Source organism: Bos taurus, chromosome 15 (assembly GCF_002263795.3).
Source record: "Bos taurus isolate L1 Dominette 01449 registration number 42190680 breed Hereford chromosome 15, ARS-UCD2.0, whole genome shotgun sequence".
In the NCBI taxonomy this organism is placed as follows: domain Eukaryota; kingdom Metazoa; phylum Chordata; class Mammalia; order Artiodactyla; family Bovidae; genus Bos; species Bos taurus.
The window spans coordinates 36,640,481-36,928,838 of record NC_037342.1 but is presented as its reverse complement, the minus strand read 5'-3'; the positions used below and the strand labels follow the sequence as shown (position 1 = coordinate 36,928,838).

General features: G+C 42.5%; 1 non-coding gene across 1 annotated transcript; it reads left to right on the top strand.

Annotated features, from left to right (window-relative positions):
- Positions 1–10,324: 10,324 nt before the first annotated feature.
- On the top strand, positions 10,325–10,396 carry TRNAW-CCA (transfer RNA tryptophan (anticodon CCA)). Its single transcript has one exon. It is a non-coding gene; the product is annotated as a tRNA-Trp (tRNA).
- Positions 10,397–288,358: the final 277,962 nt, after the last annotated feature.

The window sequence follows — 288,358 nt, the reverse complement described above, 5'->3', positions numbered from 1 at the left end:
ACTACCTAAGTTAATTAGCATTGCCTCCTGTGGACTTTCTGTGAAAATGGTTTTAATTTAGGGGGCTTAAGCCTGAGTAGAATTCTCCATCATCAACCAAAGTTCTGAAACCAAGCTGATACAAATTCTTCTCTTGGACTAGCTCTCTGAGGCCCAGGCCCACATCATATACATTGTGCCTGACTCTTAAACTTAGAAAAAATTCTTTTTCTTTCACTGTTTTAGTGAATATTTTCTACTGGTAGCTCTCATTATTACAACTACATATTTTATAGTCCAGTTACAGTTAATTTCTCATTTTAAGTAAGACATAAAAACCTTACTAAGAAAAAATTCTAAAAAAAAACCCAAAACAAAAACAACCATCCTTTGAGAGGCATAAGCCTTGCAGTTTGGAAAGTGGAGGTCTGGTGATTCAGTCATCTTCCATTAATTAGCACTCCTCATGCTACAGCATAATAACCCACCTACCTCCTGACCACATCTTGGGATGACTCTCTTGTTTAATATTAGATCTCTAATGTCTGCATGCACCACCCCGCCCCATACACACACAGGTAAACACAAATAAAGATCTGAACAGATAAATACAACTGTAAAACAGTGAAAAAAATGAGATTTTAAAAATTAGAGATGTGATATTCATTCCCTTCCCTTCCCTGCATGATCTAAATATACTTCTCCACCCTTATCAACATTATGCTTGGCTATGCTACTTGCTTTCCAATAGGATGTTAGTGGATATGACATGAGTAAAGGCATGAGATACTTTGTACATCTGCCATTGCCATGAAAAGAACCTGCCCCAGTTAGCCCACTGATCCAAGAAGAATGAGAATCATATGGAGCAGAACTGAACCCAAGCTATCATTTAAAGCCAAACCCAGTATAAGTCAGCTAAAATTCAATCCACTTGATATATAAATGACTGCATTTTAAGCCACTGCATTTTGGGGTGGTTTGTTATACAACTTTATTGTGACTATAGTGAAATAAGACAAGATGATAAAGATTTCCTGAAGTAAACCCAAAATTCAAGGGTAAAACATTGACAGATTTGATCATGTGTATTCTTAAAGCTGTGTAGGGATTTCTAAGAAAACAATACCATATATAATCTTACAAAATTAATCTGAGGCAGTAATGAAAAGATTTTCTTTTTCAAAAAGCAGGGGTTAGGTAGAAGACTGTACAAAGGACAGTGGGTGTAAAATTCATGGGTGATGATGATCTTCATCCTTACCATTTATGGAACCTTATACAGCTGATAAGAAAGAATGAAAGCAATCATTTGTGAACTAATATAAGGGTGTTCATGATTAATAAAAATCTCAGAACACATGATAAGTTAGATGATATCTTGGGAGGGGGTTTAGGAGGCCCACTACACTTGTTTTTAGGGATTAAAATGGGAGAGGGAAAGTGCAGATGGGGACTTCTACTTTGACTGTCTGTATCCTTGACCCTTTTCCATGACCATGTGTTAGGTGTGCATTTGGCCTCAGATACCCTTTGCCCATTTGCTCAATATTATAATAGCACCATTATCATATGGTGGTCCAGCCAGATGTGTGAGACCTCCACCAGTGACAGGAAGCCTACAACCCTTTAACATTGCCCTTTGGGTTAAATGCAGTTTTTAGAATCTTCTGCCAAGTATCTCAGTATATTTAGATAAAGTCAGCTGTCCTTTCTCCCAAGTTCACTTTAACTTTCCTCATAGTCACTACATCTAATTTGTCCTTTATTTACCGCATCATGAATTTAGTTCATAGTAGGTGAACTGGACATGGAACAACAGACTGGTTCCAGATAGGAAAAGGAGTACATCAAGGCTGTATATGGTCACCCTGCTTATTTAACTTATATGCAGAGTACATCATGAGAAACACTGGGCTGGAAGAAGCACAAGCTGGAATCAAGATTGCCGGGAGAAATATCAATAACCTCAGATATGCAGATGACACCACCCTTATGGCAGAAAGTGAAGAAGAACTAAAAAGCCTCTTGATGAAAGTGAAAGAGGAGAGTGAAAAAGTTGGCTTAAAGCTCAACATTCAGAAAACTAATATCATGGCATCTGGTCCCATCACTTCATGGGAAATAGATGGGGAAACAGTGGAAACAGTGTCAGACTTTATTTTGGGGGGCTTAAAAATCACTGCAGATGGTGATTGCAGCCATGAAATTGAAAGATGCTTACTCCTTGGAAGAAAAGTTATGACCAACCTAGATAATATATTAAAAAGCAGAGATGTTACTTTGTCAATAAAGGTCAGTCTAGTGAAGGCTATGGTTTTTCCAGTGATCATGTATGGATGTAAGAGTTGGACTGTGAAAAAAGCTGAGCGCCGAAGAATTGATGCTTTTGAACTGTGGTGCTGGAGAAGACTCTTGAGAGTCCCTTGGACTGCAGGGAGATCCAACCAGTCCATTCTGGGGGAGATCAGTCCTGGGTGTACATTGGAAGGACTGATGCTGAAGCTGAAACTCCAATACTTTGGCCACCTCATGCAAAGAGCTGACTCATTAGAAAAGACTGATGCTGGGAGGGATTGGAGGCAGGAGGAGAAGGGGACAACAGAGGATAAGATGGCTAGATGGCATCACCCACTCAATGGACATGAGTTTGCGTAAACTCTAGGGGTTGGTGATGGACAGGGAGGCCTAGCGTACTGCGATTCATGGGGTCGCAAAGATTCGGACACGACTGAGTAACTGAACTGAACTGAGGTGAATATATACAGAAATATGCCTTGGAATATACAGAAATGAAAGTGAAATTTTACCCTCCAATTTTGGACACCCAGAGCTGCAAGAGAGATCCCAGATCATCCTGGGATGATCTCAACACACCTCACACCTCACACCCCTCAACCACCAACACATTCTTTACGGAAAGAAAAATGGAGTTGTAGAGCATCTTTGAGAGGTCCCAGAGCTGGGAGGTCAGAGCAAGCATTCCGAAGTAGTGAGCCAGCTCAGTCTTCTGTTTTTTCTTGTAGCATCTCACCCTACATCCAGTTCTAAAGAATGGTTGGTTCCTGGGGCTGAGAAGACAGCAAAGCAGCAGGATACGGTGGCAAGAGCATGAGCTTTGGGATCAGATACACGTGGGTTCAAAATCCAGTTCTGGAATTTGTATGAACTCCACCGTTCATGCCTTGGGCATGTTACTTAACATCTCTGATTCTCTGTGCCCTCACTTATAAAATGAGGTGGTAATAGCTACCAAACAGAGTTATTGTGAGAGAAAAATGAGAAAAGGTTTAGAAAGCACTCAGCGCAGTGCCTGGCAGAGAGTAGGAGCTAATTAAATGTGAAATCTATTCCCTTCTCCGTGGAATACCTCGGGAGCCGAAACACTCCTTTATGCATCAAGGAATTAACACCACTGTTATGAGATTAATTCACAGCAATGCACATGAAAACAGTGATTCAGATCATGGCAAAAAACTATAATTAAAGTATCTGGTATTGTTTGATTATAGGGTTGGCTTCACTCACTTTAGCACTTTGTGGGCAGAGAGCAGGCAGCCTGGGAGAGGAACAGCTTGGTTTGGGGGAGGTTCCTGACCACTTCCCAGAGCCCTGCTGGGTGGTGATGACTCCCTTAGTTTTGTTTTGCACTGAACTTTATAGGGTAGGGAGCGGGAACCTCACACTTACTGAACATCTACTATGTGCCAGGCCCTTTGAATATTCATTCTCACTCTATTCTCCCCCACATCCCAAAATGTCGATAATAATTTTATTTGATAACCGAGAATGCTGAGGCTCACAGGTAAAATCATTAAGTTGCTCATTCTGAGTAAAAGATGGAGCTAGGGCTTAGTTCAAGTCTGTGGACTCAAAAGACATATTCAATTCACCACCCTACCTGCCTCCTAATTTAGGCACCAAATTTATGCCAAGTAAATAACAGGCACCTTTTAAAATACTTTAAGTATTATAGCCAAGACTACTAGTTAACTAACTCCTTTCTCCCCTTCTTCACTAACAAATTTCATCTTTATTCTGAGTCGCAATATGCCCAACTGTAGATCATTTCTGAGTTTCCTTTGCAGCTAAGGGGGCCCCAAAGAGCTAAAAATCGCAACTCCTACCAGAAAATATCCTAAACAAATCCTGACCCATGTGAGAAACATGACGTCGTGTTTTCCATCCCCTCCTCTTCTCTTCTGCTTCCTGTCTGGAACGTGAACGAAGAGTCAGTGCCTGGCAGCCCTTTTGAACCATAAGGTTCATGAAGTGTTCCTGAGAATGAAAGACAGCGCTAAAAAGTGGAGTGGAAAAGTCCAGGAAGAAGATCCCTGATGACAATGTAGCTCCTGGGCCAATATGATATTGTTGATTTTAAAGTTTCTTTTAAAGGAGAGAGAAATAAGCCTCTACTAATTTAAGTCATGTCTATTGTTTTATTGATACTGAACATAATCCTAACTGATATACTTATAGCATTTTATTTAATCCTCCAGCAGTTCTACAAGGTAGGTATATTTTGCTGTAGTTGTTCCCAGGTTTTTAGGGTGAGATAACTGAAACACAGTTAGGTGAAGCCCTAGATCACTGAGCTAGTAAGGAACAGAGTAGATGTGAAACCTAGCCAACATCTCCAATGCTCATACTCTTAATAATCATATTAGACTGCCGAGCTGGACTAGACATCAAAGACTATTTTTCCAAGCTGAAGAACTTTCATGTCTCAGTGGAATTTTCCTTCAGAATCAAACTTTATTTCTGATGGCTTGAGCCCTATTTGCATCTGGCATGAGGTTAGTTTTTCACTTTGTAAGAAATAACATTCTAATGGGTTTTTAAGGGCCCAGAAGACTTGTTAGCCATTCCCTGGCTGCTGCAGGACAAACTCATTAAAAACATCTGAACAAAACCAACAGAACTTGAAGGGCAACAAGAAAATGAGGAAGACACTCTGTGTTAGGAGTTAGAAAATCTATACAGTAAATCACAAACGTCAAAGGACCCAGTCACCCAACTGGAGCTGGGACTCTGCATTCAGAACACTTAACTTGTTTATATCTCCAGATCTCATGGCTTTGGAATGAGAATCACAATCACATATTCATTACGAGAATTTCTTCCAATGAAACAATTTGGGATATCCCTGGAGTTTTCTCTTAACAAGATTTAACCTTTGTGGGAAGAGTTTGCTAAGCAAACGAAGCAAATAAAATTGGAGGTGACATGTTTATGGAGCTAAAGAGAACAAATTATTTCGTGGCACTGGGAAAGTACCCAATTACAGTAAAATATGTTTTCTCCAGAATTCTGTTGATTGGGACTTGCTATTAATTGGCATCTGTAAAATGGGGATAATCACACGGATGTTTCAGGCTGGTGGTAAGAAATACGTGAACTACACCATACAGAGGTGACCTAGCACAGTAACGACCACTGAGTATGCTTTTATTCTTTTATGGGGCTCTGGGACCTAGAGCTGGGGATCATGTTTGCTCTCCCAGGCTTTGGAAAAATACAGTGATGATTTTAAAAATGAGAAGAGAAAAGCAGCAAATCCTCAGTTGTTTTTACTTAACAGTCCAGGCATAGAGCAGAAAGCCTTGGTCCTAGTAGCTGCAAAAATTTTGCGGGCTTTCTGGCTACCTGGTTTTTGGAAACCCGGTTGAGCAACTTAGCCCCTGAACCATATCAGGAGGTAGCACAGCATGTGGTGGTCACTGGCTTTTAATCCTTACTCTTCACCTGCTTGGCCAAATTAGTTATATGTTTGCAAAATGGATCTAGTAGTAATACTCATAGATAACTGCAGTAAGGGTTCAAGCAAATAATTCATGTAAGGGATTAGAAGAAAACCTAGCACATAATTAAGGGTCAGTAATTCTTGATCAATGTTAGTGGTTAGAATTATTAGTGCATGGTCTAGCGTGGTTTTCTTCCTCCCCTTCCTTTCATGAGAGCCCCCATCATGGTGGCTCCCACTCCTGTGTGGTGGTAGCAAAGCAGGCTTCACAAGAAAGCCATGAGACTTGCATAGAAATAGACCCTAAAGAAGGTGATGACAAAAGGTCTACAGGTTTCTCTTGAAAGATCTGAGCTTAAAATTTGGAGACAGGCCAACATGGGTTTAAAATCTGGGTTTCTTGATGACTGACTGGCTCTGTGACCATGAACAAGATCTCAGGCCCCAATGTGTGTGTGTGTGTGTGTGTGTGTGTGTGTGTGTGTGTATGCATGCCTGTGAAAGTTAGTGAATTAAAGGGTAAAAGTGCAAGTAAAAAAACTCTTCCTCTTGTGATCTTTAAACTTTGTAACTGGTGATTTGTCTACTTCCAAGGCTGCTCTGAACTGTTGGACAGGTTGAAAAGTGAAAGTCACTCAGTTGTGTCTGACTCTTTGCAACCCCATGGACTATACAGTCCATGGATTTCTCTAGGCCAGAATACTGGAGTGGGTAGCTGTTTCCTTATTTAGGGGATATCTCCAACCCAGGGATCAAACCCAGGGCTCCTGCATTGCAGGTGGATTCTTTACCAGCTGAGCCACCAAATAAGTGCAAGAATCCTGGAGTGGGTAGTCTATGCCTTCTCCAGTGGATCTTCCCAACACAGGAATCAAACCAGGGTCTCCTGCATTGCAGGTGGATTCTTTACCAGCTGAGCTACTAGGGAAGCCAGGTCCATGAAATTTTATTTGGGGGAAATAGTATAATAAGTCACCCCAAACCTTAGTGACCTTAAACAACAACCATCTGCTTAACTAATGACTGAAGATTGCCAATTTGGCCTGGGCTCAGCTGGGCAGTTCTTCTGCTAGCTGCAAATGCTTCACTTCCACACCTGCAGTCAACTGCAAGTCAGCTAGGTGACTTTGCTTCTGGGAGTTAGCTGGCTGTTGGTTGCTGTGATGAAGGCAATGAGCTACATGGCTCTCATTACCCATCAGGCTAGCCCAGATTTGATTACATGGTGGCAGTCATGGAGTTACAAAAGAAGCAAGAGAGGGTGAGTCTCAATATATAAGTAATTTTCATGTCTCTACTTTGTGTCATAATGGCAAAAGTGAAATCACGTGGCCAAACTCAGAGTAAGTATATGGGAAACCTTTCAAGGGTATAGATTCAGGGTGGTTTGAGCATTACTGAACAGGAGAACATTACTGAACAATCTACCACAAGTGTGGTAGAACCAGTTACAGGAGAAGGTCTGAAATAGGCCTTGAAAAGATATGGCCAAAGTGACTTCCCTCTTAATGAACTCCAGAGAGAAATTCAACCCACAGGTCTGAACAAACAGTTTGAATAATAAAATTCTTCTCTTCCCAACCAATTGGAAAGTTGAATCTTGCATATAGATTTTCTTAATCTGTGAAGATATCACTGCAGATGACTGCAGTGACTGCAGCCATGGAATTAAAAGATGCTTGCTCCTTAGAAGAAAAGCTATGACAAACCTAGACATCATATTAAAAAGCAAAGACATTACTTTACAGACAAAGGTCCATATGGTCAAGGCTATGGTTTTTTCAGTAGTCATATATGGATGTGAGAGTTGTACCATGAAGAGAGCTGAGTGCCAAAGAATTGATGCTTTTGAACTGTGGTTTTGGAGAAGACTCTTGAGAGACCCTTGGAGTGCAAGGAGATCCAACCAGTCAATAGTAAAGGAAGTCAGTCCTGAATATTCATTAGAAGGACTGATGCTGAAGCTGAAGCTCCTATACTTTGGCCACCTGATGTAAAGAACTGACTCATTGGAAAAGACCCTGATGCTGGGAAGGAGTGAAGGCAGGAGGAGAAGGGGATGACAGAGGATGAGATGGTTGGAAGGCATCACTGACTTGATGGACATGAGTTTAAGCAGGCTCCAGGAGTTGGTGATGGACAGGGAAGCCTGGCATGCTGCAGTCTATGGGGTTGCAAAGAGTCGGACCTGATTGAACTGAACTGAATTTGTGAAGTAGGACCCCAGAATATGAAGTTTATAAATCTCTTTAAACTCTGGCATTGTGTGAATCTATGCTTCGCCATTCCACTTAGGGAAAAGTTGAAACCCAGCCCAGGATAGCTCTGTTTTCTCTTCCAGCAAGGTAGACAGGAAATTTCAGCCTGATGCAAAAAGCAACTGGTCAACCATGATTGTATGATTATGGATTAAACTAAGGGGTAGTGAATTCTCCATTATTAGAGGTGATCAAACAGACTGGACAGCCATTTTTTTTCAAAAATGATGTGAAGCTGTGGTTCTAATTGTGTATTGTGGGACATCAGAATTGTCTTATTCCTCCTAAGGATTCTGATGCCTGCCCCAGAGACAGGACACACAGAAAAATGGAATTAGTCCTCATAGTAAAAAAAAAAAAATTAGATTTATTCAACAAAACAATAAATGAGCACATACTATAAGCAAGTTAAAGTACTTTTACATCCTATACTTATTTTTACTCTTTTATTGCCAGTAACTACAAAGGGAAGAACAAAAACTCAGAGACATAAAAACTTTTACTTAAAGTCATCCCCAACCTGTAAGTATCTCGGACAATATTCTTGGTGACTTGCTTTCTTTCTTTCCTTCCACCTTTGATTTATTTTTTCACTCCATCACTCTTTTGATGCTCCTTCTAGGTGAAATTTCTGTTGAGTGTTGAGAAGAATATGCATGTATGCTCAGTCACTCAGTCATGTCTGACTGTTTGCAACACCACGGACTTTAGCCCATCAGTTTCTTCTGTCCATGGGATTTTCCAGGCAAGAATACTGGAGTGGGTTGCCATTTGCTTCTCCAGGCGATTTTCCTGACCCAGGGATCAAACCTGCATCTCCTGCGGCTTCTGCATAGGCAGGCAGACTTTTTTTTCTTTTTTTTTTGTTTTTTACCACTGAGCCACCTAGGAAGCTGTTGAGAAGAATAAGCACTCATTATTCTCTGAACACATATGCATCTCGAGTTTCACACCTTAAGATTTTAGTGAGAATGAAAGTAGATAATATATGTAACGCTTGAGCTGTAGCTGGTACCTAGAAATCACTCCACGAAGGCTGGCTAATATTATTTTGGGACAAAAGACAGGGAGCTTTTGAAAACTGAGCCTGAGCTCAGAGAATCTGAGATGCCCGATCAGAAAAAAAAAAAAAAAATGCAGGAAAGGTTAGAGGCAGTGACTAGAGCACTGGATCCTTGAATTCTATGGTGGTTGTAGGAACCTTGCAGAGAGTGGAGGGCATCTTGAGCAGAGGACACCTTAGGAGGAAATGATGGAGGAAGAGTACAGCCTGGTGTATACCCCTCATCCCCGCACCCCTATGCCCAGGCTCACCTCTTCCCACCACTTAAGCCATGACTGAGAAGTGCCTTGAACTTCTTTGGAGGCACTGAACAATTCTGAAGCTTGCCAAGAGAGTGCACCACTGAGACCACAGTGGAGACCTCTGCTCCCTTGAGATGGTGCCCAGGGTAAGCTTGAGATGAAGGAATTAATCCTCTCCCCCAGCCCTGTGTTCCCACAGCCCCTCCAGATGGCCTTCTTGGGCAAGACATAAGGCAACCCCACACAGGCTGTCTCTCACAGCATCTGGTACCCAGAAAACACTCAAGTAACTCTTGCTCTGGCAAACTCTGCTCTGGGCGTGTGGGTCACACACAGCATCCTGCCACCTTCTCCTTCGCTCTGTGGATAAAACAGCTAATCAGGTCTAGTTCTAAAGCATGTCAGACTCCAGCCACCCCATGGCAGGGGGATGTATCAGGCTCTTTTCATAGTCTCTTGGAATCTTCCCACTCCCCTCAACCTTGTCCTGGATGCAAATCCTCATGGAAAGATGTACTGTCTGGGTGAGGGTGAGGGGTTGAAGGAAGGACAGAATTTCCTTTAAAAGAAGATCCTTTTCTGCAATTATTTGAAAGTAAAATGCTGATAAGGCAATTCCTAACAATGCTGGAGAAAGATGAGAGGGAGCGGAATGAAAAGCATAAGGGAAGCATCACATGGGTTGAAAACAGAGTCAGGTAGAGCCGGGGGTCTACCTTTTCATGCACTTGCACTCTGCAAAATCTACAGCCCTGGCCAAGCTGCCTCTGGTTCACTAGCACCTCCTGCTATTGAAGGCTGGTGCTTCCAGCTCAGACCCACCGACGCAGGCCCTGGTCTGTAGACGAGCATCCTGCAGAGGCTGCCTTATCTCCAAAGCGCTCTGCCACCTTGGAGGCACGGCTGTGCAGAAGCAACCTTCAAGGGCCCCAGATAAAAGTATTGGCACAAAGGAGGAAAACACCAGCATTCAGGATCTGACTTGTGCTTTCCAGTGTGCTAAGGGCTTTTGGTACAGAATTCCATTTAAATGTTTGCTTCCCTGGTGGCTCAGAGGTTAAAGCGTCTGCCTCCAGTGCAGAAGACCCAGGTTCGATCCCTGGGTTGGGAACATCCCCTGGAGAAGGAAACGGTAACCCACTCCAGTGTTCTTGCCTGGAGAATCCCATGGATGGAGAAACCTGGTAGGCTACAGTCCATGGGGTCGCAAAGAGTCGGATACGACTGAGTGACTTCACTTTCACTTTCCATTTATATACAGAGGCAGAAAAAGATAGCTCCATGCCATCTTTGGGGGAAGCTTAATGTCTTAGTTCACAAATAATATGTGTCTGTTCTCTCTGCATGGCACTTTCAGCCTTGAATGCCCTTCTCCAGAATCTTCACGTTTGTAAATCCCATCTGTCCTTACAGACCCCACTCAAACCCCACCATCTCCACGAGGCCTTCCTGATCCCGCCTCTGCCATCACCACCTTGTCAGACGTCATTTCATCCCACACTTACTCACGCTGTGCCATAGTTTCCTCATCTGTAAAATGGATATTATTATGTATTATTATGTAGTATCCACTCTGTAAGGTTACTGTGGAAATTTGTAAGAACGTTTAGAATGAAGCTTAGGATATAGGCAAAGCTCAATGTGGAGAAGGCAATGGCACCCCACTCCAGGACTCTTGCCTGGAAAATCCCATGGATGGAGGAGCCTGGTAGGCTGCAGTCCATGGGGTCGCAAAGAGTCGGACACGACTGAGCAACTTCACTTTCACTTTTCACTTTCATGCATTGGTGAAGGAAATAGCAACCCACTCCAGTGTTCTTGCCTGGAGAATCCCAGGGACGGGGGAGCCTGGTGGGTTGCCGTCTGTGGATGGGGTCGCACAGAGTCGGACACGACTGAAGTGACTTAGCAGTAGCAGCAGCAAAGCTCAATAATCATAATATTTACTGTTGTTATCAATGGATTTGACTGCTCTCCTTTGGTATCCTATGAGATTTTGGAGGCAGGGCAGAGAGGTCTCATTCATCTCTGAACCCTAGAGGTTAGTAGACAGCCTTGATACCCAACTGATACTCAGGCTCAGAAGAGTTTTTGTGGATGAGTGAGTGCAGGGGTGGCGGGGGCCAAGGACAAGGGCGATCCTTGAGCCAATAAACAGACTGCTCCTTACCCCTCCATCTGCCTGGCCATCTCCTGGGGCCACCTAATACTATGCTGTTATTGTTCAAAACTGGCCAAACTGTCCTGGTGCTGGCTGCCAGCATCCTAGTCCTCAAACAGCCGCCAGAGAGGTGTGGCCACTGCTGTGTGGGTTGACAGCATCATGGAAACCGCCTTGGGGGTTCTGCTCCTCAGGGGCTGGTACAGATGGAACCTGTGCTCCTGGCTAAGGTAGGGCTTGGCGCTTCTGCAATTGCAGTCCTGCCTGGGGCCCCCATTAGAGCAATGAGCATGACACATTTGACTTCTTACCTTGTCTCTCCTGCTTCTCAGCATGGACGTTTCCTCGTGGATGTCAGACTTTGAATTTCTTATCATGTTGTTTATATCTAATAAGTGACTCGCCCTGTTTTTTTAAAAGTCAGCTTTTAAAAATACTGTGTTTGAACATCTGTCAAGGGCTGGGGATTAGCTGAATAGGCACTGGATGCCAGGATATTATATTCTCTCTTATCCTTTATACTGTAATTATCTTGATCCTCAAACAACTCAGCACCAGTTACAACCACTTTCGCAGACTTGTTGTTGCTGCAAATTCAAAAAATTATTTTATTTGAATCTAAATTAAACTGATATGTAACAAGGTTTTTTTTTTCATGCTAAGTCTCAAAAAACAGTATCTGCAGATGATTAAAAAACAGTAAAACATGGACAATTTCAAAGTTTATTTCAAGAATAAACTCATGAAAATTCATCTAATTATGCAGCAGTGTACCAAAAATAATCTTTTCCAAGCCTAAATTTGTTTAACAAAACACACAGTCAGCTAAGCCAAATGAAAGCAAACGTGTGTTTATGCCACAGTCACCCCCTCCCCCTGGTGCTCAAGTGGGCACGAGGGCTTGGCAGGGTTCAGAAGCCTGTTAGAGGTGTTCATGTGCTGAGCTGGGCTTGTCATTGTCTCCAGTGAGGGGCACTTGGCATCCAGTGGTCACAGAGATGCAGCCTGTTGTGAGTGGTTTCTGTTACGGGCCATGTGCAAAGCTGGGGTGTGGGAACTTAAAGGATTTACTCTTAGGAACTTGAGGGGAGCAGGGGATGCTACCTAAACATCATGCACTCGAATGCATGCACACTCAGGCCGTGTCTGCCCCTCTTCACATTAACAGCATTGCTGTTGTTGTTCAGTCATTATGTCACGTCTGATTCTTTGCGATCCCATGGACTGAGGCACGCCAGGCTTTCTGGCCCTTCAGCTACCGAGTATTGAGCTCTTGCGCTGGATCAGATATTTCTTCAAGGATCTTACATATGTTTTATCAACTGATCCAAGGAATGGAACTGGGAGCTGGTTGTAGATACAGACACTGAGGAACAAAGGTAAATCATCTTCCTAAGATCACACAAGTTTCACTATTTGGCTGAACTGAGATGGGATCTGTCTGCCTTCTAGAGCCATGTTCTTATCTGTTATATCATACCATGTCAGTTCAGCCCTGGGTCAGCCTCTTTGGGGAATCCATGGGAATCCCGGTTCTCCCAACTCAGACAAGTTCTTCATTACTCTCAGCATCTCAATATACTCACAAAACTTAGGGCATAGTAAAAATTCAAAAAGTCATAAAATATTATTATCCCATTAGACATACACCCACAGAGGCCTGTTTTATTCATAATTATATCCTTTGTCTCTCCCATAATAGTAACTCTTCCAGTGTTTGGCATATAATGTTCATTAAGGTGTGAGAAATGAAAGAATAAAAGTTGTATCCTTCCTATATGTTGTCTGCAGTCTATTTGGGAAGCAAAAACTAGCCAGTATGAGCAAAGGCGAGAACAAAATGCCACTGAATATATCAGTAAGGGGATGTCGATGACCTGCCAGGTGACTCATCGATAGTGTCACTTTGAAATCATACCTCGCTGAGTATTAGATGTTGGGTTCTGGACCCTGTGCCCCAATTTCTAGCTGTGTGGTGACAGTGAAAGTCGTGTCTGACTCTTTGCGACCCCATGGACTATACAGTCCATGGAATTCTCCAAGCCAGAATACTGGAGTGGGTAGGCTTTCCCTTCCTTCTCCAGGGGATCTTCCCAACCCAAGGATTGAACCCAGGTCTCCTGCATTACAGGCAGATTCTTTACCAGCTGAGCCACAAGGGGAACCCAAGAATACTGGAGGGGGGGGGTAGTCTATCCCTTCTCTAGGGGATCTTCCCAGCCCAGGAATCAAACCAGGGTATCCTGCATTTCGGGCGGATTCTTTACCAACTGAGCTATCAGGGAAGCCCAAGCTGTGTGGTACAAGCAAGGTTTTGAGCTTCTGAGCTTCTGCTGTCAGAGAGTGATCTTCACTCTCTTACTCTGCTTTTCTCCTTATACGGTTATAAAGATCCCCTCAAATACAGAAAGCATTGTGATATACTGTATGAAATGCCACAACCTCCATCATCTTTTGACAATAAGAATGGGGAAATGAGGCTGAACCTGCTGGAGGAAACGGCTCGAAGTTAAAACCATGAAAGGCTACATTTTGCTGTAAATTAGAATGGATCCCAGGATGAGAACTAAAATCAAGGGTCTCTATCAGGTTCAGATCCTGTTTTGAGACGCTTGTAGCATTCCGGGGTTCTTACTCACTCTATCTCTTGCCACCCAGTGGCAATATTAGGCACTCACCAAATATTTTAAAAATTTAGCTCATTTGTCTTAATTGAAACATATAAATTGGATCTAATGGAACGGAATGGATTTGAAACCTAATAAAACCCACCTCCCCCCAACCCAAATAAAATAGAATCACCAAATCAGCTATCTTCACAGTTTCCACGGGCTGTCCCACCACTGTGCCTTTTCTCTAACTGAAGCAGAGGACAGGAGGAAGGAGCCTAGCTGCTGGAAACGTGCTTGAACACCCAGGAGGAAGGGACCTGGGACTTGCAGGGAAACAGGAAGATCCCACATCCCTCACATTACTTGAAACATTCATTCCAAAATTGGCTTTTAATAATCAGGGGTCTTTTATCTCAGCATTCATGTATTAATTCATCAAATACTTTTAATCCTGCTGAGTGTCTGGCATTGTGGTAGTCCCTGGGTCACTAGGCTTTTTAAAAATTTCTGTTACCTTGCACAAGTCTCTTACATTTTCTGATCCTCAGTTTATTTCTCTGTAAAATCGGAATCATTTTCTATGCCTTCCAGAGTTGGTAGGAGGATTGAATGAGGTTAAAATGCTTAGCACCCTACCTGACATACAGTGACCATTGAAAAAGAAATAGTAGTTAAAGAATTAAAGATAAAAAAGAAAGATCTCTGGATCTAATAGTTGGATAAGTCATAGGACAAACTAATTATAGTTGGAAGTTGAAAGCAATGCATGCATGTTGCAAAACACAGACCTGATCGAGGTACGTACTTTACTGCTCAAAAACTTTCCCCTGCCCACTCTTCCACTCCCATTGAGCCCAGTCTCCTGGGGCCCTGGTTGCTCTCCAGACCCACCTCTCACAGCCCTGAACCTTGTTCCCATTATGTGCCCTCCTCTTCTGCCTCACATGAATGTGATTGGTTAGTTTCTAAAGAGACTGTATTCTTTCAGGGCTTCCTGCTACTTGGAAAAGCCCCAGTAATGTGGCAAGACCTAGCTAATGTCAGTCCCTCTGCAAGACCTTGTCCTCCTGTCCTGGCTGAAGTTTGTTCCCTCTTCTCTTCCCTACAGAACTTGGACAGACAGTTGATGTGAAATTCATTTTGTGGCCAGCTTTCCAGTAGACTATGAGCTCCTCAAGGTAAGAGTATCCTTCTCTGATCCTTGTGTCTGCAGGGTCTAGACCAATGCTGGACATAGTGGCCTTTGGTGATGAACAGGATTGAGGCGTTAAGCAGACAGGCAGGACGAAAACAAGAGATTCCGGACAGCAGTTCCCAAAGGTGGGGTTGAGCCCAGGGATTGGCCATTAAGACTCATCTGGAGAAATTCTGAAACAAAACAAAATCCACACACATTTCCACCCTTCTGAGATTCTGATCATAGGTGGGGCCCAGGAAAAGATGGATTTATCTTGAAGCTACTGAAGCCTAAACTTTGGGATCTTTACCTTCTAGGCACAGTCCCTTCCAGGGTCCTGAGAAGAGCTCCAGCAATTTCTTATTATTCATTTTATATTTTTAAAAGAGTATCCTCTACATGGAATGACCTCAAGCCCCACAAAACCTGGACCAGCCTCTGGCCCCAAGATCCGGAGTTTTAATAAGCTGGTCAGGTGATTCCCATATGCCAAGAGGATCAGGGATCACTTGTTACTCAAAGTGCAATTCACAGACCAGAATTATTAGCATCATGGATGAGCATGTTCAAAATGCAAGGTCTCAGCCCTCCTGTCAGACCCACTGGATCTGAGTCTCTATTTTCACTGGAACTGTGGGCTGACTCACATGAAAAATATCACATTCAAAATAAAGTTTGTGAAGTGCTGTGTTAGTAGTTTCTCTGAGTGAAAAATTATTTTCAGCTGTGAGATCAAGGAGGCCTTCCTGGAGGAGATGATCTCTGAATGAGGCCCTAATGTAGAGGCAGTGTTTAGGTGTAAGGAAGTGTATTCTTCCAGAGGGAGCAACATTAGGAGATTCATGGACATGGGAAGGATGAGGACATGCACAACTAGTCCAGGACTTTTTAGCTGGAATTAGACAAGAACAATTGTAGTTAAGCTGTCTGGAGTGGGAATAAGGGAGGCAGGCAGGCCATGGAGGCACACATGTGTTGGGTTGATGGGAGGCCTTTGTATTTTGGTGCAAAGATATGAGAGAGCAAGCTGCAAAACCAAAATTTCCCTTGGGAGAGGGAAGAGGGCACTGATATTCATTCATGCTCAGGTGTAGATAATTCATGTCCAAGCCTTTCCTGAAAGAAGTAAAAGAAGGGCTAGGAAGACAGGAGAAAGGGCTGAGAGACAATTCTGGGAGGCACACATATTTTTTCCTACCCTGGAGAGCTGGTGAAAGTCTCAGTACTGTTTCCACGTTGGGAACTCCATGAATATTGGCTGATTGTGGTTTAAAGCGGGGCAAAAGCTGGTGTGGTCTAGTGATGAACTCCTCATCACTCCCCACTCCCTTCAGGCTCCATCCTTGCAGCTTCCTCTATGTCACTCATATGTGTGTGTGTGTGTGTGTGTGTGTGTGTGTGTGTGTTAGTCACTCAGTCTCAGTCATGCCTTGCAGACTCTTTGTAATTCTATGGACTGTAGCTGCCAGACTCCTCTGTCCATGGAGTTCTCCAGGCGAGAATACTGGAGTGGGTTGCCATTTCCTTCTCCAGGGGATCTTCTTGACCCGGGATTGAACCTGGGTCTCCCGCCTTGTGTGCAGAGGCTTTACCCTCTGAGCCACCAGGGAAGCCCATATTAAAGGGGATAATATGGTAAAATACCAGGAACATATTAGGATCTGAAAAAATGCATGTAATCTTTTGAACTTGGAGTCAGAGCTCATGGTCCACTCATTTTTCTACTGTGAACCTGGTTCAAGTTCTAACACAGAGTAGGTTTTCAATGAATTCTCAGTGGAAAAAAAGGTCACAATACCAGCTAATGGGAAACTCATTATCACTTGGCCTTAAGGGTTCTGTCAAGGGTTGTGATACCATACACACTTTAACTACGTACCCCAATAGCAATTTAATGAGCCCTTACTCTGTCAATCACTGTGCTAAGCATTTTACATTTGTTATTTCATCAAATAACATCTGACTCCATTATGCAGATGAGAAAGGGAGACCTAGAGATGCTGAGCATCTTGTTCAAAGTCCCATTGTAATTAAGAGGCAGAGCTAGAGATAGAACAACTGAGCACAATTCTGAGATCAAAGCACCTCTCAACTGTGAAATTTCTGATGGGTGTCATAGGCGGAACAGGTTCCACCAGGAAATGTTTGGCTTCTCCCCACCCCAACCTCACCTTATGCAAATGTAAGGAGAGTCAATATCACCCTACTACTGATGGGACTGTAGGCTCACAGAGTTAGAGACAGAAAAGATTAGGTAATGAAGTGTTGATGAAGTTCAGTTCTGCAGTCTTATAGATGCTGTCATGCAGGCCCAGAGAGGTTTCTTGACTTACTCAAGGTAATAGAGCATAAGAGTGAAAGGCTCCATGTAAGGTTTCTTGGTTCTTATGATACGGTTCTTACATTAAGACAAAAACAAACATTAAAAAAAAACAAGTTGTCTTCTATTACTCTACCTTCACTTTTTCAAAACCTTCTCCCTGTACCAACGTTCTCCTTCTCTCTCTTTTTAAAATTCATTATTTATTGGCTCAGCCAATATTTATTGAGGCATATAGTGAAGTAAGTTAGATTCAGAGAAGAGAGGAATTTAGGGATAAATAAAAGTTGGGGAGCAAGAAAGAAAAAAGAAAAAGAAAGGAACATTAAAAAAAAAGAATAGCAAAAGTAGAAAGAAAGCAAGAGGGGAGAGGAAAGGGACAGAGAGGAAGGAAATAAAGAGAAAGCGTTAATTGAGTACACCTTCTAAGCATGTTACATGTGTTTATTTAAACTAAACAGAAACCGTATGAGGGGTCACTTTCATTATCCCCATTTTACAACTGAGGCACTTTGTGGCACAGAGACCTTAAGTAAATTGCTCAAAGACAGATAGCTTGAAGGTGGCAAGGCCAACATATAAACCAAGCAGGTCTGGCTCCAGAGACCTTGCTGGGGCCTACGAAGTATTTTTGTTGACATGTCCTCCAATTGCCCTGATGGCCACTGGAAGGGAAGTAGAGGCCAAAAGTAGGCACGACAGTGTTCCTGAGAGTCATATCATCTTTCTCCAGAGTTATTTTCTGGAAAAAATCCTCGGATGGTTTGTCATGAACCATCAGCCCCAGGGCATGAAGAGAGGCCTGCAACGCTCATGGGTCAGTGGACAGAGCAGCTGGAACAGGGAAAGGTTATGTGACTCAGAGCCAGGAGAGCAGGGACTTAGCTGAGTGCCTGCCACTCTCTAGCTGTGACATATGGCGAGTCAATTCACCTCTTCAGCTACATGGTTCCCCTTCTGGAGGATGGGAATAATAGTCAGGTCTACTTAGGTAGTTTATAAAATCAAAAGGCAAAACCCAAAACAAGTCAAACATAGCCATCAACCTTCCTCTGCTTATTTTGTGTAGATGTCTGTTTAAAATGAAAGAAATTGTGTGGGAGGCTGGTTGTTAAGAAGAGGATGACAGAGAACATCCAAAGAGGAAGAAAGGCTTAGGAGATGAGCTCTCAGTGGATAACACTAAGGGAATGGAATGTTTGGGAAGAACTGGAAAGGGCCCAGGTGATATTTAATTGTCTCTGGAATAAACAAATGGTTATAGTCATTCATTCATTCAATAAATATTTATTAAATGTATCCCATGTGCCAGTCCCAGCGCTAGACACTGGGGTACAGTGGTTTAAAGAATGAATATCATCCTGATTTTCATAGAGCTTGCTGTCTGCAGAGTCAGACACTGAACAAATACACACAGAATTTAAACACATTATTGTAAATGGTGACATGTGCTATGAGGCAAAGGAAAAGAAGAATTCTCTGTAAGAGAGAAAAACAGCACTGGGCTGGTGGGGACACACTAGAGGACAAGATAACCTACCTTCTCCGCTTTCCCTCACCACACTGCCCCCACCACCCTGCCTCCCACCACCCACCAATCACTATGCAAAAGATCACAGGCCTCTTCTCCCTACAGGTTTGTATTATCTTGGCTCAGTGAGTATCTTAGTCTATTCAGACTGCTTTAACAAAATGCCATAAATTGAGGTGGCTTATAAACAATGAATATTTAGTTCTCACATTTCTGGAGGGTAGGAAGTCCAAGAGCCTAGTGTTGGCAGATTCAGGAGTCAACTCCTTATTGATGGTTGTCTTCTCACTGTAACCTCCCATGGGGAAGGTGTGAGGGAGCTTTCTCAGGCCTCTTTTATAAGGGCACTAATCCCATTCCTGAGGCTCTGTCCTCATGACCTCAGCTCCCAAAGGTCCCACCTCTTAATACCATCCCTTTGTGGGTTAGGATTTCAACATGTGAATTTGGGGGACACAGACATTCAGACCATAGCAATGATTTCAACATGTGAATTTGGGGGACACACACATTTAGATCATAGCAATGATTTCAACATGTGAATTTGGGGACACACACATTTAGACCCAAGCAATGAGCAGCCTTTTGAATGCCAACAAAAATATGTGCACATGTCCCCAGGTGGCAGGCTGCTTTCATCAGCAGCCTTCTTTGATGGGCCTCCTGCATATCATTATCATTCCTACTTCTACAGATTAAAAAAAAAAATCGCAAAAGTACAATGACTTGTCTAAGAAGACACAGCCAGTAAGACCACACTCGAGGTGAGGAAGCGTGTTCTAAGGGAGGGTGACTTGAGAGATCCTGACGGTATGGAGAAGGCAGAGGGCAGGCTTGATTCAGAATCGGTCAGACTTCCAGGACAGGTGAAATTCTAGCCCCTTGGAAGCTAGAAACAGGGACAACAACCAGTCTCTGGAAGACCTTCGACTGCTTCAGCTGAGTGACCAGAAACAGCCCTTCAAACCCAGAGGCAGGATTTTTCAGATCTTTAAACGGAGCTGTGGTCAGATGTTAAGGGAGTGGCTTTTCCTAGTATTCCTGTTTTTTTGCGGGGGAGTGGGGCTCAGTCACCCCCATAACAGTGCAAGCCAGAGAACCAGGGCTTCAGGTGGCCTGGCTAAGTTACTCCCACACAACTGCGAAACGACTTTCAAACAAAAAGAGCAGAGCGTAAAGGGAGGCTCCAGGCAGAGGGACCTGAGCGCTGATCCTGTGCCAGCCCCAGTCCTGAGCCGGCCTGGGGGTCAGCCCCTCCCCAGGGCGGCGTCAAAATCCTGCGGCGCCCGGCCCTGCAGTTCCCAGATGCGGACAGTAGGTGGCAGTGGGTCGTGAGAAATCTCGGTCCTCTCCGGGCCGGGGCTCTGGAGACCCAGCCGGGAGAAAAACGTGGCTGGGCTTCGGCCGCGCGGGCTAGAAACGCCCCCGGGGTGGGGCGAGCGGGCAGTCCCGGGACCCGCGCGGCTTCAGCCTCGGCCGAGGTCAGGGAGGACCTGGGAGGCAGCGCCTGGAGCCGGACATGGCGGGCTCCCTGGGGCTCACGGTGCCCGTGCGACTGTGCTCTCACAGGGGGCCCTTGGGGACCCTGCACCCTGGTGAAGGCCCTGCCCATTGCCTCCCCAGCCAGAATGTGTGCCCGGCGTGGGAATTTATTTCCTCCGCAATAACTTTTTTTTTTTTTTCAACTGAAGAAACTGCTGTTCAGAGAGGTTAAGGGATTGCTGTAGCCACAGAGGCGGCGTGGGCTGTGAGGATTAAAACCCAGTCCCGTCTGATGAGTCGGTGCTTTCTTCTACTGTACCAATACCCCGTACAGGTTCCCCTTGCCAGAACGCCTGGGTATAACGCAGGGTGGTCTCTGGTCGCGTTTAAAGCCCATGGCTCAGCCGCAGTGTGGCCCAGGCCGGTTCTGACTCCACTCTGAGGTAGTGCCCAGCGAGGGGAGTAGCTGCGGTGGCCTCTGGGTGGCCTTCGCAGTGCCCCAATTCGCTCCCCGTCCCCTAACTGCACGCCCGCCCCCTGTCGGGTATCCGCCCCGCCAGCTCCCGAGCGAGGACCCTGACAGAGCTGGCCCCTCCTCTGTCCGCCTCCTCTAATAAGTAATCCTGGGTCTCAGCCCCTCTCACAACCTCTGACATTTTGAAGCACTTTTGCTCTTGAGAATTCGTTAGATCTTTACAACCACCCGGCGAGGCTGGCGGAGCAGGGCTGTTTATATTTACAAAAGAGAAAACAGAGGCTTCGGAGAAGGGATTTGCCAGCCTGTGCCTGGCTGAGCGGGTCTCGAACCCCCAGGTCTTCCCAGCGGCCTCCCTGGACCAGGTGGGAGCAGGGGTGCTGGTGAGAGAGTTCTCCAGGAGGCGAGGCCGCTCCCGCCTGTTCTTCCTCTGCCGACGGTGGGCGGGCGGGGAGCAGCGGACAAATTAATTCACGCTATCTTTACATTATGTATAATGCCGCATGATTTTATTTTGCTTCATTCCCGAAATCTTTTACAGTAATTAGTATCCGAGTAAAATATAAAAATTAATGCAATATAACACTTTAATGGTAATAATACACCATCCTGTCTAATTAATAAAATCTGTTGTTTCCAAGCACGATTATTTATTTGACAAATTGATAGCACACATCCTGTTCATACCCTCTTTCCCGGCTCCCATCCTTTCAGTTTATTGAATAAAATTGTAGCAGGAAAATAAACAGATTGTCCTCTGACCTGACAAGCAAGTGAGAAATAAACCCCTCACTCATACATCTCTAATTGTTCTCAACAATATTCTCTAACACATGTCCAAGTTGGTTAGAAATGAATCTCAATTTCTCCTTCTGGTTTTTTTTTCCCCTAATAATTGTATTTCATTATAGGGAAAAGAGATCTACCTCCCCCCTCTTCTTTGAGTAGTGTTTGTATTGGGCCAGTTGGGGAAATGAATTTTGTCACTGCGTTCAGAGATTCTGACGGCTCCCTGACAGAGCGATTGCTCCGGGCTCTGCGGAGAGAGGAGGTCTGGGCTGCTCTGAGCTGCTGCGGAGGAACGCTGAGCCCACCTCGCAGGCAGCAAGAGAGGATCAGAAAGCAAGCAAGCAGAGTGGGAGTTTCCTGGTGGTCTGCTGGTTAGCATTCCGGGTTTTCACTGCCATGGTCTGGGTTCAATCCCTGGCCGGGGAACTGAGATCCCACAAGCAGAGTGGTTGGGCAAAAAAAAAAGAGTGAGAAAGAAAAAAAAAAAGGAATAGGGAGTACGCTGAGAGGATTGTCAAGAGGAGTTGGGAAAACAAAGCCATGAGAAGGGTTTGGGCAGTATACTCAGGCCTGGCAATATTTGCGTGTAGGGGCTGAAAAACAACGTCCTGTGTTACTGTGTATGTGAAACTTGGGATGAAACACTGATCTAATTACAAACCCCAACGTGTATTATTTTATGTAGCACAGGGACATTTTATATGCTGTGAAAGTATGAAAGCATTTTAAGCTATAAATAGGGATGCCAAAGCAGAGATAGAGACACACAGACAGATGGAGAGAAAGACACAGAGAAAGAGCAAGACAGAGAAAGAAAAAAAAAAAGAGGCAGACTCACCATCTGAGGGTTATTTTGCAGCGTTTTTCTCTGAAAGAAACGTTGTGATGTGATCTGTGTTTGGGGGAGAGCTATGTTGTACCCAGCTTTCAAGCTACATTTGCTGTAATAAAAAAGGAAAAATCTCCAAGTGTGCAAAGGGAAAGAAAGTCACCCTCTCATGGAAGCTGGCCTTAGTACACAGGCAGAAATGTACATACCTGAACACACACATACATGTGTGCATGTGGGCTCTCTCTCTCTCACACACACACGCACACACACACTGCAGACACAGTGACATAGGACAAAGGCACACGCACCCTGCTGAGCCCAGGCCACTGCACTAATGCACTCTCGCTCCATGGCTAAGATTTTCTAGGCCCCCCTGCCCACCTCTGAAGTCTCAATGTGTTAGTCGCTCAGTTATATCCAACTCTTTGTGACCCTATGGACTATAGCTTGCCAAGCTCCTTTGTCCATGGCATTCTCCAGGCAAGAATACTGAAGTAGGTTGCCATTACCTTCTCCAGGAAATTTTCCCTACCCAGGGATCAAACCTGGGTTTCCTTCATTGCAGGCAGATTCTTTTACTGTCTGAGCTACCAGGGAAGTCCCTGAAAAGATCTTAATACTCTGGTTTTATTAAACCCTCTCCTACCTTTTCTTCTTGATCTACTCGCCACCCCCACCATTGTCAGCTAATGCATTATCTTATAATAATTTTTAAAAGAATTTAAATAAGATTTGCTTGAGAGCATTTCCTTTTATCTCTGGAAACCCATAGATGGTTACTTCAAGCTTTTTGCCAACACCCAGGTATACAGAGGGTGATTGATAAGTGCAGACTGAGTACTTTACCTTGTATAAAGTGCTTCCCTATGAATCGTTTCAGGGAAGGGATTACTACACCTATTTTACAGATAAGGAAATAGGTAGCCTCTTTCCAGGAGGAAACAGTTGGAGTATTTATTGAACATTAATTACTGAACACTTGTCATGAGTCAGATACTACCTACATAATTTATAGGCATTATTTCTTTTAATCCTCACAATAACTCCATTGTTCAGTTTTTTACTCCCAATATGATAGATAAGGAGACTGGTATTTAGAAGGTCTGTGTAATTTGTCCCAAATTATACAGTTAATATATGACAGGACTTGGGTGTGAACCCTCCCCTGTCTGGAAAATCCAGACAGGGGAGGGTTCCTGAAAGCCATGTTCTAGTTCCATCTCTGATAGTTACCGAAGGAAAATGATCTGAGCAAGTAACATTGCTGGGAAAGACTGAAGTCAGGAAGAGAAGGGGATGACAGAGGACAAGATGGTTGGATGGCATCACTGACTCAATGGACATGAGTTTGAGCCAGCTCGGGGAGATGGTGAAGGACAGGGAAGCCTGGGGTGCTGCAGTCCATGGGGTCACAAAGAGTTGGACAGAACTGAGCAACTGAACAACAACAAAGTCTCCTCAACTAGAAAATGATTAAAATTCTCATCTCGTGGAATTGACATGAAGGTTAAAGGGGACTAGGGATGTAGATATAGATATATAGGTATAGATATATGTCTCTCTCTCTCTCTCTCTCTCTCTCTCTATATATATATATATATATATATATATATGTATAATGCACAGCAGAGAGGCAGGCATGTGTCAAGAGTTAAAGTTCATTTTCCCCTTCAATTCTCCTTTTGTCCTATGTCAGCCACTCTTCCAGAAACTGCCTGAAAGATAACTCAGTTGGCTGGAGCTGAACCTAGTAGCAATTCCAGGTTGCAGGCCTTGGGTTTACCATTTGAAAAATAAGGAAAGACTGGACAGCTTTTTGTGAAGACAAAATAACTTAAAGCAGGAGAGGTGAGCACAGTGCCAGGTACACATGCACCTGTGCTAAGTCACTTCAGTCATGTCTGACTCTTTGCAACCCTGTGGACTGTAGCCCGCCAGGCTCCTCTGTCCATGGGATTCTCCAGGCATGAATACTGGAGTGGGTTGCCCTGCTGTCCTCCATAGGATTTCCCTGGCCCAGGACTGAACCCTGTCTTTATGTCTCCTGCGATGGTAGGTGAGTTCTTTACCACTAGTGCCGCCTGCAAAGCCCTCTTTGGTACACTGCTGCTGCTACTGCTGCTGCTAAGTCGCTTCAGTCGTGTCCGACTCTATGCGACCCCATAGACGGCAGCCCACAAGGCTCCCCTGTCCCTGGGATTCTCCAGGCAAGAACACTGGAGTGGGTTGCCATTTCCGTCTCCAATGCATGAAAGTGAGAAGGGAAAGTGAAGTCGCTCAGTCTTGTCTGACTCTTAGCGACCCCATGGACTGCAGCCCACCAGGCTCCTCTGTCCATGGGATTTTCCAGGCAAGAGTACTGGAGTGGGGTGCCATTGCCTTCTCCGTTGGTATACAGTTGGTGCTAAATAAATATTTGTAAAAGGGAAGGAAGGAGGAAGGAGAGGACCAGGGAAGTGGTGCCCAGGTGCTTGGAAAGGCCCTGTGCCCCACATCTCTCGGGGCCACAGGCCCAGTCCTGCCTTGGCTCCACCCAGCATTGGGCAGAAATGTTCTAGGGGATGGTGAGTGTCCTGCAGACCTGCTCAGTGCCATCGATCAATATGCTTTATGATGGATCTAATTAAGCTCTCTAACGAGGGATCACAAGATGACAATTTATCCCAGAGCCATCACTCATTAAAATGCTATTTCAGGAGATGACATCGTTCCAGCCTTAATTGGCAGAGTTTGCGTGACTGGAATCCCTTGGGAGCAGAGATGCCCTTTGTCATTTTCTCATCACCTCCGGGGTAAGGAAGTCGAAGGGGCCCTGAGAGGCACAGGAGTTTGTCAGGTGTTGTAACAGCTCAGGCCCCACCTCCCTTGCTCTGGTCGGCTCCTAACAGCAGGTGATGAATCTCGGAGGGAAATGGCCTGGGGCCCTGCAGAGGCCCACATTCAGCGTCAGAAGCTCCTTCAGTATCTAGTCATGTAGGCTGAGGAAGTGACGGCTCCTGTTGAAGCCTCAGTTTCCCCATCTGTGAAGAAGCCATAGTGATACCTTCCCCCGACCCTCCACCTCACAGAGTTGTTTGCAGAATTAAAGGAAATCCTGGAGTGCTTTACAGAGTAGTGGAAAGAATGCGAACTTGGAAGTGAAAGCCTCTAGTTCAACACTTTGTTCTATGGCTCACTAGCTGTGTGACTCTGGACAAGTTACCTAGTATCTCTGAAACCTGTTTTGTTTTCTCATGCATAATGAATCAATAACAGTGGCTACTTCAACAGATTGGCAGGAAGATTGTAAGGGTTTTATATTTAGCCTGGTTTCTGGGGATACTGGGGACACAGAGCTGAAAAGTTGTGACAGTTTCCCGAGGGATCCTGTCACACCTTAGTATCTGCAGAATAATATCTACACTAAGGACAAGTTACAAACCCAAAGACGACCTGATTAAACTATGCTGGCTATATTCTAGAAGATATAAGAGAGTGGTGGCATTTTAGCTAGACCTGGAAATAGAAGAGCTTTTTCAATTGAAGAACAGAGGAAAGGGCATCCCACGAAGTTGGGTGGAGGGCATTCAGCTGGAGACAGTTGCAGAGAGGAGGGTTTTGCGAGTGAATTAAGGAATGACATAGTAAGTGAGAGAAAGAAGGCTAGATGGCCAAGAAGAGGGAAGGTTTTTAAGGTCCTTGAATGCTATGGATAGGCATTTGGACTTCAATATGAAGGTTGCTGAAACCTTGCAAAGGATGAGTTTAATCAAATCTTGTGAGAGAGCTTGGACCTCAGAGGAAGAAGGCAGATTCCGGTGCTTCTACCAACGAAGGTGCCTCGGAACCTGCAGAGTGAATCTCATGTGTTTATCGTGACCTGAAAGACCAGAGCCCCAGGTATAACGTGCCATAGCCTTCTGGGGACCATACCAGGAAACCGAAATGACAATGGCACCTTGCATTTGGGACTGCTTTTCTCCCAGAGCAGAAGACCAGGAGAAGGAAACTAGAAGGAAACCAAATTAGTTGAGCTGCTAGTGTGCACCAGGGATGTGGCTTTTAACTCTAATAAGACTCTCAATTATGTGTGATTGTCCCCACTTACCAACTCAAGTCTCAGAAAAAGTCAGTGGCTTTCCTGAGGTGAACAGCTAATAAGAGCAGAACCAGGGTTTGATCCATGGTCAGCTGGTTCCAAAGCAGTGCTCCTGCCACTTCTACCACATTCTCTCTCATCAAGTGTTTTCACAGCCCAGACCTCTGGTTTGGGCAATTTATCTCCATTTTTTCAGAGGAAGACACTGAGACACAGAGAACTCTCCCAGAAGCCTTCTGCCCATGGACACCTTACATCAGATTGCTTTCTGAGAGAAAAGAGATGGAATTCTGCTCTGACAGCACTGATACTGAGCAACGTGTTTTCCTGGAACTCTGGGACAGAACGGATGGCCTGATTTCAATCTGCCTTTCCAGAAGCCATTTGCCTTGGCTTATTCCTGACTCCAAGGGCAGATGTGACCATTCTTGGCTCTTTGACTTTTGAGGGGGTAGAGATATGGAGTGGTGCCACTTTGCTATTACATACTAAAGTCATTCCCTTAACAACAAAAAAAGTTGGGGAGAGGACTCACAGTTTCCAATTCAAGTGCTTTCCAAAAAAATAAAATATGGGAAAAATATAGTTTAAAATATCTGAAGAATGCACCCCTAAATGTGAAATTGTTCTGAAATAGGTATTTGTAATAGGACTCAAAGTGCTCATGACAGCTACTACTTACACTGTTTAAAAAGTTGCAATTAGTACCAAAAGGCTTGGATGAAGAAAACATCATATCACAGGCGTATTTATAAAACAACTTCCATCAGCCAAAGGAAAAATGGACAGAACTCTATTACAAGCTTTTTATATTTGAAGAGCAATTTCTAATAATATATCTAGAAGCCATTTCTGAAATTGACTTAGTGTGCATGATCTGGGATTAATGTTTTCTGCAAAATCACATGCTCGTTTGAACGTAAACATTTTGCACTTCCGTTCCACCTCCTGGTTCAGAAGAATGCACCTCCAATGTGTAAAATGATCTATCAAAATTAATTGTGAATGCCCTAATCCAATCAAGTCCACCTCATTAGGCAAACATTTAAATTATTAAGTTAAATAGTGGGATATTTCAATATAATCTTGTTATGCTATTTTTATGGCAGTACAAATGCTGTCTACAGATGGGCTCGGCTTCCCAGCATTGCCACTATTGTTGGTAGCACTTACCACTTCCATCACCAGATTTCACACCTGTGTGACATTGGTCCCGTCGCTGACACTCACTTTCTCACTCCCGCATAATTACTGATGGAACACCTACTATGTGCTAAAACTTCAAAGCTAGAGAAGAACTTCAGGATTGTCTCGTCACCTGTTTTTGCAGATATAGGAACTGAGATTCTGAGAGGCTGGATAATTTTTCATGAATCAGTGCGTGGCAAAGCTGCATAGAAAATCCTGGCTTCCTGACTCTGCATTTATCCCTCTGCTCTCTTTTTTCAGTCTCCTGAATTGGCTTCCCTGTCCATCTTCCACTCTACTTTAATTCAAATAGAAATATAGAAATAAAATAGATCCGGTCCATGCTGAACATGTTTCAAATAATTCGTAGTTTGCAAAATGACTCTTTCATCCCCCCAATACTATACAAGATGTATTCCCAACCTGGTTGTTCTTCTCAGAGCTTTAAATAGCTTGTCCTTTCCAAATTCCTCCAGCCAGCAAACAGCTATTCATCATTCGATATTTCCTTGAAGGCCAGCCCAACGGAGACATGTTTGGAAGAAATAAGAGCTGGATGTCTCAAATTCCAGCCCCTAAATTAGTCTCTGGGTATGTGTATGTTGTAGGGAGGAAGAACAAAGAGGAAACAAACAGGAACTAAAGCAGGCCTGAGGTGGAGGCAACTCTAGGGGCCAGATGCCCATACTGGGATTCAGAAAATACACAGTCCTGTCCTTACCAGAGCCCCTCTCCCCTTCCCCTTAAGGGAGCATGTCAGGGCTCCCTGGGGATTCAGATTTCACCCCAATTATGAAGGCAGAGCTAAGGGACCTCTAGATCCTCGCCACTCTTTGCCAGTAAGTGAAATGAAGACTTTCCCTGTGTGCCCTTCTCAGTGTCTGGCTCACAGGTGGACACAATTCTCTTTTCCTCACCCTTGGGGCATGACTGAGACAAGACGTTCATGTCTACCAAAGCCATTCCCAAGGGGAGCTAAGAACAGAGAGGATCATGAATCCGGATAATCCACCCTGCAGAGTTTAGCTGGTTCTCTGAACAAGGCCCCACGGCTGCATTATGACTTTCATGAGTCCTGATAGGCACTTTCGCCTCCATGGGGAAAGTCCTCCATAAAGCAGTAAAATTTTTAAAAACTTAAAATTATATTTTATGACTACATTAATATAAAGAGGAATATATTAATATTGTTAAATAAAACATTTTTCAACCTAAAGCTTTTTTTTTCTGATTTTAGAAGAAAATATTTTTGTGAGTCCTTTCCTAATGGGCCCTGGGCTCTGATCCTACTGTAGTCAATGGACAAATTGGCATTGCCAGGCCCAAGGGCATGAGGCCCAAGGAGCAGAGGGCCTCCCACTCTGCTTCCATTTGGTGGATGAACATCAACCCCAACCCTGGAGATATTGCACTTCTTTGGATGTGAGCAAGAGAGAAGAGCTTTATCTTCAGCACTCTTATTTCCCATTTCCTGTTTAGGCAAAAACTGAAAATTATTGGTGTAGGAAGATGCCACCCTTTTTGATATCAATCAAATTCAGGTTCTCTAAGATTATCATTGAAGGGTGATGATCTTTGTTGCTTGTCTTCTCCGTCTGATTCCTTCTGCCACCATCACACCAGTACTATGTACAGACACATTCTTCACATACTAAAATCAGCTCTTGCAGGGTTAGAATTGTCAAAAAGACCTTTCCAGGGCAAGTAAACATAGAGAATACTGTGAATTCATGATACAAAAGGGCCCATAAGAACAGAGATGTTTGTAGCTATGACTCAAAAGAGGGACCTAGATAGCCTTTGTTTAAAGGGCCATAGAAATTGGAAACTCGCATATTACTGTGGGAGTATAGGTTGGTACAACCACTTTGCAGAAACATTGGCAGTATCTGTCGAAGTTGTCACATGACCCAACTTCTCTACTCCTAAGTACTCCATTGAACCATATGAAATTGCCAACATCTAGATGTTTTTGATCTACAGAAATAGCAAGTTGATTTGATTCAACCTAACATATATCCATCAGAGAAGGAAATAGCAACCCACTCTAGTACTCTTGCCTGGAAAATCCCATGGACGGAGGAGCCTTATAGGCTACAGTCCATAGGGTCGAGAAGAGTCAGGCACAACTGAGCGACTTCACTTTCACTTTTCACTTCCATGCATTGGAGAAGGAAATGGCAACCCACTCCAGTGTTCTTGCCTGGAGAATCCCAGGGATGGGAGAGCCTGGTGGGCTGCCGTCTATGGGGTCATGCAGAGTCGGATACGACTGAAGCAACTTAGCAGCAGCAGCAGCAACATATATCCAAAAGACACGTGTACATACGTGCATTAAAAGTCAAAGGTAAGACTGATCAAGCAGGACTATTCATAGTAAGCAAGTACTGGACACTGAAAAACCTCTCAACCAGAGCATGGATAAATAAATAATGGTTTTTCTAGAACAGTGCATACAGTGAGGATAAATAGATCACAACTATGTACAACAAATTGGAGAGCTCTCACAAGCACAATGCTGATTGAAAGAAGCCAAACACAAAAGGGCATATGTTGTATGATTCCCTTTACATAAAATTCAAGTGAAAACACTGCTAATCTCTGTTGTTAAAAGTCAGAAAGGTGTTTTGTAGAGAAAGAGGACTAGGTGTTGACCTAAAAGGCACTTGACGGAGGCTTTCATGATCTGAGGACCAGTTTCATGGGCGTGTGTACTCTACATGAGTTGCACATTTCTCTATATGTACATTTCCCTTTCTTAAACAGTTTAGCTAAAAAAAAAAAAGTAGGCTGCAGAAGGACTTGGGCAGCTGTTGGGGCAGAGACAACACCAGCTGGCTCCAGGGGCTCCTGCGCCCTGCCCTCCGGTTCTTGTTTGTGCCTTAGCAGATTTTTTGACCATTACCTAATACAGGCTCTGTGCCAACTGCTTCACAGGCTTTATCTCAGTTAATCCCCAACTTAACATGATGGTGAATCCTATTATTTTTATTTTGAAAAAAAATTTATTGACATACAGTTGATTTGTAATATTATATTAAATTCAGGTGTACAGCAAAGAGTCAGCTATATGTGTATATATTTTTTCAGACTCTTTTCCATTATAGGTTATTATAGATATTGAATATAGTTCCCTGTGCTATATAGTAAATCCATGTTGTTTATTTCATATACAGTAGTTTATATCTGTTAATCTAATATTCCTAATTTATCCCTACCTCCCTCCCTACCCACACTATGTTTTTTAGTCTGTTTTTATTTTATAAATACATTGATTTGCATTAATTGTTAGATTCCACATATAACCGACATCATATAATATTTGTCTTTCTCTGTTTGACCTACTTCATTCAGTATGATAACCTCTAGGTCCAGCCATATTGCTGTAAATGGCAATGAAGTGAAGTGAAAGTTACTCAGTCATGTCTGACTTTTTGCGACCCCATGGACTGTAGTCCATGGAATTCTCCAGGCCAGAATACTGGAGTGCATAGCCTTTCCCTTCTCCAGGGGATCTTCCCAACCCAGGGATCAAAGCTAGGTCTCCTGCATTGCAGGAGGATTCTTTACCAGATGAGCCACCAGGGAGGCCCATAAATGGCAATAGCCCGGTACTCTTGCCTGGAGAATCCCACGGACGGAGGGCCTGGTGGGCTGCAGTCCACGGGGTCACTAAGAGTCGGGCATGACTGAGCGACTTCACTCTCACTTTTCACTTTCCTGCATTGGAGAAGGAAATGGCAACCCACTCCAGTGTTCTTGCCTGGAGAATCCCAGGGACAGAGGAGCCTAGTGGGCTGCCATCTATGGGGTCGAGCAGAGTCGGACACGACTGAAGCGACTTAGCAGCAGCAGCAGAATCCTATTTTATGACTGAGTAATATTTCATTGTATATGTATACCACATCTTTATCCATTCATCTGTTGAGGAGACTTAGGTTGCTTCTTCGCCTTGGTTATTATATGTGTGTGTGTGTGTGTGTGTATAGTATACGTATATACTGGAGTGCATATTTTTTGAATTAAAAATTTTTGTTTTTTCAGATATATGCTCAGTAGTGGGATTGCTGGATCATATGGTAGCTCTATTTTTAGTTTTTTAAGGAATCTTCAAATCATTTTCCATAGTGGCTGCACCAGGTTGCATTTGAGGTGGGTCCTGTTCTTATCCCTATCTGACGGGGAAAATGATTTTGGGAGAACCTAAACAACTCACCTAAATGCACACAACTTTAAGTGAGTGAACAGAAACCAGTACCTAGTGCTAGGACTGTGTTCCTCCCAAGCCCTCACTTGATGTCCACACTCCAGAATCAAAGTAATCAAGATCACCCCAGACAACTGAACATTGCAGCTCCCTTTGGTTTAGGTCCAGATTCTGCCTCCCTGGACCTTTTCTCTCTGTTCCCTGTTTTTGTCCTGACCAGCATCATGACTACCCACAAACCTGTAAGATCCCTCAGAAGGGGCCAGGGCCATGCAGTTGGGGAGGTCACTTACCTGGTATAGCAGAGATGTGGTTTCCCCATGGCTGCCTGTTAGGCCAGGCCCAGCCAGCCCCTAGGGCCACAAAAACCCTGAGGTTTATGCCACGGACATACCAGCTCCACCTTCTTGTGCTAATGTTCTACTTCGGCTTCAGTTGTGAGTGTACCTTTAAATGTATCTGTGTTGGTTTATGTGAAAATATAATGTATGGAAAATTATGTAGCTGTGGGCCACAGCAAAGGCAAACTCAGCTTCTGCCTTCGCTGACCACAAACTCTACCTCGCCCGGCCCCAGGTCCTCCCACAGCACTGTTCCTGTTCCCTGTGAGTGTGGGAAGGAGTGCAAGAAGAAGGGCAGGAAAGAGCACTTCCTGAGTGGACCGTGAATCCATTTACGAACTCTCTTCCTTTAATACATGCAACACCCCTGAGAATTGGGTATCATTACCCTCATATACTGCTGAGGAGTCTCAGGGAGGTTCACTGTGAGGGCTGTATCCCTGGCATGGGATGGTGTGGCAGGTAGAACAAACGGATGATCATTCAGGGCAGCCAGAACCCATCCTCTCTCATGGTCCATATTCAACATTCCCAGAGTCCTTGCACTGGGTGTGGACACAGAGAGATCGCTGTCTGCTCTTGGTGACATTAGCAAAGCAGATGCTAGAGGCAAATGGGGGGAGCCAGGACCTCCCATGAGGGGTAATGAAAGTGAGATATTAGCAGGTAGGAGTTCTGGTTCCAGCTTGGCCACTCACTCCATGTGGCCTTGGAAAAATGACTTCCCCTCCTGGCCTAGACTTTCCCATCTGGGCAATGAAGGAATGGGATGTGTTGATGTCCGCTGACTTTCCCAGTTCTAGTCCTCTGGCATCCTTGAGGAGGTGCTCTTGAACCTAAATCCTGAGATAGTAGTACCACCAGCGAAGTATTCTAACTTTCCCCCAGAATGGGAAAAGCAGGAAGGAACTTGCCTCCTTGGTCTCTGGGTCTCTGGGGGCCTGAGTAACAGAGACAATCACAGCCCTGATCTAGTAGGGATGGGAGTCATGCAGGTCCATGGGGCAGCTGCAGGCTCTGTAGGTTAAAGCCCACAAAAGGCATGGGGTACTAGGTAGTCAGAGGAAGGATCAAGAAGCTGGGTCCTGAAAGGGAAATTAAAACAGCACCAGAATCATGCCCATTTGCTGCTGCTTCCTACTTTATGTACACAACTCCTGGACCCCATGCACCCCAGCTTATAACTCAGAGGTTCTGACTCTGGAATTCATGCCCTTTGATGCTATTTGCAAAATGATGCTTGTAAATACATTATGAGCATGTTTCTGAGTTATGAGACAAGAAGCTTTCATTAGATCCTGAAAGAGCTTAGACACACCCCACTGCCCCCCCACCCCGCCACACACAGTTAAGAACTTCTCTTCCAGTTCAAACATATCTCTTCTTCACTCCCCCCACCTCTTCCCCTTATACATGCTCTCATCACGGGTGTCCTGGACTATCGCAATCACCTTCTATCGGGTCTCTGCCTCCAGCCTCCTCTTTTTCCAATTCTGTTTCCACAGAACCTGCAGTTCCCTCCCCTTCCTCAAATTCAGCTTTATCAGCCCTGCTTGACTTTGCATTGTCTGTAAAGTTCAGAGTGTTTAGCTCAGCCCACAAGGTTCTTCAGAATGTGAGCCCTGATTTCTTCTCCAGCCTCACTCCTGATTATCCCCCTCCTGGTGCCCACTTAGCTGTAGTCACGTCCTGTGATACTCAGCTCTACAGCTTGCATATTCTATTCTCTCTGGTGAAATTCCCTGCCCCCTTAATTTGTTGAACTCTTAAGATGTAAATACCTTGAGAAAAGGCTTAGTCTGTTTCACTCATTGCACTATTCCAACACACAGCGAGTGTCTGGCACAGGCAACATTTAGTAAATATTTGCTGTGAACAAATAATTGACTGAATGAATCCTTCATCATCTAGATCAAGAGTTCCCACCTCTTGAAGTTTCCTCTGCCCTCATGGTGGTGGTGGTTATTCTGTTGAATTCATACCTCACTGTACTGCAACTCTTTTTGCATTATATGTGACATTATTAGGTGACAGTTTATTTGTCATTGTTATATGTCACTGGACTGTAGACTCTAACTTCACAGACCCAGCTTGATTATTTTTTATATCTGCAGTACCCAGACCAGGGCTTGGCACCTACCAGTTGCTCTACAACAAATGTCTCTTAAGTGGTTGGGAAAATGCATGAATGCCCACTCAAACTCAAACGCAAACCAATATTTGCCCATCAAAATCCTATTCATTCATTGAGGTCTGTCTCAAATACTGCTTCCTTCCTGTTTGCGTTCTTTCCCTTGGCCCCTATTTAATATGATTTCCAGCCTCTCTAAGTTTCCCTGGTGTTTTGTCTAACTCTCTCTCGTGGACTAATTTCATCCTCCCTACCGCTAGGAACTTATCACGAAGCTCTCCTTTACTAATCTGCACACTCCTTGAACCCTGGATATGTATTTGTCATGTTCTGTATCCACCCACACCCTTGCCTGCTAACCCAGTCCTAGCACAATTCTCAGTGCTATGATATATTACATACATAGATTTGTTGTTAAACTGAATTGTATTTTCCCACTTTTTGGTTGGATCTATAATTTCTTCTTCTTGGACATGTGATAGTTTCTACTTTTTACAAAACCTTGCTCTACAAAGAAGAAAGAGAAAGACTTGCTGGCCACTGTGGAAGCTTCAGGGGAGCATTCAGCTCTTTGCATCCTTCCAATACACACACCTCCAACCAAAATTGCTCAGAGGAGGGCCAGCCAAACCCCCCAGGAAAACTGACACAGCCAGGCATTCACACTTCAGGAAAAATAAAAATGCAGAACAGGGGAAAAAAATCATTATGGGCTGGAGCCATCACACAGTGAGAAGCACTAATTATTCTGTGTAGCCTGAGTTTTTCTTAGTAGGCAAACTCTTTTGAATATTAACAAATATTTATTTAGGAATTAATAATTGACATCTATTAAAGCATAATTTATGGAGAGTGAATTCCTCTTGGTTTGGGTTTCTACTACTGGGTTACATCTGGCTCTTCCAGGAGTGACTCTTTTCTTTTGTTAGAAGCAAGATGCAGGGGGAGAGCCTGAGCTGGGAACAGGCATGTACTTCCGTGGCCGCACAGAACAAAGTGCAGTAGGAGGGCGCTGGGTGGGGGCACAGCACTGACACTGCAGTCCTGTCTATGTGGTCTTGGGAGAGTCCCCACCCTCTAGAGCCTCCCCACCCTCCAGCGCCTCCCTTCCAAGGCTAAGAAACAGTCATCTTTATGCCTACCTTGATTTAGTGGGACATGCTTGGTTGCAAGTAAAGGAAATTATATTGGGTTGGCCTGAGCAATGAAAGGGAATTCGGTTAAGCAACTGGATCGTCTCCTGAGGCCCTGCCCAGGGATATGGCTGGGCCTCCGGAGCCCCTGGGACCCAGGGCTGGTAAGCTCTCAGCTCACTCTCTGGCTCTCACCTCTTCTCTTCTCCATGCACCTGCTGTTCGCATCTCTTCTTTGGACTCCGTGACAAAAGCTGCATCCCTGCAGCCCCTGAGCTTGCCTGACACAGGTGATGTCATAGCAGACAATATGAATATCCCATTTCGTCCCCATTTCTTCTTGATGTGAGTAGTACTGGCTGCTTAGTGGAGAGAATCCTGTCACACAACCAACCATGGACAAGGGCACAGGGTCGTGTGTACTAAACCGCCTTCCAGGTACCACTATTCATTCATTCATTCAGACACCATTGAGTGAGACCCCACTGTGTGCCAGGCACTTTCTGGGTGCTGAGCTGTGAATGAGATAGAGGGGTATGTGGATCAGAGAGGTCACTCTTGTCCCTGAGAGCAGGTTCTTCCAAGAGAAGCAGCATTGGCAGAGAATCAACAGGAAACCTTACTCTGAAAGGCTGTGTGAAAAGCACAATGAAAACTCTAAGCTTTTATAACATTTTAAGAGATTATTATATTAGTCATTTGGGGGGAAACTAATAAGGAGTTGGAAAAAGTGGAAATGGAAAAAGGGAGAGAGAAAGCAAGAGAAAAAGAAAGCAATGGAAACAACAGGGAGGTCAAGTTTGGACCAATATAAGAATTATTTTTACAATCGGAGGCTTTGAAAATTAAAATGAACAGTGGTGAGCTCTCCATCACTCGAAAGTATTCAAGCCCAAACTAGATGACCTCTAGTCAGGGCTGATTTAAAGATCATTCATAAACCAGGCAAAACATGGATCAAGTGACTGAAAGGTGCTATCCCATTTCTCAGTTTTGGAAACTGATTTGCATAGTCAAATTCAAGATCTTAGGAGATGTCACACCTCTGGCCTCCAAGGAGAGAGGCTACTTATCACCTTCCCTGCCTCCCAAGACAAGAGCTTACACCTCATTTTAATGTTAAATAAAAACAGCATTTCATCTCCTCTGGAATGCAAAACTGTGAATTTGAGTGAAATATGCAGTTTTCATTATGTTAAAAGATCTACTCATTACAATCAGGATAAGAGGATGTGAATAAGACAAATTGATCACCACTTTAAATGTATTAATCAGCTTGCAACTCTTGTCACCAGTCAAAACAGAACAGCCAGACATTTATTCTGTCTCAGTTGTGTTTTAGAGCCCATCCCAGGGGGTCGCAGGATCAGTGAGCCTCCCTATGCCTTTTATAGGCAAGCAGTCTCAACACGTTGCAAAAGTTCTTGCATGCCTACAATTACATAGGTTTACTCATTCTGTGAATGTTTACTGAGCACATACTATGAGCTAGGCATTGTGTAAGGCTTTGGAGATGTAATCGTAAGTCAAAACTGGTCCTTGCCCTCTACATTCTCCTGGTTTAGTTAGGAGTCAGATGTGCAAGCAAGCAAGCACAATAGTGTGCTTAGGTTCTCAGTTGTATCCAACTGTTTGCAACCCTGTGGACCATAGCCCACCAGGCATCTCTGTCCATGGGATTTTCAGGCGAGGATACTGGAGTGAGTTGCCATTTCTTCCTACAGGGTCTCTTCCCAACCCAGGGATCAACCCAGGGATCGAAGCCATTTCTCCTGTGTCTCCAGCATTGCAGGTGGATTCTTTACCACTGAGCTACCAGGGAAGCCCATTGGAGTTACAATGAAGAGACTCAAATACTAAGTTCAGGAAGGACATGTCTTCTTCTAGTCTGGTAGGGGAAACTTGGGCTGTTGTCTTTGTGGCTGAATACCACAGGCAGCCCAAAGGAAAGCCACGAACCTGGTGTCAATCCCTCCTGCTGCTGCTGCTAAGTCACTTCAGTCATGTCCGACTCTGTGTGACCCCATAGACAGCAGCCCACCAGGCTCCGCCACCCCTGGGATTCTCCAGGCAAGAACACTGTAGTGGGTTGCCATTTCCTTCTCCAATGCATGAAAGTGAAAAGTGAAAGTGAAGTCGCTCAGTCGTGTCCAACTCTTAGTGACCCCATGGACTGCAGCCCACCAGGCTCCTCTGTCCATGGGATTTTCCAGACAAGAGTACTGGAGTGGGGTTGCCATTGCCTTCTCCGCAATCCCTCCTAGGCAGTGCCTTAATTCCCTCTATGTCCCTGACATAACAGCCCTTGAGCTCTGTGGGCTAAGAGACAGGTTGGGCCAGAATCTAGGATCATCAGGCACAGAGAGGGGGATTGGTAGAAGGATTTATTCAAACAATAGGAAGAAGGCCACTCTCCCAGGAAGTGAGATTCTGGGGGAAGATTGGACTGCAAAGAAGTCCAGCATGTGGGCTGGATTAAGGACTAGCAGCATTCCTAGCCCTGAAACAGTCTCCCTTCTCAGAGAACACAATGTCAATTCAAGGATTTGGGTGTAAGGGGGCTTCTCAGATGGTGCTAGTAGTAAAGAACCCACCTGCCAGTGGAGAAGATGCAAGAGACCTCATTGTGATCTCTGGGTTGGGAAGATCTCCTGGAAGAGAGCATGGCAACCCACTCCAGTATTCTTGCCTGGAGATTCCCATGGACAGAGGAGCCTGATGGGCTATAGTCCCTAGGGTCACAAAATCAGACATGACTGAAGTGACTTAGCACACACACAGCACGAACCCTGAGCAGAGCCACTCACCAAGCCTGGAGCAGGAGGTGGCAGCATGGCTAGAGTCAGAGCATCCCAAAAACTAGGCTCCTTGTTCGATACCAGCACATTCAATGTCCCTGGCCTGAGAACAGTGTGGGAAGGCTGAGCTGAAATGCATGGGTAACTAACCCTACCCTGGGGATAGTAAGAGCTTCAGGAACATAAAACCTGACTTCTGACCATCATCCCTTCCTCCTTCGAGTCAAGGCCAATGTTCAGAAGAGTGTCTAAAGCATGAGAAGCCCGGTATCTATCTACATGAATTGAAACACTTCGGATTGGGGCTGGGGACTTAGGTATCAGTGGGAAAGTGGGGAAGGGGGATGGAACCCAGAAAAGAGGAGGATCCCAGGAGATTTCTTTAGCTGCCTTTGTGCCTCATGGAAAATGTAGAGGAACTACTTGAGGCCAGGAAAAGCCAGGTATCTTCTGGCAGGATCCCTTTTACTCTAAGCAATCCATGAGGCCAAACAATCAATCCACTGAGTTGAATTTACAAGTTACTGATTTTTTCTTAACTTCAATTATCTGCTGTTGACGATTCCATTATGAGGAGGGAGAGAGGTGTAAACTCAATCTAGAGGCTTCTGGATTAGGGCATTTATCTGGTTTTACGAGGCTGTGAGAGACCATAATGCATGTTTTATGAGCCCATTCTCATTTTTAATCTGCTTTGATAAGATCACTATGCTAGAAGGATACAGAAACTTATGAGCAGGCCCATCTCAAGACAATGATACTGGCTTGGAAAGGTTTTGCTCCTGAAGGTAGGGCCCATAAGGAATTCCCTGCATGTTGACTCTTAGGATCTTGCTCAGTTAGGGTGATCTTATCTCATCCTCCCAGACATCCCCTTCATAAAATCCTGGGTGTTAACAATCATGAGAGGGCACAGACCTCAGACTGTGACAGAGTAAATTGCCTTAACTTCTCCTTCAGGACATAGCAGAAGCAGCATTTTCCAATGAGTAGCATATATTGAGAATATAAGAACAATGGAATTCAGGGACATAAGAACTGACAAGGTTCTAGGCACTGACTTCTGATCCTAACTCTTAGAGTCAAAGGTTACTCGAACCCCACCTCCCTCACCCTTGACCATTTCCAATCATCCACCATTTTGGATCTTCCAATCCTGTTCCCTGCTTCAGCTCTCTAATTGGAAAAGAGAGCGAGTATGAGTATTGCCTGAGGCAGGGACATTCCTGGCCTCCTCTGCAGTTAGGTTGGGGTTGCATGCCAGGTCCATAGACTGGGAGTGGAGTCATTTGTGTTGTTTCCAAGTCAAAGCTGTTTCGAGACCATGTGAGTTCTCCACACACTCTTGCCCTTCCGGTGGGTCGGGATATCAGAGATGAGTGGCTGGCATAATTTCTATCCTCGAGTCACTGTTGGAAAAGTGCCTCCGAGAATGCTGCCTAACCCATATGGCACTGGGTTGAGTTCTGTCACTGAGATTTGGGGATTGTTTGTTCTTGCTGTCTGGGTTAGGCTAGCCCAACAAATACACCAAGCACCTCCTATGAACCCAGGATGACACTAGGTTATTTCCTACAAATTATCTGAAAACAATCTCATGAACATCTACGCTGTGAGAGTTTTGGCCAAGTATAGTTTGGGGTGTGATGGGATCTCTATATCCCCCAAGATCCTTTTCCCTGTGTATCTCCAGATCTTATGCCAGAACCCCTGGCTCTAGAGACTCTTGGGTTCTGCTTGTTTTTGAGGATTGTCTTGAGAATCCAGGCTCTTGTCTTGACTACATTTTGCCCTGAACTTGACTGTCCCTGGATGCTGGAAAAGTCTCCATTTTACTGAATTTAGTCTACTAGAAGGTGACTAAAGAGTGTATAATATATTGACTTTTAAATCAGACAAGTCCGGGTTTAGATCTTAGCATTACCACTTCATTCCTATGCACACATTCACAGTATATAAAATGCTGTCAATGCCCCTATGCACATCTCCAGCTTGGACTCTTAGATTAAACTCCAGATCCATGTATCCCACTATCTTCTTGGCATCTTGAACACAACTAGAGCTCTTTAAACCCAGAGCTTCCTTCTAGGCTCCCCCTTCTGGTTAAATGGTGCCTCCATTAGCCCCAGTGCTCAGGGCATCCTTGAATCATTCCTCTCCCTTCTCACTTGTAGTCTCAGTTCAGTCAGTTTAGTTGCTCAGTCATGTCTGACTCTGCGACCCCATGGACTGCAGCATGCCAGGCTTCCCTGTCCATCACCAACTCCCAGAGCTTACTCAAACTCATGTCCATTGAGTCGGTGAGGCCATCCAACCATCTCATCTTCTGTCATCCCCTTACACTTTTAGTATAAATTGTAGTCTAACCATTTACACTTAGAATTGCACTTGTAGTCTAACCATCACCAATTTCTATAGATTCTATTCAAATATCCCTTGAGTTCTTGTGTGCACTTTTACCCCCACTGCTCTGGTCCAAGTTCCTATTCTCTCTCACCTGGAATAGATAAATAGCCTCTTTACTATCTTTCTAATTGCCCCTGCTCTATTTGTTCTCTGCTCAGAAGCAAAGGATCTACTCAGAACGTACTTAAGGCTTTGAACTGCCTTTGTGGAGGCGGAAATCCCAAATTTATGTTCAGCCCTGAGTGATCTGTGTACTCCCTCTGCTGCCCTCATGCCCTCCTCTCTTTCTCTCTGTGCCCACCATGCCAGCCTTCTTTCCACCCCTGATCAGTTTCCCAAATGGGCCCCATCCTGCCTCAACCTAGAGTACCTGCTTGCTCCTGGCCTGACCACCTTCAGTCATTCTTTTAAAACTCAGCTTGTATGTCACTCTCTCAGAGCTGCTTTCCCTAAACTCTCAGTCTAGATTTGGTGCTCCAGTACAACTTCTAATCACTCCTTGTGATTTTCCTTTATTTCAGTTTGTGTGTTTATTTTTAATATAATCTCTTTTACTAGACCATAATCTCCATTGGGAAAAAGATTACCCACAATGTCTGTCACACAGCGTGTGCTCTGTACATATGGATGAAGGACCATTTATCAAGTGGAAAGCAGGTGCTGCTGCTACAGAGGGAGCAGAGGCCCCAGCTTCAGGGTCCCTACTGTAAGAGACACTCTGAGAAATCCATATTTACTTACGTGATATCAAAGTGATATCGGTGTTGATATAAAAATAGATTATTTTGGACATGGGCTTCTTCCCCGGAATCATTCAATAACTAACATTTACACAGTGCTTACTGTATGTCACGTGCTATATATGAATCAACTCCTCATCCTCACCAAGACCCTAAGAGGTAGAATCTGCTTTTGTGTCCAGTTTAAAAATGGGGAATCTGAGACACAGAGGGGTTTAGTGACTCACCCAAGGTCACACAGCTAATAAGCAAAGCCAAGATTCTTGCCTTTCTTTATCCAGAGAGTGATTTTGGCTACTTCATGCTATTCTGGGAAATGTTTCTGGCTGCTCTCTAAAATAGAAAATGACTGACAAATGAATTTTAGGCCCACAACTCAGATTGACACCAAATATAGGGAGATATCATCAGAATTCTGAGATTGTGAGGCACAGCTAGGACACAGCATTCTTGGCTGTGTCAGGAAACTGGGAAGACCTGGGGAGTCTTGGTCTCACTAACTCACTGTGTGACATTAATCAGGCCACTTCATTCTCTGAGGGATTGGATTAGTTAATCTCTGCAGTTTTCCCAAATTTAATACTCTAGAATTGTGTGCTTGTCTAGGGAACACTGTTGAATAAAGTCTGACTCCCTTTCATTCATTCCCAAGAAATTAACCAGAAGCACCTTTTTTTAGCCAATCCTTTAAGTAGGAGCAAGAGTTGACAAATGAATCAAAGAGGGACAGACCAAGGCAGAACTGAAGAAAGAGAGAAGGTGAAACGAGAGGAGGAAAAGAGGGTCTAAAGCTGGGGAAGGGGAACAAGAGGACAGAGTGAAGTTGAAAAGACAGAAAAAGGTGAGCAAGGCTGCCTCCTCCGCTGTGAACTCCCCACAAGAAGGCACACAGGAGTTTGCAAACTGACTCAGTCGCTTCTCTCGGTGTTGACCGCCATCAGAGGCTTTTGACTTGCTCTGAGCCTGGAAAGAGTAATAAAAAAAAAAAAAACACAGATGATTTAAAAGCCACAAACACGCAGCAGAGATTGCAGATACAGAACAATAAATGTCCTGGTCAAATTGCCGATTGGAGTATCTGTATTAGGGCGTGTTTGTAGTCTCCGCGTGTAGAGCGATGGAGAGCCCAGATTGTGGCCGGGGAAGTCACACAACAATGGGGCCTGATGTTTTGTTTCCACTTTTCAAAGGCGCTCCTTTTTTTCCTCCCGGTGATAAGGCCCAGGAAATGGTTAGTGACATGCTCGTGGGAACCTATGGAAAAGAATACACACCGTATCAATGGCGCAGCCGCCGGCCCAGGAGCAGAGCGAGTGGGTGGGGGAGCTGTGGGCTCCCGGCGTGGGCTGTGGCGGTGAGATAGCATTGAGCAGGCCGCCCCGGAGCCGCGCGCCCCCAGTCTGGGGACCGGGCCCCTTTATCCAGCCAGAATGGGTGGAAGGCCAGACAATGTAGCGCTATATTTGGTTTGACAACAAAGGGCCCTAGAAAGATTTGATAGTGCGGGGATGGCCGGGAAGGCGGTGCGAGATGCAGCACAATAAGAGCTTTGCAGAGGTATTTAGCCGGGCCCTTTATGCCAGGAGCATGGCGGGGTTTGGATGTCGGCGTGATGTGTAAATGGCTTTGTCTGGACCAGGGTTCTATTTACCTGAGTGAGGTCCCTGGGCAGGGCTGGTAGGGGTACCAGGCTGCTCCTGGTGTCATCACACTTAGGAAATTCCTGAGGTCACACTCCACGACCTCAGTCCCTGCTTCCCCTGAGCCCAAACTCCAGCAGGCCCACATGGTCAGGGGGAAGTCAGCACAGGAAGGGCCAGAGGCAGACCTCTTGAGGGAGTAGACTGTCAACTGAGACTTCCCAACACCAAGGAGGCAAGGGCAGTTCCCTTCTGGGCCAAGTGTCCCAGAGGGAAGCCCCCAGTGAGGACGGGGAGGGATGAAGGTGTAGCTTGGGAAGGTGGAGCAGAAGGTTTTGAATGGCTTTGTTTACAAAGCCTGGTCTTCCTGGGAGTGCTTGCAGGAGAGAAGGCAACAGGAATAAGAGTCCAGGCCTTGAGTGATAAGGCTGGTGAGAGTCTGGAGAAATACCTCTGGGATGTGTGTGTTGCTGAGGGCGTGGGGGTGGGGTGGGGGTGGGGTGGGGGTGGGTCAAGCGGGACCTCTGCTTCCCTGGCTCCTGGGGGCTTCTGGGAGGAGGGGGCAGAGTGGAGAAAGCAGCCCTAGGAAAGCAGGGCAGTGGGATTGGAGGGTGGGAGGCAGGCTGGCTGGACAAGAGCAATGTTCTGGACCAGGGATGTGGGGATGGGGGCTACATGCTGACATATTTAGGGCTTCTGTCCTGGGGGCAGGGGCATCAGTGGCTATTTCAACCTCCATTCTAGGTGTTTCAGACTCCAAGAAAGGAATGTGGCAAGCAGAAAAGGAATGAAACTAGGGCTGAGACAGGACCAGAGGTGGCTCAGAGCCACTGCTCTGGCAGGGGACCTTAAGGGTCACGGGCCCATCAGACCAAACATGCCCTTGTAGCTAGAGAAGTCTGGAACAATATGGTCTTGTTCCAGACCAGAGGAGATTCTGGTCTGGGAGCGCTTTCTTCCTATTGCCCTCTTTGCGAAGCAGGATTAACTCTGTGGATAGAACCTGGGGCAGGGTACCCCCGCCCCGCCCCAAGCCTACCTAATTTCATTCTGCTCTCTTACCAGGGCCATGAGATTCTTCGGAAATATCTCCCAGTGATTTCCTTCCATTTTGTTCAGTTTTTTGTTTGTTTGTTTGTTTTATCAGTTCCATCCATTTGTCCATACAGTATTTATTTCAGTCCTAGGTGCCAAGTGATATTTAGATACTAGAAATAGAGTACTTGTCCCTCAGTATCCACCCAGCAGGCTCCTCTGTCCATGGGATTCTCCAGGAAAGAATACCAGCCATTCCCTTCACCAGGGGATCTTCCCGACCCAGGGGTAGAATCCCGGTCTCCTGCATTGCAGGCAGATTCTTTACTGTCTGAGCCATCAGAGAGGTCTAGAAATAGAGTACCTGTCCCTCATTATCCGCAGGGCATTGATTCCAGGACCCCTGAGGGTACCAAAATCCACGAATGCTCAAGTCCTCCCACGTATTTTAAATCATCTTTAGGTTAGCTTATAATACCTAATACAATGTAAATGCTTTGTAAATAGTTGTCAATACAATGTTAGATAAATATTTGACTGCCCATGGCAAATTCAAGTTTTACTTTTTGGAACTTTCTGGAACTTTTTTTGAATAGTTTCAATCCATGAGTAGCTGAATTCATGGATGCAGAACCCATGAATGTGAAGCGCCAACTGTATTGAACTCTCTAAGCCTGGCTCCTGAGTCCTCAGACTAGTAAGGAAGACTAGTAATGGTCTAACCACATAATGATCAGGACAAAATCAGAACAACCATTGTTATGGAAGCTCAGAGGAGGGAATAACAATTTCTGTCAAGGAAAGCCCAAGAAGTCTTCATGGGAAACATGATATTATTAAATTATTAAAATAAACGTGATCTAAATATATCTTATGGGCTAAATAGTGCTTCCCCATCAAATTTATATGTTGAAGTTCTAACATTCAGTATTTCAGAATACAACTGGATTTGGAGATAGGTTCTATTTGGAGATAGGTTCTATAAAGAAGTAATTAAATGAGGTTATTAGGATGGGCCTTAATGCAGTATGACCAGTGTTTTTAATTCCTAAGAGGAAATTTGGACAGGGACACATTCAGGGGGAAGATGAGATGAAGACACAGGGAGAAGATGACCATCTACAAACCAAATAAGACCGAGAAGAGATCTTTTCCTCATGGTCCCCAGAAAGAAGCCACCTCGATGACACATCCAGAACTATGAAAAAATACATTTCTGTTGTGCCAGCCCTGCAGTTTGTGGTCCTTTGTTATGGCAGCTCTAGAAAGCAAATACAATTACCACCACAAAGCACTGTGACTTTCTTTAAGGGAAGGAACTTTTCTTGAGTATCTAGCATGGTGCTTGACACACAGTAGGTACTTAGTAACTGCTAACCTGAAAAGAACAGCAGTGCACTGTTACTAACTCCAGCTCTATCAGCCTCAAGTACAACATGCACCTCAGAGAGAGAACAGCCCTGTTCCTAAACAGTGTCCAATTTTCTCGGTTTGCATTATCCATCCACTGTCAGTAAGTCAGTTAGTAATTGATTTAACGTATGAAAAAAAAATTGTTAGTCGCTCACTTGTGTCCAGCTCTTTGCGACCCCATGGATTGTAGCCTGTCAGGCTCCTCTGTCCATGGAATTCTCTAGGCAAGAATACTGGAGTGGGTAGCCATTTCCCTCTCCAGGGGATTCTTCAGACCCAGGGATCAAATCCAGGTCTCCTGCATTGTGGGCAGATTCTTTCCTGTCTGAGCCACTAGGGAAGCCCACTTAACATGTATCGAAAACTAATTACCTGTTAGCTGCTGCATAGTATCATGGGAGGAAAATGAAAAAGTTCGTCAGCTGCTTCCCAAAGCAAGGAATGTTTCTTACCAGAATCACAGCTCTGTCTGCCATGGGGCCCATGCTCCAGGACAAGTTTGGCACACTCTGGGCCGAAGTCCATGGCCCAGCCAGTCCTTAGCACAGGTTCAATGGAGGGCTGAGGTAGCAGGCACAGGTGCCTGAGGGCCCCAGGAAGGAGCCTGGCAGGAGAGAGATTTCAGATGTGGGACTAATTGAATTCTGTGAATTCCTTCTTTCTAATGCCGGAGGGTATTCCTATTCTGTGGTGAACCCAGGGCTGACACGGACGGACCTGTGGATCCCCAGGATACCTTCAGGCGTTTCAGCTTCTAACTGGCAGGCATCCAGCTGCTGGGACAGCTTACTGATAGGAAGGATGTGGAGCAATTGTGGTTGTTAATGAGGAATGGGGAGTCAGCCAAGAAGCAGTGTGGTGGCATCTGCAATAACACTTCCTACAGCTTTGGAGACAAGCACTGAGTCAGATCCACAGACATTCACACACACACACGAGTACACACCAACACATGCTCTCATACAGCCCTGGGAGCTTGCACGTAGGTCAGCGTGTAAATCATGCATGTTGACTTGACACTTGCGCGTGTCACACTGGGCAGGAGTCACACGCACAATATACACGCAGAGCCATGCATGCTCATGGATGGGCTCACACACAAGCACTTGCCTTTCAAAGCATATGTTGACACATTAAAAATTAAGTCCAGCTAATGTCTGGGCCATGAAAGTTACATAAGAGTTACTACAGCATAAGAAATTCATCTCTCATCAGGATATGTATCTTCTTCAATTCTTCAGAAAATCCTCCAGGGACCAAAAGTTAAAACAGGTTTTTCACCATTTGGATTCGAGTTTCTAGGTCTTTGAGAAAACAGTTGGGAATTGTCCTTAATTCCTTGAGATGTGAAGTGCCTACCAACACTGACCATCATTATTTGTGATTTTTAGAAACAGAGACAGTGTGCTGCAAGTGCAAGAGCAGTGAACTAGAAATAAGAAGGTTTCTATTTTAGTCCCAGTTTTGCCTCTCTCTTGCTGGAGTACTGGTCTGGACCCAGGGTGACATGTTCTTCTCAATCTCAGCTCTGATGTCTATGCTGAGCATTCTAAGGTTATGAACAGGCTCAAAAGGGAAGAGTGCCACATTTGGTTAGTAATGTCAGACTTAGGCTCAGAATAAAGATGGTTCTGATCCTTCTATGTCTAGTGGTCTCTAAGTATATAATATGGTTATCATTACTTGGGAACTAGAGGAACAAAGGTCAGTCTATATCAAGTTGCTTCTCCATGGCATTACCAACTCATTGGTCAAGATAGAGACCATGCCTGCACCTCTTTCTTCTCCCCATCCTATCCTTCCAGCTCCTCTTTAGTCTTAGAAATCCTTTGGATTGTTAATAATATTTTTTTGGTTTTGTGACTGACCTGAATGACTTCTGTTGAGACTTTACTACAGTGGCTGAGTTTGTCATCTCTGTATTAAATGGAAACGTACCCCCAAGACTCCTCAAACCCTACGTATGAAGGGCCCATCTTGTGGTTAGCAAGGGAGGGGGAGGGTTGTGTGCTATGTGATTTGCACAACACAGTTCCCACTCCAACTCTGTGAAGCAGTGTTTGTCTCCTGGATCTGACAGCAATTTTGGTCTCTGAACAACATTTGTAGCCTCCAGGCTCTGGTTACGATTCACACTGATGGGAGAATAGGGAGCAGAAAGACTGGGTCCCCTTATAATCCTAACTATAGCCATAGAAAAAGGCAACAACAACAAAAATCCACTTCACACGCCTAGGCCTTGAATTCTACCACTGACATGCCAGCCTTCCCCCACTGTGTCAAATGGAGTCTCAAAAGTAATCAAGATATTCCAATGTGCTAACCACTACACGAGGTGCTGGATACTTTATATCTCTTGTGTCATTTAGTGTAGTCCACCTGCCTATTAGGTAAGTAACACATGCATTTTTCAAGTGAGAAAGCTCTGAAGGGAGGCTGAGTTAGATACATATGAAACAGCGGACCTGAAATCAGCACCCACATTGGCCTGACTCTACCATGATCTACTGCCACCTAGGCGGTATCACTGCAGATTCATGAAGGCTACTCTGGTTCACCGTTCTCTAGTGGATAGCGTGTAGGTATTCTCCACAGTCATTTCCAGCTGGGAGCAAGCCCGGCTAACCAGAATTCTTCCTGGAGCTGTGGACATGACCCTAAACTGAACTACACGGTGGATCACCAACACTGAAAATTACAATAACCAAAATAATAACTCATTAGATGGACTCAATAGCACCCTTATGTCAGTGAACTTTAATGTAGATCAATTAGAATTACCCACTCGGAAAAACAGAATAAAAAAGTATATGAGTAAAAATGAAGAGAGTCTCAGGGATATGAGAGATGATATGAAAACTTTCAACATTTGTGTCATGGGAGAAGAAAGTGGAACATTTTAAATTACTGAAAGAAAGGAACTGTCAACTTATAAATAAAAATATCCTCTAAGAATGAAGGTGGAATAGAGAAATTTGTTGCCAGTAGATTGCCTTAAAAGAATTGATATAGGAAGATTTTTAGATAAAAGGGAAATGATAGTAAAGGGAAACTTGAGCACTCACAAATAAGAAAAAAATGACTGTAGTGGTAAATATCTAGCTAAACATGATAAACTATTATTCTCTTGAATTATTGAAAATATGTAAGATATTTGAAAGTAAAGGTCATAACATTGACTGAATTTTTAATGCATGTAGATATAACACTGAAGACAAATGTGATATAAAGTGGGGAGGATAAGGAACCTATGTGGATATAAGATTTCAACACTCCACTTGATATGTAACACATCAATTTAAGTAGACTGTGAAAAGACAAGTAAGTATGTTTTAATTCCTTAGTAACCAATAAAAATAAATATACAAAAATATAGTTAATAATAGATAAGTTAAACTGAAATATATATTTTTAAAATTTTCAAGCAATCTAAAAGAAGAAAAGGAAAAACAAAGAAAATAAATCATGGATAATAAATAGAAAACAAATAATATGGTAAGCCTAAACCCAAACATACAGAAAATTATATTTAAATGCAAATGATATAAACACACTAATAAAAGTCAGATATTGTCAGAATGAATTTTTATAAAATGACCCACATAAGGTGTCTACAAGGAACTCACTTCATACACACACACACACACACACACATATACATATAGTGAAATAAGAAGGTTAAAAGTAAAAGGATGACAAACTTTATACCATGTAAATATTCATCTAAAGAAAGTTGGAGTATATATAACATTACCAGACAAAATAGATTTCAGAGCAAAGACAACTATAAGAGGTAAGGAAGGATACAACATGATAACAAAAGTATCAGTTCACTAAGAAAATGTAATGATCTTAAATGTGTATGCAATAACCAATAGAGCTTCAAATATATGAAACAAAAATGGACTGAAGTAAAAATATAAACAAATCCACAATTAGAGATTTCAACATACCTCTCTCAATAACTGATAGAACAAAGAAAGAAAATCAACAAGGGTATATAAGAACTGAATAACACCATTGACCTAGTTAATTATCCTGGATAATTAAGCAAAACTTTACAAATTTAAAATCATTGAAATCATACAAAGTGGATTCCCTAACCAAAATGAAATTAAGCTTGGAATCAATAATGTAAAGAAAACAGGAAAGTCTCTAAATACTTGTAAATTAAAGAATATGCTTCTAAATCATCTATAGATCAAAAAGGAAGTCTCAATGAATATAAGAAAATAGTTTGAATTGATTAACAAAAACACAACATATAAAAACTAATAAAATTCAGCTGAAGTATTGCTTAGAGGAATATTTATAGCAGTAGATGCTTAGATGCAAAGAAGAAATACCTTTAGTCAATAATCTATACTTCCATACTAACTTGAAAAAAGAGCAAAATAAACCCAAAGCAAGAAGAGCAAAAATGAAGATAAGCAGAAATCAATAAAGTTGAAGCCAGAAAAAGAATGGAGAATTTCAATGAAACTAAAACGTTCTCCAAAAAGATCAAAAAATTAATACACCTATAGCCATACTGACAATGAAAAGGAATAAAAGACTACAAATCACCAGTATTAGGAATGAAGGAGAGACTATCATGCCAGACTCGACAGACATGAGAAGGTGAATAAGTGTATTCTAAAGACAATGCTATACATATATTGCATATGACAACCTATATGAAATAAAGCAATTCACTGAAAACCATAAATACTCCCAGTGTGTGTTAGTTGCTCAGTCATGTCCAACTCTTTGCAGCCCCATGAACTGTGACCTGCTAGGCTCCTCTGTCCATGAAGTTGCCTCTGTCCAGGCAAGAATACTGGAGTGGGCTGCCATTTCCTTCTCCAAAATTCTCCCAAGATAACATAATATAAGTAGTTCTGTAACTCTTTAAAATCTTTGGAAAAAGAAATCATCAGCCACATATGATTTCACTGGCAAGGCTCACAAATATTTAAATAAAAAATAGCACCAGTTCTACATGTTCTCTTCTAGAAAATAGAAGAGGAGAGAAAAATTTCAATCCATTTTATGAGGTCCACATTACCCTGACACCAAAAAGATAAAAACATCACAAGGAAAAAAACGCAAAACCAATAACTCTCATGAACATATATGCAAAAATCCTAAATATAAAATTAGCAATTGAGTCTAAATGAAATATTAAAAGCATCATCAATATGACTTCTCCTCAGAATATAGCACTTGTTCAATATTCAAAAATCAATCAACATAATACATCTTATTAATATTCTAAAGGATAAAGACCATTTATCCATTAATTTGACAAAATTCAGCATCCAATAATTATTAAAAAAGGAAAGTTCAGCAAACTAGAAATTAGGAGTAGAAGGAAATTCTCCTAACCTGATAAAGGGAATGTACTAGAATCAATCATCATGTTTAATGGGGAAAGATTGAAAGATTTTCCCCTAAGATCCGGAGCAAAAGAAAAGATGTCCATCTTCACTTTCTCTGTCCAACATTGTTTTGGAAGTTTGTTATAGACATATCAAGTTCACTGATTGGAAAACTTGACATAGTGAAAATGTCAATTGTCCCCAAATTGATATATAGATTTTACACAATTTCAAGCAAAATTCCAAAGGGAATTTTTATCAGTACAAACAAGCTAAGTCTAAAATTTATGTGTAAATACAAATGAACTAGAACTGCCAGAATAATTTTGAAAAGAGGAATAAAATTGGACAAATAAATTACCTGTTTTTTTTTTCCAGAAGATTGCCGGGAGAAATATCAATAACCTTAGATATGCAGATGACATCACCCTTATGGCAGAAAGTGAAGAGGAACTAAAAAGCCTCTTGATGAAAGTGAAAGAGGAGAGTGAAAAAGTTGGCTTAAAACTCAGCATTCAGAAAACGAAGATCATGGCATCTGATCCCATCACTTCATGGGAAATAGATGGGGAAACAGTGGAAACAGTGGCTGACTTTATTTTTCTGGGCTCCAAAATCACTGCAGATGGTGACTGCAGCCATGAAATTAAAAGACACTTACTCCTTGGAAGAAAAGTTATGACCAAGCTAGATAGCATATTGAAAAGCAGAGACATTTCTTTGCCAACAAAGGTCCATCTAGTCAAGGCTATGGTTTTTCCAGTGGTCATGTATGGATGTGAGAGTTGGACTGTGAAGAAAGCTGAGTGCCAAAGAATTGATGCTTTTCAACTGTGGTGTTGGAGAAGACTCTTGAGAGTCCCTTGGACTGCAAGGAGATCCAACCAGTCCATTCTGAAGGAGATCAGCCCTGGGATTTCTTTGGAGAGAATGATGCTAAAGCTGACACTCCAGTACTTTGGCCACCTCATGCGTAGAGTTGACTCATTGGAAAAGACTCTGATGCTGGGAGGGATTGGGGGCAGGAGGAGAAGGGGACGACAGAGGATGAGATGGCTGGATGGCATCACTGACTCAATGGATGTGAGTCTGAGTGAACTCCTGGAGTTGGTGATGGACAGGGAGGCCTGGCGTACTGCGATTCATGGGGTCGCAAGGAGTTGGACACGACTGAGCGACTGAACTGAACTGACTGATAAAACTATGGTAATCGAGGCAATAGTAAAGGGAAAGAAATAAACAATTAAATGGAGTAGAGAATCCAGAGATAGACCCACACAAATGTGGCTAATTTATATTTGATAAAATGTAAAAGTTACAATGGAAAAAGATACTATTTTCAATAAATTGTAGCAAATTTTGTTGAAGCAATTTGAAGTCCTCTTACAAAAAGACAAAACAAAACCAGAAAAACAATACATTCAGACCCCACATCTTATATAAAAATCAACTAAAATTGGATCATAGATCTAAAAGTGAAAAATAAAACTGTACAATTTTTGAATAAGATTTAGGAAAAAAAGTCTGTATAATTTTGGTTATGATGATGAACTCTTAGACATGAAACTAAACATTCATTTTGTAAAAGAAACATTCACAAATTAAATTTCATGAAAATTAAAAACTTTTTATCTGTGAAGTGCTTTGAACAAATGAAAAGACAAGCTATAGACTGGGAGAAAATATTGGCAAATCACAGACATAACAAAGGCATTTTATGCAAATTATGTAAGGAATTCCAGAATTCAAGAGAAAAATTTAAAAAAGGGAAAAAAACAAAAAAAGAATTTTAAAATTGGCAAAATATATGTATGGACATTTCACTAAAAAGGATGTATAGAGTGCTAATAACAACATGAAAAGCTATTCAACATCATAACTATTAGGAAAAATGCAAATAGAATCATGATAAGACACCACTGCAAACCTACCTTTCAATAGGTTTGCTTTAAAATAAAAGCTTTCCAATGTCAAGATTTTGTGAGAATTCGGAGCAACTAGTACTGTGAGAATTCAGAACAATTAGAACTGTCATATATTTCAGATGGGAATCCAAAATGTTATAACACTCTGGAAAAGTTTGACAGTTTCTTATAAAGTTAAATATGTGCTTACTTGTTACTCATGAGTCCCATTTCTAGCTATTTACCTTTTATAAGCTTATATTCATACAAAAACCTATATGAACATGTTTTTAGTAGCTCTATAATCACCGAAAAATAAAACCAGTCAAATGTCTTTCAACAGGTAAATGAATAAGCAAACTGTGGTACTTCACTTGGTATTATGAAGAAATGCACTATTGATACATAAAAAACTCAGATAAATCTTAAAAGTTATCAAAGTTATTATGCTGAAGAAAAAGAAGTCAATCTCAGTAGGTTACATACTGTGTGATTTCATTTATATGATAATATCAAAAAGGCAGAAAGTACAGTGATGGAGTACAGATAAGTGGTTGTCAGGAGTTGGCAATGGGAGGAGAGTGACTATAGAAAGGTATAACATGAGGGAATTTTGGGGAGCGATGAAAGTATTTTACATCTTGATTGTGTGGTGCTTATATGGATATTTACATATGTCAAACTCATAAAATTTTATATCAGAAAAAGTCAATTTTACTGTATACTAGTTTTGAAAGAAAAAAAATAAAGCCTATATTAAAAATGAAGAAAGGTGTAAAAATAGTGATCTAAGCATTCTTCTTGAGAATCAAGACAAAGCAGAGAGAATTAAATTCAAGATAAACAGAAGAAAAATAATAAAAATTAGAGAAATTTTGGTTAAATGGAAAATAGAGAAATGGTAGAGAAAATCAACACAATCAAATTGTTTTCCAAAGGACTGATATAATTGATAAACTCTTAAGACCAGTAAGAATGTTACATAAATAAAGGACAACCCCCTACAAGCTATTAACTTCATGAATGAAAGGTAGAGAACACCACAGATCTCAGAGATATTGACGAGATAAGAAAAGTTATAAACAAATTTTTGTCAATAAATTCAACAACTTAAGTAAAATGAACAAATGCCTTGAAAAACTGACTCAAAGAGAAATGGATACAAGAGTAAAAAACAAATCTAAATTGCTCTAAACTTTTTTCATAATCAAAAATCTCACAAGGAAAACTATAAGCCCAGATGACTTTACTGGTGAGTCTTATCAAATATTTAAGGAATTAAAAAAGATGATTTACATAAATTATTTCATAAGAGGAGGCAACTTCTTCATTCTGATAAAGTAAGCTGACATTTTAGTGATGAACTATGCCCACTTCTACCCTAATATTAGGTATCTGTTCTTACGTCTTCAATTCAAATTGTATTGTAAGCCTAGTCAGTGCAACAAGGCAAGAAAATGAAATAAAAAGTATGAAGTTTGGAAAGGAAAAATAAAACTACTTTTTTGCATGTGGAATGATTATATACATAGAAAATACTGTAAAAATCCGCAAACAAAACTACTGAAACTAATTTAGAAACAATATTCAAAATAAAATGTGATAAATTACTGCTATAACCAACACAAACAAATCTCAAAAACATTATATTGTGTAAATGAAGGCCAACATAAAGAATACATATTATATGATTCCATTTACATGAGCTAATGACAAACAAAACTAATCTATATGATAGAAATCAGAGAAGTGGTTAGGACAGGCTTAGAAGGTGAGTGCAGTGAAGGCCTGGATTGCCTGGAAAGGGACATGAGGAATTTATCAATTTTACTTCTATATAAGAGATAAATGATGGAAAATAATTATTTTAAAGCTTACATGAGCATGACAAAACATGAATTTTATAGTAATAAATCCAATAAAAGTCATGCAAGACTTCTATATTGAAAACTACAAAAAATAGCTGAAAAATTAATAAATAAATACAAATGTATATACCATGTTCATGAATTGGAAAATATGATATTATTAAGGTGTTTGTAGTCCTCATATTGATCTTTAGAGTCAATGTAATCCCATTTGAAATCTGAACAGACTTTTTTGAAAAAATGGACAAAAGGATTCTAACATTAATATAAAAATTAAAAGAATTTAGAATAGCAAAAAGAATCTTGAAAAATGAAAAACAAATTTGAAGGACCTGCATTAACTTTTCAACTTACAATAACATTACAGTTGTCAAGACAAGTCAAGTAGTCAAGGCAGTACTATTTTATATATAGTGCTATGTCAATCCCAATCTCCCAATTTATCCTCTCCCTTCCCTCAGCAAACTGATTCAGTTTTCTGTACAGCAGAAACTAACAAAGCATTGTAAATCAACTATAAATTAATAAAAATTAATTTAAAAATGAGAATATGGTTTTGCAAAATAATAATCAAATTTGGAAAACACCAAAGGAATGAAATAAAAAGTCCAGAAGTAGACTCACACTTATATTGTGAATTTATGTTCAACAAAACTACCAAGTACAATTCAATGGGGAAAGGAGCATATATTTTTCTTTGTTTTGTTTACTTGCTTACAAATAGTGCTGGAACAACTAGATATCAATATGGAAATAAATGATCCTCAGTTCTCACCAAAATCCATGTACAAAACCTAATTTGAAATTAATCACTGATCTAAATTTGAGTGAAACAATTAAACTTTAAGAAGAAAAAATAGGAGAAAAACATTCAAAGTCCTAGAGTGAAAAGATACTTCTTAGATAAGATACAAAGCATATGAACTACAGAAGGAAAATATTGATAGTGTGTACTTCATCAATATTTAATGTTTGTTTTTTGAAGGACACCATGAAGAAAATGAAAAGGCAAGCCACAGACTGGGAGAGAGTATTTCTAACACGTATATCAGAAAAAGAACAGGTATCTAGAATGTATAAAAGATGCCTGTAATACAATGAGATAAATAACCCAACAAAATATGACAAAATATTTAAACAAATCTTCACAAAAGATGGCGTGTGGATGGCAAATAAGCATATAAAAAAGATAATCAACAGGTAAAAATGAAGTTAAAATCCATAATGTGATATAAATGCACATTCACATAGAATGAATAAAATTAAAGAGACTGACAATATCAAGCATTCCTGAGTGGGTGGAGCATGTGGAGCTGTCATACTTTGTTGATGGGAGTGTAAAATGGTACCATTTTGGAAAATAGTTTTGAGGTCTCAGAAATAGTTAAACATATCTATCATGTGATCTACCCATTCTACCCCTTGATATTTACCCAAGAAAAATTAAAGAGTTTGTCCACAAAAGACTTTTGTAAGAATATACATATTAGAATTATTCATAAAGCCAAATATTGGAGACAAACTAAATGTTATTCCACTGTTGAAAAAATAGATAGTGTATATTTAAGATGGATAAACACAATATCCAAAATCAAAATGTAATAAACTACTAATACATCCAACATAAATGAATTTCATTAGCATTATGTTCTGTAAAAGAAGACAAATATAAAAGATACATATTGTGTGATTCCATTTATGTGACAGTTAAGAACAAAGAAAACTGGTCTACAGTGATAGAAATCAGAGAAGTGGTTAGGACAGTCTCTTAGGTTTAAGGAAGGCAAGAATTGCCTGGAAAGGGGCATGAGGAAACTTTCTGGGGTGATTTAATATTATATATCTTGCTTTGGACAATACTCAAGCATACACTGTTGTTAAAACTCATCAAATAGAATACTTAAGACTTGTGGGTTTTAAAAATTATTTTATTATTCTCATCGTAATTTTATTCATTTTTTTGGCTGTCCTGCACAGCATGTGGGATCTTCGTTCCACGAGCAAGGATTGAACACTCCCCCTCTGCATTGGAGGCACGGAGTCCCGTTGGTCCCACTGGACCACCACAGAAGTCCCAAAACTTGTGCACTTTATTGCATGTTGTTATACCTAAAGAAAAGCTAAAATACTTTTGAAATTTAAAAATACTGATACAGCATAGATATTGATATATGTGTACTGGGCTTCCCAGGTGGCTCAGTGGTAAAGAATCTGCCTGCCAATGCAGGAAATGCAAGTTTGATTCCTGGGTCAGGAAGATCCCCTGGAGAAGGAAATGGCTACCCACTGCAGTATTCTTGCCTGGGAAATCCCATGGACAGAGGAGCCTGGCAGGCTACAGAACAATGGGACCTCAAAAGAGTTGGACACAACTTAGCAACTAAACAACAACAACAATATATGTACTCTTAGCACACTTTATTTCTAAGTGTGCTTCAAAACTAACGGAAATGAGGGTCAAGTTATTCTTTTCTTTTGCAAGTTCCCTGAATAGTTAAAGCTCATACACTCTGAAAACAGGTGCGATAAGTCTTCACCTAAGCAATACTGCTGTTGGGTAGGGCTGTGTCCTGGCAAACACACCATTTCTGAGCTGGATTAAACAGTCCCTTGCTTGATCTATCAGGTCCAGGCTGCAGAATCAGAAGCACTTGGGGGTGATGGAGCAGGTAGTGTTCTAAAGTAAATAAGCATCCACAAGGATGTTTTTGCCTGATTTGCCTACGCCAACTCATTGGATCAGAATTCTGCTGAATCCTGTTTCTATATTTCCCAGGGTTGTAAGTGAAGTATGGGGGATGAGATTTCCCCCAAACTGAGATTGCTTAGAATAACCCTGACCTGTGTAATTTCAGAACAAAGGCTCTGGGACTAGACCAACCGGGTTTGAATCCTCAATCATTAGCTTTACTTTGAAAAAGTTGTTTGACTTTTCTGGGCTTCATTTTCTACATTGTAATATATTATAAAATTGATCTACTTCATAGATCATAGGTCTGTTAGGAAGGGTAAACGAGATAATGCACATAAAATGCTCAGCACAGTGCCGTGTACAGACAGGGTAAACACTCACCATATGTCACTATTATCACATGAATAAATAGGCTGGATACGGTGGCCTGAAAACACGAAATATTGCTCCCTCTGTCTCCCCTCTCCCCTCTTCCTTCTCTCTCTCTATCCCTCCTTCTTCCTCTGTCTCTCTTCCTCTTGGTCTCTCTGTCTTTGTCTTTCTCTCTCTCCCTCTCCCTGCCTCTATCTCTCTTGGTCTCCTCTGTCTCCCTGTCTCTCTCTCTCCACAGCTCTCTTCAAACCCACAGTTCTCTCCAACTCTCTACTAGTATTTATTCAGGCACAGGGCATTTATGCAGTAGTGCCCTTGACATCACTGCCAGCAGAGGTGAGAAGAAGAAAGCAGTAGTTGGGAAGCGGGAGAAATCAAGCTGTAATGGAGAGCCAAAGACAGCCATGGCCAATCCCACAGGGATCTCGGGAACTAGAACTGGCTTTTCGAATTTGCAGAGCTGGGTTAGGATAGTCAGGTCTTTATGTTTCTGCATCTATCAGCCTTTGGAAGGGGTGAGGTGAGGTGATTTTCCATAACTGAAGCAATCTCTGAAGACTGCCTGCTAATGACTCTCCCAGCAATCAGCGTACCAGGTCCTTCATTGAAGGGATGCCTCAGGCAACTGTCTTGTATTTTGTTCATCCACTGTCTTGACTCTATCTTCAGCAGCTCTCATGGTGGTGGCTATTCTTTCTTCTTCCCCTCTTCCTTCAGTTATCATTTTTGGTATCCAAAATTTTATAAGGGGAGAATTAAAGAGTACAAATCAATCAAGATAAGATCATTTGGTTTTTCAAGCTCATACTAATTAAAATTTCTCCTTAGCCCCTTCCCTGGCCTGATTCTTGGATTGGAGACCTGTAGGCTGAAAGGGGATCTCCAGCCCCTTCTTGCTCCTTGTTTCTTGCTTGAATTCCTTGCCCCATCTCCTCCTCAACAGCCCCTGGTCTTCCAGGTCCTCTCTGCTGGAAAGAATCTTGTGGAACCTGAAGGCAGTATTGCATTTGAGGTAGCTATTTTCAGGAAGGATGTCCCAAAAATGCAGGGCATTTTGGAATGAGCAAAGAGAAGATGCGGGTGGAAAAAAGAATAGCCCAGAGGTTCAGTGGGTCTGTATCTGACTGTAATTCTGCCACACATTTTCACCATATCCTACAACCCCAGGGCTGGATAAAATTGGAGGTCATTTGTCGCTACCCTTCGTTGGACCTAACTCTCACATCTCTCAACAGTGTTAATATGGTGTCAATAAGTGGTTGTCCATGGGTGCAGCCAACTCTGTAATTCATTGGCTTGGTAAGAGCTAAGGCAAGAGTGGAGCTGCTTGTGCACTGGCTGGCACACTTGCTTGCCACACACTGACACACATGCTTTTCTTTCCTGCATGTAAGAGGTTCCTTTTCACATCTCACCAAAGGGAGGTGGACATATACCATCCTCCTCACAGCCACCACCTCTAGCATCACGGTGGAAACTCTCTTCTGGCAACAGACGGGAATCAGAGCACCTCATGGATGGTTCTGAGTCAATAATGACAGTTAACCAAATAAAGACATGATGGATAGCTGCACTTATAGTGCCAGGGACCATGCTAAGCTTTTTATCATGCTATTGACTCTTCACAACAGGGCATAAGAGTTACAAGTATCCTATTTTACAGATTAAAAAACTGAGGCCCAGAGAAAATACTTACAGTTTTACCCTGGTTCATTCTGTTGGTAAATGGGGGAGCCCAGTTTAGAATCCAGGCCATCTGACTCCAGAGCCTGTGTTCTTCACTGAGTCAAAGTGGACTTGTTACCTGAAACTTAATTGCTCTTTTTGGTCCAGACAAACAGCTTATCTTTTACTGTTCATTTCTTAGGCCAAGAAAGAGAAACATAATGGACATTTAGTGCTTCCTATGTGCCAAGTATGAAATATTTCACTTTCAAGCATCTCCATAAGGCCTCCCCCCACCACCCCCACTTTAGTGATGAGCAAACTGAAGTTCAAGAAGTTGAGAAACTTGCATGAAGTTACAGTTTGTTATGGGCAGAGAGAACATTTCAACCTAGGCCTGACCCTGCTACTAAACCTACCATTACTCTAACACATTTTGATGCCAGTTGACTGAAGGGTAATTCGAAACATATGTAGAATCCTTGCCTGCAGCCTGTAAAACTTATTCGTTCTCTCACATTCTTCCCCATTGTCACTAACTCATTGTCACATCTGTAACTTTGCCCACACTAGCCTCCCTCCTCCCCACACATCCTCCCTGTGCCTTTCTGTCCAGTCAATGACCCCATCTATACTGGAACTTCAAGACACCACCTCCTCCAGGAAGCCTCCCTTGATCTCTCTACAGTGGTGACTTCTTCCTTTGAACTCTAAGGTTTCAAAGAGTACCTAATTTTCTTAACTTGTAAAACATTCCTTTTGAATTGCTAACTATCTTTTGTCCTTTTGATTAAAAATTTTTTTAAACGTTTTCTTTTTTTTGCCACACTTGTGGGATCTTAGCTTCCTTTTGATTTTTAAATTTTTAAAACTTTTGCTATCTTTTTGGCCACACTTGTGGGATCTTAGCTCCCAGACTAGGGTCAGGGAACTAAGATCCCACATGCTGCTGGACATCTTAGTCTGTGTACCACAGCTAGAGAGAAGCCTGCATGCTTTAATGAAGATCCTGCCTGCCTCAACTAAGACCCCACACAGTCAACAATAAATAAACATTAAAATATATATATATATAACATCTGGGACCATAACAATGAAAGCACAGAGTCCTAACCACTGGACTGCCAGGGAATTCCCTCCTTTCAAATTTTAAAATGCAATGCCTTATTCCTAAAGGCGTTGAAGTTCCTGAGTGACAGGGATGATGTATGCATTGCACCCCTATGTGCGTGGTGCTTAGTGGCTTGGCATGTCTCCTCCTCTGAGGGGACTTTCCTGATAACCCTATCTAAAAATTTCAGCTCCCATCACACTTTACCCTCTTGTCATGCCTCCTTTTCTCAGCTGGTGTTCTCTAATATAGTTCTTTGTAAACTACTTTATGGTCAGCTTTTCACTAGAATGTAAATTCCATGAGGGCAGTTACTTGGTTCTGTTCACTACTGGATTCAGAGTATCTAAAACTGGTTTACAATAAGTGTTTGAAATTTCCTGAATGGTTGACTCAATGGGTGAGCAAGTGACAGACCCTAGAGTAGCTGTCAGAGGTCAATAGCCACTGCCAATGGGAGTAACCACAGGGAATGATGTTTGTGATGAGTTCATGGAAAGAGGTTCGTCAGAAGCATCAAGACCGGAAACCCAGAAAAGCATATTTACCGGATATTTTTTTCCCCTGTATACCTTTCTTACCCTGCTCTCTACCCTGAGAAATTGAACTTTACAGACCCATTACCTAGATTCCCTGACCCTTTGGCTTCCAACTGAGTTCAGCCAATGGGAGCCTTTATCAGCAGATTGGAAGGTAGAAGTAGAGAGAAGTTGAAGTACTTATTCCCCCAGCTCCTTCCTTCCATGTTTTTCTACTGAAGGTTTCGCCTCCATCAGGAATTCTCTCCTATAGCTATAGCCCTCCCCAGGTCTGCTAACTGCTGTCTCCACTTGCCCCTTACCCAAGAGTAGTAACAGCAATCCAAATTGCTAGCCTCAGGGTGCTTCAGCATCTCTTGTTAGTCGCCTTGACCCTGTCTACTCCTTTGTAAATAGTCCCTTTATTAAATTCTTTCAATCATCCTTCTCAGATAGCTCAGACTCTGTCAGACACAGCTCAAAAAGCCCTTTGACCAGCAGCAAGAATGAGGAAGTCGAGAAGGTAGAATCAGGGAGAAAGGAAATCATGGAAAAGTAGTGTTTCTACTTGGAAATTCATTTGATAAGGGGACAGGCCAGTTTCAGGTGAAGGACTAACCCCTAAGACAACTCCTACAGCAGCAACAGGGTCAAGTCTGGCTCTTAAAGATTTCTTTTACTACCTTTGGATTCTTTCCCCACCTCCTGGAAGTTGGGGAGGCTACACCACCCTTCCAGTGAAAGTAGGGGCAGGATAAGAGGATCAGCCTCGAAAAATATTTCTTATGCTCTGCTTCCTTCCTAGATGTTGAACTCAGCAAAGCCCACCCACACGACTGTTGTACCAGTCTCACAACCTCATGGACCAGCCCTTGTGGTTTTTACTATAATTGCAAGATGCCCTTACCATCAGGAAACTGACAGAAATAAAGGTTTATTACTTATGAGACTTAGAAATTAAGGAGCACACCTGGGGCCACCCAGTGAGGTCATAGGGAGAGGGAGAGAGAGACAATATGCATGTCTGGGGTTCTGCTTTTATTGGGGTTGAGGGTGGGGGCTTATGGTTTCTTGGACTCACTATTTATTGGTGAATTTAAAACATAAGAATGGCAATTTAAAGAATGAGAAGAGAATAAAAAACAAGTGGCCCAAATACTTACTGAAATCAACCAAGATCTCTAAAACAAAAGAGCGTAATTTGGTGGAGGCAGTCTGACCCATTATCTGGTCCTGTGGCTGGCAATGTGTTTATTTGAGATAGCCTTTATCGTGAAATATTTTAACATGCTGGGCCATCTGGTTTATGTAGGTTTCAAACTGTCCTGTGTTGGTAGATTATTCCATATCTCATCAAATTAGTCTTTCATACTGAGAATAGGTCAATTGAGTTAAAATTTGTGTTTCATTTCAGGAGGTACGGACGCAAATGGATTTCCAAATTTAGGCTTCTATGGTGCAAGTATTTGCATCAAATTATTTAATAAAAGGCATTTCTGTGGAAACAACCATGGTAAAAAAATGGTTAATGATTAGAGCAGATTATAATCCCAGTTTCTGAGTTCTGAAATCAGCCAGTCAAGATTTCTAGATGTTGGGTTTGAAGCATCTTCCGATGGAGTGAGGGCAGGCAGTAGCAATCTGATAGACTTTTCTGGTTTGCAGATTGTCTCTGATGATCTTTCTGAGTAGCTCATACACAATAGGTATAAACATTGTCTGTACATGAGCTATTGTGGCGATTTTCTGAAGTTTATCTCAAGACCCAGTTTAGCTTGCATGGCTTCAGGAAAAGGGAAGTTTCAGTTCTCAGTGGTTCCAATTCAAAAGGGTGGGAGTAAGATTGGAAACATTAGTTTGGAGAGTTGTAGCCAAATATCAGAGGAAACAAGAAGAATTCACTATTCAATCTGGTTTACAGGTAGAAAACAAAACCTCAACGACAATTAATAACACTAGAATTTAATACCTACAGGGATGTATTAACAAAATATAATTTTTTTCTCTCTGCATTTCTACCACAGATAATCAAAGTAATTTTTTTTTTTTTTTTTGGTAAAATATGTATAGTCTCACTAAACTTAATTTGGTTACTTACATAAGTGTAGCAAAAATAGTGATTGGCCACATAGACTCTTTTAAGTCTGCTTTGCTAGAGCTTTTCATAAGAAGTTTCAGATTGAATTTGTAAAAGCCTTCAGAGGCTAAGAAGAGAAGCCAAACTAAGGTCTTGACATCAGACAATACCTATAGAATTGGGTAAATTCTTCTCTTCTTAAGGTCTCCAAACTATCCTTAGTCACCTGTGCCTGCCAGGAAGGGACCTCCTGGTAAGGCTTCTGGGAATCCTATAAATACGAGGCTGATTTTTTCAAGGAGCTTTATTGAGCCCATAAAGTCAACCTTAGTTCCATAAAGTGCTCTGGTCATATCTGAGTCTATGCATTTCTCTTTCTCTAGTCAAAGCCTTGGTAATACCACCAATGTTTCAAAATGTTCTCAGTTACAGGCAGAGTAGATTCATTTTGAACTTATGCAAATAACTCTATTGCCACAAAATTAAGAATATTCACTAAGAGATCCCCAATTCTGGAGAGATCAGTAGGGACAAAAAGATAAATGTTTCAATTTTGCTTACAAAGGTATAATTTACCAAATTGTTGTAAGTCATATTTAGCTTAAAAGATATCCTTATATTTGGAAAATAAATGATTAAAGAACCATCAATATTTTAAACAAAAACTTGTAAAAATTATGATCCTCACCAGATCATTCGGTCCTATATAATTAATTCTTGTTAATCTTGATCATCTGTTAGTGGTTTTATGAAGCCATCAGTTTTTATTTATTTGTTTCCCTAGAGTTCTGTACTTTCTTACTCAGTTCAGTAGTATGATCTGGAAGTTACTAAAAACCTGTCTTCTAGAGTACTTGTTAAGTCCTTTCCATGAATCTCACAGGAGATGAAGCACTTTTGCAAAAGGCCCGAATAAAATAATAACTTTAAATGACAAAAGACTTAAAAATGGTCATGACTGAAGATTGGATTATAGCTTATTACAATGCAGTTGACAAGAAAATTTGGTTATTTCTGTGACCTTGAACATATGACAACTAGAATTAGAAGGGATAATATTATAGCAGAACAAATCAAATTTTTAGAAATTTCAAGCAATTTCTAGACCTCTTACACTATAACATATATTCACACAAATATAATGTAGAAGGTTTAGCATCACTTGAAAATGCTTCACATATAATTTAACATATACAATAAGCCTAATTAGTTTAACATCTGCCTTTTTACAAAGTGAAAGTCACTCAGTTGTGCTTGACTCTTTGGAAACCCATGGACTATACAGTTGATGGAATTCTCCAGGCCAGAATACTGGAATGGGTAGCTGTTCCTTTTTCCAAGGGATTTTCCCAACCCAGGGATAGAACCCAGGTCTCCCATATTGCAGGCAGATCCTTAACCAGCTGAGCCACCAGGGAAGCCCAAGAATGCTAGAGTGGGCAGTCTACCCCTTCTTCAGGGGATCTTCCCAATCTAGGAATTGAACTGGGGTCTCCTGCATTGCAGGCAGATTCTTTACCAGCTGAGCTACCAGGGAAGCCCACCTTTTTACAAAGAGAGAGAACAAATCTTTTAAGATGTCCCAGGGGAGAATGGATACATGGATATGTATAGCTGAGTTCCTCTACTGTTCACCTAAAACTATCACAACATTGTTAATTGGCTATCCCCCAATCTAAAATATAAAGTTAAAAAAAAAAAGATGTCCCAGGGGCCCTCTGGATAATTCCAAAGTTAGTTCAAGGCCCAAATTTTTCATTTAGAATTTGATTTTAGGATGTTTGTCAAATATTTCAAAACATCTTAGATACTTCACTAAATAGGATCACAAATAATAAGGAAATAATACTAATTACTAATTTAACCAAAGTGATAATAAAAGATTTTAAAGGCAAATGCAGGAAGTTGCATAGTTCTAAGCAAAGCTTAGCTCTTAATTTTGAAAGACTATCTTTACTTCTGTAATCAAAGACCTGTAGATAAAGGTAATTTGAAGCACAGTAAATTATTTTGGTAAGACACAAAGTCTTTGCTTTCCAGATAGATTACCCAAAAGGAAAAACAAACAAATGAACAAAACTTTCATGGTCACTTATAAACTGCAGACCAATAATCCAAGCCAACTTTGTCCTTTTAAACAAAGAGAAAACCAAATTCCAATTTTGTACCAGTGTACTTTTGATACTAAAATTTGTTCATTCTTTATTCTTAAAAACTTAATTAGATCAATTTCAATCTTAGCCAGCCTGATCACATGTAAAATTCCTTTCCCAAGATTCCTTTCCCACAAGCATTTTATAACATTTTTTACATTCAGATTTTGTTCTGTTTTTCTTCTTTCCCATTATGAAATAACCAGTTGAAGGCAATGGCACCCCACTCCAGTACTCTTGCCTGGAAAATCCCATGGATGGAGGAGACTGGTAGGCTGCAGTCCGTGGGGTCGCTAAGCGTCGGACACGACTGAGGGACTTCACTTTCACTTTTGACTTTCATGCCTTGGAGAAGGAAATGGCAACCCACTCCAGTATTCTTGCCTGGAGAATCCCAGAGATGGGGGAGCCTGGTGGGCTGCCGTCTATGGGGTCACACAGAGTTGGACACAACTGAAGCAACTTAGCAGCAGCAGCAGTAGCAGGACAAAATTAATTCCTTTTAACTAAAATGCATCTTTATACCACACTTCTTACCCCCAAACATATCCTACTTTCCTTGCATACAGAGCTCTTTTCCTCATTTTTATAGTAATTTTAATTACATATGTTAGAATTCATAACCTTAGAAAACTTAATTTCCATTGAAAACTAGGAAGTAAGCAATTGTGTATCATCATTAAAATTGGCAACTTTATGAGTGCATTTTATAATTTCTAGAAACATACACTTCCTCATAATACAATTTTTCATGGTAAAATAGAACATATCTACTAGAAGATCTAAATATCTAGTTTCTCTGTAAGACTTTTAGGGCTTTTTGCATGATTTTGGTAATCCCAATTAAGATGTAGTAGTGCAGCCCCCTAATTAGGAGGAGCTTTCTGTAAAAATAATTCTCTGAACTCAGGGTCAAATGGGGCCTCTTCAGAGTTAGAAATGAAGAGGAGGTCATCTGGGTCACTGTGGTCATGGAAATGATAAACCTGTTGGACCATGTCAATTTCGTGCAGCAGGAGAGAGGCTTCATTTTAATATTTCCCATTCACTGTGAGCCTTAGCAGTGATCATTGTGATGGAAGTGTGCACAGCACCAAGCAATAAATATCCAAGTGAGGAGAGGGAGGTCCCTGGTACAAATATAGCTTTAGTGTTCTTTGCCTTCACCTTTTCCTTTTTTCCCCACCAGGGCTCTCAACAATCCTATTAACATCTCCCTGGGTGGCAGAGATGCCTGGTGAGGCAGGTTTCTTAGTTCTTTCCCATTCAGGGGATAGTTGAGGGACCTCAGGATTTGTGGTATCTAAGAAGAAATGAGCTTACAGCCCAGTTGAATCTTTGAGACATGAATTTTAGGATCTTTAGAAAGACTGGCTAGTTGTACTTTGGTAGCTATGAATAACAATTCAGAGACTATCCCAGACAAACAAATTAAAAGCCTGCAATAGCCACTACTTCACCTCTCTTCTTCCTGCTACATACAATCTTTAAGAAAGGTTTGAATTTCAGTTAAGGTACAGTTTCTGATTCTAGTTGCTATTTCTTGATTTTTTTCGTTACCTTCATCTCGTATATTGTTGCCAGAAAATTTTGGATGATGTCACTATGAGCCATCTTTGTAGGTGGTCATTTTCCTTTTTAGTAAGTAAGTGTTAGTCACTCAGTAGTGCCTGACTCTTTGTGACCCCATGGACTGCAGCCCACCAGGCTCCTCTGTCCATGAGATTTTTCCAGGCAAGGATACTGGAGTGGGTGGCCATTTCCTTCTCCAGGGGATCTTCCCAACCCAGGAATCAAACCCAGGTCTCCTGCACTGCAGGCAGATTCTTTACTGACTGAGCTACAAGGTTATACCAAAAGACCTTTCAAATATCGGGGTTTGTTTCCATTGATGTGATGGACAGAGTTGTCTGGAAAATCTCTGAAGTATAAAATTAAAGTCTTGGCATGTTGATGTGCCATAGTATTGAGCAATGACCAGGAAGCTCCCATGGCATTTTGCATTTATCAAGGAGCTGCTGTACATCCATGGGGTTCTTAGGAGGAGCTGGTATCAGACATTTAGAACTTTTATATCCGTCCATTAATTTTTTGGCAACCTCATGCCAGAGATCGGACTCACAATGTCCTACTGGGTTAAGGGACAAAGAGTGATGGTAGTCAGTGAAGTGGTGATGCAGACTTTAGGGTTCTGTTGTAACTTTCCTCCGGTGGTGTCATTATTTCCAAATGCAGAGTTCTTTCACTCTTCTGGGTTAGGACACATAGTCTGGGCACAATGTGCTGACTCTATGATGCAAGTGGAGGTGTCCTGAGCTCCTCATCTATGGAAATCTCTTCCTCATGCCTGTAGTCCAGAACCTCTCTTTAAGTGGTGACAAAATGGCCTTGCAATCCAGTCTACCCTCCTTAGTTCTCTTCACCTTGAAGCATGAAGGATCCTTTTGCACATTACTGGTCAATTAAGGCCTTTGTAATTAATGGTCTAACCTTCTTACTAGATCCTATGGTCTTGATCATGCTGCTCTGGGGAGATCATTGGATTATTTTGGAAGCCATGACCTTTTAGGTTGGATACCACAAGCAACACACGACACAGGCAATATGCAAAAGCACATAAGCAGCACAACAGACCTCCAGCAAGCAGTGCACCTTCCCCATATAAGAACTGAGTTAGGTGGTTAGTAAGTACTTTTGATGGTTGGATGGCCTCACTGACTCAATGGACATGAGTTTGAACAAGCTCAGGGGGTTGATGATGGACAGGGAAGCCTGGCGTGCTGCAGTCCACAGGGTCGCAAAGAATAGGACATGACTGAGTGATGTGACTGAACTGAACTGAACTGAACTGAAGCAACTTGCAGATAAAGGGCATTAGCCTCAGTTAATTGCAAGAAAAACTTTGCAGTCTTGCTGATTATGCCAATTGTTTTGCCTCAGTTTCAGCCTATCAATAACCAGTGATATGACTGAACCAGGCCTGTGGTTCTTTTTAAAGTTATAAGATGCCCTTTAGCAATAACCATCAAGAAACCTTGAAAAAAGTGTGCAGGGGGTTATTACTTACAAGACCTGGAAATTACACAGCACCCCTGGGGCCACACAGTGAGGTTGCAAGTAGAGAAAGAGCATGCAGGCCTGGGGTTCTGCTTTTATTGGGGTTGAGGGTGGGGTGCTAAAGGTTTCATGGACTCACTCTATACTGGTTAATTTAAAACATAAGAGCAGGAAAGTAAAACACTGGAGGAGGGAAAAACAAGTGACCCAAATGACTAGTCATTGAAATCAACCAAGAGCTCCAGAACAAAGGAGCCTCAGTCCAGGGAGGCATCCTATGTTTAAGTCCTGTGGCTGGCAAGGTGTTTATTTAAGATAGCCATCCTTAAAGTGCATGCCTCTTTGAAGTGGATGTCTCAACAATCAAAGCTTAAGTCAGGCACTTGCATTACAAAAAAGAAAAAAAAAATCACAAAAGCTTCTCTTGTGATTGACATCCAGCACAGGACCAACCTCTCTCTGTTGCCAACCATATTCCCCTTTCTTGTTTTTGACCTTTGACTTTTAGTTTCTTTCTTGGCCTTGATCCTGCCTTTTGGACTTAGTGATTAAACAATTCTCTGATGTGACCTTCAATTCTCTCTAAGGACTTTGGCTCACCCTCACCACTCTATCTCCACTCTAGGATTCATACGAAGGAAACATTGACTTAATGGCTCTGGACCCACTTAATTGGCACCCCAAGATGTGAGTGAGTGAGAGTGTAAGTTTAAGCATGTGCATGCACAGGGCTGAGTGAACATGTTGGGGTTGGGGGAGGGGGTTGTCAGGTTTCCTGAGTCTGAATCTTTACTGTGCTGCACTCAGTCTTGTCCAACTCTTTGCGACCTCATGGACTGTAGCCTTTCAGGCTCCTCTGTCCATGGAATTTCCCAGGCAAGAATACTGGAGTGGGTTGCCATTTCCTCCTCTAGGGGATCTTCCCAACCCAGGGATCAATCCTGCATCTCTGGTGTCTCCTGTATTAGCAGACAGATTCTTTACCACTACGCCACCTGGGAAGCCCTTACTCCCCCCACGTATTAGATGCATGACCCCAAGCAAGTTATATATCCTTTCTATTCCTCAGTCTTCTAATCTACTATCTATAAACCTATAAAGTGACGGTAGGGGGTGAGAATTAAAAACCTTTCAAGGTTGTTGTATGGTTACTAATTTTATTCAGTAAATATTTCTAGTTGTCACCCCAATTCATTACTCATTTTTGGGTCCACACAGTAAATTGCACCTCCTGAACCGTTTGTAAGAGGAAGGGTCATATGGTTAGTTTTGGCCAATAAGTTGTGAACTGAAATGATGAATGTCAATTACTGAAGTGAAATCCTCTGGGATATTCTTGTGCTCTGCCACAAAGGCCATGTTCTAAATATTACCTGCTTGGCTGCTGGGGTCCCAGAGTGAGGGAAACATGGTCAGAGCCCCCACCAACCTGCAGTGGACCTGTAGCAAGAGAGAAAAATAAGCCTTGTCCTTGAAAACCATGAAGATTTAGGGGTCGTTTGTTACCACAGCATAATTCAGTCTACCCTGACTTAAACAGTTGTTTTATGGACTGAGATGATTCATGTAGAATTCTCTCAGGCTAGTGTCCAACACATAGAATACACTCACTAAATATCAGCTATTATTATCACTTGTGCGATGGCGTATATGTGGGTTGTGTGCCTTTCCTTTGTTAAACCAAACAGTTTGAATAACCTTCCATTCTCTGCAGTTGAGGAGGGAGGAGGAGCATGGTGCTCATAAGCTATCAGGATAGTTTCAAGGAAAAGTTTCCTGACAGTGTTCTCCATCCTCAGTGTCACATACAGACTTAGTAAATATGGCCCAGACACGTGAACAGGCGAGTTCTATCATCAACTCAACTTCCCCAATGCAGGCTAACGTGCTAGCACATCGAGACGGCTCCTTTGGCTGTGGATGAGAGACCGAGAGAGGCTGTGTTGGATCATCCTTCTGTAGAGTCTGAATGATGGTTGGTCTTTGGGGACCAGAGAAGACCTCCAATTAATTATTAGTGGAGAAGATGAAATCATAAACAAAATTCCTTGTAATAAATTTTTCAAATGAGAGCCCATGTTTTATTTACAGGACTGGCCCATTTTGGGCTTTAAATCTATGAACAAAAACAAACATGCTTTTTTATCAAACAGAGAATAAAGTACTCAATAGCCTTTCTTTTTCTTCCTGCCAAGAAGGACATGGGCTCTGAGCTACAGAGAGGAAGACAGGCCCAGGCTCTGTCGGGTGGAAGAATTGATGGACTCATTTTGCTTTGCAGAGGAAGATTTAAGCTATAATGATCCTTCCACACTGAGAGGAGGAAAAACAACAACAACAACAACAAAGAAAAGGAGAAAACAAAGGGTCCTGCTGATATTCAGATGTTTTTACTTCTTAATTCAGCATGACACCTGGGTGGAAAATAGAACATATGAAAAGTGTAAAGTTCTATAACTAAAGCAACTACCATCAGGCATATTCTTATAACTAAAAATGAGAAATCTACTTGACCTGAGAATTCTGCAGAAAAAGTACAAGAAGTAGAGGATAGGTTTTGGCTTAATATCTTATTTACCATTTGTCTCCCTTTAACAAAGTTGTTCTGAATCTTGGAGAAGAGGGACCTAATGTAAATTCACACTTGGAGTAGGAAATGGCAACCCATTCCAGTATTCTTGCCTGGAAAATTCCATGGACAGAGAAGCCTGGTGGACTATGGTCCATGAGGTCTCAAAGAGTTGGACATGACTGAGCTACTGAGCATGAGCATGTAAATTCATACCAGTTCTCATTGCCTCAGATCTGGTGGGCTCAGAAATGCTATTGCTGAGATGTCTGTAAATATCTGTTTTCTGACAAATAGTGATGATGAATCAGAGAATTTAGGTCAACTGAAATAGTCGAATGGTCCATTAAAAACTCAGCAAGACACCAGTTTGGAGTGAAACCCTGAGATGTTAGGTTGTTCTTTTCTAGTATGTGGTGTAAGAGTAAACCAAAGAGTGATGTATTTGCACGATGTCCCTGTATCTGTTTCCTGAGGCTGCTGTCACAAATTGCCAAAAACTTGGTGACTTAAAAATAGCAGAATTCATTCTCTCACAACTCTAGAGGCCAGGAGCCTGAATTCAGTATCAACCAGCCAAAATCAAAGTGCTGATAAGGTCACACTCCTTCCAGAGACTCTAGAGCTGAATCTTGCCTCTCCTCGCTTCTGGTGGCTGCCAGCAACCCTTGGCTTGTGGCCACATCTTCCTGTCTCTGCCACCATTCTCTCATTGTCACCTCTTCTGTCTGTATCTCTTTTCCCTCTGCCACTCTCTTATAAGAACAATTATGATTGCACTCAGGGCCCACCCAGAGCATTCAGGGCAATCTCTGTATCTCAAGATCTTTAATTTAATCATATCTGCAAATACACTTTTCCCATAAAAAATAATTAACCTGTGTTGGAAAAACCGGTTTTTCCCTGCATATATTTCTTCCTATGAGGCTTCTTTACTACTCTCACAGAACACTTCTTCACTTCTGGTCACCAAACATGAGGAGGTTTTTCACACCAAATGTGTGGAGAACAAGCAATTCTCTGTGATGCCAGCTGGGTGTCCTATGTTTTCACTCAATTCTGACACTCTCTACCTGGAGATAACATCACATCACACAGGTTAAGGGCTTAGTCCCACAGACCACCCCTGCCACCCCACTCTGCACATACTTCAGATGCCAATCACAAGCCCAGGTTATCATCTGAGCTTCTGATTAACCAGCTATAGATCAGAGGCTCCAATGATCCCCTCTTTGGGTTTGATTAATTTGCTAGAGCAGCTTGCAAAACTCATGGAAATACTTACTTAGGTTTACCAGCTTATTAAGGGTATGATTAAAGGATGGATATGAATAGCCAGGTGAAGAGATACCTAAGGTCTAGGAGGGTCCTGAACATTGGAGCTTCTGTCCCTGTGATTTGGGTGTATAATCTTCCCAGTGTGGATGTGTTCACCAATTTGGGAAGCTCTCTGAACTGCTTACTAGTAAGATTTCATGGAGCTTCCTCGCATAGGTATGAACAATTATTCACTCCATTTCCAGCTCTTCTCCTCTCTGGAGAAAGGGGCTGGGGGCTGAAAAGTCCAAGCTTGTAATCATGACTTGGTCTTTCTGGTGATCAAGCCCCATACACAAGTCTTCCAGGAGCCCACCCAGGTGACTCATAGAGTCACCTCATAAGAAAAAAAGATTCTCTTAATGCTCTTATCACTTAGGAAATTATAAGTGTTTTTAGGAGCCCTGTATCAGAATAGGTTCCAAGATAACTATTAGGACAAGAGATGTTTCTAGTGTTCTTATTACTTAAGAAATCACATGGGTTTTAGAAGCTCTGTGCCAGGAATTGAAAACAGAGACCAATACACACACACACACACACACACACACACACACGTAATTTTTCAAATATTACCTAAGAGGTAACATTTACACTGCCTTGTGATATCTTTTAGGGCCATTACTGAACCTATTATAATCTCCAGTAGCTGTAAAGTAAAAGTATAGGGGCCAAAGGGTAAAAGTAGGATTGGCCCTCCTCTTACTTATCTGCAAAATTTGTGTCTTTTGTCCCTGAGATCTTAGGTTCTGCTGGGCTACAGTTTCAGTTCTCAGGGAAATAACATTACCAGTGGGAAACAAAATAAGTGTTCTGCTAAAGCTGAAGCTTCCCAGGTGGTGCTAGTGGCAAAGAACTTGCCTGTCAATGCAGGAGACATAAGAGATGTTGGTTTGATCCCTGGAGGAGGGCACAGCAATCCACTCTAGTATTTTTGCCTGGAGGATCCCATGGACAGAGGAGTCTGGTGGGCTATAGTCCATGGGGTCACAAAGAGTCGGACATTACTGAAGCAACTTAGCATGCATGCAAAGCTGAAGCATGTGGCTAGAACCCAGAGGATTCACAAGGGTGTCTTTTGTTTCTTCTGCACCAGTGGAAGTGGTGAATGGACAGTGGCAGCATCTAAAGCCTGATAAGAGCAAGGATTCCTCAAGATGAAAGTCTAGATAAGCAAAAGGGACAGAGACCCTGAGCAACTGCGATGCTGACCAAGGGGGAGGGAAATCTAGAGTAAGTCAGAGGAGAGGGCGATGACAAAAATCAATTTTAAAATACAGTGGTGATTGGAGTTTTTTCAACTAAGCCTTCTGAATTAAATGGTTTCAGAATTTTAAGCTAGAAAACACTTTGGAGGCTCAGTTGACATGGAGGTAATGGGAGATGCAAGTTGACTGGAACTTGTGCCAAGGATGGACTCTAACGATGACTTAGGTGCCTTCAGTGGGTTCTGTGGACACCACCTAGATCCCTGCTCCATGACCAAAGCACTTCTTCCCCCAGCAGCTAAAAGGGTCACCTGCTGATGACTTCCACTGAGACCCTTTCTTGGAATTGCCATCTGCTGAAGGGAAGCCTAGTTTATCATTTTTTCTGGGGCAGCACTCATGCAATTACTAGCTGATGTATGAGAGCCAAGGTCAAGGCACCCTTTCTCGATTCAGAACATCTCTGAAGGACCGTCTCAGCTCCAGAGATTGTTCTAAGATCAGCAGAAGCCTTGACTGCAAGTGTATTAGCATTCACCCTCTGCTTCTGCTCAGTTCTGCTTTCCTCACTCCCTCAGTTCTTGTTCTCCAAAATACTTCTCAATAAACTGGTACTTTTCCACCCGAAGTCTAAACCTTGGAATCTCAACCAAAGACAGTCCCTCAAGTCACATCCTCTAAGCCCTCCTCAGCCACATTTTCCGTGGATGCTTCATGCAAAGTCAGACTCACCTCAAATGAGTCAGGTCCCATCTAAACCATGTACTGTACATCTTTTCATTTTTTGATCTGGGGTCCTCACTAGCTCCATGAAAATAAACTGACTTTGACTTCCCTAGTGGCTCAGATGGTAAAGTGTTTGTCTACAATGTGGGAGACCTGGGTTTGATCCCTGGGTTGGGAAGATCCCCTGGAGAAGGAAATGGCAATCCACTCCAGTACTAGTGCCTGGAAAATTCCATGGACAGAGGAGCCTGGTAGGCTACAGTCCATGGGGTCACAAAGAGTTGGACATGACTGAGCGACTTTACTAATGACCTTAAGGAAGAAAATCTCATCAGAGAGAACACAGGAGCTGGGAGATAAATCCCCAGCCTCCTATCCTGCAGATGAGTCATGCTGGGAGGCATTCTGAAGCTTCCAGTGGAATATAGCTCCTAATACCCAAAGAGACAGCTTCAACAATACATCCATTTATTGACTTTTCCTCCCCAATCCCTGCTTGCTGAAACAATCTCCTTACAATTTCTGAAAATAAATCTTTATCTCAGGCTCTGCTTGGGGGAATACCAAATTTATTTCCACTGTCAGCTAGGTGGCTGTTCCCATTTGTAAAATTCCCATACAACTTTATCTTTTCTAAAGCAGGGAAATTTGGGTTGAGGGAATTGTAGATTCTCTTTGATTTGTATATAATAAAGGGGAAAAATACTGTGTATCAAAACCTACTATGTGTTAGGCTATCTACCACAAATATAATAATGTGTAAAGTAGAACATTTTCCCAAAGAAACTTAGTAGTTTAGTAAATGTAGGGTGTGCAGGGTAGGGAGGAGGGTTGAGACACACATCCAAGGGTAAAGTAGGAAGAGACAAAGGAAGCAGTGGCTCCATCTCATTGGGAAAACCAAGAGGAACTTCTTAGAAGAGGTGGCATTTGAGAAGGGCAGATGGGATGAGGTGTCAGGCATACGAATGTAGTCCACTGGAGATAAAGCTGGAGGAGAGGTCTGTGTTGGGGACCCCTGGATGCCAGAAAGGGGAGTCTGGGCATTGTTCTTCTATGACAAGCAGCCTCACACATGTGCTGGCATTGGTACACCATTTAGGACAGTGCCCCATTCCCCATTAAGTGTGCCATTCTTGGCAGTGGGCTCACAAGGCAGATCCCCTCTTTAAGAACTGTCTGGGCAGATGGTTGCAGGACCAGAAGAGAAGAAAAGTCTTGCCCCCAAACCTCTTCTACCCTTCTGATACTAGAGATAAACACAGTCATTCTTTTGACCTAGGATGCTATCCTATGCTCAGTGAACACCATGAGATAATAGCATATTAAATCTTAATGTGAATAACTATAACATCTTTTCTGATATCTAGGTAGGTAAACATATTTTGGCATAAGGACACTGGGTAGGAAACTGGGTTAAAATCAAGAGAATGGGTCCATGCATCAGAGACCATCTCCTACTTTACAGTTTTGTCAAGGATGAATCCTAAAATTAATATGAGAAAAATGTCAATGATTTGTTTAATTGGAACTTTTAAAATATATTAGTTTTCAAATGAAAATAATATATGCTTACTGAAAATTCTAATAATATAGATATATGTAGTTAAGTTGCTTCAGTCATGTCCAACCTTTTGCAACCTCATGGACTGTAGCCCACCAGTCTCCTCTGTCCATGGGATTTCCCAGGCAAGAATATTGCAGTGGGTTGCCATATATAGATATATGGTCAAATGCTAATTACCCTCCTCACCTCATTAACTATCATTAATGATTCAGAAGTTTTCCTTACATATCTTAGAAAGTATTAATGAATTTAAAGATATATTTTCTCATTTGGAATGATAGGCACTGACTTGTCACTTACCAGCTGTGTGATTGATAAGCTGGATAACTTCTCTGAGTCTCAAGTTCTTCATCCGTAATGTGAGGGTAGTTATCTGGGTTACAGTGAAATAAAATATATACGAATATACCTACAGGTGCAGAGTTGGCACTTTCCTATGTTTCCCATAATTTTCAGACTAAACTATGCATGATCTTTGAATACATAGAACAAATGAGCTATTTTGTCACAAATATAAACTTCTCATACCTTGATGGCAGTGTTAGCAGGAGAAAACAGAGTTAGATTTTTTTAGATGTTGGCATACAGACCAACTAGCATATGTAAACCCCTTTTTAACTGAGTTGATACTCAAAGTTATGGAAACTTCAGATTTATTATGTTAGATCATAGTTTCTCAGCCTCAGCATTATTGACATTTTTGGCTTGAGAATTCTTTGTCATGGGTGGCTAATTCTGGCCTCTACTCATTAGATGCCAGTAGCACCCCCTCCTTTTGAGACAACCAGAAATGTCTCTCAGTTCAGTTCAGTTCAGTTGCTCAGTCATGTCCGACTCTTTGTGACCCCATGAACCTCAGCACGCTAGGCCTCCCTGTCCATCACCAACTCCCGGAGTCCACCCAAACCCATGTCCATTGAGTCAGTGATGCCATCCAACCATCTCATTCTCTGTCATCCCCTTCTCCTCCTGCCCTCAATCTTTTCAAACGAGTCAGCTGTTCACATCAGGTGGCCAAAGTATTGGAGTTTCAGCTTCAACATCAGTCCTTCCAATGAACACCCAGGACTGATCTCCTTTAGGACAGACTGGTTGGATCTCCTTGCAGTCCAAGGGACTCTCAAGAGTCTTCTCCAACACCACAGTTCAAAAGCATCAATTCTTCAGTGCTCAGCTTTCTTTATAGTCCAACTCTCACATCCATACGTGACTACTGGAAAAACCATAGCCTTGACTAGATGGACCTTTGTTGACAAAGTAATGTCTCTGATTTTTAATATGCTGTCTAGGTTGGTCATACCTTTCCTTCCAAGGAGTAAGTGTCTTTTAATTTCATGGCTGCAATCACCATCTGCAGTGATTTTGGAGCCCCCAAAAATAAAGTCAGCTACTGTTTCCACTGTTCAGCACTTTCATAGCATCATCTTTTAGGATTTGAAAAAGCTCAACTGGAATTCCATCACCTCCACTAGCTTTGTTCATAGTGATGCTTCTTCAGGCCCACTTGACTTCACATTCCAGGATGCCTGGCTCTAGGTGAGTGATCACACCATCATGGTTGTCTGGGTTGTGGAGATGTTTTCTCTGTGTATTCTTGCCACCTCTTCTTAATATCTTCTGCTTCTGTTAGGTCCACACCATTTCTGTCTTTTATTGAGCCCATCTTTGCATGAAATGTTCCATCTCATTTTGTAGATGAAGAACCTGAGATTCTTAGGGAATTATTAAGCTAAGTTCATACAATTGTCCTCAAAGAGTTGATAGTATAGACATGGGGATAAATACATTTAAAAGAAATGAATAAGTAATACAGCATGACCAGCTAATTATTAAGTGCTGTGAAACCCCGCCCCCCCGCCCCAGGAGAGATTCTGAATGGTGGCAGAGGGAGGAGTTAGGAGGACATAAAGGAGGAATCTGGAAATGTGTCTGTCACACTGTGGCATTTGTGCTGGGCTTCAAGGGACAGGAGGTATATTGGATTGGAGGGATGTGGTAGGGAAAAGACATTCCAAGTAGCACAGGAATAACTGTCTAGTGAGAGAGTGGCGGACATAGTTTGGCACATTCTGGAAGGGTGAGTGGGCAGGCATAGCAAGAGCACTGGATACAATAGGAGAGTTGACTGTAGAGAGAGAGGTGGGAGTCAGATCCTGGGGTGATGATGAGTAATGCCAAGGAGTTTGAATGCTATCCTGGAAGTGATGGGAAATATTTTAAGTTCTGTAGGGATGTGGTGAGATTTACCACCACAAGAGATGGACCCTTCACAGAGAGGAAGTGGAGAGGCAAAGGGAAAGGATAAAAGGAAAAAACATTTACGTGGTCAAATCAGTCAGTCCTCGTGATGATTTGGAGTGTGTTGTAGGGACTGTAACCAAGGGCTTCAAAGGCGACTCTCCAGTTTCCATATCAGAAGGTTGGGTGAATGGATGCTGGCACCCATTGCATTAAGGAAGAGCAGCTTGAGGAAATGTGGCAAAGATGATCATGAATCAGCTGAGCTGAGGAGCCAAAGACTCCAGAGGAGGAGGTCCAAGAGGTTCCTGGCCCTGAAAGATGAGAGAGAGATAGAAAGAGACTGAAGGATCCACTGAGGAGATGTTCACTGCATGTCTACCGTGCGGCAGGCATCTACTCAGAGTCTTGTGAAGGCACAGTGTTGACTGGTAATCCGGAAGGGACTAGCTCAGGGTCCCACTCAAGAAGCATATAGTCTATAAAAGGAGTAGAACAGTAAGTGCCCTGCCACATCGCAGGAGCCAAGACAAGTCCTAGATCAAGGCAGGGGGCATGAAAGTAATGGCCAACTCTACCATGTGGGAAATGATCAAAAAAGGCTATGTATAGAAGGGAGCTTAAATATAAGTCTTTGTATAGGAGGGGTCTTTAGATGTGAGAATAAAAGGTGTTTACAGGCCAACAGTGGAGGAAAGGGCATTTTAGGCAGAGGGGAGAGCAATGACAAGCCCACAAAGATGAACACAAGCCTACATTGTCGTGGCTGGCAGATAGCTGTGGGAGTTCAAGGCATGAGTAGTGAAGAGAGGAGGAGTCATGAGTTATGATTCTGAGGAGGTGAATAGAGGGTAGGTGGTACAGAGCCTAGGATGCCCTCTAAGTGGTTTGGACTACTCCCTGGATAATAGAATCCACCTTAAAGAAATTTAAGCTGAGGAGTGACATGATTGATGCAGAATTTTGACTGTCAGGGAGTGACAGCTTAAATTACAAAAGTAGATACAATCTCAGGGAAATAAAGAAGAAAAAATATTGAAGATTTATTCCAGAGGTAGGCAAAGGACTTCATACACCCTTTCCAAGTTGGCCCTTGTACCAAATTATCAAAAAACTAATTTCTATGGATCATATACTATAGACCAAATGCTCTTCTAGGCATTTGATCACTCACCTAGAGCCAGACATCCTGGAATGTGAAGTCAAGTGAGCCTTAGGAAGCATCACTACAAACAAAGCCAGTGGAGGTGATGGAATTCCAGTTGAGCTATTTCAAATCCTAAAAGATGATGCTGTGAAAGTGCTGCACTCAATATGCCAGCAAATTTGGAAAACTCAGCAGTGGCCACAGGACTGGAAAAGGTCAGTTTTCATTCCAGTCCCAAAGAAAGGCAATGCCAAAGAATGCTCAAACTACTGCACAATTGCACTCATCTCACATGCTAGTAAAGTAATGCTCAAAATTCTCCAAGCCAGGCTTCAGCAATACGTGAACTGTGAACTTCCAGATGTTCAAGCTGGTTTTAGAAAAGGCAGAGGAACCAGAGATCAAATTGCAAACATCTGCTGGATCATCAAAAAAGCAAGAGAGTTCCAGAAAAACATCAATTTCTGCTTTATTGACTATGCCAAAGCCTTTGACTGTGTGGATCACAGTAAACTGTGGAAAATTCTTCAAGAGATGGGAATACCAGACCACCTGACCTGCCTCTTGAGAAACCTGTATGCAGGTCAGGAAGCAACAGTTAGAACTGGACATGGAACAACAGACTGGTTCCAAATACAAAAAGGAGTACGTCAAGGCTGTATATTGTCACCCTGCTTATTTAACTTCTATGCAGAGTACATCATGAGAAGTGCTGGGCTGGAAGAAGCACAAGCTGGAATCAAGATTGCTGGGAGAAATATCAATAACCTCAGATATGCAGATGACACCACCCTTATGGCAGAAAGTGAAGAGGAACTAAAAAGCCTCTTGATGAAAGTGAAAGAGGAGAGTGAAAAAGTTGGCTTAAAGCTCAACATTCAGAAAACGAAGATCATGGCATCTGATCCCATCACTTCATGGGAAAGAGATGGGGAAACAGGAGAAACAGTGTCAGACTTTATTTTGGGGGGCTCTAAAATCACTGCCGACGGTGATTACAGCCATGAAATTCAAAGACGCTTACTCCTTGGAAGGAAAGTTATGACCAACCTAGATAGCATATTGAAAAGCAGAGACATTTCTTTGCCAACAAAGGTCCATCTAGTCAAGGCTATGGTTTTTCTAGTAGTCATGTATGGATGTGAGAGTTGGACTGTGAAGAAAGCTGAGTGCTGAAGAATTGATGCTTTTGAACTGTGGTGTTGGAGAAGACTCTTGAGAGTCCCTTGGACCGCAAGGAGATCCAACCTGTCCATCCTAAAGGAGATCAGTCCTAAGTGTTCATTTGAAGGACTGATGCTGAAGCTGAAACTCCAATACTATGGCTACTTCATGCGAAGAGTTGACTCATTAGAAAAGACCCTGATGCTGGGAGGGATTGGGGGCAGGACGAGAAGGGGATGACAGAGGATGAGATGGCTGGATGGCATCACCTACTCGATGGACATGAGTTTGAGTAAACTCCGGGAGTTGGTGATGGACAGTGAGGCCTGGCGTGCTGCGATTCATGGGATCACAGAGTTGGACTCGACTGAGGGACTGAGGGACTGAAATGAACTGAACTGAACTGAGCTCATTAAATCCTCCTAATTATCCTATCAGTATGATAGGATGCAAGCTGGGAGGGAGCTGGGATTTCAACCCAGGTTATACAATTTTAGGAGTATATGTGTCTTCACCACTGGACCACACAACCTCCTGCAATGATAATAACTAACGTCTATGCAGGCTTGATAGGTGTCTTAGTAAGTGCTTTATTTGCACTATCTAGTTTGGCCCTTACAACAGCTCCATAAGAGATGAGAAAATAAAGCCACAGAGGGCACACCCAAGTTGAAACAATTAATAAGTAGCCACATTTAATCCAAGTTTTCTGATTGGACAGGCTGTGCATGTAATGATTTTTCCCTGCTGACTCTGTAAATGCTCTGTAAATACTGGTTGATTTAAAGAGCAAGGTTTCTAAGAATGGGCTTCTGCATTCCCAAGACACAAGTATCACCAGGCCAAACACTCAGAGGGGACTTTCCAGGGGCTGAGGTACAGGCAGTAGCGTGACTGGCTCCTACTCCACGTGCCTGCTTCTATAGGCTGATCCTTGGAGGGCAGGATGGGCGTCAAAGACTGCTGGGATGAGGTAGGGCAAGCCTCCGCTCCCTTATTGGCCAGCCCCATCAAAGGCGCTTGTGCCAGGCTCTGCTCCACTCCAAGGCTGGGCAGATCAAAGAGCCCTGACAAGTTGGGTTTCTGGGCAGCCCCAGTTCTGATCATCAATTGTCACTTTGGCAGTGACAGCAGAGGGTCTAACATGACAGGACTGCCACAGCCAAGGATCCTGGGGCAGACATCAGAGAGTCAGCTCTAAAGGCCACGAAGCTGCCTGAGGCCCCTTTGGGCATTGACCCCTGGTGGGAAGAGAGGAAAGAACTGGAGAGACCCCTAAGGAAAATGTTTGGAGCAGGATCACTACGGGAAAGCTGCTGCAGGCGAGAAAGCTGCTGCAGGCATTTATATTTCTGCCTTGGAACCATGAGATCTGATTACCTCACGTAGCAGAAGAATTGCTGACGTGCCCACACACGTTCACTCTCATGCATATATTACACACGCACACACACCCCTATAGTATACACACACCCAAGTCACCCCCAAGACATGCAAGCATTATAAACATTCCCCAAGACATGCAGACTTTCATGCGAACTAAAACACACAAAAACATTCATGCACACTTGTTTTTTCATACTCATCATACTTGCCTACACATACAAGCATACATATAAAGATACAAGTACGTAACCACACACATATATGTGCTTACTCATACATGGTAAAGAAACTGCCTGCCAATGCAGGAGATGTAAGAGATGCGAATTCAATCCTTGGGTCGGGCAGACCCCCTGGAGGAGGGCTGGCAACTCACTTCAGTTCTCTTGCCTGGAGAATCACATGGACGGAGGAGCCTGGCAGGCTACTCTCCATAGTGTCGCAAAGAGTTGGACACAACTGAAGCAACTTAGCATGCAGGCACACATACATATGTGGGAAGGCAATCTTTACAATATAATCTGCTGGCTTCTAGAGCCCAAATCTGATATTTTCCTCTCAGAAGGGTGAGAATAATTTTCACAAATATCCTTTAAATACATATATGTATATATTTTCTCTATATATATAGAACATGTTATATATATATATATAGAACATATATATGTGTGTGTATATATATATATATATATATGTTTAATCCATTAATTCAAAGCATGTAGCTATTTTCTAAGGCAAAATTACCATTTCAACTGGTTTAAATTCCTGGCAACTAAATATTCCTCAATGAACAGGATTTTCTACCATGCTAATATTTTTAATATCTCTGAGGAGCATAAAGTCCTTTCCAAGAGCTGACATAAATGCTATTTGCAACAATTTTGAATGTTTCCTCTAGATTTTTCTACAGAGGAGTTGGAGAGTGGCTGGCATCAGGATCTGTAGAAGAGTCTATTAATGTATTTAAAGGATATTTGTGAAAATTATTCTCACCCTTCTGAAAAGAAAATATCAGATTTGGGCTCTAGAAGCCGGCAGATTATATTGTAAAGATTGCCTTCCCACGTACGCATGCATGCCTGCATGCTAAGTCGCTTCAGATTAGAGATACCAAGGGAACATTTCATGCAAAGATGGGCTCGATAAAGGACAGAAATCGTATGGACCTATCAGAAGCAGTAGATATTATGAAGAGGTGGCAGGAATACACAGAAGAACTGTACAAAAAAGATCTTCATGACCAAGATAATCATGATGGTGTGATCACTCACCTAGAGCCAGACATCCTGGAATGTGAAGTCAAGTGGGCCTTAGAAAGCATCACTACGAACAAAGCTAGTGAAGGTGATGGAATTCCAGTTGAGCTATTTCAAATCCTAAAAGATGATGCTGTGAAAGTGCTGCACTCAATATGCCAGCACATTTGGAAAACTCAGCAGTGGCCACAGGACTGGAAAAGGTCAGTTTTCATTCCAGTCCCAAAGAAAGGCAATGCCAAAGAATGCTCAAACTACTGCACAATTGCACTCATCTCACATGCTAGTAAAGTAATGCTCAAAATTCTCCAAGCCAGGCCTCAGCAATACGTGAACTGTGAACTTCCAGATGTTCAAGCTGGTTTTAGAAAAGGCAGAGGAACCAGAGATCAACTTGCCAACATCTGCTGGATCATCAAAAAAGCAAGAGAGTTCCAGAAAAACATCAATTTCTGCTTTATTGACTATGCCAAAGCCTTTGACTGTGTGGATCACAATAAACTGTGGAAAATTCTTCAAGAGATGGGAATACCAGACCACCTGACCTGCCTCTTGAGAAACCTGTATGCAGGTCAGGAAGCAACAGTTAGAACTGGACATGGAACAACAGACTGGTTCCAAATACAAAAAGGAGTACGTCAAGGCTGTATATTATCACTCTGTTTATTTAACTTCTATGCAGAGTACATCATGAGAAGTGCTGGGCTGGAAGAAGCACAAGCTGGAATCAAGATTGCTGGGAGAAATATCAATAACCTCAGATATGCAGATGACACCACCCTTATGGCAGAAAGTGAAGAGGAACTAAAAAGCCTCTTGATGAAAGTGAAAGAGGAGAGTGAAAAAGTTGGCTTAAAGCTCAACATTCAGAAAACGAAGATTATGGCATCTGATCCCATCACTTCATGGGAAAGAGATGGGGAAACAGGAAAAACAGTGTCAGACTTTATTTTTCTGGGCTCCAAAATCACTGCCGACGGTGATTACAGCCATGAAATTCAAAGACGCTTACTCCTTGGAAGGAAAGTTATGACCAACCTAGATAGCATATTGAAAAGCAGAGACATTTCTTTGCCAACAAAGGTCCGTCTAGTCAAGGCTATGGTTTTTCCAGTGGTCATGTATAGATGTGAGAAGAAAGCTGAGCGCCAAAGAATTGATGCTTTTGAACTGTGGTGTTGGAGAAGACTCTTGAGAGTCCCTTGGACTGCAAGGAGATCCAACCAGTCCATTCTGAAAGAGATCAGCCCTGGGATTTCTTTGGAAGGAATGATGCTAAAACTGAAACTCCAGTACTTTGGCCACCTCATGCAAAGAGTTGACTCATTGGAAAAGACTCTGATCCTGGCAGGGATTGGGGGCAGGAGGAGAAGGGGACGACAGAGGATGAGATGGCTGGATGGCATCACTGACTCGATGGATGTGAGTCTGAGTGAACTCTGGGAGTTGGTGATGGACAGGGAGGCCTGGCGTGCTGCGATTAACGGGGTTGCAAAGAGTCGGAAACGACTGAGCGACTGAACTGAACTGAACTGACTGATGACATATATACATGTAATGGCCTAGTAAAGATTTCACAAATGAGTGTAAATAAGCCAGTTTTGGTAACCAAGTGATTTTGGCCCTTCTTCAAACACCTTCTCTTGCATGATCAAAATCACATGACTGAGAAAAATACCATGGGGTCTTTTAAAATCACTCCAGTATGTTCTCTTCTGAGAAGTCGTCTCTGACCTGCCCCCACCAGCCTGGAGTGGGCACCTGTAGCGGACAGTGGTTTGTCACCCAGGTTTCCCTTCAGGGCGGAGGTACGCACTCTACCAGCTGCTGGAAGTATTGGCTGCTCTTGGCTTAGAAATTGTTTGTTCAGCCAGAGGTAGCATTGAACCCCACCTCCCTGGGGACAGCTAGCATCCAATGATGTGGGGTATAAAGGGGCAGCCTCCTTGCCTCAAATGGGAAAGTAATAAAGAGTTCTCCCCATTCCAGAACTTACCATGGGATCAGCTGAGGCCTCTATAGCAACTGCATACAGTGCAAGTCTCCGTCTGTCCATCTTCTTTTACTCCCTCACAGGTATTGTCCCCGAAAACACTCCCCAAAAAGCCTTATGCACCCAAATCTCAGAGACTCAGAATCTGTCTCCCAGAGAACTTGACCAATGACAGCACCTTTCCTTGGTGCCCTCACATCCCCATATAGTTCTCTTTTCTCCTCACAGCCAGTACCCCAAAAAACAGCAAATTTAGTAAAACTATGCCCCAAATCCCATCACCACCTCCATGACTACCAGTCTGGTACAGAGTCACAACTTACCTGTCCTCTGGCTCATTTGAAACTTGGCCAGTCTCCATACTGGTCACCATACTTCTTGTCTTGACCTCTACGGTCTATTCCTCAACCCAATAATAAAGGTAATCCTGTCATAACATGATTAAATCACATCATTTCTTTGCTCAAAACCCTTCAGTGGCTTCCCATCTTACTAAAACAAAATTTAAAGATGAAAATAAAAAGCCCAAAGTCCTTGCCATGCCTGCAGGAACTCCATGCTGGGGCCCTCTGCTCACTCTGTCTTCATGTCTCACCTCCTCCTCCCCTGTCCATTCCTCCCTAGTCCCACCGCCTCTCCTGCTGCTCCTTGAACACATCAAGACTCTTCCTGCCACAGGATCTTTGCCCTTGATGGGCCTCCCTCCAGGACTCCTGGGATTTAGTCCTTCCTTTCATCTGGTTCTTTCACAACTGCAACCTCACTGAGACATCTTCTCTAGTTGTTATTTAAAATGTCATAGTCCCACCCCCGTCACCTTCTGTCCCTTTTCCTCACTGGCATTTCTTTGTAGCACTTACGACCACCTAATATATTATATATACTTATTTACTTCTCAACCTGATAGTATCAGCTTTGACATGCTTGTTGCTCTATCTCCAGTAACAAGTTCTCCATAAATAATTTTTTTTTGAGTAGAGTAGATGGCTTATGATCTTTTGTGCCTCTATCTTCTCTCTTAGAATATAAGAAACTGTGTTCAGATCTGGATCTTGTTTGTTTTGGTACTGGGAGTACCTCACCCAGAGTCTGGCCATACTCTAGGCACATGGTAATATTTGAGGTGAATAAATGAATAAGTAACTGAGACTGATGACATGGCCTCTAGCAAGCAATGTGTTGCCTCTTTAGGCCTCAGTGTTCTTTGATGTAAAATGAAGAGAACACCAACCTCCACCCCCTCACCTAATCAAAAGGTTGTTGTTAAAAGTTAACAATATACTATACCAACTTCAAAGGCACTTCTGAGCAGCTAGGAGTGCCACATCTCTGCTAATACTGGGCAGAACTGAAGATAAATCCGTAAGTCAAACAAGATTTCCAGTTCCCATGAGACCAGGAATTTAGCCTCTCTCCAGACCACCTGAAGCCACAGACATCAAGCCTTTAAGATATTCTCTTTGTAAAACAATGTCTCACTTACTCGCTGCCATTTCATTTGAGATCCCTTCTCTTTAATCAGCCAGCAAATGTTTCCATTATAAAAATAATACACCAATGACAGCAAAGAAAATAGAGAAAAAAGGAGTTGTTATTCAGTTGCTAAGTCATATCCGACTCTTTGAGACTCCATGAACTGCAGCATACCAGGCTTCCCTGTCCTTCACTATCTCCCTGAGTTTGCTCAAGGTCATGTCCATTGAATCAGCCATCCAACCATCTCATCGTTTGTCGCATCCTTCTCCTCTTGCCCTCAATCTTTCCCAGCATCAAGGTCTTTTCCCATAAATCAGCTCTTCAAATCAGAGGGCCAAAGTATTGGAGCTCCAGCATCAGTCCTTCCAATGAATATTCAGGATAGATTTCCTTTAGGATTGACTGATTTGATCTCCTTGCTGTCTCAAGAATCGTCTCCAGCACCAGAGTTCAAAAGCGTCAATTCTTGGGCACTCAGCCTTCTTCATAGTCCAGGTCTCACATCCATACATGACTACTAGAAAAACCATCTTTGACTATATAGACCTTTGTCACCAAAATGATAACTCTGTTTTTTTGTTTGTTTGTTTGTTTTTTAATATGCTGTCTAGCTTTGTTAGTTATCGGAGAAGGCAATGGCACCCTACTCCAGTACTCTTGCCTAGAAAATCCCATGGACAGAGAAGCCTGGTAGGCGGCAGTCCATGGGGTCGCTGAGGGTCAGACACGACTGAGCGACTTCACTTTCACTTTTCACTTTCATGCATTGGAGAAGGAAATGGCAACCCACTCCAGTGTTCTTGCCTGGAGAATCCCAGGGATGGGGGAGCCTGGTGGGCTGCAGTCTATGGGGTCGCACAGAGTCGGACACGACTGAAGTGACTTAGCAGCTTTGTTATAGCTTTTCTTCCAAGGAGCAAGTATCTTTTAATCTTATGGCCATAGTCACCATCTGCAGTGACTTTGGAGCCCAAGAAAATGAAATCTGTCACTGTTTCCACTTTTCCCCCGTCTATTTGCCATGAAGTAATGGGGCCGGATGCCATGATCTTAGTTTCTTGAATATTGAGTTTTAAGCCAGCTTTTTCACTCTCTTCTTTTACCTTCATCAAGAGGCTTTGTAGTTGAAAGAAAAAGTTACCCCCCCCAAAAAAAATATCTAGGACTAAAGAGGGATTCAGAAGCTAGCATCTATTAGTCTATAAGCAAGGAACAGGCATAGAAATGCAGGCTTAGAACAGTCAGTGATCTGAAAGCAAGGGTGGTAGTGGTGATACAAATCACATTTTCTGCAAAGCAGAGCCCTTAACCCTCTGCCACCAGGCCAGTGTTCCGTGTGACATATCGGCTTCTCCCTGAGAAGAGTGCTTTAGGAGGTTCACGTATACATGCACACATTCAACCAACAACACAAAGTCTATAAGCAAGCAACACCCCTGCTCCTGATTTCTACTCAACATTATTACCCCTGGTTAGTGGAATCTGAGGTTAGTTACTAAATCCAACTCTTCTTACGAGTGTTGCGGCCTGGGGGCATCATCAAAGTTGACATGACATTTGTCTGTCAGTGATTTAAGGTAAGCAGGGCCACCAAGGATGTACTGGAATTATCCTGTATCCTAATCCTGCATCCACAGTCTTCCTATGATGTGCCTTGACACTTGCTTCCTTGGCCTCTCTGGCAAGCCCCTCCCACCCTGACACTCTGCCAAGACTGCACTGGGGATCTAGATTCCTCTGAGCAGGGCCAATATTTCTATTACCTCCTACCTCACCCTAGTAACACATCTCATGGGTCAGCAAAACATTTGGATTCTGATTCTTTTTATTTTTTTAATTTTATTTACTTTATTTTTGGCTGTGCTGGGTCTTCATTGCTTTGTGCAGGCTTTCTCAAATTGTGGCAAGTGGGGGCTACTCTGCAATTCTTCATGGTGGCTTGTGAGCTCTGGGGTGTGGGCTCAGTAGTTGTGGCACACGAGCTTATGACTCCTCAGATTATGGAATCTTCCCAGAACAGGAATCCAACTTGTGACCCCTGTATTGGCAGGTGGATTTCTATCCACTGCACCAGGAAAGTCCTGGATTCTGAATCTTAATGCTTTCTCTAATCCATCCCTTCTTTGCTTTCCCCAGTGCCACTGTTATTAATCAGACCCTCAGATACCCTGTATGTATTAACAGAGTAATAATTTGAAATATTAACCTTAGTGTTTTTATTCCCATTATTATTTCTATACACCCCATGATATGTCTTCCATTAAAACTAGAACATAAAGCCTGAGCATCCATTTCCTCAAAGAAAGGTAGTTATAGCGACAATGCAAGGAGATGTAAAGCAAGTTTATTATTGGTTCAACAGCCAAAGTCTTAGCCTCAACAACAGATTAGAAAGAATATTTACTGAAAACATAAAGCTTAATTAAGTTGAGAGAATTGGCAGAGAGTCGGAGAGGAAATTAATAAGGTATATGCCTGTGTGGGTCTCTATGATGGGTCCCTGCATTCTACCTGCCTAGACTGAACCCAGGGTTGGGAAGGGGGTGTGTGATAGCTCTTCCCTTTAGTTCTGGTTTCTGAGAGCAAGGAGACCCTGTGCTCTACTTCCCATTTTCATCCTGGGAAGATGGCAACCTGGAGAGTTGTCCTGTGATCCACCAGGGAATGGGAACAGAAGAGTAGGTGTAACTACTTGGGACATCTAGGATAAGGGCTAACTCAGGCCCATTGAATTTTGCATACACAGTGGTCAGAGAGCCTCCAAAAGAATCATCTGAAGGCCGTGGACCAAATAGACCTTGCTGTCTAGAAGATGCAAAGGCCACACAGTGGCCTGTGTGGATCAACGACTGAGGCCACATAAGAGCCTGAATGTCCCAACTGACACCAGCATCAATAGGTCTGAGCCACAGCCACTGTCCCTGATCCCCATCCAGTCGTCACCCCTTCTTCTGCTTCTATAACCTCCTCCACCCCAACACAGAACTTAGATACAGCCATGGAGAGAAGGAAAAGAGGGAGAAATGCCCAAGCTAAGATTCAGCTTCTGACAAGATTGGACTAGGATTTAAATTTATAGAAAACGACTTCATCTTTGCATGCCTTTGCTTGGGAGATTTCACCAGCTACCTAAAATCACTGCAGTTGTGCCCAGCTGGTCTCTCTACCTCTACTCCTCACCCCTCCAGTCTCTATCAGGACCAGAAGGGCATTTATTTAACATGGATATGACCACACCTCTGCTAGTGACAAGCCAGGTTTTCAAATAAGCAGATCTGGGTTCAAATCCTGGCTTTAGACATCAGCTGTCCTTAGGCAAGTTATTCAACTTTTGTGAGGCTCATTTTCCTCCTTGGTGACATGGAATAATCCCAGGGCCTACCCCATTGGATGCCATTAGGACCCTCTGAGATGATGTAGGTCTTGGCACAGATTAGGCGTTCAGTCTATATTGCCTGGTCCTTAATGTACGATGGTGTCGGTCACTTCCTTGGCTTTTTGCATGTGCTTCTCTGCTACATCTCTAAAGAAAAGCATAACATTCTTCCAGCTATCACTTTATTCCTTGAGACATCAGGGGGCTAGCTGCTTCTGTGGCCCCCAGGATAGGCTTAGGGGCTTCTCAGTGGTGTACCTTCAGCTCCCCAAGCTCAACCTAATTCTAGCATTCAGTGCACATTATCTGGTTACTTGTGAGAGCTCTTCAAAAGTCAAAAGTAATCCTGAATCCCTGCAGTGATAGCCCTGAACCCTCTTAAAACCTTGAGCTCCCATATCCCAGAAAGGACCTAGAAAACTAGAGGAAGCCCTTTTGCAACACAATAGTAGGGAAGTGGTCAGGGGTCAAGTTAAGGAAGTGGTGGGTTTGCAACCTTGCCTATGGCTTTTGTGAGAGTCCTCCATGACCCATGGATCCAGGGCAGCCTTGCACCCCAGCCGGCTGGGATGCAGGGTTTCCAGGTCAACTTTTATCTTCATATATGGTATTTGTCCCTTTGATCCTTGAGCAGATCAAACAAAGCTCACTAATCAATGGCTTCCCTCCTTGCCTTTCAGAGCAGATCATCAAACACAGCCTTCATCTCTCCCTGCTTCCCTCCCACACTTCTTGTTTTCCAGTCAGAGACATTTGCTCTGTAAGACTATTACTTCCTGCTCTCCCCACCCTGCCTCCATCTCACAAGGTCAAAGTGAGCAAGTTAATGGATATCAAAGTTCACTAGGCAATATGGCAATCCAGATGCATATTGGGTTTGTCTAGTCCTAGTCCTTATATGTTGGGAAAGACTATTCCCAGTTTCCTCAGGACTTCCTGAGATGCAGGAATTTCAGTGCTAGAACCAGGAAAATCCCAGGCAAAATTGGATGTGAAAAAAAGCTTTTGCATGTAAGTCACACTCATGAAACAGTATCAGCTTCAGCTTGATAAACTAAGGCTCAGAGAGGAGTCATGGTTAGTCAGAGGGGACAGAATTCTAGTTCGAAATTTAACTCCAGTATCCAAGTGCATTTTAATTGTGGCACATCGAGGCAATCCACAGTGGCACTGAATTATGTCCGTTCATTTGGACAGGCATTTATTAAGAGTGTTTCTGTGCCAGACATCGATTAACTGCCAGGACAGAGATGTGGACAAGATCTGTCTCTGCTTGAGTGGCTCAGAGGCCACAGGGGAAGTGGGCAGGTGAACTATGAAGACAGTTGAGAAGTGCTGGCAACAAGGAAATGCAGGGAGGACCCCAAGGATGGGCTGTGAAGACCACCCCAGGAGATGGTTCAACTGGACCCAAGGCTAAGGGGAAGTGGCAGAGAACGGAAGGAAGAAACTGCGGAACAGGGAACATGAGTGTTCAGAGGAAGGAGGCCTGAGAAGAAGGGCAATTCTGGCACCGTTTGGCATACCCCAGCTTGGAGCAGGGCTGAGATTGAGGGTGGTATTGTCGGGCCTGTGAAAGGCTGGTTAGATATAAGGGGAATTCCATGCAGATTTTAATTCAGGAAACAACCAGATCAGAGATGCACCATCATCTGTATCAAGCACCTCTCACTGTGTGCTGAAATGGCCTCTGTCTTGTCTCTGTCCCCCTCCCCAGGCTTTGAGTTCCTCAAGGACTGAATTTTATCACAGCCCCACTATCGGGCATTCATTTGCTGAATGAACGAATGAACGAACGAACTCTGCTCCCCAGTTGTGCTCTCCTATTTTGGCTTCCTTTTCTTTCCTGTGCTGTTTCTGATTTTAGTTAAGGATTGAATGTGGGCTCTGCACACAGGCCCTGAGGCTGTGAGTCTGTGTGTGTATGTTTTACATCAGCCAAACCAAATAAACAAACACATGGCAGAACCCCAGGCGTGCTGCTCCTACACTTGGCACCGCCAGCTGGCACGTGGCTGCCCCTCCCCAGCCACCCCAGCTCCTCCCTCCAGAGTCAGGATGCCGCCCAGAGGCTTGGCTATGGATTTGGGAAGCCCCCTCCCCTCTCCAGCAGCAGCCGCAGCCACAGCAGCAGCAGCAGCAGCAACAGCAGGAGCAGGACTCCTAGCACACACTGATATGCTTCTTTTACTTGGAGGGAATTTGAAATTACTCTCGTCTTGAAACTCCAGAAAATCAGTTGGCAGCCCCTAAGACAATGAGGACCCACCGACAGGGTGGTGACCCCAGTACCAGGGAGAGGACGGAGATCTGAGCTCCTGTTTCCAACTGAGCTTTTTGGCTCCATTGTACTCATTCCAGCTGGACCAACTGCCAAGCCCCTACTGACTGCCCCCTGTGACCCCAAGACTTTCCTTCTGGGGGGTGGCCCAGCTCTTCAAGAGTCTCAAATCAAATTCAGTGCTCTCAGTACAGTGCTCACCCTCTGAGGTCTTCTTGAATTTCCCCCAAATAAGTAAATGACCGTCCTATTTCCATGCGCCCCAGGTCAGAAACTGGGGGCTAATTCGTGACTCCTTTTTCCTCATGCCACAGTCATAGTCACCAGGCATTGCGTAATTGACCACAGAGTTGCTTCACAAATCCGTCTTCTTTCTACCCACCTAGAATAGTCCTAGTCCCTGTCCTCCTCATCTCTGTTTGGATATGGACAACTACTTCCTACTGGTCTCCTTGCCTCACTCTCCTTTCCGTGATCCCGTCTCCTTTCCAAGAGCTGTATCAAGCTCTCTAAATTACTGACTTGATTCAGTCACTCCTTGGCCAAAAGATAAAAACAAAACCAAAAAATCTTAAATGGTTATTATTACAAAAATTGTATGTCGTTCCTCAATCTCCATTTTTCTCTAGTAATACAACCTCTACTTTTTAGGTGGCTATGCAAATTAAGACTCATTTCCCAACCTCCTTTGCAGCAAAGTATGGTCACATAACTTAGGTCTGACCAATGATATCTAGCTAGAAAAGGAGTGTGCAGTCTTTAGTGGTGGCCTTAAAGGGCAGTAGTGTGCTCTTCATCCTCTTGTCATCCTTTCTGAAGCATGGAATATAGATGTGATGGCTGGAGCTGAAGTAACCATCCTTGGTCTTAAAGTGTCCCTGGCAATGGAAGTCATGCACAGTAAGATAAAAGCATATCGTGAATTACCACACAAACCCTGCCTTTTTCTTCTGAACTTTCAGATGAGAGAGAAATCAACTTCTATCCCAATGAAGTCATTGCTATTTCAGAGTTTTCTGACACTCTAGCTGATCCCAGTTCTAATGAATTATCACCTATAGGGGGCTAATTTGTAACTCCTTTTTCCAGGGGTTCCAGAACACAAATGCCACCAGGAGCCAGGTAGGAAACATAACTCAGTGGTGCTTTCAGGGAACAGGAGACTAGGAATGGATTTGGTTATTCATTCGTTTTTATTTGTGTATTCATTCAGTCATTCAGTTTTTCATCTGACAAGTATTTATAAAGCCCCGTTATATGCTAGACACTCTTAGGCACCAGAAGGCAAAGGCAAATTATATTTGGTCCTTTTTTAGAGGAGACTTGGTCTGGTTGGGGAAGGCATTTTAAACAAACAGAGAAAAGTGTTATGGAGATTGTAATAGCGATGTGCAAATAGCAATAGAAACACAAAAGACATTGAAATCAGTTCTAAATAAAGATCTGAAAATGAAAACTTCAAAGAGAAGTAACTTTTTCCCAAAAGATGAGTGATGAAGGGAATTCTGGATAAATAAAATTTAGGAGGATTCTATTCCCTATTGTCGCAATTCCTTTCCCTTCCAGGGAATTGCAAACATTTTGGTGAGGAGGAGGATTAGGACAGGATAAGGATCTCTAGGACTTGACCTGGTTTGTTCTGCAGCCTTTTTGCTCATTGAGCCCTTTGCTGGATTCGATAATACTGAGGAATCAGTTCCTTCAACAGCACCACACTGTAGAAGACCTGATGTTTAGGGACGCAGACACCGTGTCTAAAGATCTGACACACGGTGGGTGCTTAGTAGATTTGGGTGTAGTAAGAGAAGACTCCCGAGGGTTTTCATCTCTCTGTTACACTCCTGCTCTGATGCCCCAAGTGAAAAGTCCCGAAAGTTTGGGAGGACATCACAAATATGTAGCAATCTAGTATTGAATAGGACTTATTGATCAGATCAGAAACAGGGTGTAAACAACCCATTTGGCACTATCTGTGTAGACCCAGTGTACACAGCCTGCCCGGAGGAGGCTCTTTTTAAAATAATAGTATAAAAGTGAGTTACCTGCATTTTTGTATGAACTTTGAAAGAGAACATCCAGAGCAAGAATTAGAAAAAGCACAAAACACATAGATGTTGATCTCTCACTAATTTTCAGTTTGCACTTACTACTTAATCTTGAGATACATCCCTACTCTAATTTCTCCCTAGTCCAACGGAGTCAGTTGCCAGGAGCTAGACAGGAACCCTGAGTAAATCAAGTAATCTCTGGGGCTCCAGGACTTCCCTAAGGGGCTCAGAGCCCAGTTCCCTGCCCAGTGGGTCCTTTTCAGTCTTCAGAGGATCGGATTCCCATTACAGACTAGGCATGAACCTTCTTCCCCTTTCCAGCTTTTACAATTTCTTGTGCTCAAAGTGGTCCTAAAGATAACCACAGGGAATACATACCTGACATATTTTCCTCTCTGAAGCACTTTCCTCATGTGAAAACTCTCCTCAAAGAATACTTTAAGAGAATAGAAAAGAACAAGGCTGAGCTGCATTCGTCAGCCAATAAGGACCTTGGAAATAACTCCTCCAGCTGCTCATTTCTAAAAGTAGAAAGCTGAGAGCCAGAAAACTGGAGTGGGTTGCCTAAGAACACACAGAACTCTGCAACACAATTCTCCAGCAGTTTGAAGTATGTGTACTTTCCAGCCCTTTTCTCTGCCTACTACACCTTGTAAACACGTTCTGAACAGATGGGAGAGCGATCCACTGCAGTTAACCCCAGACACACACAGAGAACCCAAGGTAAGGGGGCGGCTGGGGACAGAGAGCCCTCTGGGAGCCCTGTTGGTCCAAGCATGTCGGAGACCTGAGTCATTCTGGAAAGCCACGTGGATGGAGGGGCCGGGGTGGGGGGTCAATGAAGCAGCAGGGTGCCCAGGTGATGGCAGCAGGGCTGGCCTTCTCCTCCCTGGTCTGCAAGCTTTGAACCTCTTGGGCCCAGCAGGTGGGCAGCAGGGTTGGGGGCATTAGCATTTGTTTCTCCACTTTGATCTTTTGTCTTTTAAGTGCTGTGGAGGATCTTGTTGCCTGGAGCCTGACTGAGAGGCAGAGCAGGAGAGACTGTGGCTTCCATACTGTGAAAGACTTCTCTTCTCAAAGCCCACTGCCCATCTCACTGCCTCCCACAGGTCATTTCCTTGCCCTTCCTGCCTCTCAGTTTTCCTCATCAACAAAGTAGGAATGTTGGACTCATTGAGTGATTTTCAGACTTCACCTTTTAGCAGCAGAACTTTACCTTTTTCCCCTCAATTTATACCCGAAACCCAACCCTCAAAGCAAAGCACAGCTGTTTCACCTGAAGCTGGAGGTGGGGATCTCTGTCTCTTTGGATAACCTTGAGGCTCCTTGTTGAGGGCAGGTGACCCCCCAGGAACAGCTGGAAGCCACTAGGAGCATATTTAAAAATCTCAGGACTGGATGACATTGAACTCCCCTTCCTGTTCCCATTTATAATTCTAAAGCTAAGCCCTAGGAATTAGGGGGAAGGGAGCCAGGAACTCTAGTCCCAATTATATAAATGAACTGACTGAAAGCCATGAGTGTGCCATGTGATTGGCCCAAGATGTGGAGCAACTCTGCCTCTTTCTGTCAAGTCTTGCCCCCGTTATGCCTCCATGTGGAGATCACGCATACATGTACTCTGGCCAAAGAAAAGAACTAATTTAGAGTTCCCCAAATACAATGCTTTTATCCCTCTGTGCTCCTATAAATGCTCTTCCTTCTACTCCAAATGTAATTCATGCATTCGTCAGACTCTTGAATGGGCCCATGTTTTTAAACTGGGTTCAGTGGCATCTCTTTTCTGAAGAGTGTTCCAAATCTCATGGTCTTTTCTATGTGCACACATAATTTTCTGGAGTTGCTTCTGCTGTAATAACAGTCTTTGGTGATTTAGCCCCTTGACTGTTCCACTAGGGGACCATAAATCTGGTTTATATTTTTGGGACAGTTCCAGGTATCTTGCACATAGTAGATATTCAAATATGTGTAGTGAGAGAATGAACAAAGGAAGGAGGGGCACTGCTGGGATTGGCTGAAGAGCTGGCTCTCTGTCACAGCTTTGCCATCACAACAGTAATGGAGTAATTTTCATCTTCCTCTCTTTAGTTACGGCCTGATATCTTCTTCCATAATATTTCCTAACATTCAGCTTCAAGGAGCAAAGGCAATTTAAATGTAAGACTGTCTTTAGCTTGCTTAATCAACTAGCTTCATCTGCTAAGGACAGATCAATGTGGTCAAAACTCAAAAGCCACAGGGAAAATTTCTCCCAGGAAAGTCATTCAGCACAGGTTGTAAAGGAAGAAAGAAACTTTCATCTGTTGGCCCCCTCGTGTGTATGGATGCTTAATCCTAGTAGGAGGACCAAGTGCTCCACCTTCTTCATCCCTTTAGTCCTGCCTACTACCACACTCCACATCCCTGTCTGCAAGGAAGTTGGGTTTTGGCACTTTGACACATCAAGATATTGCTAACCAGATGATCCTATTTTGGAAGTTTGTTAGCATCCTATAAGCTTCTCTGAAAATTATGAGATAAGGAGGAAAAAAGGATCATTTCCAGTTGCAGCTGTGGGGGTCCAGGGCCTGCAGTGTGATAGAAGTGTCCAGCAGCACCCAAGTGTCCTGAGACAGTGGCCTCAGCAGTGGTGTTCCAAGTCAACCATCTCTGGCAGGGCCTGGGCTGTACCAGCCCTCTCCTGCTTTCCACTGGATAGCTGTCTATCCTCTGCATTCAAAGTAAGAGCTATCTGATAGAGTCAATTTAATCCCTTTGTGTTTATATTAAAAAATAAATAGAATTTGCCAACTTGGACTTAAGGGATAGCAATTCAGAACAGAACTTGCAGACCAGAGCACAGTGATGAAGCCCAGACTCTTCAGAGACAAGATGAGAAAGAAGGAAGAAGGGAGACCAAGGTGGAGGGGGTGATCTGAGGGGCTTCATTCAAAGTGAACTCGACAGAACTCGAAGAAGACCTAAGGAGAACAGTTTAAAAATGGTTGCACCATCCTTTATATTCCCAGTGGCTTAGGTGATGGACTGAGCGCTCACGCCATTCAGACACTGGAGGACAAAGAACTGGCTTTGTGTTTTCCTCAAGTTGCTCTTACAACAGCCCTCAGAGATAAGCTCCCCTAGTCTAGCACTACTCAGAGCACAAGAAGCCTTTTCTCAATGGCCTTTTGCCATCTGGCTGTTTCTTGGAGGCCAGGACCTTGGGCCAGGAGTGAGGAGCAGGTGGAAGCCTGAGGGAGGGGTTATGTTCTAATATTGATAGAGTAGTTACAATTGATATTGAAAGAGTAGTTAAAAGCCTTTCAGGGGTGACAGTGCCTCCGCCACTGAGAAGTCTGCTGAGGGGGACAGGAAGAGGCACCATCTCCAGAAACTTAGTTGAGAGGCTGACTTCTGGAGGAAGGATTTTCCTCAACCCTTTTAGGTTTTATTGGGCGGCTTAAGGATTAAAGTGACAGGAAACAAATTAACAGGAGAAAATTAAACAAAAGTTTAATAACATGCATACATGGAAGAGACCCAGGAGAACTGAGTGATTTGCCAAAATGGCCAAAGGCCTTACTTTAAATACTATCTTCAGGTAAAGCCATTAAGAGGATGTTGGGGGTAGTGGTTTGGGACTCCAAAGGAGAGGAAGGAAATTCACATGGAGGTGGAAAAGCACGTGTTTGGCACATAAACGTTTGCTGAGTCTTGCAGAGACAGGGGGGCACAGGGTGGACGGTGATCTCTAGGACCAGCTGAATGCCCCCACCACACCTAGCCCATAGTTTTTGCAGATATCACTGCTGATAGCCCTTTGCCAGGGGTAGAAAAGTTCCCTCTATTGAAATTCAATTAGGCAGTTAATGAAGGAGATCAGAGTTTTGTGCTGAGTCTTTTGGGCCTGAAATTGTTTTCAGCCGGAAATAATCCATATGCTAAAGATTTTTGGGTGGCAAGTTTTGCTCCCTGACACTGATGAATTTTTAAAGCCCTTTCCATGTGATGACAGGCCAATTCAGATCCTGAAAATGTGTTGAGTTAGTACCAGGTGCCAAGCGGGTGCTATGCTTTGGGGCATCAGCTGTGGACAAGGACAGTCTTGCCCCAAGGGTCTGGAGAGAGATACACTGCCACGTGGAGTTCCTGGGCACTTGTCACTCACTCCTTGCCAGGACATTGGTGGAATGCTGGACCAAAAGCGACCAGGAGGGATTTTCTGGTCCCTTCACTTTTTTATCTTCATCCTCTGTTGTCCATTGACTTGGCCATGTTTTTGTCTCAGAGCTGAAGCTATGTGCAGTGCATTCTTGGTCTCTCATCTGTGATTGCTTGAGCTTACTTTGCTTTCATCATTTTCCTGACTTTATCAGCTGTGCTTACACTGCTCAGTTGTATTTACACTGCTCAAGCCTCTTCCGTCCTTGTTTGCCATGGAAGCAGAATATGAAAATGCAACTCCAAAACAATGGAAACAGACTATTACTCTCTTCCGTAACGCCTTCCATTAATAACTGGCACAAAGGAGGATTCTGTTATATATATAATGTATTAAGATTGTGTCAGGCACATAGGAAGCACTCAATGTATGTTAGCCATTATCATTAGAAACCTATATCTTTCAAGCTGATGTTTATTTGGGAGAAGTCTATTACACTGAAGTCCATCTTGGCTCTCATTATCAAATGGCCCCTTGACCATAGCAGGTGGGGTTTGGGCCACCTGCTTCCTGCTGCTGTTGGTTTCCCTGCTTAGCAGTTTCATTCCCGTCTCCCAGCAGGTTATATCTGCTCTTCACTCATCACCCCACCCTTACCTTGAACTGTCAGTGGGGTCAGAGAAACATGCACTCCCTATTAAATTTTAACCACACATTGAGGACAATATGAGGTCACTTATCTGCTCAACCAATACTGTGAGCCCTTACTCTGTGCTGGGAGCTGTGCTGGGTGCTGAGGCTACAGAGATTAATGAATCATAGCCCCTGCTCATCAGAGACTCTGGTAGGTAAACAAAGTGGAACATGTTAACGACATCCAGGTATGAACAAAGTGTCCCTTTGTGTTATGGCCAGTCTTCCTGGACACGCCTATTCAAATGGAATTATCCCACCTAAAAGACAAGCCAGTAACACCCCCACCACCAGCACCATTTTCTCCAGAATCAAAACAAAATTTCATGGTACTTGGAGTAGGTTAGAGAATTTGTAAGCAACTATTGACTCACTTGCTCCCACTTCCTATGGAAAAGAGATCTTTTTCCTCATTCATGTTAGAGATGGCCATGTGACATGCTTTGGTAGAAGTGACAAGTTTTAAGTTCTGAGCCCAAGATTTGAGGAGTACCCTGTGGTTTTTTTTTTTTTTTTTTTTTTTGCTATTCTGAGAGCTTCTAACCCCCTCCATAAGAAGGACAAAGCCCTGATAGCTGCTACCCTTTGCACTGGGCCCAGAGCGAGGTGTGTGGTGCAGACCTGAATTTACTCCCAAGGCTGAAGCAGAGCCATTGAAATGACCTAAACACGCATATGCAAGAAATTCATATATATATATATATTTACATTATGTGATTCTGTACTTGTTACAGAGCAAAACTGACTAATACTGTGCTCAATATGACTACACTCACGATCTCTTGCCTTCTCACTTTTAACAACTCACCTGTTGTCAAGCCCACTGTGTGAGGTATTCCCTCTGCCTGGACTTGTCTTCTTCACTTGTCATTCAAAGCCTGGATCAAATTTTGACCTTTTAAATGATACCCTTCTTCATCCCCACCCCAAAATAAAAATAAAGATGATGATGATAATAATATCACTAACAATAAACTGCTAATTCATTCAGTATGTATTGATTGGATGCCAGCTCTGAGCAGATCCATGTTCTCCCTGTGTGCCCTGCAAACTCTTTATTCAAATTCATCAGGCCCTCACCACACTGCATTGCAATTCATTGCTTAGGAGGCCCGCTCTCCCACAAACTGTTGCCCTCTTTTAGGGCAGAGGCCCTCTCTTTCGTCTCTATGTCTGGGTGTGAGGATAAGCACAAAATAAATGACAGCTGAATTCAATCTCTTATGAACAGTAGTTGACAGCATGTGTGGCCAGTTCCCTGAATGAGAGAAAGAGGCCAGAGGGACCCACAGCTGGGGCTGATGCAGCTCCCACCTGCAGGCCTGGCCCTGCCTCGGGTCCAAACCAAACCTGACCAGGGCAGGAAGTCCTCAAGCATCTTCAGAATCGAGTCCAGCAGAGCTTAGTGTTGATTCACCCTGTTTATTGGCCTCGTGTATGAGTCATTTCCCCAGCAATGAGTTCGGGATTCCACTATTTTTCCAGGGTCACCAGACCTGGGAGGTGGTCTCTGTTATCCCCAGGCTCCTAGGCTACCTTCCTCACCCTTGCCACCAGCTAAAACACCTCCACAGAAAGCAGGTTCTGAGCCAGGGCTTCTTGCTAGGTGCTGCTATACAGGACTGGCTTGTTTGGTCCTGAGTTCTGGTAGTTCCTCTAGTCACTTGGTCCCAGCTTTGTTTTGGCCAGCCCTTTCTCTTGTTACTTCAGTTCTGTCCCTGGAACCCAGCTAGTCTCTGCAGCCTGCTCCCAGATGGCAGTCACCTCTGACTTGAGAATTTGAGTATAAAATCCCCACTATTATTTGGTGACTGCTGCTGTTTCCGAAAAGGCGATGGCACCCCACTCCAATACTCTTGCCTAGAAAATCCCATGGATGGAGGAGCCTGGTGGGCTGCAGTCCGTGGGGTCGCTAAGGGTCGGACATGACTCAGCGACTTCACTTTCACTTTTCACTTTCATGCATTGGAGAAAGAAATGGCAACCCACTCCAGTGTTCTTGCTTGGAGAAGTCCAGGGACGAGGGGGTGGAGGTGCCTCATGGGCTGCGGTCTCTGGGGTTGCACAGAGTCGGACACGACTGAAGCGACTTAGCAGCAGCAGCAGCAGCTGTTTAGTTGCTAAGTCTTGTCCAACTCTTGGTGATCCTAAGGAAGGAGCCCACAAGACTACTCTGTCCATGGGATTTCTGAGGTAAGAATACTGGAGTCAGTTGCCATTTCCTTCTCCAGGGGATCTTCCTGACCCAGGGATTGCATCCCCCGTATTGGCAGGCAAATTCTTTACCACTAAGCTACCTGGGAAGCTCTTCCATATATACACTTCCATGTAATTTGCCACCCAACACCTAACATGTGGTGATGGAGATCAGAGGAGTTGTTCCCTCTGGGGAGGGGGGTGATAATTACTGGTAGCTACCACTAAACACTCAGATTTTTGAAGACAGAGTTCAGTCCAAAATAGAAATAGGTCCTGTTGTATATATGCCACTGAAAAAACATTGAATGAATAAATGGAAGGATGAATGCTCTGCCTTGGAGCTCACCTTCCAAAGGATAAGAGAACCAGAGTGAACATACTATTTGAGATTTCAGATGGAAACTTCAATTTTGTGTCTCTCTTATTCTCCACTTGTTCTAATCAGCACCTCTTGCTGATTCTAAGAGTTCCCATCTCAACCTAAGCTTCCTCCTCCACACCACCCCCAATGCCCAACCTCCAACTATTCTTCTGCCTCCACTATTTTGTCCAGTCTCTGCTGGCATAAGGCATGTCCCCATCAGTGAGTTCTGGGACCCTGGTCCTTAGGTTCTGCCCTTACTGGCAACCCATTATCAAACACGCCAGCCATTTACACGGTGTCTTTATGGCTCAATTCTGTACCGATGCTCTTCCCCAAACCATGATACTAGGCTGGTTGAGGGGAGGAAAGTACGTGAGGTTTTGATGGAACTCAGCACGTCCCCATTGCTCTCTAATGCCCTGGTAAGCAGCCCTACATCTCTGCTGAATCCTGAGATGAGCCACAGAAAGGGAGAAAACCCAGAAGTCCTATCTATCCCTGTGCTATAGGTCTCTGTCCTCACAAGACCCTGCAGCAAATGACTCTGCTAAGAACCCTCAATACAAGACGCTGGTCCATCAGGAGAAGGTGAGAAGTCTGAGACCATCCCCTGTATCAAGCAAGAGGAAGCTCCTTTTGGAGGGAGTGTAGAATTTTGAACATGGGTCCGGCAAGGTCTTCCAAGAGACACCAAGGGGCAGACAACACAGGGAGCATATCTCCTTTGCTCAACAAACAGCTCTGGCTTTTTCAGCTACACCCAGATCCAGTAAGCTGCTGAGCCTCCCCACCCCCCAGCTCAGGGAACCCCCCAGTCTAGCATGATGCTCTAAAGAAAAAAAAAAGCCATGGAAGACAAGAGGGTAGCCTCTACTGTTCTGAATCACATAGTCTCAGAATCTTGGAACTGAAAGGTCCAGGGCTGCATTGCAATTCAATCAGTCCTCTAAAACATCTCTGATCAAAAGTCATCCTATTTGAGAATACCTCAGGCGACAGAGTCCTCACTACCTCACCAAACCATACACATCTTCTTCGCACATTATATTCTTCTTTAAATGGAACTGAAACCTGCCTCCATGTCAGACTCTAGCATTTCCATCTGAGCTCCCACGATGCCTCAGTTTTGGGAACATTTAATAATCCTCCAGTTTACTATACTCTTCTAAAGTGGTCAGAATTCCATTTCTCTTTAAATGTCCCTCTGGGGCTAAGAAGAGAGTCTGAGAAGATAACTTCTGTGAGTTGGATCACTGAAATACCCTGATGTCTTCAAGGCATTTATTTATAGCCCTTCCCTAAAGAGAAGCATCACTCCAGCCTTAGTTTGCCGGTCTCTCCTACTTCTGGTCAGGGGAGGACATGTGGCAGCTAAGGGCAGCCCCCAACCCCACAGAACCCCTCTTCTCCCCTTTCCCTGGCTCCATGCCTGTGCACACACTTCTCATCCCTAACACCCCTTTGCCACCGGGGCTGCCTTTTTTAACATGCAACTTTCACATAAAATCCTTCAAATGAAAACAGGTACTTTTCATTTTGCTCCCATAAACAGACACTTTCTAAATATTTAGACATCTGTATATAATGCCCTTAAACTGTTTGTTCTGAAGCATAAATAGGTATCTCTGTGTTTGAGTTAGTGTCTGATATGTTTCTCATTTAAGGAGAAAACATAAAAAATAATTGGAATAACTACAGCCAGGAACAATGCTTACACAGCATGTCAGTATCTTTTATTGTGTCTTCAAGTAAAAGCTTCAATTGTGGGAGTCTTTTCTTCCCTGTCAAACAGAAGCACAGCTCTTGCTTTTAACCCTTCACAGGACTTGGCTGTCTCAAGCAAAGGGAACTGGCAAAGGACCCATTATTTAGGGCCTGATTTGCCATCTATTCTTTGGAACAGTACACTGATTCCTCATCCTCAATTTTTCACTGAGGGGAATGAATTCCCATTTTACTCTCAAGGAAGGAATAGTATAAAGCCTTCCCCAACCCCTAACTGCTTCTCAAGGATCAGATGAAATGAGGAAGAAGGACTCCAGCACATAGATCTGCCCTTCTGAATTCTCTTGCTGGAGTCTCCCGAGGGGTCTGTGATGGTCCATCCACCTCCATCAGAACTGCGTGGGGAAGTATAGCTTAGAGTGGGAGGAATTAGGGAGACTTTGTGGTTAGAAGTCTCAGTTATTTTCTCTAATCAACATCACTCTGATTCTGGTTGCTTTCTTAAATGAAAAGAGGTGGAACTAGAACTTTTTTAGATAAATAGGCTGAAATTTCCTGTAATGTCCACCCATTGGCTCTGCAATGGACTGAATCATGAATGAATTGAATAGTGTCCCCCCAAAATTTATATGCTGAAGCCTCAACTTGCAATGTGATGGTATTTAGAGATGGTTTAGATGAGGTCATGGGGTTGGGGACCTTACGATGGAATTAATGCCCTTATGAAAAGAAACACCAGAGAGTTGCTCCTTCCTCATTAGTACAAAGAAGAGCTCATGTGAGCACAAGGCAGGACAGGAAGCCTCAGACTGAAACTTACCTTATGGGCACCTTGATCTTGGATTTCCAAGCCTCCAGAAACTAAATTTCTATTGTTTAAGCCACTCAGTCTATGTATTGTGTTATAAGAACTTAAGAAGATGAAGACAAGCCCAGTTTATTCATTCTTTTATTTATTGAACATCTACTGAAACTCTCGTTGAGTAAGATACTCTGCTGGGTGCTTGAGATTAAAATAAAAATGAGGAAGTTTCCAGTTCTGCAGAGTCAGTTTGGGATAACAGACAAAAAAGCCAGTAATTTAAGCACAAAGTATACTTTAGTGTAAAGACTACCACGATCAAGGCAGTGAGGACCCAGCAGAAGGGTCTGTCCACTTCCAAGGCAAGGCCAGCATCTGAATCCATGGAGATGAGACCAAAGCTTGCAGTCTCATCTCCATAGTGTAGGACCTGATCTCCTCCAGGAAGTGCAGAGCAGGACAGCCATCCCTGCAGAAGCAGTGTGGGTCGGAGTCCTAAACCTGGAGGAGAACCCAGAATCCCATGACAATCCACACATTTGCAGGGTCAAGGAGTGGTGTCTTCCCTCCACTGGGAGAGTGACTGCAGCACAGACAGCAGTGCCCTGTCTCATGCACTCTGTCTCAATGCAGCAGCCAGAGGGATTCTTCTAAACCCTTAGAGCACATCATTCCTCATCACATAGCTTTCCATGAACTCCAGATTGCTCCGAGAACATGCAAAAACCCTCACATGACCAAAGAGGATGCTACAGTCCTGCCCTCATTACTTCTCTGGTTGTCCTCTTGGTCCCCTGGTCATCCACACCTCTCAGCCTGCTGGTCTCCTTACCCAGGCCTGTCCCCACCTTAGGGCCTTGTCACAGGCTGTTCTCTCTGCCTGGGACACTTTTTCTCCAGATATCTTTGTGATGACCCCCTTCCCTCCTTGGCGTCTCTGCTAGAATACCAACTTCTTGATGAGTCCTACCTGACCATGCTTAACTACAGTGCAGTCTCACACCAACTCTAACATCAGAACAGTTATAGTTCTATTTTTGTTTTCTCTTAACAGTTCTTGTTTTCTAAAACAGATTGTTTACCACATCTATTTGTATTTCTTCTCTTTGGCCCCCTGCAACACACATGCATTCATGAATTGTAAGTAACCTAAATTCATAATTTTTAATCTGTTTCAGTCACTGACACATTTCAATTATCCAGAGCTGGGACTGGTAGTGGGTACTTGCAAATGATTGAATTGTGTTCCCCCAAACTCATCTTGAAGCCCTGAGCCCCAGTGAGATGATATGTGGAGAGAAAGCCTTTGAGAGATACTTATGTTTTGATGAGGTTATGATGGTGGGATCCCCCTTACTGTATAGGATTAGCATTCTTATAAGAAAAGACCTGGTCTTATAAGTCCTGAATATTCATCGGAAGGACTGATGCTGAAGCTGATACTCCAATACTTTGACCACCTGATGCAAAGAACTGACTCATTAGAAAAGACCCTGATGTTGGGAAAGATTGAAAACAGGAGGAGAAGGGGATGAAAGAGGATGAGCTGGTTGGATGGCATCACCGACTGGATGGACTTGAGTTTGAATAAGCTCCGGGAGTTGGTGATGGACAGTGAAGCCTGGCGTGCTGCAGTCCATGGGGTTGCAAAGAGTCGGACACGACTGAGTGACTAAACTGCACTGAAGAAAAGACCACAGAGTCCCTCTCTGTCAGTTGCTGTGTGTGTGTGTGTGTGTGTCTGTGCGTGCACACATGCACACCATCTGAGAACACATTAAGAAGGTGGTGGAGAGCCAAAATGAGATTCTCCACCAGGAGCTGAATTGATCTTGAACTTCCCAGCCTCTAGAACTGGGGGAAATAATATTTTGCTTAAGCAGCCTGAGAAGACTAAGATAATACTTAAAAACACACATACAAAAAAACAAAAAAAAACCTTGTCAAATAAAGGAGTAATGCAATCATAGGAACAGCTCAAACCAAATAATGCTCTGATGTGAACCTTTCCTCTTGATTTCTTTTACAGTTTGACCAATAATTCACATAATACACATATAGTTAACTGTCTGACTTGTTTAAGTTCTAGTAAATTCCTCTGTTTGCTTGCTTCTTTAACATATATTATTTCCTTCCTATTGTGGATAAGCCTCCTAATCTGACTTCTAATCTTATTCTGCCTTGACTTCCTTATTATACATTTTTATTGCCTTTGATCAGAGCTTTGACCTATGCTGCTATGCCTTGGGCTTCCCGGGTGGCACTAGTGGTGAAGAATCTGCCTGCCAGTGCAGGAGACTAAGAGACTCACTTTCTACCCCTGGGTGAGGAAGATCCCCCGGAGGAGGAGGGCATGGCGACCCACTCCAGTATTCTTGCTTGAAAATCCCATGGGTAGATGAGCCTGGTGGGACACAATCCATGGGGTTGCAAAGAATCGGATACAATTGAAGTGACTTAGCGCGTGCGCACTCACACACACACACACACACACACACACACACACACACACACTATGCCTTGAAAGGAACAAATCCACCTCCTTGTGGATAAGCAGGATGACAGCTCCTGGATCCAAAATCCGAGGAAGCCCATGTCTCCATCACCCACAGTGGCCTGATGCCTGCATATAACCAACTCCATTAACCCCTTCCAAGGCAGAGGAAAAAAAAAAAAAAAGAAACTCCCATGAAGATACCAGTTTGAGAAATTGAAGGGTTTTATGGGACAAATCCCATACAAACAAAAGAATACTTGCTGTGCAAACCTTTAGTTTTTCTTTTCTGAATTTTGGACTTTTCACATATGCAGTGAGATAAGTATCCTATAGAACTGTTATGATGATTAAATGAGATTGTCTTATGGTGAGGACACAACACAGCATCTGGTTCTTTACGAGGTTAATTGCTCTTAGATATGATTGGAAGGAGCCAAAATGGCACCTGGATGTATCTCTCTCTGTGCGACCCCGTAGACGGCAGCCCACCAGGCTCCTCCATCCCTGGGATTCTCCAGGCAAGAACACTGGAGTGGGTTGCCATTTCCTTCTCCAATGCATGATAGTGAAAAGTGAAAGTGAAGTCACTCAGTCGTGTCTGACTCTTAGTGACCCCATGGACTGCAGCCTACCAGGCTCCTCCACCCATGGAATTTTCCAAGCAAGAGCACTGGAGTGGGGTGCCATTGCCTTTTCCGCTGGATTTATCTAGATGTCATCAACTCAGGATTCTGTCGACCTATATCCTAGCAAGAATCAAGGATTTCATTCTTCTTTAATCAGTATTCTGTGTGGTTCATTTATCTGTACAAAATAAGGGCTGGAGTTTTATTAAGGAGTGCCCTTGGGTTCAACACTTGGGGAAGTGAGGGCAAGAAACTAGCAGGAGAAGTCTAGCTGCAGAGCAGGCCCAGTGGCAGTTTCAGGCCATGCTCCATCTCCACAGACTGGCCCATCAGGGTTGTCCAACATGGGCTGAGACAGCCAGGTCTTTACACTCCTTCACTGATCAATCACTGAATGTGGACTTTGTGGGAAGAGTGTGACCTTGGGCAAGGGGCAGATCCTGAGGGACTGACAGTTGAAGGCCGATCTGCCAAGTGCACCGTTAGTGGCCAAGGCAACAAGCTCTTCGCTGAAGAGGAAGCTGGGAGGCCCATCACAACATGCACACGGTATGTTCTCCAGCCACCTGGCCTTCATCCTCAGTTCCCCATTCAGGGTATCAGTTACCCAAGCATACCTTCCACCCTAGTTGTTGGCCATAGTCCAACAACTTTCAGGTTCTGCCTGACCTTGGGAAATAGGACAGAATCACTGTGTCCCAGCTCCTTGGCTGGCATCATGCTGTGAATGGAATGATCACTTCAGACCTGAATGCCATGACCTGTTGGACTTTGGTTGCTTAGAAAGTACAGCTCTGTCACCTGCTGGAACCTCCTTGTACACTGATTCCAGCTTAATTAAAGCTTAATTTCTATACCCGTGGCTTATACACTGTGTCACCTTTCAGGTCACAAAGCCCTCCATGGCTAAGTCAAATCCCTCTAATCTTATCTCTGCTCAAGGGACTGAATCTGGGTTCATTCCATTCTCAACATAATTAAAAAAAATAATAATGTAAACACGTCTCATCTTTACGATACTTTACAATTTATAAGGTTCTTTACCTCCCATACTCTAGGCTTTCTACAGAGCACCCCAGAGGACAAGCGGCACCCTTGATTCCCTTCTCCAGCTGAAGTTCAGGGTGACATGGTGACTGGCAGTGCACCTCAAGTGGAGTTGGAAGTGAACCCAAGGGCTTTGACTGCCAACTCTCCATGCCCTGCTGACTCCTGCTGCTCAGCTTCACGTCTCCTGTGCCCTCTCTTCTCCTTTTTTCTGTTCATTGCCCTCCCCAATCTCCCTTTCTCCCAGCCTAGCTGCAGGCAGAACCTCTTCTGAAGTAGGACAGATTATTTCTAAACTTTAGCAGAGAGGAGTAGATGGTAAGGATTTCAGTGGTCTTTTGCACTCAATGGAAAAGCCTATAGAGAGCCTTGTTTCCCCCAAAGGAAACACTCCCAGGCTGTAAGACTTCGAACAGGCCAGGAGACCCCCTCCAGTTCCCTCCAGTAGGTGACCAGGCACCATGCGCAGCAGTGCGATGTGACAGCGTGTGGAGGGCTCTCCAGTAAGCCAGACTTGAGTGCAGATTTCATCTCCCTTTGCACTTAGGCTTTGTGACTTCTCTGAACCTTGGTTTCCTCCTCTGTTCAACCTAACTCATAAAGTTTCATATTTATTTAGAAAACAAACGCAAAGTACTGAACTCAGTGCCTTGTTGCAGCATTCACGTGTTCTCAGAAAATGGAAGTTCTCTTTCTTTTTCCTTTAACTCCCCTCCTCCAGCCCTAACTGAGAGAAGCAATGGGAGTGAGTTTGAATGGGAAAGAAGGAAGAGTATTCCAGTAGGGAAGAACAAAGTGAGCTAAGACCATAGGTGGGAAAGAGCTTGATGTCTGCCTGTGAGATGAACAGAGAGGTCAGGGTGGTTGTGTGTCCTGAGCAAGAAGGATGGTGTCCCAAACTAAATGGACCATTAGGTAGTACTAGGCCACATTAACACTTCGCCAGCCAGAATTTGGTTTTTGTTCTGAATACAAGAAGAAGCCACTGGAGAATTAAGAACAGGAAAAATAATGTGATCTGATTTTCACTGTAAGAAGATCACTTGGGCTATTAATGAAAATGTTTATGAATTAAGCTTTCCCTCATATGATATCCCTGGTGGCTCAGATGGTAAAGCGTCTGCCTACAATGCAGGAGACCTGGGTTCAATCCCTGGGTCAGGAAGATTCTCTGGAGAAGGAAATGGCAACCCACTCCAGTACTCTTGCCTGGAAAGTCTCATGGATGGAAGATCCTGGTAAGCTACAGTCCATGGGGTCGCAAAGAGTTGCACACAACTGAGTGACTTCACCTTCATATGATATCAGCTCTTTGAGGGCAAGACATAGAATTTGTATTAGTTAGTTAGTGTTTAGTTTCCTAGACCTGCGGTCATAGTCCATTAGGACTATACTTTAACAAAGTACAATAGATGGAGTGGCTTATAAACAATAGAAATTTATTTCTCACAGTTCTTCTGGAGGCTGGGAAGTCTAATATCAAGGCACCAGCAAAAATTTACTGCCTGGTGAGATCTTGCTTCCTAGTTTATAGATGGCTATTTTCTTTGTGTCATCACACAGTGGAAGGGATGAAGGAACTCTTTGGAGTATCTTTTAAAAGGGCACTAGTCCATTTATGATGGCCCCAAACTCATGACCTAATCACCTCCTAAAGCCCCACCTCCTCATACCATCACATTGGGGATTAGTTGCAACATTTGAATTTTGATGAAATATAAACATTCAGTTTATAGCACTTGCCATAACAAAATACCACAATCTGAGTGGCTTAAGCTAGAGAAATTTATTTTCCCATAATTCTGGAGGCTGGAAGTCCAAGATCAAGGAGTCAGCATGTTTAGTTTCTTCTAAGACTCTCTCCTTGACTTGCCAGTGGTCACCTTCTCACTGTGTCCTCACATAGTCACACATGTGTTTGAGTGTCCATGTGCTAATTTCTTCTTTTTATAAGAACATCAGTCACATTGGATTAGAGCCTACCATAACAACTTCATTTTAACTTAATTGCGTCTTTAAAAGTCTTATCTCCAAATACAATCACATTCTGAGGTTGCTAGAAAGACACAATTCACATTTTGTGTTCAGAGATGGAATCCATTGTACATGACTTTTTTTATGAGGGGAGGAAACATAATTTAGCACATATTAATTAGTTAGTTCAGAGAAGGCAATGGCAAGCCACTCTAGTACTCTTGCCTAGAAAATCCCATGGATGGAGGAGCCTGGTAGGCTTCAGTCCATGGGGTCGCTACAAGTCAGACTCGACTGAGCGACTTCACTTTCACTTTTCACTTTCACACAATGGAGAAGGCAATGGCAACCCACTCCAGTGTTCTTGCCTGGAGAATCCCAGGGACGGCAGAGCCTGGTGGGCTGCCGTCTATGGGGTCGCACAGAGTTAGACACGACTGAAGCGACTTAGTAGCAGCAGCAGTTAGTTAGTTGATCATTCAATCATTTGATAGACTGGATAATAAAGCTAAAATATACTAACTTTGTAATTCCTCTGTACCATACAGTGCAGTGTCAGGATCCCATCAGGAATTCACTATAGGATTGTCGAATGCATTCAGATGTCTGGCATGCTCACGTAGACAAACATGCAAAGGAAGTTCTTATTTTGGTTCATATACTTTGGTGCCATATATATAGTGACTGTGTCATGAGACCAAGGACAGACTTTTATTCACAGGAGTTCAGGCACCTACTAAACTTACTTAATGGGTGATCAGAACTTCTTACCTGATATAGGAGGCCCCTGTATGACATCTCTGAGCCAGATCCTGCTGCTTTTGCCTCAGCAGTACTAGGCACAGAATCCATCACCTCAGCAGGCAGCCCATTCTGTGCAATTCTGTGTATACAAAAAACAGGGACAGCAAGCTCAAGTTTTAGTACTTGAGGTAAAGGATTGGGGTCAGTGGAGTTCTTTATTTCTCTAAATGGAGCAGCCATCACTTATCTCCAGCTAATTCCTTCCTTGTAGGAACATGGGGGCCAGTATTATCAGATTTCCAATTTTTCCAAAGGGCTCAGAAATCTGGATCCTGAAGGGAAATCTCCCAGACTTTAAAATCTAACCAATCTAAAAATGAAACAAACAAAAATAACACAAGGGCAGCAAAGAATGGGCTTCCCTGGTGGCTCAGTGGTAAAGAATCTCCCTGCCCAATGTAGGAGTCGTGAGCTCTATCTCTGAGTCTGGAAGATCTCCTGGAGGAAGAGATGGCAACACATTCCAGTATTCTTGCCTGGGAAATCCCATGGACAGAGGAGCCTGGTGGGCTATAGTCCATGGGATTGCTGTAGAACAAGGGTCAAGTACCACTCAGTGACTAAACAACAGCAACAAAGAATTGTAGCCCAGAATTTGTCATGGGTCACAGTTTGTAGACTTCAGTTCAGGGCTACTGCCAGACCATATGATGGCTCTGTGCAGATTAGAAAAAGCACCTCCCAAAGCAGATGCAACCCACAGAAGCACAGGGTGAGGCCTAGATTTCAATCTTCACCCATCACCTCAACTAGAACCTCTGTGCAGTACACAAACTGCCCAACTACAGGCAATTACATGCCTTCCTTTTGACTGTTATCTGGAATTTAATCACCTTACAGTTCACATCTGTTGATTCTATTTCTTACCAGATGTAAGACCCCAAAGTGCTCTGATTCTCCTTCAGTTCAATTCAGCCCCTCAGTCATGTGTGACACTTTGTGACGCCGTGGACTGCAGCACGCCAGGCTTCCCTGTCCATCACCAACTCCCGGAGCTTACTCAAACTCATGTCCATCAAGTCAGTGATGCCATCCAACCATCTCGTCTTCTGTTGTCCCCTTCTTTTCCTGACTTCAATCTTTCCCAGCATCAGGGTCTTTTCCAATGAGTCAATTCTTCACATCAGGTGACCAATGTATTGGAGTTTCAGCTTCAGTATCAGTCCTTCCAACAAATATTCAGGACTGATTTCCTTTAGGATAGACTGGTTTAATCCTCACAGTCCAGGGGACTCTCAAGAGTCTCCTCCCACACCACAATACAAAAGCATCAGTTCTTTGGCGCTCAGTTTTCTTTATTGTCCAACTCTCACATTAATACATGACTACTGGAAAAACCATAGCTTTGACTAGATGGACCTTTGTTGGCAAAGTAATGTCTGCTTTTTAATATGCTGTCTAGGTTGATCAAGGCTTTTCTTTCAAGGAGCAAGCATCTTTTCTCCTTATTTTTATCTTTTTGTTACCAGTCACACTTCAAATTACTCATTCAATGTTTATCTTTCCAACTAGATTACAAGCTCCAGGAGGTCAGGAGGTGATCTCTTATTGCCCACTCTACCCTCAGTGATATGCACAGAATCTGGCACATAGAAGACACCCAATAAATATTTCTTTATCACAAAGGGAAAAAAAGTAGAACAAATCAGCTTCCTCTTTCAGATTTGAGTGAATCATAGATGTGAAGGCAGTTATTCACATTGAGTGAATCATAGATGTTCTCGCTATGAAATGAATCCAGTTCTTTTACTTAGTCTTCATCGGGACTAGCTTCCAGAACTCTCATTATCTTGGTGAGTTTCCTCAGGACCCAGTTTAGCTCATCAGAAATATTTTGAAACTGTGGTTTCAAAACTTGAGTCTGTGACACTAGTGACCAATGGAATAGAAGCTTAAATTTGCTCTATCAGTCACTTTGCACTGATACTTCATTCAACCCACAAAACAGCCCTCAAGGTAGGAATCACAAAGAGAATTAGGGCTTTTGGAAATTAAATAACTTGTGAACCAAAGTCACATTGTTTGTTAGCAGAGGGACTGGTATTCAAACTTAAGTTGTTCTGACTCCCTGAAGCCGTGCTCTTTCTACCATGCCAGGCTTCTCTGTTCCATTAAATTATATTTAGCCACCAAGTCAGGAACTGTCTTGGGTCCAAATATCTCAAGCATGAATGAGTTGAGAAGTTCCAGGCTTGAAGGGTCAGAAATGGTAGCTGGGTCCATGGAGAGCAATGCAGCAGGCCACTCCATAGAAAACCATGTAGCCTCACAAAGGGAAAGATGTCTTGGGCCAGGACAGCTGAAAGGATGTTTATGGGAAGAAAACCTGGTGGAGATTAAATCCTGTGCGCCCACAACACCCTTGATCCCAGACTGTTGTTTATGGCCAGAGCAGCAGAAAGCCAAACAGAAACTTATTTTTTTCTTTTTTCTGGTAATAGCTTTTGGGATTTGTCTTAGGACAAAGAAAAAGGGTTGCTGACCTGGGCGAACTGTCCCCACCTCCCTCCCTCCATATTTCAAAAAACATAACCCCCGAATCACAAATGAAAACGAGGGCAGATGAAGTCCAAACTTCTCAACTTTTCACTTTCAGCCTAGTTTTCAGCTCTAGGTCTTTGGGAGTTGTCAGTGACTAGATAAAATATTTGAATTTTAGGGTGATCGTTGTCATTCTGTCTCTTTATGAAGGACATTTCAAGACAGCTGGAAGAGAGGAGAGAGGCCAGAATTATTCTTATAGTCCAGTTATCTTTGAACAAGTCTCCAAACCTCAGCTGGAAAAAAATCAAAATAATGTTTGCAGAGCCAGCGAGCATATTTTCTGTCATTTCCAATCTTATTTTTATCTTTAAAAAATTTACAGAGTAGACAAGCACATTAGAAAGAATTGGAGAGAAATTTTGCAGAAGCAAATGAAAAAACAGTCCCATATTCCTTATCCAAATACTCTGCATTTGTGTGCGTTTTCTTCCCATCTTTTTTCTCTCCTTCATGTTACCAGGTTGCAATCATAGTGTTCATGTAACACTTATTTAGATCTACATATTTTTAATTAATATTATACCATAAGCTTAAAAAATTAGTCTCCGTTATCATTGAGAGCTGCATAATGTAGTTTAATTGTTCCATGACTCCAGATTTAAACTGCATTTTTTATTAATGCATTAGATTGCTGTTATTAATATAATATCTTGCTACTAAAATTAATTATTGTTTAAATGTAGTTGTACTTCTCAAAAACCAAAGATATATGATAAAAGAGCCCTTATTTTGTAGGATTATGTAAATTACACAGAATATAGACTAAAGAAGAATGAAATCCCAGATTTTTGGCATTAGCAGGAAATGTCAAAGTCATTTCATTCAAAATTCCAATTGAATTTTGGGCTTCCCTTATAGCTCAGTCGGAGAAGGCAATGGCACCCAACTCCAGTACTCTTGCCTGGAAAATCCCAAGGATGGAGGAGCCTGGTAGGCTGCAGTCCATGGGGTCGCTGGGGGTCACTGAGGGTCGTACACGACTGAGCAACTTGGCTTTCACTTTTCACTTTCATGCATTGGAGAAGGAAATGGCAACCCACTCCAGTGTTCTTGCCTGGAGAATCCCAGGGACGGGGGAGCCTGATGGGCTACCGTCTACGGGGTCACACAGAGTTGGACACGACTGAAGTGACCTAGCATAGCATATAGCTCAGTTGGTAAAGAATCTGCCTGCAATGCAGGAGACCTGGATTTGATTCCTGGGTTGGGAAGATCCCCTGGAGAAGGAAATGGCAGCCCACTCCAGGATTCTTGCCTGGAGAATGCCATAGACAGAGGAGCCTGGCAGGCTACTGTTTATGGGGTCTCAAGAGCCAGACACGACTTAGCGACTAAACCACCACCACCTCTTTTATGTTTATGGTGAACATGTTCAGTCAGAGGGCTTCCCTCATAGCTCAGTTGGTAAAGAATCTGCCTGCAGTGCAGGAGATCCTGGTTTGATCCCTGGGCTGGGAAGATCCCCTGGAGAAGGGAAAGGCTATCCACTCCAGTATTCTGGAGAATTCCATGGACTGTATAGCCCATGGGGTTGCAAAGAGTCGGACACGACTGAGCGACTTTCACTTTCACGTTCATGTTCAGTCATGGGAAGCTCTGTCCTAAGAGAAGCATTCAGTTCTGTCTTGAACAACTCATATCTTTCTATCTATGACTTCCCTAGGGTAACAAGAAAATGTTTCCACCCCTTTCTGTTAGTAATAATCACTCTTCCCCCATCCCAATTAAGGCAGCAGTTTCCAATATCACTTAATCATTCCATAAATATTAATTGAGGGCCTCCTATATGTCAAACCCATTAATAGGCATGGGAGACAGAAGGAGACTAGCACATGCAATGCCTTTTATTCTGGTGACAGATCTGGGAAGGAAAAGACATATAAAATGGGTACCTTACGCAGACTGGAGGCACAGGGAAGGCAACCCAGAGGAAGTACCGCTGAACCTGAGATGAGAAGGCTGTTAGCTAGTCAAGAAGCATGGACATTGTTTTAGGCAGAGGAAAGGATAGGTACAGAAGCCCATGACAGAGACACTAGTCAGAGACGCAGACATCAACCCAGAGATGTGGGCAGCACGGGTCTTGCTCATACTCATTATAATAAAGCTTTTTGTTGATGATTCTCCTGCTAACTAGAGAAGCACACGCTATCCTAGGACTAAGGGACCTCAGAGATGACCTAGATCACTGATTCCCTGATCTTAGCACACAATGTGCCAAGGAGCGTTAGTTCCACTGGGTGATAAAGGCTTGTACTATATCACTCCTATGTTTAAAGATAAGATTCCTATGTTTAAAGATATAAGACTCCTATATTTAAAGATATTCTGGAAACACAAGTTTAAGTAAAGAGAAACTGATGTTTTCACTATAGAGTTTTCTAGAGCCTTTCACAGGCACATTGGTGTTGTCATTCTTTAAGGAGCATCGTTACACGTGGTGTTTTCAAACATATTTTACCATGAAATCATTTTATGTGAAGTACCTAATGGAACTAAGTTTACCTGGAACTTTCTTTGGGAAAATGTATATACAGACCAATCCTGAATTTTTACTCTGTAGGAAAATAAGACCTAGAAAGAAAAAATAACTTTCTTAAGTCACACTAAGAAATAGAACAGTAGCCAACTTCTTCTGATTCTCAGATCATTGTGTGCTCTAATATAACTTAATGTCACTCTAAGCAAATGTCACTCTAAGCTGTTCTTCAGTGTGTACTGGGAACCTGAAACCTATCCATTGCATTGCCCATGTCATATTATGCAGTCTTTACACCTGTCCTGAGAAGTTCTGATTTACCTACAAGGAATCTCATTAGGTATTCCTCCTGGAGTCATTCTTACATCCATCACGGGGGCTTCTTCCTGAGGACTTTCTCATCCCTGATGGTGGTATCTTGGCTCTACATCCTATCAGGTCCTACCCTGATGAATCTTCTGTTCTGATGCCATTGCAAGACAGGTGACAAGGGACCCTGGAGTGAGGAGACTTCTGAGTTAAATGGGACTTCAGCAGTCATCCAGTATAACTTTTCAGCCCATCAAGGTGCACTTATTCTCTGTGCAAACCTTTCCAGAAATGGGGAGCTCTCTACATCAACCCATTCTGAGTCTGGATGGCTTCCAGAAGGAACAATTCCGGAGACCCATTACAGAAGCCTGGTCAGGAACCAAGCACAGACTTCCTGTTCCACCCAGAAGAAGGTGGCTTGTGAGCACGAAAGTGCACCCTCAGACACCATCACCTCCTCCTTCAATTGCCAGACTGCACTGCTGAGGCGAGGACAGAAGCTGACTCTGGGAGCTCTGTGCTGGCAGCCAGCAATCACTATCTTTGACTTGAGTAGCAAAGTGTTTGAAGTTGATTTGTCTCATGAGAAACAGCTATGGATTTGTTTTTGATTGCTGTTAATTCTCTTAATGAGAAAATCTATAAAGAGAACTAGGAGGAAGAGAGATTTTTATTGTCTTTCTTTTATTTTAATGACAACAGAAGATATAATGTATAGGGAATAAGACTTTCTTGTGGGCACTGGGCCTATTCACCACAAAAAGAGGCTGGCTGAGTCCCAGCTCCCCAGGAAGGAACTCGTGAGAAAATGAGGCGGCAGGGGAACAATAAAACTTCTAGGAAATGGCATGTGTCTTCAGAAGGAAAACAGGAGCAGCTGAGGGAGCAGAGAGCTCCTGATGAAATCAAGATTTGTGTGTGGCTTAGGCCTGGGGCCTTGGGACAAGAGAAAGGAGAGGCTTGATGAAAGAATCTTCCCTGAGAAAACACAGGATGGTTATAGACACCATAAATTTGCACTCGGGCCTTATTCTTAACCTAATTATCGCACCTTGAGAGGTGGCAGGATTCCTGGCAAGGGGAGGGCCAAGAGGTGACAGTGAGATGTGTCCATCCATTTGTCTGTCTGTCAGCAGCTGGCATGGCCACATCCGCCCTAGGCCCTGACTTTGTGGACGTAATTATTTGCTTCTCTAGTGCCTGCGGGTTTTCATCTCTCTGGTTGCCCTCAGGTCCCATCCCAGAACAAGGTCGTGACCGTAAGCTTCCAACTTCCAGACCTGGCCTCGCCCTTGCAGGCCTTGTTGCAGGCCCAGTCTAGGAGAATATTTTGAGCCAAGGAAATCAAGCTGTGTGCAAATGGATTCATGAAGTGGTAGGATGTTAGGACTGAAGGGAAACTCTGGGATAATTAACTTGCTCAACCAACAGGTGAGGGAACTGAAGCCCGGCAGGGCAGAGGGAGTACTTTGCTCCAGATCACGTGGTTGGCAAGAGCCAGAGCCAGGTGTTTGGATCCCATGTCAGCTCCTTCTCCTGGACTCACAACAGAATAGGACCAGGTACAACCAAGAGAGCTATGCTGCCTTCTCACCATCCCCGGTCCACACAAACGTGCATGCTGATACACCACCAGCTACAGCCAGTGGGGATCACCCATCCCCGGTCCACACAAACGTGCATGCTGATACACCAGCTACAGCCAGTGGGGAAACGGCGCTCGTCTAGGCTTCAGGTAATCAGACAGCTCCAGGTGGCATCCTCAAATCAGGCAGTTAGTTGCCAACATCACTGTTGGATAGGTTTCTGGGTTCCCAATATGCAATTCGCCTTAGGTATTTCTTTTATTGTGTGACCTTCCAGTCCAGACCTTCAGAAGCTCTCTGCTGTCCAGCATGTTAGGCCCCTGTATCAGTTTACATTCAGTCCAGAAAATTTAATCTCTATGACTGTGTGCGAATAAGAGGATTAATATTGGAATTAGAACTTAAATGTAGGGAGATTTGGGTGGAGGTGATCAAGAAGGATCTACCATCTGGGGATCAGAGAAATATTCACTAGAATGAATCCTGATAAACTGGAGTAGGGATGTTCTCCAACCAATCTGACCATGAAGGGGCTGAGAGGGGTCTGGAAACCTGTAGTGTCTGACTACCACAACTTTCTGAAAAGAATTCATTCCTACCTTCCAAATACCATGCATTTTCTCATTGGCAAATTAACTCAAAACTCTACAGGGAAGGAAATTTGTTCTTAGGATTTGGTGGTGGTGCTACCAATACAACAATAACACAGTCTTAATTCAGCTGCTGCTGCTGCTAAGTCGCTTCAGTCGTGTCCGACTCTGTGCGACCCCATAGACGGCAGCCCACCAGGCTCCCCCGTCCCTGGGATTCTCCAGGCAAGAACACTGGAGTGAGTTGCCATTTCCTTCTCCAATGCATGAAAGTGAAAAGTGAAAGTGAAGTTGCTCAGTCGTGTCTGACCCTCAGCGACCCCATGGACTGCAGCTTTTCAGGCTCCTCCATCCATGGGATTTCCCAGACAAGAGTACTGGAGTGGGGTGCCATTGCCTTCTCCCTTAATTCAGCAGCCTGTTTTTAAAAGGTTTTTACAGCTCATTCTTGCCAGTCTAATACCCTTTCTTAATAGACAGGGACACAGGAGCATGCTGCCCTGTGCCAGTAGTTGTGTGTGTGTAGCTGAGGTTATCACAAGCACCTTCTGTGGTCACCATTGCAGTACTCAGGCCAATAGTCTAAAGTGATCAAATCCTAGTGGAGCAAAAAAGAGATGTGTGTGCTTAGTCACTCAGTTGTGTACAACTCTTTGTGACCCCGTGGACTGTAGCCTGCCAGGCTTCTCTGTCCGTGGGGATTCTCCAGGCTGGGATTCAACCCACGGAGTAGGTTGCCATGCCCTCTTCCTGGGGATCTTCGTAACCCAGGGATAGAACCCAGGTCTCCTGCATTTCAGGCAGATTCTTTACTGTCTGAGCCACCCAGGAGCCAAGTTGAGCCAGTGCTGGAATCTTGGGCTACTGAGTGGGTGGTGAATAGAATAAGTAGAGATAATGTAGAGCCAGAGACCTGAGAGATTTCCTAAGCTGGATTTCAGGTATTTTCAGAGTGTCTTGACATCAGTGGCCCATAAGAATGGCTACTCCTCAGAATCACCTGGGGAGTTTTTACAAAATACCAGCATCCAGGCCCCACGCACATGGTGAGTTTTATAAAATGTAAGAAAATGCTATTGGCTGAGAGGTGGGATGGGGTGAGGTAGGTAGAGGCTAAGTAGGAGGCTTGCAGAATAGTGATGATTGGGATAATTTCAAAGAAGAAGCTAGAAGAAATTGACCAAAGATAAGGTTAAAGATCATGAATTTATAGAGTAACAAAGTTTATGGTCATTCATTTCTTCCCCCAACATTACTCAACTGCACAGGTGTAGAAGTAGAATATGAAAGAGGTCTTGAGTTGAGGTTTCATCAGGGAGATATGGCAGAAAGATTCAAGGACAAAGAAATTGAGGATGTCTGATAAAGTAATTGCAATGATCAACCATGGGGTCCTTGATGGACAGAGAAGTAGGAGAGAGAACAGTAGGAGACAGTCTGTGTAGGGGTGGTAACATGGAGGAGATGAATTTACCGGGAAGGGCTGGCAACTGTGGTCAAGTAAGAAGCAGAAGAGGCACTTTTCTGAGGGAACAGTTCCAGGTGATAAGATGTGGGTCTGAATCATATAGAGGGGATGTGCTGTGTGCTGTCACTTCAGTCATGTCTGACTCTTTGAGACCCCATGGACTCATGGAGCCCACCCAGCTCCTCTGTCCATGGGATTCTTCAAGCAAGATTACTGGAATGAATTGCCATTTCCTCTTCAGGGATCTCCCTGACCCAGGAACTGAACCTATGTCTCTTAGATCTCCTGCATTGGCAGGAGGCTTCTTTACCACTAGTGCCTGGGAAGCCCTTTTACTGTAGAGAGGATAGTAAAATGAATCAAGGAAGCCCAGAGATTATGAAGCAGGTCGTTTGACAAGAGACTTATGTAGGTATTGAAATTACCTGAGGTTGTGGAATGAAAAAAATTGTGATCCAATCTCCAAATCCTCAATAACAGGGGCCTGGAAGTCAGCAAGTGACAACTGTAGTTGGAGAACAAGGGCCTCACACTGACTGCTCTTAGACTGCTTGGTTCAGCCAATAATAACCATCCAACATGTGAACCCATCAAACATGGGTTGCCACTTCCTTCTCCAGGGGATCTTCCTGACCCAGAGATCGAACCTGAGTCTCCTGCTTGGCAGGTGGATTCTTTACCACTGAACCACCTGGAAAACCCCTTAAAGAAGAGGAGCTAAAAATTAAGTTCTCTTCTAAGGGTTACCAGGGGCTTCCCAGGTAATATAGTGGTAAAGAATCCATTGGTTATTGCAGGAGACAAACAGGAAACTCAGGAGACATGGGTTTGATCCCTGGGTCAGGAAGACCCCTTGGAGTAGGATATGGCAAGGGGAGCCTGGTGGGCTCACAAAGAGTCAGGCGCGACTGAACACTCACACATGCAAGGGTTATGAAGGGTCATAAGGAAATTCTGAGGAATGATTGTGGAGATGGTTTCATGAGTGTGTATATGTTGAAAGTTATCCTTGGGTCTTCTAACATGAGAAGTTCGTTTAAGTTCGTTTTAAGCCAATTTTATCCGCTGGGAAAGCGGATAAAAAAATAGTTTGCTTTCTCAATTTACTGAATTCATACAGGTTTCACTGTAACACATGTGGAATTCCTCCCACTCCACCTTCCTTCTGCCCACATTGTCGTCCTGGGGAAACACTTTCGGTAAGTGGGCTCCTGTGATACTTCAATCAAGTCCAAGCAAAAGTGACTATCCAAACTATATTTTTTTATGTAACACCTTCTAAGTATTATTTAATGTATTTCAGAGCAATGTTGATAGATAAAAAAAATTAGATGGTAAAGATCTGGGAAGTCATTTCCCTTCATAAGTCTTCTCATCATAACTTGCACTTTTCTTAATTTAACTTAGTTCTGACTTTAATTCAGAATACCTGAATACACATGTGAACCCACAAAAACAAATCCTTCTAGGCTTTAATTTCTATAAATATTATAGGTCTAACTTTAGCCATGTGGAAACCCAAGAGTCAATAGAATTACAAACCGTTAAGAAGAGCAGAAGAATAAAAATGATTTACTTCCCTTCTTTCTTAATCTTCCAACCAGGGATATGGCATTACTTTCTTAAATGTTATTTCCTCTGCTAGCAGTTTTACAATGCTTCTATTATATCCTCCATTTTTCTCATGAATAATATTTTATCACTCCCTAAGGAACTTTGTTTACATTCTATTATAGAGCGTCTGGAAAGGTTAGAAATCTTTTGAATCCAAATTGCTTAATTGGGGTATCAGAAGAAAGTATCAGAAGTCACTTCCACTGACGCCCAATCTATATTCCAAGATGTGAGTTGTCATGGTATTGGACTAGAGTGTAATTGGGAGGACGTCAGAAAAGCTACTATTTTCTGGTAATCTCATTTATAAAGTTTCTATGAATGTTTCCTCCCTGGGATTGCTTTGTAACTATTTACCCATTACAATTTGCTCCCTTGGAGTCAGTAGAAGCTTCAGTCAATGCAATCTGCTAAGGTTTAGAAAGATAGATCTCTGTCTATCTTCCTTATATCACTCCAGACCCAAAGAAGAAATAATGAAATGGGGGTGGGGAAAGATCATGGTTATAATCTGCCTGCAAGGGACAATGTACATTTTGTGTAGTCACCACTTTCCTGGGTTGGAATTCATAAGCCTTATGTCTGTGATACTTTCTTAGGTATGGTAAGAATGGCTAAAGATTCCTATACTAAAGTTGTGGAATAAAGATACTATGTTGGGTTGCTGCTGCTGCTGCTAAGTCACTTCAGTCGTGTCCAACTCTGTGCAACCCCATAGACGGCAGCCCACCAGGCTCCCCCGTCCCTGGGATTCTCCAGGCAAGAACACTGGAGTGGGTTGCCATTTCCTTCTCCAATGCATAAAAGTGAAAAGTGAAAGGGAAGTCGCTCAGTCATGTCCGACTCTTAGTGACCCCATGGACTGCAGCCTACCAGGCTCCTCCATCCATGGGATTTTCATGTTGGGTTAGATTCCTCCAAAACAGATCTTGTATACTGAGGAGGAACAGGGAGTAAAAAAGAGAACTGAAAAAAGACAATGTCAGTGACCGAGCAGATCGCTGCTGCAGACCTCAAACAGCACAATTCTATCCCCTTTCTTTTGTGACTGTTCATGGGTGGGCTTTGACTTAATTTGGTGCAATATGGAAACCAGATTGCCTGTTAGCTGGGGAAGAGATTTTGTGGACATGGACCAAGAGAGAATTTAGACCCAGGAGCTATTGGTACATATCCCATGACCATGGAGCCAACCTTAAGATGAAACTAACTGTGAAAAGTGGAATAAAGAGATGGAAAGAAATCCGTTCTTGTTGATATCTTTGATCCCCTGCACTAATCCTACTTCAGGACTTTCCCTTTACACAAGCCAAAGTGCCCTCTATTGATGAGGCTGATTTGTATTTATTCTTCTGGCTACTTGCCACCTAAAGAATCTTAACAGATATATTACTAGTGTATGCAAAGTGTTTAGTGTAAGACCTGACATATAGTAAGTGAAACACAAATGACACCTATAGTTACACAGAAGGAAATGATGGAGAGTGAAATTAAATCTTATATTAGTCCTTCAAAATATGTGTTACTTTGGTATACACATAGGAATAAGAAGAGGGCTTCCCAGGGGCTCAATGGTTAAAAAAAAAACAAAAACAAAAAACTCCACCTGCAATGCAGGAGATATGGGTTCAATCCCTGGGTTAGGAAGACCCTCTGAAGAAGGAAATGGCAACCTGCTCCAGTATTTGTGTCTGGGAAATGCCATGGACAGAGGACACTGGTGGCCTACAGCCATGGGGTTGCAGAGTCAGACATGACTTAGTGACTGAGAACACACACAGGAATAAAAAGAGGATATGTGAAGACATGAAGAAGACAGTAGTTGCTCACAATTACTAGCATCTGCTCATCTCAACCAGCCAAGTTTGAGAGAATAAAGAGCTTCAACATACCACTAGTCAATCAGAATGTCCATTGGGCAGAACTGCCCATCATGCCAGCAAGTGTAATTAATGTTGCTACTTAGGCCATAGAATAAGTTCCTGCTCCCCTGATGCCCACTGCAAAGGCTCACCTCATGGGTCTAATTCCCCAGTTACTGCTTAGACTCTAGTTTCCTGCTCAGTCTACAGTTTGAGCTGAAATCCACACATTTGATCTGAATGCTAACAACTAGATCATTCCAGTCCCATGCAACGAGGCTCATCCTTCACATGTAGGCAACTCATTTTTCCAAGGAGCACTCGATGTGGCAGGGTAACTGAGGTTGAGGGCCTGGGTGCCTGCTAAGTTGCTTCAGCTCTTTGTGATCTCATGGATTGTAGCCCTCCAGGCTCCTCTGTCCATGGGATTCTTCAGGCAAGAATACTGGAGTGGGTTGCCAGAGGTTGAGGGAAACCTGTACTACGAACTAGCTCTTCCCCATGGTTGTGGAGTGGTATCAGCTCTGCCTGAGTCCTCATGTTATTCTCAGTTCTCTGAATTGTTGCTTGTTGACAAGCAGTTCAGAAATGAAGTATCATCCCCCATAATTACTGTCCCTGGAACGGCCATCCTGAAGGCCCAAGAATAGAACAATTGGAAGTTAGGGGCACAGCTCACCTGGCCTTCTCCATGAGTTAGAGGTGCTAACCTCCAGAATCATTTCCCAGTCTCCCAGGGCATCCCAACACCCCATCCAGCCTCCAAGGCCAGAGAAAGTCTCTCTCGTCTTTACACCTAATATTTGCTCTATTTCCCACCCCAGGACAGAGTCACAATTAAAATTCTTCCAGTTGTCTCCATTATCTCTAATAGACAATTGGAAAAGCGAAATATTCTCTGATGGTTACATTTCCCCCCATGGTTTAATAGTACAACCTTATACCATGGTTACTTCATTACATAATTATATATAAATGTGCCTTCCTCTCTCTCTGAAAAGAAGGTCTTTGAAAGCAGAAGTCATACTATATCTGATTCAAGCCTATGTGCCTAGCTCCTGATTGTGTATCTGGTATATAATAGAAAGTCAATCAACATCTGTTAAATAGAAACCTAGATAGGTGAATGGAGACATGGATGGATAGATAGGCAGAGAGATAGATGAATGGATGGATGGATGACAGATGGACATTAAATAAATAAATCTAAAACCATCCCAGGAGCCCAAACAATGCCTCTTGATCCAAGTCCTTTGACTTAGAAAAGAGTAAAAAGCATCAAAATTTTCTATTAGACCTTAAAAGACTTTCCTCACAGAAAATCATTTATTAACTGCTCCCTCTAAAACTGTAATGTATAAATTCTAAACTGATTTTATTGATGAGGAAACAAAAGTTCAGAGAAGTTAAATAAGTTGTCTACATTAATCAGCCAGCTAGCGACTGGCCTAAAATCAGGTCCTATGCTCCAGGGTCCAGACTGTTTCCACTACTGAGTTGCCTCTCATAAGAGAGTGGAAAACCTCTCATTTCTTGAAATTACATTAGACTTTTTACAGAAATAAATGTTTAGTGCATAGATTAGGAATCTGATGGCAACATGAAAGACTACAGGGTAAAATGAATATAAAAACAGAGTGAGTTGTGGCAGAAAAAATGCACATTTGTATGTGATTCTACTTTCTTTTCTTTCTTTTTTTTTTTAATAAACCACCAACTTGCAACAATTAGGTTATAATTAGAGGCAGCTTGGAGAAGGATGTTTTGAATTAGCAACCAAATTGTCAGGTTTCTTTGTGGAGCATTTTATTGTTGGGTACAGTTGGAGGGAATCAGTCCCAAGGGAGGCCCATTTGTCATTCACGTAATTCTGCTGAACAGACGACTTACCCACAAAGCATTCTTCTTGCCTTCCTCCTCCCAGCTCTCAGCACTGCAGCCACACCTCCTCAGGCCACCAGGGCTATGCACAGGGCTTCAGAACTGGAAGGGACCTCAGAGAGCAGTGAGCATGTGCCTTGGTTCACATAGGAATCCCTCTTCGGTTCCCTCAACCTGAGGTCACACAGACTCTGCTGATAACCTACCATAATAGGGTGTGTGAGAAGTGATGGAAGTTCAAATCCCAGCTCTTCCCTAGTGCTTCACTTGGTCTGGGACCTCAGACAAGCTCCGTAACTTCTCTGACTCTCAGTTCTCTCACCAAACTTTCAGCAACAAGGTGAGGACTTCATGATTAAAGGCACACAAAATGCCTCACACAGACCCTGGCTTATAGAGGTGCTCAATAAACAGGACTATTCTTGACTGGGGCCTTTAAAATGTTGTTGGAATATTTCCAACAACAAGATGAAAGGTGTTCAGCTGCATTTTCTAGTTCTGGTTTCTCTGACTGTGAAGGGCAAATCTTCCTCATAGTCACCCTTCAGATACTGACAAGCAGCTCTCATTGCCCCTATGTCATCTCTTCTTCCACATTAAACAGCTTTGGACTTTTCAACTTCCTCATGGCATGGTTGGTTATCCCCTCTGTATCCTCATCTCCCTGGTCTACATGTATCCTACTTTGCCAGTGATCCTAGTACATTGTCATAACTCTACTCTGAAGGTCAGCTATAAGGATGATCAAGTTTGTATTTCTCCTCTCTCCATCTTTTCTTCTCCCATCCCAATCACAAACTCTTTGTGCCTTCATGTGCCCCTGACTCACCTCCTCACTGATGGCCCAGCATAAGGAAGGTTGTTTTATTGAACTTGGTCCAGATGCAAGAGAAGATATTGAGAGAAGGGTGGGTTCCTGGATATACCCAGGAGCAACTTCCCCTTGCATCTCATACTACTAACCCTCCCACCCCACTTAACAGATGAGAGTCTGTATCAAACCCATGCTTCCTGATGATGACATTAAGGATAATTTTACTTCTCCAAGGGCTTCTGAGTTCCCAGAACACATGAGAAAGATCTGTGGATTTTTCTACAATGCTTTTGATTCCTCAAAATCATCAGGAATTATTGCCAAAAGGTGCCAGTATTGGGGGCATGAGCTACAGTGGGTCCCTTATGATTCCCATCCCAATTATCGATGCATTAGTAAAAAGTTAAGACAGTGTTCAAAACCATAAATATGGGCCAAAGACTTTAATGTATATCCAAAGTATCTGAATATATAAAGAGATTTGCAATAAACTGAGGGCAGATTTCTAAGATTTCAGCAGCTTGTACACTAATCTCTGATTTATTTATTATTGGAAAATCAAAGATCCCTTATACTTTATGCCAGCATAAAGCTAGAGCTCAAGTCTAAGGGTTCAATATCAGGCCTGAGAAACCCAGGGCTGAGTGATAAGATGCAGCACATTTCCTAGGATCCCCAGCTTGGTTCAAAGCTGAGACATCAAAGGTGAGTAGAGGCAACTGGGATAGAGAAGAGCACTGAGCTGGGTGTACACATGGTTCCTGTTGCCTTCTTTCCTCCTAAAAACAGGTTTAGAAGGCTGGTGTGGGTCTACATTTAAGCACTTACAAGGGAGCAGATTGGAGATTCCAAGACGTAAATGATGTCTCAAAACCTCAGGGACTGAAAATCCAACCTTTCTTTAAAATTAATTGTCAGCAGCAAAAATGCTTACACACTTGGTTCATTTGGAAGGTGAATACTACACTGATTTAAAGACTGACTTTTGCAAGTGGTCTAATAGTACATAATGCACTTTGAGACAGACAACACTGTCCTTTTGTTTTCAGGATGGAAGAAAGAAATGTTTCTGCTCTTTTCTTCCTCTGGGCATAAGCTGAAGCCCAGAGTGATGAGAGAGAAGGTAGACTGACCCATCATATAGAGTAAGTTACTCCAAGGTCATTGAACCCCAAATACCCCCACTTTCTTTGCCAATATATCACATGGGAGTTGCTCTCCTTAAATTCAATTTTTAAAATCTTTTTTCTTCATCTTCATTAAAGTTGAGGCATTATATCATCCTCAGTTCAGTTCAATTCAGTTGCTCAGTCATATCCGACTCTTTGCTACCCCATGAATCACAGCATGCCAGGCCTCCCTGTCCATCACCAACTCCCAGAGTTCACTCAGACTCATGTCCATCGAGTAGGTGATGCCATCCAGCCATCTCATTCTCTGTCGTCCTCTTCTCCTCCTGCCCCCAATCCCTCCCAGCATCCGAGCCTTTTCCACAGACTCAACTCTTCACATGAGGTGGCCAAAGTACTGGAGTTTCAGCTTTAGCATCTTCCTTCCAAAGAACACCCAGGACTGATCTCCTTCAGAATGGACTGGTTGGATCTCCTTGCAGTCCAAGGGATTCTCAAGAGTCTTCTCCAACACCACAGTTCAAAAGCATCAATTCTTTGGCGCTCAGCTTTCTTCACAGTCCAACTCTCACATCCATACATGACTACTAGAAAAACCATAGCCTTGACTAGATGGACCTTTATTGGCAAAGTAATGTCTCTGCTTTTCAATATACTATCTAGGTTGGTCATAACTTTCCTTCCAAGGAGTAAGCGCAAGCTGAAGTATGTCTTATTAAGGAACTAATTTGTTTCAAGCTGTTTTGAGACATTTTATATATGTTCTAACAATCATGCCTTACAAAGTCCATTCCTCTAAGGTGAAACTGACTTCTCCCCTTTATACCAGTGAGAACATGAAGATGCATAAAGTCTCAGAGTGACTTTCCCAAGGTCCCAGGCCTTGGTCACTAAACCATGCATGGTTTCCATTGGACAGTGTCAGTCACTGGTGTCCTCCAAGGACCTGAATCCCAAGGAGAGAGGAGGAAGCTTGGAGTAGAAGAGAGAACTTTAGAGGCATCTGTACTCAACAATTGTGAGGTCTGGGGCAACTCTACTTTACTGTTGTAGAAAATAAGAATGTCATTCCTTACTTTACAGAGTTGCTATGATGATCAAATGGGGTAACATGCAAGAATGTTTCATGCAGGCCTAGTGTATATGGTCAGTGCTCCACATAAGTAAGTGAAATCTGATTGTCTCCAGAAACTAATTTTCACAAGGAAGCAGGGAAGAAGTTACCCAGAAGAGAGACAGGGCACAGTAAATGAGAGGAAGACCCATCGTCCAGCCTGCAGGGCCCTCTGAGGCCAGGTGCCAGGGCTCTGACCTCTGGACAGATCTGGTAGAACTGGGAAAGTGGACCAGAAGCTGCCTTGCCACTTTCTCAGCTTGTACAGACCAAATAACCCACTGTGTGTGATGTCCAAGGAAGAACAAATATAGATGCCCTCATCTTCCCTGAATCATTGATTGTGTTTGTCTTGTGAAAAGTCCTATTACTGTCTTTATGGCAAACTGTAAAAAAGTATTTTTGATCCTCATTTATCCAAGAATAACACAATCCCCCCCCCTAAATAGCTGTTTTATTATGACCGCAATCAAAGCTGAAAACAATTTCGTTTTCCCATTTGAGGTCCTTGGGAACAATTTTAATTTCATAATAAAGTGGAGCAGTCCAGGCTTTGCTTCTTAGAGACAGCAGACCTAGGGGTATGGGTCCAGGAACACAGAAGTCAGAGGTGGGCCTGTGTTGGGGGGCTTTCCCACATATGGTGATCCAGATGGCTTGGAAATCATTTTAGAAACCATCTACAGCACTCTTTCCCAGCAGGCTCTCACTGTATAGGAGGGCAGAGCATGGATTCATATCACATCACAGGGAAAAAAATATCCATGTAGGAGAAATCTAGCACTTCAACCGATCTCAGACCATGGTGGTGGGGATCCAGAGAGAGAAATGAATCTGTGATAGGGGATGGGTCTACCCTGTGCAGTCTGCTTAGCAGCAAGTCTCCACCCAGGACCCCATCCTGGAGGACAGCCTCGCCATCCCTGCTGCCTCAAGTCAAAAGCCTGAGTCTTACTGATATCCATGTCCCCACAGTGGGCTGCCATTTCCTTCTCCAGGGGATTTTCCTGACCCAGGGATAGAAGCTGCATCTCCTGCATTGGCAGGCAGATTCTTCAGTGAACTCTTTACCACTGAGCCACCAGGGAAGACCTCTTTAATGTGTTAAGTCTTCCTCATTTCTCTCTTAGCTTTTTTCCCCAAACTCATCTTTTTCTCTGTAACCGCTTTTGCTCAGACACTGTTGTCTCACTCTCACTGGACAGTTATAGAATCCCCTGATTGGTCTCTCTGCCTCCAACTTGTTTCCACCCATTCCTCCTCCATTTCACCAAGCCTATCTTACACTTTAATAGTGAAAGTCACTCAGTTGTGTCTGACTCTGTGTGACCCCATGGACTGTACAGTCCATGGAATTCTCCAGGCCAGAATACTAGAGCTGGTAGCCTTTCCATTCTCTAGGGGAGCTTCCCAACCCAGGGATCAAACCCAGGTCTCCCATGTTTCAGGCAGATTCTTTACCAGCTGAGCCAAAGGGAAACCCAAGAATACTGGAGTGGGTAGCTTATCCCTTCTGCAGTGGATCTTCCCAATCCAGGAATTGAAACAGGGTCTCCTGCATTGCAGATGTGTTCTTTACCAGCTGAGCTATCAGGGAAACCCTATGTCTTATACTTTAGTCTTCCACTAAAATCCTCTAGGATCTCTCAGTGGCCTTGAGTTAAGTCCCAATTTCTTAGCCTGGTATGTAAGACTAACCATTTTTTGGTCTCTGCTTACCTCTGGTTACTTAGGAAGAATTATCTTTTTGCAAGATTGTTTTATAAAAGTGAATCTAGATTCTTATCTCCATATTTCCTGACTTTTTATGATGAATATTTTTAACACAGAAAAGTTGAAAGAATTACAGAGTGAAACCCATATACTTGCAACTCAGATTCTATAATTAGCATTCTATAATATTTGCTTTATCACATATTTATCCATTCATCCATTCCTCCTTCCATGTATAAATTTAACTTATGTTTGATGCATTTCAAAATAAGTTCTGGACCTCAGTGTTTTTCATCCGTTAACCATCAGCATATATATCATATGACCACTAGATTTGTTTACATCATCCTTTTCCTCCAAAATGACTTCTGAAAGCATAGATATATTAGGACTAACTGATTTACAAAAGGCAAGTTAGGTATAAAAAATAAGAGCAAGTTAAGGAAAGAGAAAAAGTTTATACAGAATCTCTGACTGAAGAAAATTATGTAAATGAATGCAAAAATACCTCTGAGCTTCCTAGAAACCAAAAATCATATTAGGTATATTGCTTTAATCTTCTTGTAGAAGGCCTACTAGGGACACATTTTTCAAGTCTTGAAATCTGTGAATTTGTCAGTCAGGTATGTTGTTAAAGGGCACTTAGAAATGTAGAATACAATGGTTAAGAACTCAGACTCTGAAGCAAGACGACTTGAGTTCAAATTTAGCTGCACCACTTACCATATATGGGAGCTTACACAAAGGCTTTTAACCATTCAGGTTCCCCATCTGCAAAATGAAGATCTCACAGCACCAATTTAATTTTGTTTATTTGGTGACTTTAATCAGATAATGTGCTCAAATCACTTAATATAGTGCTGAGCACATAGTAAGCACTCAATAATTAGAGTTGTTATTTTAGCAATAAAAAGAACTGCTTCAGCAGAAGGTGAGATTATAACATCAAAGCATGGTTTTTATAAAAGCTTTTATATGTCACAGTGATAATATTCAGGAATAATGTTTTCTTTCAATCTAGCTTAGTACAGAGAAAAATCTAGATACTCTTTGAGGAAGACAGAAGATATCATTGGTTGCTTTTACAATAATGGTCCCTGCTTCTTTCTAGAAGAATCTAAATTTTATTCAGCTAACAGACAAAACTCAGAGCAAAATGTTCATCCCCAGAACATGAACCATTCTAATTCTAAGCCAATCATGTTAATTCCATGCCCAGAAGTTAGTGACGGATCTAGAAATAAATAATTAGACTGAAGGAGCAGTGTGCTGGAGTGACTGTGCAGAGAACCATCTTGATAAACAGGGAGGGAAAACTCCAAGGGAAAGGCCTATTCCTCACTTTCTGTGTTATATGGTATATGAGGATTTAACGCATGGTATTATAGTAGCCACTTTGTGACCATGAGGAGAAAGCCAAGGAATTGCTGAGAAGCTGACCCAAAGCCTTGCTGTCCAACTTCTTGGTATGTGAGCTGAATGAATATTTTTAATCCATTTTTAGCTAGTCATTCTGTAGTACTGTTATAAGCATTCTTAGTTAATGATAAAACAAAGAACTAATATTTCCTTTGAGTGCATCCCTGCTGTTTATTGTCTTTATCCAACTGGTTTGACAGTAGCTGAAAGGACTTTAAAATGGGTTATTCTTAATTGTACATAATCACTAAGAGGAGATATCAGCCACGTTTTAAGAACCCCAAGTTTAAGTGAATCATGGCAGTCATTTTCTGCAGCAGCTGCAGAAGCTCTGCTCACTGAGTTCAGCAAATGTTTGGTCAGGTAGACATACCACCATATGGCCCATTACCCAGAAACTTCATTTAGAGAGAGAGTAAGCTTATAACCTACCAAAGGCAGTCCCTGGAAGTATCTGAAATCGAATCTTCAAGAGGCTCTTGCCGTTAGGGATTCTGGCTGTCTGCTAGCACAATGACCAAGCAGCTGTGGCAGATGGATAAATCAATCCCTATGGAGTAGGAAAATGGCTATTTGCCCTATGCTGTGTTTCAACACATTAATTTTTTAAAAAATTTATTGGATACAGTTGATTTACAATGCTGTGTTAGCTTCAGGTATACAGCAAAGTGAATCAGTTATACATGCACATACATTCATTCTTCTTTAGATTCTTGCCCCAGATAGGTCCTTACGGAGTACTGAGAAGAGTGCCCTGTATTACAGTGTGTCCTTACTAGTTCTGTTTTATATATAGTAATGTGTATGTGTCAATCCCAGTTTCCCAACTTATCCCTCCTCTCACCCCACTTCCCCATTTCTGGTAACCAGAAGATTTGTTTTATACATCTGTGACTCTATTTCTGTTTTGTTAATAAGTTCATTTGTACAATTTTTTTAGATTCCACATATAAACAATATCATGATTTTTGTCTTTCTCTGATTTTACTTCATTCAGTACGATAAACTCTAGGTCCATCCATGTTGGTGCAAATGGCATTATCTTGTTCTTCTTTATATATGTATACATATATACAATATCCCATTGAATATATGTGCGACATCTTTATCCATTCCTCTTGTTGATGGATATTGAGGTTAATTCCATGTCCTGGCTATTGTAAACGAGTCTGCAATGAACATCGTGGTGCATGCATCATTTTGAATTATGTTTTTCTCCAGATACATGCCAAGGAGTGGGGTTACTGGGTCATATGACAACTCTATTTTTACTTTTTTGAGGAACACCCATATTGTTCTCCAAAGTAGCTGCACCAATTTACATTCCCACCATCAACAGTGTAGGAGGGTTCCCTTTTCTCCACACCCTCTCCAACACTTATTGTTTGTAGATTTTTTTGGTGATAGCCTTTCTGACTAGTGTGAGGGGATAGCTCATTGTAGTTTTGATTTGTATTTTCCTAATAATTAGTCATTAAAAACATTAATTTATTGAAATCAATGTGTGACATCATAGAAACCAACTGTATATTTGGTTACCATATAGCAGATTTTGGGTAGGAAGAATCAAATTCTATTGTTAAAGTTGGGGTAAATATAAGTATTCATACATGTGACCTGTATTCTGCATTTGGTAACATATCTCCAAAATCATTATGGAAGTAAGGGGGAAATACATGGTTAAAGATAAAAAATACCTGGAAACACGAAACTCTTCATGAATGCTTAATTATGAGGGGTGCCTGTGCAAGGGATGGTATGCACCCCAGCACAGCTGTGATCAGTGTCATCTGCAGAGCATGAGGAGGGGAGACAGGGAAGGGCACTAACTTTAGATGGACATGGTAGAGACTGCCTGTTCTCCACCAAAAACAATTCCTTCTTCCTAGGAACACAGCAAAGGTACTTCCAAGCTGCCCTTGCAGCTGGGCATGACTATGCGACGAAGTTCTAGCCAGTGGGATATGAATGGAAGTCATATGTTTGCTATTTTCAGGCTTGAAACCTCCCACATAGCCTATTCCATACTCTTTCTGTTTCTGTCATTTTGTTATAGACAAGGGCCATACCAAACAAGATAAAAGAGACTCAGTATGAAAGAAGACTGGATCCCTGGGCTGCTGTGTGCAAGAGAGCTGACCCCCACACAACCTGGACACCTACTTGGGATTACCATGTGAGTACAAAATAAGATAACATTGTGTTTAAGCCATTATATGTTGTTTGATTCTATTGTTGTTTGGTTACAGCAGTTTAGCCTGCACTAAGGCATACAAGGGCTTCCCTAAGAGATACCCTGCACTAAGGGTGGCGCAGTGGTAAAGAATCCTCCTGCCAGTTCAGGAAATGCAAAAGACATGGGTTCAATCCCTGGATTGGGATGATCCCCTTGAAGAGGGCATGGCAACCCACTCCAGTATTCTTGCCTAGGAGGTCCCATGGACAGAGGAGCCTGGCAGGCTACGGTCATGGGGCGAAAAAGAATTGGACACAACTGAAGCAACTTAGCATGAATGCATGCAAGGGATGCAATTGTGTATCTATTAAGTACATGAATGTTTTCCCCCTCTGGAGCCCCATATTTACTATAATGTACATACGAATACATATAACAAGCTCAATGGAAGTATATTATTTTAGTCTCTAATAATGTAATTTCCCTTAGAAACTCATCTTTGTTAAATAAATGTGAGTATTTGAAAAGTTTGGTAGGAGTAGAGGTGGCCTCCAGGGGCGTTGGGTTCTACAGCCCCTTCCTGCAAGGCAAGAAGAGGGTCCAGAATGGGAAAGAAGCACACTGAACAGTGGAAGCCAGGTACTGAGTAATGTTATTTTCCCCCTTGGGCTCCATATTATTCACAAAGTTTGCATTGCTCACAGATGCTTTTGCTTGAGTAGTGCATCCTTAAAAATGTTTCTTTCTGGAGGGCATGCATAAAGGAGTTTGGAGTTCTGCTTTCACTTGGGTATGGAGCAAGGGGCAGGCATTTCAGGCTCCCACTTAGAGCTCTTTCAGAAAGATGCACAAGGGGCTTTCAGAGTGCCGGGGAAGAAATGTTTTCCCTGGCAAAGTCAGAGAACGCTTCAAGGAGGAACTGAGTCATCTTGAGAGAGGAGTCGGAACCCGCCAGTCTAGAGAGGGAGCAAGGGCATTCCAAGCAGAGAATAACAAATGGATTTCAGCCTTGTCAGGCCATGGCCTTCACGGATTTACCTGATTACCGGGCCTGAGTGCCTGACCCTGTCGCCTTACCATGGTCAATGCGGCTAGCACCACCCTTATCACAGCAGCATGTCTCTCTGCAGTTACCTAAGGACAGGGACGTACAGCTCCTCAGATAAGGGGCTCGTGTGCATTCCAGCAATCTTGTCAATTATCCCTGGACTGATTTGCATGCCTGCTCCTTCTCAGCATTAACACTGGTTGGCGGAGGGGACGCTTCCTTTTATCGGTGCCTATTGTGCTGTCAGGCTTGGTTTACAACACAATAAGCTTACAGACACTCACAATTAATGAGCTTCTCATGAATGCTCACAAACACATTAAAAATGAGCAGGTAGCAAATTATCTACGGATCCCAATAGTCTGCACCTACATTCATATCCAGTTTTTAGTAGACTGGAATTGACTAAAAGTCCCTGTCATTTGTCAGGTGGTATGTCAGCTTAATGGGCCCAGAGCTCATTTATGGGTTGCCATCTCCCACTAAACTGTCTAAATTGTCTGCCTGAGCTTCCAGAAATACCTGAAGGGGTAGGTCCTGAATATGAGCCTTATCCGAACTTGAAATCTGTGTGGGCCCCCATTCTTAAGGAATCCACTTTGGAATTCTGAGAAAAATCTGCACCCCCCCACTCCACTTTTGTTTTTTTGTTTTTTTTCAAAATGTACATCCAAAAGAAAGATGTAAGTGTAAACAGTATGGGAAGAAGCACTTAAGGATTTGGATTGAGTGCCTTATCTCACTTGCTGTGTAATTTTGAGGATGTTAATGTCTCTGAGCATCAGTTTCTTCATCTGTAAGTGGAGATAATCATAGCACATTTCACACAGAATCAAGTGACAGAAGGAATACAAGGCACACCAAATTTATACAGCACTGTGATGAGTGTTGTGAGTCTGTGTAGGTGCTTGCTAAGTCACTTCAGTATTGTCTGACTCTTTGTGACCTATGGACCATAGTTCACCAAGCTCCTCTGTCCTTGGGATTCTCCAGGCAAGAATACTGGAGTGGATCTCTGTGTCCTCCTCCAGAGGAATCTTCAACCCAGGGATCAAACTTCCATCTCTTATCTCTCCTGCATTGGCAGGCGAGTTCTCTACCACTAGCACCACCTAAGAAGCCCTGTGAGCACTTTACAGTAATTCAATTTCTCCTCATAATAATCTTATGCACTATTTTGTAATCCCATTCTGCAGCTGAGGAAACTGAGGACTTGAGAGATTAAGCAATTTGTTTAAAGTCAAATAGCTCATAAGTGATGGACCTGGGACACAAACAAGGACATCATGATGCCAGAGACCTTTCTCTGTTGAAGGATACTGTGCTGTGCTAGCTGGTCCATTACCTGGAAAGGAATTCGTTATTTCTCTTTGAATGTAGAGAAACTAGAGAGATAAATAAGATATGCACCCAACTTTAAGAAAATACCAGTCTGTCAGGGAGATTTGTCTTGACCAGTCTGTCAAAGCCATTTGAACCTTGGTTAGTGTTATAACTGGGGCAATCACATGTATCAGTTTTGATCGCTGAAAACAAATGACCACAAGCTCAGTGGCCTAAACCAACACTCATTTAATACCTCACAGTGTCCGTGGGTCAGGAGTGCAGGCACAGCTCATCTGAGGCCTCTGCTCAGGATCTCAAAGGCTGCAATCAAGAAGTCAGCAGTTTCCTTTCTGGAGTTTTCTGATTGCAAGCAGAATTCAGTTCCTTGCATCTGGAATATGGAGGCCTTCGACTCCTAGAGGCTGCCCAATGTTCCTGGCCATGGTGCCTGTGGCTTTTTCCATAGGCAGCAGCTCATTCTTCAGGGTCCACAGGAGAATCTCTCTCTTTGGTGTCTTAGATAATCAAGGGATTGGCTATCCTTTCACCATTGCCATATTCTATTGGCCAGAGGCAAGTCACCATGAATGCCTACATGCAAGAGAAAAAGATTAGAGAAAGGCATGACTCAATAGGGGTCACTGGAGGCTGTGTCGGTCACACCACACAATCTATTATTCTATTGGGACATTCTTGAGAGTGAAAATATGCCATTAATAAATACTGGAAGAACAAGCATAAATTGAGACTGTCCCAAGCAAACTGGGACATATAATCATCTAAGCTAGAAACAGCACAAGACACTTAATATTGGGCCAGTGGAGACACAGTATAATTCTGATCTGGTGGATCTGATAGTACTCGTTTGGGCAGGTGATTTTTCAGTCAGGTTGTGAAGGATGGGTTAAATTTCTACAAGCAAAAATGGTATGGGACAGGACAGCATTCCAGGCAGAGGAAGCATTCTGGGTGAAGATGTAGCCCTGAGAAAGAAACAGGCCAGGATCTCAGAATGAGAGATTCCGGGAGGAGCTTGTGAAACGTGTTTCAAAGCCTTTATTCAAAGGAAATAGGCACAGGGGTCTACCCAGTTCAGTGGACTTTAGCTGGGGTTTCTGACTAGATGTGGTGATGGTGGTGGTGGTTTAGTCGCTAAGTCGTGTCCGACTCTTATGTCCCCGTGGACTCTAGCCAGATGGGCTTCTCTGTCCATGGGAATTTCCAGGCAAGAGTACTGGAGTGGGTTGCCATTTCCTTCTCCACTCTGACTAGAGGGCACCTCTCCAATCCTTAATGCATCTTGGATATTTGGAGACTCGCAGTTTAGGGAGACAGGCCCTCAGCTTTCTGCCTCCTGGGGGAACTTCTCTTGTACATACATGCGGCTTACGAGCCCTTTACCTCATCACAGTTTTGGAGAAAATTCTAGAGAAAGGAACAAAAATGGGTCAACTAATTCCATAAGTTTGATCAGTGTTTTATTAGAATTGAGGTTCAGCAGCCAGCTTAGTCCACAGATCAGCTCTGCAGTTGTCTTAATCAGAGCCGTGCTGGGTGCAAGCTCACTGTTGCGTTGCTTCTGCTGGGTCACTTCTGTGGAGCAGTGTGTGCTGGCTCACCTCCCTGCTTCAGGGGAGGTCTTGTTTATTTCCCATCCATCCGTCCCCTTCTGTGACTCAGTGTCTGCCATGAAAGGGGGATTTCCTGACCTCGCACCAATTCATCCCTCACTTAGATAAACAGAAGTGATCCCTGACATGGCCACTTGTAGGTCCTCTGTTGCCACTAACCCACTGGCGAGCACCACATGAGAACCACGTCCAGGGAAGGGCCAGAGACAGTGCCATGGAGGATGAGGTGTGTGGTTCAGACAAAATCTGAGTCAGCCGCTCAGACTCCAGTAGAGAAGCTGGGATGGGGACATTGAGCCCCATCTGTGCCAAGCTGCCATGGCTTTGGCTTCCTGCTCTGGGGTGGCAAACTGGCCATACATTATAACCTCGGAAAGAACGGGGCTGGCTCACGTGGTTGGAGCAAGGAAGGCAGAGGGAATGTGAGACAAGTCCAAAGAGCTGGAACTGGTCTTCTTCTCTACCATAAAGCAAAAGATACACATTTCCTGGGATGCACTTACATACTCAACAGCTGTCCCAGGCACTGGAAGTTCAATGGTGACCAAAATAAAATCCCTGTCCTCATGGATCTTATAGTCTCAGATAGGGGCTGGGCAGAGATAATCTGAAAACAAATAAAGACAAAGTAGAATAAATATTAAAAAGCAGAGACATTACTTTGCCAACAAAGGTCTGTCTAGTCAAAGCTATGGTTTTTCCAGTAGTCATGTATGGATGTGAGAGTTGGACTCTAAAGAAAGCTGAGCACCGAAGAATTGATGCTTTTGCACTGTGGTGTTGGAGAAGACTCTCGAAAGTCCCCTGGACTAAGAGGAGATTAAACCAATCCATCCTAAAGGAAATCAGTCCTGAATAATCATTGGAGGGACTGATGCTGAAGCTGAAACTCCAATACATTGACCACCTCATGTGAAGAATTGACTCATTGGAAAAGATCCTGATGCTGGGAAAGATTGAAGGCAGGAGCAGAAGGGGATGACAGAAGATGAGATGGTTGGATGGCATCACCGACTTGATGGACATGAGTTTGAGCAAGCTCCGGGAGTTGTTGATGGACAGGGAAGCCTGGCATGCTGCAGTCCATGGGGTTGCAAAGAGTCAGACACAGCTGAGCAACTGAACTGAACTGAGAATAAATAAATGGGGGTGGGGTACCTGGTTAAATAGAGGGCAAGGAAGTTTTCTCTAAGAAAGTGACATTTTATCTGAGATGAGTCAAAAATACCAAGAGTGTTGCAGACAGAATGTGTACACATGCCCTACAGTGGGAAAGAGAAATTGAGAGAAAACAAAACTGTGCGGCTGGAGTTAAGGAGTGAACAAGAGCATGAACTGAGTGAATCACAGTTGAAGGCGGGTCACAAAAGTACCTCCCACTCTTGGGCGGATGCTGATAATGGGGGAGGCTATGCATGTGTGAGGGCAGGGGGCACATTACTATATCTCTGCACCTTCCTCTTGATATTGCAGTGAAACTGAAACCACTCTAAAACAAAATGAAGTATTAAAAAAAAAAAAAAAGCTGGGAGGAATCTGGGACTCTTTTTTAAAGATAGTATATTGGATAATTTGGATATAGACTGTACTCCCTAGTGATAACAGTCTGACAGGGAACAGCGTTCTTGGGGGCAGAAAGTCGCAGTTATCACTAGAGTGACTGACAGAGTGGCGAGACAAATACCCTGAGGGTCAGGGGAAATAGCCACAGGATTCTCCTGAAAAGACAAAGAAGTATGATGAGGGTGGTCCCGCTGGTAGAGCAACTTCTACAGGCAACAAATCCCCCCTGGTCTTCAAAGGACAGTGTCTTCAGGGCAAAGGATCCATCCTGCCCCTAGTAAAAAACAGAGCATAGGAAAATACATGTGAAGGGAAGAAGTGGGGACGGAGGAGGTAAAATGGTCCAAGGCTAGGGATGGGGCTTCCAGAAGGTGACACCCACCAGGAGAGGGATTTCTGAGTACCTGGGGTAAGCGGCTTTCTGCACAGAGAGGCCTGGAGAAACACATAGAGAGATGGAAGAAGCTCTTAATTCCATCAAGAGAATGGCTGCATTCAGAGTTCTGGTCCATGAATTGCAGACTTTTTTTTTTTTAACAGAAAGGAACTGTTAGTTTTACCTCTTTCCCAGAAGGCGTTTCCCCATGGAAAAACAAACAGACCAATGGTGTGGCAGACACTTCTGCATGTAAATTCGCTCCAAAGAAAGAGTTAAAGTGCTTTCTAATATAAATTGGTTTTCGGTATTTCAGTGCCAATATAATTAGATTGTAACAAGCAAAGCCCAGTAACATAACACAGCGAAAATTTGAAAATTTGATTCTGTCTGGCAAACAACCAAGTCCCTGCGTGTGCGCAAACCTGACATTAATAAGCTACAAGAGATTACATGATTTAGAAAAGAAGCACTTGGTGTTACCAAATCAAATAATAGATCTCTAGGCTATAATTAGGAGAATTGGGACTCAACAATGAAGTCATAATACTGTAATTTAGCTGTGAGTAACAGAGCCATGGAGGCACATTAGGAGGTGGGTGGTGTCTCCGTGGCGTGCAGCTCCCAGGGGGGTGCCTTCTCCGGCACCCTGCATGCAGACACCTGTTGGCACCATGATGCCACAGGATGGACCCAGGTCTGCCATGGCTGGATGGCAGAGGCTCTGGGGCCCTTGTACTTCAGACGTACAACTTTAAAGATGGAGCTCCCCAGGGACAGCTGAGGAAGGCAGAGAGGCCACCAGAGCAATGCAGGCAAATTGCTGCCCTGCGGTGCTTTCAGGGCTAACAAAGGACACATTAAAAACACAGAAACATAAACAAGGCAAAATAAACACTGTAAAAAATAAAAAGAGAGTGAGAGAAGCCAGCAGCCTCATTCATAGTCCCTGAGCTGCAGGGGATTGTCAGGTTGGGCGAACGCATTTTTCCTCTGAAATAGTTTCTGCAGAGATTGTGCAGAACTTAACCACCTCCTGGCAGAGTAACACAATCCATGCTCTTAGGTCATCAAACCATATAATTTCACGTTGAAAAGAAACCTTAGCAGGGCTTCTTAATCAGGGGTCCCCCAAGGGGTCTGTGGATAGAACTGAATTTCAATGTAATTGGTTTTCTTTGTAATCCTATGAATTTTATTTTCTGCATTTCAAAACATTATTCTGAGAAGGGGGTCTGTAGCAGACGTTGGAAGTGCCCCTCTGCATATCCTCAGACCTTTCTGGATGCTCCAGCTGGCTTCTAATTGCCAGTCTTTGCATCTCTGGGCTTGAGAACTCTCTATCCCACCAACTTAGCAAAACAGCATTGCTTGGTGCCCATGTGGCGTGCAGGCTGCAAGTGCCAGGGAGGTATGCCAGGGGCAGGTATGTAAGTACCCCAGGTCCCTCCCGCTTCGGGTGTGAAAATGCTAAGAAGTGGTTTTGCCCTCCTTGTCCCAGAGAAGCCTGGAGGATTAAGCTCCAGTTGTCCACCTTTGGGCTGCCTTTCCTTTCCCACTTCTCTATGGTTACTTCCTGTACTTACCAAATAAATTACTCTATGATTACTTCCTGTATCTTCCAAACAAATTAATTGCATTCAGGATCTGCTTCTCAAAGAGCACAGACAAAGATAGGGCCAACAGGAAGGTTAACAGACTGCCAAAGGGGTCCAGAAAAAAGATGAAGCCCTGGAAGGTGTGATTCAGATCTTCTTACCCTCAGCACCACTTCATGGATGAGGAGCCTGGAGCACAAAGAGCAAAGTATCTCACCCACAAAAGGGAGTTAGGAAGTAAGACATTCACTTCCTATGGTTACTGTTGTGATCATGATTTCCCACCTTTCACATGTTCAATTTGATTTTTCTCCTTGTTCCTTCCCAAATCCTCTCCAACAGCAGCCATTGGCCTAGGACTGCTTGAAAACAGAGTCCATGGCTGGATGTTCTTTTCCTTTCTTCCTAAATGCAGGCATCTGGCAGGGCCCGGTACCACAAGAACCTGTTCCTGTGCCCAGGTCTGAGCTGAGTTCTGGATGTAGGATGAGCGACAGCAAAGTGTGTCTCTTATCACATTCAACACAAATACTGTTTCCATTCAGTTACCCCTTAAGCCACATGGTAACTTGTGTCTAAGCTCTATCTGAGGTTAGGATTCCACAATGGGATTCAGCACTGGGGTGGCAAATAGTGTTCTTGTTATATATATATATATATATACATATATACACATACATACACACTTATAAAGGACATTGTTTCAATTTTTATTCAAAATGGATTTTAGAAATACTACAATAAAATGATACAAGGATATCAAGTAGAAGGAAAATAGAGGTACAGTTATAGTAGGCTTTATAAGTAGGTCCTGAAAGATGATTCCTTCAACACAGTATCCTCGCCCTGCATGTTTATTCCCCAGCACCTCAACATGATGATAGAAAAGCATAAACCCAACTACATGCTTTCCCTGTTCTAAAACTTTCAATCATCACCATCAGAGAAGACTAAGATTCAGTTTTGTTAAAATAGCATTCATGGCCAGCTCCTGCCCATATATCTTTACTTCCTCCTCTCTCCTTTTCACTCTCCTTCAATCAGACTCTAACAAAATCCTTTGAATACACCATGTCTTCTTACAGTTTTTCTCATGACGCTTCCTCTTTCTGAAGAACCACTTGTATCTATTTCTGTTCTCACCCTTCTAAAGGTTTGGCTGCCCATCCTCTGAGCACATACAGTGATGATGTATCCAAACATCTGATCTCTCCCCATTTCACACTTGTCTCACCTGTTTCATTCTGCTCCAAGCAAATCCACAGTGGATGCTTGCTCCTACTCATGAAGGACTCAGCTCAATTGTCACTTTCTCAGACAAGTCTTCTCTGACCACTTTAAATAATGCTTTTTGCTGTCTCATCTTTAAAATGGAAAAATATTTTGAAAAATATTGGCATGGTCTCCCTTTTTGATTTTATGTCCATAACCTTCTCCTTTATCTGCCTTCTAATGAACATGTGGAGGTGGGATATGAGGGGGTGAATTGCTAGGAGAATTAAGAAAGTTGCAGAAGGGAAAGAAAAAATGAATGAAGGAAGTTGATGTTACCTTTAGAGTTTTGAATTTTGCAAAAAGTCAGGGCTTGCAACTCGGACTTTTCAAGATTGTAGAGAGAGATTTCTAAATCCCTCCTTTTAGCATGTCACATACCAAGTCTGCTTGACTAGATTGTTTTCCTATGTTCCCTACCACCCCCTCATGAGCACTTTTTAACATAACAAAATTTATATTTTCTATGTTATTCCAAGTTTCTATAATTAGCATATATTCATTTCATATTTATAAAAAATAAAGAAGAAAATCATGTCAGATAGCCACAATGATTCTCTAGAGTAGAGAATTTCTGATTGTCTCCTTAGAACTTTCTAATTTTTGTTATTGATGCAAATTTTAAATAAACTTTTTATTTTATAAATTTTGCTCTTATAGAAAAATTGTTAAAATAGTACAGAGAGTTCTTATATACACCACAAGAAGTAGTTGACATCCTACACTTGTATGGTACATTTGCCACAGCTAGTCAACGATGATAGATTATTTAACTAAAGTTCATATTTTACTCCGATGTCCTTCATTCTTACCTATCGTTCTTTCTCTGTTCCAGGATCTCATTCAGGATAGTGAATTACATGTAGTCACCATGTCTTCTTAGGCTCTTCTGACTGTGACATTCTCTCATACTTTGCTTGTTTCTGATGACCTAGACAATTTTGAGGAGTCTGGCTCGGTATTTTGTAGAGTGGGATTCACCAGATGTTTTTTCTCATTATTAGATTATGTTATGTGTTTTACAGAGAAGTACCACAAAGGTAAAATGCCATTTTTATCACATGACATGAAGAACACATGCCATTAACATGATTTAACATTGTTGATATTAACTATGATCACTTGGCTGAAGTAGAAGATCGTCAGGTTTCCTCTAATTACTTTTTTGGTCTTCCTTGGTGGGCCAGTGGTTAAGAATCCACCGGCCAGTGTAGGGGACCCAGGTTCAAACTCTGGTCCGGGAAGATTCCACATGCCTTGGAGCAACTAAGCCTGTGCACCATGACTAAGGAGCCAGCACCCTAGAGCCAGTTAGCTGAGGCCTGCGAGCCTAGACCCTGTGCTCCACAACAAAAGAAGCGACCGCTGTGAGAAGCCTATGCACCACAGCTAGAAAGTAACCCTCGCTGGCCACAGCTGGAGAAAGAAGCACACAGCAACAAAGACCCAGTGCAGGTTAAAAAAAAAAAGTTACTTTTTCTTCTCCCTTTCCAGGCTGTGCTCTTTGGAAGTTACTATGTCACCACCATCCATTTATTTGTTCAATTCCAAATACATGTATAGTGGTATCAGAATTGTTAACAAAAACTAGCAGGGGGAACAATTTTATTGACTAGAATACAGTGCTTACATACAGTTTCACTTGACTTTAGTCTTCCAGAATCCTCTTATTTCCAAAGGTACTTATGCCAGCACCTTTTTACCCCAATGTTTTCCATGAAGTTGTTTCATACATTTGTAAAACAGTCATATTGTTTTGTCACATTTTGCATTCCATCCTGGGATCCCTGATCTCCTAGATTATTTTTAATTTGCATAATTAAGGACTACTCTTTTGCTGTAAAAACTATAAAGGGTCTTTACAAATGTATAGTGTAATGTACTCACCATTACAGCATCACACAGAATAAATTCGCTGCTCTATAGAAACCCCTTGGATATCATCTGTTCAACCCTTCCTGTCTCCCCACCAGGCCTCTGTTGACCACTGATGTTTTCATTGTCTTTATAGTTTTCCTTTTAGAACACCTTGTAATTAGAATAGCACTTTATATGATCCCATTTATCTCCTCTTTTAGCACATCACTTATACTTCTTTAAAAAGTAATTTCCCTGGAGTTTCCAATATACATTTTACCTAGTCTAATTGCACCTTCAAATAACAATATACTGCTTCACAGAGAGAGATACAGAGTATTCCCAATTCCTCCCTTCCTTCCCTTATGCATTATCATTATTCATTTCATTTATTGCTATGCTATAATCACCAAATACATTGTTACTATTATTAAACAGCTATCAATCAAAAGTAAAATAAATGTGAAAAATTTTCATCTACTTTCATTTATTCTTCTACAAGGTCCAAATTCTTACTTATAAAATGTTCCCTCTTCAGCAATACGTGAACTGTGAACTTTCAGATGTTCAAGCTGGTTTTAGAAAAGGCAGAGGAACCAGAGATCAAATTGCAAACTTCCACTGGATCATTGAAAAAGCAAGAGAGTTCCAGAAAAACATCTATTTCTGCTTTATTGACTATGCCAAAGCCTTTGACTATGTGGATCACAATAAACTGTGGAAAATTCTAAAATGGATGGGAATACCAGACCACCTGACCTGCCTCTTGAGAAACCTATATGCAGGTCAGGAAGCAACAGTTAGAACTGGACATGGAACAACAGACTGGTTCCAAATAGAAAAAGGAGTATGTCAAGGAGGTATATTGTCACCCTGCTTATTTAACTTATATGCAGAGTACATCATGAAAAACACTGGGCTGGAAGAAGCACAAGCTGGAATCAAGATTGCCAGGAGAAATATCAATAACCTCAGATATGCAGATGGCACAACCCTTATGGCAGAAAGTGAAGAGGAACTAAAAAGCCTCTTGATGAAAATGAAAGAGGAGAGTGAAAAAGGTTGGCTTAAAGCTCAACATTCAGAAAACGAAGATCATGGCATCTGGTTCCATCACTTCATGGGAAATAGATGGAGAAACAGTGGAAACAGTGTCAGACTTTATTTTTTGGGGCTCCAAAATCACTGAAGATGGTGATTGCAGCCATGAAATTAAAAGACACTTACTCCTTGGAAGGAAAGTTATGACCAACCTAGACAGCATATTCAAAAGCAGAGCCATTACTTTGTCAACAAAGGTCCATCTAGTCAAGGCTATGGTTTTTCCAGTAGTCATGTATGGATGTGAGAGTTGGACTATAAAGAAAGCTGTGTGCAGAAGAATTGATGCTTTTGAACTGTGGTGTTGAAGACTCTTGAGAGTCCCTTGGACTGCAAGGAGATCTAACCAGTCCATCCTAAAGGAGATCAGTCCTGGGTGTTCATTGGAAGGATTGATGTTGAAGCTGAAACTCCAATACTTTGGCCACCTGATGCGAAGAGCTGACTCATTTGAAAAGACCCTGATGTTGGGAAAGATTGAGGGCAGGAGGAGAAGGGGATGACAGAGGATGAGATGGTTGGATGGCATCATTGACTCAATGGACATGGGATTTGGGTGAACTCTGGGACTTGGTAATGGACAGGGAGGCCTGGTGTGCTGTGCTTCATGGGGTCGCAAAGAGTCGGACACGACTGAGCAACTAACTGGCTGACTGCCTTAAAAACTTATTTTAACATTTCTTGTGATGAGATTTGTTGGTAATGAATTCTCTCAGTTTTTGTCTATCAGAAAATGTCCTTGTTTCTGTTTTGCCTTTGAGAGATAGTTTTATTGGATACAGAACTCTAGTTTGGTTTTTTTTTTTTCTTTAAAACTTAAAATATTCTACTCCATTCTCTTCTTACTCCTGTGGTTTCTCATAGAAATTGGCTACAATTCTCATCGTGTTCCTTAATAGGTAATATTCTTCCCACAACCATCTGCGGCTGTGGTTTCTTTATTTTCTCTTACTCTTTTTTTTTTTTTTTTTTTGTAGCTTGAATATGGTATGCCCAGGTATAGACTGTTGGTGTTTATTGACATTCTCTGAGCTTTCTGGATCTGTGGTTCGGTATTTGTCCCAAATCTTGGAACATTCCCAGTCATTATTTCTTCAAATATTTCTTCTGTTCCATTCTCTCTTTCTCCTCCTTCTGGTGTTCCAATAAACATATGGCATACCTCTTGAAATTTCCCAGAAGTTCTTGGTTATCCCACTGTTCTTTTTCTTTTTTCATTCATTTTTCTCTTTGCATTTCACTTTCAGAAGTTTCTGTTGAAGCTCACTGATATTTTTCTTGGCTGTGTCCAGTCTGCTGATAACCTCATCAGGACATTCTTCATTCCTGTTAAAGTCTATTGAATTTCTAGCATTTCCTTTTGATTCTTTTTCAGAATTTCCAGATCCCTATTTATATTACCCATCCTTTCTTTCATGCTGTCTGCTTTTTCCGTTAGACCTTTAACACATTAATCATAATTATTTTAAATGCACTGCCTCTTAACTGTAACATCTGTGTCATATCTAAGTTTGATTCTCATGCTCAGTTTGTCTCTTTGGACCATGCTTTTTCTTGACTTTTATTATGCCCTGTAATATTTGTTGTTGAAAGCCAGACATGTTGTATTGAGTAGTAGGAACTAAAGCAAATAGGCCTTTATTGGGAATTTACGTTAATTTGGCTATGATTTGGCTATGTTTAATGTTTGCTGAAAGTGCTAGAGTGGCTCAGACAGTAAAGAATCTGTCTGCAATGCAGGAAACCTGGGTTTGATCCCTGGGTCGGGAAGATCTCCTAAAGAAGGGAATGGCAACTCACTCCAGTATTCTTGCCTGGAGAATTCAATGGACAGAGGAGCCTAGTAGGCTACAGTCCATGAGATCACAAAGAGTTGGACATGACTGAGCTACTAACACTTTCACTTTCTGTGTCTTTGGCTTTGACTCCTATGTCTTTGGGCTTCCCTAAGTACCCTTCCTTAGAGAGAATCTTGCAGTTCTTCCAACCAAAATTCATCATTATTTTGCTGGAGCCCTGTGGGTGTGGTGTTCAGGTAGATAGGAGGGGAAGCAAGGTGTAATTTTATGATGAAATTTTGGATTCTTTTTAAAGAATTTCTCTCTCTCTTTTTTTCCTGCACAGGTTTTAGTTGCAGCACTCGGGAATCATCATTGCCACATACAGACTCTTGGTTGAGCCATGTAGGATCTAGTTCCCTGACCAGGGATAGAATCTGGGTCCCCTGCATTGGGAGCATTAAGTCTTAACCAGTGGACCACAAGGGCTAGGCTGTCACGTTTAGAGTGCTTTTCAATTGGAATGGCTTTCTGCCCTCTTAGGTAGGACAGGAAAACCAGAGACGGCTGGAGCTGGCCTCTTTCTCCTAGGTGGGATCAAATTCTGGATCCCTCCTGGAAATTGGCGTCTGTTATGGAGAATGCTCTGAATATGCTTCCCAGTGCTTACTGTTCCCCTTTCCCTGTCAGAGCCAACAGCGAATTCTTGGATCTTCACCATGAGAACTTGGTAGGGTTTTTAGAGGAAGAAACCATGAAAATGTGACTCCCCTAAGACTGCATCACTCAAGAATTTTCCACCCTTTTGCTAGCTCATAGTCAGTCTCAAGCAAATCATTATCATTACCATTTTACTATTCCTACAACTCTATGGCTCCAGGGCTCCAGGAGCTTTGGTTTCAGGTAACATATCTCACCTTTATCTCTCTGGCTTCACCAGTCTTTCCAGACCTTGGGGTATTGGTTTACCTTGTTATTTTAGTTCTCTGATGGGCCTAAGAAAAGTCATTGATTATTGGTTTTCTCAGCTTTTCTAGTTGTAAGGATGGAAGTGATGACTTGCAAGCTCTTTACATATCAGAGCAGACACTGGGAGCCCAGTCATGAGACTTTTAAACTTAGAGTACAAGGAAGTTATGACAGAAGAAGGAGAATGCTATTCTCCCTTATCTGAAGGACTTTGAGAGAAAGAATAGAGACAGAAGAAGAGAAAGAGAAGGTCTGATGTCAAGGTTTACATGTGTTCCCTACCCCTTACCTCATCTGAAGGCTGAACCTTAAAGAGAAGTGGCTTAGAAAGACACTAGGGTGAAGGGAGCACGGACAGGAAGTTTTCTGCCCTGCTTCAATCAGAGGACATCTGCTGGCAGCTGTCCCATCCCCTGCCACTCTGACAGTGCAAGGTGCTGGGAGAAAGTGGTGCTAGCTTATAGCTCTGCTAGGTTTCTCTTGGTTTCCACAGAATATTAAAAAAAAAAAAACTCAGAAGTTCCTGAAACTCAAAAGGCAGTCAGTTTGGAAGCCAAAGACCTGCCACTGAGTCCATCATAACAAGGGTAGGGATGACTCCCAGGAGAGGATGCAGAATGGAGGCCAGGGCTGTGGTGTCTCAGCAGAGGCAGAGCCCTAAATGGGTCTTACCAGGATATCTGAGAAGAAGATCAGTTAGCCAGAGAGGGCTAGCAAGTCCAGACTGAGTTGCAAGAGAGAAGCAAAGCTTAGAAAACACTCAGGCACAAATGGGATACATGTTATTGGAGAGAAGAAGACATTGCTTCAAAGACTAGTGAAGCTGGAGGACAGTGAAAGAATGCCTCAAGGATCTAATGAACTCTTCTCTTAGACTAGCACAAGGTTCCAGATAAGATACATTCCTCCTAGTTTTCACTTTGATTTTGCAGTCAAAGGTAGGGCAGCAAAAAATCCTACAGAATTTTCAAGGTTTTGAATTATCAGATATTTTCAGATATTCATAATTTCAGAATTATCAGATCAAAATTATAGATTGGACTAAGAAAGTCAACTATTTTCCATGCTAAACATCAGGAAACACAAGAAAAATGGCAACAGTTTTAGGTAAAATACATTTCTGCCCATTTGAGTAGAGTGGGCAATTTGTGACTCCACCGCATTCTCCATTCAATTACTGTAATGTGTGTTCTTTATAACATTTTTCATTCTCTGAAGGCATCTTATTTATTTGTCTGATTAGTCTGTCTAGCCTAGCAGGAAGAGAACTCAAAAACACTGAAGGGGCTGAATTAATACTTGTCAAATAAATAGTGGTCTTTATCAGGTGAATGGGTGTAAGAGTTTTGAATCTTAAATTATTATATTAACTAATATTTATTAAGTGCTAAGTATCTATTGAATCATTTAAGCACTTGTAACAATACCATGAAGTAAAGCAAAGTGTTAGTCACTCAGTCATGTCCAACTCTTTGCAACCCCATGGACTGTAGCCCGCCAGGCTCCTCTGTCCATGGAATTTTCCAGGCAAGAATACTGGAGTGGGTTGTCATTCCCTTCTTCAGGGGATCTTCCCAACCCAGGGATTGAACCTGGGTCTCCTGCATTGCAGGTGGATTCTTTACCATCTCAGCCCCAGTACTATGAAGTCAGTACAATTATTATCCTTGGTTTCCAAGTGAGGAAATGGAGACACAGAGAAGTCAGGCAATCTGTCCAAGGTCACTGAGTTTAGAACAAACAAGGCAATCTGACTGCACAGCCTGCGTGCCCATCTAGCACACCACACTGCCTCTCAGAGTCTCCTGTGTGGCCTCAGCTCACCGCCTCCTTCCCCTCCTCCTTCGCGCCAGATGAGCCACAGACGGCTAAGTAGGCAGCGAACACTTCTCAAGATGTTTTCATCGATTTTGCCAACACTCAGCTGCTTTATCGGCTCTGATGAAACATTTGTGACAACCACAGCAATTGCAATGATCATTTCCATGCTGAAAACATTTGCCTACAAAGCAGACATTTTCTCTTCAAAGTAAACATTGGTGCCGCTGAGACGCTGCCACCCACACCCATCCATGCTGCTTCCTTAGAATTTTCGAATGCCTCCAAGGCAAATTCCCCACAAGAACCGATGGGATCATACAAGAGGATGTGGAGTTCTCCAGGTGGCCTCACCTGCCACTCCCAGGCCAGTCCTGCGGTGTCTCTCGTCATCCACATCTCTGTCTCCCCTCAACCCAGCACTTAATCCTGTTACTAGTAACAGCAGGCACAAGGGTTAACCCTTCCCTATGATGTGTCTATTTCCTGTCTTGACTCTGCATGATACGGATGATGCTTTATTGATCTTAAGCTCAGCACTTAGTGCCTTTGCTTAATTAATTAGTTAATAGTAAATGGAAGAAGACCTTGAAAGCCCCTGAAGCTGGTCCTTTAATATGTCCAGAGGGAAATAAAACAGAAGGCAATAGAACTAGATGGAAGGAGAGTTTCCCAAAGTGTGTTTCTGTAAGTCCTACCCCAAAGGATATTAATAAGACATTTAGTGTGTGTGTGTTGTGGGGAGTGGGGAAGGCAGCAGGGAGGAGGCTCTCATTGCCAAATAAGATTGATAAATGTGGAGTTAAACTGAATTTAAAGTAAAAGGATTTCTCACCTGCAGGACTTTTCAGAGCCTTTGGTAAGCCAGTGTGCATGGTCAATGTCTAACAAGGCCATGCCAAATGTAGCATTTTGCAAATGCATTTGCCCACAGAGGCATTTCTTTGCCAGATTCTTCAAGGTCCTAGTGGACATAAAACCAACTGAAGAAATGCCATCTGCATAGGCCAGGGGAGAACCTCCACTGTCTAAAAGTGTTTTGCATAGGTGTGAATGGGCAAACCACAGGGAGCCTACCATTGGCACAAATGAAGTCTTCTTGAGAACGGAAAGATTCTCTCTAGGCCCAAATGGCATCTCTGTAGGAACAGCCTCCCAGATACATGGAGAAATGAGCTATAGACAGAATGCATAGGACAGTTATGTGCCAGACATCATGCTGGGTCCTCTCAGAAAGCTAATTTAGCCCCTGAGAACCCTGTGAGGTTGTCATTATCATCCTATTGCACAAAAAAGGAACTCAATGACCACAGAGGCTGGGCAGTGAGCTCAAGCAGGCAATATAAGGATCTTCTGGACACCAATTTAGCCTTCTCTACTTCTCCTCATTGCTCACTTAAAAATTAAAACCCAAAAGGTTGGGCCAAGTTTGGAAACAGTTACCTCTCTTTCGAGGCTTCCCAGGTAGAGCTAGTGGTAAAGAACCCGCCTGTCAACGCAGGAGACATAAGGGACACCGGTTCTATCCCTGGGTTGGGAAAATCCCCTGGAGGAGAGCATGGCAACCCACTCCAGTATTCTTGCCTGGAGAATCCCATGGACAGAGGAACCTGGTGGGCTACAGTCCATGGGGTCGCAAAGAGTCAGACACGACTGAAGCAACTTAGCACACACCCATGCAGCTCTCTTTCAGGAGTCTGGTATCTGCAAGACCCATCCTCTCCTGCAGGACCTGAGCAGAAACCACATTTACTTGGGGCAGCCAGTGGGCAGGACAGGGACCCCCTCCCCAAATCAGACAGAAGCCTCTCCTCACACCTCATCTACACACCAAATCACGAACTTTGCCGGCGCTCTTAAGTGATTGTGACGGCTTCGTTTTCGAAATATCAGTCGGCCTGTTCGAGTAATTTTATACTTAAATTATTTAAATGCAATCTATCCATTGAAGCAATTTCCCCTGCACAGGAGAAGTGTTTTCTTTTTTAGGGAACTGAAGCGTGATAAATAAATGAATAAAGACTTGTAGCAGTGTCTCTCTCTCTCTCTCCTGAAGAAAGCACTCGGCTGCAGGTCTCTTCTGTCAGAAATCTTGGAACTCGTAATATTCCCTGTGGCTCTGCCGCTCAGCATTAAAAATAACCAAAGACTCAAGTCACAGGGCTTTTTTTTTTTCCTAGACACGAAGCACATTTTACGCCACAATGCCCGGGATGACACGGGGACTGCTCAGAGCTTGCTAATATTCTCCGCTGCCTCTCTCCCCAGGCCTGCAAGCAGTTAGAATGGCTTAGTGGTGATCACAAATGCTGTCCCATTTGGCAAGCACTTCTTTAAGGCAGAGCAGATTAAAATTCATGAAAGGAGGCTTGCTTGCATAAATAAATTAAAAGCTGCAAAACTAAAGTTTAAACACCCATACACAACTAGCATTTTGCAAACACCATATGCATCGTGGTTCTCAATTCTGGGCTGTCATGCAAGAAGTCGAGAAAGAGGCCTCATTAGGTTTGAATGCATAAAACTGGAAGCACCTTGATCACCTTTGGCACAAAGGAGCCTCAGCCGCAAAGTGTGAACTAATTGATTTGAACCTTGTCTAAATGCATATGGATTTTAGGAGAGCATGCCAACGTCTGGAGAGTATGTTTAAAAGGAACTGAGAGAGAGAATGAGCACAGGCTTTGAGATCAGACGCTGCCAGATTCAAAACCTCATTCTTGAAATGATTCTGTCGCCTTGCGTAGTTCATGGGAAGTCTTGGATACCCAGTTTTCTCAACTGTAAAACAGATGTAAGAAAATTAACCTCTAACCTTAGTAAATAATATGCTGTGCCTAAAGCAGCTGGCAGAGAGGAGGCACTCATGAGCTGTGAATCCTCCTCTTCCTGCTTTTATCTTACATTTACACAGTGGTAACATTGTGGAAAGGAATGAGTTCTGGGGTTAGAAGCTTTAGATCTGAGCCCCAGCTCTGCCACTCACTGGCTGTGTGACCTCAGAGAACTCATTTCCTCTCTCAGAGCCTCAGTTTCCTCATTTGTAAGGTTAGGCTGGTAACATTACCTCTTCCACTATATGTAACATCTGCAAAGTGTCTGGTCCTTGCAATGCTACATGGTAGGCATGGCCAGCAACTTTATCTCCATTCCCTTCATTAAAAAAAACTGACGCTATCTTGGGGCAGAGTGAGCTTGACGGGACTTATCATATGAGAGGCAGACCCAGAACCAAAGAGCAGGTGAGCCTAACTCCCCTGCCAAGGTATCTGGGGGCCCTCCTCCCACTTCAGTACCTTCTTGTTGCCCCATGGCTGCTCAGGGCCTACTAGGAGAGCACCTGGTCCCAGCTGTAGGCGTTTAGGGGTCTGCCCTGCCCACCCTGATGGAACAAATATGTCGTCATCCCTGTGCTCCAAAGACTTACTGCCAAATTCTGATTATTCAAGGCAATTGGCAACAATGGGTTCAATTTCAGTCCCTCCAAAGTAGCAAAAGTATGCTTCTTGGTATGGTTTTCTGAATTCCCAAGCTGCTAGATTCAGACAGAGAGAAGGCTAGAGCCAGAGTTCCACAATGCTTGCATGTGAGAGCAGTGAGTTCATGGGGTAACTTCCTGAGTCAGCTTGGAATAGATGCCCCTTTGTGAGTTACACTAGTAAAGGGAATCATATCAGGAGCCTGGAAGTATGCATCTGTCATTCTCTAGTTAGAGCTCCCCAGCAAGGTGTTAAACCTCAGGACTCAACACGAACCAGGCCCAGTCCCAGTGGGGGCAGATTCTAAAACACAGATTGTGTCTGCCAGTAGTCTTGGTGGCAAGCAACAGAAATAAAATTTCAGCTTTTATACTCAAATTAGAAGTGTGAAAGTGTAGACTGGTAATCCAAAATCTTCCTGCTACAAAATATCCACTACTACTACTAAGTCGCTTCAGTCGTGTCCGACTCTGTGCGACCCCATAGACGGCAGCCCACCAGGCTCCCCCGTCCCTGGGATTCTCCAGGCAAGAACACTGGAGTGGGTTGCCATTTCCTTCTCCAATGCATGAAAGTGAAAAGTGAAAGTGAAGTTGCTCAGTCGTGTCCGACTCTTAGTGACCCCATGGACTGCAGCCCACCAGGCTCTTCTGTCCATGGGATTTTCCAGGCAAGAGTATTGGAGTGGAGTGCCATTGCCTTCTCCAAAATATCTAGATGTGTTGGAAAGAAATGATAAATACAGTGTATACGAGCTTGTAAGAGTTTGTGAGACTGTAAAAGAAATCCCAAAGGGGATTAAAATGAAGAAAATATACCCTTATAACTGCCTTGGTAAATAGGTAGGCAGATCAAAAGGCGTCTGGGGTGTCAGTCTCCTTGACCTAAAGACCTGGATTTAATGACTACATTGGAACAAAAAGACCAATCTTGGTCCTGGACAATTTGACACTTGAACAAATTTCCTTGCGTAAAGCCAGGATCTTCAAGGTGTTACACCATGAGTAAAAGAAATGACTTGAAAATATACCCAATTTCTGTGTACAAGGTTACTCATCTTTACAGAGCTCTAAGAGAGAAAATAAGATCTTCTTTAAGAACATGTAATCATAAGGATATAACTCACAATTGTATGCATGCTCAGTTGCTCAGTCACTCAGTCCTGACTCTTTGAGACCCCAAGGACTAAAGCTCATTAGACTTCTCTGCTCATGGAATTGTCCAGTTAAGAATATCAAGAATATTGCAGCAGGTTGCCATTTCCTCCTCTAGGAATCTCCCCAACCCAGGGATTGAATCCACATCTCCTTCCTGTATCTCCTACATTGGCAGGCAGATCTTTACTGCTGCACCACCTGGGAAGCTCCATATTTTATTTTTAATAATTTTATTTATTTATGACTGTGCTGGGTCTTCCTTGTCGTGCCAACTTTTCTCTAGTCACACCCAACGAGAGCTACTGTCTGCAGGCTTCTCATTATGGAGGCTTCCCTTGTTGTAGACGACAGGCTCTAAAGCACTCGTGCATCAGTGGCTCCCAGGTTTTAGAGCACAGGCTCAATAGTTGTGGCATAGATTCTTTACCACTGAGCCATCATGGAAGCCCCCTTGCACACGTTAGAGTTCAAATGCTGCTTGTTAATACTGCCCTTCCAACTAAAGACACTAACAAAAAAGTTAGATCACAAAGAAGGGACACTTTGGTGTACCTAGTATTAGAAATAGGACTCAGAAACTTTCTGGAAGATTGGGCCTTCAGTCCAGGTAATTATACAAATAAAACCTCACTAAGGGTGGGTACATAATTCAATATGAAATATCTGGGTATGGAGGAGACTCTCTATTGCTTATCCCAAGAATTTCCATCCTTCCTTCTATCGGGTCGCACAGAGTCAGACACGACTGAAGTGACTTAGCAGTAAGCAGTTGCTTAGATTCCTGGCAACTGGAAATAGCCATATGACTAAATTCTGGTTAACAGCTTATAAGTAAAAGTATTCTATGAGAGCATCCAGTAAATTTCTTCAAAAGACAGCTGCCACGTGCCTGTTGATCCTTCTTTTTACCCACTCTGCTATTTGGGGCATGGCTATGATGGCTATTGCTCCATCCTGGACCGTGAGGATGACTGCAAAATGGCACCATGTGGATTTATATCACACCAGTACTTTTATATGAGAGAGAAAAAATTCTATTGTATGAGTCATTATTTTCCTTATTTGTATTACTCACAGTAAAACCATATCCTAACACAATGAGGGGGAAATCTACCACAAGTCAAGTCAGCAGGTGAAATAAACAACAAGATTGTTCTCAAACAAATTAGATGATATAAGTATTGGAAAGTGATTACAAAATAATTGTCTACCTCATTAGAAGCATAAAAGAAGAAATAGGCTGTAGATAAAAAAGTAAAACATTAAGGAAAACAGACTGATGTTTTAAAGAACCAGTAATAATAGTAGAAATTAAAAACAAAGTCATTGAAACAAACAAAAAATTCCAATGAATGAGCTAAATAACTAAATATGCAGAAAGGAAGAATTAGTGGAACTTGAAGGTATAGCTGAGAAGATAACACAGAATGCAATACAAAGAGAAAAATAAATGGAAAAAACATAAAGGAAAGTTGAAAGATGTAAAGATCAGAATGAAACTGTCCAACACACATCTATTATGAATTCTAAAAGGAGACAATATTGAGGCTAATGGAGAGGTAACACCTGAATAGCTAATGGCTGAGAATATTCTATAATTAATAAAAGGCATAAGGAGCAGATCAGATAGACAGGATAGCTAGATATCCACAGAGATACACTATAATGAACTGTGGAACTCAAAAAATTTTTTCAAAAACAGCAAGCAAAGGGAATAGATTAACTGACAGAATGTTTCTCTATACGACCATGAGAAAACAGAATACAGGAAAATAACATCTTCAAAGTGCCGAGGTAAAACAATTATCAACCTAAAATTCTATGTCCAGCTAAATATCATTTCTCAGTCACAAGACTGAGGACAAAACATCTCTGGATACACTAAAACTAAGAGAGAATTACCACTAAAGACGTGCCAAGTGAGAGAAGTATGCTTGGCACTAAAGCACACGGAGATTACCTTTTTGCTATGCTATTATTTTCTTTACATTCCAGTGACATCAGGCAAGCATGTTAAAAAAAATTAAGGATGATAACTGAAAGACTAAACATAGAATGAAAAATTTCCAAAACAGTAATGGAGGTAGGAGGATTGAAAAAAAAAAAAAGGAAACTGAAAATATTCAAGGAATAAAAGGGAGATCTTGGAAATTAAAAATAAGATAACAGAAATGAAAAACACAACAGAAAATTTTAAAAGATTTCCGAGAAAGCAGAGGAAAAATGAGAGCAAAATATAAAGTAAATTAAAACACAAGTCTAAGAGATCTAATAATAACCAAACAGAATTTCTAGAAAATTTGAGGAAATGAGATGAATGCAGTCCGCAAAAATGTAATTTAGAAGTTTCCCAGGACTAAAGAGTGTGGGTTTCTTGACTAATAGAGTACAACAGAACAATTGATTTAAAAAAAAAAAAAAGAAAAGAAAAAGACCTAAAACAAGGCATATTATTGTGAAATTTCCAAAAATAGGGGCCACAAAAAAAATTTCCCAGCCTTGGGAATCAGAATGACTAACAGGCCAATATCAAACTGGAAGTTGGAAGACAATGAAGCAATGCCTTCAAAATTCCAAGGGAAAATAATTTCTGACCTCAAATTCCATTCCCAGACAAACTATAAACAGATTAAAAAGTTAAATAAAATACAAAGGTAAAATAAAACATTTTTAGACCAGTACACTCTCAAGAAAATTATCTTCCATTCAGATTTCTCAGGAAGCCATTGGAAGATGTATTCCAACAAAATGAGGGAATAATTGAATAAGACAGTGACATGGGATACAGTAAAAGGGAGAGCAGAGTAGGATGGAGGTAAAGGCAGCGCCTAAGATGATAAGAAGGCAAGTCCCAGGAAGATTGCTGTGAATAAGGCAAAGGTGATTGAAGAAGGTCAGGAGGCTCTTGGAAAGAAAATTCTGGAAAACTTGATATAAATGGAATTCTCAAAAGAAGAGTTAAACATTTGGCAAAGAATTTGGAATTTATTTACTGATCTGTACATACAATCCTGAGCAAATGAAAAATATGACAAATATTAGCTCTAGGAATGGAGAAGGCAATGGCGCCCCACTCCAGTACTCCTGCCTGGAAAATCCCATGGACAGAGGAGCCTGGTAGGCTGCAGTCCATGGGGTCGCTGAGGGTCGGACACGTCTGAGCGACTTCACTTTCACTTTTCACTTTCGTGCATTGGAGAAGGAAATGGCAACCCATTCCAGTGTTCTTGCCTGGAGAATCCCAGGGATGGGGGAGCCTGGTGGACTGCCATCTATGGGGTCACACAGAGTTGGACACAACTGAAGTGACTTAGCAGCAGCAGCAGCAGCTCTAGGAAAAACCAAAGGTGAGGGAAAGGAAAAATAGTCAGTTTCCTAAATGAATCACCTGTAAAGACCATTGCATAGAGATAAGAATATAACGCACTGAAAATTTATTTCTCAAAATTATAGTACTACTGTGTTGTAATCAGAAGGATGTGGCTCATGGGAAGAGTGTGAAGTGGGTTGGGGGAGCAAAGATTGCTAAATTCTCCTTTCTGTGGGAAGTGCTTAGATGACGCTCATGCTGAACCCTTAAGAAACAGTGATAGGAATATGTTGCTGAGAAGTATGAGGTAAATGACAAAACTGTCTGCTTTTAGGGTGAAGTGTTTGCCTCTGGGAAGGAGGGGTGACCAAATGGGGAAAGAATGCTTCCTTTGATGTAACTGATATTATAGAGTTGTTGAATTCTCCAAATTTTGTCCATAATTAACTTGATTTAAAAACAAAAGAAAAATTTAATGGGGGAAACTTAGCTCAAATAAAGGCTTGTGATTTGGGTTAGGACTTTACCTAAAGTATTATAATCTTCTGGGGATGAGGTATCCCAAGAAGGTGTGTTAATGCTTTTCCTGCTTCAGTTTAGTTCAGTACTGTCCCTCAGTCGTGCCCAACTCTTTGTGGCCCCATGGACTGCAGCACACCAGGCCTCCCTGTCCATCACCAACTCCTGGAGCTTGCTCAAACTCATGTCCATCAAGTTGGTGATGCCATCCAACCATCTCATCCTCTGTCATCCCCTTCTCCTCCTGCCTTCAGTCTTTCTCAGCATCAGGGTCTTTTCCAATGAGTCACTTCTTTATGTCAGGTGGCCAAAACACTGGAGCTTCAGCTTCAGCATCAGTCCTTCCAGTGAATATTCAGGACTAATATTGAATCATAATATTCAATATTACGATTGACTGGTTTGATCTCCTTGCAGTCCAAGGGACTCTTGAGAGTCTTCTCCAACACCACAGTTCAAAAGCATCAATTCTTCAGCGCTCAGCTTTATTTATGGTCCAACCCTCACATCTATACATGACTACTGGAAAAACCATAGCTTTAACCTAGATGGACCTTTTCCTACTTAAACCAGTTCATTTTAGTAAATATATTTTTAGAGGGGAGAAAAAGGTTGTTTTGCAGGTGAAATGAAACATTACATGGACAAGTTGGTCTTTTGACAGCTTTGGGAAGACAAAGCAGGGGGAGGAACAGGAACCCTTTCACCCTTTCTTCCAGTGGCTGGGAGACCTTGTTGGAGTAACGTGAGAATACGGAGGGCATTTGAGACATGCCTGACAGTGTCAAAACAGCAAGCAGCCTCATCTTCCACGTTATATTCTGAAATAGGAAAGAAAGCAGATGAAATAGCTTTTTCATTATTTTCCACATCCCAAAAGGAAATTCACTTCAATTTTAATAACATCTCTATTTCTTATTTATCATCATACAAACCTTATAAAAATTGCAAACTCCAAATTTGGAGGGATAGGTTGCAAGATGAAAAAGAAAATGTTTCTGTCATCTAGTCTTTTTTTTTATTATTAAACTAAAAATAAACCTATGTTACTTTTGAAGGAGAAAACAGAGGGATAATAGCTAATTCAGTGGATGGCCATGAAGTCTCAGGAACCCGGCTCAGGGCCACAGCCCAAGGTCATGCACAACACAAGTCCTGCTCCATCTTGCCCTGACTTTGCATCTTATACCAGTGACACAGCCACCCTGGACAAGGTCCATCACCGCTCCCGTACAGCCCTGAGTGATGCTGCACTCTTACACCACCAGGCCACGAGAAATGCTTCCTCCTGGGCCCTGTTCCTCATATCGCTAGAAATGATTTGACAGCCAGGTGGTACTTCTACACCTGGGGCACATAACCATTTTACGGTTACAGAGAAAGCTAGGACTCCTAAGTAGAAGAGGGGCTTGATGTCAACAATATAATGCAACGATAGACATACATATGCAATGAAATAAGAGCAATAATGACTATCATAGTCAATAGTTTGAACCCCGATAGATGGTAGTAAGGCATATAGACTCTGTGGTCCGACTAACTGGGTTTGAACCCTAGCCCTTCCTTTCCTTGGCTATTCAGCCAAGTAGATTCCTACCTCAAGACTTTTGGTTCCCTCTTGTCCCTTTCTTTGGGTTTCACTTCTCTCCAGTATGGGGTTCTTCACCTACTGTCTTGGTAAGTCACGCTGTCCAATTTAGCTTCCCTCAAATTCCCAAGACCCCTATCCTGATTAATGTTTCTTCCTAGAACTCATCATCACAGGATAACCTATATAGTTTACCTGTTGATCTTTTTCCCTATTCTTTCCCCCTCCCACTCCACTTGGAGGTAAGCTCCAGGGGAGCAGGAGATTTGTCTGTATAGGTTATCGCTGCATTCCCCAAAAGCCCAGAAGATTCCCCAACACATAGTGGATATTCTATAAATATCTGGTAGCTAAATGAATTGGGTCTGACACCCAAGTTTGTTCTTTGAGCCTTAGCTCATTGACTGTAAAATGAGGTTAATAATAATGGCTAGAGGATAGGATTGTGTGAAAATTAAATAAAATTATTTGTGTGTAGGAGGGTGAGTGTCCCCTTACTCAGCCATCCTGCATCCTTGCTTCCATCTCAAACTCCCACCCCAAATTGAGTCAGTTAAACAGACACCTCTACCACTCTGAGAAAACTGTCTTGGTAGAACCAGAGAAAAAAGACATCACATTCTTCAGTTTTAAGTTCAAAACTCTCAGTCCAGAACTACAACAGAAAATATTTAGGAAAATCTGTGACCAAGTGGAACCAGTTTTTCCTGTCTCACCACCATAAACTCTTCTCCATAAAAGTCTCCACAAAATCTTCCAAGGTGAGGAGGTGGGGGGAGAGAGTGTGACAGGAAGCAATGGCACTCTCAGAAGGTGCTCTTCCATGCTACACCACCCTCCTGCCCCTGAGTAGCAGTTGCAAAAGAGGAAGAGTCATCAGGATACTCAGGCAGAGTCTGTGCGCACTGATAATTCTCCAGCCGCATCAGCATGGCACTGGAAAAGAGCCAAGATTTCATGTACCCCATAGAACTGTGTTAGAATTATGAGAGAAAGATGCCATGCAGGAAATAGCAGAGATCACGCAGCCAGGGACAAGGTGGGACACAGCAGTGCCTACACGCCTGGGGCAAGGATACCAGAGGCCAAAGACTAGGAGATGTATCTTGGCAGCTGCCATCATTGGAAAAAGAATGACTTGCAGCCAGAAGCCTCAGCCTTTCCGCCACCTACATGCATGCCAGGATAATACTCAGCTGCTGCTGCTGCTGCACCAGAATGCAAACACCACACCAAGGGGAAGGCGAGAAAGGGAAACATTCTGAATTTACTGAGCGTAAGCCCAGTGCAACTTAGAAAACACTGAGATGACTGAGCCCCAGCCAGGACTAGAATTGTTTGCCATCATGCACAATGGGAGCTTGAAATAAAGTTTTATAAAAAAATAAGTAATTAATAAAATAATAAAGATTATTTAAAAAATACACATATTTATTTGACTTGCAGAATGTGTAGCCTACGAAAACCACCCCTACTCAAACATGTGGAGGATGTATTAGTGTCTGGCACTCAGTAAGCAATGAAGTAAATGACAGCTGATATTAGCACTGACATGGCCAACTAGACACCAGGCCACTCATTTGACATGCATCACCTCTGACTCCCCCCACAACCTTGCAAGAAATTTTGCAAGAAATCTTGCAAGACAATGAGTTATTATTTGTAAGTCCTATAAGACAGATAATTATTTCTATTTTGTATTTAGTGAAACTTGGAATGATTCAGTGATTTGGCCATTGAATGGCCAATGCTTTAAAGAGTTCAGAGATGGGGTTTGAACCTAAGTTGCCTGTTTCTAGGGACTCAGACATCACACAAGAAGGGTAGTCATGCTCAGTTAGGTAGGTGTTTGCTCTGTTGACAGGCTGGCTGGGGTTTCCCTGAACTGGGGGGCTTCCATCAGTTATGGGATCCCAGGCAGTGAGCAGAAGTCCAAATTCACTTGGTGTCTCTAAGGGCTACCCAGGCAGAGAGGCATGATGTAGAAAGAATTCAGGGGCCTGTGGACATTGAACTGTGACACTAGTCTGTATTCCCTCAAGGGTCTTCCTTTTGTTTTGAATTGTCTATTTATTTATTGATATTCAGCTTTGCTCCCAAAATTTAGAAATAAGCTCTGATGATCTAATTCTTTCACAGTATTAATAAATGAGCTTTTTTTTTTTCTTTTCCCTAGTGGTATATTACAGGATATTAAATATAGTTCCCTGTGCTGTACAACAGTACATTGTTGTTTCTCCATTCTATATATCAGAGAAGGCAATGGCAACCCACTCCAGTGTTCTTGCCTGGAGAATCCCAGGGACGGGGGAGCCTGGTGGGCTGCCATCTGTGGGGTCACAGAGAGTCGGACACGACTGAAGTGACTTAGCAGCAGCAGCAGCTGCTAGTCCCAAGCTCCCAATCCATCCCTCCCCTCCCTCACGTCCTGGCAACCACAAATCTGTTCTCTATGTTTGTGAGTCTGTTTATGTTTCATAGACAGACTCATAGACACAGACACAAACTAAACTTTATGTTAAAAGTTCATCTGTGTCATATTTTAGATTCTACATATAAGTGATATCATATGGTATTTGTCTTTCTGTTTCTGACTTACTTTACTTTGCATGATAACCTCTAGGTCCTTCCATGTAGCTGCAAATGGCATGTTTCATTATATTTTATGGTTGAGTAATGTTCCATTTTATACACACACATACACACACACATATGTATCTCACATCTTCTTTATCCATTCATCTGTTGATGGACACTTACGTTGTTTCCGCGTCTTGACCATTGTAAATAGTGCTGCTGAACATAGGGGTGCATGTATCTTTTCAAATTGTAGTTTTGTCCAGATATATGCCCAGGAGTGGAGTTGTTAGACCATATGGAAACTTTACTTTTAGCTTTTAGAGGAACCTCCATATTGTTCTTCAAAGTGGCTGAGCCAATTTACATTCCCACCAACAGTACAGGAGGATTCTCTTTTCTTCACACCCTCTCCAGCATTTGTTATTTGTAGAGCTTTTAATGACGGCCATTCTGACTGGCTGAGGTGCCATCTCAGGTAGTTTTACTTTGTATTTCTCTAATAATTAACTATGTTGAGCATCTTTTCATGTGTCTATTGGCCGTCTGTATATCTTATTTGGAGAATGTCAGTTTAGGTCTTCCCCTCATTTTATTGGGTTGTTTGGCTTTTTGTTACTAAGTTGTATGAGCTATCTTGGAAATTAAGCCTTTGTTGGCCACGTCATTTGCAAGTATTTTCTCCCAATCCATAGGTTGTCTTTTCATTTTGCTTAAGGTTTCCTTTTATCTGTGAAAGCTTTTAAGTTTGATTAATTCACATTTGTTTGTTTTTGCTTTTATTTCTATTGCCTTGGGAGACTGACCTAAGAAAACATTGGTACAATTTATGATGTAGGAGAACATTTTGTCTATGTTCTCTTCTAGGAGTTTTATGATGTTATGTCCTATATATAAGTCTTTAAGCCATTTTTAATTTATTTTTGTGCGTGGTGTGAGGGTGGTGTTCTAATTTCATTGATTTACATGGAGCTGTCCAACTTTCCCAACCCCATTTGCTGAAGAGACTGACTTTTCCCCATTTTATATTCTTGTCTCCTTTATCAAAGATTAATTGACCATTGATATGTAGGTTTATTTCTGGGCTCTCTATTCTGTTCCACTGATCCATATATCTGTTTTTGTGCCAATTCCACACTGTTTTGATTACTGTAGCTTTGTAGTATTGTCTGAAGTCTAGGAAGATTATACCTCCTGCTTTGTTCTTTTCCCTCAGGATTTCTTTGGCAATTCTGGGTCTTTTATGGTTCCATATAAACTTTAGGATTATTTGTTCTACTTCTGTGAAAAATGTCATGGGTAACTTGATAGGGATCGCATTAAATTTATAGATTGCTTTGGGTAGAATCCTTCCAGTGGTCTTCTAATCTATCAATCAGCCCCAAGATCCTTGATTCAAAAAAGTATGTGTCTTAGTCCTCCCCTGGGAAGCCTAAAAAATGAATAGGAACGCTAGTGGGAAGAAATCTTTTCCGTCTCAGCTGGGGCAGGATCTGGGCAGCACAGACTAAATGCAGCAGCAACGATGGATTGGCCCTGCTTCACGAAAGCAAGACAGGCCCAAACAGGAGCTCAGTATCCAAGACTGCAGAACCCAAATGCCCACCAAGGAGTGCCAGTGAGTCACGTGGGTCTCTGCTGGGGTTATGAGGAAAATGGGTGAAATACAAGTACCGACCCACTGAGCATAGGGAGATGAGGTTTTGGAAAAGTGAATCTGTGGACTGTGGAGGACTTTCTATTTTTCAGAAGGACCAATTAGCAAAGCCACAAAAGCAGTATCAGAGTTAAGGCCAGCTAAACCTGCCTGATAAAATTACACCCCTTCTCTGCCTTTTAAGATCTCAATATCTGTGCATAATGCATGGTAGGATTCTTTGAGTGGAAATTTTTTGGACAGAAGCCCAGGAGGGCAGAAGTGGACCTCTTGGCACCAGGAAACTTCAAGTGATTAAGTGAAAGACTCTGGGCAATGACATGTACTAACCACAGTCAGCAGAAGGAAGGGAGTCTCTGTGTGCAAGACACAGGCTGGAGTGTGTGTGGTTCTAAAAGGGGGAGGGAATGTGTCTGGGAAGGGGATAGCCAAACCTGCTTTAAAGTGCTCCACCTAAAGCCTTATGCCCCACCCTCCCATGGTGGCTTCTGTGAACCATGATGTCTTCATCGTCATAAAAGCTCACCACTCAGATGGAGAAAGAAATTGCCCAAAGTCAAAGCATCAATTAGAACTCAAAGAGCTCTGAGATAATAACTAGCCTTTACTGAGCTCTTACAACATGCCAGGCCCCATTCCAGGTATGATTTGGTTCTTAAGCCATGGAATCCATACAACCACCCTCTGTGGTAAGTACCATTTACTATCCTTATTTTGCAAATATGGAGACCAAAGCACAGATAGACTAACACAGATTACACAGCCTGAAGTCACGCAGCTAGGAAGTGACCACACTGGGATTCGAACCCAAGGAGTCTGGCTCCAGTACTGAGAGCTAAACCATCTCACCACACTATTTCACCTGTTCTTACCTCTATCAGAGTCCTAAACCCAGTGTGCTGCCATTATCTCTTCTGCCCTTGATCATGAGTTCCTTGAAGGCCAACACTATGTCTTAAAAAATATGACTCTAGTAGGTGCTCATCGTTCAACTCATTGTTACTGAGTTGAAAAATGAGTTTAAGCAAACCTTATAAAGGTTATATTACTGCAGAGGAGAAAGGTAACTAGGAAAAAAGAATATTTGTTGAACTCTTGCCATTCAACAGCATCTTGCCAAGAACATTGCATTTATTTTCCCCCTTAATTCCCTAGAATTCTCTGAGAAGTAAATACTCTTATTAGCCTACTTTTGCAGAAGAGAAACTGAGGCAAAGAGCATATAAGTGCCATACACAAGACCCCACAGCTAGGATTCTCATTTAGACATTTGACATTGCCCATGCACTTAAGTGTGTGCATGCTCAGCCATGTCCAGCTCTTTGTGACCCCATGGACTGTAGCCTGTCAGGCGCCGCTGTAAGTGGAATTCTCCAAGCAAGAATACTGTAATGGGTAGCCATTCCCGTCTGCAGGAGATCTTCCTGACTCAGGGACTGAACCTGGGTCTCCTACATTGCAGGTGGATTCTTTACCATCTGAACCACCAGGGAAGCCCCAGTTAATTAATTACTGCACTTAATTATGATCTCATGTACTGCTCTGGACTATAATAGGCCACAGGGGAAGGAGGCAGGACAATGAACAGGCCTCTAAGGAGGAAGGTATGCCTTTCAACCACAGGATCAAGGAAGTCATTTTGGAGGAGGCAGCATGTGGCCCCGATCTGCCTCCGCAGGGCGGGGATTGCATGCAGAGGAAACAGTGTGAGCAAACACACAGGCAGAACACTGCTGCACGTGCGAGAAAAATCAGAGTTCTTTTCACTTGGCTGCAACTCAGAATGAATGAAGAGGAATGCCTGAGGTTCAGTCAGGAAGGAAGACAGGGACGGGAGCCAGATTGCAGAGACTTTTGAATGATAAGCCTGGAGGCTTGGATGGAATTACTAGGCAATAGGGAGCCATTGAATACTTTTGAGCAGGGAGTGATGTATTAGATCTGTGCTTAGGATGACTTAGCAATCAGAAAGAGGATAGCTGAAGGCAGGGAGATGGGGCAAGATAAAGAGCAATTTGGATTACTAAAAAAAAAAAAAAAAAAAAATGGGCTCAGACTCTTAACTAGGTAGGAAGAAAAGAGAATGGAAGTCATCAATGATTTGAAGCCAGGAACTATTACTTAGCTCTGGGTAAATTGTGAGGGCCGTGATAGAAGAAGGAGTCAAGAGAGATGTTAAGGTTTTTCTCCAGACTCACGGATGACAGTTCCCTTAGCAGAAAGCATGTATGTGGGTGTGCAGACCGTGTCATGACTGGTGGGTGAGCGAAACTAATGAGTCGATCCCCTCACACTGAGAGCATCTTCTAAAGGGTCAAATCTAAATTCCAGGCCATCTGCCCCTTCAGCCAGGAGAGATCCAACTGATAAGTCAGGGCTCCACTTCCATGGCTTGGACAAATTCTCTTTGTAGCTTTGATTGATGCAGGGTAATATATATCCAATATCCATGTCAGGCATCAATAGCTCACACACACACGCACACACATATACATACATCCACCACCACTAATGACCAGCAGCTTAATGAAGCCCCCTCTTCTGTGTGAGCATTAGTGAGTTGATCCAGTAATAGAAGACAAGCCATACAAATTGAAAACTAAAAACTTCCAGATTTCATCCTGCTTTTCCTTATGTCACTTATTTTATGCTGCATGAATTGGATATTAGTTTCCCCGTTTCGCTGAAATGTCGGATCACTAGGGTAGCTTGAACAGACTCAATTTCGCTTCGAGTAATAGAGTGAGATTATTCAAAATTATTTCCAGTGGGCTGAGCCTGCCTGTTCCTTCTGTTATGAGAATAGAAGTAAACAACTCGCCACCCTCCTCGCAAGCTGACATCCTTGACACAGCGCCCCTTTGCCTAGCTCCTTAATCGCGAGAGCATTTTGGTTTTAGCCACGCTCAATTAATTCATCCAGAAAAGGGTCCAGTCAGAAAGAGTTGATTTAAAGTGAGATAAACTGGGCATCTGCTTGGAAAACCAGATGATCCCAAATATGTCTTTCATCGTGAGAAAATGAAGAGCTCTCTCCACGTTTAGAGCAGTGACTTCTCAGTAGCATTTTTTTTTCCCCCTTGAGAGTTTAAGCAGAGCAGGGGCAGAAGTGATCCATGGGTGGCCTCTCCTAGATTGTGATGGGGCTGGGTCTCAGGGAGGACGAGACTCCAAACCACCCACCACCCCTGCTTGCCTCTGGGTCTTGCAGGGCCAGGTGAGAAGGGCTGGGAGTCAGAGTAGAGTTTTTAATCCCTAACTAGATACACAGCTGGTCCCTCTCGCCGTTGAACACAAAAGAGCTGAGCTAGCACTTGGGAAAGTGGGATGTCAACATTTTTTGCTCAAATTTGATAAGCAGCAGAAGATTAGCACCTTCCTCAAGTCTCTATTTCGAACAATGTTCCTTTCAAGGCATCCAAATTTGGCAGAAAATCCAGACCCTGCAGACAGCCCTGAAGCTTGTGGGGAGAGGAGGGGGTGGGAGGAATGGAGCAGGGGAGAGAAGATATATGGTGACAAACCCCAAACCCACAGCTTCTAATGGAGCAACATTCGCTTGGGGGATGCAAGAAGCTCTACCACGTGGATTTTCCACCATGGGAGCACTCTTTGGGCTGGTTTCAGGGTGTTCCCAGCTAGGAAAGGAGGCCAGACAGCAGAGCATCTGTCCAGTGGGCAGGCAGACCCAGGCCCCGGTGGCCTCGAGTCACCCCAGGCATCCTGCTTTTCTGTGCCGAAAGCATTACATGGCACAAACGAGCTGGGGAAATCAGGGACCAATCGGAGCATTAAAAACAGGCTTTTCTGGCCTCCCAGGGAAGGCTAGGGTTTCGGCTCTGCTGCCATCTCCTCACATTTTCCACTGATGTCACCCCAGGCAAATAATTGGTGGAGAGGAGGCTTAAAGGGAAAGAGAGGGACTGTGTGAACAGAGCAGTGAGATGGAGAGAAAACAGGGCTGGGACTGGCCCCAGCTGTGACCATGTGGATCTCACCCTCACTTGGGAAGCAGGAGTGTGGGCCAGCCATTTGCTGTGGAATGAAACCTTCCTCTTGTTCCTTGATCAAAAACACCCTAGCGAAGATTGCTTGTCTCAGGAGTGCAGACTTCTTGCCAGTCCTGACCATGGCTCCCACTGTCCCAGTCCCTGCTTCCGCTGGTGCAGCCAGGAAGCAGGAGGCTGCTGATCTCAAAGGGGGTTCTGGCCCTGCCTCTCCTGCCCTGTGCAATCCTGGGATATCCTGGGCCATCTCTGGCTTCAGCTGTAACCAGTGCTTGGCCTTTGACTTTGATTGTGTGATAAGCTGTTTAGGGAACTCCTTCAAATCAACTGAAATTCAAGAAATATTAATTAAAGGTCTTCCTTGTGCAAGGCATTGTGCTAGGTAGCTTCACATTAATCACTGATATATTTATTTTTTTTTAATTATGAGTGGCCCATGTTGTATGATCATTTAGCTAAGCAATAGGGATAAAGCAGTAAGCAAGATAGATGCCTCCCTCTCCTTTCAGAGTTTATGTTCAAGCTCCCCTCTTTGTACCTGACAACACCATGATATAGTATATTAGCTGCATTTTACAAATGAGACAATGGAATCTCAGACAGGTGGAGTGACTTGCCCAAGGACACACAGCATTCCAGAGCAGAGTCCAGAGAAGAAAATTGGTCTTCTGGCTTTAAATCCACATATTTTCCCATTATATCATCCTGAATTCCCTTGCACAGAGTAGCAGGAGATGCTGAAACACTCTCCCCAGCCATCAGGAAGAAAGGAAAGAGAGAGGGAAAAAGAGAGTGAGAGAGAGTGGGAGGGAGGGGAGAAAAGAGAGTCCGTTTCTGCTTTGAAGTTCTCACAACAGAACATTTCTTTAAATGCTATCTCCAGCCATCAGTTTCCGAGAGGCCAAAGCTCTGACCTGCCTAAATTCTATTCCTCTATTCCAAATATTTCTTACACCAAACAGACAAGAAATGCTGAAGGGGCCAACCAAAAAAATAAGGCTCTAATAATAATAATAGGCTTACATTAAACCAAATAAAGTCATTTTGAAATGACTAAAGAGAAATAGCAGAGGAGAAACGCCCCTGGGCACACACTCTGTTTATGCACCGCACATTATACCTTTTCATCACAATTACCTAAAGTGGTACATTTGTACTTCCATAATGTATGGAATTCATTACATAGTTTTGCAATGAAATTATCACACTGTGCCTGGGACATCTGCACCCTGTCATACATCATTCTATTCATTTCTAGTTAATTTAATCCCAATATCTGCCCACATGATAAGACAGATGTTCAGCTACACTGCAGCTTCAATGGTTTTCTGCCTTGAAGAAACTCAAAGCTGTTGAAAGAAATGACATCTTTCAGGCAGAAAGCGTACAGTATTACAAAGTTTGGAGGTTTGGCACTTGACTATTATCAGCTTTATTATTTGTTGGTCTATCATAGTAACCTCTGCCGTGAGGATCAACATGTGAGATGAACAGTCTAATGGGAGCATTTCTACGAGTATTTCTATAGCCACTGAAGATGAAGCCCCATCAAAACTGGGAGGAATATCAGCATCTCACTCAAAAGGAAAATTTAAACATTTCACGCATTGTATTAGTCACATTTTCTGCTTCACAGGGAGAGGGAAGGAGGCCATTATTCTTGAGTCTTTCTCCTTGGCCAGCATCAGTCTGGGTGCTTGGCTCACATGATCTTTTCCACTCTGCGTGGCCACCCTGAGAGGTGACCACTACGGTGATCTCCCCACCAGTATCTGTGACTTTTATGCTTCCATGATTTCTACCACTTCCCTGATAAGTGCCCCACACGAGTAAGTGCATTGACTTTGGAGACAGCTCTCCTGGGGTGTGAATTTTGGTTCTGCCTCTCACTGTCTGGGTAACTTTGAGTTACTCAACCCTCTTGGAGCCTCAATTTCAATATTTGCATAAGTAAATAATAACAATTATTTCATAGTGATATGACAGTTAAATGAGATAAAACAAGTAAAGTATTAAGCTCAGTGTCTTAGCTCAGTAATACTTTTAACAATAAGAGCACCACTTTTCACATAGAAAACATGTCTAGTTCATCTGGTGGTAGCCTCCAAGGATGTAACAAGCATATTATTCCACAATGAATCCTGTTATGTAGAAAACAATTTTTGCCCCTGAAGTCACAAGTTAAAATCATTTTTTAATTTTTTGTGATGGTCAACTATTGTCCTTAATAGATCAACACAAAAATAGAGGTGGATTCTGGAATTCTGGGTGTATTAAAGGGGTTTTATATAAGGGAGTCAAATTAAGTGAAATAAAAACATCTGGAATAGGGACAGAAAAGCATAAACACATCATTTGTACAACCTTTAAGTAGGCTGCCCCCTGAGGACAGGAGGAATCATTGCACTATAGAAAAGAAGCATTGTTTCCAACTTCATTTATTTAAGAAAAATTCAGCGAATAATGAGCCCCAACTAAGTGCCAGAAATTGTTCTGGGTTATTATATGGGACAGGACTGATAAAGATATAGATTCTATAATAATGTGATCATGATTCTAGTTATATAGTGTATACACATTATATATATATATACACACACATGTATATACAAGAACACAAACATATATGTATATTTTATGTGCTATCATTTTAATATAAAGATACATTTTAGCACAAAATCACCAACTAACCCCTAGGTCTAGATGGGCCTCTTCATAGTTTGAGTTTCCAAACTATTTTAGCAGGCTCATTGCTCATCAAGTTGCTGGCATGATGGCTTAGGAGGTATAACCTAGCTCTAAGAGAACCTTGGAAATCCAATCTATTGAGCTTTGTCAGCAGAAAACCTTCAACATCATTTTTCCACCCTCTGGGGAAATACAGTCTAATATAGGCTCTCCATTTTCTGTTTTTACTTCTTTTCTATTCTGGCCTGAACTTTCTTATTAATATCCTCATCCATGTATGGCTCTGCTGCATTGTGTTTTAAACACACCTTCTAAATACACACGTGTATGCAGTGTTTTCCTTAAGTTTCTTCCTTATAACTCGGTCCTAGGCACAGCAAGTAGCTTTTTATTTCATTGAAGGATTGCTTAAACTCTGGTTCTATGTCTGCCACCCTATTCTACCAATGAAATTTACTCCTTCTTGAGGGAGGTAAGATCCCAAATGGTACACTTAGCAGCTGACGTACAGGGGACCTGGAATCAGGGAAAGGACAAGGAAGGCACATACACTATTTCTGTTTTCTCTCATTTAATAAGTTAGAAGGCATGTGCTTCTGGATGGTCAGTAGGAAAAAAAATGAGTGAGCGTCTCAGTGCTTGTCACACTGAGCAATGTCATGGGGGAATGGGATTCACCCTCAGGCACGCTGTCCTGACCACCAAGCCTTCCCAGTCAGCAGCATCAATGAAAGGCCAAGATACAGAATAAAATGACTGGTTCCCTGGCCAGATTCAGGAGTCATATTCCTGAGATGGCTGCCCTACATGGTATAAAATATCAGAGATGAAAGTAGCCTCAGGGATAGATAGTCCAATCCTCTTCTACAGAAGAGAAACATGAGACTGAAAAGTATCTGTTTCCTAATCAAACACCTCTTCTCACTGTGCACATCCTTTTGTGTTTGTGTCCCAAATGCCTAGCCCAGTGGTAGGCCCATAGTGGAAGCTCAGTGACAGTTCAATGAACTGCAGTAAGGCAAGGCCCAGAGAGCTCCAAGGGCTCATCAAATTAATGGCAGAGTCCTCAATGGAACCCAGATACCCTTGCCCAGATGCCCTTATTCCTGGTTCTGGTCACCAGACTTCCCAGAGCCATGAGCCCTGGAGGCCTTGCAGTCAGGAATGACATGCTGGAGGGCCAGACTCATCCCTTCCATCACCCACAATACTCTCCATCATCCCAAGCCCTGCAACATGTGCCTCAACAGGAATCCAAGGTCAAGTCCCTTTGCTCTCCTTGTGTGTTTTTTTATCATCTGTAACTTGAAGCGATTGGGCTACATCACTTGAATATATGTTCCAAGACCATACACTTCTGTTCGCTTCTGAATCCCCAGTACAATTACATAGTACATTCTTCACAAAGATTTATAAATATCAATGAGCAAGTGAATGAGTAACCCAGGCATTCAAGTAGGTTTCAGCTCATGGGCGAACAACTATTAGAATAAATTCCTCGAGTTGTGTTTAAGAAGAATTCTAGGGCAATTCTAGTCTTTCCCAGAAAGACTGTTGTGATTAATTAGTAAGGCCTGGCCTGGGCTCAGGGACACATGGTGTGGCTTCAGTATTTCCTGTCACCAGGCAAGATAATTAAGTGGTGGGAAGGAGAGAGAATAAGGGAAGGGTGCATTGTGGTTTTGCAGAAGGAGACAGAGAATGAAAATAAGAAGCAAATATGGGATGAAGACTAAAAGCCACTGTCTTCCATCTCCAACTGACTCCAATGATGATGCTTTTCGACACCATAAAAGAAGACATTATCCTTGTCTTCTAAGTGACATTTCCCTGCTCACATTTGGCTTTTGCTTGAGGCCTAGCTGAGCACTCCCATCAGCCCTCTGGTATCTCTGATCTCTAAGTGGCAGAATCTGATCTCATGGCAGTGACATTTCCAAATGACGGTATAGCCCTACCTGGTGAAGGGCTCTGATTACGAGGAGATACCTAGCTTAGGATCCAAAATCAACAGATCTGGCTTTAGTGACCAGTTCTGCAAATTACGCCTTGCTTGACATAGGACAAACTATGTGTCTTCTTTGTGTAATATGGAAAAAAATAATACCACTGCACCACAGGCCAGGACAAAATGAAATTATCCCTGTAAAGGGATTAGCACACTTTGTATCTTTGTGTCAGGATATCATGTGCTCCCTAGCTCCCTTCTGTTTCAGGCCAGCCATTTATAAGCAGCACCAATATTGCTCCCAAAGAGCTGCCATTGCTTAAGTGGATGGAAAAAAGAGGCCTCTCCTCTGTGGTTTGCTGCAATAGTAGCTACTTTTCCTAGATCCTGGAAGCCAGCTTAATATTGAGTTCCCTGGCTGGGGGCCTCCAGATAAGCCCTGAGCATATTGAACTCCAGCTGTTGAGCTGAGGAACAGCTGGAAATTACACAATTGACACCTAAATGGAGGCGATGATCCCTGCACAATCACCTCTCGATTACCTGCCCACAACTTGTGCTCAGCTGCGTTGATTTTTCTGTGGTTGTCCAGTCCCATGCTGACTTCCCAAGCTAGCCCAAGCTGAGATGGTGTCTGTACGATGGTGGTCATGGTGGGCGGTGTGTGTGTGTGCGTGTGTGTGTGTGGTGGGGGGGAGGGGGTGGGCAACGCAGTCCTGTGTTCCCAGCTGATTATCATAGCCAATTCATATACAGCCTGGGGAGTGCATATTGATTTCTATCATCTGTGCCTCTGCTTCTTAACATATCCAAAAAAAAAAACACAGAGCATTCCTTCAAATAGTCATACACTGGGCAGAGCAAAACCATTCTTGGCTGTTTTTCCAGCCTTGGGGCCTATAACAGCAATTGTTCCTGAGAGACTCTGTCAGGGAGCAGAATGGTGTGATAGGAAAAGCATAAACTTGTGCTGTGTCAATTCCCAGCTCTGTCATGTCCAGCTGTATGACCTTGGGCAAGTTATTTATTTTCTCTGTTTTACAGAAACCTTGCCCAAGGTCACATTTGGGATTCCTGACTCTAAAACTCTTCAGTCTAGCACTGGGTGATAGTTCCTTTCTCCTTTCTGCACCAGTCTAACCTCTGTTCATACGTGTATCTGTACGTGTAGGCCTGGCTTACATCCCTCCATCCCACCCTGCCACCACTCCCCCCAGTGAACTGGGGATGTCTTTGAGATCCAGATAGAGGTGGAAGACAGTCTCTCTTTTCCTTATCAAAGACAAGGGAAAGAAAATAAGCTTCGATGGCATAACTACTATATGCCAAAGGCCCCAGCTGCTGAGACATCTACCAAGCATCATCCCTGATTTATAGATGAGGTTTCTGAGGATCACAGAGGTAGAATAACTTACTTGCTTTGGTGGCCAGCAGGGATAGAGAAACAGCATCTCAGCTAGATGGCAATATCACAAAACACTGACCTGATGCTCAACCTTTAATTCTGTAGCAGTGACTTGGGAGGAGGCTTGTGAGGATGACTGCAGACCCAAGGTGACTGCAGGAGCAGGACTTCAGTTGGACAGGAAAAGAACAACACGGCAGAAAGCAGAGCAAGTGGGAAGGCTAGCATCTGAGTCCCCACACAGACGTGTCAAGGAGAGGCGGGACAGGGCAGGGGGCTGGGGAGTGAGGACAGCTGGGATGAGGCTGTGAACCTCCCTGGTTAGTTTTCACTCTGATTCAACCTATCTCCTGACTTTTCTGTAGCACCAGAAAGAGCATCCCCATCTTCCACATGCATTCAGAGAATATGTATCAAGTGTGTGCTCTGGGTCAGGCATTGTTTAACCCAGGAGACACAGCAGTAAGCAAGACAGACAAGGTTCCAACCACAGGGGCTCTTGTTCCTGTGAAAGGAGACAGATGATAAATACATGGATTGGTGGTTCTGACCTTGGGTTGGTATTACTGGCCAGGTGGACATCTGATGTCTGCGGGATATAGAGGGGAAGGACAGTGCGGGGATGGTTGGCTATCATAAAGACTCTCCCTCCCCACCTCATCCTCACTCTGGCATTCAGGTTGGGCAAGTGTGCTTTAATGAAAGACTTGTTTCTGCATGGTGAAGATACGCCCTTCTCCAGATGCTAGAAGCACCCTGGTTGAGAGAGAGCACCCTGGTTGGAAACACATAAAGGAAAAGAGGACTCTAAAATAGTGAAAAATACTATATGGGAAAGAAACAGGGTAATGAGATGGAGGGCCCAGTGGGATCTACTCTGCTTTAGATGATACGTAGGTTGATATATAGGGCCATTTCCATGCCCTAATGCCCAGAACCTGTGAATGCAACCTTATTTGGGAAAAGGGTCTTTGCAGATGTACTAAGTTAAGGATCTTGACATGAAAAGATCACCCTGTATGATCCAGGTGAAACTTGAATTCAGTGAAGTGTCTTTATAAGATAATGGCAGAAGGATATTTGAGTCAGCAGAGGAGACACAGACACACAGAGGTGACCATCACGTGAAGATGGACTGGAGTGCTGTGTCCACAAGCCAAGGTGGTCCCAGCTGCCAGAAGTGAGGAGAGAGGCGTGGAACAGATTCCTCCCCCAGCATCTCTGCACAGAGTGTGGCCTCCAGAACTCTGAGAATAAACAAGTGTCAGCCCATGAATCTCAGAGGTCACAGTTATGCTGAGACATGACTTGTAGTTAGGAGCAGCCACACACAGAGACATCAATGCACTCCACAAACTGATGTCTCTAGAAACAAGGAAAGACAAAGTCCTCAGGTCAAAAATCTTCATGCAAGGGGCAGAAGAGAACAGCTTAATTGTGTGGGCCCTGACTTCTGGGCTTTCAGTTCTGGCTCTGCTCAAGAGTAGCTGGGTGACTGAGGGCAAGCTGTGATCTGAGCCTCTTTTCCTCATCTGAAAACAAGCTTAATAATGTGTTCCTCTCGAGTTGAAAGGAATGAGTTAACAATCATTAACTCCGTGCTTGGCACAGAGCGTGAGCTCTCAATAAATGTTAACATAATCACTATTATTAGTATTATTATTTGAATTTGAAGTCACAAATGGCCAGAATTCTCTTTCTTGAACACAAAGACTTAAGTGGGAAGGCGGAAGCTGTTTATAAAACTCAGGAAGAACCACCTTTGGCCAGCTGAGTCTTCAGGGTGGAGCGTTCCCATTTCAAGTCAGCAGCCTTGATGGGGGTGGGAAAGCGGCCCCCAGCTCACAGCTCACAAGAGGATGGGGCCAGATGATGACAGCTTGGCCGGAGCTGCCCATGGCTTGCAGATCCCTGCCTTTCAGAGATCCATGTACATGCCACCCAGCTCCCCCTTTAAAGGCAGAAAGCCGCCTGATAAACAAATGACTGTCAGATCCTCTGATCTTGCACCTGAGGGCCAGAGGGAAGGGAGAGGCCCTCTGCAGCACCTTTTACGGGACCCGAGGAGCTGGCTTGGCAAGCGCAGTCCTGCACCACACCCGTCCTTCTTCAAGCATTTGAGGGCTCCAGGGAAAAAAACCTGGTGCAGATGAAGAGGTGTCAAGAGGAGGGCTGCGGCCCTCTGTGAGTCACTCTCAGAGAGGCCCCACAGTGACTCCCAGCCCTCAATCCGCAAGTCCCTGCACTGTGCCCTTCCACACTCCAACACCAGGCTGGACAAGGTCGAGTTGGGTCTCCATGGGTTCCAGCTCCTATGGATCAGCGGAGAGAGGATGCTAGGCTCAAGCTGAGGAGGGGAGGGCCCTGGGACATGTGGAGGGCTGAGCAAAGGTTGAGGTAGGGACCTGATTCAGAGGCACACTAGTTGTCATGGTGGATGGACTGCATTTCCCATCTGTGCTAGATTCTGGGATAGAAATACAAGTTGAATTAGATACTCCCACCCTCCTGGAGCTGATGGTCCTATAGGGAACCTGAGTCTATCCTAATCATCGCACCAATAAGGGCCCAGTTACAAAGTCAGATCAGCTTGCTCAAGGCCTCTCCAGTTTTCCCAGTGCCCAACCCCCGCCCTGGGCTTCCTATCAGATTCCAGAACCTCCCTCTAGACTCTGCAGTTAGCCCACAAAGTCCAGCCCTGAGCTCCACTGATCTGACACGTGACTCCCTCCACTGCACCTGTCCGTCCTGGGCCCAGAGAGGGGTCTCCCCTCATAAGGTTATCAGGGCTAGGGCCCAGCCCTAGCCTCCAAATTAATCTTTCCCTCCAAGATGTGCAAATTGTTTTCCTCTTTATGAATTTTTCCAAAACAGAAAAGGTAACAATTACTTAAACGAGGAGATTGATTGCTTTTAACCAAAAATTCTCTGCTGATCAAGCACAGATGAGTTGCCAGGTGTAGGCTGAGTGTACCACCAAGACTCACACAAACATTCCACCCTTTTTTCTCTCAGTTATAAGGTTGTCAGGTGCTGGCTCCTGTTCCCCAGAGTGGAGCCAGAAAAGATAACTCGGAGGCTCATTTCTGCTGATGAGGTGAAAAAACAATCCCCAATTCCAGGCTCCCAACAATTCCAAAGTTTCTTTCACTTACGTTAATTTTTCTATTTCTACAGAGCAGGAAGAATCACCATTTTTGAAAAGTGTCTGACCATTTTTACTCTGGACATGGGCAGTCCAACCAAGGAGGTAGGCACGCTTAACGGTGGCTGGCAAGCAAGGGTGAATCCGGTAATTATCATGATTTGAGGAGACAGGATCATTTGGGATTGGCTGCTACCTTTGACAGTGGATGGCATTACCACTGGCCTGAAAGCTAATGTGGATTGAAGATGAAAGTGTCACACACAGTGTTATGAGTAAAAGTGTACCCTTTTCTCGACTGTTTGCCAAGACATCTCTCAATATCTCTTAGGGCTGAGAACTAAGATTAAGCTCTGGATTACAAAGGCCCACTGATGGGCATACCATCCCAGGTATTTTAAATGCCAGACTTGTGTGTATGAATGTGCAGATGGTGTCTTTGAGCATGTGTCTGTGTGTATGTGTGTGGGGGTAAACACAATTAGCATTAGAAATGAGCTTTGTAGACACCCCGCCTCATCTACCTGGCAAAGATTATACAGCCAGTTCCATGCACTCAGACAAACAGATGTAAATAATACACAAAGAGTTCACACCTCGTCAGGGAGACTCAGTAGCTTTACAAATAATGATGGCACACAGCCTAGCAGGTGTGCCATGAATGCGGTCCAAACAGAACAACGCAGGATTCTGGCCGGAGGGAGAAACATTACCTCTGGTTGAATTCATGAGGTCTCAGGGGTTCCACCTGTCCTTGAGGGTTTCCCTGGATAGGTGAGGTACTTTTAGACAGACTTCATGGCATGAACAAAGATATGGAAAGCTAAAGGAAGAGAAAGTTCAGAGAGCAGCGAGCCAACCCATCGTGAAACATGTCACAGGTAACAGGTGCTGTTTGAAAGGCGTGTCCTGGAGACTTCATCCCAAGGCATCCTTTGTATCTTTCAAACTGTCACTTCCCACCTCGTAAACTTTCTTCATCCTCAACTGTAATGACTATAACACCATCTCCACCTGGACTCCATACAGGGGCTTTAACTGCACTGCAAGTGGTCAGGCCAGCCTCTGAGACTGCGTCCCTGAGGCGGAAACAAATCTCTAATTCCCATAAATATTTAAGCCAAAGGGGTATGTCTCCTTGTTTGAAGTATCATAAATAACACACATCTTGGCATTATAAGCCAAAACAGGAAGCAGATATCAGTTGCTGATGTTAAGGTTGATGGTGGTCACATTCTGGACAACAACATAGGGAACATGTGCATCAGAGGAGCGGATGGGCTAGAGACCTTGTCAACCTGAGAAGGGGAAGCCGGCTTCCAAGAGCATAAGTGACTGGCTCAAGGTTATCCAGCTAATGAATGGGGGGACCCACATCTTCTGAGTCCTTTTCACAGCTTTGTGCTGCCTAGATAGTGTTGAACATTTAAACTTAAGAACAATATCCATTTCCATCTGCCTAAGTAGATGACAAATTTCTAAAAATGGCACTACTGGGTGTTAGCATTTATGTTAGAAATCCCAATGTTAAAAATAGTTTTCCAACACGATGGATATTTCCTTCAAAAGTTATGTTCAGATGATTCTATAATTTTAGCAATTAAATGCAATCTCATTATGTGTCCATTGACACTGACTTCCTGGCCATTTGGAGAAGTCTAGTGTAGAAATTAAGGACTCTGGAAACTGATTGCCTGATTTTGATTGACACACCAAGGTGCAGGGCCTTAAGCAGGATTCTTCACTTTTCTATACTTCTGTTTCCTCATCTAGAAAATAGTGATAAAAATAGTACCTATCTTATAAGCTTGTTGCGAGGATAAAAAGAGCTAATACATATTAAATGGTTAGAACAGTGCCTGGCATGTGCTAAAAGTAGAATCAAAGCTTGCTACTATTATCATAAGCAAGAATATTATTTTGCATGGCAGAAGTTCTTAACCTCTATATTAAGGGCTCAGAACTTGATCAGAATCAAGCATGCCACAAATAATCCTTGTCCACACGTTTCTAGTCCTCATGACTAGATCTGGGTAATCCAAACCCCTAAATCAATTAGGGTCCAGGCAAAAAAAAAAAAAAGAGAGATGGCCTACTCAAACAGGTAGCAAAGGAGAGTTTAATGGAGGGGCTATTTGGAGAGGTGCGGGAAGGTCTGAAAAGACAAGTGGAGGGGGAGTGGTCACGGGAGCCAGAGAGGGAGCAAGAACTGTCAGAGGGCCACCTGATAGGAGCTGCAGCCTTCAGAAAGAGAGAGACCCATCCACAGGTCCCTGGCAGAGAAAGAGCCAAGCCTCATGCTCTTTTCTTCTGTTGGTACTTTCGACTGACCAAACCCAACCACGGCAGACAGCAAGAGAGTCTCAGCAAAGCAGGGCAGAGAGTTAGCCTCCTGGGGCACAGAGCTGGATGGAGACTGGTGGAAAGTCTGGAGGAGCAAAGAAGATCCAGCACCAGATCCTTTCTCACTTTGCTATGATGTCCTTCAGAAAATTTACCAATGATAGCAAGACAAACCTAACCATAATTAGGGGGATAAGGGTTGCTCCTTAAGCCTTCTCAGCTGGAATGTGGCTTATGAAAACCTTTTCGATTCAGTATTTTCTATAAAATATTAAATCCTACTAGAGTTTCGTTGCAATTAGACACACACCGGACTGCAAAAGATAAAAGACTTGGCACCTAAATTCTGAGTTAAGTATCAGTTCTACTTCTTATCACCTGAATGACGCTAACAGCTGAATGAACTAGGTGCAATGAGGACAGGTGAAGTAAGAGAGGAGAAACACGTAAACAGCACAAGCAACAGGTTTTGATGGATACGTACAGGTTGGGGGTCTGTATGGAAGAGGAAGGTGGAAGAAGCCAGGAAGATGGCAAAGACATGGATGAGCTAGGGGATCCAGGGGAGAAAATGATGTCTCTTTGCTTACAGGAGCACCTATTATTCCTACTCTTTCTTCAAAGACTTGAGGTCCTTCACGCCCCTGGTTAAATGGCTTCAGGTGGAAATATTCAGGCCAGTGGCCTCTTGGCAGCTGAGGTCTGTACTGGCCCAGGTCCCCAGCACAGAGCTGCCACCTTGAAAACTCAGTAAGTAGTTTGGACTGATTCCCCTATTAACCAGGAATTTGCAATCTCAGGAGAGGGATAATTAGCACAAGTGGTGCAATTTGGCTCATCCTCAACTGAAAGCTATAAGGAGACAATCAACATCAAAAAGCCTCTTGGTCCGGAAGTCTGCAAGGAAGTGACTAAGGATGGAGGGATTTTGATTTTGTGCTTTTAGTTTTCGGCTGAACCAGTTCCTAATTGGAACAATATCATTAACTACACATTTGTCCCCATGTGGTCTCTGAGCCTCTTAATCTGCTGCAGATAAGGATCCCTACCACGGGGTAGTTTATTACCATGTCCTCTGTCTCCTGTTGTAGTTGAAAGCAGTGTGGGATGGTGTGTTTTACTGCTAGGATAGCAAATGCAGCTGGCAAATTTATTGGATTTACCCCTCCCTATCCAAACAGATTGCTTGTCTCTTCCTCCCTCACTGATGGCATTCCCTGCAAAGAACTGCAATAATTAAGACATCTGGTCACCAGTGTCCAAAAAGGAGGGAGATGTGCTTTAATAGCTAACTCCCAGTGGAATAGCTTCCCAAGAATTTGCTTGGGTCAAAGACTTTTCGGACTTTCCTGAAGCAAGTGTTAAACTTCTATAGAGCCTCTGTGGTATATGGAATTGTGGGGACACAATGCTCATTAAAACACAGCCTCTGCCATCTAGTAGCTTAGAATTAAGTCTGGAATATGAGTGCATATACATAACCAGCTGACCAACAATTTGAACAAACTAGAGGATCTAGGCTTCATTCCAACTCCACTGAGCTTAGGATATTCCATGATCATGGAATATCTCTGAGACACGATCTTCCCCTGTAAAAGGGCATCACAGGACTATTGTGAGAATTAAAATAGAGATTTCTTGGGAAAGCATTTTAAAAACAAATGTATCCATTATTACTATCACTTACTGTGGTTTATAAAAGTAAATTGGAAGTAACTTAATTTTCCAGTGATACCAAATGCAAAAGTAACTTTTGGCCTTAACTATTCATTAAAACTGTTTAAGCATCTACAAAGATGTTTAGAATAACCAGAAAATATTCATGTTATGCTGTTATGAAAAATCAGGAATAAAAATTTCAGCATGGATCAATTTCAAGTTTGTAAAACTAATATATAGGGGAAAATGCAAACAGAAACACCAAAATGTTAAATGTTAAAATGACATCTTCCTTGGTAGCAAAAAGATAGCCTAGCATCCAGATCTTGGTTTCCAAATATATTTCCCCACTAGAAGGAATTGGGAAGCCTGAGAAAAATGGCTGGTTTCAGGGTTGAAACTGGGAAAGCATAAGATGTGCTTGGAATTTTGCTTCATCTCAAACAATATGAAGTACTCAAAGAATGATAGGAGAGTTTCAAAAGGACAAAGAACCCATCTTGAAGTGACTCCCACTAGCCAAATCAAGGATAGTTTGAGAATCTGAATAAATGATAGTAACAGATTATTCTTCTGCTTTATTGACTATGCTAAAGCCTTTGTATGAATCACAACAAACTGGAAAAATTCCTAAAGAGATGAGAATACAGACCACCTTCTCTGCCTCCTGAGAACCTATATGTAGGTCAAGAAGCAACAGTTAGAACAGGACATGAAACAACTAACTGGTTCAAAAATGGGAAAGGAGTACAATAAGGCTGTATATTGTCATCCTGCTTATTTAACTTATATGCAGAGTACATCACGAGAAACGCCAGGCTGGATGAATCACAAGCTGGAATCAAGATTGCTGGGAGAAATATCAACAGCCTCAGATACGCAAATGATACCACTCTGATGGCAGAAAGTGAAGAGAGACTAAAGAGCCTCTTGAGAAAAGTGAAAGGGGAGAATGGAAAAGTTGGCTTGAACCTCAACATTCAAAAAATTAAGATCTTGTCATCTGGTCCCATCATTTCATGACAAGTAAAAGGGGGAAAAGAGGAAACAGTGACAGATTTTATCTCCTTGGACTCCAAAAACATTGCAGATGGTAACTGCAGCCACAAAATTAAAAGATGCTTGCTTAGAAGAAAAGTTATCAGAAACCTAGGCAGCATATTAAAAAGCAGAGACATCATTTTGCTGACAAGAGTCCATTTAGTCAAAGCTATGGTTTTTCCAATAGTCATGTACTGATGTGAGAGTTGGTCCATAAAGAAGGCTGAGCACTGAATAATTGATACTTTCAAATTGTGATTCTGGAGAAGACTCTTGAGAGCCCCTTGGATTGCAAGGAGATCAAGCCAGTCAGTCCTAAAGGAAATCAACCCTGAATACTCATTGAAAGGACTGATGCTGAAGCTAAAGCTCCAATACTTTGGCCACTTGATGCAGGGAGCATCAAGGGTCCTTGGAAAAGACCCTGATGACAGGAAAGACTGAAGGCAATAGAAGAAGCAGGCAGCAGAGGGTGAAAATGGTTAGATAACATCACTGACTCAATGGACATGAATTTGAGCAAACTCTGGGAGATAGTGGAGGACAGAGGAGCCTCACGTGCTGCAGTCCATGAGGTTGAGAAGAGTTAGACATGACTTAGCAACTGAACAACAGTAACAGTGGATTATCACCCATGAAATAAAATAAGAATCCATAAATTCATGCTGCTGCTGCTGCTGCTGCTAAGTCGCTTCAGTCATGTCCAACTCAGTGCGACCCCATAGATGGCAGCCCACCAGGCTCCGCCATCCTTGGGATTCTCCAGGCAAGAACACTGGAGTGGGTTGCCATTGCCTTCTCCACTATAAATTCATACTAAAATTAATTAATCTCAGCAGTTTTTAGTTTATACAAATACAGTTTTAAGTTTATAAAAATAATGTATAGGGAAAATATGTTAATAAATTTGATTAAATACAAAAATTGAAAAGAATGGAAAGTTGTTCCTTAGGTAGAATTTCAACAATGAATTTGTTGAAGACGCTTACTCCTTGGAAGGAAAGTTATGACCAACCTAGATAGCATATTCAAAAGCAGAGCCATTACTTTGCCAACAAAAGTCCGTCTAGTCAAGGCTGTGGTTTTCCAGTGGTCATGTATGGATGTGAAATTTGGACTGTGAAGAAAGCTGAGTACCAAAGAATTGATGCTTTTGAACTGTGGTGTTGGAGAAGACTCTTGAGAGTCCCTTGGACTGCAAGGAGATCCAACCAGTCCAATCTAAAGGAGATCAGTCCTGGGTGTTCTTTGGAAGGAAGGACTGATGCTAAAACTGAAACTCCAATACTTTGGCCACCTCATGCAAAGAGTTGACTCACTGAAAAGACTCTGATGCTGGGAGGGATTGGGGACAAGAGGAAAAGGGGACGACAGAAGATGAGATGGCTGGATGGCATCACCGACTCGATGTACATGAGTTTGGGTGAACTCCGGGAGTTGGACAGAGAGGCCTGGCGTGCTGCAGTTCATGGGGTTGCAAAGAGTCGGACATGACTGAGCGACTGAACTGAACTGAACTGAACTGAAATGAAATGAATAAAAAATCATAAAATTAGAAATAACTGTTTGGAAGATGGCGGAGGAGTAGGACGGGGAGAACACTTTCTCCCCCACAAATTCATCAAAAGAGCATTTAAACGTCGAGTAAATTCCACAAAACAACTTCTGAATGCCGGCAGAGGACATCAGGCACCCAGAAAAGCAACCCAACTCTTCGAAAGGAGGTAGGAAAAAATATTAAAAACAAAAAAAAAAGAGACAAAAGAGGGAGGGACGGAGTTCCGTCCCGGGAAGGGAATCTTAAAAAGAGAGAAGTTTCCAAACATCAGGAAACCTTCTCACTGCCGAATCTGTGCCAAGCTTTGGAAGCACAGAGGGCAACATAACAGGGAGAAAAAATAAATAAACAATTTAAAACTCGCAGATTGCGAACCCTACGGTAACTCCCCCAGCAGAGAAGCAGCGCAGACGCCTGCATCCGCCATTAGCAAACCGGGGCTGGGCAGGGAGGCGCGGCGTGGGCTGCATTGCTGAGAGTAAGAATCTGGCCTGAATACCCTGAGCGCTATCTGAGCGAAATAATTTGGGCTAGCAAACCAGACTGTGGGATACCTACCACGCGAAAAGCCAGCCCTAACCTAAGACCGCCAGGCCCGCGCACGGAACAAAGGACTGAACAGAGATAGCCGGCTCCAGACCTTCCCCCTCCGGTGACAGGCAGCCAGAGCCGGAAGGGGGCAATCGCAGCCCCAGAGAGACATTATCTATAAAATTGTAAGCAGGCTTCTTTGCTAACTAAAACTTCTTGGGGGTCTGGACGGTCAACATCTGCCTGAGAAGGTGCGCCGGTTTTACATCCAGATAACCGAGTGGCGGGGAGGCGATAAGTCGCAGCATTGGCGCTCGCCTGGGAAGAGCAAATTGGCGCTCGGACCTGGGAAGAGCACAAAACGCAGGCCCAACTGAGTCTGCGCCTCTGAGGACTACCCGAGTGCCTGAACCTGAGCGGCTTGGACCTGGGAGGTGCATGCAGCCCAGGGCCAGCCTCGGATTGTTCCCGGCGGAACAACCTAGAGTCCGAGCAGTGTGGACAGGGAGGCTACACGCGCCGTGAGCGGGGGCAGACCCAGGGTGGCTGAGGCACTGCGAGCCCACGCCAGTGTTATTTGCTTGCAGCATCCCTCCCTCCCTCCCCACAGCGCGACTGAACAAGTAATCCTAAAAAAAAAAAAAAAAAAAAGTGTCCTCCTCCACCGTGCCCTTTGAGTCAGGGCGGAAACCAGATACTGAAGAGACTAGCAAACAGAAGAAGATATAACAGAGGGAAACGCCTTGGAAGCTACAGGCAATAGATCAAAACCCTGTGGTTACTACGGACTACATAGGAAGGGGCCTATAGATCTTGAGAAATATAAATCTGACCAAGGAACTAGCCAAAATGAACTGAACTCACAACACCCACAAAAAAACCCAAAAAAGTCCTAGATATATTTTTATTATTTTTATGATCATTCTTTCTTTTTTTTTTTTTAATTAAAAAAAATTTTTTTAAGTCCTCTATTGTTCCTTTAATTTTCACTTTTATAACCTATTACTTTGCAAAAAAAAAAAAAGACCCTATTTTTTTCTTCTTCAGCAAACTTCATATATATATATTTTATAATTTTTTGACCTTGTTTTTTTGTTTGTTTGTTTTTGTTTTTTTCTTCTTTTCTTTAACATTGTATTTTTGAAATTCCAAACTCTACTCTAGATTTTTAATTTTTGCTTTCTGGTATTAGTTATCAATTTTGTACCTGTACTTTCTTTATAATTTTCGCGACCTTGTTTGTTTTTGTTTGTTCGTTTTTCTCTCTTTCTTTTCCTTCTTCTTTCTTTAACATCGTATTTTTGAAATTCCAAACTCTATTCTAGATTTTTAATTTTCGCTTTCTGGTATTAGTTATCAATTTTGTACCTGTACTTTCTTTATAATTTTCGCGACCTTGTTTGTTTTTGTTTGTTCGTTCTTTCTCTCTTTCTTTTCCTTCTTCTTTTCTTTAACATTGTATTTTTGAAATTCCAAACTCTACTCTAGATTTTTAATTTTTGCTTTTATGTATTTGTTACCAATTTTGTACCTTTAAGGACCCAATCTTCAGGACCCATTTTTCACTAGGGAGTGAGATTACTGGCTTGACTGCTCTCTCTCCCTTTGGACCCTCCTTTTTCTCCACCAGGTCGCCTGTGTCTCCTCCCTAACCCCTCTCTACTCTACCCAACTCTGTGAATTTCTGTGTGTTCCAGACGGTGGAGAACACTTAGGGAACTGATTACTGGCTGGATCTGTCTCCCTCCTTTTCATTCCCCCCTTTTATCCTTCTGGCCACCTCTGTTACCTTCCTCCTTCTTCTCTTCTCTGTATAACCCCGTGAACAGCTCTGAGTGGTCCAGTTGTGGAGTGCACATAAGGAAGTGACTACTGGCTAGCCCACTCTCTCCACTATTGATTTACCTCATCTCATTTGGGTCACCTCTAACTCCCTCCTCCCTCTTCTCTTCTCCATGTAACCCTGTGAACCTCTCTGAGTGACCCTCACTGTAGAGAAACTTATCATCTTTAATGTAGATGTTTTATCAATGGTGCTGTATAGAAGGAGAAGTTTTGAAACTACTGTAAAAATAAGACCGATAATCGGAAGCAGGAGACTTAAGTCCAAACCCTGACTCCAGGGAACTCCTGACTCCAAGGAACATTCATTGACAGGAGCTCATCAAATGCCTCCATACCGACACTGAAACCAAGCACCACACAAGGGCCAATAAGTTCCAGGGCAAGACATACCAAGCAAATTCTCCAGCAACAAAGGAACACAGCCCTGAGCTTCAAGATACAGGCTGCCCAAAGTCACCCCAAAACTATAGACATCTCATAACTCATTACTGGACATTTCATTGCACTCCAGAGAGAAGAAATACAGCTCCACCCACCAGAACACCGACACAAGCTTCCCTAACCAGGAAACCTTGACAAGCCACCTGTACAAACCCACACACAGTGAGGAAACGCCATAATAAAGAGAACTCCACAAACTGCCAGAATACAGAAAGGACACCCCAAACTCAGCAATTTAAACAAGATGAAGAGACAGAGGAATACTCAGCAGATAAAGGAACAGGATAAATGCCCACCAAACCAAACAAAAGAGGAAGAGATAGGGAATCTACCTGATAAAGAATTCCGAATAATGATAGTGAAATTGATCCAAAATCTTGAAACTAAAATGGAATCACAGATAAATAGCCTGGAGACAAGGATTGAGAAGATGCAAGAAAGGTTTAACAAGGACCTAGAAGAAATAAAAAAGAGTCAATATATAATGAATAATGCAATAAGTGAAATTAAAAACACTCTGGAGGCAACAAATAGTAGAATAACAGAGGCAGAAGACAGGATTAGTGAATTAGAAGATAGAATGGTAGAAATAAATGAATCAGAGAGGATAAAAGAAAAACGAATTAAAAGAAATGAGGACAATCTCAGAGACCTCCAGGACAATATTAAACGCTACAACATTCGAATCATAGGGGTTCCAGAAGAAGAAGACAAAAAGAAAGACCATGAGAAAATACTTGAGGAGATAATAGTGGAAAACTTCCCTAAAATGGGGAAGGAAATAATCACCCAAGTCCAAGAAACCCAGAGAGTACCAAACAGGATAAACCCAAGGAGAAACACCCCAAGACACATATTAATCAAATTAACAAAGATCAAACACAAAGAACAAATATTAAAAGCAGCAAGGGAAAAACAACAAATAACACACAAGGGAATTCCCATAAGGATAACAGCTGATCTTTCAATAGAAACTCTTCAAGCCAGGAGGGAATGGCAAGACATACTTAAAATGATGAAAGAAAATAACCTACAGCCCAGATTACTGTACCCAGCAAGGATCTCATTCAAGTATGAAGGAGAAATCAAAAGCTTTTCAGACAAGCAAAAGCTGAGAGAATTCTGCACCACCAAACCAGCTCTCCAACAAATACTAAAGGATATTCTCTAGACAGGAAACACAAAAACGGTGTATAAACTCGAACCCAAAACAATAAAGTAAATGGCAACGGGAACATACTTATCAGTAATTACCTTAAATGTAAATGGGTTGAATGCCCCAACCAAAAGACAAAGACTGGCTGAATGGATACAAAAACAAGACCCCTACATATGTTGTCTACAAGAGACCCACCTCAAAACAGGGGACACATACAGACTGAAAGTGAAGGGCTGGAAAAAGATTTTCCATGCAAATAGGGACCAAAAGAAAGCAGGAGTAGCAATACTCATATCAGATAAAATAGACTTTAAAACAAAGGCTGTGAAAAGAGACAAAGAAGGTCACTACATAATGATCAAAGGATCAATCCAAGAAGAAGATATAACAATTATAAATATATATGCACCCAACACGGGAGCACCACAGTACGTAAGACAAATGCTAACAAGTATGAAAGGAGAAATTAACAATAACACAATAATAGTGGGAGACTTTAATACCCCACTTACACCTATGGATAGATCAACTAAACAGAAAATTAACAAGGAAACACAAACTTTAAACGATACAATAGACCAGTTAGACCTAATTGATATCTATAGGTCATTTCATCCCAAAACAATGAATTTCACCTTTTTCTCAAGCGCACATGGAACCTTCTCCAGGATAGATCACATCCTGGGCCATAAAGCTAGCCTTGGTAAATTCAAAAAAATAGAAATCATTCCAAGCATTTTTTCTGACCACAATGCAGTAAGATTAGATCTCAATTACAGGAGAAAAACTATTAAAAATTCCAACATATGGAGGCTGAACAACACGCTGCTGAATAACCAACAAATCACAGAAGAAATCAAAAAAGAAATCAAAATTTGCATAGAAACGAATGAAAATGAAAACACAACAACCCAAAACCTGTGGGACACGGTAAAAGCAGTCCTAAGGGGAAAGTTCATAGCAATACAGGCACACCTCAAGAAACAAGAAAAAAGTCAAATAAATAACCTAACTCTACACCTAAAGCAACTAGAAAAGGAAGAAATGAAGAACCCCAGGGTTAGTAGAAGGAAAGAAATCTTAAAAATTAGAGCAGAAATAAATGCAAAAGAAACAAAAGAGACCATAGCAAAAATCAACAAAACCAAAAGCTGGTTCTTTGAAAGGATAAATAAAATTGACAAACCATTAGCCAGACTCATCAAGAAACAAAGGGAGAAAAATCAAATCAACAAAATTAGAAACGAAAATGGAGAGATCACAACAGACAACACAGAAATACAAAGGATCATAAGAGACTACTATCAACAATTATATGCCAATAAAATGGACAACGTGGAAGAAATGGACAAATTCTTAGAAAAGTACAACTTTCCAAAACTGGACCAGGAAGAAATAGAAAATCTTAACAGACCCATCACAAGCATGGAAATTGAAACTGTAATCAAAAATCTTCCAGCAAACAAAAGCCCAGGTCCAGATGGCTTCACAGCTGAATTCTACCAAAAATTTAGAGAAGAGCTAACACCTATCCTGCTCAAACTCTTCCAGAAAATTGCAGAGGAAGGTAAACTTCCAAACTCATTCTATGAGGCCACCATCACCCTAATACCAAAACCTGACAAAGATCCCACAAAAAAAGAAAACTACAGGCCAATATCACTGATGAACATAGATGCAAAAATCCTTAACAAAATTCTAGCAATCAGAATCCAACAACACATTAAAAAGATCATACACCATGATCAAGTGGGCTTTATCCCAGGGATGCAAGGATTCTTCAATATCCGCAAATCAATCAATGTAATACACCACATTAACAAATTGAAAAATAAAAACCATATGATTATCTCAATAGATGCAGAGAAAGCCTTTGACAAAATTCAACATCCATTTATGATAAAAACTCTCCAGAAAGCAGGAATAGAAGGAACATACCTCAACATAATAAAAGCTATATATGACAAACCCACTGCAAACATTATCCTCAATAGTGAAAAATTGAAAGCATTTCCTCTAAAGTCAGGAACAAGACAAGGGTGCCCACTTTCACCATTACTATTCAACATAGTTTTGGAAGTTTTGGCCACAGCAATCAGAGCAGAAAAAGAAATAAAAGGAATCCAAATTGGAAAAGAAGAAGTAAAACTCTCACTATTTGCAGATGACATGATCCTCTACATAGAAAACCCTAAAGAGTCCACCAGAAAATTACTAGAAATAATCAATGACTACAGTAAAGTTGCAGGATATAAAATCAACACACAGAAATCCCTTGCATTCCTATACACTAATAATGAGAAAACAGAAAGAGAAATTAAGGAAACAATTCCATTCACCATTGCAAACGGAAAGAATAAAATACTTAGGAATATATCTACCTAAAGAAACTAAAGACCTATATATAGAAAACTATAAAACACTGGTGAAAGAAATCAAAGAGGACACTAATAGATGGAGAGATATACCATGTTCATGGATTGGAAGAATCAATATAGTGAAAATGAGTATACTACCCAAAGCAATTTATAGATTCAACGCAATCCCTGTCAAGCTACCAACAGTATTCTTCACAGAGCTAGAACAAATAATTTCACAATTTGTATGGAAATACAAAAAACCTCGAATAGCCAAAGCGATCTTGAGAAAGAAGAATGGAACTGGAGGAATCAACCTACCTGACTTCAGGCTCTACTACAAAGCCACAGTTATCAAGACAGTATGGTACTGGCACAAAGACAGAAATATTGATCAATGGAATAAAATAGAAAGCCCAGAGATAAATCCACGCACATATGGACACCTTATCTTCGACAAAGGAGGCAAGAATATACAATGGATTAAAGACAATCTCTTTAACAAGTGGTGCTGGGAAATCTGGTCAACCACTTGTAAAAGAATGAAACTGGACCACTTTCTAACACCATACACAAAAATAAATTCAAAATGGATTAAAGATCTAAACGTAAGACCAGAAACTATAAAACTCCTAGAGGAGAACATAGGCAAAACACTCTCCGACATACATCACAGCAGGATCCTCTATGACCCACCTCCCAGAATATTGGAAATAAAAGCAAAAATAAACAAATGGGACCTAATTAACCTTAAAAGCTTCTGCACATCAAAGGAAACTATTAGCAAGGTGAAAAGACAGCCTTCAGAATGGGAGAAAATAATAGCAAATGAAGCAACCGACAAACAACTAATCTCAAAAATATACAAGCAACTCCTACAGCTCAACTCCAGAAAAATAAACGACCCAATCAAAAAATGGGCCAAAGAACTAAATAGACATTTCTCCAAAAAAGACATACAGATGGCTAACAAACACATGAAAAGATGCTCAACATCACTCATTATCAGAGAAATGCAAATCAAAACCACTATGAGGTACCATTTCACACCAGTCAGAATGGCTGCGATCCAAAAGTCTACAAATAATAAATGCTGGAGAGGGTGTGGAGAAAAGGGAACCCTCTTACACTGTTGGTGGGAATGCAAACTAGTACAGCCACTATGGAGAACAGTGTGGAGATTCCTTAAAAAACTGGAAATAGAACTGCCTTATGATCCAGCAATCCCACTGCTGGGCATACACACTGAGGAAACCAGAAGGGAAAGAGACACGTGTACCCCAATGTTCATCGCAGCACTGTTTATAATAGCCAAGACATGGAAGCAACCTAGATGTCCATCAGCAGATGAATGGATAAGAAAGCTGTGGTACATATACACAATGGAGTATTACTCAGCCATTAAAAAGAATACATTTGAATCAGTTCTAATGAGGTGGATGAAACTGGAGCCTATTATACAGAGTGAAGTAAGCCAGAAGGAAAAACATAAATACAGTATACTAATGCATATATATGGAATTTAGAAAGATGGTAACAATAACCCGGTGTACGAGACAGCAAAAGAGACACTGATGTATAGAACAGGCTTATGGAGTCTGTGGGAGAGGGAGAGGGTGGGAAGATTTGGGAGAATGGCAATGAAACATGTAAAATATCATGTAGGAAACGAGCTGCCAGTCCAGGTTCGATGCATGATGCTGGATGCTTGGGGCTGGTGCACTGGGACGGCCCAGTGGGATGGTATGGGGAGGGAGGAGGGAGGAGGGTTCGGGATGGGGAACACATGTATACCTGTGGCGGATTCATTTTGATATTTGGCAAAACTAATACAATTATGTAAAGTTTAAAAATAAAATAAAATTGGAAGAATTAAAAAAAAAAAAAAAAAGAAATAACTGTTTGTTAACCAAAGTAAAGTTACTCAAGCAAGAGTTATCAATATATGCTAAAACTAACAGAATTTTGATAAGAAACATGGTATCTACTTTGTCTCAAACCATCTGCTCACAAAACATCCGCTAATTTCAAGGCAAAAAAGAGTAATTATATATGACGCATCCTGCAGATACCACCTTAGCCAAGTGACCTAAGTTAACATCCATAAAGTAAAAGTGTCATGTCATGTCATGTCAGACTCTTTGTGACCCCATGGATTGTAGCCCACCAGGCTCCTCTGAACATGTGATTCTCCAGACAAGAATACTGGAATGGGTTGCCATTTCCTTCTCCAGGTGATCTTCCCAACCCAGGCCTTAAACCTGGGTCTCCCACATTGCAGGCAGGCTCTTTACCAAATGAGCCACCAGGAAGACCTTAACATCCATAGTAATGGGACAAATCTACATCCTGTGGCTGATATAATGTAATGATAAGAACACTATATTTTATTTCTCTGATGTTCATGACAAAAATGCATAATTTGAATGTGATTGTGAAAAAAGTCACATCAAATTGAGGAATGGTGTACAAAATTGACTTGTACTCTTCAAGAATGTCAGATTATAAAAGGAGAAAAATAAAGACAGAGGAAGCTAACTGTCGCAGTATGAGACACTAAAGAGGAATGAAAACTAAATACAATGCATGATCATAAATTAGATCTTAGAGCAGATTTTTTTTCTTTTGCCACAAAAGGCATTTCTGAGACAATTGGAGATATTTGATTAAGATTATATATTAGATAGTGGGCTTCCCTAGTGGCTCAGCAATAGAGAATCCACCTGTCAATGCAGAAGATGCTGGTTTGATCCCTGGGTCAAGAAGATCCCCTGGAGAAAGAAAGGCAATCCATTCCAATATTCTTGCCTGGGAAATTCCATGGACAGAGGAGCCTGGAGGGCTGCAATCCACATGGTCACAAAGAGTTAAACATGACTTAGCAATTCAGCATGCATACATGTAATTCTCATATGTGCTATAGTTAATATGTGAGACAGATACATATGTGCAATCATGTATGGGAAATAAGATTTTTATATTATTCCATTAATACTACTCTCATTTTATTTTGTATTCTCTTGTACTGCTATACATTATTGTGCATTAATGCACTGAACTGCAATACATATCCAATGTACTACAGATTATGACTGTTTCCTTCAGAAAAATAGCATCACTTTCTTGAGCTTCTGAACAGTGAAGGTAAGTTATGATTAATAATCAGATAAAAACTGTTTAGTGAAATTCTGAGGATGTAACCCAGAGGCCTGGGACATGATCACTCTGGGCCCCGATACCAGATGTATCAGTCAGCTATGTGACTTCACTAAGCCTACAAATACAAAAATCCTCAAATTTCCAAGATTTCTTACAACAGAAACATAATATCTTATTGAACTTATTCCTTACTCATGTTACCTGTGGACTGTTGATTGGCTACATTCTGCATATGGTCTTCCTATCCTGGAGATCAGACTAGAAAAAGCATTCTCTGTACTGTTATCATGGCAAAGAAAAAAGGTCAAGAGAGCTACTGGAAAAGCACGGTGGTTCTTAAAACTTCTGTTCACTCATGGCACATGACAATTTTGCTCATATTTCATTAATCCGAGAAATTGCATGACCAAGTGGAAAATGGGGCAGAGAACTATACTCATCCCATAGGGAAGCTCTTCAAATCACACCACAAGAGGCAGAGATATATAATCTTCTTGGAAAGGAGGAAGCAAATGTTGGGAACAATGATACAATATTCCATGATAAGTATCTTGATCATAAATATTTGTTCCCTCCCTTCTGCACACAATATATACCATTCCCCAAAAGAGAAGGCCAAAAGTCCAATGGGATATGACAGTAAATGGAAAGTCTCTACATTAAGGTTGTCAAAATGTTGCTTCTCTTGATCCAGAGAGCCATGAACCAAAACCAAATCAAACCAAAAGACAGTTATCTTTTCTTTCTCCAAATTCAACATGCATTAGTAGAACAAGGCCAGAATAACTGTAATGAACTCTCCATTTGTAAAGGAGAAGCCATGGGTGATCACTGGTCCTGGTCCATAGCAATTCTGAAATATAGACGGGCAGATTCTGTTAAACCCATACCCTAGTGTAGGAAATATTCTTTGATTAGATACCAGGTCTGCTCCCTGGGTGCAGCCATTGCTCTCCATGGCTCTTGCCTTCATACTTTGATCATTTCTCCCTTGGCCATTGTCCACTTTGGATATATTTATAGAGAACATTAGGGGATATTCTATCCTTGGGAACTGAATGGCAGAAATTTGGGGGCCTTAAATTTAGTTACGTATTTAACAGTTACAATCTCCTAATTCATGCTAGCGGCTGTTTTGGAAGTAAAAATCTCTCAAACCCTCATTGGCTCGTCACCAACCAACATTATGTGCCAATAGTCACACCCAGAATTCCTTTGAAGACACGCTTCTTGTTCTAGAATTAATTAGAGGTGCTTCAAACTTATCATGCTTTTATGAGAGAGCAAACACTTCCTTTCCTTGAACCATTTTGTCTAATTTAAATTATTTACTCAGGACCACCTTAATTCATTTATAGGTTTTAACAAAGGGTATGGAGGCTGCACCCTTAATTTGGACTTTGCTTGGGGCCATAATATAATTAGCTTTTGTTGTTCAACGTATTTTTCAGTTTAACTTTTATAGCTTGTATATGAGAATCACTTGCATCCTACAATGCCTGAAAGTTCTGAATTCTCTCTTTTCCCTTTTATTCACGCCTGAAAACTGAACAATTACTTCTGAACTCATCTCTTTCTTATAATACCTTGTCACACGCAACCAAGAACAAGCAAGCCCACAGGCCTCATTCTGTTTGCCCAAAGCTTCACCTAGAGCCGCACCTTTGTTAGGTAAATTATCTTCCCAGTCATCTCAGGAAATAGTTTTACCAAAGTGTTTAGCCACTGCCTAACATGAGTCACTTTGTTGTCAGTTTCAATAATAGTTCCCTCCGTGCCCACTGCTTGACTCTGAAGCCAGTGCCACATAATTTGGTTGTTTTTGTTTCATTTTGCTTTGTTATGGTAACACCCCACTTCTGGTACCAATTTCTGTATTAGTCAGCTTGCACTGGGTAAGACCATGGTAACAGCCCAAAATCTCAGTGACTTCCAAAAACAGTGGTTTATTTTTGTTCATGTGTAATGTGAGCCTCATACCCAGTGAGGATTGACTTATATACTTCTGTACTAGAAATGTGAGCTCAAAGGAAAAGCTCCAAAGCTTCAGAGATGGTGTAATAAGAAGTTCTGCAAGAGGGGGGAAACTGTCTCCTCCTGCTGTATTCCTTAATACAGTGAATGACTTCACCATCTATCTGGCTTCCTGAAGCTACAAATAGATAAATGAGTAATCTTCTACTTCTCCCTCTCCTTCACCCGCTGCATCCTCCAAGTATTCATGGCAACAAAAACATTGCCTGACTTATTGTATAGTATCTCTAAATGTTGTTGTTTATGTTAATGTACAAAATTATCTGATTAAAAGAAAATCTAATGTTTATTAAACTCCTACTCTGAAGTAGAGCCTATCACTCCCATAGCTGGTAAGTGATAATGCAAGGAACCAAACCCAGGCCTGTCACACTGAAATGCCTCTGCTCTTATAATTTTCCTCCAACAGTCATTATTTTGGGGCTAACTGGAGGTTCATAAAAACAGGCATAGGCAGAGTCATAGGCAGGCATAGGCATACGCATAGTCATTTGCCATTGTTTTATCTCTGACTGCACATTCAAACATGCTGTCTACAAGAGACAGCATGGCTTACTTATTCATTAAGGCTAAAAGGCAAGACATGTCCAAGGTCACATTTATCCTTATCCAAAGAACTTCAGAGCACCTCTTTTATTTAAGGGAATCTTTTCGTGAAGTATTAGTACCTCCCTCTGAACTCTAGGATTACCTAGGAGGGAGAGCTTTACGTTGCTGCTTTAATTACCTGGCCATTCTTCTCACTAGCTAGGAAATTATGAGAGAAACACAGCACTGAGAGCATTGTATCTAAGCAAATGATTACAAAATCATAGTAACTAGTCTTCAAAGATAGGAAGACCCCCCACCCCCTGCCCCCGCCAGTAATCCCAGTATTCATGACCTGATATAGCCTCCTCCCACATTAGATCTGGCTTGGTCTATAACTTACTTTTATGGGTAGAATGCAGTGTTTTTGCTGTTGCTTGGTCACTCAGTCATGTCTGACTCTTTGCAACCCCATGTACTGTAACCACCAGGTTCCTCTTTCAGTGGGATTCTCTAGGCAAGAATACTGAAGTGGGTAACCATGCCCTCCTCAAGATCTTCCCAACCCAGGGATTGAACTCATGTCTCCTGCACTGGGAGGTGGATTCCTTACCACTGAGCCACCAGGGAGGCCTAGAATTATTACAGTGTGTCAATTCTGAGCATAGGCTTTAAGAATGCCTGACGACTACTGTTGCACTTTTAGGAGCCCTGAGCTGCTATGTAAGAAAGCATGCTACCTGTTGGAAGGTACACTTGCAGAAACCAAATGGAGAGGCCACTTGGAGAAGAGAAGCTCCCAGATTATGTGAAGACAGAAAGAAAGACTCAGCCATCTCAGCATCCCAGCTAAGTTCAGCCTTCTAGTCAACCTTTCCTGATTTCCACAGCCGTGGTGAAAGGTCAGATGAAGAAATGGCTGGGAAGGTGCTGTCTAATCTCTACGTGAGCACACAGGTTTGTGTTATCACACATTCAATCAACCATAAGTATGCACTGAGCATTGAATTCAGCCAGACTATGATGGGTGGCAGAGGGAAGGGGATTTCAAACCTGTCCTGGAGAACCCTCCACTGGAGACAACAAAACAAACCTGTGAGCAAAGAGGACACTGTGTGCTCAGACATTCTTCTCAGCTCTTGTCAGAGCCACAGGGATGGGAGGAAAGCAAAGATGATTGGTGGGTGACAGGGCGGAAGGATATGTGCCGCTGAAGGTCAGAACACATAATGAAGCAGTCACACCACCTCTCCTTGGGGAGGCAGATTAGTCATGGCACATTCTGGGGAAATCAAGTAACTTGTCAGGGCCTCCTCTAGTGAAACTTCATTTTGACACAGGACCTTAGAGGGGAGAAAGAAACGAGATGGAGCCCTGTCCCCAGGGTGCTAGAATTGTGGTTGACCCTTCTCTGGGAAACACAGGGAACTTTTGGAAGCCAGCTGCCCTCTGAATTAGACTGAAGCTCTTGGAAATGCCTTCTAGTCCTTGGAGAGAGATCAAAAATTCCTGGAAAAGAGCCACAACAGGGGCAAGATGAGGGACACACTAACAGGGAGACAGCACCATGGATTCAACATGTGTGGGGCCAGCAACTAAAAAGGAAATAAGCTAAAGTCAAATTCACTCTCAGTTACAGTGGCCACAGCAGCCCTCAGGGGTTAGAGCAGATCCACAAACCATCGGAACCACTAAACTGGGTCCTGGACAGCTGCAAGGGCTGAACCTGGCCTGCATTCTTTGTGATTCCCCACCATCACCACCCCCATGTGATCCTGGCCTATAAAACAGTCCTTCTCTAGACACACAGGATTCTAAGAAAGCAGAGCTTTAAAGTTCTAGCCAAAACCTGGCTGCTCTCTAAGCCTCTCAGCATGTGGTGCTCATGGTTGGACAGACATATCTTAAGACATTCTGGGACCTCAGCAGTGCAGACTGACGGGATATGAAAGAAAAACCCCAATTGCTCCAAGAGGAACATCGGAGGGTACTCAGATTAGTGGGATGAGCCCAGGCTTGACTTAGGCTGGAATTTCTATCAAAGAAAGTGTACTGAGTGGGTCAGTATAACAACAAGAAACCCAGTTGGAATGGATCCATGTATCAGGAATAATAGTAAATCAGCAATGCAGAGAGCACGTGGGGCCATGAAGGACTTCCAGGCCCCCTGACTAATGGGCTAAATGCAAAAAGGCCAATTCTAGGCTCCACTCAATAGAGGGGCTGACCCTACAAATGCTCTGCCAAGTCTTGGTCAGAATTTCACCAGGAGCATGGGCCCGATGGAAAACACCAGTGCCTACAACTTAGGAAGTCAAGGACTGATCATGTCGGTGATGGAGTGCTCTTATTTTCCTCCAGTTTTCTGGAAATTTCCCTATTAGCCCATTCAATCCCTGCATACATATAACCATATCAAAGCTTGGCTCATACCCATGGTGACCAGCTCTCTGTACCTATATATCTCTGTATTTAAATGCACTTTAAATCCACTTCAGTGGCTAATGACCCAACATCTCTCTGCTACCAATGCTTGAATCAAAGACCCTTTCCCAGATTGAAACTTTTCCTTCACCACATTGATTCTCCCCTTTGAGGATCCAAGTCGGTCAGTGAGTCCCTCATTACTCTACCCTAGCAAGTTACACAAAAAGATTTCTTATTCTATTCACTACTTATATACATGCCTACACCTTTTTTCCACCAAGGTAAACTCCATATCCCTCACAGTGATATTTTAACAAAGTGAGGTAGAAGTACAGACTAAACAGACACCAAAGGACTATAAAACTATTTTAGTTGTAAATTTTTTTTTTTCAAACGATATTTCCACAGTGGAATGGCATATGGACTTAATGGATTATGTGCTAAGCTGCTCGAAATGAAGGAAAGGCAAGGGAAGAGGTCTTCCAAGACAAATTCTTAGGCCTTCAAGAGACTCCAGGGCTACCAGAGCAAAGGAGGCGAGCCATTAACCTAGACTAAGTTACTTAATTTACAAAAGGGCACATTGAATCCTCAGAGTGGGAGAATTTTGCCCAGAGTCACAGAATAAATTGGTGTAGAGGCTAAACCAGAAACAATGTCTGCTTGGACTTTATACATGGAGGTTTCTATATGCTCTCTCTCTAAAGTTTGTCCAGGATATCCATGGAATCAGATAATGAAGTTGTTCAAACATATCCATTTGACTTGATCCATCTTATTTCAGCAATATGTAAAATAACAAATGCAATATAATGGCAAATCATATTTTATTAAATTTCACTGGATCCCTATGAGAATCAACGTATTTAATAAATTTTATTGGATCCCCCTGAGAATCTTTTATTTTAGGAAATTAGAAGATGCTCAAGTTGAATAAAAAGAATAAGTTGATTGCATTAGATAAATAATTCAATATGTTTTGAAAAATGCATTTCTCTAGTCATTGAAAGCATCTTTCTATGGAAAACTAAGTTATTAATTTAAATAGGCTTATTAATGTATCTATTTATGATCAATGCAAAAAGCTGGAATCAGCACTCATCTGAAGCACCTGTAGAAAATTTAGCCGAATATAGGATTTGGTAATACTTGCACAGGAGGATGAAGTTAGTCTAGGGACTCAAGTTTTATAACATGCATATGGTGACCATATATTCTAAATGAAAACTCAGGACACATGGTTGACAAGTAAGAATATCCTTAAGGGGACAATGGAATAGATATAGCAACCAGATCCGTTCCAGAGAACCTGGAACATATGGTCCAGAAAGACAGGCTGCAGCAGCAATTTTGTGAGGCTTGTCTCCTTCACGATTAATCTTCTTATTCATGGGTTAGAAATCCAGTGTGTATCCCCAGTATCTGAGTCCTTAACTTTCACTTTGTCCTCCTAAGGCAAACTTTATAAAGAAAAAGGAAAGCCTTTACAAAGTTAAAGTGCTATAGAAGCATGAAAGTCCCTAATTGTGAACAACACTATAAAATATAATTTATGTATCGTTCAATTCAGTTCAGTTCAGTTCAGTCACTCAGTCATGTCCGACTCCTTGCGACCCCATGAATCACAGCACGCCAGGCCTCCCTGTCCGTCATCAACTCCCGGAGTTCACTCAGACTCACGTCCATCGAGTCAGTGATGCCATCCAGCCATCTCATCCTCTGTCCTCCCCTTCTCCTCCTGCCCCCAATCCCTCCCAGCATCAGAGTCTTTTCCAATGAGTCAACTCTTCACATGAGGTGGCCAAAGTACTGGAGTGTCAGCTTTAGCATCATTCCTTCCAAAGAAATCCCAGGGCTGATCTCCTTCAGAATGGACTGATTGGATCTCCTTGCAGTCCAAGGGACTCTCAAGAGTCTTCTCCAACACCACACTTCAAAAGCATCAATTCTTTGGCGCTCAGCCTTCTTTACAGTTCAACTCTTACATCCATACATGACCACTGGAAAAACCATAGCCTTGACTAGATGGACTTTAGTTGGCAAAGTAATGTCTCTGCTTTTGAATATGCTATCTAGGTTGGTCATAACTTTTCTTCCAAGAAGTAAGCGTCTTTCAATTTCATGGCTGCAGTCACCATCTGCAGTGATTTTGGAGCCCCCAAAAATAAAGTCTGACACTGTTTCCACTGTTTCCCCATCTATTTCCCATGAAGTGATGGGACCAGATGCTATGACCTTCATTTTCTGAATGTTGAGCTTTAAGCCAACTTTTTCACTCTCCACTTTCACTTTCATCAAGAGGCTTTTGAGTTCCTCTTCACTTTCTGCCATAAGGGTTGTGCCATCTGCATATCTGAGGTTATTGATATTTCTCCCGGCAATCTTGATTCCAGCCTGTGCTTCTTCCAGCCCAGCGTTTCTCATGATGTACTCTGCATAGAAGTTAAATAAGCAGGAGGACAATATACAGCCTTGACGTACTCCTTTTCCTATTTGGAACCAGTCTGTTGTTCCATGTCCAGTTCTAACTGATCTAGTTGCTTCCTGATCTACATACAAATTTCTCAAGAGGCAGGTCAGGTGGTCTGGTATTCCCATCTCTTTCAGAATTTTCCACAGTTTATTGTGATCCACACAGTCAAAGCCTTTGGCATAGTCAATAAAGCAGAAATAGATGTTTTTCTGGAACTCTCTTGCTTTTTCCATGATCCAGCAGATGTTGGCAATTTGATCTCTGGTTCCTCTGCCTTTTCTAAAACCAGCTTGAACATCTGGAAGTTCACAGTTCACGTATTGCTGAAGCCTGGCTTGGAGAATTTTGAGCATTACTTTACTAGCCTGTGAGATGAGTGCAATTGTGCAGTAGTTTGAGCATTCTTTGGCATTGCCTTTCTTTGGGACTGGAATGAAAACTGACCTTTTCCAGCCCTGTGGCCACTGCTGAGTTTTCCAAATGTGCTGGCATATTGAGTGCAGCACTTTCACAGCATCATCTTTTAGGATTTGAAATAGCTCAACTGGAATTCCATCACCTCCACTGGCTTTGTTTGTAGTGATGCTTTCTAAGGCTCACTTGACTTCACATTCCAGGATGTCTGGCTCTAGGTGAGTGATCACACCATCGTGATTATCTGGGTTGTGAAGATCCAGATTGTTATACCAGGCCAAATATTTGTTTACTCACCAATTCAGTAGATAGTTTATCTGCTCGTTCTGTGTTAGTTTTCTGTTCTGGGCACTGAGAATACAGTGATGAATCAACTCTAACCTTTGCCCTCATGAAACTTATAGTCTAAGAAGCAGTATATTAACACAATAATAATCATGGCATTCTGGAGAAGGGAAGGGCTTCCCATTCCAGTATTCTTGCCTGGAGAATTCCATGGACCGAGGAGCCTGGTGGGCTACAGTCCATGGAGTAGCAAAGAGTCAGACAAGGCTGAGCAACAGACACACACGCACACACACACACACACACACATCATAGTCATAGCAAATAGTCCACTTGCCATCCTTTCAACCAATTTTGTGTGAGGTAGCAGATCATGCATGTCTATTAAAATCAGTCTCAGGTTTATATACATATTGAAAGCTAGCTGTATAAGTTGGAACAAGTCACTCCATTGCTTCAAGCTTCAGTTCCATAATCTATGTAGGGATAATTAATAGCTTCTCTGCATAAGAAAAAAAAGAGTGAATGGGATGTGCATATAAAATTCTTTTGGTGAATTTTCCTACAGTTTTATTCTTTACAGTAAAGGTAAGTGAGTAAAATGCAAAAATAAATTCAGTTTGTTAAGGCATCCAGATAAACGATCTTTGCAGAATAGTTTATGAGCTCCATAGAATACAGATGCTTACACAGTCCTAAGTCCAATTCAATCAGACTCCGAAAGAAGTAACTCAGACAGAATTCTCCTGTCTCCACCACTGTTTGTGTGCATCTGTAGTGTGAATGTGCTCAAAGGTATCTTCCTGAAGTTTGGAAAACCAGGCAATGGGTATGGCCTAGCAGTCATCAGGGTTCCCGCAAAAAGCCAGGTCCTCAGGCAGTAAGCAAGAACTCTTCTGCAGGTGGGAGAAGGCTCCCCTCTTTCTTTAGGGGATATAGATGTGCAGAATGATTGCTGGATGTTTCACCATAGGCGTTAGATGGAGAAATGGCTTTTGTCACAAGGAGGCAGGTCTAGAAGTGGGATGGTGCAGGTCTTTGAGCAAACTTTCATCAGCCAGATACGATCATTTTCCAGTTTATTCTCTGGATGCATTTCCTTTTTCTCATCACCGGTTTTAATAAAACTGTGGAAGTGGCCAAGTCTCTTTATAACTTTTCAGGAGAGTATGAAGGCAGTGTCTAGCAGGATACTTTCAAGCCCTTACTACACACAAACACATTCCAAAATAATTGCTGTACACTTTTCTGAATGCCCGGAATGGAACATTCCCCACATGAGGTCCTGGCAGGTTGGTCCTTAAGCACAGAAATTGCTGTGGTTGGTCTTCAAACAAAAGAGATAAGGTGGAGATCTTGAGAGAACATGATACATCAACATCCCTACATCTCCCTCTTGCTTATGACATCATCAGGTAGCCCAAGACTGTGCCAGTTGCCTAAATTCAGCCAATGGTGATCTTCCTCCCTTTTTCTTGCACACCAATAGTCAAAAGAGTGAGTGTAGCCCTACCTAAACCAGCCTGTGGATAGCAGAGGAACAGGACTTCCTCTGCATGCAACACTCGGTCCTGAAGAAGCCATAACTGAATGATGAAGAAAATGGTAGGGGACCCCAGAGTCAGGAAGCATGTGACTCGGCAAACATCTCTGGGCAGCAGCGTGTCAGCCTGTGGTTCTCAGTTGGCCATGCTCCAGAGGGCCAGACTCCAGACATGTAGGCAGCGCAGACAGAAAAGGAATTCTCTGGAGGCCAGAAAAGCCAACCGGGCACCTGGGAACTTAGCCACCACTGACATGTACAGCATTCTTGCCATAACAACTGGTTAAAGGTAATAAACCCCCTCTTGTTTAAATGGCAAGTGACTAGGACTGTTCATTTTTGCTTTCAACAAAAGTGTAAAAGAAAAGGATTCAAAAGGAAGAAAAATAACCCCGACTTGTTCCCTGAGCAGTGAGGCAAGAATTAGAAGAGACAGCCTATGTTTACACAGAGTCCATCGATAGGTCCCCAAACGGGTCCCCTCACTTTCATTGTCCCTACACATTCCTCCTGTCAAAATTTTTAAGCGGGAGATTTTCTTTAGGGGAACGTAACAAAAATTATGATTGCTAAGTGATCCTGCTGTTAAAATTTATAGACTTGAACTCCATATGTGTACACCTTCAGGGACCATGTACATTTATTCTGACATCACATACACTCAAATGATAGATGTGTCCACTCAGGTGTCACGCCTGTTACTCGCATGATGAGACCTGAGGTACCCACAGGTGGGTGACCAACCACAGGTGGGTGACCAACCACTGATGGGGGAAAGTTTTGCTCCTTCTGGAAAGTTCCTCTTCTCTCACAAAAGTTTTATCATCTTCAGCATTTAACGTTACCATGTCTCACATCATACTAGAACCAGATCCCCGCTGTCTTCATTGACTGCAGCCTCATCTAAAACTCTAAGATCAGTTTAAACTGAATTGAAGTTTTAACTCTCAAGTAGGTTGCTATTTTGCCTGTAGACTTCTGTATTCATCATTGGTGGTTTCCAAGTAACTTTCAGCCATCTTCAGGAATTGTGCGCTCTCTCCTCTCTCTTTCTCTCTTTCTGTCTCTCTCTCTCACACACACACACTCAAATACAAATGCCATTCATGCCACTGATTGGTTGACTGGCATCTTATAATTGTCTTAGAACAGAGGCCTGCATGTCCACCTCAGCTCTCTTCTTGAAGAAATGCCAATCCCTCCTGCCTTTCAGCCTGGGTAAGTCCACCTGCATTATTAACAGTTACCACATCATTTGCCCTGGAAAACTCCATGGACCTTGAACAGATATTCAAAGTGTTTAGGGGGAAAATAAAATACCTTAACAGCATTGCCAAATAACTTGTGGGGAGGGAGCCTCAGAAGTCACCACGGGCCTGACTGGAAGCCTATGAATCTTTGCAAAGTAAAATCCTTTTAGCCCAGGCTCCCTCCAGGCCACAGAAAGTGCCCTTGAGTACATAAAGATGGATGTGAGGCTGCTGTCCACACCTCGGGCTGCAGGAGAACTTGTGCATTTTTTAAAACGATGTTTATCGGGTCTACGTTGTTTTTCCAGCTCAAAACTGAGACATGAAAATGGAATTTTTAGCCAGTAACTCATACATTTAGATTCCTGGTTTTTAGGTTTTGGAAAAAATGCACCTAGTTGTTTTCTTATTACAATACTGCTGGTTTTGTTCACCGGTCCATGTTTTTCTTGGACTGTGGTGGAGTGGAATGTTTTAAATTATGGGCTTTTGCTTTTTACCCTCCGATGTCTACTAAATAAGTCCATCGTCTAATTCTAAAATTGTGAGGCAGCAAACATGCACTTGTAGCCAACAAAGCTACATTTTTATTCCAGAAAGGGTATTTCTGTTCTAAATTTACAGCAAAATAGCTCTGGAGACAAAGGCAGGATTTCGGCCAAACCAGACATGCTTCTTTATAATGGCATGTGGCTCCCAGTGAGTTGCTAAGTAGTCTACCGTACTGAAGTTTTCTCTTCATTATTAAAATCTATCGTAAGCGTTTTGAACCTTCAGTTGTTTAAAAACGAAAAAAAAAAAAAAAAAAAGCTATGTTTCTCTTTTTTTTGTCCATGTTTTGTTTTAGCCATTAGAACAAAGTTCAACAACAACAAAAATAAACCCACGCCTCTGTGAGATGAAGAAATCTGATATTATTTGGAATCAAAGACTAAGTCGTATTCTTAGGCTTTCTGTACCAACAATGTTACCAATCTAAAGCAGTCGTAAATTAAATTTAAGTGAAATGGATTAAATCTCTCTCAGTAGAGCTACTGCAATTTGGCTAGACTCCCTGTCCCTTTCTTTTCTACTATAATCCTTTCAGGCAAGGGGCTGGAGGTGGTTACTACATGACCTTCAATGCCCTTCCCAATCTACGATTTCAGGACTTCTTAATTCTGAAACTACTCTGAATCAGCAAACCTAAACTCTAATTCTCTGCCTACCTGTCTCTCAGACATCATGGCAGGTCATGGGGTGCACTGCCTATGGTGCGCTCCTAGCCAACAGGTCATGATGAAGCAGGGAACCAGGGTGAATGTCACCTCCCCTTCTAAGCAGGCATCCAAATATTGACTGTGATCCTGCCAACTCCTGGGGAAATCAAAGGTATAATGAGAAGCACTTATTAGGACTTCTGACCCCAAATTGCTTATAAGTAAACAGCAGCAATAAAAACAAAGCCATGTCAAGGTTTAAACTCTAGAAAGAACCTTGGTGATCTTTCCCTTCTCCCAATGTCTTTCTTTTTGTTTTTCCTTTAGAGTTTGACTTAGTCAGCTACACTACTGCTTGAAAACTGAATTGGGATGAACATGATTGTCTGGCTGTTTGGATACTGATGATGGTATGACTTGGAGGAGGAAAGTGGTATATAGTGCCCACCATCTCCCAGCACCTGGATTAACTTCAGTTAATCAAAGTTCAGACCCTTGCTTGGCACCCAAGCAGATGGGGCGAGCACATACGTTCCTGTGTCATTAGAATGCCATGTGAAACCAGTTCAACTTACAAGGACTTCTGTCTTCCATCCTTGTTCCAAGTCACATGTTCCCATTTCATATCTACTATTTATAGGTTAGTACTAGAATTTGGGATCCTAATGGAAAGTCCTGTTATTGGGAGAGAAGGGAGAAAAAAACAGTCTCATGTTAACAAAACATATTCTGTAGGAATCTAACTGGCCCACCCCTATATTTTCCTCCAGTCCCTGTCTTTTGCTACTGCTTTATTAAGTTCCTGCTAGTTTTCGGCCTCAGCTGTCATGCAAACATTAGCTCTGGTCTGCATTGTCCAGATCCTTAAGTTGTTCATCAGATGTATCTTCTCCTGCTGCCTCTCCAGCTCCTCCTGAGTGGCCATGCCATTCATCTGCTGTGACTTCAGAATCCACTTTTCCTATGAAGCCATGCTCAGCTCTAGTCAGGGTGGAACACGAGGAGTTCTCAGTCTTTTGATGTTAAGAGAGAATTGCACAATTTTTGCTTAAGCCAGAATGCCATAGGATGCTTAGCTTGGGTGTTATATATTATAAACAAGTTGACAGATGACATTAATCACCCTGTGTGGCTTGAAAGACACAAAATAGCCCTCTCTTCTCTCTTCTCCCCCAATACTGATCATGTCCTAGAGTCTGGAACCCTCAATACTTGTTCTGACCCTGGGTCACCCTGTGGAAGGTCCTTGTGAAAATGATGCAGGTAAGCTTTCTGGAAATGTGCATTAGCTTGAACTTGTTTTACGGAGAATTGTAAAGAATGGAATCTCAGCATTTATAACAGGCTCTCAGAGTTGCTTGCTCTATCTGCTCAAATAACCCTAATCCCCAAGGAAAACTCATCTGCTTTGCATAGTTCTGCTTCTTACAAAATCAGTCCTGGTGTTAACAGTAATCATCTCTAGATGGTAGAGTCATGGCTGATTTTTACATTGTCTTAATACTTGTATTTTTGTATGTTATAAAAATTCTGCAATGAGCAAATATAATTTATTTTAACTTAATTTAAGAAGTAAGCTAAATTGTTTTAAAAGTAGGAAAAAGAAAGTTATTTCCTATATGAGCCAAATTCTGCATCCCTAACATTTTCCCTCAGAGGTTTTGTTCTGACATCTGATCAATGAGCCTAATTCCTCTTCCTGTGACAACCCTTTATATACCTTTAAGTATCAAGTATGTTCTTGATTCTGTTCTTTCTAAATGTAACCATTTGGTCTGCTCCCCATTTCGTATAGTTTCTAATTCCATCTCCAACTGGTCAAATACTGAATTATCTCTAGCCTACCAGCAGTGTTTAATAGTGGTTTAGATCTGAACAAAATACAGCTAGTGTGCTTTTACTCAATGCAGAAATCAGTGCAGTATCACCTCCTTTAATCTGAGCAATCTACTTCTATAAACATAGCCTTTTTAGTTTCAATCGCAACACACTTTTGGTTTCTATTGACTTTTTATTCATCTAAAATGCTTAGGGCATTCCCAACACACACACATGAACCAATTTTTTTTTTTTTAATCTTTAAACCGAACAGTTGATTTTTCAAAGCTAAATGAAAGACACTGCATCCATCTTGTCACACTACCTCTTATACTTTGGGTTCATTATTTTAACCCTTTAATGTTATTCTGATTCCTGGTCCTACTGTGTAAGCCTCAGGGATCATTCTATGCTTTATGGCACCTGTGAATGTAGTGCTCATGAACTATGCACTACGATGGGTGAGGAGACTCACCACTTGGAGGGACTAGCCTGTAAGCCACCAGGTGATTCTGATCATGCTGGATAAAAACACCAAGAGAAGATGCCAATTAGCATATCAAAGTCTCTGTCTTCTCATTTTGTGATTTTTAATTTCTTCTTTTCAGGATTGTTGTGAGTATTAAGTAAGTTTAAGATGCTGCCTCGAAAGACATCTGTCACATACAGGTACACTTTATTATTAGCTTCACTTTCTACATTGGTAGAACTGTATAATAATGTAACCCACACTTGGCTAAAAGTCTTGCAGGAAAGCACCTTTACCCTGCCTGCGGTAGCCCTGCTCAGAGTCTCCCCAAATACTAAGTAACAGGATGCCTTTCAGAGACATACTTGAAACACAACTTTGAACTGTCCTTTACTTTTTCACAATGGCCCTGTGTCAACTGTCATAGTGGTGTGGAGTTTAAAATGTAATTATTTGTAATAATATTGGCATCTTATATTTATGCAGATTTGGGGAGTTCTTATCCTTTTGCATGCATAATCAAGTCTTCTGTTACTCACAGCAACTCAGTCCATTAGGATTCCTAACCAACCATACATTACAGATTAGATACCTGGTAGCTGAAGAGTTCTGAGGACTTGCTCAAAGCCACATAATCAATGACTGAGCTGGCACAAAACCCAGGTCTTGAGATGACTGATTTTGTCCTCTTGCTTTTACTCCACTCAAGTTTATTTTGGTTCTCGGAATGACCAAACATCCCAAGGGTTACCTCTGAGTTCAGTTCAGTTCAGTTCAGTTCATTTGCTCAGTCGTGTCCGACTCTTTGTGACCCCATGAATTGCAGCACGCCAGGCCTCCCTGTCCATCACCAACTCCCGGAGTTCACTCAGACTCATGTCCATCGAGTCAGTGATGCCATCCAGCCATCTCATCCTCTGTCGTCCCCTTCTCCTCCTGCCCCCAACTCCTCCCAGCATCAGAGTCTTTTCCAATGAGTCAACTCTTCACATAAGGTGGCCAAAGTACTGGAGTGTCAGCTTTAGCATCATTCCTTCCAAAGAAATCCCAGGGCTGATCTCCTTCAGAATGGACTGGTTGGATCTCCTTGCAGTCCAAGGGACTCTCAAGAGTCTTCTCCAACATCACAGTTCAAAAGCATCAATTCTTCAGCTCTCAGCCTTCTTCACAGTCCAACCTCTGAGTAGATCCCTATAAAAGGACTTGGTTTAATACAATTGGGACCCATTTCTTTCTGACTTAAATTCATTTATCAGATTAGCCTAAGCAAAAAGCAAAATTCTAAGGACTGATAAGCTTTCATTAGGGGGACAGAAGGAGGGACAACTCAAAGCTACAAGAAGTCAATTTAGACTGAGATATGACAGGAAGAAACCCAGAGAATGAAGTGGGGCAAAGTGCTAATGAAGAAACAAGGAGCACTGTGGACCACCTTTGTTAACATCACACCCGTTTCCCAAAGCCAGTTCTATGTGTAATTTTTAGATCTATGTTCTTCTGCCCTGAATCTTAAATAGGACCTTTCAGCTCTCCAATATTCTCCATGAGCCTTGGCTCACTTCTCCAAGGAACTGTATCACTCACCTGCATGCATTTGCAAAGTTATTGCTCATGGACAGTGCCAAGGAAAATACACCCACAATGTGGTCACCGTCAGGGTCTGGAAGACATGTTTTAACACCATGGTTTTCAAGCTTTTCATTGCCAATGACCACTTTCATGTTTCCCCCCAAGGACCTCAGAAAGTCCTACAATGGCAGCAGCAGACAATCAGAACTTCATGAGATATCCAGGATTACCAGACACAGCCAAAGAAATTCCATTCTAAAGCACAGAAACTTTACATATTTATAGGCTCTTTGACTTTACTGGGGGCAAGTGTGTATTTTCCATTAGCCTTATTTATCTGAATATTTGTATATACTGATGCCCCATTTCTACCCACTAAGTGTCTGAAGTGACTATATAGCAAAAATACAAACACTGAAATAAAAATAAAATGAAATGAAAAAGTTGGGAAATGTGAGTATACATGGAAAATCAGACCAAGAAAAAAAGATTGGAAATATACAACAACTGGAGAAGGAAATGGCACCCCACTTCACTATTCTTGCTGGGAAAATCCCATGGACAGGGCAGCCTGGTGGGCTGCAGTCCATAGATCACAAAGATTTGGACACAACTGAGCACGCACACATGCAATCATTAGGATCAACATGAGCGTCGTGAAAGGGCATCTTATTTCACCAAGACTATCCTGCAACCCAGGGCAAAAATGAAAACAAAGCTAGGTTTTTGGCTTTCACTATTCCAAAAGGAGACTCATGTGGAACTTTTTGCAACACTTAATATAGGCCTAAGACTTTTGCTTTAACCCAATATTTTCAGACCTCAGGGCCTCTACATAATAAAGTCAAAGATTCATTCTTGTCTGGGCACCTGCTCCCCAACCTAACAAGTCCTTAATGAGTCCACTAGTAGTTAAAGCAAAGGAAACAGACCCATGGACCACACAGCTCTCCTGTTTTCTCCCCTGCATTAGAATTTGTAGTGAGGGAGCAGGATACCACCCCTCCCCCACAGCTACAGGCAAATCTTATAAAAAGGGTGTGAAACTTAAGAAATCATTCCATCACTGTGGTGTATATACATAGGGGTTCACATGTGCTAGAAACCGTGCCAGAATATTTACGTCTACAAATAACCAACTTGCCAGAAGTTTAACAAAGCAGCAATAGAATTAATATTCATTCCTGGGCTTTGGGAAAGTGAGAAATTTCAATAAAAAGTGCTGAAGTGAGCTGAAAAATACAGTAAACCAGGGTCAGCAAACGTTTTCTATAAAGTCTTGTAGATAGTAAATATTTTAGGCTTTGCAAACCATATTTTTCCATCACAAATATTAAACTCATTGTGATGCAAAAGCAGACATAGATAATATGCAAATAAGTGGATGTGGCTACATTCCAATAAAATTTTTTATTTACAAAAACAGGTCAAGGGCTGCGTTTGGCCCACAGACCATGGTTGGGGGACCCCTGCTATAAATGGAAGCAGAAATGACGTGCTATACCTTTGAACAATGACCCTAAAAAAACAACTTTACAAGCTGCCATGCATTAAAGACTGTTTGCTGTTTCTTAGACTCTTCGAGTTTCTGGCACATGCAACCAGAGTATGCATCTCTAGTTTTACTTCTTTTCAAGCCTCTTCCAAAGGCACTAGATCTGATGTTTGCTTTGCTGCACATAAATGGAGAATTATAAAACATACATAATTTTGTGAACACACTGATGACGCACTGCCTGACACACAGTAGGTGCTTTATCTATTAATCTCTCACAGATCTTTTCAAAAATGCTGATCCCATTTGGGGGAGGGAGAACATGATTATCTTCATTGGGTTATCAGCCTTGCATGAGATCTTGGGCACGTCACTCAATTTTTTTAATTAAAAACATTCTGTAATACAATACAGTGTTATTAACTATAGTCACCATGTTTAACACTAAATCCCGAAATCTTATGCACCTTATAAATAAAAGTTTGTACCTTTTTAACCAAACTCTATTTCCCGCACTTCAGCCCCCAGCCCCTGAGAACCACTTTTCTATTCTCTGTTTTTGACATTTTTTATTTTGCTTTTGATTTTAGATTTCACACATAAGCGTTACCATGCAGTATCTGTCTTTCACTGTCTGGCTTATTTCACTAAGCATAATGCCCTCAGGTTTCATCCACATTGTCACAAATAGCAGAATTTCCTTCTTTCTCATGACTGACTAGTATCCTACCATATGTATGTACCACATCTTCTTTGTTCATTCATCTGTTGACAGACACTTAGGTTGTTTCCATCTTTGCTATTATGAATAGTGCTGCAACAAACCTGGAGTATAGATATTTCTCTGAGGTCCTGTTCTTACCTCCTTTAGATATATACTCAGAAGAGGAATTGCTGGATCATACGGTAGATCTGTTTTAATTTGGGAGGAAGCCTCCATGTTGTTGTCCATGGCAGCGGCAGCAATTTACATTCCTACCAGCAGTGCACAAAGTTTCCTTTTTCTCTACATCCTCCCCAGCACTTGTTATTCCTTGTCTCTTTAATGATAGCCATTCTAACAGGCTGTGAGATGATATTTTACTGTGGATTTGATTTGCATTTCCCTGATGGTTATGGCAGAAAGTGAAGAGGAACTAAAAAGCCTCTTGATGAAAGTGAAAGAGGAGAGTGAAAAAGTTGGCTTAAAGCTCAACATTCAGAAAATGAAGATCATGGCATCTGGTCCCATCACTTCATGGCAAATAGATGGGGAAACAGTGGAAACAGTGTCAGACTTTATTTTGGGGGCTCCAAAATCACTGCAGATGGTGACTGCAGCCATGAAATTAAAAGACGCGTACTTCTTGGAAGGAAAGTTATGACCAACCTAGATAGCATATTCAAAAGCAGAGACATTACTTTACCAACAAAGGTCCGTCTAGTCAAGGCTATGGTTTTTCCAGTGGTCATGTATGGATGTGAGAGTTGGATGTGAAGAAAGCTGAGCGCCGAAGAATTGATGCTTTTGAACTGTGGTGTTGGAGAAGACTCTTGACAGTCTCTTGGACTGTAAGGAGATCCAACCAGTCCATCCTAAAGGAAATCAGTCCTGGGTGTTCATTGGGAGGACTGATGCTGAAGCTCAAACTCCAATACTTTGGCCACCTGATGCGAAGAGTTGATTGATTGGAAAAGACTCTGATGCTGGGAGGGATTGGGGGCAGGAGGAGAAGGGGACGACAGAGGATAAGATGGCTGGATGGCATCACCGACTCGATGGACATGAGTTTGAGTGAACTCCAGGAGTTGGTGATGGACAGGGAGGCCTGGCGTGCTGCGGTTCATGGGGTCACAAAGAGTCAGACATGACTGAGCAACTGAAATGAACTGATGGCTATGATGTTGAGTATTTTTTCAAGTACATGCCAGCCTATACCTTCTTCAGAAAAATGTGTATTCAGTTTCTCTGCCTATTTTTAATATGATGGCTTGAATTTTTATTTTTATATTGAGTTGAATGAATTCTTTATGTATCTTGGGTATTAACCCCTTATTAATATATAATTTGCAAATATTTTCTCCCATTCTGTAGATTGCATCTTCATTTCATTGACGGTTTCCTTTGTTTTGCAGAAGCCTTTTAGTTTGAGGTAGTTTGTTTATTTTGCTTCTGTTACCTGTGCTTCTGTGTCAAATTCAGAAATATTTGCCAATAACCAATATCAAGGGTTTATCCCATTTTCTTCTAGGAGTTTTCTACTTTCAGGTCTTCTTACATTCACATCTTCAATTTATTTTGAGTTGGTTTTGTGTACAATATAATATAGGAGTCCAGTTTATTTTTTTGCATGTGACTGTCTATTTTCCCAACATCTTCTGTTGAAGAGACTATCCTTTCCTCACTGTGTATTCTTAATTCCTTTGTCATGAATTAACCATATATGTATAGATTTACTTCTGGGTTCTGTATTCTGTTCCATTAATCTATGTGTCTGTTTTTATGCCAATACCATACTGTTTTCATTATGGCTATTTTCTTTGTAATATAGTTCAAAATCAGGAAGTGTGATATCTCCAGCTTCACCCTTCTTTTTCAAGATTGTTTTGGCTGTTCAACTTCTTCTATAGTTCCATATAAATTTTAGTATTGTTTTTCAATTTCTGTGAAAAATGTTACTGGGATTTTTATAGGGAATCTCTCGAATAAATCTCACTTGATCATGGTGTATTATCCTTTTCAAGTGTTGTTGAACTTGGTTTGCTAATATGTTATTGACGTTTGCATCTATATTCACCAGAGACATTGGCTTGCAAGTTTCTTCTCTTTTAGTGTCCTTGTCTAGTTTGGGTGTCAGGATAATGCTGGCCTCATAGAATGATTTTGTAAGTGTCCTCTCCTCTTTTCTGGAAGATTTTGAGAAGAGTTTTTATTTATTCTTCTTTAAATGTTAAGTAGAATTTACCCGTGATGCCATCTGATCCTGGGCTTTTCTTTGTTGGGAAGTTTTGGGTTACCGACTCAATATCCTTACTAATGTTGATCTCAGATTTTCTGTGACTTCATGATTCAGTCTTGTAAGCTGTATGTTCTAGAAAGTTATCCATTTCTTCTAGGTAGTCCTTTTTTTTGGTGTATAACTGCTCATATAGTCTCTTAATGATCATTTATATTAGTGTTCTTTCAGTTGTAATGTCTCCTCTTTCATTTCTAATTTTATTTATTTGAATCCTCTCTCTCTTTTCTTGGTAAAGGTTTGTTAATTTTTGTCTTATAAAAAAACAGCTCTTAGTTTTATAAACTTTTTTTTCCTATGGCTTTTCTGGCCTCCATTTCTTTAATTTCCATTCTAATCTCTGTCATTTCCTTCCTTCTAATAATTTTGGGCTTGATTTGTTCTTTTTTCTAGTTCCTTGAGGCATAAATTTTGGTTGTTTATTTGTGCTATTTCTTTTTTCTTAATATAGGCATTTATCACTATGAATTTCCCTCTTAGAACTGCTTTTTGCTGCATCCCATAAGTTTTGGTGTGTAGTATTTCTATTTTCACATGCCTCAAAACATTTTTTACTTCTTCTTAGACCCATTGGTTGTTCAGTAGCATGTTGTTTAATCTCCATATACTTGTGAATTTTCCAGTTTTCTTCTTATAGCTGATTTCTAGTTTCATATCATGGTAGTCAAAAATATGATATTATTTTAGTCTTAAGTTTATTAAGACATATTTTGTGGCCTGGCATACAATCTATTTTGGATAATGCTCCAGTTATACTTGAGAAAAAATATATATTCTACTGCTGTTGGAAAGATATGCATTATTGGAAAGATTTGCATTATTGTTGGAAAGATTTATTCTGTCAAAGTCGGTTAAGTTTACCTGATCTAACATAGTTTAATATTTACTTGTTGGTTTTCTGTCTGGATAATCTATTTATTGTCAAAAGTACAGTATTAAAGTCCCTTAATGTTATTGTATTATTGTCTATTTCACACTTCAAGTCTGTTAATATTTACTTTATATATTTATATGGTCCTCTGATAGTCTTTGATTTCAGATAAAAATAAATCAAACAAATCAGGGTTCAAGTTCTGCTACTTCATTGTTTGTGGGTCCTGGGGATTTTTCTTCATTTTGCTGAGTCTCAATCTCTTTTTGTGTCAAATAAGAGTAAAAATATATGAAGTTAAATGGAATAATACATCTAGCATGTCAGTCAGTCGGTTCAGTTGCTCAGTCATGACTCTTTGCAACCTCATGGACTACAGCATGCCAGGCTTCCCTGTCCATCACCAATTCCCAGAGCTTACTCAAACTCATGTCCATTGAATCGGTGATGCCATCCCACCATTTCATCCTCTGTCATCCCCTTTTCCTCCCGCCCTCAATCTTTCCCAGCATCAGGGTCTTTTCAAATGAGTCAGCTCTTCGCATCAGGTGGCCAAAGTATTGGAGTTTCAGCTTCAGCATCAGTCCTTCCAAAGAATATTCAGGACTGATTTCCTTTAAGATGGACTGGTTGGATCTCCTTGCTGTTGGAGGGACTCTCAAGCATCTTCTTCAGTACCACAGTTCAAAAACATTAATTCTTTGGTGCTCAGCTTTCTTTATTGTCCAACTCTCACATCCATACATGACTACTGGAAAAACCATAGCTTTGGCTAGATGGACCTTTGTTGGCAAAGTAATGTCTCTGCTTTTCGTCTTTTAATTTCATGGCTGCAGTCACCATCTCCAGTGATTTTGGAGCCCCCCAGAATAAAGTCTGTCACTGTTTCCACTGTTTCCCCAACTATTTGCCATGAAGTGATGGGACCAGATGCCATGATCTTAGTTTTTTGAATGTTGAGTTTTAAGCCAACTTTTTCACTTTCCTCTTTCACTTTCATCAAGAGGCTCTTTGGTTCTTCTTTGCTTTCAGCCATAAGTGTGGTGTCATCTGCATATTTGAGGTTATTGATATTTCTCCCGGCAATCTTGATTCCAGCTTGTGGTGCATTTAGTCCAGCATTTCTCGTGATGTACTCTGCATATAAGTTAAATAAGCAGGGTGACAATATACAGCCTTGACGCACTCCATTCCTGATTTGGAACCAGTCTGTTGTTCCATGTCCAGTTCTAACTGTTGCTTCTTGACCTACATACAGATTTCTCAGGAGGCAGGTTAGGTGGTCTGGTATTCCTGGGAATCTCTTTAATCTAGCATGTACCAGACATATAATCAAAGTTCAAAAAGTGTAAAATCTGCCTCCCACATCTCTATTTTGACTGATCTGTGAACTAGAAATGGTGGCTGCTTTACTTCTGGGCAATTTTCAAGAAGCCTGAAGATGCCTGTTGTAAGAACTGGGAAGATGAGAAACTGGCCTGCAGCCACCCTGACTGTCACAGGTCTGTCACTTCTCTCTGACTCGCCCCCTGGCTTCTTAGAAGATCTGACTTCTTTTTCTTCATACCTGGCTCCATAACTGCAATACAAGTCTGGGGTCTCATTATCAAACCAGTGGCTTGGGTATGAGTCTATCCACCAAGTAATAGCTTGCAAGGTCCTTAAAAGTTTTGTTTAGATCAGTCCAGTGCCCTTGGTCACAATCTCTTACCAACAATTTTCCTGTGGGTTCTTTGTTAGGAACAATATGGAAGAACATCTGTGTTATGTTGAGGAAGAATCCACTGTACATATTGGACTAAAATACAATAGTTGGGGAGAATACTAGAGGTAGAGGTCCAAGAATTCCTCTGAAAATGACCAGTAGACACTGATTTCCCATTTGTAGCTGTGGGGACTTTACTACTTTGCTGTTGTTGTTCAGTTGCTAAGCAGCGTCCAACTCTTTGGGACCCCATGGACTGCAGCACACCAGGCTTCCCTATTCTTCACCATCTCCGAGTTTGCTCAAACTCATGTCCATTGTGTCGATGATGCCATCCAACCATCTCATCCTCTGTCACCCCTTCTTTTCCTGTCCTCAATCTTTCCCAGCATCAGGGTCTTTTTCAGTGAGTCAGCTCTTCACATCAAGTGGCCAAAATATTGGACTTTCAGCTTCAGCATCAGTCCTTCCAAGGAATATTCAGGATTGACTTCCTTTAGGAATGACTGGTTTGATCTCCTTGCAGTCCAAGGGACTCTCAAGAGTCTTCTCTAGCACCACAATTTGAAAGCATCTCTTCTTTAGTGTTCGGCTTTCCTTGTAGTCCACCTCTCACATCCATATATGAGTATTAGAAAAGCCATAGCTTTGACTATATGGACCTTTGTAAGCAAAGTGATGTCTTTGCTTTTAAATACACTGTGTAGGCTTGTCATAGCTTTCCTTTACTACCTTAAAAATCAGCAATTTTGAACAGTGTTGATAATTATGTAGTTCATTTCCATTGCCTATGCTGTTAAAGTCCTTTAAGTCCCTGATTCTTGTTAAACCAAGCTATTTACTATTATTTCCAGCTCTAATTATCCACAAATTGAGTAGCATGACATCTGTGACTTTATCAATGTCCTCAACAAAAATATGAGCCTGAATAGTAACCATGAACAGAGTCTGTTGCCTGCCCTCACTCTCCTGCCACTTTGGGTATAATCATTTACCCAGGTATGAAACTCATGTGCATAACACAGGGCATGATTCCTAAAGATTTGTGAATTATACCATACCCAGAAGCAGCATCTCCCCAAACAACTCAAAAAGACTAAGAGAAAAAAGAAGATTTAATCATTTGGCGCTGGACAACCAGCCTAAGACCTTAGGCTGGATTCTGAGGAAATCAGGCTATAGACAAATGATAGCAATAAGTCTCAGTCTGAAAGTGCTCTGGGCTGGATCACTAGTGGGATTAGTTTATATTCATACAACAAATTGCTGTGGAAAAATACTGTGACCTAGTAGATTGATTTTCAAACTTGGCTGGGAGCCTGATATATAAAATAGACTAAGGCAGAGCTGCTCTGATTGAATTCCATCTACATGGACTCCTCCCTACCCATGAGGCACTTTAAGCAAATCAGAGACACTCTAGGAGAAACATATCAGAGAGCAACTTGCAAATCATGGTTGCCAGACAAGTCTCAGGGGTACTATTGACTCATTGTCTGCCTCTGCTCAAGTCACATTATTTTTTAAACAATTTTTATTTGTATTATAGTTGATTCCTAATGTTGTGTTTGTTAGTTTCAAGTGTACAACCAAGTGATTCAGTTTTACTGAAAAAAAGAAAAGTTTCATTCTTTTTCAGATTCTTTTCCCACTTAGGTTATTACAGAATTTTGAGTAGAGTTCCCTGTATACTGTAATTTATATATTAGATTCTTGCTGATTATCTATTTTATATGTAGTAGTGTGTTAATCCCCCCCTGGAGAAGGGATAGGCTACCCACTCCAGTATTCATGGGCTTCCCTTGTGGCTCAGATGGTAAAAGAATCCACTCGCAACACCAGAGACATGGATTTGATCCCTGGGTTGGGAAGATCCCCTGGAGAGGGGCAAGGCAACCCACTCCAGTATTCTTTCCTGGAGAATCCCGATGGACAAAGGAGCCTGGGAGACTACAGTCCATGTGGTCGCAGAGTGGGACATGAGTGGGTGACTAAGCACACACACACACACACACACACACACACACACACAGTGTGTTAATCCATAGATAGGTCCATCCATGTTGCTGAAAATAGCAACATTCTTTTTTTAATTGCTGAGTAGTATTTCATTGTATACATATACCACCTCTTCTTTATCCATATTCCTCTATCAATGGACATATAGGTTGCTTCTACACCCTGGTTATTGTAAATAGTGCTGCAATAACATTGGGACGTATGTATCTTTTCAAAGTATGTTTTCTTTGGATATATGCCCATGAATAGGATTGCTGGATCATATGGTAGCTCTATTCTTAGTTGTTTTTTTTAAGGAACCTCCATACTGTTCTTTACAGTGGCTGTACCAATGAACATTCCCACCCAGTGCAGAAGGGTTCTCTTTTCTCCACACTCTATCCAGCATTTACTGTTTGTAGACTTCTTGGTGATGGCCATTCTGAACAATGTGAGATGATATCTCATTGTAGTTTTGACTTGCATTTCTCTAATAATAAGTGACGTGGAGCATATTTTCAAGTGCTTTTTTGGTCATCTGTATGTCTTCTCTGAAGAAATGTCTATTTAGATCCGCTGCCCATTTTGTGATTGGGTTGTTTTTTTGTTGTGTATTGCATTGCATGAGCTATATATATACTTCTGAGCATGATTTTTTCTGAAATATAAAGTGAAGTTAATAGAAATATACATCTTGTTTCATCTCAGCAACACTATGCCTCCTTATATCACTACATCTACTAACCCATATTGTGATTACTTTTAGCCACCAGAATGATCTCTCCACCATAATATCAATGAGGATATTTGAGAAGGAAAAACAAAGAACAGATGATTCTAAATTACATAACAGTCTTACCAGTCCAAAGAAGAATTCTTTACAAACTCAACTTGAAGCAATTGTTTCTACTTTAAAATATTTGCATAATAGGATCTATTAGGAGAAAATTAAGTATTTTTCCTGTTAAGAGAATTCCAAGTAAGTGAAACGTTTTGTTCCAAAATAATTTGAACAGAATTATTATTTTACAATAAAGCATCTGAAGATTTTATTTTTGTATGTTCACCAACTTTATTAAACTTGGTGTGAGTTTGTTATTCTTGTTTTGTATGTCTACACAGAGAAGTGCACCTTCATTGTGGAAAATCCAACATTACATAAAAATATAAAAAGATAATAAAAATATGACAAAGCAACAAAATTCGTCATTATCCAGCAAAATCACCATCAAGCTTTTGATAATTATTTTATTAGACTCCTCAATGTCTAATCTCTATTTTTCATTCAACAATAACATATGGACATTTATATGTTTTAGTTTTTTGAATGTTGGATGGCATCACCAACTCAATGGACATGAAATTGAGCAGACTCCAGGAGATCATAGAGGACAGGGAAGCCTGGCGTGGCTGCAGTTCATGGAGTTGCAATGAGTCAAACTTAGCTATTAAACAACAATTCCATTTTCTATGACTATTTCTACTATAATACACAACACTTTAACGAACATGCCTGTGTGATCAAATTCATTTTCAATTATCTCCATCCTTTTAAAGTTATATTAAAAGGGTCTCAGGACATACATTTTAAATCTCTCTGCATCCTGTCATCCAGGAAGACTGTACTAATGTTCACATCTATCAATTTGTACTTCATGTTTCTGTTTCCCTACAACCTTACAACCCTGGATATTCTCTCTCTTCTCCTTCCGTACCAATCTGATATGATACAACAAAAACAAGTCATCAGGTATACATGCGTTTACATTATTGGAGGCGAAGTGGAATATATTTTCTGATGTTTATGGGCTGTTCATATTTATTATTTCCTCAATGGCTGCCTATAATTTTTACCCAACTTGCCATTGGATTATATGATGTTTTTCTTATGAGACTGTTTCACATTTTGATTTCAAAATTTTTACTTTCTATATTTTTCTTTATAAATGTTTAACATAGTCTCTTCCTTTATGGTTTATGAGTTATGGCCTCCATAGCCTTAAGAATATAAAATATTCATTACCATTTTTAGTTATGCCTCTACTTTTTACATTTCAATGTAATAGCTATTTGAAATTTATTTTTGTATTAAAAAAGTATTAATTGATCTTTGTTTTCACTATTTATTATTTCCATTCTTAACACTATTAAACATCTATATTTCTTATCACAAATCTGCAATAGCATCCTGTCATATAATACAGTCCCATATTTATTTAAATCTACTTTAGAACTGATCAATTATAGTCAGCTGAATTATCTTTCTAGCCTAAAGTAATATCACATTGTTTTAATAACAGAGCTTATAATTTAAAAAATATATTTTGTATGGTTTTGTTCTTTCTAATCTCACATATTTGATTCCCAATAATTTTACAGTAATTTTAACAAGTTTCCATTACCAAGGTAGTATATAAATTGTCTTGGATTTTGTTAAATTTAAGAGACTACAATATTAAGACTGTTAATACCAGAACAAGGAATTAACTTAATTTTTTCATTTTTTTAATATTGTTCATTATTGTGTATCCGTTTTCTTCAAACACATTTCTTGATGAATTTGCTACGTATTTCATGGACTTTTGCTACAATAAATGGAATCTTTATTGGATTATATGTGCTATTTGTTGTTGAAATATAAGAAATCTATCATTTTTTACACTAATTTTTAAATGATCTTCTTGACTGAATACTTGCTGCTTTCCAATAGTTTGTGGATTGTTTCAAGCTTTCCAGCTGTATAACTATATGGTCTGCAAGCAATGATTGCTGTTTCCTTTCATGTTGACAGTACTCAATAATCACTGTGGAGATGATAGGTGTGTTAGTATTCTGTGGTTGCCATAACCGTCAGTGACTTAAACTATACAGATCTGCTGCCTTACAGATCTGTAGGTAAGACATCCAAAGGTGGTATTCCTGGGAAAACCCTCAAGGTGTTGGTGCAACAAAGGCATTTTTCATTTCTGTGAGTGTTTTTGATCTCTAGCAGATTTTCCTGGTTCTTTCTTAGGATTTCCACCTCTCTGCTTACATTGTCTATCTCTTCTTGCATGCTATCCACTTTATCCATTAGAGCCCTTAGCATATGTACCATAGTTGTTTTCAATTCCCAGTCTGATAACTCCAATATTCCTGCCACGTTTGCTTCTGATGCTCTCTCTGTATACTTACATTGCGCTTTTTGCCTTTTAGTATATCTTTTAAGTTTTTCTTGAGAGTCAGACTTGATGTACCAGATAAAAATACCTGCTATAAGTAGGCCTTTAGTAGTGTGATGGTGAGGTGTGGGAGAGGGGAGATGTTCTACAGTCCTGTGATTTCGGCTAGTCTTTTAGTGAGTCTAAAGGATGAGAGTTTGGATGGCATCACTGATGTAATGGACATGAACTTGGGCAAAGTCCAGGAGATGGTGAGGCACAGGGAGGCCTGATGTGCTGCAGTCCAAGGGGTCAAGAGGAGTCAGACATGACTTGGCGACTGAATAACAACTTAGTGAGTCTCCAAACTGTGGATTTCACAGGAGTTTCTAGTATTTTTTCCCCTCCTTCCTGAGATGGGATATGATCGCTAGAGTGTCCTGAAGTGGATATTTTCCCTCCCCCTGGTCAGTTAGGCTCTGATAATATCTCAATAGATTCGGCTCTGATTAACCAGTTTCTTCTGAGGACAGGCCCTGTTCAGAACAGAATGCTCTGTTTCCTTTTACTATTCCCCAGCTGAAGGGATTTTTCTGTGATATTTACTGTGAGAACCTGGTTGAGCTCCTAGAGGTAAAACTCATAAAATTGTGGGAGCCCCTTGTGATTGATTTCCCTAGTTTTTAACTCTCAGAGTTGTCCACACTGAGCCTGTAGCAATTCATCAATTACAACTCAAGTTTTCCTCCCTGGCACTGGTTCCTGACACTGGTTCCCACTGAGGCTTACTCTTGTGAGTCTGTGCTCCAGTAAGCCATTATTTCTTGTATTAATATTTGCCTGTCTATCCAATCTCAGAAATAGTGGCTTGCCCTATGTCCCTCTCTAGGAGATTTTTTTTTTTTAATTTTTCAGTCTGTTCAGCTTTGTCCTTATTCTTAGGGCAGGTTGATGACTTTGGAAATTCTTGAATGTGGAACTAGAAACCTTTCCAAGATTCTGAATTGTATTAATAGATACTGTAGAGCTAACTCATATTTGCTTTCCTGGGATCAATGGTTATTAATCATTGTGTAGAATGTAACTTCCAGGAGAGACAGGAATTTTATCTTATGCTTGCAGGCATGCGTGTGTGCTAAGTTGCTTCAGTCATATGACTCTTTGTGACCCACTCCAAAATTACTGCAGATGGTGACTGCAGCCATGAAATTAAAAGACGCGTACTTCTTGGAAGGAAAGTTATGACCAACCTAGATAGCATATTCAAAAGCAGAGACATTACTTTACCAACAAAGGTCCATCTAGTAAGGCTATGGTTTTTCCAGTGGTCATGTATGGATGTGAGAGTTGGACTGTGAAGAAGGCTGAGCGCCAAAGAATTGAGGCTTTTGAAGTGTGGTGTTGGAGAAGACTCTTGAGAGTCCCTTGGACTGCAAGGAGATCCAACCAGTCCATTCTGAAGGAGATCAGCCCTGGGATTTCTTTGGAAGGAATGATGCTAAAGCTGACACTCCAGTACTTTGGCCACCTCATGCGAAGAGTTGACTCATTGAAAAAGAGTCTGATGCTGGGAGGGATTGGGGGCAGGAGGAGAAGGGGACGACAGAGGATGAGATGGCTGGATGGCATCACTGACTCGATGGACGTGAGTCTCAGTGAACTCCGGGAGTTGGTGATGGACAGGGAGGCCTGGCATGCTGCGATTCATGGGGTCGCAAAGAGTTGGACACGACTGAGTGACTGATCTGATCTGACAGTATGGACCACAGCCCGCCAGGCTCCTCTGTCCATGGGATTCTCCAGACAAGAATACTGAAGTGGGTTTCTGTGCTCTCCTCCAGGGGATCTTCCTGACCCAGAGATATACTTGCTTCTTTTAGTCTCCTGCATTGCCAGGCAGGTTCTTTACCACTAACACCACCTGGGAAGCCCTTTTATCTTATAATCATTGTTAAATCTCTAGAACAAAATTACAATGGAAGCTCAATAAATATTTTGTAAATTAAACTAATTGAGTTTGTTGTTATTTAGTCCCTAAGTCATGTCCAACTCTTTGTGACCCCATGGACTGCAGCACTCCAGGCTTACTTGTCCTTCGCTATCTCCCAGAATGTGCTCAAACTCAAGTCATTGTGTCAATGATGCCATCCAACTATCTCATCCTCTGTCATCCCCTTCTCCTTCTGCACTCAATCTTTCCCAGCATCAGAGGTTTTTTCCAATGGGTCAGCTCTTCACATCAGATAGCCAAAGTATTGGAGCTTCAGCTTCAGCATAAGTCCTTCCAAGGAATATTTAGGGTTGATTTCCGTGAGGACTGAGTGATTTGATTGCCTTGCAGTCCAAGAGACCCTCAAGAGTCTTCTCCAGCACAATTCAAAAGCATCAATTCTTCAACGCTCAGCCTTTTTTATGGTCGAACTCTCACATGCATAATGACTACTGGAAAAAACATAGCTTTGACTACACAGACCTTTGTCAGTGAAGTGATGTCTCTGCTTTTTAATATGCTGTCTAGGTTTGTCATAGCTTTTCTTCCAAGGAACAAGCATCTTTTAATTTCAAGGCTGCAGTCACTGTTCTCAATGATTTTGGAGCCCAAGGAAAGAAAATCTGTCACTTTTTCCCCATTTGTTTGCAATGAAGTAATGGGACCTGATGCCTTGATCTTAGTTTTTTTGAATGTTAAGTTTTAAGCCAGTTTTTTCACTCTCCTCTTGACCCTTATCAAGAGGCTTTTTAATTCCTCTTTGCTTTCTGCCATTAGAGTGGTATCACCTGCATATCTGAGGTTATTGATACTTCTCCCGGCAATCTTGATTCCAGCTTGTGATTCATCCAGCTCAGCATTTCGCATGATGTACTCTGAATATACGTAAAATAAGCAGGGTGACAATATTCAGCCTTGATGTACTCCTTTCCCAATTTGGAACCCGTCTGTTTTTCCATGTCCGGTTCTACCTGTTGCTTCCTGATCTGCATACAGGTTTCTCAGGAGACAGGTAAGGTGGGCTGATATTCCCACCTCTAAGAATTTTCCAGTTTGTTATGATCCACACAGTCAAAGGCTTTCACAGAGTCAATGAAGCAGAAGTAGGTGTTTTTTCTGGAATTCCCTTGCTTTTTCATGAGCCAACAGATGTGGGCAATTTGACTTCTATCTCCTTTTCTAAATCCAGCTTGTACATCTGAAAATTCTTGGTTCATGTACTACTGAAGCCTAACTTGAAGGATTTTGAGCGTAATCTTTCTAGCATATGAAATGAGTGCAATTGTATGGTAGTATAACATTCTTTGCATTGCTTTTCTTTGGGATTGGAATGAAAACTGACCTTTTCCAGTCCTGTGGTCACTGCTGAGTTTTCCAAATTTGCTGGCATACTGACTGCAGTACTTTAACAGCATCATCCTTCAGGATTTGAAATAGTTCAGCCGGAATTCTATCACCTCCACTAGTTTTGTTTGTATGCTTCCTAAGGCCCACTTGACATCACACTCCAGGATGTCTGGCTCTAGGTGAGTGATAACACCATTGTGGTTATCTGTGTCATCTAGACCTTTTCTATACAGTTCTTCTGTGTATTCTTACTACCTCTTTTTAAACTTTTCTGCTTCTGTTAGGTCCTTGTTATTTCTGTTCTGTATTGTGCCCACCTTTGCATGAAATGTTCCTTTTGTATCTCCAATTTTCTTGAAGAGATCTTGTTTAGTATTCAATTTGTTTTGGATATTTATATCAATATTTATAAATGAGATCAAACTATATGTTCTTCCAAGCCAAATCTATTGACAGTCATCAGTTCTACCCCTAGCCTCATGATAAAATAAAATATGATACATAATTACTCTGGGATATTCCCCCCCCCGCCGCCACACACACACACACACACACATCTGTTATCATGCTGTTTTCATGATCTTGTTATTGTCACTTTGTTTTTAATTCAACATTGCTCTATTTTTAAATTATAACATTTATAAACCATTTTAACTATAATTACCAAAGTTGTTTAGGTATAATTATATGTCTATCATATTTAATTTTCAATTCCCTTTCATACTCAGATTTTCCCATTCTTCAATTCTTTTACTATTCCTAAAAATTTCTTGGCTAAGTTGTATTTTTGGTTCATTTCTCAGGAGGAGAAATCCGTTTCTCATGGATAAAATATTTCCCAAGACCTTTTGTATTTGAGAACAACTTTATGTTGGTTTTACTTACACGTTTAACTAGTCATAGAATTCTTGTGCAATTGCTTTCCAGCATTCTGAGCTCAACCTAATTTTTCCCCTTTAGGTAACTTGACTTGAAGTTTAAAAGCTATTTTTTTTTCATTTTCTTCGAAATCTAGTTGCTTCACTAGACTATATTTGAAGAATTTTTGCTATCTGTTAAGTTTCCTAGAATAAACACTTCCAATTAGAAAATCAGTCATTCCTTCAAATCTGAAGAGTTTCCTTCTCTTAGGTGTTCTATTTTATTTACAGTGTTTCCTTTCCTCAAATGGCCTGTGCTGCTCTCCAGTGTCTTCTCCCTATCATGTTATTATATTGGTAAATATTTTAATCTTTTCCTATTCTACATCCTGTTTCCCCCCCGCCTCAGTGCTGTGTCCACACACCATTGACTTAATATTTTCAAATATTTATTTTGGTCTTTGAAAGTATATTTTAATGTTCCCAATATATTTTTTCACTCTAACTCATTTTCTTACATTTATCAGCTTCCTTTTTATTTCAGCTAGTTGCATAATTATCAATATGTCTTTCATTCCATAAAGTCTATGTTTGCCTTGAGAGCAGAAAGTAGTAGCAACTGATTTTCTATTTCCTTGAATACATTTTTCAAAACTTATTTGTATTTTTTCATGTTATGTTCCATTTACTCATGTATGTATTTTTGCTAATTCTTATTGTGGTTTCCTATTGCAGGGATTTCTTTTCACTCATCTTTGAACAGAGCCATTGTATCTCAAACTGTTCTTTTTTCCAAGGTGTAGATTTACTATTGCCCTGAGCTCTGTGTAAATCTTTTCCTTGGAATATGAGCTGAAGCACTGGGTATTTTGTTTTATTTTTTTCTCTCCAGTCACACAAGTGCCCAAAGGGTGTGGACAAGGAGGTTGAGTTTTGTGTAACCACAATTAGAGAATTCTGTCTTTGCTTTCTTTCTCTGTACTTGTTGGAAATAACTGAGAATCACACCACTATATTGGTGACTCAGTTCCCTGTCTCGTGGAAGAATGGGAGGTGAGCTTTGGACTTGGGTTTGCACCCTTCTCTCGGTGACTGACTAGGAGGTGCTGTCCTTATTTGTGTCTTTGCTCCTCACATGCTTTTGATTTGGGTTCAACATACATTGATTTCTACACTCTACACTGAGACCAAGTTTACTGCTATTGCAGGGAATCCTAAGAAATGATTCTTCCAAGGAAAAGCTGCAGCAATCCAAGCTCACACTTATAGTGCTTTTGAAAATTAACAGTGAGAAAGGACTTCTTCAACAGAAGATAGTCCCCATTTCTGCAACCCCCCCCCCAACAATTTCTACCTTAATCCTAATCTCTCCAAATCTGAATATCAACAAAATGTAGTTTTACTCTCCCTAATTCCTGTTCCTTTGCACTGATGTTTCTAAGGGGAGTTATGCATCCATGGAGCCAAGCATCTTCCTTCATTTCAGTCCAAATTGTCCTAAATCTAAAAACCCTTTTCATAATACTCGGAGTATGAGATTGGGATACTTCCTTAGTTTTGCATTAATGGTTTAGCTTTGCTCCAGTGTTTTAATTCCTTTTATTTGGGTAAGAAAAAGTTTTATGAATCTTCTTTTTGGGATGTCTATCATTGATTTCTTTTTCATACTCTAATTCCAAACTATTCATTTTTTTCTTCTTTTGTTATTTTTCAGTTCAACCTGTACCATTTTAACAGTGTGCTTTAATAAAATTACAGTGTACTGAAAAAATTCCACCATTTTTTGCTTTCCGTTTATGACTCAGACTCACTGTATAATCTTCTTTATACAGTTCGCCCCTCTGGGCGTTATTTTGCTCAGCTACTAAGTAACCAGTTTGCATTAGGTGGTCTCTCAGCACATTGGCAGTGCTAGAAGTCCATGAAATCAAAAACACTGAATCTGGATTTCTGAGCATTGCTCTCATCCTTGGTTTCTGGGCTGCCCAGGGAGGGGCTGGAAGGGCAGGAAGGTGTTGGGTTCTTATCTGTATCGGAATCATCCTGGATTTGAGAGCACACAGACTGTGAACACAGGGGATACGTTTTGAATCCCCAGCCATGAGACGGCAGGAGTCTGACAAACAATCCCAAAGGGCAACAATGGTTCTGATTTCAGCCATTGGCCCAGAAAGCTAACACATTCACTTGGCAAGACTTCTGAAATAGTAGCAAAAGGAGAAGACTCTGAATCTGAAATTCACATCTAAAAATATGTATTACTTGAGAGTTGTGGAGAAACTTGATCCAATGAAAATCATTCCACTGTCCATTGGCACTGGTTCATGCAGAGCTAATCACAGCCAATCCAACCTTATCTAAATAGAGTTTAAGAAAATAGACAAACATCTATCCTAGGAAATTTCCTAGAACCCAAAACTGTTTTGGAAGTAGTTTTACCTCCAAGGATGAGGAATAGGCAGTCCTGCTCCACATAGATCTCATCTTAGTTCACTTATCCAAAGTTGGGAGCCAGACACTAATCCTATTACTAAAGGGCCTTTGGATTTCTTGACAGACAAGATTCTCTCGAGTTTGGCATTCTCATGGTCTGAGTGGTTGTGAAAAAGCAGAGAGGAAGGTGGTAAAACAAGAGCCAGGCTGGGAGTCCAGCAGGACCTCAAGGGAGACCTGTGCTTCAGGGCTGGCTACATTGCTGGTTTGTTTTGAGCCGTAAGTCCTGGTAAAACACTAGGGTCAGCTACACTTTCCCTGCACCATTACCGTCTAGACAAAAATGAGTCAAAATCTTGTTTCATGTTTTGTGTGAGTCTACTGCAAATTCCCAGGGGACTTATGTACTTTGGTCATATTTGCCTTGAGGTTCTTGTGTTTGTGGGCGTGGTCTCTTTTGTAGCAGCTCAGGTATGACATTCATCCTTTTTGTGAAATTTTACGGAAAACTGATTCTTACAAAACACTTGTGATTTAGGGGTGGGGCTGAGATGAAGGAAGGTTCCATCCCATCTAGGTTAAGGACTTCAAATCAGATCTTGGACATGCCCTTACCAAAAATCTCTCGTACAACCCTACCCTTAGGAGCATCCCCTGACCTCTCCCCATATAGTTTCCTGGTTCCCACAATCTGTATTAGTCAGGGAAGGCTAAATGCTGTAACAAGCAACCCTAATATCTCAGTGGCTTTAAAAAAATGTCTTTCTTACCTACGTCACAGCCCAGATGGGTATTTAGAGGGAAGTTGCATGCAGTGATCCAAGAATCAAATCATTGTTCTCCAATACTTTCATCTCAAAACTTTCCCCTGGATCTTATTCATCCAACTGGGAGACAAGGAAGTGAGGATGAAGAATTGAGTATAGAGAACCTTACAGAATGTCTCAGAGGTCAAGCCAGGAAATGGCATACACTCTTTCTGCCAATATTCCATTGACCAGAACTAAGTCACCTGGCCCCTGCTACTGTAGAGGAAGCTAGGAAATATAGTAATAAGTGATCCCAGAGGAAAAACAATAAGTTGGTGGAAATACAGTAGTGTTCCTGCCATACCATCTTTTTGGTTCCTCCCTCATATTCCTCCTTTCCCCTCCCCCTTCCCTCCCTTCCCCTCATTATCTCATACAGAACAGTTTAAGCATTCTTTTGTTCTTTTGTGATGTCTTTTCTCACCAAGCATGGACATGACCTCAGAAATCTACTCCATACAGCAGGCACTACCACCAGAGTTGGCCTAAGAATTCAATTACCATATAATCCAACTATCCCATTTCACAGAAAAGGGACTTGAGATCCTTTGTTGTTATTCAGTCGCTCAACTGTGCCTAACTCTGTACGACCTATGGACTGTAGCACGCCAGGCTTCCCTGTCCTTCACCATCGCCTGGAGCTTGTTCAAACTCATGTCCATTGAGTCAGTGATGCCATCCAGCCATCTCATCCTCTGTCATCCCCTTCTCCTCCTACCTTCAATCTTTTCCAGTATCAGAGTCTTTTCCAATGAGTCCACTCTTTATATCAGATAGCCAAAGTATTGGAGCTTCAGCTTCAGCATCAGCCCTTCTAATGAATAGTCAGGGTTGATTTCCTTTAGGATTGATTGGTTTGATCTCCTTGCAGTCCAAGGGACTCTCAAGATCTCAAACACCACTGTTCAAAAACATCAATTCTTCAGCACTCAGCCTTCTTTTTATAAATAGGTTTTTATAAATTAGGATCATAAACAGGTTTTTATAAATTCAGTTCAGTTCAGTTCAGTCGCTCAGTCATGTCTGACTCTTTGAGACCCCATGAATTGCAGCACGCCAGACCTCCCTGTCCATCACCATCTCTCGGAGTTCACTCAAACTCACGTCCATCGAGTTGGTGATGCCATCCAGCCATCTCATCCTCTGTTATCCCCTTTTCCTTTATAAATTAGGTCTTATAAATAGAGGTGCTTAAATTTGAATCAACAACTTTAGCTCAGCACTCTTTCTACTATATTGTAAACTATCATCTCTTCAGTGAGATTGTGAGCTCAACATCAGATGAAAGCTTCTGCATTACCCACCTCCAACCAGCCCAGCACCTAACACAGAGAAAAATATATGTCAAGATGACAGGATACTCAATAACTGTTGAAAGGAGCAACATTCTCAGTAGGAAAACGGAGGAAATGTTCTACTTTGGTGACCATGAAATACTTCCCAAAGAAACACAATTCATTTACCTTGGTTTAATTGAGGCCAGTTGGAAACAATAGAGCATCTTTTGATCCACTTAAAAATGTTGCCCATAAACTGTGAAACTTTTCATGGCATTCTTCAGACCAGAGCAGTGTTTTACAGCCAAGTTTCTGAACACATTTTTTTCAAAGGAGATTTTTATCATGGAAAATGTGACAACAGAACTCCAGGGGCGTGAACATGCTGTTATAATTACTCCTCCAGACACAATGAAACCAACTCAAGTTAATTATTTATCAAAACCAACCCACTCTCTGGAAACATCTTTGTTTTGACAGAATTTTTTTTTTTCTCTAGGAAATAGGTCAACAGTTTTTCCTCCCACGTTTCATTATCATAGTATCTGACTTTCAGAATTAGCTATGTCAAATCTTGAGACATTTGCCAAGCACCCAGGTGGGCTGGTGAGCGTACAAGAGTCCTGGGGTTTCTGTTTCCTAGATTCTTCCCTTTTCAGCTTTCCTCATCAATAGGAGTTAGGGCTTCCCTGTGGTTCAGATGGTAAAGAGTCTACCTACAATGCAGGAGACCTGGGTTTGATCCCTGGGTCAGGAAGATCCCCTGGAGAAGGAAATGGCAACCCACGCCAGTATTCTTGCCTGGAAAATCCCATGGGTGGAGGGGCCTGGTGGGCTACATCCCATGGGGGTCACAAAGAGTCAGACACAACTGAGTGACTAACACACACTTGTCAAACTCTATAAGAGGCACAGTGTTACAATGTTTTGCTTAATCCTATGAGACAGTTGTGAGTATTAGGCTCAGAGAGGTTAAATAATTTTCACACATCATTCTCTATATGTAATTCCATGTATCTGGTTTTCCATGTCTGATGAGGAGGAGGTTGAACTCTGTGAACAAAGTTGCTGTTGACTTTGAAGATTTTGCTGTGAGTAGCATAATTCCATAATTCCACTGAACTGGGGATAAGACAATTTGGGGATAAAGCAAGCTTTGCCACTTTTCACTATTTTAGCTCAGGTCAACTTTCTGCCTGGGCCTCAGTTTTGCCAACTGGGTATAATCAGTGTGAATTTCTCTACAACTCTAGGGGCCAGATCCCTTCATATCTCTTCCATTTCTCCAAACTCAATTTCAAGTACTAGAGCTTCTTAGTCACCAGATAGATAATATATTCAGAGTCTCACTCTTGAGTGCTTTGCCCTCCAGTTGCCTGAGAACTTTGAGAGCTCGCATAATCTAAAAGGGTCTACAGAACACCCACTTTTGAGCAAACACTCTGTCTGCCCTAGCTGCCATCCTTGCTGGCAAAGCTTCTCCTTGCCACATGGTGCCCCTGTAGAGCACTGGCCCACTTCTCTGTCACTGGCACTGCTGGTGTGTGCACAATAATGCCTAGTTTATCTCAGCTCTAGTACAGACCAACATAATCCTCCGAGGAAGGGTGGACCCTGGGTGATTCCACTCCCCTAGGGCCATACTTAACCAGAAGCTGCTCCCCACTGAATCCTGAAAGTGGCATCTCTTGAAGCTCAGTCTTTGCAATCACATCCAGCCATTCCACCTTCATCCTGCCCAGCCCCAGAGGTGCTGGACCCATAATGAAACATTACATGCAAACAGATCAAGTTTTCCTGAGCTTAATGTCAAAGCAGGGCTCAGCACTTATAAAAATGCCTGAGCCCTCTTTTCATAGATTTAATACATCTAGGATAGAACATATAGACACCATACATAAATGATTCTGGTACAGCATGTGCTGAGTCCCCAAATTAGAGAAATAATGATTTAGAAACATAAATTGTTCTATTTACTTTCTGAGTTTATGTGGGGCTGGAGGGAATATCTTCCATGAGCCAACGATCTCTGTTCTAGCCCACCCCATGTCGAGCACTAATAGCCTTCTTATCACTCTCCTGCAAAAGAAGCAAGAGTCAAGGCAAAAATGATGCTTTGTGGTTGTTTAGTTGCCCAGTCATGTCTGACTCTTTGCGACCCCATGGACTGCAGCTCGTGTCAATTGCCAATTCGGGACACCCAATTTCCATGCAAAAGTTGACCTGGAAGTTCTCTCTGAGATTCCTCCAGCTCTGTCATTTCAAGTCATATGGTGTAAGAGTTGGAGGTGTCTTCCTGATGAGTTACTCCTTAACTCTAGAAAAACAGAATTCCAAATTGGAACTAACTTATGGTTATGAGGTGGGGGCCAGGATAGCACAAGTCCTCTACATTTTGCTTCCTGGAATTTACAGAGGCCACCCCAACAAGTTTCTGTACATCTGGTCTCTCCCTCCTTAAGAATCCCTCCTGGCACACTGGCTGCAAGATCATTCTAAAACATAAAGCTGATCATGTTGCCTCCAGGCTGGAAAACCTCTTTGGCTCCTCTTGTTCAAGTTCAAGTTCAAACTCTTTGGCTTGGCAGATAAAGGCTTTCTCATTATCCTTTTTCCTGCTGCTGCCCTGCTAAAGTTGAGGTGCTACCCAGGCACAGGCCCACCATGCTCTTTCATCTCCACACCTTTGCTCAGTTCTACCCTCTAGTAGGAATTTACGTTTTCCCCAGTGCCTACTATCTTTCTCCATAGTGTTTAAGATCCAGATCAAGTGCTGATTTGTCTTTCAGTTTTCCCTAACAGGATTAGTAACCACCTTCTCAGCTTCCCCAGCACCAAATACATAGGATCCCAAGGGAATCTAACTCATTTAAGGGGCTTCTGTCTTCTCCTTGGCATAAGGGTTAATTAAGTGTACATAAGCTCTTGAACTGAATGCTGGTTCCACCTCTTGGAGTCTGTATGACCTTGGGAAAATTACCTGTCAAATTTTTAATTTTCGTGTCTGTTAAATTGGAAAAAATAATACAGCTTAACTATATATTTGTTTTGGTGGATGAAATGCAATAAATAATACCATGGAAGTGCTTACTATAGTAAGAGTTAAATATATTTTATTTATTATTTTTATTATTCTTATTCCCTCCCCCAAGCCTTAGGTAGGTAGTTCCCAGGAAACATGTTAAGTAAATGGTTAAATAGAGTGAATGAGGAGAGTGAGAAAACTTACTAGAAACACATAGATCTCTTAGAAACCATAGTCTCAAATAGGAAAATCACTGTTTTAGTTGTGTGTGTGTGTGTCTGTCTGTCTGTCTATGTATCTCTGTGTGTATGTGTTTGTACAACTCTTCAGCAAAATTTGAGTAGCAATTCGTATTTAATTTCAAAGGTTGAATTACTTAGATGAGCTAAGGATTTTCTTCCTCAAATCCAGCTGAGGATTTTCTGTTCCAAGTCCAAAATCAGGACTGCAAAGATTTTGTGAAACATCCTGTGCTTTCATCCCTACCCAGTCACTCTTTGGCGGAGTCAGTCATCAGTAGAGCGTGGACTCTGGTCCCCTTCATAAGATGCTATGTGTTTGGTGGCATCATGATTTATCCAGATGACCAGCTAAGCACATCCCAATTCCCAGAGACCATCTAGATTCTAGCTAGCAAATCAAGAGGGAATGAAAAATGTCCTTCCCGGAGTTGTCATTCTTTCTTTCTCCAGTCTCTATGACTCAGCAGGTCTATCAAAATGGTCAGATGACATAAGGTGAGATGCCACAGGGCTGATGGTGTCAAGCATCATTCATAAAGGGTTTTCCCTTCTGGGCATTTCTACCTCTTTCTCAGATTGCTTGTTTCCAAGGCTCATCCTGCTTTCTAGGCCTCTTACTCAGGCTCTTTCTTCTCAGTAGCAAAGTCAGACACATACCCTCACCTTTCCCTACATTCCTTTCTGTTTCTGGTATAATCTATCAGTGGAAAGGAATCTCTGACATCTCTCTGTATCAGGAATCCTTACAGTTGTAAGTGACATTATTTAAAAAAAGAAAGAAAGAAAGAAAGAAAGAAAAACAGAAATCTCAAACCAACTTCCTGCATTAGAAGGCCTCTTAATAAAAAAGGTCACTGCTCCTCTGCTGACCTCCAGGTTCTGCCATCCTGTTGGTATTGGTTTTGCCTGCAGGTTGGCTTCCCTCACGTTTGCACTTTGGCCACCAGCAGCAGCTGGGCCATGCACTTCCTAGAGAGAGGACAAGCCCACACACATCAATGCAAATAGCTTCACTTCAGTCCACTGCAGCCCCAGGATAACCACAAAGTCACCCTGGCTTGAGCCTGGGCCGGAAGAAGGGGCTACCTTCACTGACTTATACCTATTGGGGCCCATCTCCAGAGCTGGTCGTGGGGTCAGTCCTTCCCAAATTGCAAGGCTGAGACAGCACGCGGGACCCACCCCACTGCCCTCTACGTTTCTTCCCTCACTCTCTCAATCCCTTTTATGGGCTGCACTCAGGTCCAAATAAATTCTCACTCTCATTTTTTTTTCTGATTAATTTTGTTTATGCTTATTTTGATTGAAGAGAAAAAAATTTAAATAAAAATAGAATAATCTAGAATGTCCATTTTGGCAAGTGAGCTTTATTCCTGTGCCTTTTTTGTACATGGTCATATTCACTGTACGTGCACACAGGTTTAACATCATGATGTTAACATCTCCACAGTTTGTTGGAAATTCTAAGGGCCACTTATGGTCGCACATAGAGGAACTGTGGTTTACTTTAATGCTCCTCAACAGAGGTACAAGGAGTTTTCTAATTATTCATTATGATAAATAGTACTTTAACGAACATCTTTAGATTCCAGATTATTTCTTTATGACAAGTTCCCAGATACCTAGTCCCAAATTATTTTCCAAAATGAGCGCCTCGTACTAAACTCCTCTCCAAAGTGCAGGAAGGTGGCTATTTCATTGTCTTTCCACCTATACCAGGGTTGTTTGCAATCTTTACTAATCTGGGTAGAAAAGAAGGGAGAGAAGCATCCTGTTGCTATTTTCATTTTCATTGCTCTGAATAGTATTGCAGATACTTTGTTTGGATGCTAACTAATCATATATTTCTTCCTCTTATGCATGTTCATATCATTTCCTCATTATCCATTGAGACCTTAGTGTTTTACTTATCAAGTTGTAGAAAATTCTCATACTCCAGGAGGATGTTACTCCTTTGACATTTGTGCCAATTTTCCATTTTCCACTTTAATTTTTTATGTTAATTTTCACATACAGAAGTATTATATTTTTATGTAATCAAATATATCCTTTCCTTTTGGTATCTGTGTTGGTTTTAAGATTATAAAGCCATTCCTAATTCAGATATTTAATCAAACTTTAATTTAATTTTTGCTTTCATTTCAGTGGTTTGATCTTAACTCCTAATCCTACATGCTTCAAGTGTCCTTCCTTGACAAGGTCTTTACTTAAGCATGTCTCGGGAATCGCAGTTTAATACAGGACAGATGTGTCCTCTAGATATAAAGACACAGACTGACTCATTAAATCATTTGCTCTGAGAAATCTCCTCTCCTATGTGGGTGGCTTGAAGGAGAGAAGATAGCAATGAGGGAAGAAGCGATGTACGGTCACGATGTTGGTTTCCTTCTCTCATGCTCAGTTTCCTCATTTGTAACATGGACTTCGGAGAAGGCACTGGCACCCCACTCCAGTACCCTTGCCTGGAGAATCCCATGGATGGAGGAGCCTGGTGGGCTGCAGTCCATGGGGTCGCAAAGAGTCGGACACGACTGAGCGACTTCACTTTCACTTTTCACTTTCCTGCATTGGAGAAGGAAATGGCAACCCACTCCAGTGTTCTTGCCTGGAGAATCCCAGAGACAGGGGAGCCTGGTGGGCTGCCATCTATGGGGTCACACAGTCGCACATGACTGAAGTGACTTAGCAGCAGCAGAAGCAACATGGACTTTTGACCAGGTTTTCTTTAAGGTACGTCTCAGGTATGACTTTTGTGGTTTCAGAAAATGCTTTTTTTGTTTCTGTGTATGTCCTTATGGCTTCTTCTTTCCCTAATTCCTTCTCCTACTCTTAGGATGACTTGCATGGAGATTAAAATCAGATGCAACTCTCTTTACAATGTGTATTTTATGGTGTTTGACCCCCCAGCTATCCAAAACCAACCCATCTGCATCTCCGCTGAGGAAAACCAGCAATTCACTTGGGGAGGACATCCCATCCAAGGTGGCTTGCCCATTGGCCAGACTCTATCCCCATGAGACTGTCATGAAGGACATTCTCTGATGGGACCAACAGTTATTAGTTAGACATGGACTCCCTCCACAACTTGGGTTGCAGCGTACGGACATGATTGTCCACCACATCTCACATCTCGGGATCTGATTGGAGCAGGAAGTAGAGATGCTATGAACACATGCCCTCTCACAGCTCATGAGAGAGAGAAGCGTGTCAATAGGCTGCCTTGAAGCATATGTAAGTTCAGTTTGGGTTTACTCTCATCCTAGCAATAAACCGCTCTTGTCTTAAGATGGTTTTTGTTTCCTGCCAGCAATAATCTGAGTAACACTCCCCACATGGTTTCCTTCCCACTCTTATTCACATCCTTTCATTAGTCTGTCTGGGGTGGGGCTCTGCTGCTACTGTATTACACCATCAGCCAGGAGACAGTGAGCGTTCGGGGGAAGTGAGATGACCAGTTGGACAAAGGGAAGACGTGACATGGAGAATGTGCACACAGACACACACTCCCAGCTTCCACTCCCACTAATGGTCTGATGCTTCATGTGGAACATGCTCCCAACCCCAGCTGGTCCCAGAGAGCTCTTTAACTTGGCAGGATGTACTTAACTGTGGAAAGGTACTCTTTGCCTTCTCGTACTAGCCTTCCTGAGAATTGTTTTATAGAAATGTTATCATTGTGCCCAGGGCTGGCCCCAGGCAAGACTGGGAAGTGGGAGAAGTTAGCATTTGGCTCTCCACACACCTCTCTGGCCCCGCTCCCTCCTGCTGACTGCCAGCTGCGTCCTTGCCCTGCATCTTACTATTAAAAACTACCCTGTCTGTCTCCAGCCTCCTCAGGGCCCTGCTCTTGGCTTGAAATATACCAGAGGGTTTTCCTTAACAGGAATCTCTTAAGAGTCAGCGCCTTCACCCCACATATTGTCAAGTCTGAAAGATGACTTCGAGCAGTCAGAAACTTGTCTGCTTAAAGAAATCAACAAACACAAAGCCAGTCCCAAGCCCACATGCCAGTCACAGCTGGGAGCCCAAAGCTTTGCTCTGGTGTTCCCCATGTTCCTTTCTGGCTTTTTCTGTGTATCTCCAAGGTGTGCTGCTTCCATTCCTCATGTAAAGCTCTGCTCTCCCTGTGACCCCAGTTCTCAGCACTATAATGCTAGACATGACCACTACCCCTACCCCCATTCCTCATGCCTCTCTAGCCTGGCCACCCCTCTAAAAATAGCTACACCCTCATGGGCAAGTCTCCCCATGGGGCTCTGACCAGATCTTCCTTCAGGGTGTGAATAGTAGTGACTCTAATGCAGGAACCCCAGAACCTGCGGTAGGCGTCTGGCAAAACTCCCATATCTTATCACCCTGGGGAAAGAGCAGATACAAGCCTCAGGATCCTTACTTATAAAATGCAAGTAATAATAGTAGCCCTTTCCATGAATTCCTATGGGAGGTGAGCATTTAGTAATGTAATAGAAAGTAACAGTGTCTGGCACAGAGTTAATGCTTTGAATCTTGGCTAGTAATTCTTGTTGTTTAGTTGCTCAGTCATATCTGATTATTTTGTGACCCCCATGGACTGTAGCCTACCAGGCTCCCCAGTCCATGGGATTTCCCAAGCAAGAATACCAGAGTGGGCTGCCATTTCCTCCTCCAGGGTATCTTCCTGACCCAGGGACCAAACACACGTCTCCTGCATTGGTAGGTGGATTCGTTACTGCTGAGCCACCGGGGAAGCCAGTTACACTCCGGACCCAGGTGGCTCAATGGTAAAAAATCTGCCTGCCAAGCAGGAGACGCAAGAGATGCAGGTTTGATCCCTGGGTTGGGAAGATCTCCTGGAGTAGGAAATGGTAACCTTATCCGGTATTCTTGTCAGGAAAATTACATGGACAGAGGAACTTGGCGGGCTACAGTCTACAGTGTTGCAAGAGTCAAAAACAACTGAGTGGGGTAAGTACACGCACACACACACCTGGACCAGGCCCTGCAAGTGAACTTTGCAGGGGCTGCCTGGGCCAGGTGGGGGCAGCAGAGAGCTATCGGAGGGCAAGCTGGGACCAGCTGGCCACCTGGGAGTCCTGGGTGGAGGGCTGGAACCCAAGTCCAGTCACCAGGAAGACCCTGGCATGTTAAGACATGGAACTGGGAGGGGCTCTATTCCAATAGCATCCTTCTGATCTCCCTGCCTCCTGTCTTACTGCTTCCAATTTCTCTTTCACACTTTATTAGAGTGGTCTTTCAAAATTACAGTTCCAATATAGTCACCCCCTTGGTTAAAACTGTCAGGCGAGTGTATTCTCCTCGGTTCTGTCTCGTCTCAACAAAAATTTGAAGCAACCGACGTTAGAGCCCTCAGCGTGTCATAGCTCTCGGACAGACCGTGTTATAACTCTTAGACAGATCAGTGTTACAGCTCCATGTTACAGCTCAATTTTATTTAGAAAATAGCAGGAAAATACATCCTTGAGGTGTGAGAGCATGCCGACCCGAAGAGGCAAAGAGAAGAGAGGGGCCCCGGCCCTTTGGCTCCTCTTTTTATATGTTTTTTTCCTCCCCCTGGGCCTGCCCTATATAAATTGGGCTAGCCAGGAGTGCTGTTTGTTCTGCCTGAGGTCCTCACTCTGGTCCTCGGACCTTCCTTTGTTCTATTTTCGCGGGCTTTTCCCTTCCTTGTCTTTTAGCCACCACCATTCTGGACTCCTGTTTCCTTTTCTAACCACCTAACAAAACCACTGGATAATTCCTCTGCCCATGGGGAATGACAAATGCCATCAGGCTAATATTCAAGGCCCTCCAATAATGTACCATCACATCCCTAAATCTTGCCCTTAATATCGCTCCTTATCTTCCCTCATTGGCCAAGACACTTATTCCCAAACACACCTCCAGTTTCCTTGTCTTCACTAAGGGCTTTCTCTGGCCTTTCCTCTGTGTGTTAAGATCCTGCTTATTTAGCTCCAAGACCCCTTTGCCATGAAGACTTCCTGGTTTATCCCAGCAACTTACTGAAAAATGTCTCTCTTCTGTTCTTACTCAGTCCTTCACATCTGCTTTTCTAGTGGCATTTGTCATGGCCAACATTATGCTAGAGTGATAATGATTTCTCAGAATCTGTCTGCTCTTGTAAGAAAGAGTAAAAACCTCTTCCCTGTAGTGTGTTGAAGGATATAGGAGACGGTGCCTGATAAGCACCTAGAACTGGGCCTGTCACATGGCAAGGTCTCATCATTATCAGTATATCACAGTCATCCCCCTCCTCCCCATTGTTATCACTGGAGGGACACTGCCCCTGGGTGGTCAAGGATTTACAGACTTAAGTCCTCAGCCTGACCCTATGACAAACCCATTTACAAAAGAAAAACACTACTAAAAACCCTTTGTTTGGGACAGGAACAGCAAATTCCATTCACAGGGCTGGAGGGAGACTTCAGGGAGCCATGAAGAGCGAGGAAAACCTCCTGTGGAGGAGAATTGAGAGCAGGTAAAAGAGCAAACTAGTACAGTGACAAGAGAAGAAACTTTTTTTTGTTGTTTAGAAAGATAGTGATGTTTTCAATAAAATTTTCAACCCGGAAATTAAAATTTAAACAACGTAAGTGCCTCCGAGAATCAAGCGGCAGTGAGCAGTCCCTTAATGGTACTATGCACAGCCTTTATTTTTTAATGTGGAGAAGGAAAGGATTTGTCATTAAAGTTTAAAAATAATCAGAATCAAAATCCCTTTTGTTCCTGCGGGCTGGCAGAGCTGAGGGGCCGATTGTGTGCTCTGAGTGGGTGTCCAGGAAACAGTAGTCATTTGTGTGCGTGTGACAGGAGCCGAGTCCAAATCTAAATTTAAGCAAGTGTTGGCCTTCTTGGAACCCATAATTTTTGGATCAATTATCCCGGACTAAGTGTCTGAGTTTCTTGCTCTCTCTCTCTGCTGCATTTAATAATTACAACACTTGAGCCAATAATTTGCCGACCAGCTGCAGTGGCCTAACTGTCTGGTTCACTCATAATTTCTGGAACTTGATACAATCATGGCCTTTGAGCCAATCAGGGCAATATTTGGTGTGTTGGAAGTCTGCTCCCCACCCTCCCACCATCTCACTCGGGTGAGAAACAAACAGCCCGTGTCTATCCTGCAAGAGAAATCTTGTGTTCTCAGATCTTACCGGGCCATTACACCCATGGATTCTGGCTATCCCATTCCTCCCCATACCTTGGGAAAGAAAGGAAGGCTAGTAGGCTGGAAAGAACCTGATCTAAGAGTCCGATAGGCCAGTCCTACCATAAGCCGCTGTGTGACCTTGGCTTAATGGCTTACCCTCTCTGAGTTCAGTTTTCTTCCCGTAAATAGCCAGACTATACTGTGCTGTGCTTAGTCGCTCAGTTGTGTCCCACTTTTTGTGTCCCCATGGACCATAACCTGCCAGGCTCCTCTGTCCATGGGGATTCTTGTCCAGACAAGAATATTGGAGAGGGTTGAGTTCAAATTCTGTTTCCATCTTATTCTAACTGTGTAACATTGGGCAAATGACCATATCTCTCTGAGCCTTAGTTTTCTCATTAGCAAAATGGGGATTATGATAATATTAACTATCACATACAGTTTATGAGAATTTAATGAATTGATACAAGTAAAACCAAACACACCTACACACACACACTCCTAGAATTTAAACTCCATAAAGGCATGGTTTTTGTCTGATTTGTATGCTACTATATCCTTAGGACATAGGATAGTTGTCAATAATTTTCCATGGATGAATGAATGCATAGAATTTATTTTTATTTGTTCAGTGTTTACTCTCAGCTTATGTCCAAAAATGATTTGTCATGGTTCATGTTTACCACAGAGTGACCACAATGAAATAAGAACATCAAAGACCAGGATAAGGAAGAATAATCAAAAGAGCAATGTCTTTTCACTTAGCAGTTTCTAGCCACCAAAGCTAAACCAAGCAGCCTAAGAGACTCTTTCCAAATTTAACAGTACAAGAGTATGACTTTTAGAGTCAGAATCAGTGTTTCTGACTTTCATCGTGACCTTCAGCAACTCTCTCATCCTCTCCTAAGTCTCAGTTTTCCCATCTGTAAAATGTGAGGACTTGGCCATAGGAGCTTAGATTCATTCTTGGATTTTAGCTCTTCTTTCAGCAACTGGCAATGGGGATACAAAAATAAAAGATTTGATTTCTACCATCAAAGAGTTTATGAACCTGCAGGAGAAATAAGGTGCATACATACACAACTCTCTAGTTCAAACTAGGAGATGGTGCTTTAAGAGTGTTACCAAAGGCTAAAGGAATGATGAAGAACGAAAATATGCTTGCCTAGGAGGACTTGATAGTAGCTTTAGAGAAAAGCTGCAGATGGTGATGACCCATGGAGAATATGAACAGATATTCACAAGTAAAGAATTCCAAACAAGTAAGAAAAAGATGGGAAAAGGCAAATGGGTATGAAATTGCACCTTAGGTAATAAAGTGAATGTAATGTATTGGGCAGAGATGCGTGTGTGTGTGCTCAGTCACATCTGTCTCTTTGTGACCCTGTGGACTATATCCTGCCAGGTTCCTCTGTCCCTTAGATTTTCCAGGCAAGGAAACGAGTGGATTGCCATTTCCTATTCCAGGGGGTCTTCTTGACCCAGGGATCAAACCCAAGTCTCCTGCATCTCCTGCATTGGCAGGCAGATTCTTTACCACTGAGCCAGCTGGGAAGCCCCTACTGGGCAGAGAGAGGGGAAGGCAGATGTGTGTGCTGCTAATTCCTCACCTTGACCTATAGCAGACCTCACCAATCACAGAGCTTCATCCTGCTTAGTCAGGGTGGAGCCTAAGAAAGCTTCTAAACAGTGTTTCAGGCAGCCACTCCCAAATGATCACAGCAGATACGTAAAACAAAACCTCTTTGCTCTCTTGATTTAAAGTATATATAACAACATATGCAAGAGACATAGGTTCAATCCTTGGGTAGGAAGATCCCCTGGAAAAGGATTCTTCTTCAACCCAGGATTCTTGCCTGGAGAATCCCATGGACAGAGGAGCCTGGCAGGATCCATAGGATAACACAGTCGGACACAACTGAAGGAACTTAGTGCACACGCAAGCCGGTAGTGGAAAAGAAGACTGGATCAAAGCACAGAGAGCCCTGAATGTCAAGACCAAGAATACGAATAATGAAAACATTTTGCTGAGTGTGGATTCAGCTGCTCCTTACACGGCTATGATAGCCACGGAGTTTGTGGGCAACAGACGTTATTGTAAAATATATACCCTGAGCCTGGAGGAAACGAATCCCTCCCCACCGAGGCTTTCCGCCATCATCTGGGCCGTAATCCACCTCCCAGGCGGCACAGTGCCTGGCTTGTGCTTAAACAAGGATTGTACTGTAGCAGTGTTCTCACATCGCTCTGCGGGAAGGAAAGCAGTGCTGGGGACCTTTGCCAAAGTTGTCAGAGGGGCTGCCCTAAAACGTACATGTGGCCTCTGCACATTCTTAAAGCGACGCTAGTGATCATCTCTGTGGTCCCAGGGCTAGCACAATTATCCTGTTACCATCCAATGGCTGCTCTGGATGAATGCATCCCTGTGATGGTTCCATTTAACCTTACCCCAGGAAAAGGAAAGTCTATCGAAAGAACGTGAAACAGAATTCCATGAGCTCATGTCTGGTGGGGAAAGAAAAAGGCATCTGAGGGTGATGGGAAGTGAATCATATTGTTTCTCGGCTCCAAGCGTAATCCTATCCTCCTGCCCTCCTCCGGGGGAACGTCCACTCCCAGCCCCAGTGTGTGGGGACATCCTGGCAGCAAGGAGTCCAGGGAACCCAGGCAATCTAAGTGGCTGAGACCTCAGCTCCAGGCCATGTGTTTTGGGGTGAATTACTCTATATATTTGTTCATACCCTACATCCTTAAAAAATGGTTTCTAGGTGGTTCACCCTAAACACTTTTAACATAATACAAGGAAATAAAGTTAAAATTAAAAGATGCACATATATTAAACAGACTAGATGAGGGGAATATAAGCAGCAGGATTATAAAAATCAAACCTGGATTAGGGCAGGCCACTGTATCTTTCTGAGCCTCAGTTTCCACATCATAAAATTGAAGAATCTTTTTTATAAGATTGTTGTGAAGAAGTGAAAGTCACTCAGTCATATCCAACTCTTTGTGACCCCATGGATTATAACCCACCAGGCTCCTCTGCCCATGGGATTTTCCAGGCAAGAAAACTGGAGCAGGTTGCCATTCGCTTCCAGGGGAACTTCTGACTCAGGGATCAAACCCAGGTCTCCTACACTGCAGGCAAATTCTTTATTGAGGACAAGCAAATATTCAAAAAAAGAGAAAAGGAAAATGGATTGGAATGGGAACATCACTGAACAGGTTGTTAGGAGACTCAGATCTAGTCCAGAACTGCATGAATTAGGTGCTCCCTGGGGCCTCTTCCAGGGTGAAGAGTCTCTAATTCCATGAAATAGGGATGCCTGAGAGGGGATAGAGGAGCAGGAAAGGGAGCAGAGGGGAATGAGGAGTGGTGAAGTCTCTATCTTCAACTCATTACTGATTGAGTAACTCATTGTTATCATTATTAATTGTATCTTTGGAAGACTTTTTTCTCATGACTATATCTGGGACAATCATTAATTTTGCAAATATCATATGGCTATCCCATCTGTGCTGGTGCAGAGGGACAAACTTCCATGTGGATGTTCTAGTTTCTTCTCAGGCCATACCCAGTCAGGAGAGGTGGGAAGGACTGACCCAGATAACTGTAATATAAAGCTTTTTGAACTGAATAAAGATGTAACTAGAAGGGTATGGGGCTGAGTAAGAGGTGGAGACTGTCCTTGAGATAAAGGAGAGTTGCCTGGGAAGAAGAAATTAAGTATGGTCCAACAAGTAAAGTGTCAAGGTACGAAGTTTTGAGTAGAAGTGACTAGGTAGGTCAAAGTGGGAAGACTGAAATGCACATGGGATTGGTGAAAGGACTGGACATTTATTGGGTCTTCATGAGCCCATCAGCAATTTCCTTTCTTTGGATAAAAGCATGGAAATTCACCTTTCCAGAGTACCCACTCCCCTACTCTCAGTCCACCTGGTTTGGATAAGACTGATCCCACTCCACCTAGCATCAGGGGAAATATATGATCCTGATCCAGAAAAGTCGTGTATTTCATTCCCCTTACCACAGTGATTGGTTTAAATAGGGGCATGTGACTCAAGAAGATCCAATGAAACTCACACTGAAACTTTTTCTAGATTCCATCTTCCCACTTGTTGTTCAGTCGCTCAGTCATGTCCGATTCTTTGTGACCCCAAGGACTACAACATGCCAGACTTCCCTGTCCTTCACCATCTCCCAGAGCTTGCTCAAACTCATGTCCTTTGAGTCGGTGATGCCATCCAACCATTTGTCCTCTGTTGTCCCCTTCTCCTCCTGCCTTCAATCTGTCCCAGTATCAGAGTCTTTTCCAATGAGTTGGCTCTTAGCATCAGATGGCCATAGTATTGGAGCTTCAGCATCAGTCCTTCCAATGAGTATTTAGAGTTGACTTCCTTTAGGATTGACAAGTTTGATCTCCTTGCAGTCCAAGGGACTCTCAAGATCTGCTCCAACACCACAGTTCAAAAGCATCTTCCCACTGGACTTGGATTAAATATTATCCAGAAGTTGTAAGAGTGAGTGAATGTCTTGTTTTGAAATGAATCACTCCAAGAAGGAAGTCAATAAAAAATAAAAGTAGTGCTGAGAAATAAAGCTTGGTGAATCTTCAGCATCATTTGAACACCTAGATCTAGCCACATCTGAAGACAACACCTCCTGGTTTGTTGTTCTAGTTTTATGAGTTTAAAAATTCCTATTTATTCTTAAGCCAGATTGATTTACATTTTTATCCTTAGCATCTGGAAATATGTAGTATAATATGAGGGCCCTGGTCCAGAAGGGCTACGAAAAGTGGCCATGGTTGACAGGATTGCCACTGAACTGTCGAGAGAGGGGACTTTCAGGAAAAAGACCAAGCTGTCAAGGACCAAGACACCCTAACCTGAAGGGACAAGGTGAATAGTGAACCAGGGTGTATGCAGAGTGGGAGATTCATTCAATGGAAATGCAAGTATATTATAGTTTCAGAAGCATTTCTCTGTCAATGCAAGAGAAACTGAGCTAGAGCAATGACAAGGATAGCAAAGGCTTCTCTCATAAAGCGGTCTACCATCAGGTCCTTAATAGTTACTCCTGATGTATCTAGGAAGCAAGTCTTTCTAACATGCTGGGAAGCACGTTACCATACAATAGTTACTCCTGATGTATCTAGGAAGCAAGTCTTTCTAACATGCTAGGAAGCACGTTACCGTGGATATGGCAGCCATTTAGTTCTGTAAAGAGTATAGACTTTGAAATCAAGCTGACTTGATTTCAAATCTCACTGGTTTAAGTCCCACTTTTTGTTAATTTAGTGACTTAACAGGTGAAGACTCAAACTAGTTTAAGGCCACTTAAATGACTAGGTCCTGAGGATCTAATGTACAGCATGTTGATTATAGTTACTAATACTGTATTATGTGCTGGAAAGTTACTAGGAGAGTAAATCTTAAATGTTTTTACCGTAAAAAGAAATGGTAATTACGTGACATGAGACGTGTTAGCTAAGCTATGGTGGTAATTATTTGCAATATATTAATATATCAAATCAAGAAGTTGTACACCTTAAATTACACAATGCTGTCAATTCAGTCAGTTCAGTCTCTCAGTCGTGTCCAACTCTTTGCAACCCCATGAACAGCAGCATGCCAGGCCTCCCTGTCCATCACCAACTCCCAGAGTCCACCAAAACCCATGTCCATTGAGTTGGTGATGCCATCCAACCATCTCATCCTCTGTCATCCCCTTCTCCTTCTGCCCTCAATCTTTCCCAGTATCAGAGTCTTTTCAAATGAGTCAGCTCTTTGCATCAGGTGGCCAAAATATTGGAGTTTCAGCTTCAGCATCAGTCCTTCCAATTAACACCCAGGACTGATCTCCTTTAGGATGGACTGGTTGGATCTCCTTGCTGTCCAAGGGACTCTCAAGAGTCTTCTCCAACACCACAATTCAAAAGCATCAATTCTTCGGCACTCAGCTTTCTTTATAGCCCAACTCTCACATCTGTACATGACCACTGGAAAAACCACAGCCTTGACTAGACGGACCTTTGTTGACAAAGTAATGTCTCTGCTTTTTAATATGCTGTCAATTATATCTCAATAAAATTGCAAAAAAATAGTTAATAATAAACAATAATATTTAATAATAAAAATGAACATTTCTTGACCACATACAAGATGTCAGGCAGTGCTTTAAATACTTTACTTGAAATAACTCATTTAACCTTATGTTGTTTAGTCATTAAGTAGTGTCTGAATCTTTGTGACCCTGTGGACTATAGCACTTTCATGCATTGGAGAAGGAAATGGCAACCCACTCCAGTGTTCTTGCCTGGAGAATCCCAGGGATGGGGGAGCCTGGTGGGCTGCCATCTATGGGGTCACACAGAATTGGACACAACTGAAGTGACTTAGCAGCAGCAGCAGCAGGACTGTAGCCTGCCAGGCTCCTCTGTCCATGGAATTTCCCCAGGCAAGAATACTGGAGTGGGTTTCTATTTCCTTTTCCAGGGGATCTTCCTGACCCAGGGATCAAACCAGCATCCCCTGCATTGGCAGGAGGATTCTTTATCACCTTAGAAGTCTTAAGACAGTACTATGAAGTAGATACTATTATTACCCCAACTTTATAGATGGAAAAACTGAAACACAGAGAGGTTAAATAATTTGTTCAATGTCAGAGAGTAAAGAGTTGTTATAGTCAGTTTGCAAACCTAGATGCCAGTATCCAGAGACCAGGGCTTTCCAGACGGCTCAGTGGTAAAGAATCCACCTGCAATGGAGGAGCCACAGGAGACGCATTCGATCCCTGGGTCAGAAAGATCCCTGGGAGTAGGGCATGGCAACCCACTCCAGTATTCTTGCCTGGGAAATGCCATGGACAGAGGAGCCTGGCAGGCTACAGTCCATAGGGTCGCAAAGAGTCAGATACGACTGAAGCGACAGGGCACACACAGGCACACCTCCAAAGCCCATAGGTTAACTACTACACTATGCTACCTCTGTAAATGCATTCCACAGATTTTCTCCCATTTTGTGGCTGTGGTAGACTGAGTAAAATGGTCCCCAACTATATTCACATCCTAATCTCCAGAACCTGTGAATGCTACCATACATGGCAAAAGAGACTTTGCAGAAGTGAATAAGTTAGGGATCCTTACTTCAGATGAGAGGATTTATCCTATATTATCTGGGTTGGCACTAGTGTAATCACAAACGTCTTTATGAGACAGAAGCCAAGGGAGATCTGACTGCAGAAGGGAAAAGGCAATGAGAGCGTGGAGGCAGAGATTGGAGTGATGCAGCCACAAACCAAGGGATGCTGGCAGTCACCAGAAGCTGAAAGAAGCAAGGAACTAAGTCTCCAGAAGGAAACAGCCCTGCCAACACTTTGACTCTCACCCAGTAAAACTGATTTTGGACTTCAGACCTCCAGAATTTTAAGAAGGAGAATAAATTTGTTTTGTTTTCAGCCAAGCTTACAGCAATTTGTTACAGCAGCAACAGGAAATGAAGACCGTGGCAGTAGCACAGCCTGTGTTTTCTGGCACATCCTTTGCCTTCCTTAACTGTCACTTACAAGATCTTGAGCTCATAGCTTCAATTTTGCCTTCTCAAGGCAGCCTTCCTTGACACTTTAACCTTATGTTTCCCAATTACATCTCCACACAGCCCCCTCCACTACTCCTTAGTACTCACTACATTTATAATTGTTGATGATTGTGGTTCACGTGACCAAGTCTGAGGGACAGGGGTACAGTGTGTGTCTCTTGCCCCTCATTATATCCCAAGAGTCTAGCTCAAGGCCTAGCACATTATTGTTTCTTGATAAATATTTGGTGAAATGAATACATACATATATTCCTCCAGTTATCCACACATACATATATACCTACATGCATACGCAGTTTATTAGATGCTTTCAAGAGGTGTAGAACTTGGTATAAGACCTGGCATTTAATAAGTTCCCAAGAAGTAGAAACCTTTGTGAGATCTGGGACTTACCCGTGTGTCTTTTGAACAAAATCACAGACCTGATCTTAGTTAAATCCCAGGAGGAGTGCTCTGTTGTACCTCCTTTTCCCTAACACTTTAAATACTACTCTTAACTGCAAATTCTGGAAGTCACTTAGGTTCAGTGACCACACTGAGTATTCAAGAAAGGAGAGGATCAGGTCTTTCCAGAATACAAGAATATACAGGGGACTCCAGCAAAGCTGCTTTCCACTTTAAGATGACAGCAAGCCCTTTGGCCAATCATCATGGCAGTCAGAATGGGTAATTTCACCCCTTCCTCAACTTTGTAGTGTGTGTGTGAGCCTCCAGCTGGACCAGGGACTGACTTTCCAGGCCCAGAGGAATTCTCATCATTTCTCAGGGATCGTTAGTTTGAGTTTGGTCCTCGCGCCAAGGCTCTGACAGCTTTATTAGCACCTATAATTCAATGTAAGCATCAATGTGTTGGGAAACACTTTGAGGCTATCTTTTAAAGTCAACTTAATTCCCTCTCAAATGCCTCTTTGTTTGCCAAAGTGCCAGCCAGAAGACTTCCAGGTAGGCAGGAGATGAGCTCCAGACAGGGGATCAGTGGGACGTGTCTGCTGGGCGCCCAAGTCACTTTGCTGGTAGCTGATGTCATTTCCAGTTAGTGGGTTCCTGGCAGAGGTGCCTACAGATGCTCAGATGACATCACTGGAGACCAGCCTGTCACCAAGGGAGATAACAAATGGAGACCAGCCCTGAGTCCCCACTGCCCCAGGAAGTCAGAACTCATTTTGTGGCTTCGCTGTGGGCCTAGAGAGTAGACACCCTGTGCTCCCACCCTGACCAAGCCCAGGAGAGCTAGTGCACACCCACTTGCTAGCTGTTCTGCTTAAACAAAACATAGTGGGTCATGCTGAGCTTGCCCCAAAGTGCTCATGACTCTGTAACAATAGAAACTGGACAAGCTAGATACAGCAGACTCTACTGATCGTCTACTCTACATCCATATACTCTTTCTCCTGAGCTGGTGGAACCCGATTTTGCTCACATCTGCACCCTCCTCTGGGAGAGACTGGTGCATCCCCATCTTCTAGGGGTGGATCCTCATGGGTCTAAGCCAGTCAATCATTCATCATATGTTCATTCAGTGAACATTATGGAGCATCTATGGTTCAGGAGTAAAGTACCCACCTGTCAGTGTAGGAGATGTGGGTTGGGAAGATTCCCTGGAGAAGGAAATGGCAACCTGCTCCAATATTCTTGCCTGAAAAATTCCAAGGACAGAGGAACCTGGTGGGCTACAGTCCATGGGGTCTCAAAGACTCAGACAGGAGTTAGCAACTAAACAATTTGTTTGGCATTGTTCTAGGCACTGAAGGTAGAGTCATGAAAATATCAGACAAAGTCTTCACCTTTATGTGGTCTTAATTCTAGTTGGGGTGATAGGAAATAGACACATAAATATATGCTATATAATAAATATAGTGTCAAGCCAAACAGTGATAGATTTAATGAAAAAAATAAATGCAGATAAAGAGAGAGAGAGAAACAGTCTTGCTATTTCAGATAAGGGGACAGAGGGCGGTGGTTATTTCAGCAGAGACATGAATAAAGGCAGGGCACCAGCCGTGTGACTCAGGGGTAGGGACAGGGGTGATGGGAAGCAGTCCAGTCAGAGGGAAGAGCAGGCTCAAAAGCCCCAGGTAAGGGGTGAACCTACATATTGAGATGAGCTAGAAGGCCAACTAGCTAGAGTGTTGGCTGGAGTGGCTGGAGTGTTGTGACTTTGAATTTTGTTCTAAATGTGATAGGGACTTACTGGGGACTCTTCACTAAGAGAGATAATTGATCTGACATACATATTCAGAGGATTATCATGGCTGCCATGTGGAAAACTGACTCAAGCAGGGCAAGAGAGAAAGCAGGAGACCAGTGATCATGGTGAACCAGGGTGGTAGCCAGGGAGGGGGTGATAACTGGTTGGATTTGGGACCTATTTTGAAGGTAGAGGCAAAAGAATTTGCTGATGAATTTGGTATGGAGAATGAAAGTTTGGGGCCTGCTGTGTGTGCTAAGTCACTCTGTCCTGTCCGACTCTTTGTGGCCTCATGGACTGTAGCCGACCAGGCTCCTCTGTCCATGGAATTCTCCAGGTAAGAATACTAGAATGGGTTGCTATGCCATCCTCCAGGGAGTCTGCTCAGCCCAGAGATTGAACTCGTGTCTCTTGTATCTCCTGCATTGCAGGCAGATTCTTTGCCACTGAGCCACTGGGGCCTGCACAACTGAATAAATAAGAGTGCCATTTTTAACTGAGATAAAGAACACCAGAGGATGAGCACTTCTGAGTGGGAAGAGATCCAGAACTTGGGTTGATATATGCTGGATTTGGGGGTACCTACTAGACATCACCGACGTGATAGACGTGAGTCTGAGGGAACTCCGGGAGTTGGTGATGGACAGGGAGGCCTGGCGTGCTGCGATTCATGGGGTCACAAAGAGTCAGACACGACTGAGTGACTGAACTGAACTGAACTGAACTAGACATTCAGGTGCAAATATTAAGTAGGCTGCAGGTGGATACAGGAGTGTGACATTCAGGAGAATAGAGGGTCCTAGTTCCCTGACCAGTGCGTTGGTTAGACTTCAGCATGGGGTGCAATTCTAGCCAATGACACATGGCTGAAGGAAGCCTCTGGGCAAGACTTCCTTATTTCTAACAAGGAATGAAGGTTGGTAAGTTGGATGAATGAATGAATGAATCTCTAAGTTTCTATTCATCTCTGATGGCCATTCAAAAATTTTAGATGCACTGGAATTGGAGTTCAGAGACCTGGGTCCTATTCCTTGCTCTTTTAAGAACTAATTGCAACCCTGGTCATGGATATCCCCTCTCTGAGCCTCAGTTTCCCTATCTGCACAATGATAGGGGCCCACCTGACCCTGCCACTCCACCAAGTTGTAAGAACATGGGCTTTGGAACCAAAAACTTTTCCCTACTTGATGTGTGACCTCTGGAACCTCAGAGCTCTTCCCTGTCATCATTTCCTCATCTCTGAAATGAAGATTTCTGGTCCTGTCTAACATGAATTTCCATTAAGTCACAGCATAGTTGCCTGGTAACTTGTGTTGATGGAAATTGTAAAAACCTCAAGGCGAGAAATATTTATAAGGACTCCAACTCCTCCGTGCAAACACACACATACTCACAACCTGGGGGGGAGGGGGGGTGAACACCAGGCCTTTCCTTTCAGAGCAGCAGCTCCTTGGCTCCTTCTGCGTACACTGGGCGGGGAGGGACAGGCGGGGCACTAGGCAAGGTCAGTAGGGCTGTCCTGGGGGCTTCCGGCTTTTCTTGCCCCTTATCCCCAGGAGCTAAGAGCTAACCTAAGAATGCCAAAGCTTAGCCATGCTGGGACACTCCTGTAGTTCTACTGCAGGGCTTGGGGATGAGTAAAAGGAATTAATACTCTACAGTCCCTGGCCTAGGCCTGGGACACAGTGAGTATGCAGACTGCCTTATACCTTGGTCCTGTGTCCTGCAGGCATTACTGACAGGGTATAAAGTGAACATTAATAGCAGAGTAGAGTACAAGGCCATTTTAGAGCTCATAGTCTTAAGATGCTAAAGGGTAGTGATTTCTGGACTATTTCATTCATTTAAAAGGTCTACAACAATTTCTTAGTTTTGAAAGCAAATTAAATGTAAAATAAAAGACCTACTGGAAACCCTCCTCTTAACTGTTGTTAAACCCACCTAGCCAAACTAAAATTTCTCTGGTCTGAAATTATGTCACTTCCATGTTGTTAGTGTTATTTGATCAGTACTATATGTGAAGGTGGATTAGCAGCAAATGAGCAAATAAGTATATTATGACTTAATCAGTGCTTTATGTTTGAAGACTTGATCTTTCAAAACTCAGAGGGAGGGATTACTAAAAGAGGTCTTCAGTATCAGCAAGGTTGGGAGGCAGCAAGCACAATGCTGAATGTTTTGACAGGGGGCTGCTGATGACTATATCCCTCCCTTTGATGTCTGGGCCCTAAGAACCTCTGAGCTGGGCCGGAGTGTCCCCAAGGCACAGAGCCAAGGGAGAAAGGGGAAGAGACACTGTGCTAACAGTGACTAATGTCATTTCCAGTTAACTGGCTCTTGGCAGATATGCTACAGATGTTCAAATGACCTCATTAGGGACCAGGATGTCAACAACAAGACAGATACAAACAGAGCCCTGCTTAAGATTCCTGCACATTCCATGGCTTTGGAATCCTTTAACTCGTTGCCCAAGATTTCCAAACGATAGGAATTTCAGGCCTCGGTATGTGGCATCATACAGAGATTTAGGGAAGAGGGAGCTTATTAAAAAGCAGAGACATTACTTTGCCAAAAAAGGTCCATCTAGCCAAAGCTATGGTTTTTTCCAGTGGTCATGTACGGATGTGAGGGTTGAACTATAAAGAAAGCTGAGCACCAAAGAATTGATGCTTTTGAACTGTGGTGTTGGAGAAGACTCTTGAGAGTCCCTTGGATAGCAAGGAGATCCAACCAGTCCATCCTAAAGGAAATCAGTCCTGAATATTCATTGGAAGGACTGATGCTAAAGCTGAAGCTCCAATACTTTGTCCACCTGATGCGAAGAACTGAGTCATTTGAAAAGACCCTCATGCTGGGAAAGATTGAGAGCGGGAGAAGAAGGGGATGACAGAGGATGAGAGGGTTGGATGGCATCACTGACTCATGAGTTTGAGTCACATGACATGAGTTTGAGTAAGCTCCAGGAGTTGTTGATGGACAGGGAACCCTGGTATGCTGCAGTCCACGGGGTCGCAAAGAGTCAGACACGACTGAGCAACTGAACTGAACTGAGCATATGTTAGCTGAGTAGACTGGTTTTGCTACAGTACCCCCAGAGCTCTCCCTCACAGCACCCCTATTTCATTTTATGAGTTGTCTTCATCTTTAGCCACCTCCAATTGGCACCCTCCAGGCAACATAGAAAGAGTGAGTATGGCCTCCAGACATGTCCAGGCTTGCATTTAACCAGTCTTTGACCCCAAAGGAAAGAGAGGTCTCTCAGTCACCATATATAAAATCCTGAGGAAAGACTTTGACCAGGGTTGGAACAGGCATTGATTTCTTACTGTGTCCAGGGGCATAGGATTCTCTGTATGGCCAAGCCAGGGTTCAAACATCTGCCTCCCTTCTGACTACAGGATGGATCTCATTCTGCTTCCTGTCTGCAGCCTTGCCCAGCTTGGGGATGCCATGTAAGGGACATTCAGTCAACATCAGTTGAGTCAAAGATATTAGTAAACCTGAACTCAGCACAAACAAGAAATACACACACACACACACACACACACACATGTGCTTGTGCCTAGTCATGTCTGACTCTTTGCAACCCTATGGACCATAGCTCACCAGGCTCCTTGGTCCATGGGAATTTTCAGGCAAGAATAGTGGAATGGATTGCCATTTCCTCCTCCAGGGATCTTCCTGACCTAGGGATCGAACCCGAGTCTCCTGTGTCTCCTGCATTGCAGGCAAATTCTTTACTCACTGAGCCAACAGGGAGGATAAAACTAAACACAGAAAATGCTGATAACAGAGGTGACTCATAGACTGAATAGTCGATTGATCGACATTGTATTATATTCAATGACAGCAGCTATATTTCATCTAATAAACTCTTTCCAGAGCTAATAATAAACAATTTTTCCCATGGTGATTCACAAAACATTTCTACATAATTTATTTCACTTCGATACAATTCAACAAACAATCATGAGAATCTTCCAAGTGCCAGGCACCGCGCTCAGTGGTGGCCTAGGGGAGTGGAAGCAGACATGGCCTTTGTGCTCAGAGAACTCTCAGTGTCGTTATAAAGAAAGGTTAAATTATTGACGAGAAAGTAATAGCTGATGTACTAATACCTAGCTTTCACTGTGTGTCAGGTACTAGGCTAAGTGCCCAACACATATTAACTCAATTAATCCTTACAATAGTCCTTTGAGAGAGATACTATTATTAGTCTTGGAAGTTGGGTAACTCATCCAGGGTCACCAGCCAGCAACTAACAAAGCCAGAAATCAAACTTATGTAGCTTGGCTCCCGAGTCTGTGTTCTTAGCCATAGCGCTGAAACCACCGGCCAACAGCAGTGTTATGAGAGTTAAAATGGAAAGTAGATGGATCAAGAAGGCTCTGGTATTTAACCCAGTAAAGAGGTCAGGAAAAGCCTTCTTAACTGAAGCCTACAGGATGAACAGATGTTAATGTCACAAAGAGAGGACACTGAGAGTCCCACAGGGCACACATCGACCAGCTGCATTTTATACTGATGGAAAAATCAGGCTGAACGAGACTATGGGACTTATCCAAGGTCACACAGCAAGTAAGGGATGATTCAGGTCTTCGAGTCAGGCCTGGGGTTGGGGGCACTTTAGAATCCAGTGTCCTTCCCAACAGGCTAAGCCCAAAGACTGGAGTAGGGGCTTCTATAAGCTGAGCTCACGGGTCTCCAGGGAACTGCAGATGTAACACCCCCTGGCCAGTTGCCTCAGCATAAATAACCAACAGGTTGACAGATGCACATCTTATAAACCACATCCTATAAAGAACTTAGAAGAAAATTGGCCTTCTGGTAATTGCATTAAGGGAACATATTTGTTTGTTTACCTTAGAAGTTAAAACAGAATGACCTTGTCTTGAAAATTGTGAAATAATCATCAGAAGTTATTTGCTTATGTTTATATTTAGGATTAGGTATTCATATGAGCAAATGCAAATAGGGAGGGGTTGTAATACTGGTTACTGATTAAGAGCCTTCAGAGACAGGGGTTATTATTCATTCTGCTGTAATGATTAACAGTTAAAAATCCACTCTTGCTCTATATCTGGGGGAAGAATAGAAGCTTTTGTTTTGGAGAGTTTTTTTTTTTCCTGAAATAAAAAGCTACATCTTTCTTTCCAGGGAATGCATTAGAATGAGGGGTTTTCACAGAGCTGGAAAAAAGCCAGGATATTTTGGAGTCGAGGTCCCCTGCCCCTCCCCCTCGCCACTACCGTTGCAGGGGAGGGTGAGGTAGGGCTCAGACTGAGTGCTCAGCGGGAGGGAAGGAGGACCAACTCCAACTGGAAGCACAACCGAAGGCGCTCAGAGTAGGTGGCAGGAAATGGCTAGAGCAGGGCCACCAAGCAGTGCTAACAACAGCTGATCATTAACCTTTATCAGGAACTCTCTATGGCCAGGTCTGGGTGCTGTACATCCATTAGCTCATTTGACTAGGTTGATGTAATTAGTACCCTCAATTTGCAGGTAAGGAAACTGAGACACAGGGGTTCACCTGTTCAAGACCGTCTTCCTAGAAGATAGAGGAGCCAGAATTCTAGCAGGGTGACTCCAGAGTCAGCATCCTTTGTCAGTTGCCACAGCAAATCCATCGTCCTGGAATCATCACCCTGCTGACGGGGCTTCTGAGACCCTCTCAGGGTCCTCTGGTGAGCGTCTCTCTTATGAGTTCTGCTGGCCCTGAACTTGATGCTCTGCAGTCATTTTTGGTTTATAGCCATCTCCATACAAACCATCAGCTTAATTTTGGCCCCAGAGTTTCCTTCCCTGGGGAACCGGGGTAGGATGGCGGGGGAGGAGAGAGATAGAGAAAGACAGAGAGAGACTAGCTAATGATTTGGAAGAAGTCAGACAGCATTATAACCGGCCTCTTACCCAAGTGATGAAAAAGCTATTGTTGGGGCGTCTTGGCACCAGAAAGGAAGAGAGAGATTTTCCTGAATCATTTCTCATTTTTTATTTAGCCTTCACACTTTTCCTGGGGCCTCCGGGCAGCATTCCAGGACCCCCATCCCCAGGACTGACTCTGAGTTCCAGAGGTAAAGGATCTGTTGCTCCCAGGCTGAGGAAGGGGCGGGCCGAGGCCCGGACAGGCCGCGCCTGGCTCAGCCCCCTGACATTGTACACGCTAATGCGATGTGAAGGAGCACGTCTAAATAGCCTGTCCAACTTTTTTGATGTTCTTGAACCCACAGATGGGATTCATTTCCACACTGTTCGCAAAATGTAAACGATACAAGGACATTAAAGAGCATTAAACTACTTGATGACATTTTGGTCACATTAATGAAAAGTGGCATTTTTTAAACTACCAGAAAGAAAGAGAAAGAGGGTGGGGGCAAAGAGGGGAGGGATGAAGAGGAAGAGAGAGGAAATAGGGAGGGGAAGGAGGAATAGGAGAGCGATTGAATCCATCTAAAAAGTAGAAGGAATGTGGCCTTCCCATCTCTTACCGGCCCAGATGACCGGACTTTGCTGAGTAGGATGTAAGAAGCAGACATTTTCAGTGACTGGACAGATCTGCCAAATATCCCAACACCTACAGAGTAAGTGGTGCAGACATACTAACACACAAACATTTCCTTCCAGACTGACTAGTGTGGCCATGTCACCACTGGGACACAAGAGAGGACAGGAACAATGTCAAACTCACCTCCTCCAGGCAGCCTTCCCTGAGTGCCTCCTGAGCCTAGATTAGGTATCTCTTCACGGGACTTCCAGAGACCCTAAGCTGACCCTCACTGTAGCCCATTTCACCTCATCATTTCAACACTGATCTACTTGCTAGAACCCTGTCTAAACTGTGGGCTTCTTGAAGACATACAGTAAGGACTGGAAGCATAAGTCTGAAAGAGATTAATTTACTGGGGCTCAAATCCCAGCTAGGTTCCTGTATTGACTTTATGACCTGGAAGAAGTTAATTAACCTCTCTGAGCCTCAGTTATGTTATCTGTAAAATGGAGTAAAAAGAAACCTAGCCTGTAGAACTGATGCCTAAATGAGATAATAAATGGAAATGGAGAATACATAGCACCAGGCTGGGTCCTCATACAGTCAACACATGTTGTAGATTAGTACCAGCCTCTTGCCCAGCACCCCAAGTGCTTGGCATATAGAAGGCACTCAGTAAATACTGCTGAAGAAATGAGTCTCAACAGACTCACTTAGGCAGAAAAAATTCACTGATCAAGAGACTAAGAAATTGGACACGGAGCCACAGAGAGTGAAAATGAGTGACAGGGACATTTTATAACTTATCAAGTCCTGAGCACCTTGCTTTAAAATAAAACCCATTTAGTACTGTGGAACCTCTCAGGAGTGTCTCGGGACATGTCCTGCTCAGCCTCCCAAGCAAACATGGCTGGTGAATGGGGGTGAGCAGCCCTCTCCCCCAGCAGCCCCTGCCCCCTCCCCATGCCGGCTGCCTTGGCAGGGTTTTCTCCTTCCAGCCGTGGTGGTTACATTAATTGCTAATGACAATGGTAACCTTCACTCTGTGTGGTTTCCTGCCCAGATTCTGGATCCTTTACAAGGCTCCCTTTTCTTTTTTTCCCAGATAGGAAATGCAACCCGAGACGTGTGAAGAAAAAAACACTGCGCTTATTGTCATAGCCTCCACTCCTCCTGGGCTCCCAGGCCAGCTCTGTGTGCTCTGGGGTGTCTGCCCCGCCACAGGGAAGAATAAACCCAGACTCAAATCATAGGAAATTCATCAAATGTGCTTCTCAGAGCTCTGTCTTTCAAGGTCTGTTTCCCTGCCATATGATCTCTATAAACCAAATCACTGTGAGCCAGGGCACAGGACCAGAGGCGCCGGAGGCTCATGGATAATGAATGCCAAATGCATGTGACAATAGACTGATCAGGGAGCTGAATGAAAATTTCTGAGTTGTGCTTTTATATAGGTACACATGCATACGTACATACACACATGCACGCCACTTTGTGCATGAGCATGTACACACGCACACACATACATCACGCACCTTATGCCAGGCTCAGTTAACTCACCTCTGAGCAACTCAGTTAAATCACCAAGACAAAGGAGAATAAAATGAAAGAGAGAAAAGTAGAGCTGAGGTCCTCAGTTTAGCTGGGGATACTTGACGCAAAAGAATCTCAGTTTGACTTAGGGAAGTCTTTTGCTCAAGGACTAGCATGAGGGGCTTCAACTGAAAAAATGAGAAACATGGACTCGTTTCGGGCACCAACGGTGAACGGGAACAATTGTCTCCATTGAATGAAATATTGCATGATCTTTCCCAATAACGGTTTTGACTCCTGGCTCTGACCAAACCCTACCCTGGATAACTGGTTACCTGAGTGGGCAGGGTAAGAGAAGAGAACATGGGGGAGAAATGAGCAGGCTACCAGCTAAAAGCAAAAAGGTAATTAATGTTATAGCCTTTTAGATTCTAGAAAATACTGCACTTAAAACTGCAAGTCAACGAAGTGGCTGTCTGCAACCGATAAATGCTTCCATATTCACAGGCATCAGCAATCTTCCCCTTACAAAAAAAAAAAAGTAATAATACATACATATTAATGGATCACATTTTGTCCTTTGGGGAGCATAATTTTTAAAAGGGCCAAGGCAGCAATAATAGTTCCTTTAAAAATTCTAAATGCTGTAATTGTTTTCTCTGAATTATGGTGCTAGGATTTAATTAGTGATGAATGTTCGGTATGGGGTTTGGGCATTTTTGATGAATTCAGCCAAACAGAAAAGTAGTCTTGTCCTCGCTGCTCTCTCCCCATCTGCTCCCCTCCCGCTTTCCCTGCCCAGGACCCTGAAGTGTGCATGTGCACAAAATTGTGTCCATGTAGGAATTTCCTTTTCTGCAGTTGGGCTGTTGGAGATTGTCTTAACTACAGTTCAATGAGGAAGATGAAACATGGTCAGTGAGGTCATGCAATTCAGCACAAAGTTTACAGGTTAAGACAGGAAAATAATAAAAATGCAAATGGTAGACATTTCTTCTTCGCCATGTTCTTATCACTAGAAAGAAGTTGCCCAGGTCTTGGGTGTGGGCTTTGGAGCTTAAGGGGTTCATAGGCAACAGGGCTAAAGGTGTGTCTGTGTGTTGTGGGGGGTGGGGAGGTGATTCTTCATTCATTACCATTAAGCAAAGCCTCCTGGGTCCAGATTCTCTGAGCTGGGCACCGAGCACACAGCCCTGGCAATGGAGCTCTTGCAGGGGAATAAACACAATCCCTTTGTTCTTCTCCAAACCATTTCTTTGTAAAAGCAGCTGGAGGAAAGCCCAGACCAGCGGCCATCCACACAGGCCAACTCAACGTGGCCTCCGCAGCAGGGCCCCTGGGGGCCGAGCCACCCCTCTCCTCCACCTTCAGGACTTCTTTCATTTGAGACCTGGAGGCTGTTCCTGGGTTCCCAGTATCCTCTATTAACATGCAAATGCCCCTGGGAAAGGTCACACCTTGAGACCCCATCAGCTAACCTCTTGCTCACCAGTTACTTCTTAGCAAGGATTAGCAGAAATAGAACACCAAAAAGGCTTATGGGGTGGGGGGAAGGTTAGGGCTTTCGGGGATGGGAGGTAAAAGACCTCTTCCTCTTGCCAAGATTTTCCTGGACGGTCAATTTGCTTTAACTCAATACAACAAATCAATATATTTATTTCATAAAGTTTGGTTTTTTTAAACTGTGAGACTAAACAAAATAAATTTACACATCTTTCATTTCTGTCTAATTTCTGCATTTCTGCCTGCTTCACAATTTTGCCCAAATAATAAAAATGCTGTGTCCCAGGATGGCAGGCCACAGTGGTCAATGGTGCTTTTTTCCATTCAATCTAATGTCAGTTCTGTTTCTCCCTGTCATCTCCCACCCTCTCTCTGCCATCATTCTTCCTTCCTATCTCTTTAGCATAACCCACTTCCTCTTCCTCATTTTCCACCACTGTAGGCTTCTCCAGAGTGCTACTGAGACCCATTGGGCCGGCTGCTACAGGGCCGTCAGCATTCTTCTCAAGGGAGCCTTTAAAATATTATCTGGAGAGGGTCATGGTGAAGAACACAGGATCCTAAATCAGCCAGAAAGACTGGGTTCAAATCCTGATTCTGCCATTTCTAGACACTGGAGGCAAGTGTTTTATACTCCCTAGTCATCAGTTTCTTCATTGTGTATAATTTGAAAGCAATAAATGAAATTATATACATATAATGTATACTATGTAAGTAGTATATACATACTATATAAATATTATATATATAGTGCCTAGCATGTTGCCAGGTACACAATTAAGTGTTAAATATTTGCAATCACCATTGTCATATCTTATTACATAATCCCATTTCTTTATGAAATCATAATATAATAAAATTTCTTTCTGAAATGATATTCCAAAATAATATTCATGTGTTGTTTAGTCACTAGGTCATGACCAACTCTTCGTGACCCCATGGACTGCAGCAAGCCAGGCTTCTCTGTCCTTCACTGTCTCCCGGAGTTTGCTCAAACTTATGTCCATTGAGTTGGTGATACCATCCAACCATCTCATTTTCTGTCACTCACTTCTCCTCCTGCCCTGAATTTTTCCCAGCATTAGGGTCTTTTCTAGTTTGTCAGCTCTTCACATCAGGTGGCCAAGGTATTGGAGCTTCAGCTTCAGCATCAGTCCTTCCAATGATGATTCAGGGTTGATTTTCTTTAGGATTGACTGGTTTGATCTTCTTGCTGTCCAAGGGACAAGCAACAGTCTTCTCCAGCACCACAATTTGAAAGCACCAGTTCTTCGGTTCTCAGCTTTCTTTATGGTCCAACTATCATATCTGTATATGACTACTGGAAAAACCATAGCTTTGACTATATGGACCTTTGGCATCAAAGTGATGTCTCAGCTTTTTAATATGCTCTCTAGGTTTGTCATAGCTTTTTAAAATGCAGCATGCTGCTGCTAAGTCACTTCAGTCGTGTCCGACTCTGTGCGACCCTGTAGACAGCAGCCCACCAGGCTTCCCCGTCCCTGGGACTCTCCAGGCAAGAACACTGGAGTGGGTTGCCATTTCCTTCTGCAATGCATTAAAGTGAAAAGTGAAAGTGAAGTCGTTCAGTTGTGTCCAACCCTCAGTGACCCCATGGACTGCAGCCTTCCAGGCCCCTCCGTCCATGGGATTTTCCAGGCAAGAGCACTGGAGTGGGGTGCCATTGCCTTCTCCAAAATGCAGCATACCAGTGAGTACATAGGTCAGTGCTTGGAACATAGTAGGGCCACATGAAATACTTGTTAAATGAATGAAGAACAATTATTATCAATGGCAGCAAAGTAACAAGTATACATTTCCCTAAGGGGATTTAAAGACTTACATTTACTCCCTGGTAAAATGCAGCACACCAGTGAGTAAATGTAAGTCTTTAAATCCCCTTAGGGAAATGTATACTTGTTACTTTGCTGCCATTGATAATAATTGTTCTTCATTCATTTAACAAGTATTTCATGTGGCCCTACTATGTTCCAAGCGCTGACCTAAGAACTTAGGACCCAGAAGCAAGCTCACTTGATCTCTGATTTCCAGGAGCTCACAACTAATGGGTCAAAAGACAGTGAAAAATAGTAGGTGCCTATAAAGGGCTATTAAAAACAGTAAAAGAATGAACTGTCTGGGGTAGCTGGGGAAGACACCTGCAGAGAGGCATTGGAGCTGAGTATTAAAGGAGGGTAATATTTCTAACTATCTATTAAGACTCTTCTATGTACCAGTCACTGAGCTGGAAGTTTTAGCATTTTAATGTATTTCACATAATAATCTTGTAAGGGAAATAGTACTCTCATTTTGTGGGTGAGAACACTGAGTCTCAGGGAGGTTAAGAGGTGTGTCTATAATCTTACAACTGGTAGGTAATAACTGAGATTTCAACCTAGGTCAGTTGGGTTTCCAAGCTCATGCTCTTCCTTGCAACCCAACAGGCCAATTCCCAAGTCACTTGGCCTAGGAAAAGGGAAAAATGTCTTTTCTTTCACAGACACATCTTCAGTTTTTGTTTGCTTTGTATCATGTAATACTTGATATATACAAAATAACTTGCTAATGTATTTAAATTTATTACATAAAAATATATATTTATTTTAGAAAATATTGGAAAACAGAAATACACAGACAGAACAAATACACTTACTTTTAGGTGAACTGCTTGCCAGGCATTTTTATACTTAGAGAAAGAAGGTTACATCTGTACACAAATATGATCATATTTTGATACATATTGGTAACTTCCTTTTCCCCCTTAAGGACATATCAAGAACACATTTTGACGTCAGCAAATATACACATTTATACCATCCTTATTAATCACTGTTTAAATGTTCTTTGAATGGAGAGATATTATCATGGATCTCTTCAGACAGCTAGCTTAATTTCAATTTTTTAAATTCTCATGAATAACGCTGGGATGAGCACCTTTTTTTTTTTTTTGGGATGAGCACCTTTTGCACAAATGCCTTTGCATATGTGTCCAGTCCTTCTCTTAAGGTAAATATCTGGAAGGGGAATTGCTAGGTCAAATATTTAAGGTCTTGGATGTGTTTTGTCACACTGTGTTCTATCACGTGTAAATCCATACTTCCACTAATAATTGACAAAAGTGGCCTGATGTTTTTTATTTGCTACGGTCACCATTTTATCATACTCATTTTATGAGCTCTTTAGATACTAATGCTGTGAACCTTTTGTCTTTCAGATATTCTATGATATATTTGCTATCCAGAAATACTTGTTTTATGCTGTGAAATCTATAAACTTGCTTATGGTTCCTTCTCTTGATGCAATATTTAGGAAAGCCTCCCTTAATCCCATCCTAAAATTGCCCATAGATACTTTGTGGCCTTAGTTTTTATATTTTATTATTTAACCTGTCTAGAATGTAATGTAGTATAGGGTAGGAGGAAAGAGACCAAATTAATATGTTTCTATGTACCACATTTTGCCCAGCCCGCCACACATGAAATACTACTTCTGTTACATACCAAATAATAGTATGGAGGAACTTTCTGTTATTTTGCACTGATCTACTCATTTATTTTCATTCACACCAAGGCAGCTTTAATTACTACTGATCTGTAGTACATTTAATGTCCAACAGTGCTATTCTCATCATTTTTCTCTTTGAAAGATTTATATAGTCTTTTCTGGTTTTCTTTCTTTCAGAAATAAGGGTATGGCATGGAGGATAACTTTTTAAGATCAGATCAGTTGCTCAGTCGTGTCCAACTCTTTGCGACTCCATGAATTGCAGCACGCCAGGCCTCCCTGTCCCTCACCAACTCCTGGAGTTCACTCAGACTCACGTCCATCGAGTCAGTGATGCCATCCAGCCATCTCATCCTCTGTCATCCCCTTCTCCTCCTGCCCCCAATCCCTCCCAGCATCAGAGTCTTTTCCAATGAGTCAACTCTTCACATGAGGTGGCCAAAGTACTGGAGTTTCAGCTTTAGCATCATTCCTTCCAAAGAAATCCCAGGGCTGATCTCCTTCAGAATGGACTGGTTGGATCTCCTTGCAGTCCAAGGGACTCTCAAGAGTCTTCTCCAACACCACACTTCAAAAGCATAAATTCTTCGGTGCTCAGCCTTCTTCACAGTCCAACTCTCACATCCATACATGACTACAGGAAAAACCACAGGAGAAACCACAGCCTTGACTAGATGAACCTTTGTTGGCAAAGTAATGTCTCTGCTTTTAATATGCTATCTAAGTTGGTCATAACTTTCCTTCCAAGGAGTAAGCGTCTTTTAATTTCATGGCTGCAGTCACCATCTGTAGTGATTATGGGGCCCAGAAAAATAAAGTCTGACACTGTTTCCACCATTTCCCCATCTATTTCCCATGAAGTGGTGGGACCAGATGCCACGATCTTCGTTTTCTGAATGTTGAGCCCAGAGCCGTGGCTGCGCGTGCACAGGAGGGCCTAGAGGAGCTATCCCACATTGAAGGTCAGGAAGGGCGGTGGTGAGGAGATACCCCTCGTCCAAGGTAAGGAGCAGTGGCTGTGCTTTGCTGGAGCAGCCGTGAAGAGATACCCCACGCCCAAGGTAAGAGAAACCCAAGTAAGATGGTAGGTGTTGCAAGAGGGCATCAGAGGGCAAACACACTGAAACCATACTCACAGAAAACTAGTCAATCTAATCACACTAGGACCAAAGCCTTGTCTAACTCAATGAAACTAAGCCATGCCCGTGGGACAACCCAAGATGGGCGGATCATGGTGGAGAGATTTGACAGAATGTGGTTCACTGGAGAAGGGAATGGCAAACCACTTCAGTATTCTTGCCTTGAGAACCCCATGAACAGTATGAAAAGGCAAAATGATAGGATACTGAAAGAGAAACTCCCCAGGTCAGTAGGTGCCCAATATGCTACTGGAGATCAGTGGAGAAATAACTCCAGAAAGAATGAAGGGATGGAGCCAAAGCAAAAAGAATACCCAGCTGTGGATGTGACTGGTGATAGAAGCAAGGTCCGATGCTGTAAAGAGCAATGTTGCATAGGAACCTGGAATGTCAGGTCCATGAATCAAGGCAAATTGGAAGTAGTCAAACAAGAAATGGCAAGAGTGAATGTCGACATTCTAGGAATCAGCGAACTGAAATTGACTGGAATGGGTGAATTTAACTCAGATGACCATTATATGTACTACTGTGGGCAGGAATCCCTCAGAGGAAATGGAGTGGCCATCATGGTCAACAAAAGAGTCCGAAATGCAGTACTTGGATGCAATCTCAAAAATGACAGAATGATCTCTGTTCGTTTCCAAGGCAAACCATTCAATATCACAGTAATCCAAGTCTATGCCCCAACCAGTAACGCTGAAGAAGCTGAAGTTGAACGGTTCTATGAAGACCTACAAGACCTTTTAGAACTAACACCCAAAAAAGATGTCCTTTTCATTATAGGGGACTGGAATGCAAAAGTAGGAAGTCAAGAAACACCTGGAGTAACAGGCAAATTTGGCCTTGGAATACGGAATGAAGCAGGGCAATGACTAATAGAGTTTTGCCAAGAAAATGCACTGGTCATAGCAAACACTCTCTTCCAACAACACAAGAGAAGACTCTATACATGGACATCACCAGATGGTCAACACCGAAATCAGATTGATTATATTCTTTGCAGCCAAAGATGGAGAAGCTCTATACAGTCAGCAAAAACAAGACCGGGAGCTGACTGTGGCTCAGACCATGAACTCCTTATTGCCAAATTCAGACTTAAATTGAAGAAAGTAGGGAATACCACTAGACCATTCAGGTATGACCTAAATCAAATTCCTTATGATTATACAGTGGAAGTGAGAAATAGATTTAAGGGCCTAGATCTGATAGATAGAGTGCCTGATGAACTATGGAATGAGGTTCATGACATTGTACAGGAGACAGGGATCAAGACCATTCCCATAGAAAAGAAATGCAAAAAAAATAATAATAATAACTTTTTAAAGTATGGTACTAATAGATAGTGAAGGACCGGTAAGCCTGGTGTGCTACAGTCCATGGGGTCACAAAGAATCAGACACGACTGAGTGACTGAACAATGACAACAAACAAATGAATTATAAAATGTATCATGTTTTTTAAAAATATCAGTCTCACAACTTCGAAGCAACACTCAGTTCATTTACATACTGAATGGTGTTGTTCTAGTACTTAGAGTTGGGCATGCCCAATCTATCACTACATCTATTATATCTTGTTCACCAAGAACCTTGGCAGGAGGTTTTGTTCATTCTGCCCGTATGAAATGGCAATGTAGTATAGTGGTTGAAAGCACTGGCTGTGTGACCCTGGCCAAGCTATTTAACCTCTCTGAGCCTCCATTTCCACATTTGCAGTGGAGGCAGGTAGGCTACACCCTGCCCAGTAACATACATGATATATATGGAAGGCACTTGGAAGAGTGCCTGGCACAGAGAAAATGTTCTGTGAAGGTTAACTAGTATAGTCATGTCCCAATGGCCTTGTCATTCCAGGGCTTTGCTGACTTATCTTGACTTGGAAGAGAAAGATGGAAGGGAAGACATTAAATTAGGGAGCATTTAAGTAAAATAAAATTTTGCAACCTTTGCATATGTTTAAACGGATGAGTAGTTGTCATTAAGTTGTCATCCCTCATGGTGCCCAGGGAGCTGGCATTTAAAGCAAGCCATGGCCTGGACATAGAGGAGGGCCATGTGGTGTCAAAAGATGGTTTGCCACATGAGGACCCAGCACAAGCCAGCTCATCTGAGCCCACTGCTGATTCTACTGAAGGCCCTCGTCTTGAAAGTGAAAGTCTCTCAGTCATGTCCACCTCTTTGCGACCCCATGGGGTATAGAGTCCATGGAATTCTCCAGGCCAGAATGCTGGAGTGGGTAGCCTATCCCTTCTCCAGCGGACCTTCCCCACCCAGGAATCTAACCAGGGTCTCCTGCATTGCGGGCAGACTCTTTACCAACTGAGCTATCAGGGTCTTGGGCTTTGTCAGTCCTGTCGTCTCAGACTTGCCCGCACCTTCATCTTTCGCCGCCACCTCTGCTCAGAGCAGGTGTTTTCTGCTGCCAGCTGAGAATCTGAGCCTGGGGCAGGCCTGAGCTCTACAGTCAGACTGCTGGTTAAAACTAGCTCTGCCCCAAAACCCTTCAGTATTAAAACTGACATTCTCTTCAGTTGAAAGGGGAGACATTATGCTTTCTCTGCCAGGTTACCATGGAGATTAGGTGCAACTAATACACATAAAAGCATTTCATGGAGTGTCAGGCATAGAGTAGGTGCTCAATAAATGTTACTATATAAATAGGGAATGTTTGCTTCTAAGTAACAGAAAACCCAATTCAAAGAAGCTTAAACAATATAGGAAAATTATTGGTTTATATAACTGGAGATTCAAGAAAAAGCTGGGCTTTAGGAGCAGTTTGATTCAAGGACCTAACCATGTCATCAAGAAGTTGGTCCCTTGCTTATTTGTTTTCTCTCTCTTCACCCTATCCTTCTTAGGCTCAGCTTTACCCTAAGGCTGTCTCCTTCTCATTGTCCCCCAAACGGTTCTAAGTATCCAAAGAGAACCAAAAAACTCAGTGGCAGAGCATTTGACTGCAAAGAGAACAAAAAAAGGCCCATGGCTAGAAATTTCTCCGTATGTGTGAAGAAAAGCTTTCCTAGGAACCCCTAGCAAATTGCTCTTCTCGTAGCTCCATAGCCAGAATGGACTCACAGGCCCATCCCTGAACTAATAACTGTGGCAGGAAGGTGGCATTGTGCATGCTAGCTTAGGTCTGGGCCACAGCGCTTGCATGTAGTCATCTTTGTTGCTAGTGCAAGAACCGCGTAGAGGCTAGAGGATGGAAACTGGACCAAAAATCAGGATAATTGCCAAGAGAAGGAGAGGTGAGTGAGGGAACACCTACAGTGTCCACCCTTCTTTTTCCCAGTCCCCAGCTTGAAACTTGGGGCCCCAAACTTTTGATTGAGTGCTGGATCAATGAGGAGAGAAAGGCAGTGCTTCCCTGGTAGCTCAGACAGTAAAGAATCTGACTACAGTGAGAGAGACCAGGGTTTGATCCCTGGATCAGGAAGATCCCCTGGAGAAGGGAATGGCAACCCACTGCAATATTCTTCCCTGGAGAATTCCATGGATAGAGGATCCTGGCGGGCTATAGTCCATGAGGTTGCGAAAAATCAGACATGACTGAGTGATTTACACACACACACATACACACACCATGTACGAACTGAAAGCATTCTTCTAAACAGCAGGAGAAATAGCCATAATGATACTGTGCATGGTGTTTTAAAAGTTAACATTAAAAAAGCCTTTGTGAAAGAACAAAAGTCTTCTTGTTCCACACTACTTGAGAAGTAGCTGTCTGAATGTGTGCTATAGACCAACGATCAAGTCATAAGCACAATTGGTGTTTTCTTTTCAACTCCTTCTTCCCTGGGACTTTGGTCTTTAGGTGGCTCCCTTTCTCCCTGCTTCTCTCCCTGCTTCCTTTTCTTCCTCTGTTTATGTTTTATTAGACTCAAGTACCTGGGAAGAAATCTGGAAGGGGAGGGACAGTGGGCCCAGGGCCTGAGGGAGCTCCCCTTCCTTCCCAGACTATTCCCTAATGCCAGGGGAAGTTTGGTCCCCGAAAGGTTCAGTGGCCAAGCCCAAGTGGGCCCTTCATGCCTCTGGGTTGCTAAGCAACCAACACTTCAAGTTTGGAAATCTTTATCCACACCGGATATATTATCCTGGCAAATTGGACTTTCAGATCTGGCAGCAATGGAAGAGTAACTTTTTTAAAAATAGAGACAATTTAGATGATTTCAAAGACATCTGGTCTCTTTTTCCAGCAATGTATGACTCTTCCCTTTCACTGAGCACATTGGATCCAAACACTTCATGGATACAAAAGCACAAGGTCCCTGAAGAAAGAAGAGTTTCAGATGCAAAAGTAGACTCACAGAAAGTGCTGCCAGTTGGAAGGACCTAGAACCCACTAAGGCCGCAGCACCAGGCACAGGTTGTCCCCTCTTCCCTCCGTCTGAGCCTTCTTTCAATGTGGTTTCCTCCACATTCGCTTTCTTCTCTCTGATCCTCTCTGTTACCAACTCCCTTCCTGCCCTCTAACTTGCCCTCCGTCCTCTCTCTCTCCCCCTTTCACTCATAACCACTTTTGTCTCTTTAAACTTCTATCCAGTCTTCTCCCCACCCTTCTTCCCCTTGAGTTGAGACAACACAAGGACAAGAGGCAGCAGAACGGCCCACAGCCAGAATTCTTGGTCTTCTTGCCCATCACCTCAGTAGGGGCACAGCGTTAGTCATGCTTCTTTCCCTCCTAAATTAGAGTTGGGGTTAACGCAGGGCAGAATCTCCCTCGCCTAGGTCCTTTAAAAAGTTTTTTCTAAGACAAACCCAAACACCAAATACCTTCTCCACCTGCTTGCTAATATCTAGAATTCCTCCAACAGAGAACACTACATTCCACAATTGGAGACCAAATTTCAAATCTAAATAATAAACAACTCACATCTGGGCAGCTCTTAACAGTTTTCCAAACACATCCAGCTGCTTTCAACCAATTACCTCGTTTGACCCCCACAATAATCTGGAGCCGGAAGCATTAACATACTATCACCTAACATACTATCACCTGCACTTCAAGCCGAGGAAATTGAGGCTCAGAGACATTAAATGCCTTTCCAAAAGTTGTCCTAGCCCAAGTCTGTCTAACATCCATGCTCTTCCCCACCCCCTACTTCTCTGAAAGGAAACCATAATGACCTGACATGAGGGGAAACTTTCCCCTGATTTCTCCAGATCCAAGATGCCCCCTAATTCCTATGTCTCTGAGATCTTTAGGATCCTTATTGCTGTTAAAATCTGTCAGTAGGGTAGGCTGCCACCAGGTGGCAGATGATACTCTGGTTTCATGGTAAGTTCCAGATTTTTACCTTAACCATGGAAGTCAAGTGTTTTTCTATATTTTATTATTTCATAATCAAAGTTATAGCTCAATAAAAAAATAGGTAAGCATAGGAGTATCCTTACAGATACAGATGATACAGATAATATGTATATTTAGAAGAATAAATAGGTTGATTTAAAAAATAGGCATTTAAAAAATAGGCATAAAAAAACAGGCATTAAAAATGCCTGTTAAAAAATATTTATTTGCTGTTAACAAGCATACACATGCATGCTCAGTTGCTCACTCATGTCTGATTCTTTGTGACCCCATGGGCTGGGTCCACCAGGCTCCTCTGTTCATGGAATTTTCCAGGCAAGAATACTGGAGTGCGTTGCCATTTCCTACTCCAGGGTATCTTCCAGATTCAGGGATGGAACTCGCGTCTCTTGCAGCTTCTGCATTGGTAGGCAGATTTGTTAGCACTGCACCAGCTGGGAAGCCCATTAACAAGTACAGCTTAGTCTAATTCTGCGTACAAAGTCACAGCCTACTTCAGATTTCCAAGATGTTGGCCAAGGTGCTCCAGGAGTACTGCCTTCCCATCCTGGCCTCTTAATTCCCCAAACTCCAGCCCAGTAGGAGAAGGCAGAATGCTTTTCAAACTTAAAAGGACATCAGCATCACTTGCAGAACTTATTCAAGCACAAACTTCCTTATCTCAGTTCCCGAGATTCTGATTCAGTAGGTGTGGAATGGGCCCGAGAAATCTGTATTTCTAACAGATTTCTAAGTGATGATGTCACTGGTCTGGGGAACACATTTCAAAAACTACTAGACCAAGGCAAGTCACTCTATCTGGCTGTCATAGGTGCCCCCTTTTCCTTGACCTCTCACCAGCACAGTGGAGGTGGGAGTTTGAGTTCCGTGACTCCCAGTCACACAGTCTGGGGTCCTAGGGTGAATGATTAACCAATAGCCTTAAATACTGTGGCTGGCACCAAACTAACTTCGTGTCACTTTTAATACATCTTTCTGCTGCTCAGCACTATCTTCTGATTAGACAGTCTCTGATATCAATGCCTACCAGAACTTTGTATATTAGTAATTATAATGACAGAAAATGACAGCGTTTATTAAAGCTGTCAGCTTCTGAGGTAGCTGTTGCTTTCATTGCCTCATCTAATCCTCACTACAATCCTGTAAGGGAAATAACATTGTCAACCCCCTTGTACAGATGAGAAAACAGAGGATCAAGATTATAAAACCAGTAAGTTGCAGAGCCTAGACAAAACACCAGTTTTTCTGTATCTCTCAGCCACTGTAGATACTAAGTGTTCAGTTTGGATACTACAAATTGGATTCCTGGTTCCCTCAGATCAGTTTCTTTGGGTTTCTGTATTGTAGTCTTAGCATTTTCCCTACTGTCTATGTCTAAGCCTTCCAGCCAATCAGGATGCCCCGTGGAGTCCTTGATCTAAGTCTCTGCCTTGGTTCATGCCACTGGACAAGGAAACAGCCCCTTCCGGAATCTAAGGCAGCAGTTTCCCAGATGTTGCTTCCTAAGGCAGAGAAACAGAATCATACACTTTACAATGAGCTTCTACAAATGTTATGTTGGCGAGTTGAAACAGTATTATAAAAATTCCTCTCTTATTTATGAAAGAACAGGACAGATGCATTATGAAAGAAGAAAGAAAGTGAGACAGGAGAGAGAAGGCAGCAAGGAGAGAAAGAGGTAGGAAGAAAGGAAAGAAGAAAGGGAGAGAGAACCAAAGAACCAACCTAAGGGGAAAAATAGTAAAGAAACAAAAAGAAATTCTTCACACTTCTTTCATGCTACCAGACATCTTAATAAGAATATAAATTTAGGAGCTGTAGGGCTGAAAGACAAGATAATGAGATTAAAAATAGAAAGGGAGATTGAGGATCTAAAAGAAACAAATTGAGGGCCCAAGCCACATCATTATAGAGCTAATACAAAAATTAGAGCAAGGAACAGGTATATTCCACTGAAAATAAATTATTTATGTGGAGGACACTTTGAGATAATCACAGCAAGTGCAGATTAAAACAAAGGTATTTGAAACAAGTGCAAAGAAGCTAATAGATCTTTTTAAAGCCTAACAGATAAAAAATAAGAAATAACCAACCCAAAGGTAACACTTTTTAAAATTATCCAAATAAAGGGAAAAAATTGAATATGCAAATTGAAAGACATACCATGTTCCTGGAAAATTTAATTCTGGCAGCTCAAAATATATCTCTACTAGTTAAATAAGAACACTTCAAACATTCAGTCAGGAAGAGCAAACCATTACGAGGGGTTAAAATGAAGCTTGCCTCAGCCTTCTCCACAGCAGCATTTAATGACAAAAGACAGCGTTCATGATGATCTAAGAGAAAGAAAGTGCACTCCAGGATGTTGTAGCCACACAAGAACGTTGTTAAATATAAAAGCAACAGACTCTTAAACCTGAGAAACCTAGGAATATAGCACCCATGAGCCCTTCTTAAACACAGTTGTGTGACAATGACATTCTGCCAATTAAGAAATAAAGAAGTAGGAAAAAAGAACTTAGGAACTGAAATACCATGATCGAGCGCTGCTGCTGCTGCTAAGTCACTTCAGTCGTGTCCGACTCTGTGCGACCCCACAGACGGCAGCCCACCAGGCTCCTCTGTCCCTGGGATTCTCCAGGCAAGGATACTGGAGTGGGTTGCCATTTCCTTCTCCAGAGAGAGCACTAGTGGTAAGTAATACATCTATTTAATATGTATACCAATATTAAGCACTACTTCTCAATGGAGCCTGCCCCAACTGCCCTACTCTCGCAGGATATGCCCTAGTCCACCTCAGCATTCCGCATCTCCTTCCCCCTGCTTTACTTGTTGTTTTTATTTTATAGCACAGAACTGAACATGGAACAACAGACTGGTTCCAAATAGGGAAAGGAGTACATCAAGGCTGTATATGGTCACCCTGTTTATTTAGCTTATATGCAGAGTACATCATTAGAAATGCTGGGCTGGATGAAGCACAAACTGGAATCAAGATTGCTGGGAGAAATATCAATAACCTCAGATATGCAGATGACACCACCCGTACGGCAGAAAGTGAAGAAGAACTAAAGAACCTCTTGATAAAAGTGAAAGAGGAGAGTGGGAAAAGTTTGCTTAAAACTCAACATTCAGAAAACTAAGATCATGGCACCTGGCCCCATCACTTCATGGCAAATAGATGGGGAAACAGTGGAAACAGTGGCTGACTTTATTTTTCTGGGCTCCAAAATCACTGCAGATGGTGACTGCAGCTATGAAATTAAAAGATGCTTGCTCCTTGGAAGAAAAGTTATGACCAACCTAGATAGCATATTAAAAAGCAGAGACATTACCTTGGCAATAAAGGTCCATCTAGCCAAAGCTATGGTTTTTCCAATAGTCATGTATGGATGTGAGAGTTAGACTATAAAGAAAGCTGAGCACCGAAGAACTGATGCTTCTGAACTGTGGTGTTGGAGAAGACTCTTGAGAGTCCGTTGGACTACAAGGAGATCCAACCAGTCCATTCTAAAGGAAATCAGTACTGAATATTCATTGGAAGGACTGATGCTGAAGCTGAAACTCCAATATTTTGGCCACCTGATGCAAAAAACTGACTCATTAGAAAAGACCCTGATGCTGGGAAAGATTGAAGGCAGGAGGAGAAGGGGGCGACAGAGGATGAGATAGTTGGATGGCATCACCGACCCAATGGACATGGGTTTGGGTAAACTCCAGGAGTTGGTGATGGACAGGGAGGCCTAGCGTGCTTTGGTTCATGGGGTTGCAAAGAGTCAGACACGATTGAGCGACTGAACTGAACTGAACACTTTCTAACATATCATATGTTTTACTCTTTTATTCTTCATTATCTGCCCCCATCCCGCCCCATAGAAGGTAACTCAGTCAGCATAGCTGGGATTGAATGAAATATGGGATGAAATATGGGAAATATGCTAGTTACAGAGCTGATAGTCAGAACTATGTATCTGAACAATGTAACACAAATTATGTAACTAACAAAATTCAAATTGTGTGGGGAGAGGAGCTGGAAGACTTGGAAGAATACTAATGTCCTCACCTTTCACAGCCAAAACACAACTGATACTAAAATTGAAACATGTAGTTTAAAAAGAAATAATGGCTGCCACTTTGATATATATCATAATCACTTTGACCAGCCTTAAAAGGATTTTTTTCATAAAATACTGTTCTACAGTAGAGATGCATATATTCAGTAACCTGTAGTTTGACTCTGGCGTATTTTCTTCCATTAAATTCCAGGAAAGTTAAAGGTAGTAAGTACTTCTGATTTTCTAAACAGTGTTTAGAATTATCTCATTTTTATTAAGGTGTTTTTAGATATTTATTTTTCCATCTATGTGCACAAATACAAAAGTAACAGCAATGATGTTTAATTATTCTCAATAGGATTATTTCTGAGTAGTAGTATGTGAGATTGTTTTACTAATTTATCTTTAAACTTTTCTCTATTATATTTTTTAATATAATTTTTCAAATAGTTGGTTTGTTTTGTTTTTAAAAGGGATAATACTGGCAGCATATATGTCATCTAGGAATGGCTATAGAGACAGATACAGATATAGACGTAGATACGTGTGTGCGTGCTAAGTCACTTCAGTCATGTCCAGCTCTTTGTAACCCCGTGGACTGTAGCCCACCAGGCTCCTCTGTCCATAGGATTCTCCAGGCAAGAATACTGGAGTGGGTGGCTATGCCTTCCTCCAGGGGATCTTCCCAACCCAGAGATCGAATCTTCATCTCTTAGTCTCCTGCACTGGAAGATGGATTTCTTATTACTAGCCACCACCTGAGAAGCCCAGATGTGGACATAATATACCTATATCTCTACCCGTATCTATATGTCTCTACATATCTTTATCTTCTATGTCCATGTCCATATATCTATATACACACATACACAGATACAGAGATATGGATATATAATAGATATAGATGTTTAGTACCCATGATAAGAATAACAGAGCTTGAGCTTTAACCTTCAGCTGACTTGCATTTCTTTCTGCCAATAAGAACTCCCACTTGCCAAATGGAAGGAAGGAAACTGATGCTGACCGGAGAACCCACTGAGTGTTTCTCAACTAACTTATGGTTAGATTTATGGGCTAGGAATAATCTCCCTTAGATGAAAACTTTGCGGCTCAGATAGGCTGTGATTTGTCTGATTTGGTACAAATAGGAGGGATCATATAATGGTAATAACTGCATGCTCACTGTAAGTCTGACTCCATGCTAGGCCTATCTATAAAGAATCACTTTTAAAATCTTTACAACAGCCTATGATGCCAGCAATATTTGCTCTTATTTTTAAAACATGGTTCAGAGAGAGCTGTACAGCCAAGGGTCACACAGCTAGAAAGTGGCCTGTCCCAAGCCCAAGCCCATGCCACAGCGTTTCCTTTACCCTATGCTCTCTCTAGTCTGGAAAAGCAGTGGCCTGTGCTGGTCACCCATAGAGACTGTGCCTGGCCGCCCTATCAAGGTCTCCTAGTGAGTACAAGTCAGCGGCTTGTTATGAGCCCAACTGTGTCCTCTGCTGCTGACTGGAGTCGTGAATCCTCCTGTCCCCTACCGGGTGCCCCTGTGGAACTGAACACAAACAGCAGTTCTGGTGATTGCCTGAGATGGATGCTCCAAGGCCTGCCTGGGAATGCGTGCCCCTTCTCAGCAGGTATTTCTTGGCTGGGTCTGAGACAATAAATGCTCAGCCAAGAAAGAGGCCCAGCTGATGGATGGTGGGAGTGTAGACAATGCACCCTTCAGCTGAGTGTCAGGAGATCCAGATTCCAACTCCTCTTGTGCCATTCCTCTGTGCTGTGACTCTGGGGAAGTCGTTTGATGTCTCTGAGCCTCATTTTCCCTATAAATAACATGGAAATGTTTCACTGCTGGACAATTTCCAAAGTTCCCAGCTCAATACTTCTATGACTCAGTCAGAGAATGAGTGAGGTCTTTTTTTTTTTGGTAGTGTCTGGGTGGTTGAGGGGCGGGCTTCTCTTTGAGAAGGTAAAATGGGGGCCAGGAAGCCAAGCCAGCAATGAAATGGAGAGCCTGGATTATCCTCAGATGGAAAAGGGGTGACTTAACAGATCAAGCCTTTAAGGCTGTGGGAAGGGGTCTCTGCCACAGGCCTTCACTTTCTCCGACAGGTGGGTCTTGGCAGCGGGACCACAGGCCTTTATGAGATTATCTGCTAATCATGGCCTGGGCATGAGCACCTGAGAGGTGTCACGTGCAAAATGAGATGCTTTTTTATGATGCAGTAAAGAAGAGGAAATCGTCTTGGCCTCTTGCCTCATTTTGCACTCCGTAAGGAAGCAGGCATGCCGAGTCCAGCCTCTCGCTGGAGAGGGCTCTGAGAGCTCACAGTTTCTACCCAGGGGCTACCATTTCATTAGAGGGCTACAGGGAGGAGCTGTTGGTGAGCAGGAGAAACAGGCCCGCTTTCCAGACTCTTAGGAGAGGCAAGGGACTGCTCAAACTCAGAGACACTAAAAGTTTAGCAAAGTGAGGGTTACATACACAGCATTAGCAACGATCTCTACTCACAACTGGAGAATAAATCACTGGCCCCACTTGGGAAAGGAATTTCTCTCCAATGCTATTATTGGAACAATCTGTTATATTTTCTCTGAAAAGTAGACCATGTCCAGAACCATGGCTCTTCCCAAAGACCGCTCCCTCTCACTGTCAGGGTATCTAGTGATGATTTTCATTCCAAAGATAAAACAGAGGATTTGACCACCATTTACTGCTGCCAGCTATGTGCCAGGAGCTGTGTTGAGTATGTATGCATTCATGAGATTGAAAGCAATGAGTTAATGCTGACCTGATAGCTTTACATGTATTAGTTTATTTAGTCTTTATAACAACACAAATTCAATCCAATAAAAAATGAAATAGATGTTATTATCAAACTCAATTTTACAGATGGGAACATTGAGTCCCAGAGATATTGAGTAACATGCCCAAGGTTACATAGCTAGTAAGTATCAGGGCCAGGATGATTCCTGTATGTGTGCTTTTAATCCGTCCCATAGCTGCCTCTCACAACTTACCATTATAAGTATAGGTCTCCAGTTTCTCCTTCCATCAAGCATCATTTTGGTCCTAATACACATAGGAAACTATTCTCTCTCTCCTTCAAGGTGTTAGGTATAAATTTTCTGTCCTCTGCTGCACCCGCTCTGAGGTTCCTGCCCGGGACAGATGGTTTGTCTGACGTATGAACTGGCAGGAATGTCTTCTGTTGGTCCATTCTTTTGTAACAGAAGGAAGTGATGGGTGGCTTCACTGCTTAGTGCTATTGATCCCTCATATTGTCAGGTGAGGGCGCAGCAGCCCTCCAAGCAAGCAGCTCATGGTGACTTGCAGACCCAGTTCCCCCCTCAGACTGACAGCTAGACTAAAGTGTACAAGAGGACTCTCATTCTGGTGCCAGGTGCCTCGTCAGCAGGACTGGTGACCCTGCACCTTGACCCTTGTGTCTATTTTTCAGAATCCAGAGTGGGGAGGAGGTGACCAATTAGCTCTGCAAAACAGAAACAACTCCCAACTCCAGAGTTCAAGCTCCATTCCTGGGCGACTCCAGGAAGCCTATCCTTCCAGGCACCTCCCAAGCTCAGGTATTCCTGCAGGGTCACTGGTGGGGCTGGAAGTCACTCCAGCCATTCCTCTGCTCCTGTCTTAGGCTGCTACAGCCTCATTATCCTCACAGTTCTTTGCCCCGCATTATCCTCACAGCTCTAAACTTTGGCTCTGATACAATTTTCCAACACTAAGACCAAGGAGGACTAAACAATTAGCATAACGTTGGTGAGGATTTGAGAATAATCAGAACAGAAAACATGAAAAAAGGAAAGAGAAAAAACAATACCTCAACTGAATTCATCACAGCTCCTGAAGAACCCCAGAGGTCCCTCCATGGGGAAACCCTCTGACCTGCCATCTATAGGTTGCCCCTTCCCCACCTGTCACATAATGCAGGGAATCCCCTCCCATGGGGTGCCTTTGCTTATGTGTTTCTGTCCTCTCAAAACTTTTTAGACTAATAAAGAAGGAAGGGAAAATGCCCCACCTACATTCTCCTCATCGGTCTTACCATTATTATTCAAGTCATCTTCCCGGGTGCTGCTCCATCTGGGCACCTCAACTTTCTCCCTGGACTAGTAAGAAGTGAAACAAATAAACTGAGAAATAAACCATTTCTTCCACACCAGTTGGTGCCCAGTTGGCACCATCCAGAAAATCATCCACTGAGAAGCATTCCTAGGACAAAGCAGTTTCTCTTCTCATTTTCTCAACTTCACCATTGGCAACAGGAGCTGGGTGTCCCCTTTACATGATCCAAGACTCCATCAAAATGTTTGTCCAAGGGATTCCTGCAAAAATGATCCTATTCCCCAGGAGCTGCAGAAAAGACTGGGGTAGATGGCACAAAAAGAGATTGTCCCAACTACACGTGGTTCCAGGGCATCTACAGAGAGGCTCTGTGAGGTTGTTTTTTCCTCATTTTGCAGCTGAGCAGTTTGAGGCTCAGAGAATTTTAACACCATATCCACAGTATCTTTGCTGGTAACTGTTAAAAATAGCAAGTAAACATGAAATTGGTCGGAATTCCTGACACCAGACTCTGATTGGAAGCGACAAATCACAACTCCCAGTCTTCATGAGAGCTGGATGAGTTCATCCTTCCCAGCATCCTCATCTGCGGAGGGAGGGGTGGAGGAGGTGAAGATGGCGTCTGCCGGCTGCCTGACGGGGCACCCTTGGGACTCTGATTCTGTGACGGCTGTGGAATGTCCACCTCACTCCCCTGAGAAAAGCCCTCCCAGACCCAGAATTCCCTGGTCTACAATTGATCAACTGTCTCACGTAAACAACTCTGCCTGTTGGTGTTGAGGACCAAGGTCGTAGGATCCCAAGTCAGTCATTTTCCAGCCATGGGTTATATCTTGACCAGAGAAGCCTCAAATGCAATTGCTGCCTGAGTTTCCTATCATACTAGCGGTTTTGCTCAATATATTCAGTCTTTTTCCTGGACAAGGGGTGTGGGGAGGTGGCAAGGCACAGAGCTGGATTTTTGAGAGGGAAAAATCTAGACTAAGGAAAAGCTTTCAGCTAGCATATGAAAGGTGGGACAATGGCACTTTCACTTAAGCCCAGCAAGGCGCATTCCTGCAACAGTTACATCACTAAGGACACTTACCTACACCTATCCTGGCCTCTATACCTAGCCTCCTCCCTCCCTATAATCCACACCCTTTTCTCCCACCATGTGAAACTCACTTTGGAGACTTTTGTGTGGGTGTGGCTGATTTTTTTCTCTTTTTAAAGATTTTGTTTTTTATGTATTTACTTATGGCTGTGTTGGGTCTTCTTTGCTGCACATATGCCTTCTCCAGTTGCGGGGAGGGGGAGCTACTCTCTAGATGTGGTGCTCAAGATTCTCGTTGCAGTGGTTCTCTCTTGCTGCAGAGCACGGGCTCTGGGTGCATGGACTTCAATAGTTGTGGCTCACGGGCTCTAGACTGCTTGCTCGGTACTTGTGGGGCATGGGCTTAGTTGTCCCACAGCATGTGGGATCTTCTCAGACCAGGGATTGAACCCGTGTCTCTGCACTGGATGCAGATTCTTTACCACTGAGTCACCAGGGAAGCCCTCTGGTCACTTTTCTTGTTGTCTCAAATACCCTTTCTTCAGCTCTTCAGCTGATTAATTCTTTCTTGTCTTTCAAAGATCTTTTAGGCTCAGGGATCACCTCCTCCAGGAAGCCTTCCCTGACCCATCCTTTTGTCTGGTCTCCCACAGCATTCAATGCTGAAGCATACTTCCACCACCACATGCCTGTGTTGCACTGGCCTTCTGTCTGTATTGCCTATGTAAGAGAACCTTAGGATGCATCATTAATAGCATGAAATCTATCCTCAGGCCTGTCTAAGCCAGGTGAAGCAGAGAGGATTTCTTTTTAATATGGGCCCCCATATTACAATAACTTCTCCAATTTCCTTCCAATTCAATTCTTCTCATCACCATAATGACCTACCTCTAAAGAGGAAAAAGGAAGAGACATTATGATAACCACGAATCCTGCAGTTTCCTTTAATATTCTACATAGGTGGGCATCATTATTACCCCCACGTACCCATCAAACATCCTGACTTATTCAACTCATATATACATCTAGCAACAGCAGTGGGCTGGCACTGGCCAATCACAACTAATGCTAAACTATCAAGAAAGGTCCTGGGGCCCCTGGTGTACCAGACAGTCCCACTTTTCTGCTGACTCATGGGGAGCTGCAGATCCAAGAGCAGGTAAAGTTGTCAGGTGTAGGGGATGGATGAAAGTGTTCCGATATTTTAACCACAGTTCATCAGAAACAATAGCCTTGCAGATACTAGAGACCAGAAAGCCATCTCAATACTTATCTGATCTCACCATATTTCATGAAGATTCCCATAGATCCCAAGTTAAGGTGTCCATAGACCTGTAGAATATATGGTATTTCCAAACTCTCTCATATTTTGCCTTGAGGAGATAATCTCAGAGAGTTTGAGGGAGCAGCTCCAAAAGTCCCTCCATTTTTAATAGCCTGTTAGATTTTCTGCTTTTTACTATGAGGTACTCTAGCTTCAGAACTCTGTAATCTAATCTGGTTTATATCCCTCAAGAACATTCATGATGCAGGCTAAGAATAGTGGCTACAGCCTACTCTCTTTTCCAAGGAGAACGGATTTATCAATATAATCTCCACCAATGGTAACTGTTTAAAAAATAATTATTTTCAGTTATTTTTTAATTAAACTAATGCATGTATACATTCTAATTTTAAGAATTAAGACTATAACAGATAAAGGGAAAATCCTCTTTAGCCATCCTTCCTCTCTTCTAACTTCCCCCAGAGGTAAACACTAGCAACACTTTGGTATGTATCCTTCCGTATTCTCCATATGTATCTGCATACCTATATGTGCATATAGAAAATTAATAGCTTTGTTTTGCTGTGTGTGCTTGTTTTTTCAATTAACCTTTTAAACAAATTGTGTTAGTGTATAGTTGATTCCAGTTCAGTTGTGACCGCATGGACTGCAGCATGCCAGGCTTCCCTGTCCATCACCAACTCCCAGAGCTTGCTCAAACTCATGTCCACTGAGTCGGTGATGCCATCCAACCACCCTCTGTTGTCCCCTTCTCCTCCTGCCTTCAGTCTTTCCCAGCATCAGGGTCTTTTCTAATGAGTTATTTCTTTGCATCAGGTGGCCAAAGTATTAGAGTTTCAGCTTCAGCATCAGTCTTTCCAGTGAATATTCAGTTGGTTTACAATGTTGTATTAGTTTCAGATGTGCAGAAAAGTGAATCAGTTATATGTATACATATATCCACTCTTTAGTAGATACTTTTCCCATGTAGGCCATTACTGAGTATTGAGAAGAGTTCCCTGTGCCATACAGTAGGTCCTTGTTAGTTATCTGTTTTATATATAGTGGTGTGTATATGTCAATCCCAGTCTCCCAGTTTATCTCTCCCTTGCCCCCTGGTGACCATAACCTTGTTTTCTACATCTACAGTTCGATTTCTGTTTTGTAGATAAGTTCATTTGTACCCCTTGTTTTTAGATTCCACATATAAGTGATGTCATGTTTGTCTTTCTCTGTCTGACTTAGACTTCCTTTAGTGTGACAACCTCTAGGTTCATCCACGTTGCTGCAAGTGGCATCATTTCATTCTTTTGTGTGGCTGAGTAATATTCCATTGTATATGTGTACAACATCTTCTTTACATATCATTATGTCAGTTATCCTGCTGTTTGCCTTCTTTATTTAAAAATATGTTTTAAAGATCTTTCCATCTACTTCATTCTTTCAAGCTCTGGCTTAAATTCCATAGATCAGAGGTCTTATAATTTATTTAACCATCCTTATAAATGGGCATGGCTGTGGTTTCCAATTTTTCACTGTCACAGACATTATTTAATGAGCATTCTTGAACATGCGTTTTTCTGCAGTAGATTGTTTGAAGTTCCTTTGCTGGATAAAAAGTTAGCTGTAAAATTTACATTCATTATCAATTTATGCTTCTGTCAATAGTGTGTGACAATACTTATTTCCCAAAACTCTTGCCCATACTAGAGGTCATCAGTATTTCATTTTCCCCAATGTGGTGGATAAAACATGATTTCTCTTTCTTGTTTTATAAATTTGCAATTTTCTCATCTTTAATGAAGCTGAGCATCTTTTCATAAGTTTGCAGATCACTCTCTGTGGATTGCCCTTTGGTACCCTGTGGTAGTCAGACCTCCAGCTGGCCTCCAGTGACCCTCATCCGTTATTCATGCCCTTGTGTAACCCCTTTGCTGGAGGCTGGGCCGGACCCAGTGGATTGCTCTTAATGAATAGAACAGGGCAAAGATGACATTTTATGATTTCCAAATTTAGGTTGCAAAAGATTGTGACTTTCATCTTGTTAACACTTTTTTTTCCTGGCTTGTCTTCAGTCTGATGAAGCAACCTGTCATGTTTCAACCTGTCCTATGGTGAAGCCCACCTGGCAAGGAACTGAGCATGGCTTTCAGACAACAGCCAGAGAGGAGCTGAGGCTCCCAGTGCAACAGCCTGTAAGGATCAGAGTCCTGTCAACAGTCATGAGAGTGAGCTTGGAAGCGGGTCCTTCCCCAATTGAGTCTGACTTGACTGCAGCCCCAGCCAACACCTTGAGTCTAGTTTTTCATGAGACCTCCAGCAAAAAGAGCCAGCTAAGCCATGCCTGGATCCCAGAGCTACCCAAACTGAGATCATAAATGTCTTAAGTCACTAAATATGAGAGCAATTTGTTATGTAGTGGTAGATAACTAATACATATCCTTTGCCTATTTTTCTATTTTTTGATTTGTAGATACTCTGTACAACACAGTTGAATATCTTTTAAAGGTTATATATGTTGCAAATATTTTCCACCAATCTTTTGCTTATCATTAACTGTTTATGTTGAGTCTTTTATTACACAGAACTTTTAGTTTTTAATGTCTTTAAGTGTATCAATATTTTTTTCTATGGCTTTGAAATTTTTGACCCTTGCTTGTAAGGATGATTGCTACCCCAGAGTTATAAGCATAATTATTTGTTTCCATCTTTCTTCCAACCTCCATTTACATCCCATGAGGGTAGCAGCTCTAAGTCCTGCTCATCTCTGGATTCACAGCCTGAGTGCAGTGCCTCACAGGGAGCTAGCTGGCATTCATGCAGAATGACTTTGCAAGTCTGCATTCCTCCTTCTCAATAAAGTCTCCCCGGTGTCTAATCTCCATTCCTGGGCTGAGTGTGTGTACATCTCCACTTGCTCGTTACTAAGAATGAGAACAGACGCCCTTCTAGCCTCTTCTGTAGCTTTCTCCCATCACCCCCATCAAGTATTCTAATTCACACGCTTCTTTTTACCTACACAGTCTTGGCACTTAAATATTGCTGGCATGCTGAAGATCTCACATTCTAAAAGAAAAGAAGTGGAATAAAATAATTTGAATATATCACTTAAAATGCTGGTAAAAGTTCAATGCCAAGATACCTAAAAATTGACAGTCCAAATTAAATTTGCAGAAGACACAATTTGAGGAGAGGCTGTCTGAACTGCAAACACCACCCCCAAACCCTACCACACCTTAGACATTAACATGAAGTTAGAGGCTCAAAATCCTTCAAGCTAGGCATCAGCAGCATCTGAAACAAGAGCTTCCAGATGCACAAGCTGGGTTTTAAAAAGTCAGAGGACATGCCTGACTCTTTATGACCACATGGACTGTAGCTCACCATGCTTCTATGTCCATGGGGATTCTCCAGGCAAGAATACTGAAGTAGGCTGCCATGCTCTCCTCCAGGGGATCTTCCCAACCCAGGGATCAAGCCCAGGTCTCCTGCATTGCAGGCAGATTCTTTACCATCTGAGCCACCAGCAAAGTCCAAGAATACTGGAGTGTGTAGCTTATCCCTTCTCCAGGGGATCTTCCCAGCCCAGGAATTAAACCAGGGTCTCCTACATTGTAGGTGGATTCTCTACCAGCTGAGTTACCAGGAAGGCCCAAAAGCAGAGGAACCAGGGATCAAATGGCCAACATTCACTGGATCATAGAGAAAGCAAGGGAATTCCAGAAAATCATCTATTTCTGCTTCATTGACCATCAGAAAGCCGTTGACTATGTGGATCACAACAAATTGTGGAAAAGTCTTAAAGAGATTGGAATGCCAGATCACCTTACCTGTCTCCTGAGAAATCTGTATGCGAGTCAAGAAGCAACAGTTAGACTCTTACATAGAACAATTGACTGATTCAAAATTGGGAAAGAAGTAAGACTCACTCAGCAGTGGCCACAGGACTGGAAAAGGTCAGTTTTCATTCCAATCCCAAAGAAAGGCAATGCCAAAGAATGCTCAACTCAAACTACCGCACAATTGCACTCATCTCATACGCTAGTAAAGTAATGCTCAAAATTCTCCAAGCCAGGCTTCAGCAGTACGTGACCCATGAACTTCCAGATGTTCAGCTGGTTTTAAAAAAGGCAGAGGAACCAGAGATCAAATTGCCAACACCCACTGGACCATCGAAAAAGCAAGAGAGTTCCAGAAAAACATCTATTTCTGTTTTATTGAGTATGCCAAAGCCTTCGGCTGTGTGGATCACAATAAACTGTGGAAAATTCTGAAAGAGATGGGAATATCAGACCACCTGACCTGCCTCTTGAGAAACCTATATGCAGATCAGGAAGCAACAGTTAGAACTGGACATGGAACAACAGACTGGTTCCAAATAGGAAAAGGGGTATGTCAAGCCTGTATATTGTCACCCTGTTTATTTAACTCATATGCAGAGTACATCATGAGAAATGCTGCCCTGGGTAAATCACAGGCTGGAATCAAGATTGTTGGGAGAAATATCAATAACCTCGGATATGCAGATGATACCACCCTTATGGTAGAAAGTGAAGAAGAACTAAAGAGCCTCTTGATGAAGGTGAAAGAGAAGAGTGAAAAAGCTGGCTTAAAACTCAACATTCAAAAAGCTAAGGTCATGGCATCCAGTCCCATCACTTCATGGGAAATGGAAGGGGGAAAAGTGGAAACAGTGACAGATTTTCTTTTCTTGGGCTCCAAAGTCACTGTGGATGGTGACTGCAGACATGAAATTGGAATATGCTTGCTTCTTGGAAGAAAAGTTATCACAAACCTAGACAGCATATTAAAAAGTAGAGACACCACTTTGCTGACAAAGTTCCGTCCATATAGTCAAAGCTGTGGTTTTTCCAATAGTCATGTAGGGATGTGAGAATTGGACCATAAAGAAGGCTGAGCGCCGAAGAATTGATGCTTTTGAACTGTGATGTTGGAGAAGACTCTTGAGAGTCCCTTGGACAGCAAGGATATCAAACCAGTCAATCCTAAAGGAAATCAAGCCTGAATATTCGTTGGAAGGACTGATGCTGAAGCTGAAGCTCCAATACTTTGTCCACCTGATGCGAAGAGCTGGCTCATTGGAAAAGACCCTGATGCTGGGAAAGATTGAGGGCAGGAAGAGAAGGGGGTGACTTAGGATGAGACAGTTGGATGACATCACTGCCTCAATTGGACATGAGTTTGAGCAAAGTCTGGGAGATAGTGAAAGACAGAGAAGCCTGGTGTACTGCAGTCCATGGGGTCACAAAAAGTCAGACATAACTTAGCCACTGAAAAACAACAACAGCATAAACAGAAAGTAATGTGTTCAAGTTCAGGTAACTACTAAGAGGCTGAGCTAGAATTTGAACTCATAGCTGGTTCAGTCCTGTGTTTCTCTGACCCAGTTGCACTATCCTCCTCAATGGAAATAGGGCTCAGCCAGGGGGGCTGTGATGTGAGGCTGCATGTTATTACTGCGTTTGAGCAAAGTCTGGGAGATGGTGAAGGACAGGGAAGCCTGACATGCTGCAGTCCGTGGGGTTGCAAAGCATCAGACATGGCTGAGCGACTGAACAACAGCAACGAAAAGAGAATTCTAGCTGAGGGTTCTTGTGGAGCAGACAGGACAGAAGAGCATGAAGTTCAATTTCACAGGTTTTTGCAATGGAAAAAGCCAGCTGAGACCTATTTCCTTGGTTTTTGAAAGTGGTCTCATGCAGGAAGGATTGCTGAAGGTGAAGCTGGAGAAAAAGAGCCCAAGATTTGGTGAGTCTTTTCAAGGACTTACAAGAGCTCGAACTTTGACCCAAGCACAGTCGTCATCTGCCCCCTCCACCCAACTATAAGCTCCTGAGTGCAGACACCTCATCTGTTTCGTCACTGACATATACGCTGCCCTTAGGGCTTCCAGGTGGCACAGTGGAAAGAATCTGCCTCTCAAGTCAGAAGAAAAGAGATGCAGCTTCTATCCCTGGGTCTGGAAGATCCCCTGAGGTAGGCGCTAGCAACCCACACCAGTATTCTTGTCTAGAGAATCCCATGGGCAGAAAAGCCTAGCGGCTATGGTCCATGGGGTCGCAAAGAGCTGGACACGTCTGAGCGCAACACAGCAGTAACTGCACCCTGCCCCTAGGCCTGAGCCTGGCTGGTGGCAGGTACTAAACAGAGTTTTGTTGAACTGATTATTTTATGCTAGAGGTGAGATGATGCATTTTCTGAAAAGCCAGCTCTGACTGAGGTATGGAGAATCCATCTGAAGAGATCAGAGTTGGAGGCAGGGAGACACACTGTTCAGAAAACTGATGCAGATTGAGTCAAAAATAGAGGGGGCTTGAGGAGCTCTGGACTGGCCAGCAGTGACCTCACCACAGCTCTGCTTGACCTCAGGCCACTTTTCTTCACTGGCCTCTGTGACCCTATCTCTCAAATAAGGGATATGTCCAGCTGACTTTACAGTGCTCATATCCTGAGAGTGCTTTTATCAGCCTGGTCAGATAGATACACTTGCATTTACAGAGACAGGGAGTTACTTTCTGCATGGAAATTTAGCAACTGCCAGATTTTTGGTTTGGAGTCTCTGACTTCATGTAGTTGAGCTTCATGAAATCAAATTGGAGGACAAAGAATATTAAATGTAATATCTATTCAAGGGTCCTTTATTAGCAGAACTATTAGTGGGTGGGGGGAAATCTACACATTTCTGAAATATCTGTTTTCTTCCCGTAAGACAGGGAACAGAATTCAAGCTTTCAAATTGTTTATAAAGTAATCAGCATTAATTTGTTCTGTTCAGGTTTTAATTATACACTGTAGGCCGTTCTGACAGGACACCACCATCGCCAAGTCTGTCAGGAGATAATTTCCCACCAGGATGACCATGCACCTCATGAATTATACATGAAACTTTGTTTCCTTGTGACTGTTGCTAAAAGATGCTGTCAGACTCCTGAAATCTCCAAAGATCTGCAATTGTTTTTCAGTAAGTCTAATTAGCAGGAAGTAGGTGGGGAGGTGTTAAGAATGACTTCCCAGGGATGTGAGATGCTGAGAGATGCTGAAAGGGTCCTTCCTCAGCTAGTGACCCAGTGGGCTTCATATAAAGTCAGACTCAGCGGGTGGAAGTCAGGTCGGGTTACTAACTCCCACATAACCAACAGGCAGCAAGATTTACACTTGTTCCCCCAGAGACTGAGCCCCAGCAAGGCAGCCAGAGACTCCAGACATAATTCTGTTATTCAAATGGAAGAAGAGTTTGATAGCTATGCTAATGACTTTTATCTGTGAAAACATAACTAATAGCTTGGTTTACATTTGCGTACATTTATGAGCATAATTTTAGCACATAATTTTATTGCACAATAAAACATAATGCAGCATTAGTCGGCTTCACCAAAAAAAAAAAAGGGATACCTTAGAGTGATCTGCATGTAAACCTTCACACCGCATTTATATGACAGTATCATTTAAAATGTTGACCCATTTGAATTAATGAAAGAGTTTCCCAGTTAACAATTAG